The sequence below is a fragment of the Pituophis catenifer genome, unplaced genomic scaffold (assembly GCF_029215685.1).
Source record: "Pituophis catenifer annectens isolate HBS135680 unplaced genomic scaffold, rPitCat1.0.hap2 SCAF_2, whole genome shotgun sequence".
Lineage (NCBI taxonomy): Eukaryota > Metazoa > Chordata > Lepidosauria > Squamata > Colubridae > Pituophis > Pituophis catenifer.
Window position 1 is genome coordinate 90,351,163 of NW_027256882.1, and position 288,358 is coordinate 90,639,520.

The 288,358-nt window shown below is 40.1% G+C and overlaps 6 protein-coding genes across 7 annotated transcripts; 2 read left to right on the forward strand and 4 right to left on the reverse strand.

The window, feature by feature from the left end:
- Window positions 1–9,645: 9,645 nt before the first annotated feature.
- Window positions 9,646–27,177, reverse strand: TSPAN17 (tetraspanin 17). 2 transcript variants are annotated; one of them, XM_070933798.1, is made up of 8 exons: window positions 27,091–27,177; window positions 19,804–19,854; window positions 16,701–16,847; window positions 15,257–15,427; window positions 12,128–12,253; window positions 11,514–11,561; window positions 11,075–11,191; window positions 9,646–10,529 (listed from the first exon to the last, which is right to left on the reverse strand). In XM_070933798.1, exons 1-8 carry the CDS (start codon window positions 27,175–27,177, stop codon window positions 10,464–10,466), a joined length of 813 nt encoding a protein of 270 aa, XP_070789899.1. In that variant the 3' UTR covers window positions 9,646–10,463. The 2 variants fall into 2 exon arrangements, with proteins under 2 accessions (XP_070789899.1, XP_070789900.1); XM_070933799.1 differs by having other exon boundaries at window positions 11,508–11,561.
- Window positions 27,178–32,339: 5,162 nt separating this feature from the next.
- Window positions 32,340–41,099, reverse strand: EIF4E1B (eukaryotic translation initiation factor 4E family member 1B). Its single transcript, XM_070933800.1, has 7 exons — window positions 41,082–41,099; window positions 39,560–39,648; window positions 38,664–38,759; window positions 35,165–35,228; window positions 34,035–34,148; window positions 33,067–33,206; window positions 32,340–32,454 (listed from the first exon to the last, which is right to left on the reverse strand). Exons 1-7 carry the CDS (start codon window positions 41,097–41,099, stop codon window positions 32,340–32,342), a joined length of 636 nt encoding a protein of 211 aa, XP_070789901.1.
- A 13,649-nt stretch (window positions 41,100–54,748) lies between these two features.
- Window positions 54,749–87,129, forward strand: SNCB (synuclein beta). Its single transcript, XM_070934379.1, has 6 exons — window positions 54,749–54,815; window positions 55,741–55,875; window positions 75,925–75,966; window positions 76,808–76,926; window positions 80,917–81,006; window positions 87,097–87,129. Exons 2-6 carry the CDS (start codon window positions 55,755–55,757, stop codon window positions 87,127–87,129), a joined length of 405 nt encoding a protein of 134 aa, XP_070790480.1. The 5' UTR covers window positions 54,749–54,815; window positions 55,741–55,754.
- A 13,113-nt stretch (window positions 87,130–100,242) lies between these two features.
- On the reverse strand, window positions 100,243–137,419 carry LOC139309651 (glutamate dehydrogenase, mitochondrial-like). Its single transcript, XM_070933801.1, has 12 exons — window positions 136,933–137,419; window positions 135,197–135,277; window positions 131,110–131,165; window positions 127,835–127,898; window positions 126,063–126,157; window positions 125,638–125,817; window positions 107,675–107,812; window positions 107,007–107,144; window positions 103,922–104,002; window positions 101,561–101,776; window positions 100,591–100,653; window positions 100,243–100,359 (listed from the first exon to the last, which is right to left on the reverse strand). The coding sequence occupies exons 1-12, from the start codon at window positions 137,417–137,419 to the stop codon at window positions 100,243–100,245; spliced, it is 1,716 nt and encodes a 571-aa protein (XP_070789902.1).
- A 78,965-nt stretch (window positions 137,420–216,384) lies between these two features.
- Window positions 216,385–218,992, forward strand: GPRIN1 (G protein regulated inducer of neurite outgrowth 1). Its single transcript, XM_070934380.1, has 2 exons — window positions 216,385–216,423; window positions 217,181–218,992. Exons 1-2 carry the CDS (start codon window positions 216,385–216,387, stop codon window positions 218,990–218,992), a joined length of 1,851 nt encoding a protein of 616 aa, XP_070790481.1.
- An 8,337-nt stretch (window positions 218,993–227,329) lies between these two features.
- Window positions 227,330–270,264, reverse strand: CDHR2 (cadherin related family member 2). The gene is made up of 32 exons (XM_070933802.1): window positions 270,245–270,264; window positions 266,731–266,795; window positions 264,688–264,756; window positions 263,922–264,061; window positions 257,318–257,371; window positions 256,607–256,696; window positions 253,140–253,229; window positions 251,566–251,691; window positions 248,361–248,504; window positions 246,156–246,231; window positions 244,915–245,021; window positions 244,513–244,743; window positions 242,916–243,071; window positions 241,950–242,117; window positions 241,320–241,381; window positions 240,962–241,205; window positions 238,626–238,865; window positions 238,350–238,419; window positions 236,749–237,363; window positions 236,019–236,090; window positions 235,399–235,448; window positions 235,098–235,249; window positions 233,367–233,469; window positions 233,188–233,276; window positions 232,220–232,300; window positions 231,728–231,805; window positions 231,117–231,177; window positions 230,318–230,442; window positions 229,958–230,071; window positions 229,055–229,129; window positions 228,698–228,761; window positions 227,330–227,488 (listed from the first exon to the last, which is right to left on the reverse strand). The coding sequence occupies exons 1-32, from the start codon at window positions 270,262–270,264 to the stop codon at window positions 227,330–227,332; spliced, it is 3,990 nt and encodes a 1,329-aa protein (XP_070789903.1).
- Window positions 270,265–288,358: the final 18,094 nt, after the last annotated feature.

Sequence of the window (288,358 nt, forward strand, 5' to 3'; positions counted from 1 at the left end):
AAAGCCCATAGTTCCAAAATATTCTAGGCTTGTCAAAGCTCTCTTTTGCACACTTTATGTGACTTTTGTAAAATTGGAGAATAGATTTCCTTCTGACCATTCTCATAAGCAATTTTGTGCTGTGGACCTGTGGATAACACCCCCCCCCATTTAACTTTTCAGCAGATCATTTCAAATGAACTTCTCCCTTTCCAGATCTGACCAGTTTTCAGTTAAAACATTTTTTTCCTTAATCTTCAGGCGATCAAATCTTTTTCCTGTCAAAGGTCACATTCTGCCTTTGAATAACATGTCAGGGAGGTCCCTGCGAGCAGGAGCATGATGAAAACTAAATTTGATTTAAATGTCAATTAACACCAGGTATTTCCCTAATGCAGACATCGCTTTTTAAAGTGTGGCGCATTTGAAGGTTAGCTGCTGCTCAGGAGGAACCCTTTGTCTGATAAGGAGGCATATAAGTAGGCAGATAATGTTACACATTTATTGTGTGCTGAGAATCTCCAGACTATTTTCATCTGAATTTGGCAATCCTAAAAAGATAGGTTGGAAAAACTGGGTAACAAGCAGGATTTTTGTCTCACTGTATATATTGTTTTTCAGTTCACTCTCTTGGGAAAGAATTAACTTAAATTAGGGAACATCCTCCCCTGGATAAATATAGTTCTTGGTATGACTCTTACTCACAGAACTAATAATTTTCTCCTTTGATCTTATTAAAATATGATTTAATAGAAATTTTTCAGGGGCCCTGGGATCATACTGAAGGCTTCATGAGGCCACATTTTGTATACCTTAGCTTTATTTTCTTTTAGCAAAATGGGGGAGAGGCAGACATTTCTATTACAGGCAAAAGTCCAGTTACGGGGCAAGAGGGACTAAAAATCTAGGTGGGCATTCCTGATACCTGAGTATTTGCTGCCCCCCAACCGCCCCCCCCCCAATAACTAGCTCATCGGCTTAACAGCAGGACAAGCAGCGTTTTGGTTTCTGTTTTTAATATTCTGGTCTTCAGTGCTTACATTTGACGTAAAGAGATGCCGAGGGATGGAAGAGATGTTATATAATAGAAGATGGAATTAAAAGAAATAAGACACTGCCTTATATTAACTCCGAATGATTATATTAAGTCAAGTGGATCAATCAATCAGGACTGGCAGTAGTTCCCCGGAGGCCGCGTCAATGGTTCTTTGCAGCTTTGTCTCCAAAATCTGATAAGTGGGTACACGGGGGACAGGCCTGGCACTTCATACATGTAATGCATTTATCGACCAGAGTGATATTCTCCAGGGAGATCCAGCGTGTGCATGCAAAAGCCATTATCCTGAATTCCCAACAGCAGTAAATGCCTTTCATGCTCATCTAAATACCATCTGCAACATATCAAAGGAAGATGGCACTTCTTGGGAAAATCAGGTGGCAGGAGATATTAGAATATATATCCACTTGAAGTAAAACAGAATGCAATTCTCTTTGGTGCTAGGAGCGCTGGCCTCTAGAAAGGAAAAGTAATCAGAAAAAAATGAGTGCTTTCATAGGCACAGAAGATCTGTGTCTATATAGGCGTGAGAGGAGATAAGAGCTAATCCTTTTTTCATTAGCTTGCTCAGTGGTCATCTCAACGGCTCAGTTTGGCAGTCCCACATTTAGAAACAAGGTAAAGAATATGTAGATAGAACATGGCTTCTGCAATTCTATCCAATTTTTTTTTTTTTTTACTGGTAATGATCCTAGTGTATTACTGTGTCTGCATGCACTGGGAAAACCTATTCTGGACTTTTGTTTAATACTGATGCTGCATTCCACATCCCTGTGCTCAACCCCAAGACCTGGTTATTCAACTGCAATGGCCTACTTTTCTGCTGCTACTTCATGCAAGGTTAACTTATCATAAGCCCCACCATGTCTTAAATGAGAGGGCTGAACTGGTATTCATTACTGAAAGCTGATAGGGTGCAAAAGAGGAAGGGAGTTCCCCTTCTAGGATGTATGCTCTCCTGGGTTTTTAGATACCCGCCATCACTTTGGATCAAATATGGGGATATGGCTGCTGTCAACCAGAAAACTCTGATGACTTTCAGGAGCATTGCTTGGAAGATGTGAAATCTTCTTTGTGAAGCTGGGCCGTAAGGCTAATCAGATGAGATTACTGTTCATATACTAGCCTTCATCCTATATAGCAGCTTCACTGCCTAAGCTTCTGGATTCTTTAGTTGCACCACACTGCAGGGAAGGATTTATTTCATTGGGCAGCCCCAGGTGACTGATGGACCCAATGGTCTTCCAGAGGGAACTTAAGTTATATCCAATTTGGTTGTACACTCCAGCCAAGGCCTTAGTCATTGCCTGAAATGAGCAGGTGACAACAGCCTTGGATCAGATCCGAATTGTGCAGGTTCTCTATAATTGTGGAGCTTCTCAATTTTCCAAGGAGCTTAAAGAGCTGACATATCACACCTCTAGCATCAAAGGAAGATAAAAGGAATTACTCTAACCAAACACAGGTACGAGCATTTATTAGGATTGCTTTCTGAATCTTTTTTGGGGTCTACAGAGTCAGTCCTATTTTTGGTAACCAGACCCCTTCTATAAACAGGGGACAAGGGAGGCCTTGCAAGCAAGGTTGCCATGAGGACTATTCCAGGCATCTATGCAACTAAGTTGCTTGCATCTGCACAGAGATGGACTCTACCTGGGCAGATCCACAGAGGTGATTGAGACATAGTGTTGCAAGGTTATCTGGGATGAATTCCAGCCAGCTAGTGCTAAGCACATGGGGTCCCTGGGGCTATGAGTTCTGCCATCTGTTTTAAGCTCACATCCTTCCTGGTTGATCAAAGTCAGCCAGGAGGCGGCATGTACTTGGGTCCAAGTGATAATAAATGCTGTGTTGTGAGACGGATGTTTCTACCTGCAATTAAAGTGGGGGTGGTCTATCATCTCATAATCATATTATGAGCCGAGGTGGCGCAGTGGTTAGAGTGCAGTATTGCAGCTACTTCAGCTGACTGCTAGTTCAGCAGATCAGCGGATCAAATCTCACTGGCTCAAGGTTGACTCAGCCTTCCATCCTTCCAAGGTGGGTAAAATGAGGACTCAGATTGTTGGGGGCAATATGCTATTTAGTATACTGTCTTTGGTATAAGCCGCCCAGAGTTCTCGGAGAGTGGGCGGCATAGAAATATGACTAATAAAATAAAATAAATCTCAAGAAGCCTTCCTTGGACCCAATAGCATTGGATAATTTTTATCCAATATCCAACTTCTCCTTTTTAGGGCAGGTTGCTGAGAAGGTGGTAGGTGAACAGCTTCAAGGAGACCTGGAAGAAGCAGATTCCCTGGATCCCTTTTGGCTGGGTTATAGTATAGGCACTATTGGTTGTGCTCATGAAAGTTGATAATGTATTGTGGGAAAACCCTAGGGGGGGCTGGGTAAAGACATGCTACCAAGGGAACAGCCGGATAAGATTCTGTCAATGTAGCATTACAATAAAGTAGAATTAGCTCATCTGGTTACGATTCTTGCAAGTCTCAAAGTACAATCCCTCCCCCCCTCCCCCCCGGGTCTCCTTTATTGCCTGAGAAACTAAGAAAGGTCTCTTCTGAGCTTCTTGCCCTTCCAATTATGTAGCTGCAGGCTATGCTGCTCCGATCCCTTGGCAGCATCTCTTCGCCCGTATCCCAAGGTCTTTCTCACATTTCATCACAAAGCCCTTCATGGCACAGCACCACTTTACTTGAAGAACATCTAACCCTGGGAGTGTATGCCCATTCTAAAGGGTGGGCATGCCCTAGACCAGGGGTGTCAAAATTTCATTGAGGGCCACATCAGGGCTGTGGTTGACCTTGGGAGGCCAGGAGGGCATGGCCAACTGGGTGGGTGTGGCTGACTGGGTGGGCGTGGCCAGCTTAATGCCACTCCCTAAAGTGCTGGCATGTTTCCTCTTCACATTGGGTAGACTGGACCAAAGCTATGTTGGCCTGATCTTCCCTCTTCGCATTGGGTAGACTGGACCAAATCTACGTTGGCCTGATCTTTGCTCTTCACATTGGGTAGACCAGGATGGCCCTGTGGGCTGGATCCGACCACATCACGGGCTGGATCCAGCCTGTGGGCCTTGAGTTTGAAACCCGTGCTCTAAACACGTTCTTATTAAGCAGCAGCATCTTATCGGATTGAGGAAACAAGTCTACTTTCTGCTCAGCTTCCCTACTGAGATTCAGAGAGCCCAACACTTGGGGCACCCCTGGAAAGCCAATAACAGATGGCTTTTTCTTCAGATGCTGGAACCAGGATGTTATGTGAGCCCAATACAGATGTATCTCCTTTATGAGTTAGTACATGGTGCCTTTGATTTTTTTTTCCCCTTCTGTATTGGACTAGTTTATCTTTGTTTGGTTACATATTTCTTTGGGTTTGGGTTTCCCGCCCTTGCTTTGGTAAATTGGAAGCTTGCCAGAGTTACAGGCCCGAGTGGTCATATAAATAAAACAAATACATGAATGGGAGAGGGCATAGAATATAGCAGTCAAAAGCATTTCATGTTGCCACTTAATTGCCTCGCCCAAGGAGAAGCATTTGGGTGGGTGTTTCTTTTTCTGGAATGTTTTTCTTCACCGCTCTCCACCAGATCTGACCCATTTTCAAACATAGGGTTTTCTGCCAGCTTCTTCCTACCCACACACACCAATACACACACACTAAATTTGGTCCTGTTCCAAGAGTTTCCATTCTTATGACAGTCTTCCCCCTTTTTTTACAAAATTTATTTACAGTATTTCACTGGAAAAATTATCAAAAAAAAAATGCATGCAGAGTGTGGCTTCTGGAAGATCTTTACCAGCAGTGGTCTACTTCTCTCACCCCACCACAAGTGGTCCTGTCCAGGTTTAGGCTATATGGCAATCTACTATATACTTGATAATCTTAGGCATCGCACAATATTCCATTAGATCAGAATACAAGTAGTCCTTGATTTACAACAGTTCATTTAGTGACTGTTCAAAGTTACAATGGCACAGAAAAAACATGACTTATGACCATTTTTCAGAGTTACGACCCTTCCAGCATCCCCAAGGCATGTGATCAAAATTCAAACGATTGGAAACTGACTCATATTTATGACGGTTGCAGTGTCCCAGGGTCATGCAATCATCTTTTGCAATCTTCTGACAAGCAGTCAATGGGGAAGCCAGATTCACTTAACAACCGCATGACAACTTAACACCTGCGGGTGATTCACTTAACAGCTCTGGCAAGAAAGGTCGCAAAATGGGGGCAAAACTCATTTAACAAATGTCTCACTTAGCAACAGAAATTTGGGGCTCAATTGTGGTCCTAATTTGAGGCTTACCTGTATAACCTGTAAACCCTGCAACAGCATCACATATTCCATCATCATGCTGTAACATCACACTACCTCTACTTTTGTTGGGTTCATTCCCATCCCAACCCAATGCCCAAGTGAAGAACAAGGTCTTCATTGCCTTCCAAAAAGCTAGTAGAGTGAGGACCCTCCAAATCTCAGAGGATGGGAGATGTTAGGAAGGTTTGAGATAGCCACAGAAAAGATGTGTCTTTGCAATCCTATCAGATGGCAAAATTTAAGGGAAGACATCTGGAGCGCATCATTGTGTCTGACCTGGGTGTGCAGAAGACCTCAGAAAGGGCTGGTCCTGCAAAAATAAAAATAAAAAATAAAAATGCCCCAAACCCTGTAGAGCTTTAAATGTAGCAGTAGCACGTATCCTGGTGAGTGACAGAATCTCAAACTCCATTATATGGTGTCTTGTCAACATCCCCATTATTCCTGCCAAACCCAAAAGAAACAATCTTGTGTATGAGAAAGATTAGATGAGTCAATAGTATCTTTTACAAATCAGAGAGACCTATTTGTAAATTTCAGACTATACCTGATCTACATTGGATTTAGTTCTTGTTTTGGGGACATCCTGTGCTGTAATTCACCAAGGGACATGTTGTGCTTTCATTTCAATAATTTTACTAAAGTACATTTGGTGGTTAACCATGACAGCTGAAACCATTATCTTTAATGATAGGCCCACAGATTAACAAGGTTGGAAAGAGTATCCCCAATCTTTTGTGGACTTCAATTTATGGATTTTGAAATAATGGAACCCCAAATCCTGTACCCACCTCCTTCATGTGCACAAGACACAAATTGTATGTATGTTTGGCATTAGATGCTTGTTCTAAAATATGTTTAGTGCTAACTGCTGCCTAAAATATTGGCCTGAAATATTAATGCATTATCAATACCTAGGCAGCAATTTACAATCTGGATATTTCACATTACCAGAAGATATTACATTTTAGCTGAACAATTGCCTTTAAGCAGAATTCAAATAATTAAAAAGCATTTATTTCTTATTGATTTATATTGTCTAAGTGATGCTAAGCATAATTGAAATTCTTTCTTGATGGGCTTCCAGATGCCAGATTTTCCCACAACGTTCCATCATTTTTCAGGTACAGAAAACTCATCCAAATTTTCACTCTTGGAACTTTTGTATATGTATTTGTGTTATTTCATCTTTTCTACTTTTTACCTAATTCTGTTTGTATTTTATAGTGTGTGTCTATTCATTCAATCATAACATAAGCAGGTAAATGACCTTCCATTGCTGCTGCTGCTTATTTTGCACTTGATAACTGCACTTTTTGTGTATGATAACTGAACCATCATTCCAGACTGTTTGTATTTTATTTGCATTTGACTTGTTTTTTTTTTCAATCTACATCCAAAAGAAATACATCAGTGCCAACACCTTTTGTATTCAATCAAGCACATTCCAGTCCATAAACACCAATACTGTTAAAAATGTTGATTTTAAATGGTGACACAAAACAACTTTCTTTTGCCCCAACAGTAACCAAAGCATTTCCCCTTTGCAATTAATTATCTTGTTCTTATACAATTTTCCTCGTATTAAATCATCTTGCAGTCATAATTGCAGAATGGCTACTATAGATGTTCTTATTTATTTTATTTCAAGAGGACTGTTTGCTCTATTTTTAAATTATCTGGACAGGTTTAACATAAAATCAGTTAAAAATTTGCTAATAATCTTGTAATTGTCACCTGTTAATATTTAGCAGCCCAGATGGAAAAGAAAATTTAAGAAAAAAGCTTTTGACAGTAGAAAAAGAGCACGAGATCATCACACACCATTTTTAAATTAAAAATCTGACTTTCTTCTACCAAGGAAATATATAAAACCAAACCAATGTATGATTGGCAGCATTTCAAACTGAAAAAAGATGCTGCAGTAAGATCAGTGATACACAAACCTGAGTCTTGAAAAGTGATCAAGAGCAGAAGCCTGATCACCCAACTCGAAACACGCATTACAGTAATTAAAGAGGCTTTACGTTTTAAAAACTCTTTTCAATTTTGGGATAATAGTTTTAGTATTGTACTGTAAAACACATAGCAGCAAGAGGATGCGAAGGAAGTGAGAGAGTTAAGGTGAAAAAAAAGACTATCAAGTCAAACATAGGAAGAAAGACCGGCAAGAAAACTAGCAAGATGCAAATGAACAGAATAATAAAAAAAGAAAGAAGCAGCAGCAGACGTTAGCTGCCAAGGCAGCCTGTACTTTCATTGCATGTGCATCTTATTACTAAGCCCAAGAACGTTTACAACAGTCAAGTGTGGAAGACGTGAAAGTAAATCTGCTTAGCAAGTTATCCTTTGGTCTCTGATTAACATATCGTAGATAGGTTATAACTTTTGCATATGCAGTGGGCTTCATTTTCATACATGTTGACAGCTTCATAATGGCTTTCTCTTCTTTTGTGGGTGGGGAAAGGATGCTGCTGCGAAGTACATCATCCCACGGGTTTCAGCTGTCAGAGACGACAGGAAATAGGAGACCCAGGGCAAGTGGGAATCCGCTAAGCTTTTTCATTCCACCACCCTCCCTCCTCGCATGCATGCGGTCACAGCCATCCGCGTAGAGTGCATCTCCCCACAGTTCAGCACAAAAAAAACCCCCCAAACAAACCACACACAAACAACAGATGCAGAGCCCCACAGGATGTTCTAACAAAAAGGTGACCCTGAATTTTAAAACATATCCCAGAAAAGATTAGACGTCATCTGTTTCAAATACTCAGGAAATCCACATTTAGAAGTTACATTATTTAGGGAAAAGTCTTCCTTTCAGGTAAAACTGAAAATTGGAGGAATGCTAGTCAAGAGCATCCTCACATGGAGAAAAGCTGCCACTGCAGTCAGAACATGCAGTAGTTTTGGAGCACAGCCAGAGGGCCGCATTAAAGTTCATTCTGCAAATCCCTGGCCGTGGCAGAAAAGTACAACCGATATAAACAACAATACTGTCTCCTACCCACCAAGTACAGAAAACTCTACTAAGTTTGTGGGGAGGAAGCAGCAGTGTTTATGTACAAATGCAACAGAAAGCATGTAATGCACTCATTTGCTTACTGAACAGTAACACGCGAGAGGGCTGAATCCCATTCTTTCCCAGTATAAATGGACTTTGATGCAATGCAGATCCAGCACTTCTTCGTGAAGATACCAGTCCCATTTTCCAAACACAACCCTAGTTCTTTCAAAAGCTCTAGACTTGGGTACAAAAGATCCTAGGTAAAACCTGACCAGCACCACAGAAAGGACCTGTTGGGCATTGTGCATTCACACCTCTCTGCAGATGCCCAGTTCCTCCTGCACCAGCTAAAATGGTATGGAGGGCAATTCCTAGCAATAAGGAAGGAAGGAAGCAGGTAGAAGCTGGACAGATCTCCTTCCTGACAACATCAGCAACCACATTTGAACTGAGCCAGTGTCTGTTGTAGCAAAAACTGCCTTGGGAAAATAGGGAAAACCCTATTTTAGAACTGGAATACTAAGGACAAATTTAAGCTGCTTCAGCTGCGTGCTGGTGATTATGCAGAAACAACTTCACAAGGATAAATCACATAAAAACAGTTACTGGGGCAGACTTAAAGCCGTGGTTGGGGGCATGTGAAGATGAGCCTGTAAGTTCCAGTACAAAATGGGAGATTAAAAATTCAATCACAAATCAATCCCCGCCCTCCCCATAAGGAATACCACTGCATCTAATTCACATCCATGACACAAACTGGTCCCAAATCAAATTGGTCCTCTTCAACAGAATTGTCAGCCAGGCTCAATAAAGTAAAGAAAAGGTCCCCGAAAAACATGTGCTAACAAGTACTTTATGAGGAAGAGTAGGGCAACATACTCTTGAACAATCCTGCCGGCAACAGAGTCCAGGGAGATGACGATAAACTCCTACCAAAAATAAAGGAAGTAGTGGAACCTACATTATAGCAGTGCAGAGAAATGTATCAGTGCAAAATCTTTCTCAATATTGTGCCATTCCATGAAACACAAGTACTCTGCAAGGCTATGAGCCAACTACTGGAACAAAAGGTTGCATTATATCCAGCCAAGGACAGAACTTGGTTCAAGAGGTCTAGAATTCTCTTTGTGGGCCCTTCAGAGAAATAGATATTGCCTAAAAAAGACTGCACATTTGTCACACAAATAATGGGGCTGATTAGACATATCCAAATTTACCTTCTAAGTTCAAGTAACTTGTAAGATTCTGTAATGTACAAACGGGTGCAATCAAATGCTCAGAACAGATTCATTTCTGTTACAGTGTCATGTATTTCTAAACTAATAGAGAAAATTTTAGTTCACCATTGGTTTACTATTTGTGAATTGGACTGAATTGATTTGTTTGGTTCTGACAGGCTTTACTGCCACTGGAATCCACATCTGCCAGAATTTAAGCCTTAAAAATCAAGGCTGAAGATTATTGCCCCCAACGAAATATGATAGCATCTTCCCAATAGCTTGTTTCTGACCTCTTAGGACAATAGCAAAAACCAACAGTATGATCCACAAAATAAGATGTAACTCTAATTTGAACAAGGGAACTCAGGCTTAATCTCCCTGTTTAAGCAGGAGAGCAGAGCAGACGGTGAATAGAGTGTAGAGAATTCAAGTAGAGGCCTAGGACAGGTATAAGTGTGAAGCTGCTCCAGGCAGCAGGATTAGGACATTGTTTCCACTAGCTTCCTCAGTAGAAGCCACATGAGCCATGCTACCTCATCAATAGGGGCCTCCGGTGGTCACACAACAAAATCCAGAGCTGCTTCTAGGCTATATGCATAAGAGGTGCTTCTAATTCCTCAGTTTTTGCAGTGGGTCAAAGGAATCTCCAGAAACCTGACATAAATACTATTTACATGACATATGTGCCCCAGTCAGGAAGAGAAAGCTATGGAAAGGCATCAGGTAGTTATTAATACTGGTGACCCCACCTCAACCCCCAATAGAAGCCTGTTGATGGCTTAGCAGCACCCAGTGGTTGTGCTTGAAGACTTGGCTTCAGTCCTTCAAGAGAGCTGGGAATCTGTAGGAGACAGCAAAATCTCTCTTCTGGTGTCACCAATTGGCTTTCACAGCATTGATGTCACTCACTAGGTTCTGTGCCAGGCAGATACCAAATATCTGAAATACAAATTGAAGACATGCTTGTGAAATGTTTGTTATTGTGGCACACAAATACCCAATACACCAGCCTTCCTAATCTTCCAGATGTCATAAGAATAACCTTCTAGTAATGAAAAAATATCACATCCACCCTGAACACGTGTGCAATAGAATTTCATTTGGACTAAGTACTTGCTCTGTCAGAGTATGTGGCAAGAGAACAGAGTTAATCTTCCAGTAAAATGCTCTAAATAGGATAAAACTAGTTATCAAATTTAGGCACCATAGTATGGTGGTAGTATCATTTTGAGGTCGGGGGGAATTGAAGGTTCATAAAAGCAACAATGAAAACAGTTTACTACTTTAAAACTTCCTATTTTCACTCCAAAATTGGTCCTTTCCCCTTCTGTATTTCTGATAACTTCTGGCTGTTCTCCTGGTCAATGGATGAAATTGCAGCCTAGAGTCCTAGGAAAGTTGCACATCAAGGATGGGTGGATGGATGGAATTTCCACGTCGGGGTTCCTTGAAGAGGGAATTCTCAGTAACATGGAAGCTCATACCTGTAGAAGTGCCACACCTACAAAGGTCCCTGCCACTACAATGAGATTGTCCTGGAGCCACTTCTCAAATTGACCAGCACACCCTTTAGTGTGAATGAAGCTCTGCTGCTCCAGTTCCTGCAAAAAAGGTACAGGAGAGCACCTGAAGAACTCTAAAAGCAGCACAAAGTGCAGTAATCACTTCCCCCCCAGCCCAAATTCAGAAAATCCAGTAGAATTTTTTGTAGCCTAATTAGAGGCTTTCCCTTGAACTTATGGCCAAATGCATGTGCTCTGTTGCAATCAGTGGCATTTTAATACTCCCATGCAGATCCTTTTCAGAACCTGTGCCCTTGCCAGACCATTCCTTTATGCTTATGCTGGCCCTGCCTTTTTTCTGAACAGACAGCCACCTCATTCTTTCCACTAAATGTCCCCACCACACCAACCTGACCCTCACCAGTTTAAGGCGGACATCATAGCCACACTGTGTATTGAGAACGTCCTCCTGTCAAAAGAACAGACACAAAACTAATTGAAATCATCCTTGGAACCCAGAAAAGAGATTCACTGGTTCTCCCCTAAATATCTTCAGCATTTACTTTTCATTCCACACACTTTTAAATAATTTGCAACTTCTACCTTCAGCTTTAGCTCTTCTCCTCTTTTCCACCTCCATTCTGCCCTATCATGGTGAAGGAATCCCATGGAATGACAAATATATGAATGACACTCATTTTCTTATTTATTTATGTTTTAAATTTGTATCCCACCTTTTCCAACAGGAGCTCAAAGCAGCATACATACTGCTACCTCCTTACCTGCAACCTGGGTTTCCATGCTCCTAGTCTTAACAGCTCAATCCCTACACCACGCTTGTTCTCCAAATTAAAATTATCGTTTTGGATAAGGCTGCATTTAATCTACATACTATTTTCCTAACAATTCACACAATTAGATTCCTAGGTTAACACGAGGACCTTAAAAAAAAACCTGCTCAGACATTATTTAGGTCTACAGGGGATGAGAAAAGTGAGAATCCATCTCTCTTATTTCCATATTTCAACTCCTTACCGCAGGATCCTTGACACAACAGGAAAAGGGTACCCCACAGCGCTCCCTGCTGGGGTTGGAGTCAGTGCAATTGAAATAAATGTTGAGATTCCAGTCATTAGGTCCATGAGCTCCACAGCACGACCACTGCAGAGGGAGACAGGGTTAGACTGGAAGGAGTGCTCAGAAAACTGCAGCGCTCTGCAGCACTGAGCAAAAAGAATGAATGAACTTTGACCAGCGTGGACGTTTTGAAAATAAAAACAGGAGATGGAGAAATGATTTAAGAACGTGTAAGGTTTAATACAGGGAGCAATTTTGCAATGTTGCAGGTTCATTATCAGCCATGAGATGGCATGTTCACCTCTGGAGTGGCCTTCACACCTTTTAATTGTCTAATGATGAGTCCCACAGGAAACAGGAGAACTTCCACACTCATTATTTGCTCTGCACTGTTAGCTCACTTGGTGAGGTTTGTCTGCAATCATGCTTTTCAAATTGCTGCTCTCCTGTATTTACCTTATTGTTCTTCCCTCTCTTTTATATAACGATGACCTGATGCATGTGGGAAACAACATCCCTAAAATTACTCTTCTGTCTCATTTTCAAGAAGCATCTGGTTCACCTGGAGCATTATAGTATGTTGCTATCAGCAAGCCCCTTCTATTATGAGTGTTTGTGACACGGTCAAGTAAATGAAAGGGTGACAGGTCTGTGCAGGATTTTAAAAAATCCATTTTAATCACTTTTAATCTTAAATTTCTTGTGCAAAATCCCATGATTATATTTATAGCTTTTTGAAAGGAGTTCTTGAAAGCATTTTAGTACTAGTGAAAAGAATTTGACACCTCCCCCAAACCCCAGTTAAAAATATGCTGACGTATTGGCTTTTTAAAGCTATAAACATTAAATTCCATTGTGTAAATAATGCAATTACATTTCTTTAAAAAATAATTTAAGAAAAAAAAGGTATTTCAGTTCAAATCATAAAACTGAAACACACATTCACATGATATAAGAATGGTATCAGGGATGATCGGTTACAACAGGAGTCCCCAACCCCCAGGCCACCAACTGGCACCGGGCGGTGGTATGCCAGCAACCAGGCCACACAAGCAAGCGAAGCCCCATCCACGGGATCCAGGCAGCATGCGAAACCACGCTGCCTCTGGTCCATGTAAAAATCTCTCTCCACGGAACCGGTCCCTGGTGCCCAAAAGGTTGGGGGCCGCTGGGTTACAATGTGCTTAAACAAAGTTGTCAAGATATATCCAATATTTCACTGGATATTATTCTTAAATATTTTAATGAGGTATTTACACACAGATAAAGGTAAAGGTTCCCCTTGCACATATGTGCTAGTCATTCCCGACACTATCCCCTAGAGTCGAAGAGCCAGCGCTGTCTGAAGATGTCTCCGTGGTCATGTGGCCAGCATGACTAAACCCCAAAGGAGCACGGAACACTGTTACCTGCCACCAAAGGTGGTCCCTATTTTTTTACTTGCATTTTTTACGTGCTTTCAAACTGCTAGGTTGGCAGAAGCTGGAACAAGTAATGGGAGCTCACCCCATTACATGGCACTAGGGATTCTAACCGCTGAACTGCCGACCTTTCGATTGACAAGTTCAGTGTCTTAGCCACTGAGCCACCACGTCCCTACCATTTACACAGTACTGTTATCCAGTTTCTGATTTATGCATTTGGTCCCTTCTGGAATAGAAAACAAATATGATCCATATTTGCTTTGTTCTTTTTAAGGAATGAAAAGCGACAAAATAAGATAGTAGGATCTGGTCAGATGAATATTTATTCAGACTAAATACTCAGTGTGCAATAAGCACACGTATATAAAATATGTATATAAATATATATACACATACAGACATACTGAGTGATAAATTGTGGTGCATACTTCCTTATCATTGCCATGTTAGCACAGTGATTTTCACTTATTTTTTTAATTTATGTTTTAATTTGCACTAGGACACAGGTTTGTCATTCTCAAAAATTATAGAGATATTAATGCAAAAGCTCTTGAAAAGAAAAGCTTTTTAACACTGTTTTAAACACTGATTAAACAACAACATCTTGCCATTCTGATCAAAATCATCTTAGCATTGTGTTGTTGTTTTTTACAATATTGTTGATCATATAATTAACACCAAAACACATTTTTGCTCACCTTTCTCTAGGTAAAAAAAAAGACTATGAAAGTAAACTTGTTTAATGCTTAACAAAACAGACTTTTTCTCAAATTTAGGAGTAAAAAATAATGGATGATATAAAAGGATATTTTCAACTAAATTCTCCGTTTGCATACTTTCCAATGGGGACAACAAGCCTAAAACCTAAGTAGGTCTTGCCTAAAACCTACAAAACTCCCATGAAACTACTTCAAGTTAAAAAGAAAATCTCAAAGTAGGAAAGTGACAATAAAGTCAAAAATCATATATCCTAAAGTTAAGTGTATTTAAGGCATCATTCCTACTTTATTATGCAGATACCTACTGTGTCTTATCCCTTGTGACTTATTGAATAATGTAGCTTCAGGGAATATATCTATAATGCTAAGCATCTGGATTATTACCACAACAAGGACCTATGAAAATAATTGTTCCTGTGCCTACAAGGGATTTAATGCAGCGCTGGAATTCTCCCTTCTCAACTACATAACTATGTAGTACTCCTTATTGTACCACGTTTAAAATAAGAAACATAATCCAGAAGAATTTATAATCTCCTGCAATACCTTGTGTAGTTTAGAACAGAACAATGTTTGAATAAACACACCAAAAATTGGGCTTAAGAGCATGTAACAATAACAGCCTCTTGCATTTCTATATTGAAACACTGCACAATAATTTATACAAATGGTATCTCCTATATCTAAGAGTGAGAAGTGGAAGCTGAATTTCGGGGGGAATATTTCCTCAAAGGGTAGAGACCAAACATATGTATATGTGTATATACACATAACATGAAGAGATCTTTAGGGGTGGCTTTGTAAATCCAGGGTACTGGGGACTGGTTAATATTTCAAAAGCTGTCATGTTACTACCAGAGTTTTTCCAAAGAAGCATCCTATCACCTGAGAATAAACGAACATTACAAACAGACATATTGCTCTAGGTAATTTACATAACTCACATATTCCTGAGCAAAGTCTATGAGGTTCTGGAGGTCTATGTCATCACGATATGCTTTGACATTATTATTAATAAAGAAGTTGAGCTGATCCTTGATCCAGTCCTTGAAAATGAAGGCCAGGACACCAGCTGTCAGCTCCAGGAAAAAGATGAGCCCCAGGAACACAGAGAACTGGTGCCAAAAGAGAGGTACATAATTAGTGTTCAAGGCCAAAAGATCTCCCATCAGTGTGGGAGTATAATATCCTGCTCCAGGGTTAAGGCTCACTCTCACATTGACTAGACAAGCACAAGTTGAAGGAAAGAAAGCTTTGCTTAAAATTTTGTCAGAGGATAGCTGATGCACTGAAGGACAAAATAAAACAAATGTTGTATTGCTAGTTAATTTTTACGTTAGTAAGCTATTTTTTTAAAGTTCAATTCATATGGCTGTATGGCTTCAAAGCTCTATATTGTTTTCCTGCCATGGCAATCGAGGGAAATTGAGTTAATACTTTATTTTTCTTCAGATCTCCCAGGACAAATATAATTTCCACCAATAACACTGGTGTATTATCATTTACTATCATTTCAACCTGTATTATGCCCCTTGTTCCAACTTGTATATCCTATTCATTTCTCAAAGATAAACGTACCTTTCCTGCATAATACTCCAATTCGAAGCGTTATGTCTTGTTTTCCTTCCAGTGCCAAAATAAAACTCACTTTCTATTATGCTCCCATACAGCAAAGCCTACATAAAACTTTCTAGGTCCTTGCCTAGTTTCCAAAATCCAGTGTCAGAATAATGTGACACTAAGAATTACCACATTATGTTTTGTAAGTGCTCAAAGGGCTAACGTGTGAATTTTCTCCATAATCCTATAATATACACAGTCAGTCTTCAACTTACAACAGTTCATTTAGTGACCATTTGAAGTTACAATAGTACTGATAAAAGTGACTTATGACCATTTTTCACACTTATGACCACAGCAGCAACCCCATAGTCATGTGATCAAAATTCGGATGCTTGATAACTGATTCATATTTATGGCTGCTGCTGTGTTCCCAGGGTCATGTGATTACCTTTTACAACCTTCTGACAGCAAAGTCAATGGGGAAGTCAGATTCATTTAGCAACCATATTACTAACTTTAGAACTGCAGTAATTCACTTACAACTGTGGCAAGAAAAGATGTAAAATGGCCCAAGATTCACTTAACAACTGTCTCGCTTAACATTAGAAATTTTGGACTCACTTGTGATTCTAAGTCGAGAACCTATACTAATATGACTATTTTCTTCTGAAAAGAGAAGTGGACTAAGGGTAGGAAAAAGAACTGCTTCCCAATGTCACCTTGGGAGTTCTTAGCCAAATCATGATTTGATCCACAGAAGCCCAGTTTCCATTAAGCTACACCAACAGGAAAAAAAAAACAAAGCAAAAAGAGAAAAAGACATACGAATTTGAGGAGCAATGTATTCTCCCTCAGTGCCCCAATACAGCCAGCAAAACCCAGCACGAACATCACCCCTCCAACCACGAGGAAAAGCCAGACTGGGTCAAAGCCACCGAGGTCTGTGATGGATGAGAGATTGGAAAGAACGCCCTGGATAGGGATAGAGAAAGACAAAAACACAAAGCTGAAGGTGACACCACAGCCAAATTCCCTCAAGCAAAAATCAGTTTTCCTATATATATATGGATGAATAAAAAAAAACCAATGGCATAGAATTTCCATTGTTGAGGTTACATACATAATAGTTACTATACCAACTGCCTGATGGTGTGTGAAGGGTAAACTGGTAGCGCAGCAGACTAAAGCACTGTTATTAACATCAGCTGCCTGCAATTACTGCAAGTTCAAATCTCACCAGGCTCAAGGTTGACTCAGCCTTCCATCCTTTCTAAGGTAGGTAAAATGAGGACCCAGTTTGTGGGGGCAATAAGCTGACTTTGTATAAATATACAAAAGTATGAAGGCTATTGCTCAATGCATTGTAAGCCGCCCTGAGTCTTCGGAGAAGGGCGGCATATAAATCAAATTTAAAAAAAACCCTATATATTTATATCAGCCTCCCTCAACTTGGTACCTTTCAAATATACTGCTCAAAAAAATAAAGGGAACACAAGCAAAAGACATCCGAGATCTGAATGAATGAAATAGCCTTATGAAATACTGTGTTCCCTTTGCTCAAAAGGGAACACAAAACTACTGTATGTAACGAACAAAGTATTTCATAAGGCTATTTCATTCATTCAGATCTCGGATGTCTTCTGCTTGTGTTCCCTTTATTTTTTTGAGCAGTGTATATGCAGATTCCTGACTGGAAATTCTGGGAATAATTTCCAGCTCTACAGATTGGTTGGATAAGGAAGTGGTACATTAATCACAAAGCCAGAAAGGGAATTAACTGAGCAAACCTTAGCTTAGACTTGCACTGATGAGGTTACCTAGTTTTGGTAATGAAACGTCTGCAAGAAAACACGCAAGCTCAAGAGAGCACCAAGGAACTCTCAAACCTTAGCTTACCCAGAAGAATTTGCATAGTTTTTAAACACACACATGTATTCTGCATATTTATTTACATTGTAAATGATTTTTTAAAAATGTTATATATACATATAAATAAAGTGATGAGAAAGAAAAGGTGAACAGGTGCAGAAAGGAAAATAAGCTGTTTTTTTAAGTAGGCTGCTTTTAAGTAGCCAAAATTCTAGGCTGCTTTTAAGTAGCCAGAATTCTAGCAGGCAAAAACATCCTGTTCTTTGTTGCTGCAGTGGTTACTAACAGCTTTCCAATTTTAATTTAAAGGGCTGATTTTGTTCTATAAAACCACATGGTTTTGGCTCCCGGATACCCTCAGGGTCCAACTGTTCCATTCTCTGCATCAGATGACAAGGACACGAAGCCAAAGATAGTGGTACACCTGTGCTACACCTAGCATCCTCTTCGGTGACATTTTGCAAGGTGGTAATTGGATGTTTGGTGATTGATTTTAGTTTCTTTTGGGAAGTTATAATGATTGAGCAGCTATTTGGGAGGACAGCATATAATTATGCTATTTTATTTTAATATGATTTTTTAAATTATGTAATCCACCTGGAGTACTATGAGGGGAGCAATACATACTTTTCTGTAAATAAGTAAATAAACAAACTAAAATGTCCTTCTCATCTGGGCTCAGTGCCAGTTTCCAAATGAAAATCCTCCACCTCTCGGCTGCTGTTTGTCATGAAAACTGCATCAAGCAATACTGTTGGTGGCAAATGGGAAGGTGAGCCATTCTCAATAGGAAATCATTCCAGTGACCACAATCTACACTGCTTTTTCACAAAATAGAAATGGTCAGGCATGGGGGAGGGAGAATATATATAAATGTTATTTTATATTTGGTTTCAGAAAATCAAAGTGTGCTGGTAGTATGTGAAATGACTGGAGACAAAAGATATAACATGATGAGGCTCACCAGCTATTGCTCAGCACATGTTCTCAAAGACCTGACTCAGCACAGTTCATTGTGTTCTAGGCTCATACTTAAGCTATAAAAATGATTGAACAAATGGAGGGTGGGAAAATAAAAGGCACCTGAATGAAATTTACATGTACAGAGATAGTGAAACTCTGAAAAACAAGTATATAGAAAACAACTGAAACGTTCTTATATTCAAAAGAATTTGCTCCTTAGCTCCCCATGGGCACTTAGCTGGCTAATTGTAAATAGTGTTAGACCAGAAGGACTCATTATTTGATCCAGTAGTATAATATACACATTTCATTCAAATGTGTATTTTTAGCCAACTCCCCAGGTTGCGTGCAGACCCAAAGTCTTCGAGTAAAATTCCAAAAAATGGTTAGCAAATTTCAATTCCTACATGTAACTGAACTACTGAATTAATTATGCATATTTTTATTGAATTTAAATAAAACTTAACATTTTCCTGGAGCCACCCCACTATTTTCTGAAGGCTGGTCCACGGCATTCCACTATAAAACCAAATGTAGCCCTTGGGTGAAAAACAAACATTATATTTCTACAGTTATATCTAGGTTGATCATGGGTTATCAAAAAAAAAAAAAATCATCAATGTTTCTAAAACTCTGATGGGTGCAAAAATCCCCCTCATCAAATGTTTAATAAAGGCTTAAATCCCAGAAATTAAATACAATTTACTTGCTGATACCAGTTAAAATCTATATACAATGTATGTTTAAGATTACAGCATAAGTATTTGTTCTGTCATCTTTTACTTTTTATTCCAAATTTGAATCTTAACTATTCTTTTCATAAAATAAGTAAAATAAACATTAATAAATGTTAACAGCTATGTGTTTAAAAAAAGCCAGTAAGGCGAAAAGAAATTTCAATCAATTCAGTGTAAGGAACCAGCAGGAAAGTGATATCCTCAAAGGGCTCAGACAACAAGATATGTGAATAATTTGTCCAATTCACATAATCCAGGTATGGTTCATATACTCATACCAGAACAATTTATTATCTGGATACCAAGATGGGATCAGATATAGCAAACAGAAAAAAAATTCCCTTCCTGGCCATACTTACCTTTTCTGCCCAAGCCCACAAACCAATGGCTAGGAAAGCTGCCCCCAGCAACTGCAAAAGAGAAAAGGCCACCATCATGCACAGGATAAGAACAGGGAGCAATTTAGCTCTATACTAAGAATGTAGAAGGACTGCAGAGCCAGGGGGAGGGGCCCAAAAGAGGGATCCGCTTAGAATCCCTACACAACCACAAATTCCACCCCCACCCCCTTAAGTACTGTGGACCCTCTAACTTTAAGCAGATGCTGACTGTTACTTGAGAAGATTCTTGTGCATAGGCTTTTAGCAATATATCAGCTTAATTAAACCTTCATGTGTACACATGGTCTTTCACGTGGACCTGATAAAGAATGGCACAATGCCTTCCTCATTTTATAGTTTTCTGCAGAAAGACAGATCATGATTCACCCCAATGTTTGCCTCTTATGCTGACTCATCTTCTATTCACAGGATAAGTGAAAAATAAGATTAAGAAATAAGGTAACTGGCTTGCACACTGAAGGTTCTAGACTCAGATGAGGTCTATTTCTTCACAGGAGATATTCTAGTTTGCCAGGGTATGAATTAAAACGAAAACTGGAAGTTTAAAGGCAAGTTAAACAAAAACCTATTTTGGCATAAAGAAATTGCCAATTATTTGCACTCCATTCTATCAATATATGTGGAGGTAGTCCTTGACTTATAACCATTCATTTAGTGACCATTCAAGGTTACACTGCACTGAAAAAAGTGCCGTTTTTCACACTTATGACTCGCAGCATCCCCATGGTTACGTGATCAAAATCTTGATGCTTGGCAACTGACTCATTTTTATGACGGTTGCAATGTCCCAGGGTCACGTGATCCCCTTTACAAGCAAAGACAATGGGGAATCCAGATTCACTTTACAACCGTGTTACTAACAACTGCAGTGATTCACTTAACTGTGGCAAGAGAGGTCATAAAATGGTGTAAAACTCACTTAACAACTGTCTCGCTTAGCAAAGAGATTTTGCCTGTCTCCATAGAGTCAATACCCGAGCATGAATCTTAACTTTCTCCAACCAAGCAAAGCCAACTTTATGGTTGTATACATAAACTAGATCAAACTAAATCCTTGTCATTTGCCACCCCATTAACACTAGCAGGATACCCATCATTTGGATATGGAGTCTAACTTGAGAGCCTTGGAAAACAGAAGGCTGAAAACACATCATCTGGAGCAGTTGCAAACTTAGCACTGTGTATAGACAATCGCTATACTGTTCCCATTGTAAGAATGGAACATTTCTAAAACAGCAGCAGCATTGATCAGAGTTCTTCCCCTGCCCACAGAATAAACCCTGCCCTCTTTCAATGTCAATTGCTATTTGTTTGCCATTGCCTATGGGGCTTTGTGAGGGCTATCTCAATAGGTGGAATGTGAAGAATTCAGAAATCGACCTTATACAAGGCCAATCTACACCAGGAATCAAAGAAACAATACAATATGCAGAATATTATTAAAAATAGGACCAATGTAGACATAATTATATTGGTTTAATAAGAAATCATTAAGATAATAATAAGCATCCTCAATAGTTCTCTCATGGATAGCTTAGACCACAATCTCCCCGAACATGAAAATGGGAAAACTATGTTTTATTTGTATCCAGAATCTTATTAATTCTGGATACAAAATCAGAACCGTATTTCAATTCACTTCACATTCACCTTAGTAAAAATAAGATTAAAATATAAGTCTAAAATCAGAAGAATGCCAAACCTCAAATCCTAGTTTTTCACTTATTTGATTTGATATCGTAAAGTAATAAAGGCAGGAACAAAAATCTAATAAACAAATAAGCAAATATTCTTAGGTAGTTTTCTCACATGAAACTTCTACGCCAAAAATTTCATTCCAATTCAATAATGCCAGTTAGCAACACTTGCCGACTCACACAAATATAATCTATATTGTGCATAACTAAAAATATAAAATTCACTCTGTAACTTTTTCTTGTAAAAAACATAAAGCCCCAGGCTACAGTCAAGAAAAAGCTGGAAATGTTATTTGGGCTGTTCTTATTTCCCATCAATTTTAAGTAATCTCTTTCTGACTTTAACATTTTTCTTTTCCTTATGCTTTATGCTAGGGGTGTCAAACTCGCGGCCCGTAGACCGGATGTGTCACACGCTGGCCATCCCCACCTCCATTTTAGTGAAGGGGGGAAAGCTGTGATAAGTCACATGATGATGTGTCATCGCAAGTTTGACAGCCTTGCCTTAAGCCATCACATCATGTGGCAATCTAAAATTAAGAAGAAATTACCTGACAGAACATCAGTGGAATGGCTTGCCTCCAAAAATTTTGGGTACTCCATCACTGGAGGTTTTAAAGAAGAGAATAGATAACCATTTGTCTGGAATGGTACAGGGTCTCCTGCTTGAGCAGATGGTTGGTCTACAGGACTTCAAAGATCTTTTCCAATTCTGTTATTCTATATTCTGCATCTAAACCAGAGGTGGTATTCAGCAGGTTCTGACCAGTTCTGGAGAACCGGTAGTGTTAATTTTGAGTAGTTTGGAGAACCGGTAAATACCACCTCTGACTGGCCCTGCCCCCATTTATTCTCTATTTCCTGAGTCCCAGCTAATCGGGAGGAAATGGGGATTTTGCAGTAACCTTCCTCTGGAGTGAGGAGGGAATGGAGATTTTACAGTATCCTTCCCGAGCCACGCCCACCAAGCCACACCCACCATGCCATGCCCACAGAACTGGTAGTAAAAAAAATTGAATCCCATCACTGATCTAAACAATAGGTTCCTGCCAACTCATAGCCAATATGAAAATTCACTTGTTAATCTTTCCTAGCTTTGCATCCCACAATACTGATTAGGAGTTCTGGAAACTGCTGTCCCCACACATCTGGAAGACTGCACTTGGCAATGATTCTTTCAAATCGATCTTGGAGAAGCTGAATCGACATTCTTCCCAATATTAATTTCTCATTTTTTGGTGAGTTTCAGTATCTGGCGGAATTTAATTTTTATTTGGCAAACATTGTTTTAACATATTTTCTTGCCAACTTGCTCTGATCATGTCCTTGATGTATACAAAATATTGGTATTTATGTCTTTTTGATTTATTTTTCTCCTTTGGTTTTTCCATCAACCTATAAGTAATTACAATAACAGTGTTCAAACTGGGCACAGTTCTTCTTTAAGAGTGGGAGGAAGCAAGAAAAAGAGAGGAAAGTAGGTGTATGTTGTACGAAACCAGTAAATCTTCTAGAGGAAAGATAAATATTCTGCATAATAAATAAGGAGCTTCTATTCTGTCACTAAAATTTATTAGGCTCACAGATCAGCAACCATAGCGTTTCCTTTCTAAAACAGAGTATAATGCTTCAATACAGAATTAGACATTCCATCAGATCATTCAGCTCTCAATTATTAACCCATTTGGAGTCCTAAAAATGACTCCAAAGTTGGAAAGCAATTTGCTATATTCCCCTCATACACCCCCATATACAGGTAGCCCTTGCATAGTAACCACAATTAGGACCAGCATATCCATTGCTAAGCAAAATGGCTACTCAGTGGGAAATCACATGATCGCAATTGTTCTTTCTGGCTCAAAACTGACAAGACTATTCAGTTTCATACCTTCTGCTTTTGTTTCCCTCCTAACCACTCCCTTGCTCACTCTGGCACTAGGATAATTAACAAGAAGGAAAGTATTTCTTTATCTGTTAGATTTTTATCCCAGCCATTATTACTTTACAAGTAATTCAAGGTGGCAAACATACATAATACTCCTTTCCTATTTTCCCCATAAAAACAACTCTGTGAGGTGGGTTGGAATAAAAGAGAATGACTGACTCAAGTTCACCTAGTCATCTTTCATCCCTAAGGCAGGACTAGAATTCAGTCTCCTAGTTTCTAAGCTAACACCTTAACCACTTGACCAAACTGGCTCTTAATTAACTAATTAATGCTTGTATTTATATACATTGGAGAGGAAGGGATTGCAAGAGTGTAAGCAGGCATACAATGAGGAATACATACTGAAAGCAATGGCCTGGTGTTACAAAAACAGGTCAGTATCTCCAAATTCTATGATGTGCGAGGGGGTGGAGATCAGTGGTTGGTTTCTACCAGTTTGGCCCGGTTTGGGTGAACCGGTAGTGGTGGCGGTGGGAGGCTCCGCCCACCCGCCCGGACGTCATCACAGATGGTCTGCACATGAGCAAAAGGTTCTGTGCATGCACAGAAGCGCCGTACGTGAGCGAAGCAAGCGCTCATAGTCCCGAACCAGTAGCGAAGGTAAGTGAAAACCACTACTGGTGGGGATGGATCAGGCGCATGGAGAGATTACCTACAGAAATCACTTGGTTTTTTATTTGCTCCCCATATACTCATTTCTTGACAAAAGTCATTCTAGAAGACAGCCATTGCAGGTTTTTACTTGCATTCAAATTGAAATTAAACCTTGCCACAAATAAATTAAAGCCAAATTGATTTGATAAGTAATCCAACAATGATGCAAATTAGTAATAAGACAATTCTATGTTTCATAAATTCATCATGCAGGTTAAAGCTTTATTTGTATCCCTGAGGAACATTGCACCCAAAAAGCAACCATGGCCCATTTTTTCTGCTCTGCAAGATCCTCTGTTGATCAGAAATTCACCAGATATGTCTCACTCTGCTTGTCAACAGATTGAGTTTAGTCCTAAACCTTGCACAATTTTGGCCACTTCAGATTGTCTTCCCTGCTGGAACTCTCCATAGCACCCAAATAAAGTTCATAAAAAATTGTTCAATTGTGAAAAAAATGTGTAATTTGTTTTTTTACAGAAGCTATAAAATTAACACTGTTTTTACCTTGATAATGAGGATTTTGATCTAACAGTTTTAATTTCTGTTAATTTCCAGGTGCTGTTGACAACTGCTAGTTTATGAGTGTTTATCTTTTGCTGATTTTGTTGTTTAATCTGCATGGTGAAGCATTTATAAGTAAGTAGTAAAATAATTCATTACTAATTTCTAGTACTACTTATTTACTATGCAAAATAAATATTTTATGTATAAGTTAAATATTTATAAGTATATACTGTAAAATAAACAGAAGATAGAGGAGCATACTGTATATTGGATAAGATGTGTATGGCCTAGCAGTATCTATTAAATAGGAGATACGATATGGAAATGTCTCAAATTAATCTGTTTGCTAGATGAATATAGGCATCTACTTCAAGATGAGATAATTCTGATTCAAAGGGGACCAGCAAAATAAGGGAAAAAAATAAAAACTACTACAATCAACTGCTGTTCTCAAACTCCCTTCAACTATAACACAATTACCGTACATCATAATTGTCCTTTAGGGACAAAACTAAGCATGCAATGAAAGTCATGAGTAGGCAATCTGGTATACAAATACACAAGTGCAAAAGAAAACAAAGATAGTACCAATAGTAATAGGCACCACAAGTGCAGTACCAAAACAATTGGAGCACCGCTTAAACACCATCGGCACTGACAAATTCAATTCAGTCAATTGCAAAAGGCAGCTTTACTCGGAACAGCTTAAATCCTGTGACATTTCTTTTAGCCCCATCAAACATCAACATCTGTTATCCCAGGTCCTCGAGAAGGACCCAATAAGTGGATGAAAATGCCAAATCCAGTTTTTACATCTTGCTAACTATGCAACAAACCATAATAATTTATGATACTATTATTTAATTAAATTATTAATCTATTGAATTTATCAGACCTGAACATTCTAATTTTATATAAAAACAACACTCCACTCTGCTTGAAACTGCCTATGCAGTAGGGGTCCCCACTGTTAGGAACCAGGTCATACAGCTGGAGGTGAGCGGTGGGTGAGTGAGCAAAGCTTCATCTGTATTTGCAGCCGCCTCAGTTCCACCTCAGATCATCAGGTATTAGATTCTCAAAGGAATGCAAATTTGCAAACCCTATTGTAAACTGTGCGGGTGAGTGATCTAGGTTGTGTACTCCTCCTTCCCCCCCCCCCCAATTCGTGGAAAAATTGTTTTCCACGAAACCAGTCCCTGGTGCCAAAAAGGCTGAGGACCACTGCTATAATGTTTCCTTAAATGTTACCTTAATAATACTTAGGTCCTTGATTAGGACTTGAACTATTAAATTTCCACTACTTAGACTACGAATGTAACTGCAGAATACCCACACATTTATTATTATATAATAGTTCATTATCACATTGTTGTAATAATCATTTAGTAAATATTTATGCAGCCGGGATCCCAGCTACATCCAACAACCTATAAAGGATAGATTGGGAGTTACAACAATGTGCTAAGTCATGGCTTGTTGAACCAGAGTTTGTTGAACAAGTCATGCTGCCATAATCCATATTTACAAAGCTCAGTGAGGAGAGTTCAGAAAATATGTGACATCAGGCCTCCACCAGGTATGAAGGTGAGCCCAAATTAAGATATATACAAGTCCTGGGGTTTACAATAGACATTATGTAAAATACATGCAAGAAAGAATGAGGTGGGGCAGCTGTACTTTTTTTTTCGCAGTATGAATTTCCTCAAAACAAAGGGATTAAGGAACTTCAGAGTGCAGGTCTACTAAAGGAACTGGCTTTTCAGGAAAAGATCTAAACGATGCCGGCAGTGAATCGAAGCCAACACACTGCTAAATACAGTCATAACTTTTTCCCCACCCGAGGAGGTTGATAGGAGAAAACAATGCTGTGTCAGAAACAGACAGGCAAAGGGTTACACGTTTGATGGTAGGAAAACCTTTTCCTGCTTCTGCTGGAAATTGCCGAGAAATCGAAGCAGGAACAGGCGCTAGACTCGGAGCAAGACAGCGGCCGGGTTTCAGATACAGACCGGGCGCAGCGAGAGGTTTGGTGGGAACCAAAGGACGTCCTTGCCCAAAAACTTTCGAGCGCCGAATCCGCCACGCTCAACGCGGCGCGGGACCATCCGGACGCCGCGAGCACCCGCCTGGCGTGACGAGCCTTTGCCAAGGATTCCGCAGCTAGCTAGGCGAAGGGCAGCTTCCCTTCCTCTCTTCCCAGGAAGCCAGCGACCGACCGACCGACCTCCGTCCCTCCCACCCGCCGCCCCCAGACCCCGGACTTCACTGCAAACGCCACGGACGTGGGAACAGCAGTCAAAGCCCAGTCGCTCCATCCGTCCTGGCCTCCTCCTCCCCTCCGTCCAGGTGGAGCGCGGTGCAAGCGCCGCTCCGACCGACCGACCGACCGACCGCTTCCGCGGGACGCGACTCGCTCGCTTGCTCGCGCTCACCCACCCAGAAGAGCACATTGGAGGCGAAGAGCAGGTATTTGGCGCAGCAGCTGACCTGAGGACCCTGGAAGTGCTGGGCTTTCCCTGGCATGGCGAGCGCGGGGCCTGAGCTCACAGCCCCATGCTGCCCCTCAGCCGAGGCCCAGCGCCGCCGCGGGACCGCCTCGTCCACCCCGCCCCCTGGCGGAATTGAGGGAGAGCTGCCGCAGCGGCGGCACGCGCGTGCACGCTTCCTCTATCCGGACTTCGGCAGAGCCCGTCTGTTCCCGCGCTCTTTCCCACGCCGCCGCCGCCGCTGGATTCTCTCCGCTGGATTCTCAGAAAGCGTGTTCCGTGAGGGCACTCGGGAACTCAGCACAGCTGCAGGATCCCCTCTAACCGATCTCGCCAGGCCCTTCCCCAAAGGTCTGCTGAGGCCCGAAATAGAACCCCTTCCTTCCAAGACGTAATGCAAACGTAAAGAAATTACGTTTATTTGCAATAAATGTTCCCTTCCTCCTCCTCATAGTTATAACTTGTCTTTTATTGCAATTTTATACATACATACCTGTATTGGCCTTGTGGGGAGAAGGGTGATGCACAAATTTAATTATTTAAATAAATGAAACACATCTTTAAAAGTTAGGCTCCCCCCCCCCCCCCAGGAATTGCACTTAATGCTTCAGTTAGACTACAGTATGCTTTTCTGCTTTCTATCATCCTATGTTGCCCTCTCAGAAAAAGCAGCCCCTTTTAGTCACAAAAAATTCCAGTCAACCTGCTGTTGTTCCAGGGACCTCTCCCACCTGGGGAGCTCTGTGCAAAAATGCACACTATACACAGAAAATTGCACCCCTTTAAACAAGTACTAAAGGGAAAATGGACATGAGCTTCTGTCGTGAGAGAGCAGAATAGAGCAAACATTGCTGCCCTTCATGACATCTAAGACCAACTGCTGAAGATGTGTCACATGCTCTCCATTTTAAAAAATCCAGACAACTTTACATTAATAAACAAGAATTAATAATATTAGTTTAGGCATTGGAGTGGGGCTCAGGAGACCTAGATGCTGAGACAGTGGTGAAATCCAATTTTTTTTACTACCGGTTCTGTGGGTGTGGCTTGGTGGGCATAGCAGGAAGGATACTGCAAAATCTCCATTCCCACCCCACTCCAGGGGAAAGATACTGCAAAATCCCCATTCCCACCCCACTGGGGCCAGCCAGAGGTGGTATTTGCTGGTTCCCTGAACTACTCAAAATTTCCGCTACCGGTTCTCCAAAAACTGTCAGAACCTGCTGAATTTTACCCTGTGCTGAGACCACTCAAGCCATGGAGGCTTACTTGGAGATTTAAGGCAAAGGTTTCCTTGGCCCATCATAGAGTTGTGGCAGAGGTGAAATCTACTTACCTTCCCTACCGGTTCGGAAGTGCACGCACCATGTGTGCATGCGCAGAGGGTAAAAAACAGGTTACTTCCTGGTTAAAACCAAGAAGTAACTATGACTGGGCGGGGCCTCGCACTGCCATCGCTACCGGTTCGGCCGAACCAGTCCAAACTGATAGCATTTCACCCCTGAGTTGTGGAGTAATAATAGAAGTGATATTACTCTCTTAATCTGGAAAAAAGACATTCAATTAGGTCTAAAAAAATAAGTAGTCAAAATGTACAACAATTGGGGCCAGAATTTGGTGATGAATCAAATTAATAATAAATGAATAATCAAAGACGACCTGGTTTTATCACCATTTTTACTGAGGTCATTATGCAAATCACACCGTCATTAAATTAATTCAGTTAAGCTTCCCCAATTGAATTTGGTTGTGGAAGCTGGCTGGGAAGGTTGCAAATCAGATCACACCACCTCAAGATTCTGCAACCATCGTAAGTGCAAGCCAATTGCCACATGCCCAAACTGTAGTAATGCGACCACAGATGTGATGCAGTGGTCATAACTGGTTGATGCAGTGGTTGGACTTCGAAGATAGACCCCAAGTCACTTTGTCCGAGGTTTCCAAGGTAAGATCAGACTTGGCATACTACGTCCAGGTCACCATAATATGAAAAAGATGTTGAGTCTCTAGAAAGAGTGCAAAGAAGAGCAAAGAAGATCATTAGGAGTCTGGGGGCTAAAACCTAGGATGGGTGTTGCAGGAGCTGGATATATCTAATCTAGCAAAGAGAAGGACTTGGGATGACATGATAGCAGTCTTCCAATATTTGAAGGGCTGTGATAAAGGGTCAACCTATTCTCCAAAGCACCTGAAGGGAAGACAAGAAGTAACAAATGGAAACATCAAAGAGAGAGCCAACCTAGGAGAAATTTTCTGACAATCGGTGGTTTGCCTTCAAAAGTTGTGGGTATTCCATCACTGAAAGTTTATAAGAAGAGATTGGACAGCCATTTCTCTGGAATGGTGTAGGGCCGTGATGGCGAACCTTTGGCACGCGTGCCACAGGTGGCACGCGGAGCCATATTAGTGGGCACGCCAGCTCAGCTCTGGGGCGCATGCGCGTGCCGGCCAGCTGATTTTCGGGCCTTCTGGGCCCACCAGAAGTAGGGAAACAGGCTGTTTCCTGCCTCTGGAAGGCCTGGGGGCGGCGTGGGGAAGGCCCGTTTTTCTTTCTTACCTGGCTCCAGATCCTCTCTGTTTATCTAGGAACGGCGAAAACAGCCTTTCCCACTCCCTTGGAGGCCCTACGGAGGCTGAAAGGGCCCATTTCCCCACTCCCGGTGGGACAGGAAGTGACGTTTTTTCCTGTCCCCAGCCTCCAGAGACTCCTAGAGAGGCTCCTACAGACTCCTAGAGAGGCTCCTAGAGAGGTTCTGGAGGCTGGGGACAGCAAAAAATGTCACTTTCTGTCCCACAGGGAGTTGGGAAATGGGCCCTTTCAGCCTCCGTAGGGCCTCCAAGGGAGTGGGAAAGGCTGTTTTCGCCGTTCCCAGATACACAGAGAGGATTTGGAACCAGGTAAGAAAGAAAAACGGGCCTACCAGGCCATCACGTACCAGGAGCGGGGAGGGAGTTGCACACACATGCGCATGGGCACGTGCGCGCGCGACCCTCCCCCGCCCCCCCCCTCTCCTGGCATGCAATGGCAAAAAGGTTAGCCATCACTGGTGTAGGGTCACCTGCTTGGGCAGGGGTTGGACTAGAAGACCTCCAAGGTCCCTTCCAACTCTATTTTGTATGCGTGTTCCATAATCATATGAATATCATTGCCTTTGAATAAGAAAGTAAGTGGGGAGAGATGTTCAAAGAAAGGATAAAACATAATTCAAGCACTTCCCTAAAATGACTGATGGACTACTACAACATTATATTGAAATACAATACTACTTCACATCTTTCTTATCATAGTAACTTTGGTTACTTCCTGTCTTCCACAAAAAGGTTCCCCTCATCCTTACTATATTCTTCCTGTCAGTTTATCTATCCAGTCCCTAAATAAATTTTACTCCTGACAGCTATTTTAGTAGCCAAATCATTAAGGCCCTATTTTGTCATTTCTTTGCCACTTAACATTTATTAATAATTCACTTTTCCTCTTTCTTCATCTATTATGTTAGCCCAAGTGTTATTTAATATGAAACAGGAATGTACTCATTTAAAAAGCTTCCCGCCTACATATCTGAGTAATAGTGTTATCCATTAGCAACCCATATAAACTTTATGCACCGAATTCTGAGCATAGGGATTAAAGCTGCAGTGGGCATTCTCCACACAGAATGTATGTTTTTATAATTGATCCCTATTTAACCTAATCCAATCAGGCAGTTCCCCCATATCAATATTTTAAGCATTTTTAAAAAAATGAAAGTTAGAGACTTCTGATGTACAATCATTGATGTTCTCGTTAATCATTAAAATCCATTATCCAAGTTATTGAACTCTGCATGAGCCAGGGCCCAAAAGACCTGAGCAAAAAAATCTCATCTGTTATAAACTGTAAATGCTTTGGTTTTTATGTGTGTTAGTAGAAGAATAACACAGAATGGGCCTTTATCTGGAAAGAGTGGTATAAATTAATTTTAGGTGCACCTGAAGCCTTTGGAACTTGTACTGTGTCTTGAAAGTTATTATAGCTTTGTCTCTAAATAGAGATGGGTAGCACATATAGATTAAGTTAGATTCCATACCAAAGAGAGTAACAGTGCTGTTAATGGCTGATCTAGAAGAAATAAAAGTGGATTCTGACTTCAGTCTGTTCTTCATAACTTAGTGAGAACATATAAGGTCTGGAACACATCAATTATCATTCCCACCCCTACATATGTACATTTATTTGCACATATGCACACATATGTGCATACATCCTATAGAACTGTTTAGCTTAGGCTGTACTTTTCCCCCTGCAGATGGCCATATTTGTGTAGGCATTCCAGGGCTAGTTATTACAGGCAAACATCCTGTTGCTTGCATTATTCATAGCAGTTAATGAATAGCAGTGTTGAATTGCCCAGCACAAACCTGGTGTCATCTCAATTGCAAAGGCTAATCATAGGAAGTCAGCTCATTGCCCTTCAAGTCAGCTGCGTAACATTCTTCACAGCTACACAAGCTGTTTCAGGGTAGACTGCTATCACTGCCTCTTTCGGTTCAATCTCTCTTGCACCCAGCTCATTCAGTATATGGCAGAGGAAAGGTTTAAACACTGGTGGCTGAAGTTAAGAAGACCAAAGTACCTTTATGTGCTACCCAAACTCTGTCCTTAAGAACTGGTTCTTTAAGGCTGAGTTCATTTAGGCCCAGTACATAGATTTTCAACAGGAAAAAAATTGCATGATTGAACCACTTTTCCACAAAATTTTGGAAGTAGCAAAACATATCTTTTTATTGAAAATAAAGTATTTTTTCTATGTAGTACCTCACTTTGAGGCCATGTAAATCTTGAAGGGAGCCTAGTTTTAGGAAACAGATTAGAAGCAAAGAGGCAAATTCTGTTTCTTGGCAAACTGTTCTGCTACCTTGGTACCAAGAAGTTCTCACAATCCTTTTGACCTCATTGTCTAAGTCTTTTCAGATTACAGAACCAGAAAGTTACACAAAGCACAGTCTGCTTTAAGTGATGCTGTTTTAGCTTAAAGGTGACTTAAAATTGAGGGTAACAGGAACCATTTTGCCCCAAGTATAAATATTTTCTATATAACTCCAGTCCAGTCAAGAATCCAGAATGCTTGGTTACAACATTTTAATGAGAAGACCTGAGACATGCTAAATCTTCATGTAGCTCATCTTTAGCCATCCTGCCAAGGATTAAGCCCAGTGAGGTCACACGATAAATCTGTTCTTCATAAGGGAGCCACTCTTGGTAGCTGTGTCTGCATGAGCCTGATAACCAATTACCACTTTTGAAGAGAGGCCCAGGTGTTCCTTATACACACGCCTGAAAGCCAGAACAAAGTAATTTTGTGTGAGTGCCATTAAAGATATCAATCCCCATTGGTTTTTACTTCACACATTTCTTTTGGTTCCTTTTAAATAAATCCCATTTAAGAAATCTAGAGCCATTTACAATAAAAGAATTGCAGTGAAAAAGGAAAAACAATAAAAAGATACATTAAGACATTTTGTAAAATACAGAATACCAAGTGAAATCTATAAGATACATTAAAATGTGAAGAAAAAGTAAAAGCAACAAGTTAACATCATGGCCACACGCTAACACATGATGTTGGTTCGTTGTTTGCTTGCTTGCTTTCTTAATATCAGCTGATTATATGTTTGTTTTTTACAGTTGTGTGATTTATGATTTTTTTAAAACATTAGCTGCCCAGAGTAATAAATTTGAGATGAGCAGCCATATAAATTGAGAGAGAGAAAGAGAGGGTGAAGGTGTGCCTAGGAAAATTAATCTGTCTTTCCTAGGTGCCAAAAGAGCAGGAAGCATGGCATCAGGCTTTCTAAAGCCCACGGGACCTGCCACTGAAAAGGCCATCTCTCGGATGAGTACCCACCATACCTCAGTCTGGGAGGGCCCTCTGAAGGTGACACTCACCCAATATGAATCACTCCATCCCGGTTCTCTGCCTCTCGGGTCCAAATGGCAATTTTGTCCCCTTTGGCACGAATATTGATGACTGCCCCACAGACATCATCACTGTAGTCACAAAACATCTCTCCAATCAGGCACAGCAACTACAAAAAGGGGGCAGGAAGAAAATCCACATGAAATATACAGGGAACCAGATGTCAGCATTTGTCTGATGTATCAGGTTTTTCCTGCCCTAAAGAGTTTAATATTGATTGGGGGGTGGGGGGAGTAGAATCTTGTGAGATAAATAAGAACTAATCTTTTCTACACACTGTGAACCTAATAAGTGAAAAATACTTAAATCAGAACCACGTCTACATTCTTGGGCGGCAAGAATCCAAGTGACCCACACAAGTAACAAAAAAAGTAACAAAAAAATAGAGTTTCCTCTATGTAGTTAGTTACTTCTCTTAAGTTGCCTACTGAAGGTCTGGATTTGTGCGACCCATATCTGGTAGCCCTATTGTGTTCAGGGTTACACAACCTCTGTTCAACATCTTCTTTTCTCTCTTTTCCAATATGTTTTGTGCTTTTAATCAGGCTGTACACCGCCCTGAGTCCTTCGGGAGAAGGGCGGTATAGAAATAAAATTAATAAATAATAAATAAATAATGTTTTTCTTCTTCTGTCCAATAAGCTGCTGGAAAAGTGAGGGAAGGGAAGCACGCCAGATGTCTAAACTGATGGCTTTCGAACACCTTTTAAATTAGTCTGAGGGCATATTGCCCATCTCAGAATAAGCTAGTGTGGTCTCGTTTGTGGAAGGAATTACTGAAACAGAACAATTATGTAAGTAGCCCTATCTACTAAAGAGAGGCAGAGATGAGCTTTTGGATCCATTACAGAAATATGGCCACAATCCAAAGAACCACCTGGTTTGAGAAATTAATGGAGCGGGGGGGGGGGATATAAACTGAATTCTGCTTACTTACAGTCTCTAACCAGAAACGGTCAAGTTCTGTACGCCGCTGCTGCTTAGCCAATGTGATAAGCCAACGACCGCCATGCTTGTTCCAGTTATCTTCCCACATGGGTTCAATACCATCCTGGTAGAAAAATGTCAAAGATAATAATTGCTTGCCATGTACATAATAAGGAAGATGACCTAGATGAAGATATTCAAGTTCTGTTGCCAAAGTAACAAAAGATAAAACATGTTTTAGGTCCAGAATGTCCAGATAACATTTGGAAGAAATTCAGATAGGTATCATCCTAATTCACTGAACTAGAAGAAGGAGAAGGAGGAAGGACAACACAGTCAGATTTATAGCCAGTCTCAATAAAAATAATTTTAGGATTCTTGCTGTTGATTTCTTGGTCTGGCCTACCTAATGGAGCTAATACCACCTCATATGAATCATACATATGAGTCATACATATTCTCACTATGTGTTAGGCTACAGATATATTCAGATGGGAAGCACTGGTTTTATGCCAGCAAGCAAGGCATAAAATTAAATAATTATTCCCTAATATGGACAACTTCCAAATATGCTGACTTCCTAGCCAGCATAATTATTGCAGATAAGGTAAAGGTAAAAGTTCCCCTCACACATATGTCCTAGTCGTTCCCGACTCTAGGGGGTGGTGCTTATCTCTGTTTCAAAGCCGAAGAGCCAGCGCTGTCCGAAGACATCTCCGCGGTCATATGGCCAGCATGACTAAATGCCAAAGGCGCACGGAACGCGGTTATTTTCCCACCAAAGGTGGTCCCTATTGTTCTACTTGCATTTTTTACATGCTTTCGAACTGCTAGGTTGGCAGAAGCTAGGACAAGTAATGGGAGCTCACCCTGTTATGCGGCACTAGGGATTTGAACCACTGAACTGCCGACCTTTCGATCAACAAGCTCAGCGTCTTAGCCACTGAGCCACCACCTCCCTTTATTTTTGGATAAAGTCCTGTATTAGGACAATACACAAGTTGAGAGAGTTAAGCTTCATAATAAAGGAGTCCAAAGTATAGTCTCTCTGTTTACCTTCATATAAGAGACCCTCATGTCACAATTCAATGGGTTTGGGGTCAAGTTGTTGGGACTTAATAAGTTCTGGAGAAAACTTACTTTGAAAAGAGAGTAGTCACAGCCAGACGTCAGCTTGCTAGCTAGTTGGATATGGCTATACAGCCTGCAATTTCAAGAACAGGAGAGAGTTATTAGCAATATAATTGATTGATATTATTTCAATAAGAAACCAATTGCATAGGTATCTCCAAAACTCCAATCCAGAATTTTTTTCACTAAATCCAGGTCCATATCACAGAAAAACATTATTAACTTCCTACAGCACTCATCTGGCCTAGCTGTATTTTACATGTTTCAGGTGGCATTTTTAGCAAGGAGATACAATTCATTTTCCAAGCATTAAAGTCAGAGCTATATCCATTTTACCCTCATAATTATTTAAGGAGTAGTTAAATTAATATAAATACTCAATGCCTAGAATTTTCTCTATAAAATGAACCAGTGAGAAGGAAAGGAGGGAGGGAGTTTTTTTCAACAATGATGTTATGGGTGAACAGTTTTCTCATTGGCTCACTCGGTCTGTAGGTGTCTTAGGTGACACATTGTTTTTACAGGTCCTTAAAGGGGAGAATTGGCTCAATGGCTTCACATATACTCCGTCACAGCAATTGTCCTGAATTGGGAGGGTGAGTGCATATGATCAGACAAGTATACACTACCCTTCTGATTCCACTTTAATATTCAGACAGTATTAATATAGGCTACAGTATTTTGAGTCTGCAGATTTTTTTCAGAAAAAAGAAGCCATGGCGAAATGGACAAAAGAATGGATTCATTTGCCCCCTTTCTTCCACAGTAGATAGCAAGACTGTTCCTTTTTTTTCCATTCCACATGGAGGCTAGCAGGGTTTTTTTTATCTTGTGTGCAAAGTGATGGTGGTTTGCTACTCCAGCAGTGGTGGGTTGCTCCCGGTTCTGTCCAATTCTTGCAAACCAGTAGTAAAAGCGGCAGGAGGCTCCGCCACCCGCCCGGATGTCATAATGGATGATCTGTGCATGCGCAGACGCTTCTGTGCATATGCAGAAATGCTCATGCACGAGTGAAGCAAGTGCAAGCGCGTGCCCCCATTGCAAACCGGTCGTAAAGATAAGTAGAACCCACCCCTGTACTCCAGGACTATCTCTCCTTTTCCTCATCACTACCTTCAACACTCTGTTCCTAGTGTCTGTTTGCACGTAGTCCTTGGAGAACATATCTTCCCTTTCTCCTCCATTATAACTACATGTAAATACAGCTACTAGGGAAAACACCTGATTGTAAGATTACAATCAGATGTACTTTTAGCAGTTGTTTTAAATGCATTAGAAGAATAGTAACTTCCCAGTGATTTCTTTTTCTAGTAACTGCTCAGATTTTTCTTTCTCTTTCTTTTCTTTTTTCTTCCTTCTTTCTTTCTTTCTTTATTTCCTTCCTTCTTTCTTTCCTTCTTTCCTTCTTTCCTTCTTTCCTTTCTTTCTTTTTTTTTTTTTTTTGCAAACAGCAGCAAATGCATGCTAGATGTTCTGGAAACAGGTGGAAAAGACAATGTATTTTTGCTTTTTGTGTGAAGGAGGGGAAGTAGGATATTTTTGTTGCTCCAGGACAATTGGTAGCTTGGGATAGGAAACTGGATGAATGTCATCAAACAACAACAATAACACACTGCTATTTATTAGCTAGAGGTCCACTGGTATATTGTGAAGTGACTTATGACAGTTTTTCACACAATCTTTCCAGCATCCCCATGATCATGTGATCAAAATTCAGATGCTTGGCAACTGGTTCATACTTATGACCGTTGCTGTGTCCCAAAGTCATGTGATCCCCTTTTGTGACCTTCTGATGAGCAAAGTCAATGGGGAAGCAGATTCACTTAACATCCAGATGACTAACTTATCAACTACAGTGGTTCACTTAACAACTGAGGCAAGAAAGGTCGTGAAATGGGGCTACATTCATTTAATAAATTTCCCTTAGCAACTGAAATTTTGGGCTCCATTGTGGTCAAAAGGCAAAGATTACCTGTATTGATCTAAATGCCATGTAGGAAAGAACTGCTTTCCATAACTGATTTGTTTAGGAAAACTTTTGTATACACTGAGTTACTTAGAGAGCAACAGATACCCCAAGGATTTGGAATAAGAGAGACCTTTCTCTATATCAGTAAACTATGTTCTAACAAGTCCCTGTATTTGTTTTCAGTGGGGAAAAATATAGCAAGGTGGCATTTGTAGTATTAATAATTTATACGGAAGTTCTCCAGAATCCTCTATTTTTTCTCTCTCACCAATGTGGACATATTGCTGCTTGATCCAAATGCAAATGACATAACCTACAATCATATTACTTCTTCAGGATTGTATGACTGAAATATTAGCATGCGCGGAAGAAGATAAGGATACACTCACGCCAGAGGCTATAATATATCCAAATGTATTAGAAATGGGTAAAACGTTCAGATACAATGAATTATTAGATGGGGGAGGGAACCTTAAAACAAGGGAAGAATTGATGGAACAAGGTATTTCTATAGACTGGTGGCCATATAACCAAATTAAATCCAGATATAAAAAAGATAAGGAGGAATTTGGCATTGAAATGAGCATAAATGGATTTGATAAGATATGGATGGGTACGGACGACAAAATTTTAGCTAAATTATATAATTACTTATTGGAGTACGATATGGCAGAGGAAGTAGTTAAAGAACCGATGTTAGCATGGGCCAAAAATATAGGACAGAATATAAATTTGAACGAATGGGATTCAATATGGAATAATAACCTTAAAATGACAAAGGCGACGGCTTATAAGGAAAACCAATACAAGCTGTTTTATAGATGGCATATGGCCCCAGCCAGGATAGCGAAGATCTACCCCAATTCGAGCCCTAAATGTTGGAAATGTGACCATCAGCAGGGTACTTTTTATCATTGCTGGTGGACATGTAATCAGGCACAAAAATTCTGGAGGATGATATGGGTGTGGATTAGAGAAATAATAAAAGAAAATTTTGATTTTGACCCAAAAGCTTTTCTCCTGGGAATTTTGAAAACTGAATATGCAAAAAAGAAAAAGTATTTAATTATACATATTCTGACAGCCGCTAGAATTTCCTTTGCCCAGTATTGGAAAGAAAAACAAATACCACCTCAAGAACATGTTATTGGAAAAATATTGGAGTGCGCCGAAATGAACAAATTGACTTCAGAAATTAATGACAGAGAAGATTCAGAATTTTATAGCGTGTGGGACATGTGGTACGAATGGATGGGGGAAAGAAATAAAGAAGGTAATAGAGATTAAATTTTAACTAATTAACAAAATCTATATGAATAGTATTAGATTTAGTCTTAGGGAGTTGAGCACTATTATTTTTAAGTGTTTGAAATTAAATCTAGCTTCAAGAAACAATATCAACAAAAGACAAGCAATAATGTATGTAGATGTATATATGTATATAACTGCACCAATGAACCGAAAATGTACCGATTGTATCACTATATGTTATAATAAAATCAAATTTAAAAAAAAAAAAAAAAAAAAGGATACACTCACGCCCAGAAGTCTTCCACAGTATCAAACTTGGTAACAAGCCGCAAGTTATCTTGCCAGGTTTTACTCTTGTCATTTTTGAAGAACCACAAGGCCCACCTATGAATTAAAGGAAGGTACAAGTGAAGTTACTAACCAGAACAAAGTCAGGGAAATGCTCTTTGAAAGCCAAGCCAAATTATCCTCATGCTTCTTAATGCTTGTTTTGGGGAACTGATAAGTGCTCCATGCTCAGTTCAGTCTAAGTGTAATCAGAATTGATATTTGTAGCCAATACATACTAAATTTTCAGTTTAGAATACCTGAAAAACAGATCAGTCTTTTCTCTATTTCTCCTTTTTTTGTAAAGAAATATAAAAATGGAAGTTGGAGTATCTTAAGCAGTGGTGGGTTGTCCCCAGTTCGCACCAGTTCTATAGAACTGGTAGTAAAATCGGCAGGAGGCTCCACCCACCAACCCCGACATCATCAGAATGCTTCTGCGTGGCCCGTTGCGAACCAGTAGTAAAGGTATGTAAAACTCACCCCTGATCTTAAGTGTTTGATAATGAACAAATACATTATTTGGAGAATGTGATTCCTGCTCATAAGAGAAAAAAGACCGAGGACAGTTAATACACCTGTAAACTGAGAGCATTTTCTTATGTGATAACTATAAAACCCGCAGATGTACAGAAGTTTCTTAACCGCTTTTTGAGAACAAACCACCAAACATTTCTTGAAAATATATACAGTATATCTGTTCTAGTATAATTAAATGCTTCCTTTAGCAACATTTATATGTATATGTTCAGGACACTTATAGTTCATTAAGGGAATGGCAAGTAAGAAAAAAGAATATTGAAGCCCAAGAACTGGACATTGGACATAACAAAATAAAATGGTTTTATTGCTAATACCTGTTCTGCAGGGGATGCTTGGTGATGTGCTCCACAACTGTCTCCCCACTCTTAGTCTTGTGCTTCTGATGCTCTTCATGTGTGCTTGCCTAATGTTTGAACAAAGGGGCAATGCTATGGCAATTGACAGGACAGTCATTTCCCAATTTTTTCCTGAAGTCTTTACCGGCTAAACAATAACACAAGCTAAAGATGATAAACCCTGTAACAATAAGGCATTGCAGATTAAATAAAAGCCAACAGGTTTTTCCAGAAATTGAGAAGCCCATACATTTCAGGCCCATGTTCTTTCTCAAGAGCAAACCCAAAACTAGAAAGCTTTTATCTGGACATATAGCAATAAGAGACAAAACCTATCTATGTGCCTTTTCTCCAGAGTGGGAGAAGCAAATTATTTCTCAAAGTTTAGAAAGTTTCATATCCCAGGCATACTAAGATTTTTTTCCAAGACCAGTTCTAGCCCCAAGGAAAAACTGCTCTAATTTCATGTATTTATGATCCCCAAACAGACGTAGTTCCTGCAGCATGAAACATCTCCTGGAAAAGGCTGAGCCACCATCTCAAAGGACAGGCGAGAGAGTGAATAAACCAAGACAATTCTTGGCTAAGCAAAATTACAAGCTCCCAAAATGTCTAACTTTTTCCAAATCTTTAGTCAAAGTAACAGGAAAACAAAGAGTTTGATGCCCCAGACTTTAGTACCATCTTCATTTTATGCAACAATCCCTAAGGCAAGAAGAGAAGGCTGACATTGTAGGTTTTGTTTAAAGAGCTAAGGAGAGCAAATAGATCTATGAAGGAAGACTCACTGCTCAATGAGCTGATGGCCTCCTTTTCATATTAGCTAGTTTAGACAAGTTATCTTGGGCCTGCTTGTATTTTCTTCAAGCAACAGCTTGAAAATTGTTTTCATAAGCAGAAATTTTATATTCCTATTCCCTCAGTCCCCTCCATTTAGTGTTGTAGAATCAGTATAGCTTGGTAGACACAATTTGTATGTTCCCCAAGCATCTCAGCACCTTTAGTAGGCCTACTATCACAACTACAGTAACAAGGAATGAGATTTCCCCAACATGCAGAATTTCTTTTGTTATATTTAAAGATACAGAAAATCCCCCATTATAGTTAGGAATACAGGAACTTTACTAGCTCAGTCATAGAAAAGCTTTCCATGCAGTTTAGGCCATATAATGTAGGTCTTCCGATTTATCTAAGCAGTGAAAGATCATTGTTTGGAATATATGCCAGGTTAGAAGGGTTTACTGTATTTGCTTGGAAGAATATTGTATTCCATTGCATTCAATTGAATTTAAGTCCTGCATGCTACAAAGCAGAACCTCACTTCCAATATATGAATCAGCCTAGCTCTATTTCTCCCCCAACCAAAATGAGTTCTCAAGAAGTTAAACATGGAGTTGAATAATTAAGACTCCATTTTTGTGAATATTATACCTGCAGCTTGCAACTTGAGAAAAAAAGGAGAGAAAGCTCAGTAAAAATAACTAAATACTGTATTACCTACCATCTTTGCTGCTGCCATATTCTACACAATATTTTTTTCCAATTCTTTTTACCAAGAAGGTACTTGAAGAATCTCTTTAAACTCCCAAACAAAGACAGGCTCTTCTTCAAAAAACAAGAGAGTTGAGTGTATTTCATTTGTAGAATCTGTTAACTTCCTTTATTGGGTGGAGCATGACATGTATGGCAAAACAAGGTCATTAGAATGCCTTTAATGTTAAAGGACCGGAGTCCATTTCTCTATGACAAAATTAGAACAAAAATAAAATAGAGATCTGGGCAGGTGGGAGAGAGTGTCACTGTGAAACTGAAAACAAGAGGAATGCTGAATGACAACAATTGTAGAGTAGAAAATGGATGTGGCTTTATTTTTTTTAAAAAAGAGGCTAGCATTTGAAGAACAGGTCACTTTCCCAAGTCAGATTACACCAGATTCCATCAAGCTTTTAGGAAGCTCTTGAGCATCATGATGCCAGTTGTCATCTATCAGCCTGTCCTTGTCTGCTCATTCGGTCTGGGTCCATTCCACATCAAGAGAGGGCAAGATAACTGGATGCTGTACCTAGGAAAAGCTTGGGACATTTTCCTGTTTCAGGCCAAGAGAATAATCCTCCTGTCTCCATTCTGCCTACAGAACCCCCTGACTGACACAAGATACTGATATCTGCTTCATTTGGCCAGCTAGCTTCATTGAGCTTTTACATGGCTGGCCATTTGGCCCAAACAGTTCTGATAGCTGTCATTTGTTTCAAGTATTGCTGCTCAAGGCAATGGCCTAATAGGGTGGGTGGGGGACTATTGATGCTGTTTGCTTGCTTAGGCAAGTAATTGAACAGGTAGCCATCAGGAATGAGTGTTCATCCTTTTTGGATGGTGTGGGAACAACCACAGATACTAGCATTCATCTGTATGCCTGCAGCTGTCTCAAAGCAGTCTGACTGAAAACAACATTACAATTTCCGAAGGGTAACAATACAGAATCCAGTAGCACCTTAAATTATTTATTGCAGTATAAATCCCTGTAGCCCACAGTCCACTTCATCATGTACTTAAAATTTATTTAAGTTTGCACATATCCATGAGTGTATTGGTAAACATGATAAGCAGCTAAATCAGATTTTAAAAAACTCTTAATATTATTATTTCAGTATTTCAAGTGACTATTGAAAAATAGTCTTGACCAATCTTCCCTAGCTTGGTGTCCTTCAGATGTGTTGAACCTATAATTCTTAAACCAGAAGACTGGGATAACATACAAAACCTTTTCACTGGTAAACTAATTTACCCATTCTTTCATTTAGGGTCAGGCTCCAAAAACCAAGAAAAGCATGTTGCAGAGTACTTCTAAGTAGTTTCCTTTATTGTTCCTCTCCTGTAGACAGAAATATTGCCCAACTAAAGCAAGCATTTGCATCATTAAAAATATACTCCAAGAACTTCTAGGAAGAAGCTATCTTGATCTCTTTCTCCCCAATCAAAGTATCTAAACTTTGCTGTCTTTTGATCCTCTGGAATGCAGCCCCTCCCTCCTGGGAATCCAGGCTATATTCCATCACATTTAGGCCATAAGTAATACAATTCCAATCAATAAGCTGTACTTCTGTGATTTTATGCTGGGGTTTCCATTTATAGCTCCCTATTCAAGAATGATCACTGTAGGGTTACCATATCCTGCAGACAGAATTGTTCTTCTGCTTTCTCAAGCTTTCTGATGTCAGATTTATGCTAGGGTTTTGTTTTCTGCTTTTCTTCACCCTGTGTATAGAGAGGGATCTTTGTGCATTTAATGCAGTAAGTATTTCCTGGTAATAGTATCCTACTGAAAGATGAGAAGGTGGCTGATATTATTAAGCATTAGTATTATGTAGCTGAAAAGATTCAGGGATAAGATTGGCATCTAGTTTTGTGCTAGGCTGTGATGCCAATACTGGTAATCCTCGACTTATGACCACAGTGGAGCCCAAAATTTCTGTTGCTTAGCAAGACATTTGTTAAATGAACTTTTCCCCATCTTACAAATTTTCTTGCCGCATTAGTTAAGTGAATCATTGCAGTTGTTAAGTTAGTAACATGATTGCTAAATGAATCTGGCTTCCCCATTGACTTTGCTTGTCAGAGGGCCGCAAAAGGTGATCACATGACTCTGGGCAACAGTCATAAATATGAGTCAGTTGCCAAGCGGCTGAATTTTGATCATGTGACCATAGGGAAACCACAATGGTCATAAGTGTGAAAAACAGTCATAAGTCACTTTTTTCAGTGCCATTGTAACTTTGAATAGTCACTAAACAAACTGTTGTAAGTCGAGGACTATCTGTATTGGTGTCTTTTTATTACACATTCTGTTTATGCTGATAAGCAGCTCTTACAGGGGTACAGTAATATTGTACGTAGGTAATATTGTACATATTACAGGAAATAACATGCCTATTATTTAAACCTGTGAGAGAAAAGTACCGTGGACCTGTAAATCACTGATGATGTATTAGGCAGCAGTTTTTATTGGAGAACTGGCAATGTCCTCTCACTTTTTTTCCTTTCAGATTTTCCTTATTATTTCTGAGCATCTCATGGATTTGGTAATCTATTTTTCATTCATTAGACGGAATATGATAGTTTCTGTCCCAGGTTTTGCAATGCCTTCCCTGTTTGGTGCTCATCAGAAATGCAGATACATGGTCTTCAGATTGGGAGCTATACTACCAAACATCGGCACTTATGTGGGTGAAGGAGTGGATTAATTTGAGGAATACAAGATTACTAACACTGGAGGGCCATGATTTGCAATTGGGATGGCATGCCTTTCTATGGTACAGGAAGGGTGAGATACAAAGCTACTTCCAGAGGCACTACATTAGGAAGGCATTACTGCTAGTATGGGCCAAAATCAAAGAGCATCATTATCTGAAAATACTAGTGTGGTTATCTACAGTGGAGGCAGTGATAGACCCAAATGTCATAAATATGGGGAAAAAAACATAAGATATAAGGACATACTAAATGAAAGGGGAGAACTAAAAACTAAATAAGAACTAAACAGATCAGGTATTGACCTGTCATTGTGGCCACAATTACAGATACAATCCAGATACGAAAAAGCCAGGAAGGCGTATGGGTTTTATAAAGAACCAAATGAGCTAGATCAGATGCTAATAGGAGCAGATGAAAAATTAATTAAGAGGATATATAATTATTTAGTAGCCATTAAACTGGGGGAAGCAAGTAAAAGAAACTATGATAATTTTGGCTAAGAATTTTGGCTATACAATTGAATTAGACAAATGGCAAAAATTATGGAACAGAAACTACAAGCTTACAATGTCAACAGCATATAAATAAAATCTCTATAAAATGTTTTATAGATGGCACTTGTCATCTGCAAGAAGAGTGAATATGTACAAAGATAAATCTGTCAAATGTTGGAAATGTAACCAAACACCAGGTTCATATTATCACATGTGGTGGACGTGTCCCAAAGCAAAAAACTATTGGAAGAAAATTTGCATATGGCTAGAAGCTATGATAAAACAACACATAGACTTGAAACCTGAGATATTCCTGCGGGGCATGCTACCAGAAAAGTATAAGGGTAATACATACTTAATTTTACATATTTTAATAGAAGCCAGGATTGTATATCCACAATATTGGAAAAATGAAAAAACCCCACAGATGGGAATATAATCAAAAAAATAATGGAATCTGCAGAAATAAATAGGTTAATGCTAAAAAAATTTTCTTAAAAAGATTCTGAATATTTTATGACATGGAAACTTTTTTATAAATGGTTAGTCGATAGATACAGAGATCAGATGGACAGGTTTATATGAAATATGGATTATAGGAGAAAGAAAAATTGATTAATAAACATTTTGATGCTTATATAATTGAAGTTAATATGGAAGATGGTATACTTTATAACAGTGATTGATAGTATCTACTATATGTTTGTATGTTGATATGATCATAATGCTTATGAGGATGTTTAAATTTCAACACTTTTGTTACTTAGAAAACAGTTCAATTTAGAAATGGAATTTGTGATATAAAAACAATAAAAAAAGAAAGAAATGCAGATACAGCAGCTAGCAGATCTGAACTCCCCCCCAAATATGTTTGGTGGGCTGAGAAAAGGAGCTACAGATTTTGTACTGTTTTGAGTAGAACCTGGAACCATGTAACTATGTATAGAGAACAATGTGTCCCTCCCAGTGGTGGGTTTCAAAAAATTTTTACTACCAGTTCTGTGGGTGTGGCTTAGTGGGTGTGGCATGGCTTGCTGGGCGTGGCAGGGGAAGGATTCTGTAAAATCTCCATTCCCACCCCAATCCAAGAGAAGGTTACTGCAAAATCCCCATTTCCTCCCAATCAGCTGGGACTTGGGAGGCAGAGAATAGATGTGGGCAGGGCCAGTCAGAATTTTTACTACCAGTTCTCCGAACTACTCAAAATTTCCTCTACCGGTTCTCCAGAACTAGTCAGAACTTGCTGAAACCCACCTCTGGTCCCTCCCTCACCCCTCCTATCCATCCAACTATCCATCCAGTTTGGCAGAGGTGAAGGTACTTGGGCTGGAAACCAGGAGACTGAATTTCTATAGCCAGGTTGGTGTAGTGGTGAAGACAGTAGCTTAAATGCTGAGGCATGAAGTTGGCTGGGTGACCTTGAATCAGTTGCTCTTTCTCAGTTCAATTTACCTCACAGGATTGTTGTTGTGAGGAAAATAGGAGGAGGAAGGAGTATTAGGTATGTTCACTGCCTCAGGTTATTTATAAAGTAATAAAGGTGGGATAAAAATAAATATATAACAAATAAATGATTAATAGTTTTCCAAAGTAAAGTAGACTTTTCAATTATGTAATCAATAAAGTCCAGCAATGAACTAATTAATCTGATATTCAGGTTTCTGAACAGAAATACATAATATTTATATGTAAATATATTTAAATAGAATACAATAAATAGAAATATTTATTTGAAAAAACAATGTTTAATGTTTTGATTTGGCACCTCTTTGATATGGGCAGAGTGCTTGAAGTTATTTATAAACTGCATGAAAGGCAATAATTCAGCTGGCAGAAAGAGTAAGCTTCGTTCATTTCCTGCATGTCCTGCATCTTTCTTTCTATATATTCCTATTCCTTGCCAGGAAAAAAGTGCAGTCCTGTTTTCAAAAATAGAGAAAAAGCAATTTTGTTTTCAAAAGCTGTCAAATCCCAAACACCCTAAACTCTTCACTGATAAATTTAATATACGGAAATAACATGCTTAAAAAATATAAGGCTTTATTGTCATTTGTTTACACAGCAGGAAATAATTTTTTAAAAGTTTCAACATTCTATTGTTTTCATAACCAATAAATATAACTTTAGGCTGATTTCTTCTGATTTTATGAGAACTAGCTCTTAACTACAATTACTAGATTCACATACTGTGTTAAACTATGCTATGATTTCATTTGGCATGTTGTGTGAATTTGGCATTGTGTTTCGTAATTATTTTATTGATTGATTGATTGATTGATTGATTGATTGATTGATTGATTGGTTCGATTTATATGCCTCCCTTCTCCGGAGACTCAGGGTGGCTTACAATGTGTTAAGTAATAGCCTTCATACTTTTGTATATACCTGCTTAGTAGGGCTTTCGGCTCCCCCTAAGCGGTGTTCTTTTTTATACAAAGTCAGCTTGTTGCCCCCACAATCCGGGTCCTCATTTTACCCACCTCGAAAGGATGGAAGGCTGAGTCAACCTTGAGCCTGGTGAGATTTGAACTTGCAGTAATTGCAGGCAGCTGGTGCTATTTAACAGCACTTTAGTCTGCTGCACCACCAAGGCTCACTTTATGACTTTAGAGTGTGAAGGAAGTTGGCACCCACCCCCCTCCTAGAAGAATGCAATATTTTAGGAAATGTTGGAAAGGCGGAATATTATATTTTCCTGGATGAGAAAGGGAGAAACTTTTAAAGACAAAGCAGCTCCCTGCAGCTCCCTGCCCACCCCCCCACTTTAGCTCCAGGAGAATGGGATTAAGACATGGCCCTCAGGTAATGATAGGATTAGCCCTCTACCCATCTAGCAACAGAACTCACCATATGGCACCTGGGGAGATTACATCATCCAGTAAAATTCAACCAAGCCTGGGACTCAAGACAACCTACAGAGTTACCCTTGCATGGCCCCATGGGAATCTGACAACCAATCAGAATACATTTCTTTCACAGGAAGAGGAAGCTCCAAGGCGGGGCCCAAGAGGGGGTATAAATTTCTCTCTCTCTCTCTCTCTCTCTCTCTCTCTCTCTCAAACACACCCACACACCCACACATACACACCCACACATACATGTGTACACACACACACACACACACACACACACACACACACACTCTTAGACTTATATACTACTTTATAGTGCTTTACAGCACCCTCTAGAGTTTATAGAGACAGTGTATTGCCCCCAACAATCTGGCCCCTCATTTTACCCATCACAAAAGGTTGGACGGCTGAGTCAACCTTGAGCTGATAAGGATCAAATTCCTGCCAGTCGGCATAGCTTGAAATACTGCATTCTAAGCACTGCACCATCACACCTCATCAATCCAGGCACCTGAACTTATTCAACAAATTATAGTTAAGGAAACACAGGAATGTTAATACAGGTGACCCCTGACAAGCCTAGGCCTCGGTAACCCACTTATGCAGACAGAATACGGAGTAGCAGATTTGGAGCTGAAACCAAACCAATGACAAAAAATGCAGAAACAATGAGATTCATACAAGCTTTCTCAGATAAACACCCTAGGAAATATTTGAGATGGAGCAGTCAGCTTAATATACAGAAAAAAAAGGAGATAGGATTATGTAATATGAGAAAAACAGAAAGGTAAATAAAGCATTCAAATATATAGGAATAAAGAGAATAAGAGTAAGAAAATATTATACAGATAGGTAGAGAAGAATTCTTAAATTGTAAATGCTTGGAACTCAAAGTTGTCACAGGAGCGAAACAAGAATCCATCTGATCATATGAGCATCTAGGAAGTGCAAACATCATGATGGGATAGAAAATAAATCATTGCTATAGCTCAGTGTTTCTCATGCTGGCTGGGGAATTCTGGGAGTTGAAGTCCCCTCATCTTAAAGTTGCCAAAATTGAGAAACACTGCTCTAACATCTTGAGATGAATGAAAATGCAAGTTTAAATTACATTTGGATAGCAAAGGTAGTAGAAAGAGCAGATCTTTGAGATCTAAAAAGAGAAAAAAAAGAGAAATGTCCAGAAGAGAAAATGACCCTTCAAAGATAGCCCATTTCTAACATATTTGCTGTGAATAGATCAACGTAAATATATCTCTTAATCAATTTGCAGAACACCTTTATGGATAAATCAACATTCAACAACTTAATGGCTCACATCTCTTTTGCTCAGGTGGACAATACTATTATAATACTAATGTTTGATGTATCTATCTACCCATATATTTAGTAAGTTGCTTTCATTTTAAATTCCTGTCCTCATAATCAAGCATGTTGGTCCCTCACCAATACTGTCTTCAGCTCTTTCCTGCCTGTCCAGAAATTTCTTTTTTGGGTCAAAATGGAGACCAAGAACCCCCCCCCCCCAAGAGAGTCATTTCTCCAAAACATCTGCTTTGTTTAAAAGTACCAAACAGTGGTACCTGGAGATTCAGAAGAGGTGTTATTATTATCTCCTAACTTCTGGAATTCATACATTCAGACTGATGAAGCAGAGTTGCCTTTAAGGATATACAGTGTATCTAGCCCAGCTTCACCACTTCAGAGTGGAACAAAAATCAATACACAAGTTTTTCAAAAAGCTCACAATATGTATCTAGTTTCAGAAATCCTTATAATAACCATCGCCCAGATGGATGCCTGAGCAAGCAGAGAACAGTTTTGGCCATTCTAAGCCAGCATGATAACATTGCAATTGTTAGGACTAAGACTTATTTGTGCACATTTTCCATAAACTTTCAGTTCTTACAGACATTGTACGTTGCCCCAATTGGATGCAAAGCTCCAAAATGTTTCATGAATTTAAATTTTTATTCCTATAATAATGTTTCGTTCCTGTGTCCTTCATTTGAAAGTCTTATATGTTTTATCTGTATTCACTGACATTTGTATTGATTCAGGTGATCCATGATCTAATTCAGTTTCTTCAGGAGAAAAAGCAGTGCAAACCCCTAATAGTAAAGTCTGTTTCTTGTAATTCAAGAAGTAAAATTTTCCCTACAGATGGAGAGTCAACATTAACTTGTTTTCAACACTTTTCTCCATGGAACACTAACCCATTCTCCTGTCAATCATGTCATCTGCAATCCAATATGGTACAAATACATAATGCAGAGCAAAGGCAGAAAAACAAATACCAAAATACATGAATTGTGTAATTCATTTATTATAAAATGTACTCCTACAAATGTAATATATTACATCTATTTAGTGGAGTATAACCTTTTAAATTTTACATAAAGTTTGTTGTTGTTGTTGTTAGTCATGAAGTCGTGTCCGACCCATCGCACCCCCATGGACAACATTCCTCCAGGCCTTCCTGTCCTCTACCATCCCCCGGAGTCCATTTAATCTCATGCCAACTGCTTCAGTGATTTCATCCATCCACCTCATTCTCTGTCGTCCCATTCTTCTTTTGCCCTCAATATTTCCCAGCATTAGGCTCTTCTCCAGTGAGTCCTTCCTTCTCATTAGGTGGCCAAAATATTTGAGTTTCATCTTCAGGATCTGGCCTTCTAAAGAGCAGTCAGGGTTGATCTCCTCTAGGACTGACCGGTTGGATCGCCTTGCAGTCCAAGGGACTCGCAGGAGTCTTCTCCAGCACCATAGTTCAAAAGCCTCAATTCTTTTACCTCAATCTTCCTTATGGTCCAACTTTCACAACCATACATTGCAACTGGGAAAACCATAGCCTTGACTATACGCACTTTTGTTGGCAGGGTGATGTCTCTGCTTTTCAGTATGCTGTCTAGATTTGCCATAGCTTTCCTCCCTAGGAGCAAGCGTCTTTTAATTTCTTGGTTGTAGTCCCCATCTGCAGTGATCTTGGAGTCTAGGAAAATAAAATCTGTCACTACCTCCATTTCTTCCCCATCTATTTGCCAGGAATTGAGAGGGCCAGATGCCATGATCTTAGTTTTCTTAATGTTGAATTTCAAGCCAACTTTTGCACTCTCCTCCTTCACCCGCATCAGAAGGCTCTTTAGTTCTTCTTCACTTTCTGCCATTAGAGTGGTATCATCTGCTATCTGAGGTTGTTGATATTTCTTCTGGCAATCTGAATTCCGACTTGTAATTCATCTAGCCCTGCCTTTCTCATGATGTGCTCTGCATATAAGTTAAATAGGCAGGGCAACAGTATACAGCCTTGCCGAACTCCTTTCTCAATTTTGAACCTATCAGTGGTTCCATGTCTAGTTCTCATTGTTGCTTCTTGACCCGCATATAGGTTTCTCAAGAGACAAATAAGGTGGTCTGGTACTCCCATCTCTTTAAGAACTTGCCACAATTTGCTGTGAGCAACACAATAAAAGGCTTTAACATAGTCAATGAAGCATAAGTAGATGTTTTTCTGGAACTCCCTTGCTTTCTCCATGATCCAGCATATGTTAGCAATTTGATCTCTAGTTCCTCTACCTCTTCAAAATCCTGCCTGTGCTTCTGGTAGTTCTTGATCCACATACTGCTGGAGCCTACCTTGTAGGATTTTAAGCATAAATTTACTAGCATGTGAGATGAGTACAATGGTGCGATAGTTTGAACATTCTTTGGCATTGCCTTTCTTTGGAATTGGAATGTAAACTGACCTTTTCCAATCCTGTGGCCACTGTTGAGTTTTCCAAATTTGCTGACAAATTGAGTGTAGCACCTTTACAGCATCGTTGTTTAAGATTTTGAATAGCTCAGCTGGAATACTGTCACCTCCACTAGCTTTGTTGTTGCTCAGACTTCCTAAGGCCCATTTGACTTCACATTCCAGAATGTCTGGCTCAAGGTCAGTGACCACTCCATTGTGGTTATCAGGAACGTTAAACTCGTTCTTGTATAGTTCTTCTGTGTAATTTTGCCACCTCTTCTTAATCTCTTCTTCCTCTGTTAGGTCCCTGCCATTTTGGTCCTTTATCATGCCCATCTTTGCATGAAACGTTCCCTTCATATTTCCAATTTTCTTGAAGAGATCTCTGGTCCTCCCTATTCTATTGTTTTCTTCTATTACTTTGCACTGTTCATTTAAGAAGGCATTCTTATCTCTTCTAGCTATTCTCTGGAATTCTGCATTCAATTGGGTGTATCGTTCTCTTTCTCCCTTGCCTTTTGCTTCCCTTTTTTCCTTAGCTATTTGTAAAGCTTCCTCAGACAGCCATTTTGCTTTCTTGCATTTCTTTTTCTTTGGGATGGTTTTAGTTGCTACCTCTTGTACAATATTGCAAACCTCCGTCCATAGTTCTTCAAGACAGACAGGTCATAGCAGAGAGCTCTGACAAAACGTGATCCACTGGAGAAGGAAATGGCAACCCACTCCAGTATCTTTGCCATGAAAACCCCATGGACAATACATAGTTATAACCATATAAATTGCCTTAAAAAAAAAACTAACCAAAGGTTTCTGGCTATTATGTCCTTATATTTTTATGTGAATATACATACAGTGGGGCAAAAAAGTATTTAAGTCAGCCACCAATTGTGCAAGTTCTCCCACTTAAAAAGATGAGAGAGGCCTGTAATTGACATCATAGGTAGACCTCAACTATGAGAGACAAAATGAGAAACAAATCCAGACAATCACATTGTCTGATTTGGAAATAATTTATTTGCAAATTATGGTGGAAAGTATCAAAAAAGTATCAATATCAAAAGTTCATCTCAATACTTGGTTATATATCCTTTGTTGGCAATGACAGAGGTCAAACGTTTTCTGTAAGTCTTCACAAGGTTGGCATACACTGTTGCTGGTATGTTGGCCCATTCCTCCATGCAGATCTCCTCTAGAGCAGTGATGTTTTGGGGCTGTCACTGGGCAACACAGACTTTCAACTCCCTCCAAAGGTTTTCTGTGCGGTTGAGATCTGGAGAGTAGCTAGGCTACTCCAGGACCTTGAAATGCTTCTTATGAAGCCACTCCTTCGTTGCCCGGGCGGTGTGTTTGGGATCATTGTCATGCTGAAAGACCCAGCCACGTTTCATCTTCAATGCCCTTGCTGATGGAAGGAGATTTGCACTCAAAATCTCACAATACATGGCCCCATTCATTCTTTCCTGTACATGGATCAGTCGTCCTGGTCCCTTTGCAGAGAAACAGCCCCAAAGCATGATGTTGCCACCCCCATGCTTCACAGTAGGTATGGTGTTCTTTGGATGCAACTCAGCATTCTCTCTCCTCCAAACACGACGAGTTGTGTTTCTACCAAACAGTTCTACTTTGGTTTCATCTGACCATATGACATTCTCCCAATCCTCTTCTGGATCATCCAAATGCTCTCTAGCAAACTTCAGACAGGCCCGGACATGTACTGGCTTAAGCAGGGGGACACGTCTGGCACTGCAGGATCTGAGTCCCTGGTGGCGTAGTGTTACTGATGGTAGCCTTTGTTACGTTGGTCCCAGCTCTCTGCAGGTCATTCACTAGGTCCCCCTGTGTGGTTCTGGGATTTTTGCTCACCGTTCTTGTGATCATTTTGACCCCACGGGGTGAGATCTTGCGTGGAGCTCCAGATCGAGGGAGATTATCAGTGGTCTTGTATGTCTTCCATTTTCTAATTATTGCTCCCACAGTTGATTTCTTCACACCAAGCTGCTTGCCTATTGCAGATTCAGTCTTCCCAGCCTGGTGCAGGTCTACAATTTTGTTTCTGGTGTCCTTCGACAGCTCTTTGGTCTTCACCATAGTGGAGTTTGGAGTGTGACTGAGGTTGTGGACAGGTGTCTTTTATACTGATAACAGTTCATACAGGTGCCATTAATACAGGTAATGAGTGGAGGACAGAGGAGCCTCTTAAAGAAGAAGTTACAGGTCTGTGAGAGCCAGAAATCTTGCTTGTTTGTAGGTGACCAAATACTTATTTTCCACCATAATTTGCAAATAAATTCTTTCCAAATCAGACAATGTGATTGTCTAGATTTGTTTTCTCATTTTGTCTCTCATAGTTAAGGTCTACCTATGATGTCAATTACAGGCCTCTCTCATCTTTTTAAGTGGGAGAACGTGCACAATTGGTGGCTGACTAAATACTTTTTTGCCCCACTGTATATGTATGCATAATATAAGGTAACTCTCATCAACTCTAGATCTGAAGGCAATATGAAAGAAATCTAGTGGCTGCTATGTGTTATATGGAAGCTTTATTTACAGTGAAATAAAAGTGTATTGTTTACTGTATTTAGTCTTTTTCTCATACCTGCATGGTATTGTAGGTTTAAATTATTGGGTTTGGGGGGGGTGTTATACACACAATAGAAATAGGAATAGGAATAGGAATAGGAATAGGAATAGGAATAGAATAGAATAGAATAGAATTCTTTATTGGCCAAGTGTGATTGCATACATAAGGAATTTGTCTCCAGTGCATAAGCATCCAACTATGTATATTTTTACTTAGTAAATCCTATGAAAATCAACATGACTTTTCTGGTTACATTATGAAAGATCTTTATCTGAGACCAACAATCCAGCAGCTGACACAATTTGCTTGTTCTCACAGGCCAATCAGATGCCAAGGAAGGAATTTATTTCAATCCTGAAGGTCAACCACCTCCTGAAGCCTATGTAGACTTAACTACCCTGTTTCCCCCAAAATAAGACATCCCCTGTTAATAAGCCCAATCGGGCTTTTTAGTGCATGACAATAAGGCCAAGCACTTATTTTAGGGTTCAAAACAATATAAGACAGGGTCTTATTTTCAGTTGACCTGTCTCTGTCAACTGTTTACTCTCACCGTCTTCCAAGTGACAGGACAGCTTTTCAGTCCAGCCTAGGGCTTCTTAGCCAGGCTAGAATCTACTCAGCTTCAGAGCCTAGAAAAAGGTTGGCTTGGCAGGGCCACCTGCTAAAACCTCCTTCTGAACTAAATCAATGCATATTCTGGCAACCAAAAAAGAAAGGTAGGAGGTCTGCTCTAAAGACCGGGCCTGTGGTTTTGCATCCCTCGGCTGCCTTCTGAGCTCAGGGTCTCCCTGCCTCCCTCTATCTATGCAAATTGAGCTAAGACCCCCCCCTCCCACTAAACTCTCCATGGGGCCCCACCCAGCTGTTGTCTCCTCATTGCTCGAGCTCCTTCCCCGCTAAGGGGCAGGGAGGTGTATTGCGTTCTTTCAGATGCCCGGAGCCCAAGTCGCCAGGCCGTAAGCAAGGCCGGGGGGGGGGGTCTTGCTGCTGCATCTGGGCAGGACCGAGGGGCGGGGAGCTCAGATTTGCGTGCTATGATGAAATCCCCTCGCCGGCGGGTATAGGGAGACGACGGCTCATTGCAATATTCAGCAGCGGTAGCAACGGAGGCACCGTCTTTCGTCTGCTCGCTCCTCTCCGCCTCCTCTCCTCCGCCTCCTCCCCCAGCCGCTCCATGGCAGAGCTGCCCTGACTCCCCCGCTGCACCGCGCCGCCTGCCCGCCAACAGCTCCGCCCGCCCAACCCGCTCCGGCCCGGAATGATCTGAACCTTCCGACAGACACGCACCCGAGTCCAGCGCAATCGCCGATCGCAGGTGAGTGGCGCCTCGGCACGCTTCCTTCCCCCAAAGATGCTGGGCGGACGGGGAAAAAGATGGAAGGGGGGGGGGGGGTAACGGACGGCAGGTCGGTCATAACGCTGCCCTGAAGGTGAAGCCCTCAGGTCTGCGCAGGGTTGCAATCCCTCCGGCAAGCTTCCTTTGGAAAGCAGGGCAGAACGGAGAAAGGAGATGGCTCGTACTGTCGGGTATTCTGGCCACCAAAAAATCTACGGCCATTCCTTTGACTCTCTTCCACCCCCCCCCCACTCCACCACCCCCCCCCCCGCCGCCGCCGCCGTCGTCCCTCCCCATTTCCTCCTCTGGTTTCAAGGACGCGGAGTCACCCTCGTCGTCTTCGTGGGTGAAAAAGCATCCCCCCCTCCGCGCGCGCTCTCTCTCTCCCCGCGATCGTGAGCGATGCTTTTGAGGAACCGGGCTCGAAAGGTGTTGCTTTCCGCCCCCGCGGCTGCAACCCCCGAGTCAGCCTTGGTAGGCCTGGGCTAGGGTGGCAGATCAGGGCGAGGGGGACCAGCTGTTGCAGCAGCAATAACAATGCCCAGACTTGTTGAATTGAGGACCGAAGGTTATCCTTCCCTGAGGGACCAACCTGGACTCCCAAGGATGGCTATGGAGGCGTCCCAGACATTCCCACCCTCCCTTCCGCTCCTCATTTGGAGACCCAAGAGAGACGGTCTCCTGCCTGTTCCAGCACACTTAGCTGGCAGGAAGGCAGTGCTTGCAATGAGATACTGCTGAAGAATATGAAGAAGGTATTTTTGTGGCTACTGTACTGTGAAGTATAGTCTGAGCTACTCCCCATCTTTTTAAAGCCTGACTCATCCCCCACCCCCAATAATCTTATCCTCGCTGGTAGTCCTTTGCTGAATCCATCTTCCACCCGTGTCTTGTCTCCATGCAGAGCTCAGTGCCGGGATGGATGTGTTTATGAAGGGCTTGTCCAAGGCAAAGGAAGGGGTTGTTGCTGCAGCAGAGAAGACCAAGGAAGGGGTAGCAGTGGCAGCCGAGAAGACCAAGGAAGGCGTGCTATATGTTGGTAAGGTTGCTGCAGGCAAAGCTGCAGAGCTGCCCCTCTCACTATGCCCCCCCTTGCAGGGAAACAAATCTGCCAAGCAGAGAGAGGAAGGATTAAAAGAGAAGGAGGAGGCAGGCTTCCATTGGTTAGGGTTTTATCATTATTCTAGTTGATTCCTCCAAAGTGACAATGGCTTCCCTTCCTCAGTAATTATTTCTGTCTGTGCAATGATTCTAGGTAAGAAACAAAAAAAAAAAAAAAGGAGCCCAATGGTAGAATTCCTTTCTGAGATTTTCTGATTGTCTTCAATATCCAAAAGATTTCATCTTCTAGGGCTCACCTTTACCTATGAGATTATGTTTGATTTTCAAGTAATTATCATGTCTCCTTTGTGACTGATCAGATTTTAGATCCAATTAAGAGAACACTGGTTGAATGCACTGGTTTATTTAATTTTGGTTTTAGTATGTTGTGTGAACCCAACCATTATAAAAACCTCTCTACCTTTTCCTTCATGATTTGAGACCGCTTCAGTTCTGAGATGTGATTCCCTTTCTGTAAAGATGCAATTCCAGTCATGAGGTGATGTTCTGGAGTCTTTCTGCTACTCCACACATAGGATGGAATGCTTTCATTCTGCAAGAAAAAAAAAAACATTGAGATATCTCAAAGTCTTTTTCCTACAACAGACTCTAAGGCTATAGTCTCTTGGGAAAAAGCAGGGATGTGACAGATTATGGATTCATTTTAGTGTTCAGTTTCAACCAGTTTTATAAATTCACCAGTAAGCAACCATTCCCCCAACACTTGAATAAATCATGCCTCCACTAATATTATACTCTTTTTTGAAATGATGAGACCCACTCCCAAGTTCTTTCATTATTCCATTTTGTCATTCATCATCCTAGTGCTGACTCACAATCTTCCTGTACTTCTTCCTTGTAACACTGTAAACTCAATATAAATAAAACAATCATTGAGTGAGTGCAATTGTAACTAATTATAATTGTGATGCCATTTGCAAAAAGCAAGGCAACAAAAATCTTGAGCAAGACCATGAAGTATAGGTAGTTCTCAACTTACAATGAATTATTTAGTGACCATTCATAGTTACAACAACGTTGAACAAAGTGACATGATCATTTTTCACACGACCATTGTAGCATCTTCGTGGTCATGTGATCAAAATTTGGATGCTTGGCAACTGGCTTGTATTTATGATGGTTGCAGTGTCCTGAGGTCATGTGATCACCTTTTGTGACCTTCTAACAAGCAAGGTCAATGGGGAAGCCAGAGTCACTCAACAACAGTTTTATTTCAGTGATTCACTTAACAACTGTGGCAAGAAGGGTCATAAATTAGGGCAAAACTCACTTAACAATTGTCTTGCTTAGCAATGGACATTTTGGGTTGTTGTGGCTGTAAGTCAAGGACTACCTGAACCAAGATCAAAGGGAAGGGATTTGAAATAGTAATTTATAACAGATTTTTCTTATATATATTTACAGAAAAAAATAATAATGAGTGAGCAAGAGAGAGAGAGATGTGAATGAACCTAATGCTGTAAATCAACTCTTAGGAAAAAAACCCAGTTGTGATAAGCAAGAAAGAAAAAGCAACATGACTTAGACCTACTATCTGGACACATTCCATTCAACTCTTCTTAATTTGTCTTCCTCAGCCAGTTAGGAATCTGGCCTTAAGTTGAATCAGCTTTCAATACAAACATCAAAGGCAGACAATAAAGTTGATTTTAGCTAAATATGAATCCAGGTCTTTTTCCCCAGAATCTCTACATTTTGCCAAATCAAATCATTAAAAAAGTCTCCAACTGTGATCTGCTATCATGGGGATTGCTAGGCACAACTTAAGAGAAATGCTGGTTAAATTGCAGAACTATAGATTAGCAATGATTTTTAGTCTTTGTAACTGTATAATATCTCTTGAATTGCAAGCACCAAACCTTAAATGCCAACTGTTTGAGACTGATCAATCAAATTGGGACAGATCATCCTGCAGAAAATCTATCTCTGAGTTCACTATGATTTGATGGTACATAATCAGCTGGTCAGTTAGTCAATGAATCAATCAATCAATCAATCAATGAAGTAATAGTGAAGAACAACTATACTGTCCCACCTAATGTGTGATTTCTGAATATATATTTGGTTAGCCACTGCAAGCCACAGAAGTAGACTCAACGAGCCTTTCACTGATGCAGCTGTAGCTGTAAAGACATCACTTTGAGAGTGACATGGGCTGTCTCTAAATTTTTACACAGAGAGAGAGAGAACAAATATCTTGTATATTATTTACACATACAATAAAAATGAGAATACCTAATGGGGTTGTCCTGTAATCTTTTCCATCCTGGTGGTCTATAAATGAATTAGACTACAATTCCCATATTTCCTGCCAACAAGGTTTCCAGATCTTGTGATTATAGAGAATTTGTGATTGTAGTTATCTTGAAACTAGGTCTGTATGAGCCTTATTTTTTTTTTCTTTAGCTAAGCCATCATTCTTTCGCTTTGTCACAAAACATGCTTTCCAGGAATTAACTAAGCATGTTGTAAAATTAATTGAATTCTCTGGCTTTGCATGATCTGCTGAACACTAAATTAACCAACTGGAATGAATTCCAGCAATATGTTTGGGTGAAAAGGGAGATTATTTTGGGGGTTCAGTGTGCTAGGCATACATAGCAGTTCCCTGCATCTTGGCCAATTTCTCTTCCTCATATCTTCTTGAGTGTGATCTCTTTATTTTTTCAATCTGTAGGATTTTTATAAATTTCTGTTCTACTATAGAGAAATACATTAATCTGCACCCTGTATTTAAAAAGGGTTAAGGATAAAGGAGACACCCAAGAACTGATTAGGAATATCATGGTGTGTCTTGTTGAGAAGAGCCACACTCAAGAACATTCCTTAGCAATAGGCTAAGCCCCAGTTAATGCTATTCCAGTTTAGCTTCATCTTCACTGGCAAATATCAGGCAATACAATTAAGCAAGCAACCATATTTGCAGATTTGCACCCTTTTTGATTCATATTCTGGCTATTTTATATGACTTGCCCATCAACACTCACTAGGTTTTGGTTTTCATAGTTTTAGTCAAACTGGAGGATCCATTGTCCTGAATAGTGCTAGAAGGAGAGACCACTAAAAAGCCCAAAACTAAGCGCTAGCTATGAAGTCCAAAAGGCATCGTGAAAGAACGCAGCGCCCACCCATTTCTTTATAGTTGCCAAAACAACTAACTGGATACGTCTGGATAAAGTCACCAAATCTTGAGCTCTGATCAAAAGAAATGTGATTTCTATTTCATTTTATTTTTTAAAAAAATAAGTTAAATCCATATTTAACATGAATCATGACAAGTGGCTTCTCCTTGCTGCCCATGTTTCATTTCTTCGCGTGTCAATGTGCAATGAAAATGAAAATGGAAAATGGAAATAGAAGAAAGAGTGGTTAGGATTAATTTCAGAATGAGCCTCCCTTCAGGATTCATGATGAACCAACCAGTGCACCTTGACTTTTGTCTATGGCAATCTGTCAAGATACACAGTCTTGAGTTTCTTTCTCATGCTTTCTGGTTTCTTAGGTTATGTTCATATTTTGCTAATGGTTTCCACATATCTTCTTCAGAGTCATGTCTGTGGCCTATCTGACCTCAAAAGAAGTGAAGAATACAGAGGGCCAAATTGCATCTTAGTTTAGTCTGTCTTATGAATGTAGCCAGTATATCAACAATTCCATATTTGTCCTGCCTCTTGGCTCTTTCTCATTCTTCATCTTATTGTCCCTACTGGGAGAACCAGAGAATTAACTAACTTCCCATTTCCCCATAAGAGTTCCTCTTCTGCTGTGTCTTTGTACTTGTGACTTTAAGCATAATGTGGTTTTTTTACACTGTAGTTTGCATAATTTTGAACCCAACTATTGGAGTTTTTAAAGCCTAACTTAGAGGTTTACGCAATGTGTGCATGTGTGGTAGCATATGTAGCTCAATGGGGTTTGGTTCATCCTGTCCTCCAACCCGTTTCTGAGGAGATACCAACAAAGTGTATCAAGGCAGTACCTACCCTATTTATTTCTTTTCTCTATGTGACAGGCTGCTATATGGATTGGTGCTTGAGGTTTTTTGGTTTACTGTTTGTGTTTGTGTTCTGTACCACTGAGTTAGGCAGCCTTATAAGTCAAAGATAGATGGATGGATGGATGGATGGATGGATGGATAGATAGATAGATAGATAGATAGATAGATAGATAGATAGATAGATAGATAGATAAGGTCCCCATTCAGGGCAAAACAGGAAAACGACATTACTGTGCTTTTTTTATTTCCTGCCAGACATTGATAATGCCCGATACCAACTTTAAGTGATCAGATAATCTTGGCATAAGGTAAAACAAAAATGATTGTCATAACAAAAATAAAAATATGGAAAATAAATCACATATCCCTGTTCTGGAATAATTACTTCTTGTGTTTATCTCTCTCCCTCATTTGTCTTGTTAACAACTCCTTAAAAAAAGAGCTAATTGCTATTGCCTTTTTGCCCTCACCCATGTCTGCCTTCCCTTAAAATCCTTTTTACTTTTTAGCAAATAAAGACATCAGGCTAGAAACCAGGAGACTGGGAGTTCTAGTCCCTCCTGAGGCACAAAGCCATATGGGTGACCTTGAGCTAGTCACTTTCATCTCTAGGAAGGAGGCATTGGCAAAGCACTTTGAAAACCTTGCCCAAGAAAACTGCGGGGACTTGTCCAGGCAATCTGAAAATTGGACACGATTGAATGGAAGAAAAAAAAAATAGCCACTTAGGCTGATCCAACAAACTCACATTAAAACAAACTATGGCTTGTGAATCTTGCCAAAGAAAACTGCTAAAGGTTCTAGAATGCCAAATTTTCATTTTTAAAGTTACAGACCCATAAGAACAAAATGGAGATTCATTGACTAGAAAAACAATCCAATTTAGATGGATGTGTGTAGTTGGCAAGTCACATGATAATAAATTCATTTTTGTATTCTTGATAAAATTGCTATTCTTTCCATCCCACCCTACCCGCTTTAAAAGGAAGTTAGAATATTCAGATTATTAATGGTTTGGATGATTGATATTGTAATTCAGCATATGTCACAGGCAATTTATTTATCTGCTGTTTTGTGAAAGAAGAAATATTTCTTCTAAAAAAAGATTTGATATTGATGTCTTTCTTGAAGTCTTTTAAACAGTATTTATAAGGGAACTGAGAAATCCTATCTTCTCTGGCAGGTTATGAAAAGTAATTATCTAGTGGAATGATATAGCAAACTGACCAACTCATAACTTGCTAATGTTTTGGACAACAGATCCTACAGTATCCTGATACAGGACATCATACTTACAGGACTTGATCCAAAACATTTTTCTTCTACCATTCCCAGTTCTATTTACAAACAGTAGATCTTAAACCCACAACACTCAGCCGTAATAGCCTAGTTCATATATTTTCAAATTGTAGGAAGAATTGCAGAGACTGTGTGGCATTCCAAGAGGAAGAGAGGAAATTATCAGACTGATGGAACTTTCCTCCCAATATGGCTAAGCCATAAGGCAAGGGATGATAGAGAGAAATAAGGTTAGCAGAGGAGTGGCAGAAAAATGTTTCTATCTTTGCATGCAGAAGCTGTTTTCACATGTGGAATTGGGTTCAATCATCGGTATTTCACTCACCTGTGAAAAAGATAGTTTGCATCTGGGTGACTGCAGGACATTGGTTTAAGGATTTCATATTCGTGAGATGCTGGACTGTGCCACTTGCAACTGTAAATGTGATTATGCTACTTGCAACAGTAAATGTTTTTTTTTAGAATGCCCCTCTTTATAGAAGAAACGAACTTCCCTTCATGTAATAATTTAGCATACTGAATTAGTATTTTTCCTTGAAATGCTAGCTTTCTATACTCAAGGAACTTATACTGGTATTCCCCACCTATCAAGTCATTCTTCTGGTTTTTTTCCAGCTATAGGCGAGTCCAAGCCTTTCTCATGTATTTGTCCCAGAAGGAACTATTGCCACAATCTTGTGACCATTTTTATTTATTTATTTATTTATTTATTTATTTATTTATTTATTTATTTATTTAATTAATTAATTAATTAATTAATTAATTTATATACTGCCCTACTCCCAAAGGACTCAGGGCGGTAAACAGCCAAGAGATAAAATACACATAATACAAACGTTAAAAAACCATTTAAAAATACATTAAATACTTTGGCCCACAAACAAATTTAAAACACCCCAATTTATAAAACAAATTTAAAACAATTTAAAAGGGAGGTTAGGCCAGACCAGCCTGCTGGAATAAGAATGTTTTGAGGGCACGGCAGAAAGTGTGCAAATCCGGGATCCTCCGTATCTCCGGGGGGAGCTCGTTCCAGATGGCAGGTGCACCCACATAGAAGGCTCTCCCCCTGGGGGCCGCCAGTCAACATTGTTTGGCCGACAGCACCCTGAGAAGACTCTCTCTATGGGAGCGTACTGGTCGGTGAGAGGCTACTGGTGGCAGAAGGCAGTCTCGTAGGTACCCCGGTCCTAAGCCATGGAGCGCTCTAAAGGTGGTAACCAAAACCTTGAAGCGCACCCGGAAGACCACCGGGAGCCAGTGAAGCTCGTGCAGGAGGGGGGTCACATGGCAGCGCCATAACCACCCATAACCACCCATGCGGCCGCATTCTGGACCAGCTGGAGCCTCCAGGTGCTCCTCAAGGGGAGCCCCATGTAGAGAGCATTGCAGTAGTCCAGGCGGGAAGTGACGAGGGCATGAGTGACCGTACGTAACGAGTCCCGATCCAGATAGTCCTTAACTTACAACCATTTATTTAGCAACCATTCCATCTTACAACTAAAAAAAGTATTTATGGCCAGTCCTTGCACTTACCACTTTTGCAATACCCACATTGTTTTATGATCAAAATTCAGACACTTGGCAATTGGCATGTATTTATGATGGTTGCAGTGTTCTGGGGTCACATGATCACTATATGTGACTTTCCCAGGAGGCTTCCAAGAAGCAAAGTCAACAGGGGAAGTCAGATTTGCATAATAACCAAGCAATTCATTTAACAACTGCAGCAAAAAAAAGTTGTGAAATCAGGCGCAACTCACTTGACAATCACCTCACTTAGTGATGGAAGCTGTGATCTCAAGTTGTGGTTGTATGTTTAGGACTATCTATTGGAATAATCCCCATTGAATACAATGGTGCTTCTAATTACACATGCATAAGATCAGGCTGCATCTGTTCTGCAATTAGTATTTTCTCCGTCACCCTTTGGAGGTCTTCTATGACAGTGATGTGTGGTTAGAGTGGAATGGGACAACTTGCCACTGCCAACTTGCCATGAAACAACTCGCTGCAGGACAATTGAACAATTCAATTTAATTATTTAAAATAATTTAAAAATTATTTTAATTTTTGTCATTCACATTTCATTTGCATTCTTTAATGATCCTTTTCCACAATTCCATTGATATTAGTGTAACTCTTGTCCCGCAGTGAGTTGGCCACTAGTTGGCTGCAGCAAAATGATCCTGGCAAGTTGTCCATGGCAAGTTGCCTGTGGTGAGTTGTCCTAGACCTTGGCTAGAGAGCAAAGGTATGCTTGCTTTCTGCTTTTTCCAATGCCTTGTAATATTTGAACATTCCTCATTGTAGGTGTTCATTCTACAATACAGGAAAGCTGTATAAGAGAATGCCAGGTTCAGGGGCTTCCGGTTGATGTCGCAGCGAGACTGGACATGAGGAGCGGGTCTCCGTGCTCCCGTGCCCAGTTCTCCCCCTTGGTAGGCTCCAAAAGGAGCCAAAACTGCCCTGTAGGGGTGGTGAAGCAAAGAGAGGTACCCTGTGAGGTCGCAGAGAGTTGCAACTCTCCTGTCTGACCCAGGGTTCTTTTTCCCTCTCAGCTACGGCAAGGAGAAGAGGCAGTCGAAAGATGGCTGCCACAAAGCTGGAGCAACCGAGGAACAACTAAGACTGGTGCTGGAGCTAAGTAGGTGAACAGTGGTTGGAACTGGGGGAGAGGATTCCTTCTTACTTAAAACCTAACCCTAAGGAACAATTTAGAACTATCTGCTCAGAATTGCTTGTTAAAGCGGTGATTAAGCATTCTGGGAAAAATACCAGACTGGAAGGAAAAGACCTAAAGAGAGAAAAACAATTCTTTTTTAGAATGGTGGCATGATTAGAAATAAGGGAAGAGGGAAACATTTGTATATACATACTTTTATATAATGGAATAAAAGTAACAATAAAATGGGAAAACAAGAGATTGAATGATGGTATTATTAAATACATTTTAATAATATTGTGATTCGTATTGGAATAATTGAAACACTGAGCAATTAAATAATGAAAGAACATATTTCAATATAAACCTGTATTATTATCAGAATTATATAGATTTGATTATTGTAAACAATATGATTAGAATCATATTGAAGGGCCTGGTGGCTCAGCAGACTGATAGCATTGTGATTAACACCAGCTGTCTGCAATTACTGTAAGTTCGAATCTCACCAGGCTCAAGGTTGACTCAGCCTTCCATCCTTTCTAAGGTAGGTAAATTGAGGACCCAGTTTGTGGGGGCAATAAGCTGACTTTGTATAAATATACAAAAGTATGAAGGCTATTGCTTAACACATTGTAAGCCGCCCTGAGTCTCCGGAGAAGGGTGGCATATAAATCAATTTTAAAAAAAAAAAAAAAGAATAATTTTGTATGTCTAAATAATATTGGGATTGGTATTAGAAATGTGTATTGAAACTTTGAATAATGAAATAATGATTGTATCTTAATACAAATAGATGTAAAGAGTGAAATATGGGAGGTAAGTTAAAAATGAACAGGAGTCAAAGCACCAAAGCACCAAAGTGGGCAATAACAAGAGGGAAGCTTAGAAATTGAATGGCGATATTATTATGTACGATCAAATAATATGGTGAGTGGCATTAGAGCAATATATAAAAACATGGAATAATTAATGATAAACTACAACTTAATATAAATGGGTATTATTATTATTAGAAATATATAATTTGGTTGAATGTAATAACTATGATCAATTTTACTAGTTTTATTTGTATTAGAATATATGACACCCAGGTGCCACATTGTTCATGCATTGATATGTATATGTATATGCAAAATAAAATAAAAAACTTAAAAAAAAAGAGAATGCCAAGTTCTGAGTTGCACATGGAGATAATATACTGCAGATGTTTGTCCTCCAGCATGTGGCATAGTGAGACATAGAAAATGGGTTAAGGGGTGGAATTAAGTTTTTTAAAGACTCTGATTAACAAGAGAACCTTTTGTTGGTTTATAGTAGAAAATCCACCCTGCTTGCCAGTAATTAATTATTGTAATTAACTTTTACATGCAAGCAGAATAGTAGAGACAAAGCATCAGTTTGCCACACCTTTATTTTGTTGACTGTATAAAGGAAAGGTTGCTTAAATAGACTTAGGGTTTAATTAATCCATGTAGACGGTGAAAGTGTGCTTGACTGGAAGGCTAACAAACATGGTGAGTCCCAAGAATTAAATGGGAGGCTGGTAGATGCCATGAAAAATAGGGAAACAAACATTGCACTCTACTGCTTTTGAGGAGTTTCCAATTGCTTAGATCTGCTTTACATTTTTTCCTGGATGTCTGACCTTGCAATTGGCTGCATCAACATGTTTCTTGGAACATACCCAGCAGAGCAAGCAATCCACAGTGCTGGAAGTCTTGGGCCCTTTTCATTAATTATCACTATGGCCATTTTGTAGCTTTGGCATATTTTATTGGCAAGGATTTTTATATCTTTTTCCAGATCACTAAAGAAAAACACTGAAGGCCACTGGGCCTGCAACTGATCGCTCTGGGATTTTAATATAAGTACTTCTGCATGCTTAATAACTGAACTGTAGTTTATTGATCATGATAGTGCTATTTCTTTAACTGGAATGCTCCAAGAAAGCAAGCGGGATCTCTTAAAGCACTCAGTTATAATAATTACATTACCCTTCTGAACTTATCTGTGAGTTCAAAGAACAGCTGGCAGATGAACAGATAGGGAAGCATCAGTATTAGGAGATGAGATGTCTAACAAATTTCTCCTGTTGTGCCAAGTAGACACAGCAGAAAAACAAAACACAGAGGTTTTTCTGTACTGAATATTCAGATAATTTTTCCAATCACAGATAAGCTCTGCTATGGAGAACAGGGACAAATACGTTGGAACGGCAGCTTGTTCCTGCTATAATATCAAACAAAAGGATATGGGAGTGGATTTCTGTTGGCTTAGTCTGCTAAATAGTTCACCAGATTTGTTTTGAGAGCTCCATCATAGGATATAGATAACTGTCTTGATCTCATTAGGTTTCATGTCTCTGCCATTTTAAAAAAGGTTTAAATTAAAAGAATGGGGAAGCTGGCATTCTATGCAGTAAAGTATTAATCCCTTGGATCACCTTGATTTCTAGGAATGTTTATTGGCTTTCTTAGAAAATAAGAAGTAATGGGCTTCTGCAGTCCTGTGCCTAGTTTAGATGTGTGCCATATAACAACAACAACAAAAATCCAAAAGCATAAACAGGGTGTGTCCTGCAATAGCAGGAGCTAGAGAGTGGAAGGCAGTATTCATTATGTAGATAGGTTAGCAAACCCTGTCTGCTGCTGTAGTCACCATTTTCCTCACATTTCCAAAAAGCTGGGGGAGCCAGGTTCTGCAGCATTTGGCAATTCCACCGAAACGCTATGGTTAAGTGCTATTCTGAGCCAATTGGAGGATTTATGGGTATTTAATTTGTATGTTGTCTTTCTTCTCTGGGAATAAGAGATCTTTGATGATCTCTGAGCTTGGTAGTTTTTAGGCAGACGTTTCATTATCCAATCTAGGTAACATCATCAGAACAATCAGGGAGTGGGGTTTTTTTACTAGCACTGATGATGTTACCTAGTTTGGGTAATGAAATGTCTGCAAGAAAACAACCAAGCTCAGACAGCACCAAGGACCCCTCATTTCAACCTTGAGCTACAAATATTCTTCTTTATCGGTCTCTGGGAATACTTAAGGCAACTAGCAAAATTTAAAAAAAACAAATAAAATATCCAAAGTTTAAATATAATTTAATGTCATATTCAATCATTTATCAGTTAGAATCATAGAATCACAGAGTTGTAAGTGATCTAAGAGATCATCAAGTCCAACCACCTGCAACTGCAGGATTCACTACACTGTCCCTGATAGATAACAGTCCAGCCTCTGTTTGAAATCTCAGAAGTCCGAATTGAATAAGGAAGCATTCTCGAACAAAGTACATGAGTGTGTGATAAACTACAATTCCTACCATTCCTAGCCAACCTATTTCTGGCTAGGCAGACTAAGGATGGTGTAAGTTACAGTTTAACATATCCATACTTAGTGGGGAAAGTAATAGAAATATCCAGTGTTTAAAATGTTCCCTGTAACTTCTACCGTTATCTTATCCCAATGTCCAGAAGAGTGCCACAACCACACTGCGGCTTCCAGAAAGCTAAAACACCCAGATATAAAATAATATATTAGTTAAAACACATGATGCTAGGACAACTACTCCCAAACCCAGACTTAGAGGGTTCACACAACAACCTGGCTTGGATTGGGGAGAATGAAATCTCTCAGGCTAAAAAATCCCACCCAATAATGGATTTGCCAAAGAGGAAAGTGAGGATGCAGAATATATAAGCAAGCATCAATCATCAATGGACACTGTGAGGGCTAAAGAGGGGATCTACTGTAAGAGAATATGGAGCTTTTCAAGCCTGGCTTGGTATAAATTCTGAACTACGATTTCTGTTTGCTCAAAAATTGGCAGCTATTTTTATACAGCCCCCGTTTTGTTTCTTGGAATACAATATAGATATAGTTCCTAATGGTCTTCAGCCATTGGAGCACAACAAAACCTTTTGGCCAGAGGTTTTGTTTTGGAATGGAATGGTCATCATCAGTATGTTGGTAACACTCAGCTGTTGCTCCTTACTATGCTTGATCATTGGCTACGTTTGATAAATGTTCAATGAGCACAAACAATCTGAGATAAATCTAAAGCAAGACAGGGGCCCCATTAGTTTATAAGAAACAGATTGGGGAATGACATTGCACTTGGTCTGGATAAGGTTACATTTTTCCTGAAAGAATACATGTTTGCAGTCATGGACTACTCCTTTAACATCAGCTGACTCTGAAGTCAACTTATGTCTAACCTTAAAAGTATCCAGTAATTGCAACTGACGCTCAATGCAGCAACTAAGCTGCTAAGAATACAGTGCAAGACATGGGGAATGGAGATTGTATAACGCATGCACTGAACAATATGCATTGTTTGCCAGTTGCTGGCCAGCACAATTTAAGCTTTAAAGCCCTAAATGGCTTACCAGTTGACTAAAGAATCATCTTTTTTATTATAAATCTGTTTAGTTATTAAGATCTGTAGGAGAGGTCCTTCTGAAGAGGTCCCCATTGTCAGAGGCATGCATTTCTGGCGTGTGGAGTGGGTTTCCTCCTGCATGTTTACCAGGCTAGGAAAATCACTCAGTCAGAATTGTAGCTAAACCCCACTCTCTCAGCATTTAAAAAAAGAAAAACTATAAACAGGCATTTCATCTAACAGTGCCTATACAATTTTAATATCTTTATAACCACAAATGCTAGGAAGTTGAATTCCATGGTCCATGTATCAGCAGGCTTTTAAACTTCCCATTAAATGTCTATTCAGGAATATCTTGCATTTTATTTTAAAAATGCAGACTGAGAGAGAGCTTATAATGAACAGGATCAAAGCAGGCATATAGAGAATGTAATGTCTTTCTTTGTGAGAAAAGTTCTTTTTCCGAATCAGGTATTTGTTCTGAAAAATAGGCAGAAGCTGCATGTTGAGTTCAAAGATGCATGTAACATTGCATGCAGCTTGATCCCAAAAGCCAACTTCAGCAGTGGTGGGTTCACCCCAGATCGCCCACCCACCCTGACGCTTCTGTGCAGAAGCATCGCGCGCACACGAGTGCGGGCACGCCCACAAACACACTGGTAGCAACGGGTTTTGAAACCTGCCCCTGAACTTCAGGTTTTCACATAGGAATGCATCAGGGGACTTGAGATTGCCTGAGGCTGGCTGCCTCTTAGTTGATGGCTTGTATACTTCATAGTTCATACCATAGTTCCCAAAAAAGCATCTTCAATGCATACCTTTATACCATGGGGATGGAAGTGCCGATTAGCATCTCTTCTATTGTAATCCGTATGTATTGGAAGGCAGGCCCCTTTGAATGTAGGTGAGTTACATCTTTACTTGGAGATTGCTAGGATGTGGAGCAACTTAGCAAAGTTAACCCTGTGCTAACATGTACAGAGGTGAAAGTCCGAAGAGGACCAGTTTTCCTCTTTCTAGAACCAAGTGAAGGAATACTATGGTACTTTATTCTGAGCATAGCATTTTCTTTTAGACAGCTATGCAGCAGGAAAAATATCTACTGACCCTGAGGAGTAAAATCTGCGTAAATGAGACATGCCCCAGGAGAATCTCTTTGGAATGGAGGTTGTTTACCTGATCCCAGCTCACCCCTTTTGGCACACAGAGAAGGTGTGTGAATTCCATGCCTATTGTTTGGCCTCTGAGCAGTTGCATGTTTGTTCTGTGCCAAAAATAGTTTCAGCTTCTCCAGGGGATCACTGGCAGGTTTCCAAAGCAAAAAAGAAAAGAAAGCTTCCAAAACATCTTTTTCCCACTAATTATATCATTGAATGGAAGCACTGATAGTAGACAAAATCTCTGGAATCTAACCTCCCCCCTCCTCTCACTTAAAACAAAAGATGAAAAAACATACTCAAGTCAGTGATACTTTGGAGCATCACTGCATCCAGGTTTTTCCCCATACAGTCTGCTAAGGAGTGAGCTCATAGTTGTTTAGTCTGCCAAAAAGATGGCTTCCTGGAATGGTTCTGATCGTCGTAGACTACGCATGTAATTAAAACCTCTATCCTTTTGGTGTTAACTGAATTTTTAAGGGCCAATTGGAAGGCTGTGCTGCCAGCAAAATACAGCTTCATAAAACTGGCACACATTTCTTGTAGTCCAGGTAAATGCAAGGGAGCTTGGCAAGAGGGAAAGAGCTATGGATGATTCTGTATATATCACAATCTTGTTTGTTGCCACATGCTGCAAGAAAACTGATAGAGGAGAGCTTCAATTTTTTGGATGGCTCACTGACCAGTGAAATATTAATGGTCATATTGGAAGAAAACATCAACTGCTTGTTGCCTTTGAAGAAGGCCAGTGGAAACACACAGCAGCTCAAGACATTTTGCTGCCTGTTGAAAGTCAGTATTGATGCAGTTTATTATGCTTGTTGAGATAGCAACACCTCCCTTTATTCCTACCCACTTTCTTTTTTTAATAATAATTTTGTTAAAGATTGCAAATACATTAGAAACTAATGCAAACTGAAAAAAAAATAGAAGGTACAGTAAAAAAAAAAAGGAAATAGAAATAGAAAAAAAGAGAAATATATAAATGACTTCTGACCTGCATCACAAATATAATCAATTTTAGTAACTCATCACCTCTTAAAATACAACAAATGTTTTTTTTTCTTTCCCATATCCCATCTTTTATCTGTATCCATAAAACCTAGTCATTTCAGTCCTGTTGTCCATTGGAGGAGTTATAGAGAAAACAACATATTATTTAATTGATCAAATAAATCAACCTTATATTCCTTCCTTTTACTTCTAATAATCTTGATCTTTAGTCCAAATAATGTGCTAGAAGTTGAGTTCTTTTCATTATTTTTTGGTCTTTTCTAAAAATTCAAAACTTTAACAAGCTTCTTTTGTAAAACCAATATACTAGGAAAATTATCCTTGCCATTCTCTTGGTTTGTTATCTGTATCTCTCTTCTAATTTTTAAGACATCAGTTGGTTTATTTGTATGTTTTCCCATGTCATTTTCATAGCCTGTTATTGTTAAATCCACTTTCAGATCAGTCTCAAGCTTGTCAGATAAAACTTGTTCCTCTTTCATAACATCTTTTCAACAATTTGTACATATAGGCAATCACTCTTTAATTTATGGATTCATTGTTTAAAAATATCATTGACTATTTCCAATATTATTCCAATAACCAAAAATATATTTATCTCACTTCATTCTATAATTGTAAGTTGAATTTGAGTGTTCTTCTTTAATTATAATATTTAGTTCCTCCAGTTCTCTCTGGTGTTCAAGTTTTAAAGTCTTACCTTAATATTTTAAAAATAAAAATAAAAGCACTTTCCTGTGGGGAGAATTCTTGATAATTAATTTCAAAAATGTATTTCAAATTTATCTGGGCCCCTAGTCCATTTGTAACATTCTAAAATCAAAGTTTTAATCACTCTTTGGCTGTTTATTCCAAATTATTATTTTTTCATTCTTAAACTTGTACTTAAAACATTCTTTCACTAAAGATTTAGGAAGCTCACCCAGGGCTGTCCACCTTGTTGATCCAAAAGTTCCCAATTGCTGAAAAGCAGTTAACAAGCAATTTCCAAAAGTGAATAGAAAAGGAAGTATGTGAACTTTCAAAAATGTTGATGTGATTTCATTTATTTTGCACATTTAAATAGCTGCCAACTAAAAATGACTCTGGATAGCATATAACCATTGAACAAAATCACAGATAAGAACAATCATTATTAAAAAAATCTAAAAAGAATAGTTGAAAGTATTATAACTATTTAAAATATATAAAATTTATATAGAAAGAACAGCTGTCTGGAGCATTTATGGTGGTCTTAAGTCCTCTCCTTGTCAGATCTGCTCCTAAAACTGGCTAGATAAAACTTATTCTAACTAGTTGCAGCCTCAGATTTGTCCAGAGTATTGTAGCAACAAATATTAAAATGGGGACTCCTGTACAAAGCCTATTGTCCCCCTCCCCCTTCAGTCTTGATGTTCAAACTATTACAGAGTGGAATTAGGGGCTGCAGAGATATTTGCACAATTGTGAAGCCATGAAGTATCTCAAACACACCTTTGGAACAGGGCCTCAGTTTGGTGTATGTATATTATTATTAGTCCCTTTGAAATTATTTATTTATTTAGGGTATGGCATGTCATACATAGACTAGCAATATATATTAACATTTCATTTAGATTAATAAAACACAATAAAATATAAATGTTAAAAGGATCTATATTTAAATGTCACTGTAGATTAGTAGATGATTGAACATCAAGAAGTTGTGCCCAAAATGGTTGCCCTCATAGAGGAAGGCTTCACTCCTCATAGAGGAAACCCTTGTTTCACTGTATTTCCCACATAGCAGTTAATGGTGAAACCTCTTAATACATGAATGGAATGTTTCACATGGTTCTAAAGTAGGAGCATCTTTCCACAGCTTTCCTCACTGTCAGGGAATATTAATATCAATTAATATTAATGTGCATATTAATAACTTATGCTGTTTGTGCATATTAACTTACATTACAGTTAGAAGATGGAATATAATACTTAGGCAACCTGAAACTCTCCAGGTATTTCTATTACAATACCCACAAATCCTGATCATTGGCCATAGTGACTACAGTTTATAGGAGTTTAGCTGGTGCCCAATGTTGCCCATTGTTTGATTCCTACCTTAATTCTGCACTCATGACTCACCTTCAATATAAGTTACCAATCCTCAACACAGATTCTGACTGAGATTGTCAGTCCTGATAGAATAACATATTTTGCCATTTTTATTTTTCGCCTGGCATTTGTTAACATCTCACAGGTTAGGAACCTCTGACTCATCTTGGAAAATGTGACATAAAATAAGCTCCATTTAACTCTTTTGGATACTTGGATGGTGCAAGTGACAATTTTTATTGTCACACGCCTTTGGAAGTCTCTTGACAAGCATTCAGTGGAAGCCTTTAATACTACAGAAAAAGCTGTATGCTATGAAAGGCATATTAACAGGGCATTGCTTCTCTCCTCTCCTCAGCATCATGGGTAATTTGCAGCTAGACCTTCCAGAAAAATAACAGAATCTGTGTTTTTCTATTATTCAATGCTAACACTGATTTAATGCCAGAGCTCAGTATCCCTTCCTTAATAGAATTGAAACGGGTGAAGCTTGAGGATAGAAAAGCAGAATCCCTGTTCAGCATTTTAAAAATCATGAAGGATATGTGCTATACTATTAGAAAGGCAGAGCACACAAACTTCAAATGATATTCTCTTTCGAATATTAGAGAAGCATTCTTGGCTTTTACTGATTTTTCAAAGAGTCCTAAAGTTACTATAGAAGGGCCTCACATCTCAAAAATGGAGAACTAAAGAAGGGGGGAGGGAGTTAGTTACTCAGGATATCTGTGCTTTGCTTTTAGTTCATGAAAAAGCAGAATAGCTGTGTCTATAGTCCATGCCTTGGGATTTGGAAATTAATTTATGGTTAGGAAGATTTTGTCATTGATTCCTAATAATGTCACAGGATTTAGCGATGCTTGCATAAGCACTCATAGTGCCACTGGCTGCTCTAGCTGTGGGGGGGATGAAATAGTATTCCCGTGATAAAATATTACAATCTATGAGTAAGAAAAATTCAATATATTTCTTCATTTTTAAATATTTATATGCCATCCCTCAGAGACAATATTTCTAGATGGCATTCAGTAATTAAGAGGCATATTATCTGAAGACAGACAACAGGGATTCCAGCCCAAAATGATTCATATTTATGCACATTTTGCGATACATGCATACATATGGGTACAGACACAGACAGAGATGTCTGGAATATTCTTAATTTCATTCATGAGGTTCTGGGAATAGCTAACCCAAATAAAGTCACTAGGAGGTCTTTGTTATAATACTTGACAATTTCAAGACCACAGAAACCTGATACATGCTAAACAGGTTCATTGTTGAGTAACTTCTGTGCACAACTGTAGTAAATCATGGCCAATGATAGCTTTGAGTCAGATTTGACTACTGCTGCCTGCATGGGAAGTTCATGTAGTTTCCTAGGTGGCATATTCAGAAGTGCTTTGCCATTGCCTTCTTCCTAAGGCTGAGAGGGTAGTGAAGTAGTGACATAAGATGGGTCTTCCTTTTTCTGGTAGTCTGTCTAGATCGCTATTCTAGCATCTTATTTAATAAGTCAATAGTGTTCCTACTTGGAGTTCTGATTTCCTGTTGGTTCAGTTGTATTTGACCTTTTCTCTGAGTTAGCTGTAATGTCAGGTACAATATCTATCTACACAAATTACCCTGTTTAAGACCCACATTCAACGGGTGCAGTTGCATTAATTATAGAATGATGGCTCATAATGATACAACTCCTAAAGCACTGAAGAAGATACCAACTGACTTAGCTTTTTTTGTATATTTGTTTTGGAAAAAATGAATTCTGTTACTGTTAAGAGAGAATTTGGTCAGTACCTGTATAACTGTTGCTGAAATGGCAATTCTGTTTTTGGATGGAAGTATTTTATATTGCAGACTGAGGCAGGTGAGTGGATTTTCTTTACAGCACTCACAGTAATTCTGCTCCATGCAAAGAACTAGATGCTTGGAGGAAAAGTGTTCTGGTGTAGCCCTCTCACCTGCTAAGATTAAAAGTGAAAAAATTGGGTAAAGAAGTTTGAAATGGCATAACCTAAATTATCTTCATGATCTTATTATTTGAATTTTAGCTTTGAGAATTTTGTTAATTTATGAAACAAAATCCTGGTAACTGTGTGCTGTTAGAATATGTAATACCTCACACCCTCTCTTCCTACCTCATTTCATAATACCCAATGTACAACTGTGTTTTTACAGTAACTTACATGATACTCTAAAGCTAAAACAAAATTGGCTAGCAAGCATAATTAGCAACCCTACTTTTACCCTTTTCTCATTTGACACACAAAAATTTAAAACAAAAATTAGGGCTTATATGTTATCCAGACCTTGAGTATAAGTTGCCCTCAGACAAGATGGAGAGCATATAAATAAATCTCAGCTTCCATAAATCCAACGCAATTGTTACTTTAGGTTTGGACACAATAAATCATGATAAATCTTGGTTAAAGAGGCACATGGGGGTGGAGCAAAATGGCAACATGTACATAAGCAAGCTGTGGGAATACAAGTGGCTCTTAAGGTGCTAGAAGTGCCTTTGAATTCAGCTGGAGACTCAAGCAGACTAGTACTATAGCTTTGAAACCCCAAGTTCAGGCAATCCATTTGCAGTAGGAAGAGAGGTTGGCTGGGAAATTCTGGGAGTTAAGGTTCACACATCGGAAAGTTGCCAAGGTTGAGAAACATTGCCTTAGATTATCCAGAAGCACAGACGAATTGAGCAACTCTTCCTTTCATCCTTAACTCTAACTTTTTCATATAACTCAAGGCCTTATGCTGCTCTTGCCTCACCATTTTTCACTACCCCCCCCTTAGATGTAACACTTTCGTAATGTGATGCACGCTTTTAAGTACCTGCTCCGAAATGCAATAATAAACTGTCCACAAAGGAATGTTTGTCCTAATTGGCTGCTTGGAATAGTTGCAGTCCACAAAGAAGCAACTGACAACTTCTATATTTGAGGGAATTATTGAAGCATAAATTCATTGATTGATTGATACTAGTCATCCAATTGATAAAACGTGGCCAGAGATATTTCATCTTGAAGTCTCTTCCCTCTGAAATGGGTCTCTGCCTGAAGGACTGAGATACCAAATTTCTTTCCATGTTTCCTTGAGAAGGCAACTTGAATAGGCCACGCTAACATGTGTAGAATGGATGAAATGCAAACTGGATTTAATAGACTTGTCCGTAAATGCTACAAGATTTGTGTTTCGCTGTAAGAAACTAATATGACTACTCTTCCAGAAACTGGATAAATGTGATACCTTATAATTTTTTTTAAAGGAAAATTATTCCCTGGAGATAGTAAATAAAATGAATTGCTTATCATTATTTTCAGTGAAGTGGCATACTCCTGTCTAATTTTAACTGTTAATCCTTTCTGTCTCTTTAGGAAGTAAAACTCGGGAAGGTGTGGTGCAAGGTGTAACCTCAGGTAATGTTTCTCTTCTCCCCCAACTTTAATCCTGAGTGGGCAGTTGTATTAAAACATTGGCAAGTCAATAAAATAGTCATATTGTTAAAATCTTTCCCATAACTGAAGCTGGACAAAGTATTCCATCTACTTGTCACCTGTTGACAGAACTGGCTAAAAGGACTGGCTAAGATACAGTGAGTGTGCAACTTGACTCAGTTTGACAGACACACCAAGCTTAATATCTCATGTCAAAGTGTTCATTTCAAAATTGGGCAGAATTAGGACACATTTTTGAGGGGAAATTTCAGGAATTTTAAGAGATGGAATGGCTGCTTTAAATTACAGCAAATCTTCAGGCACTCATTGTATGGCACATTTATAATTCCAAAAATAATAATAAAAAACCCTATTGAACCTAACCCAAAACTACCCACCCCACCTCCACCAAGTTTCACTCACTTGGGGCAAGGTTTTCGCTTGAGACATACTGCATTCCTGCTAACAGGCCAAGTGGACTTGAACTGGAGAGCAAAATAAATGGTTTACTTAAAACGGGAGTGTACGCTAAAGCAGTGTAGAGTCCAGAAAAGACATATGTGCTGCAGGAAGAACTTAATAGTGATAGCTTTTCTTCCATGGCCTTATACATATGCTTCTGCTTATATCCATCTATGATGAATAGACTGTATTATTGTATTGTAGTTGTACATTTCTACAGTACTGCCAAATTATATTCCAAGTCAATATCTTTCTTTAGCCAAGTTGTGAAAGGCCACACATTGTGCATCCAGTATAATGAGCTAATTGTATGGTCTCATAAGACTTAGAGCCTTTTCTTTCTGTCTTCTGGTTTTCTTAGTTGCTGAGAAGACAAAGGAGCAGGCATCACAGCTGGGTGGAGCTGTCTTCTCAGGAGCTGGCAATATTGCAGCTGCCACAGGACTGGTCAAGAAAGAAGAATTTCCCACTGATGTGAAGGTAGGCATCCTGTACCCTTCAGGTGGCTATAAGAGCTATTAAGAATCAATCTAGGGGAAGAAGAATTTCAAAACTACCATAGAAAAAAAGGATAGTTGACCCCCAATAGATCTGAGTGGCATTTGATATTGATGTAAGATCTTTTGTTAATTTAATTTCCCAAAAACTGAAGGTTGACTATGTTATGATTTTAGGCTGCATTTTTATTTTGGGATGAGGACCTATTAGGATGAGCAGGGAAAAAAAATGCAACGGCATTCCAATAATTTTGCATGACAGGATGTCTCATGCTTTAGATGACGACCTATAACCATGGTGTGCAGGAATGGAAATGCATGTGAAGAAGAGCAAGTTGTGCAAGAAGAGCACACATGGGTTGTGCAGTAACATATTAACAATATGTGTGCAAATCTCTATCTCATCAGTTGGGCCTACTGTAAAAGGCAGTGATATTCATTTATGAAATGAGTGGGTTTTTTAATCTTCATTTTTATAACTTGTTTGATAAATGTGTACATTTGGGCTGGCATGAACTCGGAAGCACAGCATTGTGCATCTTGAGGCTGAGAAAACCAAACTGTATTACAGAAATTGTCTGCCTGCTGCAGGATTGCCAATCTGAGAAAAACTCTTGAATCTTGCAGCTGAGCTGCCAGTGAACCGTTTGCTTCCAGCTTAGTTTAAAATAGCAACAGCTGAAGATGAAATGAGGCCAGTGCATTCAGGCAGGAAGAGGCACGCTGCTCTACTCAGCAAGGGAGGAAGGAGCCTATGAAGAGTGATGTCAGACTGCCAATCACAGGGCTCTTCCCAATAGCCATGTTGATGCTTTCCTTCCATCTTTGAGATGGGAAGAAACAATGTCATTTAAAAAACTGTGGACCCACAAGCCTACCTGTTACCACAGCTCTGGAATGAGACTGTTATTGCTGCTTTCACAGGAAGTTACTTTCAGGACAATTGCTTAGCAGTGAGGGATAGAGAAGCTCACAAGCAAAGGAGAATGACGTGTAGAGGGCAAGAGAGGCTGAAATCAGTGTGTGGGAGGTACAGCAGCTGTTTTTAAGTTACCTCATTGAACAGACAGTGGCAAGTTGGGGGCTATAGCTTTCCAGACCCCCTATCAACACTTGAGGTAACAAAGATATGAATGTAGCTTTCTATAGATTTGTTATATTTATAGATTTTTTATAGATGTTTTAGCACAGTGGCTAAGATGCTGAGCTTGTCAATCAAAAGGTCAGCAGTTCAGTGGTTCAAATACCTAGTGCCACATAATGAGGTGAGCTCCCATTACTTGTCCCAGCTTCTGCCAACCTAGCAGTTCGAAAGCACATAAAAAATGCAAGTAGAAAAATAGGGACCATCTTTGGTGGGAAGGTAACAGTGTTCCGTGCGCCTTTGGCATTTAGTCATGCTGGCCACATGACCACGGAGATGTCTTCGGACAGCGTTGGCTCTTCGGCTTTGAAACAGAGATGAGCACCGCCCCCTAGAGTCGAGAACACCTAGCACATATGTACAAGGAGAACCTTTACATTTACCTTTAAACAAACAAAAAATTGTGCCATTCAATAAAACCAGGGATTGTCTGGAAAAGTCAAAAACAATTGACTTTTTCTCCTATATCTGATGCCTTACATATGTAAAGAGCTTACAGATGGGAATACTGGCTTCATAGAACTGCACTTGGTCATTCACAAGACCAGTATTTTCTTGATCCAAATTGCACATGTACACAACAAGAACTATCTCGTTGGCTGCTACAGTATGAGGGAAATGGCCTTGGAGGCATGGAGCACAGTAGCCAGATAGAGAGGGTGGCCCTGCAACAATTCAATTTCTGATTGGATTTCTTCTGTGCAATGGGAATCTCTGCATGGAAGTCTTTTACCATTTAATTGGAAAACATTCCTAACGAGCTGGAACAGCTTGGTTCTCTATGAAAGGGAGTGGAAAACTTGTCCTCACAACAAATTGGTGGGCATTCATATATAGATGAACCCAAAGACCTAATGTTTGAAAGGGGAGTTAAAACCTTTGGCCCACATGATTTTATGTACTTTGGTCATGTGCTCTGCCACTGCCATTTCTCTAAATAATCCTAAATATTCTAGCCTTTCATCACAAAGAGAACATTTGAGTCCCCTGATCATTGTGGTTGGCATCTTCAGTGCTTTTTAAGCTTTCTCTCTGCATTTAAAAGTGCAACTAGAATGGTCTATGACCATGATGGTGAACCTATGGCATGCGTGCCAGAGGTAACACACAGAGCCCTCTCTGTGGGCATGCGTGCTGTCACCAGCTGCTCTTTTGATTTCCAGTGCGCATCTGGTCTTTGCCCAAAACAGCCCCCAAAACGGCCTGAAAATGAACCAAAAATGGCCCAAAAACAGCCTGAAAATGGCCAAAAATTGGCCCAAAACAGGCATGCGTGCACTCGCCAACTGGTCTTTGGGTTTCCGGTCCTCCGGCGCATGCACGTGCATGCACATGCGTTCCTGTTTGGGCACTCGGTGCCGAAAAGGTTCGCCATCCCTGGTCTATGATATTCAATATGCGGCTGAGCCATATAAGGTTATTAAAACGTTGAAATATATTTTCAGTTCATTTCCCACTGATCCTTACCATGGAATTTGCCCTTTTCACAGCTCCAGCACATCTTCCATGAACTAGAGCCCATACTATTTTTTTCTGTTTAGTTCACATAGGTTATGTGAAATTTGCATAGGGGTGGGTGGCTTGTCCAATGTACATCACTTTATATTTAACAGTATTTACCACTTGGTTAACCACTCGGATAGTTTAAAAAGATCCTTCAGGAACTGTTCTCAAGTCATTTTTGGTTTTTATCCACCACATATCTACAAATTTAGTCTCTTCCCTGCTCTACTACTAAATGAGATAATTCAAGAACAAGTTAAAACAGCATTGATCTTAATACAGATCCCTGAAGGACTCCAGTTGAAAAAAATTGACCATTTATTCCTACTCTCACCCCATTCCCATTAAATACACCCTTTGATGAGGAACTATAATGTTGATAGGATTACCTCCATGTACCCACTGGCACTTTAAACAAGCTCTAAAACACTTGATGAAGCACAATTTACCTTTGTAGAATCCATGCTAATTTTTTTTCAGCAGGGCTTAGTTGTTTTTTCTTATATTACCCTTCCTGCCCATTATTCAGGAAATTAATAAAGCTTAATTGCATAATAAAGATATCAGTTCTATAACTTTTTTTAGCAAAAACAAATGCAAAGCATTCATTCATTCATTCCAGATTCATGCAATCTTATACGTTCCTTGAACATCCCAGTGAAAAGAAGGATGTGACTGGCTAACAATGCCAATTCATAAGATAAGTGGAATACCTGCTGATTACTATTAACTCTGCTCTAAATGATCTTCCGTCATACAATAACATATAGAACTACAGAATACATCATTCTATCAAACAATGGCTGGGTTTGCATAACATGTTAAGCTATGTGATCAGCTAACTTGTGGATTAGATACTGTAAATCCATCCAGGGTTGTTAATGTATAATTCATGTAGGAATCTAAACATTTCAAATAAACCATTGTTAACCATGTTTGGTATGTTGTGCAAATACAGCCATTACTTTCCCAGTGTTATTATTCCTCATTACCTAGTCTTTTAGTTGCTAAGTATTTTTAAAACATTCCTGTAAAATATATGTTGTCTATGAAATTTCATGATAGTGTAGTTTATGGGAAAAGAGGCAATCCAGGAGTGAGTTATAACTTTGCCTGGGGATTTACTCTTATGGTTTTAAAGATTGTTTTTGCCCCAATATAGCAATGCCCCAAAATACCTTTCTGAAATCCATGTGATGCTTGTTCCTAAATAATTTGCCAATTATTTAGACTTGATAAGTTTATTTTTTGTAGAAACCTTCAGAGGACGTATTGGAAATGCTCTGGCAGAAATAAGTAATATTGGCTGTCATTTTTCATTTGTAGCCTGAAGAGGTTGGTCAGGAAGCAGTGGAGGAGCCACTGATAGAGCCACTGTTAGAACCCGAGAGTGAGAATTATGAAGAGCCACCACAGGTGAGTGAAGCAGAATTAGGGCAAACTGATCACACAATGGGAATGAGAAATTCTGGGGAATAAAGGAGTTTAGCCCTCTATCTCCCCACCTCCCAAGTCCTGCTGTCTGCTTCATCATGGCGAGTTCCTGGGAGATTTGAACCAAGAATGCTGGGTGTATATGCTAAGAGTATATCATCCAAATAGAGCATGAAGATAGCTGTCAAGCTAAAGCAAGCAGGCATCTATGTCGGGCAGAAGCAATATAGGAAGTTACTGGAAGCAGTAATAGCAATCATTTCATAAAGTGCAGGAGAAGGCACTGGTAAACCACTCCTGTGTTTTACCAAGAAAATCACATGCCTTGACAAGATAAAGTGACTGATGATATACCAGGCTGATTAGATGTACTCAACTCACTACTGAAGAAGGGCTGAAGCTTTTTTTGGAGTACTAACAATGTTTTGATGTGAATTAAAGGTTTCCAGGCATTTAGTTGCTGATACTGCCATAAAGAGAGGGGGAGGGGAATCCAAAGCTACAAAGACAGAATTACACTGGGAACATGGCATATATGAAACATAAACATGGAAAAGTTGAACAGTGAAAGATGAAATTAATCAACAGTGACATCTTAGATAGCACAAAACTGAAACAGAGTGGAATTGGGAACTTTCAATCAGTACATCATGTTTACTATTCGGGATGTGGAAAAAAAGGCATTGCTTTCATAATTATGAAGGATATAGCAGAGACAATATTGAGGTATAATGAGTAAATGATCAAAGAATACAAAGTAGACTTCATGAACAACTCTTTAATGTGATGATTCTCCAAGTTTATATTCCAACTACTAATGCAGAAAAAGAGGTGTTTTATGGTCAAGTTGAATTTGAAATCGATTGAACATGTAAACAAGATGTGCTGCCTTTGACGGGATATTGAAATGCCAAAATTTGAAACAGTGAGGAAAATGTGGCTGGAGTTAGAAAACAGAAATTAAGGAGAATGATTTACCAATTTCTGGCAATCCAATGATGTTTTTATTGGTAACATTGTTTAAACCAAATTGACACCTAAATACATGGAACAGATCACAAACTGCTCATGTGCAAATTCCACAGGGAAGAACAAAGCCAACCAGTTTCCACAATATGATTTTGACCTCATCATTTTCAAGAACATTAGGAATTGCTCTGAAGTCCTAAACCTAATGGAAAAAAATCAGAGGAAATGTGTTGAAATCAAATAAATTGTTAAGGATAAAGGTGAAGAGACTGTCAGACTTAATATCGTCTTCATCTCCAGTTTCCTTCCCTGTGATAGACAGTTTTTTTGATTCCCGAGCAATTAATCTGTCTTGAATTTGCTTTTCTTGTATAGTTAAAGTTGTATTGATCTGTGGTTTTAGAATAGCATTTTTGAATAAAAATCTTACAAGATATCAGGAGTCATTTTTCTTCTTTTGCAAATAACATTTCTGAAAATGTTAATATTTGGAAAATTCCTGCATCAAAGCTTTAAGGTGTCTTTCAAGATCTCCTGTTTTGAACTCTTCTAAAATGCCTCTGAATTTTAATTGCTGAAATTCCAATTTATCCTTTCTATTTCTTGGCATTTTTGCTCTTGGACTTCCAACTGTGAGATTTTCTTGCTTTCCTTTTAATTCTTTAATTTGTGTAACTTGAACATTCTTTGCAACGTTCTTAATCTGTTTTTAAATCTATTCTCATATCCTCAATTTCTACTTTTAAATCAGTTTCCATATCCTCCATTTTATTCATCTCTGTTTGTGATATTTAAAGTGTTCATTCAAGTCCTAATATTTCGATAATGAGATTGGCAGCATATAAATTTAATAAATAAAGATTTGGGTTGCTAGTTTCTTGAACATTTTATTGCTGTCTGCTGTTTGCATATATTTTATACAGAAAAATAGGAGAAATAATTGAAATAAGACACTGCTTTGTTATGTGAATGCTCAAAGGCAGCTTACATCCAGTTTGTTGTTCAATTGTCATTGTTCTCTAGCATTCACGGAAGTAGATCTAACTGCTACATGAGCTCAGTGGAATCTGTTTCCCTAGTATTTTAGTATTTATAGTATCAGTTCTGGAGCGCATCTTAGTTAAAGGATTCTTTTTTAAAGAAGAGTTTGTCTCACCATAATACTGCTGTTGTGCTGCAATCAATTCTTCTCTCCTCTTCTCCCTTTATTCCAGCATCGGAACTGTTGTGAAAAGTAGTCAAAATCATTGTATTTATAAAGTTTAATGAAGGAAAATAGTTACCATTATAAAGTCCAATAGAGGGGAATGGAAATCCAATGGTTGATTGATTGGAGATTATTTAAATCTTTCTGCCAAAGAAAAAAGAGGGGGAAAAGTGTGGTCATGTGTGGGAATTGGCAACATGGAGTGTTGGAAATTGGCATTGAAAAATGTACATGTATGTGTGCTAGATAATGAAAAATATGGGCTGGGGGAGACCAGAAATCCCCTGGCTATGCTTTCTTAGTTTAACCTGTGGCTTAAGACATCTAAGGAGTAATAAAAATACCACAGGCTTCAAAGTAGGGAGAAGACTCCTGTCAGGAAGCCACTATTGCCCCTTTAAACTGCAGCATTAAACCAAAATTAATTACAAACAAAATGTGTGTGGGGGAAATCTACATGGAATTATTTTAGTAAAAGGACAATTTTCAACAAGCTCCAAACATATAAAACTGATATTGTTGTTTACAAGAAACACAAAAAACAAGACGATACCACTTCATTAAAACAGAAAAAGTAACATCAAAAATACACAGCACCTGGAAAAAAAACAGAGTAGTATTTTTTAAAAAATCATCATCTTAAGAATTATTAGAAAAACAAAATAGGATAAAAATGGACAAATTTTAATCTTGAAACTGAAAAAGACAAAAATTTAATTCAGAAAACAATTGTATGAAAATAATGTTTATATCCTAATAGAAAATGCAGAGGGTATAATAATCATTGTTAGAAACATGAATAGAGTGCTACATTCTAATTTAGTCAAATCAGCTAAAAAGAAAAAAAGAAGGAAAGCTCAAAGAAAGGTCTTCCAATATATGGTCACAAGGGAAGAAGCATACATAAGCCTAAAGCGCACACGCGCGCGTACACAAATACACACACACAGAATAACCCAAAGAAACTTCACTCTTACAAATTAATTTCTTTATTGAATATGGACTATATTGACTGAGTGCCTAAGGAAGTGCATCTGTGAAATGATATACATAGAGCAGACAGGCTATATTCCAAAGGGGAAGACGATGAACAAATTTATTATAAACGCACTAGGATATATCAACATCAACATTAAAAAGACAGCATTAACATTTTCAGATGTGAATAAAGCCTTCAATATTTGGGAATTGGGTTTTTTGGGATGTTCTAGGTTAAATGAACCCCAGTGAAGAATTCAAAACTTTGGTGGAGAGCATATATCAACAGCAAGCCGTGAAGATTGTGGCAATATCAACACTCTGCAAACTTCTCAATATGTAAAGATGCATTGGCAATGAGGTCCACTTTCCCTTTTACTATTTGTAAACTTTTTGGAAGTCCTAGTAAACATGATCTAAAAAGATAAAACAAATAACCAAGATCTGAATTCAAGGAGAAGAATACAAGAATGAGATGCTATGCACATGATATAGTATTAACAATTATACAACCGCAAACTCCATACAACAATTAATGTAAGTAGTTAAAGAACTATTTACATCAATTGTTGTATGGAGTTTGCAGTTGGCTGTTTTTCTAGGTATGAAATTAATGAAAAGAAAATTAAGATAAGGCATTTAACTTCTGATGAAGAAGACCGTCAAATAACAGGCTGGCTATGAAATAACAAATTATGGAAAGAAATAAAACCTGGAAAGTTGGAAGTATCTAAAACTTTTCTGATTAGGATTCACTAAAAATTCTGCTACTCAGAATTTCGGAAAGAAATCTGCCAGACTGGAAAATAACAACTTATTATTAACAATTTATATGAATCCGAAAGGATGTATTTATAAGTCAATGTTTGTTAAGAATGTGGGATCTCTAAAAACAAATATAAATCTAGCATCACTGACAAACATTTTTCATTCCAAAGGTAATTATAGCAAAAAAGATTTAATTACATATGCTAACACGACATATTGGACCAGAAAACAGATTAAATTAAATAAATTAAATTAAAGCAAAAAAAAAAAAAAAAAAAGGCACAAGTGCTCAAAAAAGGAAGGTATTTACCATGGTTAATATACCTGCCAATAACTGCAAAAGTAAAAAAAGTGGTATCAGAAAAGGATGGACCCTGAGAAAGATGACAGAATTTGAAATACAAGTTTGAAAAGCCATCTGATGATTTTTACCTTCATTCTTGAATATTTAAAAAATTAACTATAAGCGTAAGAATTTAAAGAATTGGAAATAAATGGCAAAAAGCTAAATAAATAATAAATAAATAAATAAATAATTTTATTTCTATACCGCCCTTCTCCCGAAGGACTCAGGGCGGTGTACAGCCTATTTAAAAACACAAAAACACGACAACAATTTAAAATTTAAAATCATTAAATAATTAGGCTCCAATTAAAATCCCAGAAATTTAAAATACCCCAATTTAAAACGTTATGTTAATAGCCCTGCCTGGGCTATAAATAAAGCTATAAGCTTTATTTATTTATATATAAATAAAGCTATAAGCCAAGAAAGTTATAAACAAATTAAGGGATCAGAGAAAATTGGAATATTAAGATTTTTATAATAGGATTTTGGGAATAATTATATAAATAATAGTGAGAAATTTTTTTTGTCTTTCCTAAATTGTAATAGAAATTTGAGACTCTACAATTTCAGAAATTGGGACACTAGAGGGAACTAAAGTTTCCAGGCAGAAAAGAAAGAGGGAAAAAAGTGAAAGTTTATTTTTAATTTTGGTTAATACCAGAATTTTCAAAATGACACAAAATGACATTTGAAATAATCCATATTTTTGAAGAGTGGGATCAGAAATTAGCACCTACAATGTCAGCAATGGTGTCTGCTTCTAGGGACAGACTGTGTCTCAAAGATGTTAATAAAGGAATGGCAGATGTGAAAGAGAAACCTCCTGAGATTTATAGGATAAAGATGTGGAGAAAATTTTGCCTGATGTAGAAATATTAGAACTAGAAATACTGAAAAACAAAAAACAACACCCCCCCCCCCAAAAAGCATGGATTATAAAGCAGGGAAGATAATAAACAAGACAATGACCTGACTTTCTATTGGATGTACAAAACAGAATGGTTAATTCTTTGAAAAGTAAAGTGGAAATACAAACATTTAAATCAAAAAAATGATCTGGATAATGCCTTTTTATTGGATTTCCAAAAGCGGTTTGCTAAAGCTTAGAGAAACCTTTTGAATGAGAAAAGGAAAAATTGAAAAGAGATCAATCCTGCAACATCTGAATGAATTAAAGGTCAAGTTTGTTAGAAGTAAAAGGGAGGAACATAAGTTGGTTTGTTTGACCAAGGTTAAAATAAAACATGTTTTTATAAAGCTCTGGTAACCTTTTAGGGATGTTTTGCTGACACCAGGACTAAAAAGTTGATGATTTATGCATTAGCATGTAGATAAAAAGATGGGTTTGGGGAAAAATAGATATTTATTTCTAACCTTATGGGATGAACAATTATTATGTTTGTTTATACTTGTGCTGGAGATTAAAGAAAAAAGTAACTTCTTTAAATATATTTTTATCTTTTTTTCTTACATTTTCATTTTCCTTCTTTTGAATCTTTTTTTCCATCTCTCTTTTTTCTCTCTTAGTTTGTATTGGCTTATTCTATTGTAATTAACATTTTCAATCAAAATTAGTTTTTAGAAATACATATAATCAGTCACTTTACCCACCATATTTAAATTCAAGGGGCTTTTGTGAGTAGGCAGTTCTGTTGAGTAAACCATTATAGTTGACTGCAAGTAAAGAGTAAAAGAGTGGATCTATAGGGCAAGCTTTTCTGTTATCTGATCTAGAGCTGGGTTATTTTGCCTCATGTCCTTCTATTATCTAATACAATTAATGTTTTCAATTTCTTTCCAGGAGGAATATCAGGAATATGAGCCGGAAGCATAATGGCCACAGCTGTTCCCGACACTTCCACCAGCAGCACAATAACAATAATTTCTTCTTCCCTATCCACATCCATCTCTCCAAAGGAAGGTCTTGATACAGATGGTAATGGAGAGAATCCCCTATACCCCATCCTGTCATGAGTTCTTCCTCCAATTCTGCTCCAAGAGACCTCATCAGGATCAGTGTTTTATGTATTGTGGTCTTTAGCGTTAAAGAGAAAGAATACTGAAGACAAACCCTGACCGCAGTGGTTTGTGTACATGTGTACATTTCAAAGCCCAGCCTTACTGCCTGTCTCCCTCCCAGTGCAGTAAGGCCAGACTTCATGTGTCTGTTAAGCAGCATGTTGTATCTTCTCTGTTTTTAAACAGAGCATTCCATATCCTTGACTGGGACCTTGCACTGGGCCCACTGTACATTTGCTTGCACGTGAATCATGCCAACTGCGTTCCATTATCATTGGAACTTTTTAAAAAAACAGTATCTCTGTCCTGGTCATGTAAAAGAGACTTCCTGATTTTAATGGTGCAGAAATTGTGTCTATGTATCCTAAACAAAAGGAGCATCTTTCCTTTCCTGCCCCCAGCGCTCTGTATATTTTGACTGTGGCATGGATATATACCTCCCACTGTCGCTGTGTGTGCAATCCTGGGTTGCTGCCAGTGATGCAGCTACCCATCTCCATGAATAAAGCCAATTCTTGACTGTAGCTGTTTTTCTGCTTCCACGTGGTTCATAGGTGAAGAGGAGGAGCAATTATCCTGTGTTTTTCTGAGAACAAGGTAGTTTTCAGTGGGCCAAGTGTCCACATTGCTGACCTTTCAAGGCTTTGAGAACAGCATAACTGTAATGTCTAAGGGAAGTGGCTGATGTTGCTTCTTACAAACTAATACAACTTCAGTGATTTTTTCCAAATTAAAGTATAAGCAATCAGTAACTAAAATGGAACATCCATTGGAAATGCTGAACAAGCCCCTTCAGCAGGTGTATTTTTTTCATCCTAGATGAATAAGCTAGAGGTCTTAAAATTGAACTGCCAATATTATATCCATCTCTATTGTGCAGTCATACGTAAACCAGCACTCTACACTGTACGTGATTTAAAAAAAAATAAGCTGTAAAGATAGAAAACATAGAGAAAATAATCAAAGGACAGAAATCTTTTCTGAAAGATTATAACATTTAGGATTTAGAACCTGATAGAAAGAAAGTAAGGAACATAATTGTGCATGGTACAGAGAAAGTGAAAAAAAATTGTTCTCCTTCTCTTATTAAACTAGAATCTAGGCACTTCCATTGAAGCTGATTTGCAGGAAATTGGAGATAGATACAACATAATTTATAAAATTTGCTGTCACAAGACCCAGTGAGAGTAGTTTAGACTACTTTTTAACACAAATTCATTGGAAATGTATCATTAGATATCATTAAGCCATAAAGCAGCTTCAGTCCCATAAGCTATCACTAGGGAATCATTATCAGAGAAGGAAACTATTTGCATTATTGTATTTATTGGCTTCTCAGAGGTATCTGATTGGTGATTGCTAGAGACAGAATGCTGTACTAGATAAGCCATAGATCTGATCCAAGAGAGCTATTGTAGTCTTAAGATATACATGTCAACACACACACACACACACACCCCTGTTCAGCCTTAAAATATTAGGGCAACACTGTCTTCTGAGATAATAATTATTGGAAATTAATATAGTCCAGTTAACACCAAGCCTGCTTATAAGTAGTTGATCTAGTATCCGATTCCAAAACAGTTGCACTGCCATTAATTAAGAATAATGCTATTCATGTGATTGATGAAGACAATATGTAATAAATCTTGATTAAAAGGATATTTTGCTTACTTTTAGTGGGAAAATCACGCTTCAGAAAAACTGCCACAGGGCAGAAAAATGTGTGCCTTCCACTTTGAAATGAGAGAAAAGTTAAAGTCTTTTTAACCACAAAATTTTGTGGCTTGAAATCCCTACCAATTTACCCATCCAATATCTGAGTAGTTGCTAAAAGATAAGAACAATATTGTAGCTGCTAATTTCCATGTTATTTTGTTAAGTTATAGATGGCTTAATAATTTGTGGAGTTTCTTATTACAACTTTTTTTTTTAAATCAATACCAATCTTACATTGTCTCCCTTTCCTGTGATAAAGCTTTCTCGATAAACATTTCAGTCTCTTCCAATTTGTTTATTTGTCTGAGATACATACATATCAAGAATACAGACCTATATGTTATCCCTGAAACTCTTAGAATGGTAGTTCTATGTTTGATATTTTAAGATACATTACTTTGTTTAGCTATTCTGAATTGCCCTTTTGAATCCTGTATATTCTTTTGCATTTTTAACACATGCCCACAATTGTCAAGAAAAACATGTATTAAATGCTTAATTGATGACTTCACACACAATATGACAGCATGCTATGCAATTTGTCTTGCACAACTTTAGCCCCTACTATAATGTCGCATTTAAGGCCAGCAATTAAACTACTAAACGAAATAGCCACAAGGTTGATTACTAAATGATTTCCTAGATTATCAACTTGAACTTTGATTTTCTAGCAACAAGAAAAATAATTCATTTTATTCATTTAGAATGTGACCTATTAGAACCTATTTTCTTACAATTTGTTACAGACCAAAACACACAGCAAAGAAAACAAAAGAAGTGAAAAAATTATGTTCTATCAATAAAAGTATTGATATAATGGATGAGATGGGGAATTTGTGGCAGCAAAATGGCACATGTAACGAAGTTCTAATTTGAAGAGGCAGGTAGGAGACTAAATAAACTGCGAGGGTGATGCCTCAGTGATAAACCTGGTATTAGTTTACAATAATTCCAAAGGTTGCAAAACCAACAGTATTAACTAAATAATTAGTGTTGTAAAAGTTACCCCTCAGCCAGGGGTGAAATCCAACAGGTTCTAACAGGTTCTGGAGAAACCGGTAGCAGAAATTTTGAGTAGTTTGGAGAACCGGCAAATACCACCTCTGGCTGGCCCTAGAGTGGGGTGGGAATGGAGATTTTGCAGTATCCTTCCCCTGCCATGCCCACCAAGCCACGCCCACAGAACCGGTAGGGAAAAATTTTGGATTTCACCCTGCCCTCAGCAAATTGGAACTTAATATTAATCAATATATAAATAAAATGAAAATCTTAAAAGAGGAATAGCTAGAGAAGTAAAAAAAATTTTTTTGTTTCCTTGTCCCCAATCTTTGCATGTCTTTAACCATTAAAAGGAAAAAGGATTTTAGAGCTGCATCAACAGAAAAGAGGCAACGGATGACTATATACATGCACTTATTAAACTGAGAAGTCTCAGATCCTACTGTGAATTGCAGATATTTCCAACCATCACATGAGTATATGTAAATAAAGTTGTCATGACTACTATACAAAACTATCAAATGAAACTTCGATTTCTCAAAGCCTGAATTGGCCTTAAGCTCCACTTTGAGTGAAGTGGAAGTAAAAAACATTGGTCTTCATCTGTGGAAAAGACCCAGTTGCTCCCATGCAGAATATATGCTTTTATGAAAAATGGTAGTGAATGATAGAAAATTGGTCTGGAGGAGAACATTATTCACCAAAGATTATCAACATCACCCATAATTTTATCATCATGACTGATGTGGAAAAAAGTGAAGTGGTTCCCAAATGGGAATATACAGCCAGTCCTTATTTAGCAACCACGACTGAGGCCAGCGCTGGGTTGTTAAGCAAAGCAGTTGCTAAATGAAACTGTAATTGTACTTATGACTATTCTTCAGCTTTTCTTTGATTTACAGACCTGCAAAGATCATAAATGCAAGGACTGATCATAAAGTTTACTGGATTGTTGCAATGCACTCTACTTGGGATTGATTTTGAAGAGCATCCAGGAGCTTCAGCTGGTGCAGAATGCAGTTGCTCAGACAGTTATGTGTGCCTCTAGAATGGCACAAGTTACATCTCTGTTTTGCAAACTGCATTGGTTACTAGTTTGCTCCTAGATGCTATTCAAGGTCCTGATTTTGACCTTTAAAGCTCATGGCATGGGACCAAATTATCTGAGGGACTGTCTCTTCCTGGTTACATCTACATGCCCCATCAGGTGCAATAGAGAGGCATGCTCCTAGTCCTGTCTCAAGGAGGTTCCATCTGACAGAACCCAGGAGATGTGCCTTTTCTATTATAGTTTCTGCCCTCTGGAAATTCCCCCGAGATGAGATTAGTCCACCCGTTAGCCATCCGGAAAGCCTTGACAACATGGTTTTTCCATTAACCTAAGAATCATATGGCGAGCCTGCAAACTGATTCACTGAAGCTAAATAATGGTTGTCCTCTTGCCATTTTTGGGTTCCTTTACATTGTTATTTTTAAATTTTTTGTAGTTTATGTCTGATTTTTATAGTGATATGGTTTTAACTATTATTTTCCTTGTAGCCATCCAAAGTAACTTTTTACTTTGGGTGGCTATATACGAATTTGCTAAGTAAACAAAGTTACTTTTTCAGCAACATCGTAACTGTGAACAGTTGCTGAACAAAGGATTGTCTGTATTAGGCATTCTGAAGTCAAAGGTGCTAGACCCACAGCCTTTCTGCACAAATCAGTGATGATTTCAAATCTGAGTTATGGCCTCCAAAACTGTGTTCATAACTGGACATACGAAGAATGGGAGCTGCAATTTAGCAGTGAGCAGGACAACAGTTGTTATCAAACTCCTAAAGAGAATGATAAAAGCTCATTCTTTTAACACGAGTCCTCAGTTTCCTCATTTAATTCAGGGTGTCATTTATTAATGTTAAACAGACTTTCCCCATTGCATGAGAGGTCCAACACTTTGGCATCAGTTTTCTAATTTAAAACTGAAGATTAAAATCATTTAGTCAGTCCTTGACTTACAACCACAATTGGAACCAGAATTTCCATCACTAACAAGGTGGTTATTGTCATGCTTGATTTTACTACATTTTTTGCCATGGTCATTAAGCAAATCACTGTGGTTCTCAAGTGAATCACGCATTCATTCAGTGAATCTGGTTTCCTCCATTAACTTTGCTTGTTGGAAACTTAACTTGTTGCTTGTTGGGAAGGTCCCAAATGGCAATAATGTGACCCTGGGACACTGCAACCATCATAAGTACATGCTGGTTGCCAAGCACCAGACTTTTGATCAGGTGATCACAGGGGATGTGATGGTTGTAAGTGTGAGGACCACATAAGTCACTTTTTTCAGTGCCATTATACCATTGAATGTTGTTAAGCAAATGGCTGTAAGTTGTAAGATGGATGTAAGATGAATAGTTACACAGAAGCAAAGCATGATAGCAGACATGCATTTAGAAGCACAGTATGTAAGATATCTTGTTCTATTCTAATACCAAGTCAGTGATCTCAACAAGGGAGACCATGACAGCTGTTTTTTATCCTATAGCAGGTGAAGAAAAAAAATCACAATGCTGTCTGAAAGAAAGTGCTGGTATTTTGCTGCATACACTTGGCGGTTGACAATCTGGAACAACAAATCATAACATGACTTAGAACACTGAGCTTCGGGATTGTCAATATGTATCATCAATACTGAAGACACTGAAATGCCTTCACCATTACATCTTGATGGAAGAAGTAAGGTCTGTCCCCACCGTTCTGGCCTTCAGGAAATGCCTTAAAACTTGGCTATGTATGCTGGCTGGCATGGGGCCCTGAAGGAGGAACTGTTGGCTGGAGATGGCTAGTGTAGTAACAGAGAAACCGCCACCACCTCTCTGCTCCAGACCCATGGTTTTTAAGTTTGTTTTGATCTCTTGTAACTTCAATCATTTTTATATTTATATTTGTTTTTACTTCCATATGTTTTATTATGTTTAAGCCACTGAGTGTTATCTTGCACAGTAAGATGATCAACATATAAATTAGGTAGATAGATAATGGATAGATAGATAGATAGATAGATAGATAGATAGATAGATAGATGTGTTAGTCATTAATTTGTTTTCAGGTGACATGGGACATATAATTAGTACAGATAAGCTAAGAACAACTCATTGCTCTGGACTGTTTGACATTTAACCACTGCTATACTATGTGCAAGGGACGTGATGGCTCTGTGGCTAAAATGCTGAGCTTGTCGATCGAAAGGACGGCAGTTCAGCGTTTCGAATCCCTAGTGCCGCGTAACGGGGTGAGCTCCCGTTACTTGTCCCACGCAAGTAGAAAAATAGGGACCACATTTGGTGGGAAGGTAACAGCGTTCCATGCGCCTTGGCGTTTAGTCATGCCGGCCACATGACCATAGAGACATCTTCAGACAGCGCTGGCTCTTCGGCTTTGAAACGGAGATAAGCACTGCTCCCTAGAGTTGGGGATGACTAGCACATATGTACGAGGGGAACCTTTACCGTTACCTTATGTTCATGCACTCAATTCAATTGTCACAATTAGTTAATGACATCTGCAGGAAACCATAATAACAGAAATATAATGAACGTGCATCAATAAATAGCATGAATGCAACTGAAAGAGAATTTAGAGGTCCAGACTAAAAGCCACCTAACCCAAATGCATCTTCCTGAAAATAATAAAGCAATTACAAAACAGCAATTTCCTAGGGCAACTAAAACTCAACTCAACCACAATAACATTAGAAGCCCAAGGAATGCTAATTAGCTGAAGCTTTAACCTCATCCTCTTTTGGCTTGTCTTTGCTTCCAATGCTTCAATAAGTGAATTAATGCTTCAGTGTAATGTAGCCTGGTCTTTGTTCCAGGCGTACTCTTGCAAAATTCTACAACACCAATAGGTAATTGAAGATGTTGCATGCAGGTACATAAGTTTTGGCATTTGCATGACTACATCATTATGCATGTATTATCTTTTGCCTCACTTATCTCTCTGAAAATACCTCTCACATCCTGCTTGCTGCAGCCTGAAGACACTATTTTTGAAGGACAAATCCCCATGATATCCCACTCAGTCTGCTGCTCCAAATCATCCCTGGCCTGTTGCTGAAGGTACCTAGAGTGGTCTTCACAGATACTCCTCAATGTCTATTCATTCAATGACAGTTCAAAGTTACGACTGCTGAAAAACTGGACTTTTGATTGATATTTATTTATTTATAATTAATGACAGAAAAAGAGCAAAAGATAAAGATAATGATGGAGTACATAAACTATCAAAAAGAGAAAGCAAAACATGGAAAGTGCTTTAACAAAAAGTGGAAAAAATGATAGAAAAATATGTTTATGTTACAATTCTATATATACTTATTTAATGCAAATATTAGTCAAGTATGTATATATTTCTAATATATTTATACATCTTTTTTAAAACTACTGTATTTTGTATGAGTCCCATATTTCCTTATACATGTCTAATAAGTCTACATCTATAGTCCTCGACTTATGACCATAATTGAGCTCAGAAGTTATGCCAGTTAATAAGTGGGTCATCACAACTGTGTCCAATTTTATTATCTTTTTTGCAGTAGTTATAAAACAAATGCTGTGGTCTTTCTTCCTTCCTTTTTCCTAATTGGCTGCCCATTTTACCACAAGGTAATTCTGGGCAGTTTATAATAACAAAAGATACACACACACACCAATTAATATCTGCAAATGCTATGAAAAAAACATTTGTTTACTCTCTACCTCAGATAGTGAAGCAAATAAAAGCTGGTTTTATGTAATTTAAATGTGGCAAATTAATTTTAGTTTAAAAGGCCTCGTATATCCTCATTCAATACACCATTTGGCTTATTATATAATTCTGAATAAAATTTTAAAAATTCACAATTTACATCCATTGAATGTAATGACTGATCCTTGAATTTATGACTATTACAGCATCCCTTATTCATGTGATAAAAAATTGAGGCAGACTGCATGCCTCCCCACCCCCAAGCTAATCTTTGTCATCTTCACCTGCCTTCCTTCTCCTAGGCTCTCTATCCTGGCCATGCAGAGAAAGTACTGCATCTCTAGGGCTTCTTGCTTCGGGGCTGCTTGCACTCCCTCTGAACCATCCCCTAGCCCTAGTGCACATGTTGTCTCTCATTGGCCATCACCCATCCATTTACTTGCCTGCCAGCCTGCTTGTGAGCCACCTGGAAGCTGCAAGTGGCTGCTAGTGGGGAAACTATGGACGCTGTGCTGAGGCATGTTGGGGTTAAATTTCAGGCTTCCTGCTGGCTTCCAACAACCAAAATCAGTTGTTGGAAGCCAGCAAGGAAGCCTGAAATTTAACCCCAACATGCCTCAGCACAGCGTTCATAGTCTATAAATGATGGGAAGAAGCACAGTCTACCAAATGGGAGCAGCAGAGCTATAGTTTTACTAGACAAATGCATGTGTCCATGTTCAAAACCAACTCTGGATATTCCATATATGTTACATCCCATATAGCTGAATGAAAATCATGTGGATTTAAGGAAGGTATTGGCAATTCTGATAAGGTAAAAACACAGTCCCGATAGCGTAAAAGTATATTCCCAGGCAGACTTGCAGTGAATCAGTTAAGCCAGGATCGATTTGAAACACTTCGGTTCCATGGACACCATGTCTGGGCTGTTACTTCTTCTCACATGAATTGAATTTCACCTCTCCTGCTTGCTTCCAAAAACTGTGAGTGCTTTCAATGAATAGCTATCACAAGGAAAACACAAACACAAGAGCTATGTACATGTAGAACAGGTAAAGATAGTTGGCATGAATATCTTTTTTGCTTATTCTCATGAACTGACCTAAACCCAATTCAAAGCCTGCAAGTAACAGAAATCATACATACAAACACACATGTTGATCCATGTTCCATTAATCTTGAAGCACCTTTGTTGTTTAAATAAATCATCTTCCAAGCCACTATTCAAAGCAGCTAATACTTAGCAACTGAAATGATTCTAGAGAAGATTCCTCTTAAACTAGAGGAAGAAACCTCAGTCAATAATAATAATAATAATAATAATAATAATAATAATAATAATAATAATAATAATAATAATAATAATAATAATAATAAAAAATCACAAAGTACCAGGACTTACAAATTGAAGTTGAGCGACTATGGAAAAAGAAATCGTGTGTTGTCCCGATTGTAATTGGAGCCCTCGGAGCAATACCCAAAGGGCTACTCCGCTATTTAGAAATTCTAAATTTGCCGGACTTGAACATTTTGACTCTACAAAAAACCACCTTACTCCGAACAGCTTACATCCTCCGACGATACCTTAACAGTTCCTAGGTCCTTGGTTAGGACTCGAGCTGCTGAACTATTAACCAGCCTCAAAGGCTGTGAATCTCACTAAAGATTAACCAATAAATAATAATAATAATAATAATAATAATAATAATAATAATAATAATAATTCTGAAAAATTTTCTGATAAAAAATTTCTGTTTCTGAAAAAAAAAAAAAACAGAAAGCTTTATTTTGGCAGCTCAAGAACAAGCTCTAGCCACAAACTGCATGAAGGCAAAAATTCAACATGTTACCACCAACAGCAAATGCCGCCTCTGCAATGAGAAAAATGTTGACCACCTGATCAGTGGATGCAGCAAAATTTCACAAACTGACTACCTACAACGCCATGACCGCGTTGCTAAGATCATTCACTGGAAATTGTGCCAGAAGTTTGGATTTGAGCACAGCAAAAACCACTGGGAACATCAGGTTGAGAAAGTTTTAAAGAATGAGAAACTCAAGATCTTGTGGGACTTTAGGATTCAGACTGACAGGCACTTGGTCCACAACACACCTGACATAACAATAGTTGAAAAGAAAAAAGTATGGTTCATTGACATTGCAATACCTGGTGATGCACAGATTGAAGATAAGCAGCAAGAAAAAATCATAAAGTACCGGGACTTGCAAATTGAAGTTGAGCGACTGTGGAAAAAGAAATCATGTATTGTCCCGATTGTAATTGAAGCCCTTGGAGCAATACCCAAAGGGCTACCCTGCTATTTAGAAATTCTAAATTTACCGGACTTGAACATTTTGACTCTACAAAAAACCACCTTACTTGGAACAGCTTACATCCTCCGACGATACCTTAACAGTTCCTAGGTCCTTGGTTAGGACTCAAGCTGCTGAGCTATTAACCAGCCTCAAAGGCTGTGAATCTCACTAAAGATTAAATAATAATAATAATAATAATAATAATAATAATAATAATAATAATAATATCACCATCATCTGGTTGTCATCTAGTTTTTTGTAGCCCAGATCTGGCAGCAATAACAGAAATTTTTGCCCCATTAATGAGGAATTCAACAGCCCCTTTAAAGTGTTCCCAGCATATAAGGTAGTAGCATACTATCCAACACTGAATCACTTACAATGCTGATTCATTGACTTTTGCCATGTGATTAAAGCCTAACTTTAAAGGCTATGATAATAGGTCATAATTTTTTAATAATTGTGAAAGATGGAGAAGCATACACGTCATTACATGGCTTATTTTTCAATAAACTATTATTTTTTCTCAAAAATTTTTTTGCTCAAAAGCTTAAAGATTTGTGTAACATATACAAAAACCTAATACAAGTTAACAGTCTAAAGCTGCTGATGCTTGTCAGAATTATTTAAACATATTGTGCAACTGCAGACACCACCAAATTGAATTAATTTTAGAAAAAAATAAAGTCTGTCCAACTTAGGTCCACAATATATTTCCTGGAACATTTATATAATCATTTCTACTGTCAAAGAACCAACAATTCTTTTCCAAGAGAATATAGCATTGTGAATCTTTTATGCTTTTTGGTATCAAAGTTGCCTTCAAATGTAATTCCCTTTGGAACTCAATGCACTCATAGGAAAGCCTAGGACTTGACTTGAATATATAACATGCCTTACTGCAGCCAAATCAACCTGAACAAGATGAAAAACAATTTCTACCAAGACAGACACCAGTTGTACTGTATATAGTGATAATGAAAGGTTAAATTTACAGGGGTTTTTCCCCTTCAACCCTCTTGTCACAAAGGATTGTCCCTTTCTTAGGCTTCTCTTTTATGGTTATCATGTCTTTTTTCCTTTCTTATTCCCAGCCTTTCCTTTTCCCTCCTACTTAATGTCAACCCTGCCCTCTGGTGGCAAAACCCTTTATATGATACTGAACTTTTTATGACCAAAGACTACCACTGCAGATGTCAATGTACAAACAAATTATGAGCCAGGTGGGAGACACCTAAGTGCCTATAAGGTACTTAGACCTAATCGGATATGACCTATGGGATTCCTGCTGATAACATTTACAACTGGGATGTGATTAGTCAAGTGCTAAAACATGGTGTGACTAAATCTACAACCCTTAAGGAATGGAAATACTTCAAATGCTTGGCATACTTTTTACATATTACAACTCTGCCCATTAAATTTATCTATGAAAATGTTAATTAGATAGTAATCTTTTTAAATTTATTAAAACTTTCGTATGCTTTCTAGAAATAATAACCTTCACATTCTTAAACCAAAAGAAATAATGACTCACAATGCAATTGTTTCCAAAATTACATCTACTTTATTATTAATATTCATCTATTTCTATCTATGTATCTATTTACCGTGTCTGTCTGTCTATCAAATTTATTTATTTAATTTTTAAAAGTCAATCTGTCTAGGGGCAAAAGATCTGTGTTTGAAACAGATTACTTGTTTTTGTGAATGTTGCCCATTGAGTCACAATTATAGAGCACATGGCTGCCTTGATTTTTGCCAAGTCCTGAAAATTTACTAGTAATATAAAAAGTAATTTCTGCAGTTGCTTAGAAAAATAGGCAAATGTGCATACAAAAGTAACTTACCAGGTTTATCAGAGTATGTTATAGCCTACTATAACATTGTGAATCAGCTTTCTTAACTGTTCCATGAATAAAGAGATCCTGCTGCTGCTGCTGCTGCTGCTTCTGAACAGAGTACAATTACATAAAAGTGTTTGCCCAGATATCTAAAGCAGAACTCTTTTTTTCATTAGTTCTGCCACAGCCATACATCTATTCAGAAATGTGACTGGAAAGACTAATATTAACAGAACGTTATCCAGAGATTTGGATAGACATTTGCCATCACATTTCCTTACTACTATACCATATTTCATCAGTGTTATTCAACAATGCAATGATAATAATCCTTTGAAGATACAAGCGGCAATTTAAGTTGCAAGATCTTGGGAATATACTGTATATGAGAAACAAACTACAATGAAAATGCAGCACAGAACATCAAGGATATAAATACTGATTATATGTATGATATTTAAAATAAAAATAAATAAGAAGGTTTATTGCAAGGAATAAACTTTGCCACATTCAGAATCCAAGTTGACAACTTTAAAAAATGAAGCATTAATTCTTAATCTCATCTACTGAGGAGGTCACAAGATAGAAAAGTGGTATTGCATAGACCAAAATAGAGTAAGAATTCGGGACAAGTGAAATAGCAGTAACATAAAGTTGCACAACAACAAAGCATCTACCTATAGATCGAAACTAAAACTCAGGAAAAAAATTAATAATTATATCTCAGAAAGTCTGTGAAAATGAAAGGAAGGAATAGGATAAAAACAAGAGCCCGCCTTCTATCGCATAGCTCCCAGCGACCGGTAAGATCCCACAGAGTTGATCTTCTCCAGGTCCCGTCAGCTAAACAATGCTGGCTGGCGGGCCCACGGGGGAGGGCCTTCTCTGTGGCTGCCCCAGCTCTCTGGAACCAGTTACCTCCTGAGGTCCGGACCATCCCCACCCTATTGGCCTTCCGAAAAGCGGTGAAGACCTGGCTTTTCTGGCAGGCCTGGGGCCGTTGATCTCGCTCTTGCGATCTGGCGAGATCTGGCCATGAATGGTATGAATGAGTTTTAATGTTTTTAATTTTTAAATGTTTTTTATTAGGATTTTAAATGTATTGTGAGCCGCCCTGAGTCTTCGGAGAGGGGCGGCATATAAATTGAATTAAATTGAAAATTAAAATTGAAAGAGAAAAATGTTCTATAACATAACAGCAACATCTTGGTCCAACTTTCTTGCTTAGAGGTTCCTTATCTTCTAAAGTAATACATACTTTTTTGTTGTTTGTATTTTTTAACCAGTAGGTTGAAGGCCAGCAGTGGATAGCTTCAGTAAATGAATCTTGCTTCGATGTAAGTCTTAAAGATCTTTTCAATGGCACAAATATAGGCAGCTGTTCTCTGATCCAAGCCTAGATTATACTTTGTGGCTATACTCATGATTTGCTAGAAAATAACATATAAATATAAGCAATGTGGACCTAGTATTCTGGTCTGAAACCAAAACCTAAAAAGTAATTATTGAATAAAAGTGGTACCACTGCAATAACATCTATTGCAGTAATGCAACAATGGATATTACAGATACATAAGCATAAAGTAAAAAGTCAACTGTATGAAAAACAAAATGATTTTTTTAAAGACAGTGATAGATAAATACAACTCAGAAACACCTACCATGGCTGAACATTCCATGGTGAAAGCTAGTCCAGAGTGAACAATATCCTTCTCTGAGGCACCCTTTAAAAAAATATAAAATTAAGAAAAATACAGTATATCATTCGATTTTAATTAATCTAATTATTTCTCACTTTTGTTTTGCAAATGTAATGGACTGAATGGATTTGGAACTGTGGGTTGTAAAATACATACAGTGTATTGCTACCAGCCTATCTCAGGTCATTGATATGAGAACAAAATCAGTCCATGGGTGCTGACTTGCAACCTGAGACTTAACAGAAACCTCTTTCTTATTGCATTAGCAGGCTGTTTCAGAGACCTTCTTCTAGATCAGTGGCCCCCAACCTTTCAGGCACCAGGGACCACTTCTATGGAGAAAGGTTTTTCTGTGGACCAGAGGGGCATAGTTTTATGTGCTGCCTGCATCCAATGGATGGGGCTTCACTTGTTTGCATGACCCTGTTGATGGCATGCTACAGACAGACAGTTGGGGAACCCCTTTTCTAGATAATGCTATCTTGGGCAAGGGCCGCCCAGTTGACTGTGGTAATTAGGCCTTCTTTTATGCCTGTTAAGAAAGTGGATAAAGGCTTTCTAGGCTGTCATCCACCTGCAAGTTGGATTCTTGCCTCTTCTGGCTTCTTTGGATAACTGGAATAGGGTGGGGTGGGATGGAGAGTGAGTTTATGCACTGGATCCAGGAGATGGGGAATGGTTCCATATGTGAAGATTCAATGCCCTTATTACCAGAAAGAGATGTTGGTTCCTTTCATTCTTGGATCTATACGTTTTAGACAACCACCATCCAGTCTCTAACATTTCCTTTTTGGTGAAAGTTGTGAAGAATGAAATTCCCCATGTGTCTTCATGAAAAATATAGTGCCCTAGGTGTTTTTCATTTAAGGGAATGCTCCAAAAGGGAAGGGAAGGGAAGAGAAGGGAAGGGGGAGTTAAATAAATAACTTACTGCTATTCTAGCTTGGAATTCTGAGGTGGGTATAATAGGGATACTTCCACCGCTTTTCCCAAATTTTCTCTCCAGACTTTGTTGCACTGACATCAGCAGATGATAGTTAGAATCACGCTCATATTTGAAAGTAAGACGCCCATAGCTGACATGGTTGAGATTCTTCAGCCATTCAAAAAAGGAAACTATCACACCACCTGCATTTATGTATAAATCCTGCCACAAAGAAACAAATAGTTTCAGTTACTTGATGAATTCTCTGTAAGAGAACTCTGGGAATATGTTACACATTCATATAAAAATGCAACACAAAAATTTAAAAATAACAAACACATTATTGCTTGATTTCTACTTACTGACAATGAAAATGAGCTCAGGCACCTGTATTGCAACACATTGATTATCTCGCAATCCGGAAGATAGAGAATAGCCAACTTTACTGCAGCACAGAAATTTATTTCCTGTACTGTGGATGAATGATAATACAGACTTCAGAAGCCTAGCCATTTGCCCCTTCCCTTCTTATATTAGCAACAGTGATTCAAGGTACTGAACAATTTGAGGTTATCATAATATTAGGAAGTCAGCCATTCAGTCTCTAAGTAAACAATTAATTACATTATCACTAGATGGTTTTTAAAAGGGGGGGGCAGAAAAAACAATAGGAGGCAAAGGAAATAGTGTAATATCACAAACTATAAGAATCATAGTCAGAGAAAAAAACAACCTAATGCCAAATGTCACTGAGTGGCCAAAAACCAGTCACAGATTTCTTGTTTTATTCATACTTGTACCATATGGTAGGTTTCAAGTTCTGTAAACTTCTGAATGTACACTGGTCCTTAGGACAGAAATTACTTCCTGGATTGACCAACTAAAAATATTTTAGGTCAAATGAATTATGGAAAGCCCCCAAAACATGTAGTTTAGTACTGTCTGGTCAAATACCAGCATGACAACATTTTACGGCAATACAATGAATACGTCTTGCCCACAGCATAGCAAGGGGATTGTGCTATTCTATCTCCACCTCCACTTTAAATAGATGCATTTGATCTTTTTTCCCCCTTATTAAACAACCATTGCACACTGAGCCAAAGTTTTCAATGAACTCTTTCATAGGATCCCAAGAACACTTTCTTGGTTAGTCATCACACCTTCACATATTACATCAATGTAAATGTGCCTCTGTAGTCACCTCTGCTATTTTCCCATCTGTCCCCGAGATTGAAAAACAATTTGTTTGAGATTTCTCTGCTCTAAATAATTTGTACTGTCTATGAACATGGACATTATGCTGTTCATCTCAACTACAGATTCTTTTTGAACACAAAACTTGGGACCCCAAATACAGCACCAGTGTCTTTCTTATCATTTATAAGAGTCCTACTTGAATAATTGACTTATTTATGGAGGGCGGGGTAGAGGGAAGTTTGCTGCAAAGCAAAACACTCTTCCTATTTAATTTTCATGCCTAAGAGGAACAGATTCCATAAGTTGCTGGTTCTTGATGCATGCCTACTTCCAATTCGTATCCTTGGGAGACTTCACTATTTACCTTATTGCACAGTGAGGATTATACTTACTCCTGTATTCGGCCAGCTATGGTGAAACTCAGTAATGAACTTAAGACAACCTCAACATTAGCGAATTACTGTTGAGTCCCAGGGAAAGGTTTGGTAAGTTTATATAACATCTGACTTTTAACATATTTTTTTCACTAAAAATCTCTCTGAGAAACGCTGTTACTAATAATCCAGTCTAGGTTAGGACAAGAGGATAAAACTTCCATCAAAGGCTAATTCAGAAATTCATTTATTTAAAGGAAGTATTCAGAACTACAGTAATAAAAGGAGCAGCACAGTGTATCACCTTAGTCCTGACACTAGAGGATTTAAATACATGTATTCTTTATTTCAGTCCAATGGACTGCAAATATTTATATCCCACAGGACAAGATTTATGACATTATGGACATGGTTTTAATTTTATAATTCATATTCAGGCTAATTTATATAGAAATACAACACAAAAATAAATATAATAAAATAAAGCCATATATTTATATCTTAACCTCATTTTGCTACCAAATTCAAAATTAGGAATTAATATACAAACAGAGGTAACATTAAAAAATCCATACAAAAAAATGCAAGTTGACTTGTGTATTCAATTTTTGTTAGATTGCTCTGGATATTTTCAATGTATTGCAAAATTCAGTCATGTTTAATTGCATTCCAAAAGGGTTATCCAGTTTTCCAAGGTGCTACAAGTTGGAGAATGCCCAATAGCAGCCTATAAGCTAGAGGCCCAAATAGCAGAGCATGGGCATTAATGGAGCCATCAGGTCTGCAGACATACCGGAAGTACAAGGATTTTTCTCTGCAAAAAGATGTCATGAGCATCTGGAGTTGTAGGGCCATTAGCACCTTCAGCAATAATCTGTGAGGCATGAAAAGATAAAAGAATAAAGCAGAATTATCATACCTAAAATGCAAACTTTAATTATATGTGATATGAAGTAGTCCTTTGTCTTATTTAAATCTTCTGCCAATTAGCTTGGTTGGCTGATTCTACTTTATAATATTTTGAGTTGAGAAAAATGTCTCTGTCTATTTTTTCTTGGTCATGAGTGATTTTACACACTTTGATATCTTTCTTCATTTACTTTTTTTTGTAAGTTAAAATGTTACATTAAAGAAGAATATTTGTAGCTCAGGGTTAAAATTAAGCTAAAATGTTACATTAAAGAAGAATATTTGTAGCTCAGGATTAAAATTAGAGACCCCTCATGTCTGTAACATTCTAATTTTCTCTCATCATGCAACTCACAACCATGAGTTACCTCATGCATTTTTACAAGACTTAAACACAATCCTCAACTTATGACAGGTCACTTAGCAACTGTTCGAGTTACAACAGAGCCTCCCAAAAGCTATTTATGATCTGGTTTTGAAGTTATTGCCACTGCCGCATCTGTGCAATCATTCACCTTCACAATTAACTGCAGGAACGCTGCAGCACCCTACCCCACCTATCTTCCCCTCATTCAAGGTTGACTCAGCCTTCCATCCTTTCTAAGGTAGGTAAATTGAGGACCCAGTTTGTGGGGGCAATAAGCTGACTTTTGTATAAATATACAAAAGTATGAAGGCTATTGCTTAATGCACTGTAAGCCGCCCTGAGTCTCTGGAGAAGGGTGGCATATAAATCAAATTAAAATAATAATAAAAAAATAATAAATTCCCCCACAACCTTAAAGCCACAGGTCTTGTACCTACTTCCCATCCCACCAGGCACATACCCTCTTCCGTATCCCCATTCACTTATCTTTGGAAGATATCTGGAATAACAGGTATCCCTTATGTTAGGGAAGGATGGTAGGTCGCCCCACCTCAGTGTCCCTGGCTGCATGGCTCCATCCTGGAAGCGGGCACCAGTGGCTACAATGAAACAGCAACTGAACCATCCCTGCCAGTGGCTTTCCTCCCACTGGTGGCTTTCCCTATTGCAGCAGTGCTTGCCCCAGCCTTTGCCCATCCCCCATTGCCAGGGTTGGGTTTAGCCCCCCCCCAACCCTCCACCCCACTCGGGGCACCAATCCTACCAGTCTGCAGTTACCAGGGATTTTGGCCTACTGTACAAGGGGCTATCAATTAGAAAAAGAAAAACAATCCACTGGTTTCCACATGGTGGTGGGGAAGAGCTTTAACGAAGAAGAGGAAGGAGTCACACAAACACACGTGCACACACATGTCTCAAACATTGCAAGAAGAAAGGAGAATTCCAAGTTTCTTTCTTGCAATGTTTGAGGTGCCTCTGTGTGTTTGTACATTTTCAAAAGATGTCTCCTTCGTCTCTTTAAAGCATTGGGCTTTAAAGAAGGCAAGTGTCAGGCACATAAAATCAGGAGTCAAGATAGAGCTGAAAAGCACTTAAGAGTTTATTCCATGCAACCTATACACACGAATCTGATCTACTAACTGTTAAGGCAAATTGACGCCAGATAAGAGTCAATGGACTTCAAAGGGGGCTGAATTTAGGTCTCTTACAGGGGTGTAGCGACTCCAAATTGATGTGTTTGACCCCGGCCCTTGGGTTCAGCCAGGTCATTTCCTATATGAGGTGGGAATTGTGCATATGCACTCACACATACATATATGTGTTATACACTGCAAGAAGGAGAACTTGAAATCTGGACTGGTATGCCTGAAACTTCCCATTCCAGCCAGGCTATAGCTTCTTTTCCAGCCTCCTACTGTTTGTATTGCATTGCAGCACCCTGTCCAACTCACACACAGCCTGCACCAGGCCTCTTCTACCTTCTCCTACTCTCAAAGCACCCCTGCACTGGGATTCCATTCACTTCATGACCCATATTATTGGTTAATGACTGGTTCAATTCGTAATGCAAGTTTTGGGTTCATTGAGCAAAAGTTTTGCTTAATGATCATCATAATTTACAATTACAATGGAAAGGCCCCCAAAAGAGTTCCAGTGTTTTAAAGGAGGGGAGAAGAGGGTTACACACACACACACACACACACACACACACACACACACACACACAAAAAATACAGAGCCAGTTTGGTCTATTTGTTAATGCACCAGATTAGAAGGCCAGACATTGTGAGTTTGAGCCTGGCCCTAGCTATGAATGCTGGCTGGGTAACCTTGGGTGGGATACACTCAAACACTGCGAGAAGAAAGAGAACTTGAAATCATCTTCTCCCTTGCAATGTTTGTGGTTGTAAGTCGAAGGCTACCTACATATCCTTTTAAAAATGCAGCAACCAGAAGAATAAATGGTGCTCAATACATAGACAGCAAATATTTCCCTGAGGGTAATTAAATTAGTTTTAATTTAGGACACTTTCTTACTGATATGTAATAAGGAACTTACTATTTTTCATAGTCACTGCATATTGGAGTTGTCCTCTTCACTGAGCTATCAGGTGGGACCTCAATAAAGTAGTCCTCGATTTACAACAATTCATTTAATGACAACTTAGTTACAATGGCACTGAAAAAAGTGACTTATGACTATTTGTTGCACTTACAATCATTGCAGCATCCTCATGGTCACATGATCAAAATTCAGACACTTGGCAACTGACTCATATTTATGACAGTTGCAGTGTCATAAACTTTTTTTGCGACCTTCTCACTCAATGGGGGATATCAGATTCACTTAGCAACCTTGTTACTAATTTAATAACTGCAGTGATTTGCTTAATAACTGTGGCAAGAAAGGCTGTATAATGGGGTAAAACTGACTTAACAAATGTTTCACTTGGCAACAGAAATTTTGGGCTCAATTGTCATAAATTGAGGACTACCTGTACATTTTTTTATCATCTAATTAACCAGGCCTCAGATTTTTTTTTCTTACTAGAAACAAGACTAATGGTTTATGAGACTAAAAACAACGGTCTCTAAACAATACCTTTGCTTGGACATGATGAGCGTTTGCCTTTGTAAGCTGTTTCTCCATAGCAGCTGGAATAAGGATATCACAAGGTACCTCAAGGGCACTGCCCTCAAGTTTCTTAGCCTTTGGAAAACCAACAATGGTGCCATGTTCCTGGAATAAAAACTTCAGTTAGCCAAGCCAAGAGAGAAAAACCAGAGAAATATATTTTTCACCACTATTTAATGGTTCATCTGTGCCTGAAATAGGCTAGGGCCTATCTGTATTGGATTATTTTTAGAGAAAAAACTCACCAGTACCCTCATGTACAGGTAGTCCCCAAGTTATGACAACAAGTGAGATCAAAATTTATGTTGCTAAGTGAAACATTTGTTAAGTGAGTTTGGTCCATTTTATGACCTTTCTTGCTATAGTTGTTAAATGAATCATTGCATTTGGGAAGTTAATGACATGGCTGTTAAATGAATCTGGATTTCCCATTGACTTTGCTTGTCAGAAGGTCACAAAAGCTGATCACATGATTCCAGGACACTGCAACCATCATATATGTGAAGCATCTGAATTTTGATCATGTGACCATAGGGAGGCTGCATTGGTCGTAAGTCACTTTTTTCAGTGCCATTGTAACTTTGAACGGTCACTAAATGGACTGTTTTAAGTTGAGTTACTTGTATTCAACATACTTGTTTGTAATGTTGTAGTTCATTGGAATCAATTCCATCGGTGTTATAGATGGCACCATCTACTTCTTCAACGCATATACAGCATGCTCCAGATCGCTGCAGGTATCGCATTGAGTGAAAACCCACATTGCCAAATCCCTGTGAAAGCAAAATTGGGAAAACATGGAGCAAATTTTCAGTCAGCAACAAAACACACATACACTGTCTTGACTAAGAAGGAAGATCTGCTTCTGCTGTGAATGTTCCCTTGACAGCTGGCAGAACTCAAAAATTCCCAATATATATATCCTCTCCAACATTTGTAAGCATCTCTAATCTATATCTTCATAGACAGAATCCCCGCCTCTCCCATTCTCTCATAGACTGGAAGTCAGTGGGATTTACTGGTCTCCTCAGCTGAGGCTTAAATTAAAATAAAGGTAACATCTGTTCCAAAGGTGATATATTCTCTAGAGAAATTATTAGCTTTTTCTTATTGTACTTGATTTAATTTCTTTTTAGGTCTCTTTATGATTTTTGCTTTTGTTGTCTGTTTAACCCCCTTACAGTATTTTCCTATGGGAGATACTTCTAAACTACTCTAATTTCATATTTTCAGTTTTAAATTCACTCATCACTAAATGCTTTCCAAATAAATACTTAAAATTAACAATTAATGTTTAGCTTTCCTCTTTTCCTTTTAAAAATAAACATTAACATTTATTTACCTCTTGAAACACTGGCCTATCTCCAAAAGAAGGTGGCTCATTTCCCTAGTCATACATTTAATATTACAAGTTCTGGAGGTGACTCTACTGAACTTATTTCATTGCTACTCAACTTCTTGTTCTTTTACTTATCCATAAAGACATTGGAATCTGATACAACAGTGTTGAGAGTTGTAAAAAACAATACCAGGTAAACAGATAATTCTGGAAGATACCAGTAAGTGTCAGCAACAGTAACTACCAAGCAGCTACGCTAAGACAGAATCAGGGGTGTATATGAGGGTTTCTGGCAGAGGAAATTCGAGACCTCAAATCTTTCACTCTACAAATATAGCCTTGCTGATAGGCATTTTAAGAGTTGATTAGGCATTTTAAGAGTTGATTGTGCTATTATGTATTAGACATTTATCCAGGCAGAATTAGTCAGGCTGAATAATTACATCTTTAACAAAAATCAGCAGTTTAAGAATGTGCTTTATTTCTTTCTCCTGATTTCTAACCTGATGCCTTAATCACTACACCAAACTGGCTCTCCTTGCGTATATGTGTGCCTTCAAGTCAGCATTGACTTTTGATGACTGCCTAGGCCCTAGACAAAGCCCTGCGGTTTTCTTGGCAAGATTTCAGAAAAAAATCTACTTGTTTGGCATTTAAGAATTGATTGCCCTATCAAGTTAAATGCATTAGATATTTATCCAGGCAGAATTAGTCAAATTGAAGGATCATTACATCTTTAACAATCATGACCAGTTTTAAAATGTGCTTTATTATTTTTTTTCATTTTATTTTGCAATATGTTTCTATTATTCTATTTAGCTTTCATTAAAATGCTCTTTGTTTTATTGAAACCGGGCATTACAAGTTCGATGGTTAACAAACAGAAAAGCTCAATGAATTGGTCCATGTGGCATCATTTCCCCATGTTAATTTGCAGAAAAGAAGTTAACTAGGTCCTCGATCCAGCTATTCAAACAAACCTCTCTCCACGTTCTGTTTTTAATATATTAGCGTTTCAGTTCTTTAATTTTTGCATCTGGTCTAAAGTTCGTTCTCTTCCGTTTTACTCTCCTCGTCGTTTGCCGCCCGTTTAAATTCTGAGTTTTCTCTTGCCCGCTGCCCCTCCGAAAATCATCTTCTCCTCTTCGGTTTCCACCGAAATAAAAATATTTTAAATTGTTCTCAGTCTGCTCACACTGCCAGTCTTTGCACCGTACTCACTCTTCTGCTTCCCGTTGGGTCTCTCTCAGGGTGTCGGGCCTCTGAGTCAGCTGCACCGACCAGCTTCTTCTAAGTTCGGAATGAGGGTCCTTCTTGGTGTGGCGGGAGATCGCACTTCTCCTCGCCTCCTCCGAAGATTCCCCTCCTTACTGCCAATCCCTCCAGGACCGATCTTCGCCGGAAAGGGCTCCAAAAACTTAGAAATTCAGCACTGAGAACAGAGCACTTCTTTTCCCGTGCCGCCACGACCCTACGTCACCGCCGAAAGAAATTGGACACTACATTCATCCGCTTTTTAACTGCCCCAACGGAAAGAAAGAGGTTGTTTGGCAAAGTAAGAAACGCTTACGTGTGATTGTGCAGATTGCAGATCGCCATATTGAATCATTCTAAGCCAGAAAGGAAATCAGAAACGGAAAAAAAGGCTACAGTGAAGATATATCAGAAACTTTTATAAAAATATATAATAATTTGGACATATAGAACTCTTGATAATATATTATTATTTCTTTTTTCCCTTTTCCTTTGGACATAATCATACATCTACTGGAACTTGTTACTCCTTTTATATTTATTCCTATTCACTTTGTAGTAAATTATTAATTGAAACGTTATAGAAATATCAACAGTACATATTTTATATAGAACTTATAAATAACCTATAAATATCCTTTAGAATATCTTTTAGAATTATTTATAATTGCAAAATTTCATTTATATAATTAATTATAGCAATTATTACTAACTGTTCTATAATTAAGTATTGATTATTTAAGTACTTATTTTGTCATTTTAAGTTTAGTATTTATATAGTAGTAATTAAGTATTTAAGGGTAATGGACTATTTAATTGATTGACTGAATAATAGATTAATTGATTGATTAATAGGTAGGAGTGTTGATTTTGGAGAAACTGTAAAAGTACTAATGAATTGAATATATGAAAAGGAAAAGTGGAAATTAAGTTAGGAGTTAGGTAGCCCAATATAGTTGGAAGATAAAAAAAAAGGAAGGAAGGAAGGAAAGTAGGGAAAGAAAGAAGCTATTTAGAATTTGGATGGTGATTTGGGAGAAGGTGGATAAGATATTGGTGGAACAATACAGAATACTTAAGGAGATGACTAGTACCACCACAATGACGCTGAAATCAGGGAAGAAAACTGCATCAATACTAGCTGGACCGTCGGCCTCCCCAGTGACACAGAGGACCTTGGAGGGAATGTTTTCATCAGAGAAGCAGCCGACCGTATTAAGTATGCCAACAATGCAGGCCACACTCATGACAATACAAGAGACCATGGTTAAAATGCAGGAGTGCATGACTAGGAACCATGAAGAAACCAGGAAGGACATGGATGAGGTCAAGAGAGAGATAAAAAGTGATATCCAGAAGATAGATGAAAAGATGGATTTGATACAGGAAATTATAACAAAAAATGACCAAAGGATAATAGCCATAGAAAAGAAAACAGAACTAACTGAAGAAAAATCTTTAGACTTAAAAATGATGGGACTAAATAAAGAATTAGAAAACACTGTAGCACAATTAGAGATGGAAAGAGCTGCATTCTATTTACATTTCCAAAATGTGGCTGAAGACAGAGGAGGATCTAACGTTAGTAATGGCGGAGATGATAGCAGATGCCCTCCAAAGAGAGAAGGACGAAATAATAAACGAATTGGACGAAGTATACAGAGTCCATACAAATTACGCTCGACAAAACAAATTACCCCGGGAGGTACATATACGATTTGTGAGAAGTCAGAGACATTGTATATAAAATAACAAAGGATGATCCCATGTTTTACAGGAATAAAGAAATAATTACCCTGAAACAAATCCCTAAAAGAGTAAGAGAGATGCGGAAAGATTATTGATTCTTAGCCACATTACTAAACAAGAGATATATACCTTTTAGATGGATAACACTAGAAGGGATGCTGGTAACATGGCAGGGAAAAAAAATAAGGGTGGACACACAAAGCAAAGCAAGGGAATTACATGATTAAGTGATGGGTAATGAAACAACAAGTAATAGTAAACAGGAGTTGGGACGGAACACCATAGGAAAACAGAGACGAGAGTGTGAAAGAGTGCCAAAGGAAGGAGAAAAAGAGGAGGAAGGAGAGATTCAAGAGGAAGAAGGAGTACAAACAAGGAGGGAAAAAAAGGAACAGGAAGAAACAAAAAAGAAACAACAGGAAAACCACTAAGAAATGGAACAAGACCTAAAAATTCTATCTTTGAATGTAAACGGTCTCAATTCACCATCTAAAAGACACCAAATTTTAAGAAAAATTGTGAAACAAAAAATAGATATTGTGTGCCTCCAGGAGGTACACATAAGAAAACAAGACGAAAAGTATGTACAATATAAGAAGCTAGGCAAAGCATATGCAGCATTGGCGGAGGAGAAAAAAAGAAGGGTTGTAGTATATGTGAAAGAAGGAATAGATAGCAATTTAAAATATGTAGACACGATAGGGAGAACAGTGATGATAGAGCTGAAGGTCAACAGTAAAAACATTTTATTGGTGGTTATATATGCTCCAAACAGCCAACAATCAGAATTTTATAAAAATGTGCATGAGAAAATAATAGAACAGAAAATGGAAAATGTATGTTTGATCGGTGACTTTAATGCGATTATGGACGTAAGAAAAGATTATAAAAGTGGCCAGAGAAATAAAAGTAAGAAAAATGTATTGCCTAGAACATTTAAAGACTTGGTAGAAGAGTTAAATATGGTAGACAGCTGGAGATTTTATAACCCGGAAGTTAAAAATTTTACATACTATTCAAACCCACATAGGTCCTGGTCCAGGTTAGACATGGCATGGGTTACAAATACGTTGATGTCAGAAATAGAATCAGTAGAAATATTGTCTAATAAATGGGCTGATCATAACCCAATAATGTTAACATGGAAGGGATGGTGGAGAAAAAAAAGTAGATGGACAATGAATATACAGCTTTTGAAAGAAAAGGAATTTAAGGAGTATATAGAGAAGGAATTAGAATTGTTCTATAAGGAAAACACAAAACAGCACACCTCCCTACAAAATTTATGGGACACGACTAAGGCGTATGTAAGAGGCTTGACGATAGCCTATAATGCAAAATGGAAAAAAGAGAGGGAAAAAGATTACAATAAAGCACTAGAAGAAATTCAAAAATGGGAAAGAAAATTACAAGAAGGAGATGAACAAATTAGGGTTAATTGGATAGCAGCGAAACACAATTTGAACATATTAGAACAGGGGAAATATGCAATGGCATTGAAATACATAAGATAGAATTACTTTGAGCAAGCAAATAAGCCGGGGAGGTGGCTGGCATATAGGCTGAGGAAAGAGAGGGAGAAAAGAACAATTCAGAAATTACAGGACAAAAAGGGTATAATCCAACAGAGTTTAGAGAAGAAAAAGGAGATAATAATTCAATACTATCAAGAGCTTTATGAGAAAGATAAAGTAACAACAGAGGAAATAGAACAATACTTAAGTGGGGAAGGGATGTCAATACTAACAGAGGAAGAAAAAGAATTATTAGATAAGGAAATTACTATGGGGGAGTTAAAAGAAGCATTGAAGAGACAAAAAATAACAAAATGCCAGGGACCGATGGCCTACCAATGGAGCTTTATAAAGGTTTAGGGGACTCACTAAATGAGACATTATTAGAAACATACAATGAGGCATTGATGGAGGCAAAGTTACCAAATACACGGAGGGAAGCATTTCCCTGATACCGAAAGAAGGAGCAGATACATTAATAAAAAATTATAGACCGATCTCCTTATTATATACCGATTATAAAATTTTTATGAGCATAATTGCAAATAGGATGAAAAAAACACTAAATAATAGAATACCTCAGGATCAAAACGGTTTCTTGCCCACAAGACAAATAAAAAATAATATAAGAATGGTAATAAATGTTTTAGAATACTATGAGATGCATCCAAAAAGACAGGTAGCACTGATATTTCTGGATGCACAAAAAGCATTTGACCAAGTTAATTGGCAGTTTATGATACACCAAATTAAAAATATGAAATTCGGAGCGAAATTTACAAGAATATCATCAATATATAAGAATCAAAAGGCTAGTGTATTAGTAAATGGGGACCCAACAAAATTCTTTGGAATAAATAAAGGAGTAAGGCAGGGGTGCCCATTGTTGCCCTTACTTTTTATTATGACTCTGGAAAACTTGCTAACTTGCTAATCAGAATTAGGTCAAATAAAGAAATAAAAGGATTAAAAGTAAAAAAAGAAGAAAACAAGGTCCAAGCCTTTGCGGACGACCTTGTCTTCTTCATAGAAGATCCAATAAAAATAACACCCAAATTAATAAAAGAAATTGAGAAATTTGGAAAAGTAGCGGGTCTAAAAATTAATAAGGAAAAGACCAAAATGATAACAAAAAATATAATAGCAAAACATGTAGAGAAATTAGCAAAAGACTCGGGATTACAGGCAGTCAAAAAAGTGAAATACCTAGGGATAAATATGACAGCCAGAAGTACAATGATAAGAGAGAATAACTATGGACCTTTGATCCAAAAAATAAAAGAAGATTTGGAAAAATGGGGGAAATTAAAATTGTCATTGTTGGGGAGAATTGCAGCAATAAAATCAAATATACTGACTCCTTTATTTATTCCAAACAATCCCAATAAAATTAGATAAGAAATTTTTTAGCAATTTGGATAAAATGGACGTTGGACTTACCTGATACGTCCGTTCTCTCTTAAGTAAGGAACGTCTGTCAGACTGGGTTATGGACTCCACTATGCAGCCTATGACCGAGTCTGCGGATTTAAATAACTCCGCCCTCTCCTGGATGATCCCCAGTGTTTCGGCGAGGGCGTAGACGCAGACTGGGGTGTCTTTCTGGAAAATACAAAAGAGAGGTAAGAGAACACCACCCACCCCCGGGAACAGGGCACGGCAGAAGGGTGGGGCTGACAGACGTTCCTTACTTAAGAGAGAACGGACGTATCAGGTAAGTCCAACGTCCATTCTCCTCAGCGTAAGGAACGTCTGTCAGACTGGGGACATACCAAAGCTGAATGTCCGCTGGGAGGGAAGATCAAGGGCCCTGTTACCTCAAGTCGAGTGGACCGTCTGGAGAACTCTGCGCCCAAAGGCCGCATCCGCAGAAGCAAACGAGTCCACCCGGTAGTGGCGAATAAAGGGAGAGATGCTCGACCAGGCGGCCGCTCTGCAGATTTCTTCCCACGAAGCCTGGGTCGCCCATGCAGCAGAGGTCGCCGCGCTCCTGGTGGAATGGGCTGTGATGTGGTGAGGTACAGGTAAGGATTGTCTTTGGTAGGCCGTCGATATTGTAGCGCGGATCCAACGACCCAGCATAGGAGCCGATGCTTTGGCCCCGATAGAAGCGGGTTGGTAAGAGACAAATAATGCCTCAGTCTTCCGAAGGGAGGAGGTGCGCCTCAGGTATATTTTGAGAGCACGACGCACGTCAAGCGTGTGCCATGAGCGTTCCAAGGGATGCTGAGGGGACGGACAGAAGTTGGGTAGGACCACCTCCTGTGATCGATGAAAAGGGGAATTAATTTTGGGTATGAAGGAAGGGTCCAGTCGGAGGACAACCCTGTCCTGATGAAAAACGCAGAGGTCCCTACGAGATGACAGGGCTGCCAGCTCCGAAATGCGTCGGGCCGAGGTAATTGCGACCAAAAAAGAGACCTTGAATGACAAGAAACGGAGCGAGACGTCACGAAGAGGCTCGAAGGGGGAGGCCGTAAGAGCTGAGAGGACCTTGTTCAAATCCCAAGTAGGGAAACGATGAACGGGAGGAGGTCTTAAGTTTGCAGCTCCTCGCAGGAATTGCTGGACGACGGGATGTCGGGAAATCGAGGATGCGGAGCCGCAAGTCAGAACCGTAGAGATGGCGGCAGCTTGCCTCCGGAGGGTGTTTGGAGATAGTCCGGCAGCAAATCCCTCCCGGAGAAAAAGTAAAACGTCCAAGATTGAAGCAGAAAGGGGATTAATACGAGCGCGCTGACACCAAGAGGAGAAGGAGGCCCAGGTGGAGTTGTAGATCCTGACAGTAGAAGGCCGGCGAGAAGCCAAGATGATGTCTATCACGGAAGAGGGGACCTTGGCCTCTCGCAGGAGGAACCGCTCAGCCTCCACGCGGTTAGGTGGAACCATGCTGGATCCGGATGGCGAAGGGAACCCTGGACGAGGACAATCTGGTCGGCCGGAATACACCACGGTCGAGCGACAGATAGGGAGATCAAGTCCGAGTACCAGTGTCTCCGGGGCCAGCGGGGCGCGAGAAGGATGACTTCCGCTCGCTCCTGAAGGATCTTCCTGAGCACCCTGGAAAGTAACGGAAAGGGGGGGAAGGCATATAAGAGACCGGGGGGCCAAGGGCTGCGAAGAGCGTCCGTGGCTTCCGCCCCGGGGTCCCAGAACCGAGAAAAGTACCTCGGGACCTGGTGATTGGCCTGCGATGCGAAAAGGTCCACTTCTGGGAACCCGAAGCGTGTCGTTATCTCCTTGAATAGAGAAGGGGGGAGGCTCCATTCCGCGTTGTCCAGCCGACGTCTGCTTAGTGCATCCGCTTGCGAATTCTCCATCCCGGAGATATGATCTGCACGAAGGGAGTGAAGGTGAGATTCAGCCCAGAGACCAAGAAGTAGGGTCTCGTCCATCAGTGCTCGGGAATGGGTGCCTCCCAGTCTATTAACGTGGGCCTTCGCCGTAACGTTGTCCGTAAGGACAAGTACGTCGCGAGACCCGATAAGGTCTCGGAAGTGAAGCAAGGCTAGACGGATGGCTCTTAGCTCCAGAAGGTTAATGGGAAGAAGTTGCTCTGAAGATGACCACTGACCTTGTGCCATATGATGTGTCAGGTGAGCTCCCCAACCCTGGAGGCTCGCGTCCGTAGTGACTATCACTCGCGGTGTTTCCCTGAAGCAGCAAGCTCCTGACAAGGCCGAGGACGTCCACCACCTGAGGGAGGATATGACGGGTGGGGCTATAGGTACTCTGATGAGGGACGTACTTGTTCGTTTCCGTTGATGGGGGAGCAGGAACCATTGTAATTCCCTACTGTGGAGACGGGCCCACGGCACTATATCGTATGTAGAGATCATCTTGCCCAGAAGGCAAGAGAGACTAAGGAGAGAGGCTGATCGATCCGCCATACAGCGACGGGCAAGCGAGCGCAAGCTGTCCTGACGGTCTGAGGAGAGGGAAACTGTAGACCTCACTGTATCTATGACAGCCCCTAAATGTTGGATAGAAGTGGCAGGGACCAGATGGCTTTTGGTCCAGTTAATGGAGAACCCGTGTGATTGGAGAATTTGGATGGAAGTGGCCAAATTGGATTGGGCCTCCTCGAATGACGAAGATTGCAGAAGAATATCATCGAGGTAAAATTGAATTCGTATGGGGAGGGAGCGAATGTGTGCCACGAGGGCCGCCATGATCTTAGTAAAGACACGGGGGGCTGAAGAAAGCCCAAAAGGGAGAGCAGAATATTGGAAGTGTCGCCCCCGGTAGTGAAAGCGGAGATATTTACGGAAATCCGGGTGAATGGGGACATGGAGGTAAGCCTCCGTTAGGTCTATGGAAGACAAGAAGTCCCCGGGGCGAATGGTTTCCAGGATAGTATGGAGAGTGTGCATCTTAAATTTGTGATACACAATGTAACGGTTAAGAGCTTTTAAGTCTAAGATAGCCCTCCACCCCCCAGAGGATTTGCTAACAATAAACAATCTGGAATAAAACCCCAGGCCATGCTGGTCGGGAGGTACTGGTTGTATGGCCTCGATGGCAACTAAGTGGGAAATAGCTTGAGAAACCAGGGATCTCCGGACCCTGTCCCTAGAGACTGGGCAAGAGATAAATACCGAGGGGGGAGGGGAGGAGAATTCAAGAGAAAGACCAAACTGAACCGTACGTAAAACCCAAGAGTCCGAAGTCGTGGAAGCCCACTGAGCGGCAAATAAGGTTAAACGACCGCCAATGGGAGCTTCCAGGTGAACCTCACTTGGACCGTCTAAACGATCTGCCCCTGCCTCCTCGAAAGGAACGTTTCTGGAAGGGCCTAGCGCCCTGTCTAACCTGTGAGTCCTGGGGAGGTTGGGACTGAAAGGAACGTTGAAAACGAGGCTGGGAGAAGCCGGAGTCTTGAGGACGAAATGACTGAGACCGGTGGTACGGAGAAAACCGAGAGTTGGAACGACGAGAGACGGACGGGAGAATCTTGCGGTGGTCTCTAGTCTCCACCAAAAGAGGTTCCAGGGGAGGACCGAAGAGAGAAGAAGATGAATAGGGAGAAGAAGCTAGTTGCCACTTGCTCTTGGCGTCCGCTTGCCAATGGCGGAGCCATAAAAGTCGACGTGACGTTACTGTGGAGCCGATGGATTTGGCTGAGAATCGTGCAGAATTTAGTGTGGCGTCTGCCGAGTACTCTAAGGCGGCTACTATCTTGTTTAAATCCTGGTGAGTACGCGAGTCAGAAGGTGGTAACCTGTCTTGTAATTGTTTTAGCCAAAGCAGAGAGGCTCGATTAAAAAAAGAAGCGGCCGTTGCGGTTTTGACTGCCCATGCTGCGGATTGATGAGCTTTGATGAGAGTCTTCTCCGCCCGTTTGTCTTCGGGTCTCAGAGATTCTTCCGGAGAACTCGGAAGCCTGGAAGGAGCAGCCAAGGCTGCGACGGGGGCGTCCACGGGAGGAACCTGTAGGAGGTCCGAAAGAGCAGGAGCGGTTTGGTACAAACGCTTATCCAAACCATTGGGTGCCGGGGCCGAACCAGGTAAGGTCCATTGTCGTTGGACAATATCCGTAAAAAGCTTTGGGGCCGGAATGAGTTCTGGTTCAACTGTTGGTTCAGCAAATAAGGATGAGGCTGGATCAGATGACACCTGTGATGTTGAACCCGAGACATTGGGAGACCCCAGTCTCGTGACTGCCAGAGCTTTAAACAATAAAGAACGGAACAACTGGGGCCTAAAGAGGCCAACAAAAGCGGGCTGGTCAGGAGCGAGGCCCTCGTCGTCAGAAAGAGACTGGTCCCGAGGTTCCTCTTCCTCGGAGAGGGAACCATGGTCAGATTGCTCAGGAGAAGACAGGTGTTCCTGGTGGTCTCCAGAGTGGACCCGGCGAGGTTGAGCTCTAGGAATGGATGGGGGAGCCTGAAGGAGGCCTTGTTGCAGACCTTGAGAGAGCCCCTGTTGAATGGCTCTGGCAATGATGCCCTCCAAGGCAGCGTGGGGATCCGGATGGGAAGCGCTCGTAGCGCTGGCTAGAGAAGACCCTTGTCCGGAAGGCTGGCAAGAAAGCTCAGGTGTAGTATCTCTCCTCTGCGCCAGAGTATCAGAGGGATCCGGGAGAGTTTGGAAGACCTGTTCCGCCTCCGATGACGTGGGACCCCGAGATGAAGGGCGATCAGGAGAAAGGTCCCGATCGGAATGGGCCATGGTAGATTGAGGCGCAGGAGGAGAAGGCCCAGGAGGTAAAATGGCCGACGTGCGGGACAAAATGGCGGCAGGCTGTTGCTGAGCCTTCAGAGCCGCTTTTTCCAATGCCCTGTGCCTCCTAAGTTCCTCCCTGGTGGGCTTGGTTAAGCCAGAGGAGGATGAGGTTGCTTTAGATGGGGCTTTGCTAGGGCGGCTTTGATTGCTGGGACCCTCCCCCGGGTCGCTAACATGTCGATGTCGGGACCTGGAAGCAGCGGAGCGAGAACGAGGGAGATTAGAGGCGTCCGCCATCTTGAAAAAGGCCGGTGCGCACCGCCGGGGGCCCCTGAGCGATTGGATATCTCAAACCTTCCAGATGATGAAGCTCCGGCGATGAGTGAGGGGAAGGCAAGTCCGCTGCTGGTGGGCGCCTGGAAAGTCGTCAGTACGAAGGAGGCAAGCCGCTTGCTCGAGGCAGTCAGGGCGGCAGGAAAATAATGGCGCCGTTTGAAAAGCCCGCCAGAAAAAAACGGCGCCTATCGAGCTGCTAGGCGAATGCCGTTAAGAAGCAGCTATTTGTCTCCCGATGGTAAGGGGAGACTGAGGGGGAGATATGAGCTCTGACCCCTCAGGGGGCTGTCGGCAAGCAGCCCCCTTGCCGCAAAAGCGGCTGCGGCCGGTATCGAGTAAGGACCCTTCGCGCCGCCGATGCAATTGAAAGAAGAAAAAAAAAAAAATGAAAGCGTCCAAATTGAATAACAGCCGAATTTGTGAGGAAAGAAAATAAAAGGAGGTAAAAATAGCTGAAAATACGCTGTAAATAGACTGGATCCAGAAAGACACCACTGTCCAGCATAGGACCGAGTCGAAACACTGGGGATCATCCAGGAGAGGGCGGAGTTATTTAAATCCGCAGACTCGGTCATAGGCTGCATAGTGGAGTCCATAACCCAGTCTGACAGACGTTCCTTACGCTGAGGAGAATAACTACAAAATTCGTGTGGGAGGGGAAAAAATCAAGAATTAAATTAAGTATATTACAAGATGATAAAACTAGAGGCGGATTTGGACTCCCGGCATGGGAGCCTCAGGTTTAACATGGATTAGAGAATGGGTAACCCTGGAAAATCAAAAATTATTAAATTTAGAAGGTCACGATTTAATGAAGAGATGGCATGCCTTTTTATGGAGTCCCAGAAATAAAATATACAAACATTTTAATAACCATATTATTAGGAAATCACTAATTGACATATGGCAAGAGATAAAAAGCAAACATTATATGAAAGTTCCCGGCTGGTTATCAACGATAGAAGCAATAACCCATCCCAATATATTAGTAAAACAAAAACTGTTAAGATACAGAGAAATATTAGATTCACAAGGAATATTGAAAACGAGGGAAGAACTCAATGAACAAGGAATATTAATAGACTGGTGGCCCTACTCACAAATAAAAATAAGATACAGAAAAGACCAAGAGGAGGGAGGAATAGATCCAAAACCAAACAGATTAGATAAATTATTAGAATCCAAAGAAGGAAAACTAATTTCAAAAATTTACAAATACTTATTAGAATTCGATTTGGCAGAAGAACTGGTTAAAGGACAGATGATAGCATGGGCAAAGAACATCGGGCACAACATACGATTAGAAGAATGGGAAAGGGTATGGGAAAACAATTACAGTATGACAAAATCGGTAGCATATAAGGAGAATCATTATAAGATGTAGTACAGATGGTATCTGGCTCCTTCGAGGGTAGCAAAAATGTACCCCAATGTAAATCCTGTTTGTTGGAAATGTAAACAAGCTCAGAGTACTTATTTCCATGCTTGGTGGCTTTGCCCAGAAATAAAGAAATATTGGAAAAAAATAAAAACATGGATAGTAGAAATAATAGACCAAGAAACTGAATTAGAACCAGAAGTTTTCTTATTAGGCATGATAAAAGGAAATATTAGAAAAGATATAAAATATTTAACACTACATATAATTACGGCGGCCAGACTGGCATTAGCACAATTGTGGAAAACAGATCGTATGCCAACAGATCAGGAAGTAATTCAAAAAATTTATACATGCGCAGAAATGGATAAATTAACTCTAGAATTAAAAGACAAGGAAGACTCAAAATATTTTATAATATGGAATAGATGGTATAAGTGGATAAACCAAAGGAAAAAAGGGTAAAGATAAGAATTAGGGGAAATTAAAGTAATAAAGAATGCACCGTCAGATAGATAGAATAGGTAAATAAGTCACTGTTTGTATATATGTGTTTATATGATCACATGTATTTAGTTTGTTAGTGTAATTGTGTATTGATAATGTAATTTTATGATTGAGAAAATTTGTATATTTTCTCTTTTTTTTAAATATTTTTAAATTTAATAAAGTTTGTTTTTTAAAATTAAAAAAAAAAGAAGTTAACTAGGTCCTCAATTAACTCCAACTCAATCATGCCCTGTCAACATGAACTGCAGGCTTCCGTCCTCATTATATTGTCTTTCTGTCATTCCTGGTTATTGACCAAATATCTGTATAGGCACAAAAGTATTTTCTCCATTTTCCAACGCTATATACCCCAAGATGAATAAAATCTGGAATGCTATGTCATTGATTGTTTTGGAACCAATCAGGTTGTACATATAATTAGAAGTATGCTTTGGAAGTATTTCCTCTCTAGTCACTAGCCAACCTCCTTTTCCATTATTTCTCTCCATCAGGAGAGAAATTTGAGACAACCATGACCTGGATGTCTGAGAATCTCTATAGACATTCTTCCATCAGACATTTTTCCTTTCACCTCTGTTACCTCCCCAGGCCCTTCCATTTTCAACCGGAATTCCTCTCCAGGTACATGAAAGTAAAGTTCATCTTTATTTCACTTAGGGAAGAGTAAGGGGCATTTTCCACTATTTCTAGAACACTTAAGGTGCAACAGTCCTGTTTTTCCTCAATAATTGACCTAAAGCAAAAAAAAGTGCTTATTTGCAACTTCTCCAGAACTCAACTACCAAAACTAGTTAATTGTGCCATCATGGCAGAGGCTGCCTTCTCTTCTTTGATTTTTTCCTTTATTTTTCTTTCTTTCATATTAATCTAGTTTGGGAGATACCAAGTGTGTAAAATGGAAAGAACAGAAAATCACTTCAGAAAAGATAGTTTTAAAATGAGATTCATCTTCAGAATCTTCTCTTTCTTAAACAAGTGAGGCCCAAAATTCAAGTAATATAAAAGGCATATAAACATATAATGCCACTGTTCATAATACTAACACATCCCAAATCCAAATCCAATCAGTGCAGGCTGTGATTGCTCTCTAGCCATCAATGATTTTAAAAAAGTATAGTAAAAAGTAGTGTAAAAATATACATGAGAAGAATTTTACTTGTTCTGTACAATGTAACTACCCTGATGGAATATCACATAGGCTTTCTTTAGGGTTTATGATCTCTTTATGAGATCCCTAGTTGCTGGTCAGTAGCTGCATCATATTGGAAGTGAAATACCTGTAAGCAACACAGTAAAAAAGAAAATTATCTTTTCAGGATGAGTTTTATTCTCTGATGCTTTAGCTGAGAACTGTACATGATGATAAATATCACTGCTGGGTTTTTTTCTCTTTTCCATAGTGAGCAATTCTGGATGCCATTTAGAGTTAGAACTTTTGATTTGGTCCTACGTTTCTAGATTAGCATTGTAGTTTAAAAATTGCCTAATTTGATGCTCTATAACAAAAAGATTGGAGTTAATATATTGAAGTTACCAACAAATTCAGCTAGTTTATAAATAAGATGTTATATAATCGTACTATAAGAAAGGTAAGAAAAGAATGCAGATCATGCCTTCTGGAAGTCCTTTAACATCTTTACTAGTAATGGCCATTTGAGATGTCCATGTTTTTCTCTGTAATGCAGTAAAGTTGGGGGGGGAAGGGCAGAAGCACCCCCTCCCCGATAAACAGAAGTGTATGTTTACACATGTGCATATATGTTTTTCTGCTTTCCCCTCATAGTGTGAGCTAAATGTGCATCGAGAAATATGGAGTACAAAACTGAACTGGAAAAGAAGGGATTTGAAATGGAGGCATAAGAGGGATTCCAAACGCTGTCTGACTGTTTCCCATTGAAAAATGTTAGAAGAATTTTTTCTATTATTATTATTTTTTTGCAGTTCCCACACATATTTTGACTATTTTCTATTTAATCTCTCTTTTGCTAATTTCTCCCATCATGTCAAATTTAGTCTCATTCTGTTGAAGTCTTTTTACATTTCAGTGGATTGAAAAGAACAAAAAGGACCTGTTCCATGGTACAGCTTCTGGCTTAGATGAATTGTGCTATGAAATCTGAGGTTTGATGACATTTTAAGAGCCAAATCTTGTTAGCCTACAGAATGATTTTACTAATCTATCTCTACCTAAAGACTGAGATGTACTATGATAGGAGTTGAGCAAATTGCCAGAAATAAGTCCTAGCCAATTATATGGCCATATGGAAGCTTATAGCAGCTTAAAGCAGATGGTAACAATTTACTTCAACAGAAATTCAATAGAGGTGTGAATACTTTCTATTCTGAATGGCTCCATGAACAGGTATTTTTATAGTCTATGCTCAAACTGCAATGTGTTTCAGATGTTGTGGTCCATATATAGAAAAAAAATGAGGCTACTCTGTGTAGACATTGTTCTGTTGGAAGGTAGATGACAAGCAGGCAAAATGTTAAAGGCATCAGCACTGCTGGCTGAGGAAAAAGAAAAGGGCAAAGCTGACATGCACTACCTCTCTCACTTTCCATAGAATTCCCAGGGCAGCATATCTCACTAGCCTGACTATCCATAATCCGTCCAGTGCTCTTGAAAATTTTCATAAATGACCTAGATGAGGGGATAGAATAGAGGTTCAGCAAATTTACAGATGACGCAAAGCTAAAAAAAGCTGCTAACATCTCAGATGATAGCTTCAAGGTTCAAAAGGCTAATATTAAACTTGAACTCTAGCCTCTATTTTTCAAAAATGTAGTTCAAGCACAAGAAATAAAGGGTTGTGCACTTAGGTAGAAAGAACCAGATGCACAGGAGGATAGCAGGAATCTAGTAGCACTTTTTCCAACTAACAGATTTTATTAAAAGGGATACGTTTTTGTGAGCTACAGATATAGGTGACCTAATCTTCCCCATCTCCTCCATCTTTCATCTCTTCCTACATTAGTCTACCCACTCTATGCATCCAATAAAATCAGCTGCAATTCACAGCCTCTTAATAAAATTTGTTGCTTAGTAAAGGTCCTACCAGACTCCTGGGTTTTTTGTCATCAGATATTAACACACCTTTCCTCTTTCAAAGTACAAGATAAATGGTACATGGCTCAATAGTCATAATTGTGAGGCAGAGCATAGATTTAGTATGAGCCAGCAGTGTGCTGCAGTTGCCAAAAGAGCCAATGCAAATTTGGAATGCATCAATAGAGGTATAATATTGAGATCAGAAAATAATTGAGTATTTCTAGTTTATCCTTGAGAGGTCAGACTGAACCTGACAATATGGTACAAGAAAGATGTTGAAGAAAGAATTCACAGAACAATGGCTAAGATGATTGGCTTACGATGGCAGTCTGGGCAGTGGCAGTTGCTATCATTATGTGGCAGCATCGCACAATTATATGATTTATATTGGAGATCCCAGTTGCCAAATTACCCAAATCGTGATCACATGACTGCAGGGATGCTATGATAGTTGCAATTATAAAAACCTGTTGTAAGTATCTCTCATTCAGTGCCATTATAAAATTCAATCACTGAATAAGTGTGATGACTACTTGTACAGTAGATTAGATCCAATAAATCTGCCTAACCTTTGATATTCTCAGTGCCTTCCCTCCCTCTGTTAATGTCCCAAACCTTTGGCACATCCCTCCAAACTCCCCACTTCCAACTATCCCAGGTCCGTCATCTGTCCTTCCTTTCTTTCTTCCTTCCTTCCTTCCTTCCTTCCTTCCTTCCTCCCTCCCTCCCTCCATCACAGCAGATCATTTTCTGTCTCATTGTTTTCTTTTTCAAAGGTAGGTATGTAGGTAGGTAGGTGGATGGATGGATGGATGGATAGATCCACTCCTCTCTTAGATATGGAAGCCAATTGGGTGGCCTTGTGCCAGTCATTTTCTCTCTCAGCCCTAGCTTCTATCCAACAACTTGCACTTGAAAGGCATGATAAATAATGGTCCACAACTTTCAATGAAGAGATCTTCAGCGGATAAATTTGGGATAGTAGCACCATGTCTATGTGCATGCATGTGTATGCACATACAATGAATCTCATAAAAAATCTCATAAAAAATGCTTGTGACCATAATAAATGATCTATATGATACATAATATGTAGCTATATATAAACATATTATCTGGAGTCAGATAAAATATCAAAATTTTTACAAGATTGTTTTAATAAATACAATCAAATATCCCAGCTCAATTTGAGTCCAATTGGCCTATGTTATCACTTTTGAAATGCAGTATCAGCCCTAATTTGTAAGGATAGACTTGCAAACAGTAACCTGTAAGTAACCACATTTAAATACTATATTTACCTGTAAAACAAAAGTTTTACCAGAGAAACCAGTTTTAAGGCCAATAAGATCCATATATGTTGCATTGTTGATGTAGTTTTCAATTCCATGTAGAATTCCACGGCCTGTGGCTGACATGCGCCCATGGATTCCTCCCTGACTTATGGGTTTCCCAGTCACACAGGCATATGAATTGATATCCTGCAATTATCAATATGAAACAGTATATAACTATGCCAACTAAATATTTATTTTCCCAAGGCCAGAAAGCTGAGAACTGTGTCATCTCCTGAAATATGTGTAGTTATCACTTAAAAAGAGAACAAACTTGAAAAAATGTAATACCACCAAACCTACAGCTTCTCTTTAAATCAAATCTTGAGAGAAGGAAGCAAGCTGCAAGGTTATTTAGACAGCAAGTTTTTTGCCCAAAGAATTAAATTTACCTTGTGTCCAAGTGTACAGGCATATGTATCAGCAATCCAGGACATCTCCCTTTCTCCTGTGTTTATATCAGGAGCAGCTACATCAATTCCAGGACCTGCTCATATTAAAAAAAGGTACAGCAGTCAATTTTTTTGACTGGTCTCTTCTAGCACAAATCACAAATGTTGCCAGAATACATCAATCAATCAATTGTGCATATGTGTGTGTACAAAAGCATGTATAAAATTGAACATATGTTTAATTTATGCATTTTCTATGCAACCATATGTATGTTTACGCAATACTGTAGTACTAAGTTCAGTAAATAATGGATGGCAACTTTATTATTTTTAATAAAGGTTGGAAAAGGAGAATTGAACATATGAAATGGACTAACAAAATGTGTATAAAATAGTCTAAATTGTATTATCTGCATAAATCTAAAGAAAGAAATGAGCATGTCAGAAGTCCCACTCAAATGAATATATTTCTAAGCAAAAAGTTATAGGACTGCACACTTGTTCTTAACTAAGAAGAACTAGAGATAAATAGAATAAAGTCCATCCTTAGCCAACTAAAATCTTATTCAGTCACATTTCTACTTTGTTCATGTTAAATGTTACACACAAAGCTGAAATTCATATTTTTAGTTATTAAGCAGTGCAGTATTGCAATAAAACAGAACTAGTAGGCGCAGATCTTGATCCCAAATCCTAAGACCTAAAGATGCCATAGTAGCAAAATTGTTTCTTTATTTAAAAAAATCACTCCAAATATGTTCATCACAGTAATGATAGTGATAGTGATAATCATTATGGACCCAAAAATAAAGAGAGGTGCAATTGAAAGTTCACTCTGCACCAGAATAGAAAGGAGAAGAAAAATTGTAAGCAGAAAGAAAAAGGTTGAATGACTGGAAAAAATAGACCCTTTTAAAAACAAGATATGGATATGTTTTCATGTTAACCTCTGCAACTGTTTAAGGAAAGGAGGTAAAATAATCAAGAAAACTGAGTAATAAAGTTACTAGATTAGGGGAAGGAACTGAGAGCATATTGTTTTTTTCTTCTTTTTATGACCCCGTAATCCCTTTATTCAGGCTGAGTCGAGCTGAGTATTTACTGGCCAGATGCCGTTCCTGATGCCTACTTGGAATTCACACATATTTTCTCTTTGCTTCCTGATAGAGAAACATCTGCCAGTGCTATGACTGAACTTTCAACCTTCCAAATGCTGCTCTTGAGGGCATTTTGGTAATGCTGGAAAATATCAGATTTTCCTTAATGATAAAAAATGGATATTAACCAGTAGAATTCTGCAAAATTTGGTTCTTTTTCTATCCTTGTCAAAATTATATGATATAGTGCTAATTAAACAATAAAATTATTAGATTTTAATGTCAATTCAAACCAATCTAGTTGCCAGATATCCATAAAGAGATGGCAGGCATTATTCTAGCCCATATTTTTATAACTATGTAAAACTCAGTCAGAGGATGCTGAGTTCAATATAATAATGCTGCCTGCCGGCTGCCTGCAATTTGGCAGTTCAAATCCCACCAGGCTCAGCCTTTCATCCTTCCGAGGTGGGTAAAATGAGGACCCAAATTGTTGGGGGCAATATGCTGACTCTGTAAACTACTTAGAGAGGGCTGTAAAGCATTGTAAAGTCTAAGTGCTATTGCTATAATAAGAGGACAACAGATTGGAGTATGATCTCTTAACCTCTTATAATATTTGGGCAGCTTGTGAAACAATCACTTTTTTTTTTTTTTAAACAAAAATGAACTCACCTATAAAACCTTTCTTGGCCAATTCCAATGTGAACTTTCTTGTTATTTGCTCCAGTTCATTTTCCTGTATGAGAATATCAACATTCAGTTATTATAGACTCTATCAGAGATGCTAAAAGGATAATTGTGGCAAAAACCTATGACCGTGATGGCGAACCTATGGCACGCATAGCAATATCAGTGGGCATGCCAGCTTAGTTCTGGCCTTTGGGCCTTCTGAGCCCACTAGAAGTAGGGAAACAGGCTGTTTCCTGCCTCCGCAGTGCCGGGGGCTCCGCGGGGGGGGGGGGGGGGGGGAAAGGCCCATTTTTCTTTCTTACCTGGCTCCAGATCCTCTCTGTATATCTGTGGAGGGCGAAAACAGCCTTTCCCACTCCCTTGGAGGCCTGAAAGGGCCCATTTCCCAACTTCCGGTGGGACAGGAAGTGACGTTTTTTGCTGTCCCCAGCCTCCAGAGACTCCTAGAGATGCTCTGGAGGCTGGGGACAGCAAAAAAGTCACTTCCTGTCCCACCGGGAGTTGGGAAATGGACCCTTTCAGGCCTCTGACGGAGTGGGAAAGGCTGTTTTCACCCTTCCCAGATGCATAGAGAGGATCTGGAGCCAGGTATGAAAGAAAAACGGGCCTACCAGGCAATCACATGGCAGAAGCGGACGGGGGAGGAGGGGTTGCGCACGCATGCGCAAGGCAGGGTGCATATAATTATGGTTGTGGGCACGCGCACACGCAAACCTCCCCCACCCCCCCCTCCTGGCACGCAATGGCAAAAAGATTAGCCGTCACTGACCTATGACATCTACATTACAATTTTTTTTCAGGAATAAACTGCATCCTACAAGACAAAAATCTTTCAGCATCAGTACTTTGCCTTAACAGGCAATTCTTTTAATATATAATTCAATATATAAATTCAATATATAGGAATGCAATATATAAATTCCTTTTATATATTGTAAAGAAATAATATAAATCCAGCTCAAAGGATCGGGGGCGGGGTGAGTGCACTATTGTGTTGGTTTGCGTTTTTCCTTCAGGACCCATTCCAGTTGGTATTGGTTGGGAAAGAGAGGTCCCACTCCTGGCCTCTACTATGTGGTTTGCCACAGGATTTAGTATTTTTTCCAAGGTGTTCATTCACAGCCATGGGATGATGATGATGATGATTATTATTTTATTCAATTTGTATACCACCCTTCTCCTAGTGGACTCAGGGTGGTGCACAGCCAGAACTAAAACACATACCAATACAAAATTTAAAATATATGAGGTAATCATATATTTCTACCCCTGGAGATTTAAGTGATGCTATTAATATCTTATTCCTGTGTCTGGAGGCCATAAGGGTCTGGATGGAGAACAGGTTTCAGCTGAACCCTGGTAAAAATGAGTGGCTTTGGGTAGTGTGGCTCACTGATTACAGAACTTCATCTCTGGGGCTGGATGGGGTTGCACTATCCCCCCCACCCCACACAGTCATCATCCTAGGCTAACAACTCCAGCTAAACGAGCAGTTGGCAGTTATGGATAGGAGGGCCTTTGCTTCATCTGATGTGCCACTTGTAGCCATTCTTGGATTGGTAGGTCCTATTTACATCATTCATGCACTGGTCACTTCCAGATCCAACTACTTCAATGCGCTCTACATATGGCTGCCTCGAAGAGTATCCACAAGCTTCAGTGGTACAAAATGCAATGGCATTCTAGACCAGCATGTGTTACAACTCTGTCTGCAAGCTGCATTGGTTGCCAGTTTGCTTCTGGTGCCACTTGTAGCCATTCTTGGATTGGTAGGTCCTATTTACATCATTCATACACTGGTCACTTCCAGATCAACTACTTCAATGCGCTCTACATATGGCTGCCTTGAAGAGTATCCACAAGCTTCAGTGGTACAAAATGCAATGGCATTCTAGACCAGCATGTGTTACAACTCTGTCTGCAAGCTGCATTGGTTGCCAGTTTGCTTCTGGGTCCAATTCAAAGTACTGGTTTTATACTTTATTTCATGACATGGGACTGGATTATCTAAGGGACCACCTCTCCATGGTTACATCAGCCCACCCCACTAGATCTGGCAGACTACATAGGCATGTTGTAGGTACCATTGGCCAGGAATTTCACTTGGTGCATCTCAGGGAGACAAGACTTTTCTGTTGTGGCACCCATTTCATGGAACATTCTTCTCTCTGAAATTAGACTAGCATCTTCCCTTTTGTATTCCAAAAAAGCCCTCAAGTATCGCTTATGTTGTCAGGTTTGGGGCTCCAAGGTGACCTGCTCAGATGGCTCCGTTGTAGAGGTTGGCATTTTTATCCTCTCCTGTGATATGTATTTTTGCTTTATTGTTTTGCTCATAATAATTTATTAATAAGGACTTTATATTGCACATATTTTTGTTTTTATTCATTGTTCATATTAATTCTTGTTTGCCATCCAGGATCACCTTTGGTGTTGATAAATAAATAAGATTCTAAAGGATTCCATTTTTCTTAGGTTGTTCTCTATTTTATACAGAATAATTAATATTTGGTCTTCCCCATTTCATTTTTACAGTGATTCGCTATCCATTGTCTGATATGGGTATACATTGATTCAAATTCTTTAATGCACTAATTCATCCTCAAAATTAGAGTATGTCATGAGGCCTTGGGATGGGGGCATGGCAAGTTCATGTCCTGCTGGTAGCAGGTCTGCATTTACAAGGAAATTTGTGGCTGGCAAAAATTCTCACAAGCGGAGAGATCATTGAGATAACCCACATAACCCGACAGCTGCTCTTCTTGAGCAGACTGCAAGAACTGTTTTCGCAAATCGCTTTTCAATTGAGTTCTGGGAATTGAGGGATACCATCAAGCTCATACTGATGAAGCAGACTTTTAAGGACACAAAACTCAATTAAGCTTTATTTGATTAAGTCTGAAATAGAAAATTAGATATAACTGGTTTCCCTTTCTGGACTTTTGCTGACAAAGAATGAATGACAAGGCTTTTGAATTTTGTTTTCTAGTTAAAAAATAAGTCATGGGGTGAAGATAGAATATGTTGTGTTAAAGAGTTGGCAATAAGCTATTGAAATTGTTTTTATTTGCTGGGATGAAGAGGTGACTTGCTTCTTTTTTCATTTTTTTCATTTTTCTTTATTGTCTTTTTCTTTTTCATAACTCTATGTTTTTATAGTTTGTATAAATTGTTATTCTTAATAAAGTTATTTGAATTTTTTTTAAAAAATGCGCATGTCAGCATGCCCTATAAGTAGAGGAAGAACCTATACTTACTGAATAATTCTTTGGCTCAATAGCCACACCAGCCTTTGATCCACCAAAAGGAACATCTGAAATAAACCATTACCAACAAATTAGCATTTTATATTTTCATCCCTTATCCAGCCAAAGAAATGTAATACGAGAGCAATTTTTAAGAACAGTTGAGAGAGTATTGCCTTATAATTCGAAGTTTTTCTTTTCTTAGAAAGAAGCAAGTAAAACATTTGAACATGTTAAATACATTCATGATGAATATCATAAAAAGCCTACTAAAGAATGACAGCTCTGCTGCTTAGAAGATATATGGGCTTTTTTGTAACTTAAGCAAAGATAATTCTAAAACCTAGATAAAATCACCAGGAACAAGAGAAGAAAAAAAATGGCTTGTTATATGTAATCCTGATCATTAGTTCGTAAACTTTAGTTATGATGTAGTATTCTGTATGAACATTTGGCCTAAATAGGCCAAACTTTTTTACCCAAATACTTACCTTGAGTTGTCAATTTAATTTTCTCTAAAGTCAATTTATATTTACATAAAATGCTGACGAAAATGTATTTTGAAGCCTAAGTGATGATCATCAAGAACACTGTAACTTACAAGAAATCCAAGATAAACTAGGCTAAAGGGATCCAAGATGGTGATTTAGAATTTTGCTTAAATTCTATTCATATAAATATTCTACTTAAAAATGTTCTACTTATCTTCTTTAAGTTACAACTCCTACCACTAAAGTCCTTGAAAGTACCCAATTTGCACTTGAAGGAGCAGTTTCAAACTCAAAATGAAGTTTTGTGAAATTCCACACATGAAATAGTTAGAAGTGAAATGTTATGTACGTTCCTAATTAGCATACTTTATCATTGTAACTCATTATGTTACTTTATTTCCAGAGACTGAACAATTTACAGTATTAATACAATGATAAAAAACTATCGTATGATTAATAAATTAATACATTATAATCATTCAATATTATGTTCCGCCATTTGGGATTAACACTTATTTATCCCCAAATGTCTTTCTGAAAAGTATAATGTGAAATAGATGGTCCAGATACCTAGGAGTAAGCTCTTCCCAAGGAATGAAGCCATTATCAAGTGAACATTATCAAGCCTTGATAGTACAAGGGTTTAGTGCACCCTGTTATTAACACAGCTGCCTGCAATTTCTGCTGGTTCGAATCTCTCCAAGGCTCAAGGTTGACTCAGCCTTCCATCCTTTCTAAGGTAGGTGAAATGAGGACCCAGTTTGTGGGGGCAATAAGCTGACTTTGTATAAAATATACAAAAGAATGAAGGCTATTGCTTAACGCATTGTAAGCCGCCCTGAGTCTCCGGAGAAGGGCGGCATATAAATCAAATTAAAAAAAAAAAAAAAAACCTTCGGCTTGCGATAGCCAAAGACAGCATTTCCTTGGCAGTAGGACCCATTAGCAAGTCCTCTCTCACAGATAATTCTGAATCTTCCCAATTCAGAAAAGACTGTTATTGAGACATTTATGCTCTAACTCATAGCTTTAAAGTTAGCTAACGTAGGTAAATGGTAGCCAATGTCATTCCTATTATAATGTTGTTATGCCATAGTACCCCCATAACTTTCCAGTCAGCAAAATCACCTGTGACTGAAACCACTAGGGAGGACAATTAATGAAGAACAGAACTCTTACTCCCAAATATACTGCCAGAAAAATAGCATGCTTCCTGGTATCAAAGGCCACCAAGAGATCTGGAAGAATTCGGATACTTAAATTCCCTCTATCCTAATTCTACCAAAGGTGATCAACAAGAACAACCAGTGCTGTTTTGGTTCCACACTCAAGCCTGTATCTGAATCAACTGAAAAGGTCCACATTAATTCAGCTCATAAAAAAAAACCCACTATAACTGTAATCCAATCATCAAAAAAGGCAAAGTTGGAAGTTTTGGAAAAAAGCAAAATACCAGTTTATCATTGTCCAGTTTATTTATATCATGCATAATTTTGACATCTCAATCATATCCCTTCTCATCTCATCCTTTTCTAGACCAAAAGCTACCTTTTTCTCATAGGGTAGCTGTTCCAGCTTCTTGATCAACTTGTTTGTTTGTTTGTTTGTTTGTTTATTAACTGCCTATCTCCTTCAAAGAGTTTGGGTAGTGTTTGGAATAAAATATTAAAAAATAAAAACAGTATATAAATTTTAAAATTTTAGAGGGAGGCAAGTATAATTAAACACTATTAAAATTAGTTAAAAGTCAAAGGGAGGGCTCTCAGGGCACCAGTCTGAGAACTTGACAGCTGTGAACAAATGTGCATTCGCCACACAAGGCCACAGAGCCATGTTACCTTTTTCTGAACGATCTCAAGCTCCTCTATATCGTGTCTGAGATGCAATGACCAAATGACACTATGATTGTAACTATGATTTATGATCTATGACCTATCACTTTGTTGTGTGTATGTACACTGAAAGCCTACCCTACCCTACCCTACCCTACCCTAATCATTTGCTAGGTACAATTTGTACCATTGATTTATATAAGGACATTATGATATTGGCATCTTTTTTTTTAAAGTACTGTTTCTTATTGTCTCTAAGATGCCATTGACTTTTTAGCAGCAGATAAACAGTGTTAACTCCTTCATTAGCACTATTACTGAAAAATATCTTTCTTCACTGATCACTGCTAGGTTTGATTCTATTGGTATGATAGTTGGGATTTTTGGCACCAATGTGTATTGCTTTACACTTGCTCATATTGAAAGACATCTGACATTTTGACATCCAATCCTCGAATGTTTAAGAGCCCTCAGGAACTCTTCATAGTTCATTACTGTTTTTAACCACCTAGAGTATTTAATGTCACTAGCCAAGTTAGTTATTCCACAAATTACCAATTCCAGGTCATTCATAAATATGTTAAAAGTATTGGTTCCAAGACAGAATCGGGGAGAGCACTAGTTACATAACTCCATTGTGAGAAATGAGGATTTACTCCTTTTTCTATTTTTTTAGTCAACTGCTTATCTACAAGAGAATCAGGTCTTTTATTCCTTGGCTATCAAGGTTTTCTTTAAATCTAAATAGATGCTATCTATTGGCTTATCTTATATATGTTTGTTAACACTCTCAAAAAACTAATAGTAGATAATTTAAATAGGACTTTCCTTTAGGGAAGCATGTTGAGTATCCTTGAGCAAGGCCTATCCATATATTTGATTATTTTATCTAATAGCAGTTTCCACTACCTTCCTGGAAATGATGTTAAGTTATAGATCTATAATTTCCTGGATCTCCCTACAAGCCCTTTCTAAAAATTGAGTTATATTGGCCAATCCTCAACTACAGAGGAGAAGTATAGATAGGTTGCATATTTTAGTTAGGTCTACAATCTCAACTTTAACCTCAAAACTTGGGTAAATGTCATCAGGGTCCAGTGATTTGTTGATGGTCAACCTGTCAGTATGGCCTAGCATATTGCTTCTTTTGTCATCACTATATGGCTAAAACAGAACAGGAGCTCAGGCTCAGGGAACTGCCCAACCTTTCTCCTATGAAGATGGAAGCAAACAATTTGTTCACCTTCTCTATTCCAAAGGTGCTTTTTCCAGAAGGCAATGGGGCTTTCTTATTTTTTTCTTTGAAAACATTTTGCTTCTTATCTAAGAAGCTTCTTTAGTAAACAAATGAAGAAGCTGAAGAAGCTTCTTGGATGTGAAACAAGACATTTTCAAAGAAAAAAACAAGGAAGTCTAGTTGTCTTTTAGAAAAAGTATTTTTGGGACAACTATGACCTGAATGATTGAGAATCTCCATAGACATTCAGCTTCTTTACAATTTGGTTTTCTCCTTTTAGCACTCTTTTTGATTCCTTCATCCAAAAGACCTATGGCCTCCCTGGCTGGTTTGCCATTTCCTTGATGAATCTTTTATTATCTAGTTAGCTCAAATAACCATTTTTTGAGGAGACAATGCATTATTATTATTTTTGAAGGCAGAAGACAGTAGCATACACAATAATTTCTGTGAATCTCATCAAAAGGGAAATTTCAACATACTGACTTCCAAGTCTGCTCTGCCTACCCTTAATATTTACTCATACAGTGCTAACTCACCTACCACTGCACACTTGTATGTCATCAAAGCTGCCAAAGCTTTTACTTCATCAGAACTAACAGATTTGCTATATCGAATTCCTGGAGAAAAAAAACCAAATATATATCAATGTATAATGAACATCTATATCCATTGCAAACACATTTTATTATTTTTGTGAACTCTAGTAATAAATGTTTGAGAATGCTACAGAGTTTGTATCAAAGACTCTTCAATGAGGCTTTTACATGGATCCTTTATTTGCACCAGCCTCAATCATACAAAGTTCCCTGTTTAGAGTTGTGTTAGCCTGATGCATTTTGTTTCTTAATTTCCATATTTTGTTAATGAGAGGAAAAGTTACATATTGGTAGATAATTGGGAAAAGAGGGAAGATTAACTCAGCTTGAATTACACTTTGATATGTATCTGTAGAAAACTCTGTTAGCCAACTGTGAAAAGTATACTCACATCATGGTAAACACTTTACAAGCCAAACTATTATTGGGTCTAGTTGTCATTGCTTCAGACTAAGATCAGTAGGAAAGAGTTTTATATATTTTTCAATTTCCTCCAAATACCTAAGCATTTTCCATGACTTCCAAATGTTTATATTAAAAAAAAATAACTGCCAACTTTTCTAAAACAATTCATAATTTTAAAAATATATTATATAAAAATATATAAAAACCATATTTTTAAAAATATATTTTAATATGTTTTTAAAAACCCTCTAGATAATACTAATAGTAAAAAAAAATCAATTGAGCAAACAGCAGTACAATTTTATTAAGCTAGATGGCAGCATTAATGAATGGAAAGCAACAAAGTGCATGCCATTTTTCAAAGTTCTATTTTTAATACCACAGAAAATCCATTGTTTGTATCTAGACCTACCAGATCTCAGCTGAAAAACTCTGGACCACTAGACAATAGTAAAAAAATCAATCAACCTTTTCTTTGCTGCTTACCAAATGATAGATAAAAGCTTACATGGAGATACTCTGGATTTTTACAACCCACCATCTACCAACTGCATTTTGCTAGAAAGCAAGCAGTTTACCACATGGGTTATATACTGCTTAGCAACTCTGAACACTAGGCTTCCTTAAACAGCAGGGTTTGGTAACTACAACTAGACAGATCTTAAAATAGCCAGATATCTACTTTTGCCTCATGTTGCAACTATTTCCAACATTTATCAACCTTCTTTCCTTAAAACGCAGGTTCACTAGTCATGCAGTACAGATTGTCAGGTGTTAAGCAGTCTGTTTTTGCAGTCCCACTTTTGTTTGGATAGCCAGATGGCTATGTTTACTTTTAACAAATTCTAAAGATGCGATCAGTTAATATATTAAACACCAATTTATTTTGGGATTTGTATCTGAAGTCTTTCACCTGCTCAAGCAGACAACTTAACTTTTAACGCATCTAATTCTATGCATAGATTTGCACAAGAGTGAACCATAAACTAGTCCATTATGTTTTAAATTTATTGTGCCAACCCATAATGATCGTGTGGTGTAGAATATTATAGAGACAAATATGCAAACCACAGTTCAGTCAAATAAGATCGAAGTCCAATCAATACAACCAATAACTGCAATCCTGTGCATATTTACTCAATACGTTTTTAATATCTTCAAGGCCAATTATTGCTTTTGAATATCTACACTTGCTGTGAAAGTACAACTTAACGATTTTTATTGTTTGCTTAAATTTACAGTACAGGAGAGGAGGTGCTCTTCGGGCTCACCTCCTTTGCATGGCATACGGTGCTGGCTGTGTTGGGCACGACAGCCCTTGATCAACTCCCAACAGCCACTGTCTCTTCGAACGGGGAAGGCCACTTCCAGGACGTGGCCGCAGCTCCGGATTGCGTCCAAGACCCCGCGAACCCGCAGCATTCGCCCATTCTCGTCCTTGGGAATGCGAAGTCGCTTTACGAGCTCCTTTTCAATCACACGCTCCGCCCGGTCGAAGTAGCTTTCGACTATGCTCAGTAAGCTAAGTTCTCCCTCAGCCTCCTTTGCGTGATTCCAACGGCAGGGCACGAGCGGTTTCCCGCGACTTCTGCCTGGAATGTCCCCGCCCCCTACGGAGGGATCCCGTTTCCATGGAAACGAGGCCTGGTATTTCTGAAGCCCTGTCGAACGCGGGAGCCCCGCTCTGGGCTGCCACGAATAATCCCTCCCAAAGGCCGTTTCTGGCAGCCGACCCCACGCCTTCAGCCACCACCGCATTGGACGCGTGAAGAACGGAGGGCGCTGCCTTTTTTTTTTTTTTTTAATTAGGGCAGAACGAGCGCGAATTTTACTCAGCTCCGTCACGCAGAACAAAAGGTGAGGCGAAGCGAGGGAGCTAAATTTGACGGATATCACATTGTGAAATTTTGATTGGACAGGAGACCATCCAATGGGAAAAAAGGGCGGGAAAGACGCCTTGGTTGCCGGGGTTAAAAGCAAGAGAGGAGGAAGAATGTAAACTTTATTTCTAATGGAGAATAGAAGGCGATAGAGAATGGTTGATATCAAATATGGAAGGTTTTTTATTATTTGTCATCGGTCTTAATGAGGAAATGCAATCCTATACATGGTTTTCTAGAATTGAGCACATTGAACACAATGAGATTTTATTTTATATAAATATATAGATGATACTGTTTTACTTCTCAGATATACAAAATTGCAAGTGGCTTAATATTTCAATTATTTGAACTGCATTCCTGTTAAAGGAAGAATCACTCGATTTTTCATTTTTTATGATAGAGTAAAGGTTAGCTTACTGCATATAGAGAATTTAAACATTTTGGCTTCATGTTTTGATAGGCCCTCTATTACAGTAATTGAATTTATTAAACTTATTAGTTTCTCTCTCAGAATTAGCAACTTTTCCATTCCACTCAAACATTGGCATAGACTCTTGTCCATATCACATTCCAGTTCTACTTATCCTCTAATACTTTGCTGAGTGTGGATAATATGACAAAATTCTAGGGTGAGACTGTTTTCAAGGCATGTGCTAAACCAGATAACTTTTCAGGAATGATATAGCCCCCTGCTATTTTTTTTAATTTGAAGAGGTACTATTATTGCTGGGATGGGGTGTGGGATTCTCATTCAGCTTTCAGATATAAAGACAGGCATCTCTGGATAAAACTGTTTCTTGATTATGAAATGTTTAGTTTTTATATTGTACTACTAATCTCAGATTTGATTTGATTTATTTCATTTGTTTATATTAATTATGGTTTATCAGCTATTTATGGTTTAGCTTGCTATATTAACTCAGCTAATTGTGCCATATGAAACAAATCATGATTTAGTATAATGTGTGAAGCTGGTGATAGTGTATTATAACTTGCACACTTTCAATCCAAACTGTGCCTGGGGTATTTCATATCATCTGAAATAATAAAAGCATCTTTAAAAAAGAAGATGAGAAATGGGGAGGGGAGATTCACTAAGGAGAAATCAAGAACATTACGGTAAAATCAGAAATGAAGATCAATGGTAGAAATCTCAAAATTGGAGTTGAAAATTGAACATGTGTTTAGAGTCGTAGCTAAGCTAGAATGCTGCTAGACCTTATTTTGTTCACACTCCTACTTATTCTGGCTACTGTTTGAGAATATATAGTATTCTCAAGTGAAAACTTTTCTCAGAAACTTTCCAAGTGAATTGATCCTAAAGATATCCTGTCACCTAGCCCGGGTAAATCACATTTTCCTATTTTTTTTTTAAAAAAAAAGGAAGTGAGGGTTTTCATTTTGCATGATTTTAGGATTAATTGACATAACATTACTCTTTTCACAGTCTGATTGTGAAGAATTACCTATGTTCATTACTGCAGTTTCATTTTTTTTTAAAAAAAATGTGACTATATATTATTTCAGTGGTGTATCATATAATAAAACTGCTACCTTGGTAAGTTTTAATTTTATTTATTAAAATCAACTTTATATCACCTATTCAGAAGACTTTGAATAAATAAATAACAGCATAAAACAACCCATGAAAATCATCCTTTTAATATTACAAACTATTATAAAAATAAAAATAGGTCACCTAACATTCATCAGCTAGATACAAAATATTTGAAAAGTAAGGTTTACAGTGTCTTCCTTTTTTTACTTCCTGAAGTAAAAAAAATGCAAAATTAAATTGTATGTACTAATTTCAAATTTAAACACTAAACTAATTTCTTGTTATGTTTATTCAGATACATAAGCATTAATGCAGGCATTGGCAATATCTGTCCTTCCAAGTAGATGGATAAAGCACTTTTTCCAATTTGTAACTATTATACTTATAGTGGGTGTTTATGTCCCCCGTTTTTTTGATGGATGAGCAGCTTTCAGGAGTATTAACGCAAGCTTTGTTTGTTAGACAATGCACCCGCTCTGCAAGGCATTCTGTTCTCAACAAAGACTTCATCATTTATAGTCTATTGGTTGCACAGCTTGTCTTTCTCCTAGTGTTTTGCAAACATCTGTGGCCTGATATCAGTATGATGAAGAAAACTGTGAGAAGTGGAATAACTGGCAACCACGCAACACAAGAAAGAAAGATTATTATTATGGTCCGTTGCACAGTAAACCTGTTATTCAGACTGGATTTAGCATTTTTATCCACCTATCAAATCCTTCCCAAGAACCTAGCATAGCATAGGCAGCCGTTGATATTTTATAGTGTTAAAGTTATCAAGCTGTCCTGAGTAAAGCTGCCTTTTGCAATTGACTGAAGGTGAATTTTATCAATGCCAAAGGTGTTCCAGTGGTACTCCAGTTATATTGGGATTATACCCAAGGCGTCTATAACTATTAGTATTACCTTTCCTTCCTTTTGTCAGTCGTTCTATTTGCAGGTCTTTCTATTTTGTTATCTTCTATTCTGCTGTCTCCAGGTACTGCTATGTCCACTATCCAGATTTTTTTTTGTCTGTCTTATCAGCTGTGGCATGGGATATGTTTATTTGAATTCTAAATTCCAAGAGCACTTTGGCTTACTTCACTGTAGTCCTATCAGTTCTTGCTTTCAGGCAAATGGCATATTCCAACTGATGCTAATGCCATCTTTTGTAGTCAGTCTGATCTTCTTGCAGCCGCTAACCAAGGGCTCCGCTAACCAAGGGCTCTTCTGTTTCTTCAACTTCTTCAACTTTGCAGAGGCAGCATTTGCTGTTGTTGCTGTCTTCTCAATTGTGGCTTTGTATGTATTTATTTTTAACGCTTGGTCTTGTGCAGCCAGAGTTAGCCCCTCTGTCTCTTTCCTTCTGTTAGCTGTTGCCAGGTTTGTTGTTATCTGTTTTGTTGCTTACTTTTTCATGTGCTGGCAATATAATATTTTGTCTTCTCATGTCCATTTTCTATTGTAAGACAATATAAATATTTTACAGGTATTAGCCTTTATTTCCTTTAATATTTGGGTATCTTTGTGATAAGTTTATTTTGTAATACTTTCTTTAAACTATTGCCTAATTATTTACTTGACTATATCCAAACTCAAATTTCCCAGAAGTCAGGAGAGAGACCAATTATATGTATTTTGCTTTTAACATATGTCCACCAACAAGATCAATACTTTCTCTTTAATTAGAAATATCCATTAAGATGCAATGTTTGCTATTTATTCCAAAATTTATTGTTTTTAGGAAATAAGTCAAAGTGTGCCAGAATTGTCATTGTTCAGAGAATTCCTTGTCAGAGTTTAGAGAGCAGTAATTGCTTCTCGAGTGGATAAAATAGTCCTTATAGGACAGGTTACAAACTTGAACAGAATGAGAACTCCCTCAATGTGCTATATTTTAAGGCTCATGTGATTAATTCTCAGTAAGGCTCTTCCTGTCAGATTATTATAAAGGGATTACAAAATAATCACACTTAAATGTATTCTTCTATTCTGTGCATGGATGATTTTTTTTTTTTTTTTTGCCAGTTCCTAGACCCATTTTTCTGGAACAAACTATGCATGTTCTGGAAATTAAAGATCAAAAGGTTAATGTGGTCAGGACTTGAAAAAAATAGATGAAAATAAAAAAAGCCAGAGGCAAGATACACAGTCAAAACGTTCTGGTGCTTTAAAACAAGGCAGGAAAACTAGGGAATTTTGTGTAAGACTCAGTGAAATAAATTGGCTAAATTAAAAAGAATCTGATTTGAGTATAAAGGCTTTCTATGACCTTATGTACTGCTATTGGCTATGATGTTGATTGACACTGTCCTTGTTGTCAGAGAGTGCTGAGCCAAAATGTGTCTTACTGTATTTGGCTTCAGTTTTTGGTTTAGCAACTTGTGTAAATTACTGTAGATTTTTTTTTTTTTTTTTTTTTTGCAAATCATGGTTTATGCTCAGCCAATCTTATGAAAATGACATATGATTGAAGTAAAGCTTGTGTGAGAATAAATGAAATGCTTAGCAAATGTTTTGGCATTATGGATGGAGTAAGAAAAGGATACAGTACGTAGTAGCCCTTTTGGTGTTTTTATGCATTTATGGATAAAAGTATAAGATATATTTATGGTAGAGGAAGAGATAGAGGGATGTTAATAGGGGACTTGAATGAATATAAAGTTTTATGTGTAGTTGATGTGCTATTGACAGTGAAACTAAATTATTTGTAGCTGGTGTGAATATAATTAGTGTTAACAATGAATGAATGAATTAATGAATCGGTTAAGAAGAAAAGTAAGATGGAGAAAGTGGGGTTTGAATGGGGTCAGTGAGATCCTCAAAAAGATGGGTGAGAATGTTAAAGAATGAAAGATAATCTATGAAGCAAGTATAGGTAGAGCAGAAACAAGAATAGATTGCAAGGATAAAAAAAACAGTATAGTGAATGATACTGGTGTAAATTGCTATTAACAGTAATAGTTTCTTCTTTTGCCTTTATCTTCTTTTCATTTCTTTTGTTTACTATTCCTTACTAATTTTCTGTGTTCTCTATACCACTTTTCTTGAAAGGGAAAAATATTCTGGGCATCTATGTATTTTTGTTATCTATGAATAAACTGTAATTAAGCAAGCCACATCTTTGTTCAGGTGATGATATCAAAGGAATTACAGCTTAGGGAATCCATAACGTCTTATTTATTTGGTTTGCTTAGAGACCAGATCAGATTAGGGGTTCAGTATTTTTGCAAGTTTATAGCATTCTTAGCAGTGCCTAATATAATCTGGTGTTCTAATGTATTTAGGAACCACCCATCTTCGCATAGAGCAACTCATAAAGTGACATAGAACAATTGATTTAAACAGTTAAAGCAATGCTGGTATGGATAGAGTCAGGAAATCAAAGGATTGGGGAATACAGTGGGGGTATTTATTTCTCTCTCATACCCACTCTTAATGACAGAACTTAATTTTAGCTTGCTTGTCATTAATTATAAGAAGAAATAAATATGTATTCTTCTGGTAATTGGAAACATGCACACACATATATACATATATACACATGTGTGTATGTACAAAATTATTCTTCATTAGTTCAGCCATTCCTCCTCCTTGAAATCAAAACTTTGCCATCTGTCATCATCACATCTGTTTTAAAGCTTGGCCTTTCTGCATGGCTGGCTGCATGAATTGGCACAGCATTCTTGCAGATAAAGTAAGCAGCCATCTGTGAAAAGAAGGGGTGGGGAAAGATAGCTTCAGATATCTTTATGCCTTTTTACAAGAGAAAGATCCCTACACCAACACTCTGCAGCCCATCAAGCAAATCGGGCCTGGCATATGCATCTCATTTTGCCGTGATCTCTTCTAATTCCTGTTTATTTCTCATCTCTATTTTTAAAAGGTTTCCTCACATGTGTTCCAGATGCAGAAAGTACTTTCTAGAAAATGAGCATGTTTTGGACTGTTTGCATGAGGGAGATCACAACCCTTTGTAATAAGGAAATTTTTTTAGGAGTTCACAAATCATGTTTGGGCTTATCTTTTAGTATATTATTGTATTTGTTTCCTTCACTCTGATTTTGTTTGTTTTGTTCGGTTGTGACTCTGACCCCCAAGCCCATCTTATCGGAGGGAGAAGACTCCGAAAGTGAAGGAGAGGAGTTGGCAAGGCTTCCCTCTCCAGGACCCTCCTCTCTGGCAATGCCTCAGGTGTCTTCCAAAGGAGAAGAGATAGGCCAGGAGCCAGGCATCTTCGAGCAGCCGCAGTTACACAGCGACGGAGATAAGTCTTGGCTGGATCCCCGCCAGCGTCGGAAAGACAAGCTCACGAAGCAGAGAAGGAGGCATGCCAGAGATTAAACTGAGTCACTGGACCACACCCCACAGCGGATAAAAGGGGGTGTGGTGGCCATTCAGGCTTTGTGACGGACAAAACTGAATAGCTAGCAAGTCATACTGTGTTCCTGAAACTTCGTTATATGCCTTCCTTGGATTTATTATGGACTGGACTTGACAATTCTTTGGCTTTGTGAATTTATTTTGCTTTATCTGACGGAGGAGGAACACCTCCCTTTGTGAGTAAAGTTTTTCGCAAGCAGCTACTGGGTTGCTGCCAATTCTGTTATCAAAGGAAATTCCTGACTGCTGGTTTTATTAACTCCTGGCTGACTGTTTGTGTGTGTGTGTGAGACGGGGACAGAACATGTTCTTTTAAATACTGCTGGTTATTGACAGAAGAAATATGATTGATTGATTGGACATAGTAAGCAAATGCTATTTCTACCAATGTCAAAATTGAATGTTTTTCTCTTTAACAAATGGCAATCTGCCATTTACACATAATGAAAGGAAGGGTTTATAGCCCTTCAGAAGGAACAGTTTTTCTGAAAAATAAGTGCTGCCTCCACTCCTCTAAATAGCAATAGAATACACAATTGTCAAGACTCTGTGCTTGATTTAAAATGCTGGGAAACACACACACACAAACATACACATCCCTAAAAAAAAAAACTCACCTTCAGATGTCTTTTTTTCCTTTCAATGCAGCACCTCCTCTGTACTATAACTATAATTTTCTGTTATGAGTTTCTTATCTGCACTGGCTTCTATACAGAATAACAGAGTTGAAAGGGACCTTGAAGGTTTTCTAGTCCAATCCCCTGCTCAAGCAGGACACACAATATCATTTCAGACAAATGGCTGTCCAGTCTCTTTTTAAAAGCCTCGAATGATGAAGCACCCATAATTTCTGAAGGCAAGCTGTGCCACTGGTTTATTGTTCTCAGTGTAGGGAAATTTCTCCTTAGTTCTAGGTTGTTTCTCTCCTTGGTTAGTTTCCAACCATTGTCCATGGAGATTCTCAGTCATCCAGGGCATGGTTGTCCCAAAGGTGCTTTTTCAAGAGGCAACTGGACTTTCTGGTTTTTCTTTGACGTCTTTGAGACATTTTGCTTCTCATCCAAGAAGCTTCTTCAGCTATGACTGGATGGTGAGCTGTCTGCAAGGAGTATAAATCCTTCCATTCCCCACCATCCAATCAGAGTTGAAGAAGCTTCTTGGATGAGAAGTGAAACGTCTTCAAAGAAAAACAAAAAAGGTCAGTTGCCTCTTGAAAAAGCACCTTTGGGATTTCCAACCATTGCTTCTTGTCTTGCTTTCTGATGCTTTGGAAAATAGGTTGACTCCCTCTTCTTTGTGGCAGCCCCTCAAATATTGGAACACTGCTATCATGTCGCCCCTAGTCCTCCTTTTCACTAGACTAGACATACCCAATTCCTGCAACCATTCTTCATATATGTTAGCTTCTAGCCCTCTAATCATTCTTGTTGCTTTTCTCTACATTCTTTCCAATATCTTTTTTATATTGTATCTCAGACAGCAGGAATATCTTTTTGTACCTTGCTCCCCAACAACCAACCCATTATGTCTTATATAGCAAACTAGTTTTAAAAAAATTGTTGGCATCATAGAGGAATCTAGCCATTGTGTGCTTAAGCAATTCCTCAAAACTTGATTGTCCTAAATAAGCAGGACTTGATATTGGAGGGATTTTTAAAAAAATGTGTCTCTCCGTCTCTCTCTCTCCAATCACAAAAAGTTTCCAGAGTGCTAACAGTTAAAAACATTATCTGTTTCAGTGATCCCCAAACCCCGGGCCACAGCCTACTACCAGGTCACTATCTGCTCAGAACCGGGCTGCAGAAGTGGCAGGCAAGCGCATACATGAGCAGATGGATTTAAACAAGCAGCAGGTGCACGTGTCCATATGCACATAGAGCTGTACACGTGCCTGCCACTCATGCAAATGGAGTTGTGCGCGCGCACCCACCCGCTTCTTACACAGAACCATCCCCTCCCCCCCTGCCCCTTTCCCTGCCAGTCCACAAAGCTGAAAGTTGGAGACCACTAATCTATTTGAACCACACTAACAAAAGAAGGTATTAAAAATACCTTTCAATTCAAAGCATGAATAGAAACAAGTTTGTCTCTCTCTCTCTATATATATACAGTATTGCACACATGCACATATATACATAACCAAGAACTAATAAGATAGAGAATAATACAGCAGATGAAAGACTTAAAGAAATAAAAAGATTTCCACCTGGCACTGAAAAGTTACCAGAGATAATGTCAGAGAAGCCTCTCAGGGCACTCCAGCACTATCCAAATAGCTGTAGAATATAGATTTTCCCTGGTCTCAAGCAGAACAAAGGAGAATTTCAAAAGGAAACAGTTTTTCTATCTAACAAAGCAGGCCCAAAATAGCTTACATCAAAATCACATAGAATGAGCGTGAAATGCAATGAAAGTAAGGCTCAATAAAACAGTGGAGGAATGTTAAGCATGTGGCACAATACTATGCAGTAAATGTAATTGTGGAAGATGCAGAATGATGCTTTCCACTGAGCCAGTCTGCTTTGACTATTCTCTGCATTGTGGAAATTAGCTTATCTTGTCAAATTTGTATATTGCTATCATATAAGGACTCCTAATACCTAACAACTATCAACATCAGTACATAAATCATAAAATAAAGAGATGATAATAGTTGTCCAGATTACAACACAAAGCAGCAAGATAAAACTGTATTGAATCAGCTACACTTTTTGACATCTTTGTGTTGGAAGAAATATCCAAGTCCAGTTCCAAGCCAGGAATAAAATGGAGACTGTTTGGAAAGAAAGATTCTGTTTATTGGTGAACAGAACCAACACGCACACAGCGTGCAGTTCTGGGACAGCTGACAAAATGGAGTTGAGAATAGGATGGGTATTTATACCTTTTTGATTTCTATAGGGTCATGTAGGGATCATGGCTGGCTCTATAGGCAAAAGGGGAAATGCAAATCCTAGGTGTTTGTCTGAGCTAATTTTGTCTTGCCTAATTGCTTATCTGAAATTTGTGCCTGACCCAGTCTTTCTGAATGGATTACCAAATATGCATTTCTAAAAGCTGGCCTCCTCAATTTATGCTTGGGGCAGGGAGACTGGGGCTGGTTACTGCCTCCCTTAAGATTTTTCCCCATTTAGGGGAAATATTCTATCCTGCTTTTTTAATATCCCCCAAAATATTTCATTCTCTAGGAGGGTGGGCGAGTGCTGACTTTCTACAATAGAAAGAAAGAAGAAAGAAAGAAAGAAAGAAAGAAAGAAAGAAAGAAAGAAAGAAAGAAAGAAAGAAAGAAAATAAGTGAGTATGCCCAAGAGCAAAGATTGCACTTACAGACTTTTCTTTAGACTGAGAACATTTTTACACAGCTCAATGACTATTTTTTTACCCTTGATTTTCACTGCTATGTTTGAAAGTTTGGGGTTGGAACTCCAGTAAGTTGTGGGTAAATTAGAACAAGACATATGGACAAAATCTGTATAACGGTTGCACTGTGTGTGATCCTGGGCATATATCTGCAAACTATAAAGGGGTGGGGGTAGGGCCATATGTTTCCCTACTTCTTTCAGGGTGTGTGAACGGAGAGAGCTTGAGGTGGGGTGGGGGATACAATTCTGCCTAAACTACAGCCTTCTTTGACACAGACTTCGGGAGCATGCGTTTCCAGGCAATCAGTAACATCTTACTCATCCCTTTCTCCTATTGTTATCCTGCCAATCTAACTTCTGTTCCCTGGAAAGGAGGATGGACCAGCTGCTAATATAGGCCCCATGCTGGTTCAGTGAGGAAAAACACCTTCAATTAAAGCTGCTTTGCCTCATACGGTACTGAAGGATAACACCTCAGTAAAGAAAATGCAAGGGTTTTGGCTGGGTCAAAAGAGTATGCTTCAAAGAGAGATTATTTGACTGGGGGGTGGGAAATGGAAAAGAAACAAATGTGAAAGAATCCATAATCACAATCTTGGCTTCCAGGTATAGGGACTGACATCATAAAGGCATATGAGAGATATTTGTCAGATGAGCCAAGAGTTTCCTGAAAGATATTTATTTCTGAGTAAACAATGATAGAAAGATTGTGATCAAACGAAAAAACATTAAGTTAAATAGCGGTGTTATTGAACAGTACTATTTATTTGGGGAGGTTCTGATTAGATTTAATTCCCAGCTAATTACTAAAAAGCAATACTTCAACAGCAGTACCAAAGTAAGCTTGTTTGCTCTAGATTAGGGGTCCCCAACCTTTCGGATCTCAGGGACCACTAAATTCATAATTTTAAATCCCATGGACCACTAATATGATCTGCCTAATGACCGGCTGGGTGGGCTAGGTGGTCATGTGACTGGGTGGGCGTGGCCAACTCGATGGCCAACTTGATGTCACTCACATCGAGGGGTGCCTCGCCGGCCCCTACTCACCCCACCCCTGCCAGCCACTCCTCGCCTCCCCACCCAGGCTCCTTAGGGCCCCAACAGGAAGCAGTTGTTGGAGCTAAACAGCCACCAATGAGAAAGAGTTGGCAAAACAGCTGGCTCAGTTCAAACTGGATCTGACCAAGAAGGAGGCTCAGCAGAAGCACCTGACTCAGGACTATGAGCATAGGCTTTCCAAGCAGAGGGAAGACCTGCAGAAGTGCAAGGCCAGATATGGGCGCCTGGAGGCTCAGCGGGCTGAGATGGTCAGCCAGTTCCAGGCCATGATGCAGTCCCACTGAAACAAGGCCCTCCGGCTTCTTGCCACCAGTGGCACTTCCCTCCAGCCTTCGCCCAAAGCCCCACACCAGGAGGCTGAAGCAGACCCCAAGTCAGAATTTCTGCCCTTCTCCAACCCACACAAAAAGACCCTGAAAGGGGAGACTCTCTACAGCAACACAAACGTTCATTGCACAGGGGTCATTGTTTGAGGATCCCTGATTTAGTACAATATTAAAAAATGCAAATAATTTTTCTGCGGACCACCAAAATTTTCTTGCGGGCCACCAGTGGGCCATGGACCACCAGTTGGTGACCGCTGCTCTAGATTATATCAGTCTGTAGGTGAGGAAGTACCTACATGATTTAATATTCTTCTCTCTCTCTCTCTCTCTCTCTCTCTCTCCCTTCCTCCCTCTCTTTTTCTGTCTGGAAATCAGGAGGAAAACACCTAATTTCCATCTTCATTTTCCTTACTCTCAAGAATAATATACTGGTAAACATCCCATTATTTGGTCTGCAGTGGCACAGACCAACTAATTGGTGGCATGAGCAGTTAGAACAAAAGACAAATATGGGGGATTATGAAAGCAGCTGATAACGAATGCAGGCAGTTCAGCTTTCCTCCTCTGGATTGTATGTGTGATTAGCTTGTTACTTCATAATTCTGCCATTTAAGTGGTCAGTTGGGGATCAGTCACAAAAACCCAAAATGACCACTGTCCAGAAAAGCATAAGCTTCACATGCTTCAAGGCTTGCTTTCAATGAATGTACATTCATTGCTTATACATCTGTATGCTTATACAGATCAAAATATTTGGGATTGGAAGCTGCTCAAGTTTACCTGAACACTCATTCAAAATTAATTTTGAAATGGCGTCACATTTCACAGGTTTCATAATTTGTAGAAGGATTTAAAAAGGTTGATTTCTTATTTAGCAGTTTCTTCTTATGCCTCCATATTCTTCATTGCCACTAAATACAATGGATATACTTCCCTGCAGGAAAGATGAAGATGATGGACTGAGAGCTTTATCCCCATCCTTACCCCCATCTCTCATCTGATGCTATTTCCAACTCCAGGAGGTATGTGACCGTTTACTATTTCACTACCTTATTGTGTAACACATAGTTGTCATGGAGACTGTAGGATCGAGGCAACTGTTGCTCCCTGATCCCAACTCAAATGAGTTTTGTTTAAACCCATGAAACTCTTTTTGAGTAGAGCTTAAATGGCCAGGAGAGAAACTGAAGAGCAATAAATTTGGAATGGTTTATCATCGTTCCAAATTCATCTGCTCCAATTAGTAAGATGACAACCAGACACTAATTTGTTAACCCTCACTATTTGATTTCACTAGTCAACAAGTTCACTTGCACTTGTTGACTGTCGGAAAACTAAATTTTTCCTTGTTGCCAAAAACTTAATCCTTCCAACCCAATTCGTAAAGAGCAGTCTAGTTGAGCTATTTAGAAAACACCATTTGAAGGAACTGATTATAAGCCAAATCCAAATAGGCATACAAATAAACTTAGGTAGAGGTGGGGTGTTTCTATGGAAATAAATATTAATGCGTACACACTGTAACTTTTGGAATGAGACAGCAGTGTTGTCTCATTGCATAAACTTAAGTTATGCATTCAAACAGTTGTTTACATTATATGCTATTATATTCTAAATAGCGAATAATGTACACTAAAAGTGGTTTCGTGCCTATATTTGCCATCAACTGTATAGTTATCAGATATATAACGTACTAGCTTTTTTCCAGGAACATCTCATTCGCAGCAATTAAGAGCAGAAAGCAAAAGAACTGGGAGCTGAAGCCAGTTCTAGATTAAAGTATGTGTCAAACCATTGGCTTTATACCAATCTTTATTTTGAATCTCTTCCATGTGAAAATGTACTCCATGAAATTGAGATTCCAACTTTTGCTTCTCATCTGACAGCAATCTGTGCTACACCTATAAGTAAATGGGTTATGTCTAATGAGAATGTCCTTTATAATGTGCAATGTGAGGTTATCTCTAAGCATTATTCACCAAACATACATACGTACACCCCAAGGCATCTCTCTTTTTCTTTTTGGAAATATAGGGACAATACAAACTGTCTTAATGGATTCCAGCAGTCCTGTTTTGATGATCTAGTTCTTGTTTTTATTATATGACTTCTTTATATCTTGGATGTGTAGCAGATTTCCAAAGCTTCTGGTTAATGCAAGAAAGTAGCAATGTTAAGTGAAAAGATTGTGCTAAATCACTACTAGGCAATCTGGGGTCCTTGGATTATTGCAATATAGAGTATTGCTTAAAATGTGATACTTCAAATGCCTGGGCAACTTGTTCAGTAATTGATAATTCAAGACTATTTTGGAAAAGTTCTAATAACAATTTCCCCATAAGTCATCTCTGAAGGATAAAATCTATGCATGAATTCTAGAGTATTTACTTTGGCTGCACTATGTTAAGTTATTTCATGGACTTGTCAAAGTATTTTTGAAAATTGATCCCAATAGCTGTTAAGAGACATATTACAATTGTCTGACACACACACCCAATATCATAATGGTCTGACCATGACATCTGTTATGGGACATATTGCAATATGTAATATTTATTGATCTGGGCACTTTCTCTCCAGCCTTAAGGATATTTTTAAGATGTGGGTTATAGCTCTCAAATGCAATTATAAAATGAAAATGAAATTTTATCATTTTATTTGATATCTAGAAGCCATATCTTCAGAAAACTTACATTTAGCAGAAGAGCCTAGGTCCTTAATATTTCTCTAAGAAATATTAACAATAACAGACTCCTTTTGTTTCATTCCTAATGAAACAACTATGCAAATTCTTAAACAAATCTATATAGTTCCAATGAGCATCTTAAAAACCAATGTTTTCTGTCACTGGGAATTTATTTCTCCCAGAAATGAACATACAAGTACATCAGTCCTTTGCTTGTTGATTTGTTCATCTAGTACTGTACAATAATTCTACAGTCAAAAGAAAATGATCATGGCCAAATTGAATTTATCTTAGCAACAGTCTTTCATACTTGTGATTGATACTATGCTCTTGTTCACTGGATATATTGTTAGTATATGTACCACCTCCTTTTCAGTTTTGATATTTAGCATCACAGAAGCTTGAGCATGGAATTATAGGTAATTTTTTTCAGTCTCTACAAGGATCATACGATTGATCCTAATATTTTCTTGTTGAAAGGAATATCAAGCTAATTGAAATGTAATGAATATGCACAGCTGTGATTTAAGGTGAACTAAACTGAAGAAGATTTTTAGGTAGTTTTAGTGTAGTTTTTGTTAGGTCACATGACAAAATTATCTTCTTTGCTGCTGTTGCCAGTTCTAGCACCATATTGGCAAGGGTTATAATCTTGAGACTCAGCCATCTTGTGGAAAGATGTGGATTTTTGGCATCACTCCATGGCTTCTGATGTTGGCTAGGGTAGTTACAGAAGGAAGGAGATAGCTTCATTGTCTTGTTGCTAAGATCCATTCGTGAGTAGGGAGGAAAATTAGGAATTCGCAAGGTAAAGTCTCACACAATGTAAGAACAGTAAATGAGATACACAGTAAGGGAACTAATAGCAAATTTCTCTTTCTTTCTCTATTTCACCCTCATTGGTGGAAATAAATATGCTGTTTCTTGCTTTTGTTTTTTTATTACAGAAATTGGATTGTGGAATACACTGCCCCTAAAGTAAAGGTAAAGATAAAGGTTCCCCCGCACATGTGTGCTAATCGTTTCCAGCTCTAGGGGCGGTGCTCATCTCCATTTCTAAGCCGAAGAGCCAGTGGTGTCCGAAGATATCTCTGTGGTCATGTGACCGGCATGACTAAACGCCGAAGGCGCACGGAGCGCTGTTATCTACCCACCAAAGTGGTCCCTATTTTTCCACTTGCATTTTTTATGTGCTTTTGAACTGCTAGGTTGGCAGAAGCTGGGACAAGTAACGGGAGCTCACTCCGTTATGTGGCACTAGGGATTCGAACCACTAAACTGCCAACCTTCTGATCGACAAGCTCAGCGTCTCAGCCACTGAGCCACCACGTCCTACACTGCACCTATGGGTGGCTAAAGACTATCCTTTGCTTGGAGGGATTTATGGAGAAGCTAGACAGCTATGCATTAAGTGTGGTAGCGGTACTCTTATTGTTGACCTGCACTGAATAGGAAATTGGAATTCTGCTCAGTTGGAGGAGATTTTTTAAATTAGGGCTTACATCACGGTGACAAGGCAGCAACAGTACAGTATTTCTTTGCTTTTATTGTGTCTGCCAGTAACCACTTGGCACTCCTGTTTAAGGTGACCCAGTCATAACTGGGAGGGAGGGATTACAGAACTTCCTGCTAGCCACTGGATGGAATATTCTTGCTATTTGGTAGATAAAGTTGCTTAGATTCAGTCAGACCCTGACTGAACAGGTCGAGATTAGGTGCCCAAGGCACAGCCTTGTGAGGTAATTTGGAGCATAGTTTGACTATCTGACTCCTGAGGGACCGGACAAGATTCTCCAGTCTCTGGATTTGGCTACCTATTTGTAAAATACAGGTCCATCCAGGATGTTAAGATTACCAGGTCTGCAGTTGGTTCTGTCTGATGTTTCTTTTCTGTGGAAGGGAGTGAAGAAGAAAGCTGTAGTTTGCCCTCAGTCTACTCTAACCTGTCCTCAAGAAACTGTTGTTTGACCCAACAATCCTGGTTAATTTCCATTAAGTCTCCAACCTTCCATTTCAAGAGAAGATGATGGAGAGGGCAGTGAAGCTTCAGCTTCAGAGGACCCTGGAAGAAACAGATTATCCAAATCTATTTCAGTCAGGTTTCAGACAGGGTCTGGTATAGAGATAGCAATAGTTGTGCTTGTTGATAACTGTGATGGAGCCAGGATGGAGATAGGGTGTCTGTCCTGGTGCTCCTTAACAGAACAGAACAACAGAGTTGGAAGGGACCTTGGAGGTTTTCTAGTCCGACTCCCTGCTCAGGCAGGAACCCCTATACCCATATGATGGCGAACCTATGGCATGCGTGCCAGAGGTGGCACACAGAGCCCTCTCTGTGGGCATGCAGGCCGTCGCCAGCTGCTCTTCTGGTTTCTGGCACGCCAGCCAGCTGTTCTTCACGGGCGCCACAGCACCAGAAATCGGCCTGAAAACGGCCCGAAAAACAGCCAAAAAACAGGGTGTTTTTTGAGCGTTTCCTGGGCTGGTTTTCAGGCTGTTTTCAGGCTCTTTTTTGGCCCATTTTTGCCTATTTTTGGGGCAAAAATGGCCCGAAAAACAGCCCAGAAAATGGCTAAAAAAACGGCCAGAAATGGCCCAAAAAACAGCCAGAAAACAGCCAAAAAATGGCCAAAACCAGGCCATTTTTCGAGCTGCTTTCTGGGCTCTTTTTAGGCCAGTTTTCAGGCTGTTTTCAGACCATTTTGGGGCTATTTTTGCCTGTTTTCAGGCCAAAAACAGCCAAAAAAGTGCCCAAAAACTGTCCAAAACTGGCTAAAACACAGGCATGCATGTGCCAGCCAGCTGGTCTTTGGGTTTCTGGTGCTGTGGCATGCACAACGACCAGCCGGCTAGTGCGCATGCGTGTGCCGAAACCCAAAGACCAGGTGGCTAGCATGTGCATGTGCTCCACCAGCTGGTCTTCAGATTTCTGGCACTCTGGCACGCGGATTCCAATTTGGGCACTCGGGGCCGAAAAGGTTCACCATCACTGCCCTACACCATTTCAGGCAAATCCTTGATTGCTTAACAGCTTTCAGTACTGTCAGCTAACCTTGGATTGATTTTGGAGGTGGGAGTAGAGGCACTGTTTTGGGATGAGTTTCCTTTCTCCATTGTTGTTTTCAATTGGTGTAGATGGGGAGGGGGATGAGAGGTGTTGTTCCTGTCCATTTGAATTTCTATAAATTTTTAAAGCCCTGGTTCTTCCCAGGCCTTGGGTTAAGATGATGTCTGACTCTCTCTGGTTTGGGGCTCAGTCATTTGTATTCTTTTTCTTTTCTTTTTAATTTTTTTAATTCTAAGATGCCCAGAGTTGCTGTAGAGCCAGGCAGTTTACAATTAAAATAAAATTTATTTTTGTTATTGTTTTAATAAAATATTCCCCTTGAACTCTGCCTGGCATCAGGAAGGGCATCCATCCAGTAAACACTCAGTTCCATCCAGTCATCCTGACTTTACCGCAAATTAAAGGATTACAAGGTCGTAAAAAAGGGCAGAGTATCGTAATTTTAAAGACGGAACACTTAATTTTAAGTTTTGTCATTGTATAAGCTTTTTGAATATGGATTTTCAAATTTTCATATGAATAAGGAACTAGGAATTGGGAATAGGTAACTGACTTCAGCCTTATTAGAGGAGACAGATTTTGTCTGGTTGGGTTGGTAATAACTAATTTGAGAGAGTGGTCATTTTTTGGAAGCTAAAAATGGAACTTTATTAAGTGTAAGCACCATACTTGCTTACAAACGTATAGCAAGATACATGTCTTTATACATGATCTAATTCCAAAAGCTATGGCCCATTGAGAGCAGAGAAAAAGTAAAAGATTCAGCCTTGTGAAAACTGTTAAGCTGCTTCTTACATGACAGTTTCCACTTTAATATTCCCACATATATCTCTCCTGAACAAATTAGTGCTTCTTGACACCTATAACCTACCTTGACTTTTAAAGCATTAGAGTAGTGTGGCATTTAATAAACTTTATTTTTATTCCATTTCTATATTTAGCTCTCTTATCTCTCCTCCCTCTCCACCTCCCAGCCTTCCTCGCTGTTTACTGGTAGGAGCATTTTCTGTCTTTGCATCTTCTGTGTTGCCTGGCAACCAGGTGCACAATCTATGCTGATTGGCTGAGGCAGATTCACCAGGCTCTGGAAGCATTGCACCTCCCCTCCTCATATAGGGCCCCCTTATAATCTGCATAGAAGGGGGAGCGTGGGTGTGTTGGGGGGGAGGGGGGAATTGTGAAAGACATTGTAACAGAACACTCAGCTAGGAGATACCGGAGCTTCTCAGAGCTGATGATTTGCTCAAGTAAGGCATCTCCTTGGAAGCAATCACTAGCTCTGTCAGGCAAACTGTTCAGATCTCCCTTTGTTTCTCTGTGATTGTGTAACATCAGCCTATCCCAGAGCCTATCCCAGCCTATCTCTCCCATGCAGGATAAGCATTTATATCCCAACCGTCATTCTAACCCTAACCATCTGTAACAATTGTAGGTCTTTGCTGTTTGAAAATGACAAGAATAAGTTTCTTTCTAGCTTTAGGCTATCCTTCTATCCGTAGAGCCGTCAAAGCAACTATGAAATATCCTAAAACCAGTTTAAACGACAATTCATATTAACTCACCAGATTTGAAAACCTTACATGAAATATGCATTATTCCCATCTTTAACTTATCCTTCAGAAGCTGGTTTGTCAGCCAGATAAATTATCAATATATTGATAAGCAGAAAGAGAGAGAGAGATGTTTGAATTGGTGGAGTCAAATTCCTGACGTGTGTACAAAGCTTGTGAGCTCATAAGTATAGGCTCCAATGTGCAAGGGTCACACTAGCCTAGCTGTGACAGTCCTACAAATTTGGATTCTAGTTTAGATGTTTAATTCCTTTCAAAAGTAGCCATCCTTTTCACCTCTTAATTTTTTTCATCACCCAGATACTCAATTGGTAATACATTTCTACCAGGTAATTTATCTGTCAGCTATGGATCAGGGAGAATGCTGGGTTCCTATTGCACCTAAAGTTGTTCGAGATAGGAACTGGACCCTATTCTATTTGTGGTGCTTTGCTATTAGTTAAGTGAGCTCTGCTTAGGCCTCTAGTTAAGCCTGAAATAACACAGTCCTGAGGTTCACAGGCAGTGAGGGAGGATTTGCTATGTCTGTAATAGTGCTTCCTCCTGGAACTTCTACAGCCCAAGTCTTTTATCATATCTATTGGGAGTATTTCCTCTCACTTTTTTGCCTCCATCTAGCTCCACTTTCCCTAATCCCTTCTTCCCCCTATTGATGTATCCACAAGCAACAAAGGAAAAGTCAATAGGTGAAGGGGTTTTTTTGTAAGTATTTTTTTTTCCTTTACTATGGCAATTCCACCAGCCTTCCTTCCTTCCCCATTACTACAGGAGCTTTCAGAGCAGTTAACAGAGCAGATGGTACTCAACCAGTTCCTGTTGGTAGAACTAGTCAATATCCTATTTGTATGCCCCCACAAAAAGCTACCAGAAAAAAAGCCACAGCCCTAAAGAAGACCCCAGTCAGTATTTTCTTTCCTTTTAGCTAGGGCAGAAAGCAGTGAGCCTCATCGCTCTAATGAAGAGACTCTTTCGCATTCATTGAATGAGCCAAGCAATTAGTTTCCCTGGAGATCAGAGTGACACCGAGAATAGTCATGGCGTATTGATACAGCAAATCTAGATCTCCCTCACAAAAAAATGCAATCATGAAAACAAAAAAAATGGCAAGCATTACTAAAGCAATAAAGCAAATGCATTAGCCAGGCTGGGGAGCAAGGTCTCCTTTTCATTTCCATTTTTTCCACCATTACTAATCTTATTCTCAAACCCCATCTACAGATTTCTTCAGGATGATGAAAATGCTAGTTAAAACCAGAAACCTGGGAAAGGTATCTTGCAAAAATTCCCAGGTGGTATTCTTCCATCTCTGATCTGGACTCTAAGAACATGAAGGAATGTTACTGTTGTTTTAAAAAATGAACCTCTTTGAAACCATTTTTTCTTCCCTTATCTATCTTCCTTTCTTCCAGTTATGGGATGGAGACAGCATTGGTCACACTTGTCCATGATCTCTGGCAAGAGTGGGATCCTTGTTCTTCTTGACCTTTCATCAGCCTTCAATACCATCGAACATGATATTCTTTTGGGCTGGCTGTGGGGTTTGGGGCTGAGCAGTGCGGCTTTGTGCTGTCTTGGCTCCTTTCTCCAAGGCTGGTCCCAATCAGTATTGGTAAGGAGTGAGAGATGCAGTTCATGGATGCTCTTTTGTGGTGTACCACAGAGTTCAGTACTCTCCCTGCTGTTTTTTAATATCTACATGAAGCCACTGGATGAAATCATTCAACACAATGGGATGAGGTATCATCAACTTTATATCTTCATCCCAGGCGATACAAGTGATGTTGTCACAGTGTTCTTGTAGTGCCTGAAGGCTTGGGGGGGGGGGTGTCCAAATGGGGGACAACAAGCTTCAGCTGACCACCTGGTAACATAAAGTGGCTATGGGCATATGGAGCTTTGGGATCCTGGAATTCAATATCTTGAGTTCTGGAAGGGATTGTACTATCCTAGACAGACTCTGCACAACCTGGGGTGTCTCCTAGCTTCATGACTCCTGTTTGAAGAGCAAATGGCAGCTGTGTCTAAAAAAGCTTTTGCAAAATTTCATGTTGTGCACCAGTTGTACTCATTCCTAGACCATGAGACCCTGCGCTCAGTCACTTATGCCTAATCATCTTGCATTTGTGCCACTGCAATGTGCTCTACACACCACTGCTGCATTAACTGCATTTGTTGATGGTTTACTTCAAGGTATTGACTATCACCTTTAAAGCCCTTTATGGCATGGCTCCATGTCACCTGAGGAACAGTCTCATCCCAACCACTCACTTTAGCAGAAGAGGCATGCCTGCATACTGTTGGACAAGGAATTTCAGTTGGTGGCTCCAGAAGGATTTTTTTTTTTGCTGTGGCTCCTGCCCTATGGAACACCTTGCCCATCAAGATGACATCTGCCGTTACCCTTTTGGCCTTTTAAAAGGCTCTTAAAACCTGGTTCTGCAGAATAGCTTGGGGCCTTGTTGAAGATGTCCTACATACGAGGTGGTTAGTGGATTAGGAGAAGATCCCACTTAAAATTAACAAAAAAATTGGATAAAAATATATAAGTGGAAAATATAAGTGGAATCTTCTCCTAACATTGTAATGTTTAATGCTTAATGTTTTTAATATTTTTAATGCTCTAGTTATTTTATATTGTGTTTTATGACTTTGTGAGCTGGAGAGAAAGGGAGGGAGGGAGGGAGGGAGGGAGAGAAAGAAAGAAAGAAAGAAAGAAAGAAAGAAAGAAAGAAAGAAAGAAAGAAAGAAAGAAAGAAAGAAAGAAAGAAAGACTGCAGTTAACTAATAGCAGGGCCAAGTGAAATGGTTGATAGTACCTTTATCTCAGAGATTTAAATTGCATATCATGAGGTGCTACTGAAACTAATTACACTTTCCTTTCTGGAATTTTTAAAATAAGATCTGGAAAACATAATGAGCTAGTCCAACAAAACCAAACAGACATATGGGTTAATGAATAAGCATCACTGTCTTTTAAGCAATACTACAGAACAGGTCAGGTTCTCTCTGGTGAAGAGAATTGCCAAAGGGACCATTACGATGTATTCAGCCGTAATCTTTGCTGACAATAAGCACTGACCCAACAACCTCTGTAACAAAAGGGCAGAAGAAGTCTTCCAGAGCATTCCTAGAGGAAAAGCAGCAGATTTCAGCATTAACACCAAATTCCAGCATCCCCCAGATCAGTTTAACTTTGTTCAGAGGGCATTACAAATGCAAACTCGATCTCTGAAAAGGTAAATAATGCCTTCAAAAAAGAGGCCATACTCAGATGTTTACCTCACCAGCTTTTCATTAGACATCTTCCAATCTGCTGAAGTAGGGGTTAACTAGAATAAAGATGGTAATCTATATAAAATAGGTAGCAATATATTGCTTTATGCTAATTAACTACTCTAATACACTGTTCATCCAACCTTATTACTCCAGAACCACTATCAAATTGCAATAGCAGCTGTAAAGAATTGAAAATCAATAAGGTACCAGGATTACAGTCAAAGGAGAAATAACTTTATAACGATATATGAGAATAGGAAAGATGTTGGGGTAATGAAACAGGAATATACTTGCATCCTAGAAAAGCTATAACCAGTAGCTTCTGGGGCCGTGTGCAAGGAAAAATTTACTTTATCTTTCCTGTGACTATATTACTAAGAATACAATTCCTTTTATATACAGTATAAAGTACCACTTTCCCTTTTAAACTGAGCAGTCAAGTAATCTTGTCAATATAAAATAAATGTGGGGCTTCCCACAGCAAACCTCTTCTTGTTTTGCTCTCCAGGTTGGATTACCTACCAGTCTACCTTGTGGTAGGTAACATTCCTTGTTACAGGATCTATGGATCAGGCCCAATAACTGACACGATTCAATCATTTAAACAAGTCTCTTTTATTTACAGTCTCAACATAACATCACATGCTGTATCTGGAAGTGAGCAACGTGGGAGAGTGCCTCTACCTTTTATCCCTGTGGGCGGAGACTCAGGTAAGGAGTGGTCAGTGGGTGGAGCTGACCAGGTGGGTGTTAGTGTTAACCCCTGCACTACTGTATCACAGTTGACCCCTGGTATGGGTAAGGCATTTATACTTGACATTCCTGAATCCTTTTCCTCCAAGTGACCAGGCTCCATTCCCCTGTCCTCCGTAGTCATACTAAGTATAGCAGTTTTGCCTCTCTTTTCACACAGTGGCCACTGATGGAAAGGCGGTATTTTATACTCTTTATAAAAATAAGTGATTGTAAGGAGGGGAGAGAACAATGGGCAACTTTTTTTTTTTGCAACTTCCGATTGATCAGCTGGTCGAAACACTGATGAACAACATAAGAGAAAGGAGATCCTTGCCTGCATGATTAAGCTACTACAGAGCTTAAGCAAGGCAATACTTGTTACATGTATTCACGCCAAAAGAAAGATCAGTATGAATAAAGCTTGTCACAATCAGTTGCCTGGATTGAAGAATACTTAATATGCAAATCAGGAAAAAAATACTTAGGACACATATTTGAACAAGAGAATGTGTGCCTGAGAAGAGTTGTGGAACATTATCTTGATTTTTTTTTTTTAATGCAGATTAGAAAGCAGAGATCCATTTGCAATGCATATTGGATATTGTAGGCCTTGCATCTTTATTTATTTATTTATTTATTTATTTATTTATTTATTTATTTATTTATTTATTTATTTATTGGTTCGATTTATATGCCGCCCTTCTCTGGAGACTCAGGGCGGCTTACAATGCATTAAGCAATAGCCTTCAGACTTTTGTACATACCTGCTTAGTAAGGCTTTCGGCCCTCTCTAAGCGGTGTTCTTTTTTATACAAAGTCAGCTTATTGCCCCCACAATCTGGGTCCTCATTTTACCTACCTCAAAAGGATGGAAGGTGAGTCAACCTTGAGCCTGGTGAGATTTGAACTTGCAGTAATTGCAGGCAGCTGGTGTTACTTAACAGCACTTTAGTCTGCTGCGCCACCAAGGCTCTTGGTGTATTGCAAAAGCAGAGGAAGCAGTAGGTGTTTTAAATCTTGGACTTTGTGTTGTCATTTCTCAACATAATACTGCGTACAGTAGTAGTGCTCTGTGAATGTCAGTGATGAAATGTCTGAGCCAGCATAATTTCCTTTCCTCATTAGAACTACATCATACTATTATTTTTACATGGGGCATTGATGCTGCTTCCACATTACTGTGTCTTTAAGTTCCCATACTAGAACTGACTGTTTAATATGCATTCAACCCTATTTTCTTTCAGCTCAGCCTCCCAAAACCTGACACTGCAATCCTTTCCATTTTGTTATTTGAATAACTTGAGTTCCATGGAGCTGGAGAACAGGCAATGTCCATTGTCTTGATGGCTTTTCTGCTTTCCCCTCAGTTGTAAAGTACTGAACTATCTATAGTGACCTCCAAATGATCTATGGATTTTTGCCAGCCAAATTGGCTGCTTTTCTCTCTTAACTTTAAGGCAAGGACACTAGAGGCAGGTGTGCTGGCCAGTCCCCAATTTCTGCATTCTGTCATTGGTTGAGTAGAAGAAAATTCAGGTTTGTTCTTCCCATTCCCTCAACAACTACTGTCACTACAATCTTATGCTATTGCAGGAATGACTCTGGGGGTTTAGGGAGAATTGGAAGGTGGGGTGAAGATGGATATGTAAAGTGACATGAGTTCATTTTTTTTCCTGAGCATATTATTCAAGGGAAAGCCATCCTGGTTTCTCCCTCTTGCTATGCTTACTGGCCTCTTTTCCTCCTACCCAAAAAGAAACAATTATTTTGATGGTATGAATTAGCAACTGGGATGTGATTCACATATGAGTCACAGCACAACACACAGGTGGCATCAAGCAAATTATAGGGCATCCACCCAGCATTAGTCTCTTCCAAGTGCCAGAATGCACCAACATATTCACTTTCTTTTAAGTACTCAGAGTAATATCTCATTTGCCCTCTTCTTGTAATTTTCGTTTGCTGTTATACTAAACAACACTCCTCATGCCACTATGCTGCTTCATTGTAGCAGGAATGAGGAAGGAGTATGCCAAATAGGCATCCCATCCAAAGTGTGAAGGTCATTCCGGCTGCCTAGCTAAAACTGGAAAGCAGCAATATAGGAAAGTGTTGGAGGCAGATTATCATTTTAATGAGAACAACAAAGATTTTTGCCCCAAATCTTATGCACACAAAAAAAAAAAAGTTAACACATTTTGCAATCAAATTCAATCTGAAATAACAGAACATGCAAGCAGTTATAACAGCAAAGATGTATCCAGGAATTGGTTGTGAAACAGATCAAAAACTAGTTTTCAGCCAGCAGAGTGCTGCAGGAGGCCTTGGAAGCCGAAAACGGGCCGCAGGGTACCTCTGCCTCCTGCAGCATTCTGCCTCCTGCCCACTGGGCTAGGCTTGATATATCAAAGGACCAGCCTGCTGTGCCTCTGCCGGACAAAATGAGGCATGGGGGGGGCTTCACACAACCCTCCTGTGGCCCATTTTCAGCCTCCACTGCCTCCTGCAGCATTCTGCCGGCCAAAAACTCTTGTCACAACCCTTACCAACCTGGAGCCAGTTTGTCTGTGCTGTAGCTCCTGTCCTAAGTACAGATTTCAAATGAGGATAATGAGATGTTCTTGAATTCCCACTTTCCTAAAGACATTCCACAGTTTGACATTGTCAACACAATTGACTTTTATAGGCAATAGAGTGCATACTGAGTTTTGTCTTTGGATTTTTCAATTATCCAACATACACCAGTAATAATGCCTCTTGTTCCTTGCCTTTTTTTTAAAATGAACTCTGCTATTTCTATATTCACCTAGTCTCTTCTGCTGGACCTGATGGGATGGGTAGATGTAACTGGGGGAAAGTGGTCCCATATATAATCAGAAACTAGTTACCTCTATTGGAGAGATAAAAATGTATGTAGCACAGCATCATTATTGACAGTGATATATTCATAGATACAATTGCAGATTTTTTTAATACATATACAGTAAATATGAAGCCAAGGAGATATCATGCTAATCTTCAATATAGAGAACTTGATCTGAATTGAATAAAGAATAAAGAACAGTTACTTATTAAAAATCCAACAGATGAAAGAATATGTGGTGCTATAAAACTTCTGAAAGACCAATTTCAAATGCTTATGGTGGAACAAGTTGCAACAAACTTACAATATGCGAAGCATAATACATTTTGTAACGCTAATAAACCGGGCAGATGGTTGGCCTATACATTGAGGAAAAAACAGAGTATACGGACTATTGATAGTATTGATATTGGAGGGAAAGAAATTTTTCAACAAAAATTAATTAAAGAAGCTTTTGTGGATTATTACACTAAATTATATGCTAAAGAGGATGTGCAGAATGGACTTATAGAAAAATACCTAGATGATAAAAGAGTTACAAAAATTACTGACCAACAAAAGGAAAGAATGAATTATCCTATAACAGGAGGAGATAATAGCAATTAAACAATTAAAAACAGCTAAAGCTCCTGGTACGAATGGCTTGACTGCAGTCTATTATAAAACTTTGCAAGTCGAAATGGTGGAACAACTTAGAGATCTATTTTGTAATATTCAACAAGGGGGTAAAATACCCCCATCATGGACAACAGCTTACATATCTTTGATACCAAAAGAGCAAGCCGGTCCTAAAAAACCGGAGAATTATAGACCAATATCTCTTCTGAATACTGACTATAAAATTTATGCGAAAGTATTAGCCAACAGGTTGATGCCAGTAATTCAAAAGGTGATTCATGATGATCAAGCGGGATTTATCGAGGGTAGATACATGAAGGACAATGTAAGGCAAGTAATAGATCTATTGGAATATCTTGAGAAGAATAAACAGATTCCTGCAGTGCTGGTTTTCTTGGATGCAGAGAAGGCCTTTGATAGAGTGGATTGGAATTTTCTACTAAAGACTTTAAAAAAGATCAATTTTGGGGATCAATTTATACAGGCGATTTCAGCAATTTATCAAGAACAAAAGGCACAGATTATTATTAACGGAAGTTTGACAACAGAGTTTAAAATTGAAAAAGGAACAAGACAGGGATGTCCGCTGTCCCCACTTTTATTTATTTTAACACTAGAAGTCTTGTTAAATACAATACGGGACTCTAATATCTTGAAAGGTATAATGATAAGGCAAGAGGATTACAGAATAAAGGCATTTGCAGACGATCTAGTTGTTACCCTAACACAGCCAATGGAATCAATAATCCTGATGAAGGACATTATACAAGACTATGGTAAAGTTTCAGGTTTTAGACTGAATCATAAAAAGACTAAGATGATAGTTAAAAACATGACACAAGATCGTAAACACGAGCTTGAAAGGAGGGCAGGTTTTGAGGTTGTACCAATGGTAAAATATCTAGGAGTCCAGGTTGCAGAATCAAATACAAAATTGTTTCAAAATAATTATGAGGTGTTGTGGCGAGAGGTGCAGAAAGATGGAGACTTGGAAAAAACTGCAACTGTCTCTACTTGGAAGAATAGCAGCAGTTAAGATGAACATTTTGCCAAGATTTCTTTTTTTGTTTCAAATGATTCCGGTGCTTAAAAATGATAAACAATTGAAAGTGTGGCAAACTGGAGTGAATAAGTTTGTCTGGAACGAGAAAAAGCCGAGAGTGAAATTGAAAATTATGCAAAATGTTCCAGAAAGGGGAGGTCTTAAACTTCCAAACCTACAGCTATATTATGATGCAGCAGCTTTGACTCTAACAAGTGATTGGTTTGGAAGGAAAAAGACTGGAATATTGAACGTAGAAAGTTTTGATCTTGAATTTGGATGGCATGCCTACTTATTTTATGACAACAAAGTCGACAAAGTATTTAAAAGCCATATACTTAGAGACTCTTTGATGAGAGTTTGGAAGAAGCACCGATTCAAATGGGATTATAAAATACCGCTATGGCTGGATCTTGGTCATACTTTGTGGAATACAAATATAATGTCACTCGGGGGGTTTTTATATAAAGAGGTTCTTTTTACAGATGCGGGCAGATGGCAGCTGAAGACACTACAGACACTGTTGGCTGAAGGGATTAATTTAACCTGGCTACAATATAATCAATTGCAATTGAGATGGAAAGAGGACCAAAAAACTGGTATTATGTTGCATGAGGAAGAATTGGTTAGACATATAAAAGAGAAAGGTCCAATGCATATTAAAAGGCTCTATAATGTTTTGTTAGAAAGGGATTCAGAAACCGAATTAGTTAAAGATTGTATGATTAAGTGGGCACAAAATTTTGAAGAACCAGTGATGTTGGAAACATGGGAAAAAATTTGGGTTCAGAATATTAAATTTACACAGTCGCAGAATTTGAGGGAAAATTTCTATAAAATGTTTTATAGATGGCATTTAGACCCCAAAAAGTTGTCATGTATGTACCCTAATGTTCAGCCAAAATGTTGGAGATGTGAATGCTTGGATGCTACATATTATCATGTTTGGTGGACCTGTAGGAAAGTTAAGGCTTTTTGGATAAAAATTTGGTGGGTCATGCAGAATGTTTTGAAGAAAAAAATTCAATTCTCTCTACAATTGTTTTTATTGGGTATAGTTAAGGGTTTTACATTGGGTGAAACAAAATTGATATTGTATATGATAACAGCAGCAAGATTGTTGATGGGTAAATACTGGAAAAACGAAGCTTTGCCCACTATTGAGGAATGGACTTTGAAGATGGCCAGTTTTGCAGAGATGGCGAAGATTTCAGCATACTTAAAAGATTGTTCACAAGAGACTTATGAATGGGAATGGAAAAAGTGGATAGAATATGTTCAGAACAAATATCAAACTAGGAAGTATCAAATAGCTTTTATTTGAAAATAATGTATTAGAAATATTTTAATGTAATGAAGATAAAAAGAAAAATTATAAGGGGGAGGGAGGGGTTCAAGTTTTATACAAGTTTTATACTAAGGGGGGTTTTTTACCTGATATGAGTATATTGTGTGGAAGTCTGGGGGGAGGGGAGGGTTAGGGAGGGTTAGGGAGGTTGGGAAGTTTGGGGTGGGTGGTGGTGGGGGGAAAAGGGGTGAAAATGTAATTGTAAAACTTTTGCAATAAAAAAAAAATAGAGAGAGAACTTGAAATGGAGACATAATCTTTCCGTGCTGGATATGGAGGAGCCAATTGCATCAGATTCCTTTTGCGGTAATCTTTAAATAGCCGTATTAACCACCCGGATTAAAAGATGAACAAAAGAGAGTGAAAACTAACTGCAAAGTACCATCTTTCTCGGTGTCCCTTAGATGTGTTGGATCTCAATTCATTGCTAGCATAGCCATTTGTAAATATGACTCAATGCTTTCTGATTCTGTGATTTTCTCAGTGAATAGACAGTGGGGTTTCCTATAGCCCAGTTACCATACTGTTGTATTCTATAGCAATGATGGCATTGAATGCTGCCAAGAAATATAATTAAATATGATAGCATTTTAGTGAAAGGTGTTGTAAGCTAGAAATAATGGCTTTCTTCTAGCGTGGATGCCATTTTATATCAGTACAATTCAGAACCTGAACATCACTACTAATTTATTTCTATAGCATAATTTATTCATTTCACTAAGAGAGTCAAAGTAATGGTCTTCTATTTCAAGCACACTGCCTAAGCTAATTTCCCTTTTCTTTTTGAAGTATAATATCACCGTTACATCACATAATATTTTGTGGTATGGTTTCTTTATTCTGCAGTATCTGATCTTGACCCATATATGGGCTCTTAATTTTAGTGTAACTCTGATTGGCACATTAATTACTGGAGCTATGTACAAGAGAGATGATACACAATTACCTTGCTCAGTTATCTTATAATCTATTTGAATACATCTTCAAACTATGAGAAAATTAGATTTGTGATCTTGAGAGACTGGGGCTAGCTCAAAATGTTTGATATCTGGTACAGGAACCAAATGGCATTTTCCCGTTCTCTAAATAAAGCAGGGTATAATGCACTGGCAATTTCACTTTAGCCAGCTTCCTGGGAATAAAATGGGAGTCTTTTAACAGCCTTACGTTCCTTTCATTGCAAGTTGAATTCCTAGAAAATTGTGTCCTATCGGTTCAATCTGGCTCCTACTCCTATCTGATTCTTAACAATACCAGTCAGCCTTCAAGAATGACCTCATTTCAATTGTCCTCCCTGTTGGGAAGTTTCTCCTTGATTCCAGGTTGATTCTTTCTTTGATGAGTCCATCCGTTGTTTCTTGTCCTGCCTTCTGATGCTTTGGAGAGTGATTTGACCCCCCTCTTCTTGGTGGCATCCCCTCAGGTACTGGGATACTGCTCTCATGTCCCCCTTAGTCCTTTTTTTCTCTTAAAAAAATTTAAAAAAAATAATGACCTCATTTCCATGCTTCATAGTAGGATCATCATTTTCAATCAGTGAGATCTATCCATTTCAATTCATAGGAATTAATAATGACTGAGAACCAGTTTGATGTAGTGGTTAAAGCAACAAGCAAAAAACCAGGAGACCAGGACTTCTAGTTTTGTTTTGGGCATAAAGTCAGCTGGCTGATCTGGAGCCAGTCTTCTCTGTCTCTTTTTCTCTCAGTCCTAGGAAGGAGACAAGGGGAAATCACTTCTAAAAAACCTTGCCAAGAAAAGTGCAGGAACTACTAATCCAAGCAGTCATCAGGAATCAAAAACTGTCTTGAAGGCAACCCCCAAAAGGGGATTAGAATTAATGAAAAGAGCCAGTTTCAGGGGTGAAATGCTCCCGGTTCGGACCGGATCGCCCAATCCGGTAGCGATGGCTGCGGGTGGTTCGGCGAATCAGTAGCAAAAATCCCTGCAACCCCCCGCCCCACCTCCATGCCCAGCTGAGCCACGCGATCATCAGAGGCTGTTTTTTTTACTTTTAAAAGCATTTTTTCTACAACCACTTCGGCCGAAAAAATGCTTTTAAAAGTAAAAAAAAAAAAATTGGCCACGCCCACCCAATCACATTACCCCCCCCAACCAAGCCACGCCCACAGAACTGGTAGTAACAAATTTTACATTTCACCATTGGCCAGTTTGATATGGTGGTTCAAAACACCATGCTAGAAAGCAGGAGACAGTGATTTCTAGTCCTACCTTAGGCAAGAAGCCAGCTGAATAATCTTGGTCCAGTCAGTTTCTCACAGACCTCTGAAGAAGGAAACTGCTTCCAAAAGTCTTGCCAAAAAAATAACATGAACATATCCAGGTAGATGCCAGGAAACAGGGTTTAACTTGAAAGAACAAAAACTAGAAATTTATACCTAGTGAGACTGGATTTTCTTCTGCCTTTTGAATTGAATATAAAGTTATCACTGAGATAACATAAGTATCTGGTCAGAGGTTTGATCCAACCATTACTCATTCCATTTTTTGCCGGAAACTCAATTCCATTCTGTTAAATAACTATCTGGTTTTCTAGATTTTAATATTCTGTGCCTAACTGTATTCTTAATCCTTCCATGCTAATTTGGGGGTACAATTTTTTTTCAAAGTATTATTGTGGATACTTGAGAGTCAGGAGGCATGGAGCTTTAATTATTATGGCTCATCAGCCAGATGTTTAGAATGGATTTGGCATTTTTATCCACCCAACAAGTCCTTCATAAGGACTGGGGATAGACAGATGTTGTTTGATAGTGTTAAAGGTATTGTCACAGGATGTAAACTGTAAATTGCCACCTTTTGCAATTGATTGATGGTGATTTTGTTAATGCCAATTCAAATGATGCTCCAGTTTCTTTGAGATTGCACCCAAGGTGCATATTATCATAGGTACTATATTTGCTTTTTTATGCCACAGTCATTTTACTTCTATTTGCAGGTCTCTGTATTTTGTAATTCTCTCCAGTTCTTTCTCTTCTCTTCTGTATCTGTATCCCTCTGTATCCCACAGAGAGGGTCTCCTCAGGGTGCCATCGGCCAAGTTATGTCAGCTGGCGACACCCAGGGGGAGGGCCTTCTCTGTGGGAGCCCCAGCCTTGTGGAATGAACTGCCCCCGGAAATACGTAAGATCTCCGACCTCCGGGTGTTTCGTTGCGCATTGAAGACCCTGTTGTTCCGCCAGACCGGGCTATCAACATAATGATTTTAAATTGGAGTATTTTAAATTTTTGGGGTTTTAAACCGGCCAAATCTGTTTAATTATTTTAATTTTTAATCATTGTTGTGTCTTGTGTTTTTAAATTGGCTGTACACTGCCCTGAGTCCTTCAGGAGAAGGGCGGTATAGAAATAAAATAATAATAATAATAATAATAATAATAATAATAATAATAATAATAATTTATTTATTTATTTATTTATTTGTTTGTTTGTTAATCTTTAGTGAGATTCACAGCCTTTGAGGCTGGTTAATAGCTCAGCAGCTTGAGTCCTAACCAAGGACCTAGGAACTGTTAAGGTATCGTCGGAGGATGTAAGCTGTTCCGAGTAAGGTGGTTTTTTGTAGAGTCAAAATGTTCAAGTCCGGCAAATTTAGAATTTCTAAATAGCGGGGTAGCCCTTTTGGTATTGCTCCGAGGGGTCCAATTACAATCGGGACAACACACGATTTCTTTTTCCACAGTCGCTCAACTTCAATTTGTAAGTCCCGGTACTTTGTGATTTTTTCTTGCTGCTTATCTTCAATTCGTGCATCACCAGGTATTGCAATGTCAATGAACCATACTTTTTTCTTTTCAACTATTGTTATGTCAGGTGTGTTGTGGACCAAGTGCCTGTCAGTCTGAATCCTAAAGTCCCACAAGATCTTGAGTTTCTCATTCTCTAAAACTTTCTCAACCTGATGTTCCCAGTGGTTTTTGCTGTACTCAAATCCAAACTTCTGGCACAATTTCCAGTGAATGATATTATTATTATTATTATTATTATTATTATTATTATTATTATTATTATTATTATTATTATTATCTGCCGGTACTGCCGGGTCCACTATCCAGACTTTTTTTGTCTTTCTTATCAACAATTATTAAGTCTATGGTGTGATGTGGCAGATCTTGTCTGTTTGAATTCTATAGTCCCAGAGCACTCTAGCTTCTTCATATTCTATTACTTTGTTTATTTCATTAATTCATTCATTCATTTATTAGATTTGTATACCGCCCTACTCCCGAAGGATTCAGGGCAGTGAACAGGCACAGGATAAAACACATAAATACGAAAATTAAAAAAACATAATTAAAACCATATTAAATAATTTTGCCCGAGACAATTGAAATTCCCAATAATTTAAAAACAAATTAAAATTTCAGTTTAAAAAATTTAAAAGAAAGGGGAGAAAATTAGGCCAGGCCGGCCTGCTGGAATAGAAGGGTCTTAAGAGCACGGCGGAAAGTGCGCAGATCCGGGATCCTCCGTATCTCCGGGGGGAGCTCGTTCCAGATAGTAGGTGCCCCCACAGAGAAGGCCCTCCCCCTGGGGGCCGCCAGTCGACATTGTTTGGCTGACGGCACCTGGAGGAGCCCCTCTCTATGAGAGCATACCGGCCGGTGGGAGGCTGTTTGTGGTAGTAGGCGGTCCCGTAAATAACCAGGTCCTAAGCCATTTGTGATCTCACCAGTACTTGCTTGCAGGCAAATGGTATTTCTTGCAGATATTCCAGTAGACCATTGTTGCTACTTTGTCATGCTATTGTTTGAGGTCAATCTGTGCAAATCTTCTTGCAGCCGCTAACTAGGTGGAAGCTGTTTCTTCAGCTTCTTTGCAGAAGCTGCCATTTGCTTTCTGTGCTGTCTTTTCAATTCTGACTTTGTATGCATTTGTTCTTAAGGCTTGGTTTTGTGCAGCCAAAATTAGCCCCTCTGTCTCTTTCATCAATTTTCTTCCACTTAGCCCTTGCCAGATTTTCTTTGCCTGCTATTTTGTTTAATGTACTGCCCATGTAATATTTTGCATTGTCATGCCTCCATTCTGTTCTTCATTTAGTCTTTTTTGTAGGCCAATTTGGTCTCTCCAATTCTCAGTAAGCTTTCCAGGTACACTAGCTTCAGACATCTTCTTCACTGTCTTTCAGATAGTCTTCAAATCCTCTTTTTTCTTCTTCAACTCTCAGGTGTACTTGTGACATTCCACACCCACATATTTCCTTGGGTAAGTATAGTCTGGTCAAAATTGTTGCTTGGATGAAAGGCATGATTCATTGTCATTATTTTTCTTGTCTCCCTATCCAGGACTTTTAGTTCTGTTTGAGTCAAGTCCTCTATTCCAGCAATGTATTGAATGACTAGAATTGCTTGGGTGTTAAATGCCTTGATGACATTTCCGCCACTGCGTTTTAACTTCAAGATCTTTACTCATTTGAAGGATGCCCAGATGTTGTAGTGATAGTCTTTATCCAGACTCTTTTCATAGGGCATCCTTAGGGCATAGGGCACCTTGATTCCTGTATTTTTCAGTTTGATGGTGAGGGTGTCATATTTGTCCAGTCCAAACTTCTTTGCAATATCTTGGTTGAAGATATGGGCAAAGCTGAGAAGCGATTCTATTGCAGATGGTGTTTTTCCATCAACTTTCAACTTGTAAAGGGGTGTGATAGCTTGGCAGACATTTTTGATATTTGATAGCCATGGCCTGAGTTGCTCATTATTGTTGACAGTGGAATCAGTGCAGTGACAAACAGTAGTGATGATAGTTAGTCTCCTTCAAAGATTCCTCTCTTAATATTAACCTGATATTGACCAGCAGCTGCATCTTCCATTGTGCCATTGACCTTTGCACAAACTTATGATGTTTTTCTTACTCTGTTATTTCTAGGCACTGATTTATTCAATGATTATTCAACAAGGAGTTGAATACCTTCTTGTAATCAATCCAAGATAATTCAAGCTGGTCTTTCTTCTCTTGCAATTTTCCAGAATCATCTTGTCAGTAAGGAGCTGATCCTTTGTTCCTGTGCTGTTTGGGCAGTTTCCCAAATGCTCAGGTGGAAAAAGCTTGTTTCAACTAGATGCTGTTGAACTGCATCAGCTCCTTTTGCACCAGTTAGCAATGAGAAAGTTGTTGGTAAATAGGTAATTGGCCTGTAGTTGCCTAGTGCTGCATCTTTTGTTGGATTTTTCATTAACTTTCTGTGCCGTTTTCTCCACCATTTTGGCTGTTACTACAAGTTCTTTTATTTCAGTTTCTCTTTTCTAGCTCCTTTATCCAAGCTACGTTCTTATATTACTTTGAATTGCCCCAAAGCCGCACCCAGTATTTTTCTTTTCTTCTAATATTATGATTATGAAATTCCAGAACTAGTTGATCCTAAATATTTCTCTAAGAAAAGTTCTCTTGTCCCTATTTTAGTTTTCCAGAAGACATCTTGCTTACCACACTAATGGAAACACAACTTAGTCACTGTTTTTACATTCACATTTTCCACCTCTGTATACATACTGTAAGTAGTTTTCCTACATACTTCAGAGTATTTTCCATTCATACTGTAGTCCTTAATCACGCACCTAGAAGTGACAAGTAGCAATGGACAATCTCCAAAGCGGTGATGGAAGAAAGGGAAGACAAAGAAAAATCTTCCTACAGTAGTAGCAATTGAGTTTCCCTCTTACCTCAGATTCCTGAAGAATGTGGAATAACAAACAGAGTACACAAACATTATTTTAAATATTAATGAAAGGATGACTGGTAAAAAGTAGAAAATGGGATTCAACCATGAGACTTTGCAGTTAACCTCTGTCACCAGAGGCCAAAGTGGATAGACAGAATTCTGGAAGTTAATAGCCCCACATCCTAAGAAGCCGGCTGTCCTAAGTGAATCATTCTACTTTGTCCCATTGTTGGAAGAAATATCCATCTGATTCCGTTTCAAGCCTGGAGAAAGACACTGGAAACATGAAGGCTGATTGGAAAGAGGGTTTAATGGTGAACAGGACCACCAAGCACATGGTCCTGGTGCAGCTGATCATATGAAGTTGAGAATGAGGGTTATTTATACCTTCTCTTGGACCTTACCCTTGAGCTTCCTGTTCCTGTGCAAGAACATGTATTCTATTGAGTGTTGCAGAGGTCATAGCTAACCCTGCAGGTTGGCTGAGAAGTTTGGTTGAAGCCTCGACGGTGATGCAATGTCCCCAGGTGATTTTGCAATGTGGTGAGCTCTGCTGCTATTATGTCCTGGAGGGTCATGCCTTAATTCCATCACCCTGGAGCTGAAGGTTTTTTGTTTTGTAGATAGGCTGGCCCAGTCCTTCTCAATGGGCACCAAATATCTGCTGGGGGCAGAGAGCTGAAGCTCTGAGTGTCTGTCTCTCTTAAGATTTCTATTTCTCTTTTAGAGGGAATATTTTATCCTGACTTTTTTAATATTTCTCAAAATATTTCATTCTTCAGGGGTGGGGGTGGCATCCTAAACCATTCTACTTTGTCCCATTCTTAGATTACTTTATATTTGTTTGTTTATATAGTGTAGTTTATAGGCCACCTGACTCCCAGGGATGCTGGATGACTTTCAATTTAAAAGTTAAAAAAACAAAAAGAAATCATAAACATTCCCCCCAAAAATATATAGAATTTTTTTAAAAGCCGGATCATGGAGTTATTCCTGCAGTGATAAGTACAAACCTGTTCTCCCAAATGGGCAGTTTTTGCTGGAAACTACCCAAAATCCTCCAGAAACTGGTAAAAAAAATTGCAAATCACCATCATGTGATTGTAGGGAGGGGTCAGCTTGACAAGATTAACACATACCACCACCACTCCACAATTAACACCAACTGAAACTGGCTTCAAAGAAAGCAGGAGAATCCTTTTTCCAAAAGTACAGCTAAGAGGTGAAAAAAGTTACTTTGCTTCAATGAACCTCGGTCTGTGACTACAAGAAAGCATCCGTTTATATTTCACACTTCAGTGAGCTTGTTGAAGCTTGTTGAAGTTTTACTTGCCTGGTTTGTATTGCATCTTCTCTCACACTTTTAATTTCAGCACAATATCAATATCTGTTAAGGGAAGCTCCAAATGTAAGCTAATTAAATTGAAAAATGGTGGACCTTTTAATAGGGCAACAGTTTATATCTGACAATAATCATTGCTGACTAAAGATCAAACTCATGTTTAGCCTTTTAGCAGCTGTTCCCAAACAATAAGAAATAACAATTTGCTCTGCTCTTGAATCCATTATCTTGCCTTAAAGCAAAAGTAACTCTGCAGAAATGCAGGCAAGAACAGTGCTGACTTGCTACATACTGCCTATTGAGCTAAAGCAGAGAGAATCTGAAGAATGACGGACCGGAAAGATTGTGCCGCAGACATGTTAAGTAGTTGCTTTATCACTGTGACTTTATAGATGCTGCTAGATGATGCCTGAGCTAGGAAGCCGAAGCAGCACTTCCACTGGTCCATGGGGGAGGGCTTTCCTTGCTCGGTGCACTCGGCTCCCATTAAAATGAATCTTGCATGTTCTCCTCATTGACAGATCGTCTAGAAGAGGCTCCTTTTTCTTTCGCAGAAAAAGAGGGTCATGAAAGAAATGGGAGGTGTACATGTACATAACGAAACACAATGGCTGTTACATCTGCCTCCTCTCCTTTCAAAGAACCCGGTCTCTCTCTCTCTTTCTTTCTCTCTCTGTCTCTCTCTATCTTTATGGCTACAGAACATGTTGGTTCTCTAATGGAATTGGCAGAGTGGGTGGCATCAATTGTAGATTCAGAGCGTGGGTGGATTTGCACTTTGTGGATTTTATTTTTCCAAGATAATATTACTAATCTAAGCAGGGCAGAGGATGGCAAATACTAATGAATATTGGGAGGAGAAATTGAAGGAGGAAAATGATAAAGGATCACTATTCAAAGTGCTGAATGTGTGGCTTATCTCAGTCTTGCTACTGAACAGTGGTTCTTGGCTTTTCATTGGAATTTTTTCCTACTGGGAAAAAATGGAGTTTGAAGGCTAAAGTATATGTAGTCTAAAAATCAATCTTATTGACGTTGTTATAAAAACAAACACTTTTTTAATCTCCACGGTTCAACTCTTCCTGAAGAGTTTTATGTAATAAAGGCAAAGTTCTTAAATCTGGATCAGAAAAAAAAATATCTTCCTCAGGAAAATATCTCAAAAATATAGATGCTTCATACAGACCAAGATGGTCCTTCAGATAATCTGGCTGCTAAACATGTATGCAGAGTTTTAAAGGTCAAAATCAGAATTTTGAATTAGTCCTAAATCAGCTGATAATGAGAGCAATAGACAGAGCTTGTGTTCTATAGTCTGATTACTTGGCAGCAAAGGGGAGTCTGCACATCTGATTTTTTAAAAAAATTTCAATAGCAATACATTACATTTATCTATTTCAGTTTTAATTATTACACACAGGTTTGCTGCTTTTTTAGATGCATCCACAACTCCCTGGAAACTGGTATAAAGAAAACCTGGTTTATGTCTCCTTTTGTGTTTTCTGAATTATTGAATGTTTTTGCCACTGAAAGTTACCATAAGAGAAGCAGCTGGTTCTGGGAAGTGTGTGTGTGTGTGTGTGTGTGTGTGTGTGTGTGTGTGTGTAGAGCGGATAAGGCCCTGAAGCATTTCTCTGTCATCAAGCTGGCCCTCTAGAATGGTCTCCCACAAGAAATACACTTGGTCCTAACTCAGGTCACTTTCCCGGAGATTTCAAAAATGAAGCTTCTGGAGGGCATTTGGAGGCTGATATCAAATACCATCTGGAACATGACATTATGTGCCAGCCCTTTGTCGAAGACCAGATAAGGACACTAATGCCATGTAAATCAGTATTATTTTTTATTGTGAAGCTACTTTAATACAATCTTGCAAGTCTGTGTCCAGGTAAACCAGTCAGGAGACATGACCTGTTGAGCTAATTCTACTTTATTGTGAAGCTATATTAATAGAATCTTGCAAGTCTGAAAGTACATATCTCCTACCATCACTTTTAATAGCAAGATCAATTAGGACAGGTCCTAAGATCCTTACTCTGACCATTAAGCATCTGCAGATTCCTCCTCATCTGATATCATCTAGACAGCATCTCTTCCAAGCATCCTTCAAGGCCATTCCCACAAAGAATTATAGCCTGAGTGTGCTTCCTTCCCTTATCTTCATGTGAACTAGGGAGGGTATTATCTGAGACATTTACTCACCTTTACATTCTTAGCCTGTGTTCAGGTCTCTTTTACCTGTTTGTTGCCTTTGGAATAGCTTTTCCTCTCTGCCTTCTCTAGTTTTGTTATGCATTTTTAACTGTGCACTAGGTATTTATATTTTTCACATCTATTACTGTTGATTTTTCATGGGTGCTGCAAAGAGTCTTTGTATGATTGCAACAGGATATAATTTTAATTTATATTATAAAGTTTATTAATATATAAATGATATATTTATAAATTATTATAAGGATTATTTCTATAAATAAATAAGTAAAAGTTTCATTTGGGTGTGATTGTTTTATAAAATGAAACCTGAATGAACAAATGCATCAGTTTTTGATGCTTGTTTATTACATAAGCAAAAATAATCCAATATGTAAAATGCCAGTGGTAAAAGTAATCACCTGCCCTTGGTTTCAGTAATCGTTTTTGGATGTTGATGATAAATCTCTCATGTTATTGCTCCTTAGCAAACACCTTTAACTCAATATAATCTGAGGCAGTAAAATTTGTTACTACCGGTTCTGTGGGCATGGCTTGGTGCGGGGGTGGGGGGTGGGGGTAGTATATGTGACTGGGTGGGTGTGGCCAACTTCTTTTTTTTTTTTTACTTTTAAAAGCATTTTTTCTACAACCTCTTCAGCCAAAGAGGTTCTTTAAAAAATGCTTTTAAAAGGCTCTGACGATCCCAGCTGAGCATTTTTTTTTTTCTTTTAAAAGAAAAAAAAGCCTCTGACGATCAGGCAACTTAGCTGGGATCGTCAGAGCCTTTTAAAAGCAAAGAAAAAATGCTTTTAAAAGAAAAAAAAAGCCTTTGATGATTGCGCGGCTCAGCTGGGTATGGAGGTGGACAGGGATTTTTGCTACCGGTTCTCCGAATCACCTGCTCCCATCACTACTGGATGGGGCGATCTGGTCTGAACCAGGAGCATTTCACCCCTGATCTGAGGATTTTCTAACATAAGTATTTATATGATGTAAGTTGGGCTGATTTAGCCATTCAAAAACACTTCATTTATCTATTCTGTTGTCGAATAAGCATCCTCCACTGCAGTGGCCCGCAACCTTTTGAGCTCCACGGACTGGTTCCATGGAGAAAGGTTTTTCTGTGGAGGCGTGGTTTCGTATGCTGCCTGCATCCCACAGATGGGGCTTCATTTGTTTGTGCGGCCTGGTTTCTGGCATGCCGTGGACCGGTGCCAGTCCATGGACTGAGGGTTGGAACCCCAGCTGGTTCTGTGGATAAAGACCAATGCCACTGGTTGTGGAATAACAGTCTCAGAGCTTTAGAAAGAAAAAAAAACATAATTACTTTTGTTTCTACTTGGAAACTGCTTCTGGACTTTTGTGCTTGAGGTGAAAAAAAAATGAAACTTTGACTTTAGGTTTCACCAATTAGATAATTTGTTGTTATAGAAATGGCTAATTTATACTACTAAGTAAAAGTAAAAAGTTGAGGTTTGGTATTACTCTCTTATTCTACTGAACCAAAAGGAGTTGGAAGTCAACGCCTTTTCTTTTTTTTTTTTCCCTTTTCCCTCCCCTATTTTTCCTATTATTTTTGTATTTTATATTATAAACTAATAAAAAGGACAACTCTAAAAATATAGAAATAGTTTTCTAGACTCACATGTATCAATTACTATTTTTTACAAGGCATGAGAAATTTATTTTGAGTGGGGAATGATCCCTCTCTAGAATCTGTGTGGTAAGAACTTCACTGTGATTAGCTAGGGAATGACTATAAAAGGACAGTTCCAAATGAAAAAAAGTTATCTTCAAATGTTACCCAGTGTAAATTACCACAAACTAATGTACAGTGCAATACAGTACACAAAATAATGATAGATAATATAAATGATAGATTGGATGGATGGATGGATGGATGGATGGATAGATAGATAGATAGATAGATAGATAGATAGATAGAGGCAGACACATTGTCGCTGTTTGTCATTTTCTAAAATAAATGCACACCACCTTTAAAAAAAAAAAAAAAGGAAAAAAATAAATACTAAAAACAATCATCTGGCTATTCACCCAGGCCTTTGGCAAGCCAGAGTGAGGCCCTCCCTTCACTTTACTGCATCTGTCTTATCTTTATCTTGTATGTTTTATTGGTTTGGTTGTAATTTCTTTGTTTGATTGTTGTAAGCTGCCCAGAGCTGTTGAAAGTCAGGAAGCATACAAGCTAAATTAATAATTTAAATCAATTTAAATTTAAAACAATTTAATCTTCTAATAGATTCTTGCTGAGAATTTCCCAATAAAATAAATCACAAAGACTGATTCCTTTCCTCAAGACTTTTGGAAGGATCCATTTACACAGTTTCCTTATGTTCTTATGCAAGCCCCTGGCCATTCATTCACTGATTTATTAGCTAATTATAAAAAAAACTGGATTATTTATGGTGAGGATGATAATTATTGTCCAATCCCTAACCTTTCTTTCAATTCTTAGAATTGACCACATAGCTGCCTCTCTTCAGTATTTCTATTACAACAGCCATGCGGACCATAGAATGGCAAGGCTGGAAAATATCACAGAATCATATAATGTTAGACTTAGAAGGGCTCATTTAGCTCAACCCCTTGACCAGAATAAAAAATAAGGTCCTGTTATCTTCCTTCAGGAAATGAAGCTTAGGTACTAAATGATTTACTGGTTTTTTGTTTTTTTTAATTGAATAGATTTTCATCAGGGGTCCTTGGTGCTCTCTAAACTTCTTTTCTTGCAGACATTTCATTACCCAAACTAGGTATCATCATCAGTGCTAGTAAGGAGTGTTGTTTGCTGTGGGTTTATATTTTAGTGGCTTGCCTATCAATGTTGATGGGGGTGGTCTTAGAATTTTTTGATAGGGCTGTTTGCTGTTGGCTTCTTTGATAGTTTCTTTATTGGGGTATTGTTTACTTGACTGTTGGTCTAAATTAACTTTGGAGTTAATTTGTGCTGATCTGGATGTGATTGCTGGTGGAGAGATGTTTGGGTCTTTTTGTTTCTTTTTGGGCTGGGTGATAGTCTCTTTTGCATAGTCTATAGATGTTGTTAATCTCTGTGTCTATTGATGGCTGTTTTGTCAGTGTGCCAGCCTTCTAGAAATTCCCTGGTGATTTTGTACTTGGCTTAGTCTAGCATGGTCACATTTTCCCAATTGAAACTATGATTAAATCTGTCTATATGTTGTGAAATTAAATAATTTTCATCATATCTTCTGACTGCTAGTTGTTGTTCGTGGATGCATTCTTGCCAGTGTTCTTCTGCCTGCCTGTCCTACATAGCGATTGTTGCAGTCCTTACATTATACATTGTAGATGACTCCTGTTTTTTCTTCTGGGGTTGTTGGGTCTTTTGGTCTGCTTAGGATGTTTTGAAGAGCTTTAGTTGGCTTATGCGATTCTAGTAGTGATGGTTTCTGAGATATACTTGATGTATGGTGGTGTAATTCTTTTTAGGTTTGTGTGGTTGTGCTGTATTGGGTTGAGTATAAAGTATAAAGTTGTGTGGATATCCATTTTGTTGGAATATGTTGCATAGATGCTCTATTTCCTTTTTTTCTACTGTTCTGGGCTGCTGCAGTGTGTTTGGACTCTCATCTAAATAAAGTCCTTACGCAGCTTCTCTTGTGGGAGGTTGGATTGTTGCTTTGGTAGTGGAGCACTTGGTTAGTTTGGGTGGTTTTTCTATAGACTTGCATTTCTAGTTTGCCATTGTGGTCTCTGCTGATCAGGATGTCCAGGAAAGGTAGTTGCTTTCTCCTTCTCTAAATTTTCAAAATATCATAGTCAAATCATTTTTATGATGCCTTCCTCAAAAACTAACAGCATTCATATAATTCTGCTTTATAAGAAAAACTAAATAGGAAGAGAGGGGAAAAAACCCCTCACTTATATTGAAACCAAGCCACAAAACCTTTTTAAGTTTTTTAGTAAAATCCTAAGCACTTCTTTCTCAATACAAGTTGTTCAGCCTTTGGATCCAGCTGAGATTCCTGCTTTCTCAGAATCCATGGTGATGAGGCTGCTCTTGCAGTCTCTCGGAGCGTGCATCACTTCACTCCTTTCCAAACACATTGACCTGTCTTTGCTCTTCTGCTCCTTTAGGGCCTTCCTGCTCCTTTGACTGGCCTCTGCTCCCAAAGCAGGAATCACTTCCAACCTCTAACACTCACATTTTTTAAAAAACAGAAAGGCTTGTGCATCTTATTTTGTCACAAAGGACCGAGTTGCCTTCCGATGACTGGGAGATCTCCCCTTCTTCCATCTGCAAATACATGTTTTTTTTTTCCTCAGAGACTCCGGAGAAAAGGAGGGGAGAAGGGAAATCCATTTTTCAGGCCTGCTTTACTGGGCTAATGGCGCTGATAGCTTAAGTAGAGAGGGGCTTGAGGAAGATCCATTCCGTTGTCTTAGCCTCCTGGACGGGCTCCTGAGGGTATGCAGAAGGAACCAGGCTCTCCTCCTGCTCCTCCTCATGCGGGAGTAATGCATCTCCATGTTCAAGTGCCTGAGCTCTCCCTCCCTCCCTCTCTCCCTCTCTCTTTCCTTCCCCTCCCTCCCAGAAACCAAACGCCTGGCTCTTCCACGCATGCTCCCAGCCTCACACTCTCGTCGCCAGCAGCGCCTGGAACGGTAGTGCGGGACAAGAAGAGCCATCCTGCCGCACCTGGGTCAGCTCGAGATTCCGGCAAGTAAAAAAAAAAAAAAAAAAAAACCCGCTCCGACGGGACGGCGAGTCGATGCCACGCCTGATTGGCACCCGGGAGAGGAGAAGCTCTCCTCCGGGTCCCAGGCAGGTGCGCAATGGACTTGGAAGCGCCTAACGCGCTTTGCCCACCGCGGGTGGTGGTGGTGGGAGGGAGAGGCGGCGATAGTGGAAAGGAACACACGTGCGGTTTGTAGCTGAGCTGGCTTTGTTCGGAGACCGATTCCAGCCATCCCTCGGGGCAGGCAGGAGGGGAGATGGGGAAATCTTTGCTCCCGATCCTCACTCCTACAGGTTATCTCGAGAAAGTGGCCCTGAATATGGCGTGGGCATCATCGGTCCGATCAGGGAACGAGTGGATTCTCTCCGCTGTTGTGTGTTCAGAAGCTCCGTGTGTGCGGCTGACAGGAGCGTAATCGGGTTGGTTGAAGACCCCCCCCCCGCCTCCCGTTAAAATAGTTGGATATGCGCGGCAGCCTGGATCGTTTACTGACGGCCATGCGTGTATTTGGGGGGGGGAGGGGGATTTGCATTGGTTCCGTTGCCCCATTGTCCGCGCTAAGGACGCGTATTGGGAAACGCGAATTACCTTGGGGTAGGTAGAGGCGTATTTAGGCTTGTGGTTTTAATTCACGGTGTCCGCGCCCGTGTGTTTTGCCCGCGTCCCCCCCCTCCCCGCGGGTAAAATAATTCGCGTGGGCTGGATACATTACGTTAGGTTTTCTTCCCCATCTGTGTGCGAGACTGCCCTCGTTGGGTGTATACACACATAGGTAGTTGGAGAATATGTTTGTTTGTGCACGCCCTGCCGATCAAAGGAGCGTATTTTTTGTCGCTTCTTCGGTGGTGTGGGTTCCATTCATCGATTTCCCTCCGGGTCGCCCGCTCGGTTTCCGAGGCGACTGATCCCTGCCGATCATTCCACCACCGCCGCGCCGTGCTCTTCCCCCTCTTCCTTTCCGCTGCCCAGTGAATCATGTTTGCTTTCATACCGCACAAGCCATCGTGAGAAGCTCCAAGCGGCGACAGCTTTGCTCCGAAGCCCCTCTTGCCTTCCCAGGTCCGCACACGATTAAGCCATTGTCTGTCTGGCTTCTTAGCTCTCGGTCTGACATCCGCCAGGCAGGGATTTGACTTGACTGCTCGCTTCACTGAATTCCTTTCGCTAGCCAGATTTGGCTTTTCTGACTGTTGATTTGGAGCTTTGGTTTGCATGTGTGTGCATGTGGGTAAACAAGGCACATGAAAGAAGAGAGGTTGCTTATGAAATACGGATAGGAAACCTGAATGTGAATCTACAGGTTTGAAATCATGAAAGGCTACAGTATTAAGGATTCCATCGTGGGTGCTGTCAGTTCAGAAAGAGGGCACAGTAGACTTTTTTTTTGTGAGTTTTTATCTTAGAATTCCTTAGGAAAAAACACGATTAGCTGATTATGATTATTACCATAGATCAAAGAGAAAAGAACCAATGGTTCTACAAATAATCCTGAAGTACCTGATAGTGTGGCCAATGGGAGTAGTGTGAAGGATGCTGGAAATTGTTCAGTAAAATCTTGAGAATTGCTCTGTTGTAGATGGAGAATTGAAGCTAGGGTAGTTAAAAGGAAAAGCATACCTTTTGCCTGCTAAGAAATATCAGATTCAGTCCCCAGAACCTCAAGATAAGGGAGACTGCTCTTTGGGGTTCTGAAAAGTTGATGCCAATAAGCATAGACCATCCCATCCTAACAGGATGCCTGGCATATGCACTGGGAACATATGTTATTGTAAACTGCCGAGAGTAGAGTCACTTAGGTGTGATGGGCAATGTAAAAATGTGATAAATAAGTTTAAGAATTCCAAGCCAGCTTGGCCCATTCAAGACAATATGGCATTAAACCATTACTGTACCTTCCTTTGGGATGAAGCAACCTCATATAAACCTCCTTCTACTCCCCTTGAGGTTTTCATGCAACAAGTAAAATTTGAAATTAAGCTTGTGCGGTAAGTGCTTTTGCTTTTAGTCAATGTATTTGTCCTCCTGTGGAATGATTATAGCTAAATAACACAAGGCATATTTTAATTGCTGCAAATGTGCTGTTAAGCAAAGCAGCTTTACTGGGACTGGATAAGAATTGAAGAGTGACTGTGGGTTAATGGTAGCAAATGACTTTTTTGTGGTCTGTGCAGCTGGCTTGCTAAGGGAACCCTCCCAGCTGGCATCCTTTCAGAAGGAAACACATGCACAACAGCCAATTGCTTGGCTGAAGTTCAAACCTTCCTTGAAGTCAGAGTTTAATATCAGATGTGCGTCTGGGCCTGTTTCTTAAGGAAATGTGCAAACTTTGCAGAGAAACTTTGTTCTTGATTATTAGATTAGATCCCTGTAACTTGCAATATGTTTCCTCTTCAGGGTTACAATCAGTATTTTCATCTTACGCTGGAATATTCCACTTAATTTCCTACCACCACAATTCTGAAGATTTCCATTCTCCTTCCACCAGTATCCTGCATTCTGTTCTGATTTTTTTTTTTTAGTTTAGCTTTCTCTTATTATTTTTCTAAAGAACTTTTTTTTGTTATGACTACAGTCTTGATCAGTCTTGATGTGATGAGAGGTTGAACTCTCAGAACAAATAATAAGGAGTGGGCTGTGACCCTACCAGTGTTACTGATCTACAACTCTCAGCAGTCTTGGCCAGTATGACCAATGATAAGGGATATTGAGAGTTGTTCAGCAACAACTCAGGACCACAGGGGTGAGAGCTGCTTGGGGAGCTGGAATTTCCCAGGCCAGGAATTCTGAGAACCTTCCATTGACCATACAAAGAATAAAGGAGGGCTTCTATTAAGCAGTAGAAACGGTGGGAAGTAAAGACACCGAGTTTAAACTCTGGAGGGTAGAAAATGTACCAGCAGCTTTAAGGTCAGAAAGCAGTCAAAAGAGTTCATTGGCTTCAAACCTAATAAATGGCCAAGATTTGAGCTATGTAACAATTCAGAAGAGAAAAAAAAATGTAATTCAGAGCACATGGGGTACTCAAGTCATACTTGCCAGCAATTACTTTTTTTTTAATTTATTTTTTTTATAAACTTGTGTGATTGTTGCTATGCAAGCCCAAGAAAAAGCACATTTTATTGATGAAGGTGCCAACAGATGAGACATCCATATGCTCCAAATAATCTTTTTCACATTGGTCCTGATCATGACATAACCTTAATAAAAATTCTATTATTGTAGTATCAAATAGATAAGAGGCTTTAGGCTAGTTGAGGCAAACAAATGTGGGAGAGGAGGAGTGGCTGACAACAAATAATAATGCATCATTTGTTACGAGTCCTTGAATGATATTTTCCTAGTTTAAGGCTAGGCAATTTAGTACTTTCTAGAAGTTGTGAACAACCTCGAGGATTTCCAATCTGTGACCAAGCTGACTACATCCTCAAGAGGTTGAAATTCAAACCATCAAGAGGTTCCAAATTGCAGTATCTGCTTCTGGCCTGATTCTAGACATACTGTGGCTTTTGCCTTGGAGTTGATTTGCATAGTCATGGTTCAGTTTTTCTAACTGAAGCCAACTGCTAATGGCTGGTGTTGATGTAGCTTTAGTGCCAGCTCAACCATTTGCTACTCATAGAAGCTGCAGCTTGCTGTTCTCTGTCATTCAACAGATACTTGGAAAGGATAAACATGCAGTGATAAATGAAAGCTTCTGAGCAGATTACCTAGATGGTAGCTTCTGGTCATGAAGGCAGCAACCTGTTTGCTATAAGCATTGAATCATTGTTCATAGTTCTCTGTGTGTGAGCAGCTGAAAGCGTACACTGGTGACTGCCTAAAGAATCATAGACAAATATAAGTAATGAGAAAGGAATTGCATTCTCAGCCATGCATGTGCCAGAGGGAGCAGCAATTGATTTGCATCTGTTCTCAGCTTGGCACTGAGATGTATTTATGCTTTTTTTTTAATGGATATATACTTCCCTTAGCTGTCTTCATTTTTGTTGTTGTTGTTCTAGGGAAATCTGTCTGTTTATATTTGTATCTGTTTGAAAAACTGGTAAATTATTTAAATCGTACTATGAATACCTTTTAGCTACGGATAAAATCATTCAGGAGGAAACACTTTAGTCTGATTGGCCTGGTTTCATCTACTACTCTCAAGGGATAGACCAGCGGTGATTTAACAGCCAGATCTACCGCCGTCCTCTTTAAAATAATAGCTGGAAAGGAAGACACTGGGTGCCCTAAAAGTTTTATTTCATGGATAAAGGGAATCAGTTGTCAGTTTAACTAATTCATAGTTTGCTATCAGGCACAGTGCTTTCCTTCTGGCTGCTGCCGGCAGACCTCAATTACAACTGCGGCTTGGTCAGAGAAAAGTTGTGTGTGTATACATTATCGACCATATTCCTGTAGGAAGAAATATCCTTCTGGGTTCAGCTCCAAGTGGGGAAAAAGACACTGGAAACATGGAGACTGCTTGGAAAGATGGTTTAATGGTGGACAGGATCACATGGTTTGAGTTCTGAACAGAAAAAGGAGCCGAGACGCAGTGAGTCCCCGGGTTTTATGCCCTCTCTGGCTTTGAACTTCCTGGGCCCCAGGAAGAGTATCCTGATTGGTTGTCAGACTCCCAGGGGGTGGGGGTCTTAGCTAGCCTTGCTGGTTGATGTAATCTTCCCAGGTGCCATGTGGTGAGTTTCTGTTGCTAGATGGGTCTTATTGTGTTGCAGATGATGGTCCATTGAGAAAGATTGAGTTTCTGCCTCTGGCCCATTGACAAAGGGTGGGAGCAGGAAGATGGGAGCTGCTTTGTCTTTAAAACATGCTTCTCCATTTCTCATCCAGGGAAACATAATATTCTGCCTTTTTAATATTTCCCAAAATATTTCATTCTTCTAGGAAAGGGGTGGGTGCTTCCTACATTTCCTTGGACAATTAAATTGGTCACTCTATAAAAGAAGAGATCAGGTTGATTTGACACGACTTAGTTTTGATAAAGTCATGCTATTCCTGTTAAGCCAATGCATTTCTTTTTAAAATACTCACAAATCATATACTTAATAACCTGGCAGAGAATTGTCTACATCGCCATCAGTGTTTGCAGTTATACAAACAAATAAATACAAATAAAATATTCTTCCAATCTATAAACATTCTTTAAAACCTTAATTCAAACTTAATCAAGAAAAATTCTATTGATCTACTAGAAATAGCAAATTATTTTTTTTTATTTTTAATCTCTTCAAATGATGTCCCACAAATCAATCTCTTACCATCTTCTCTTCATCTCCTCTCAGTTTTAATACCATCACTTACCACTTTCTTTAAAAATACAACCAAATTCTCTTCTTCCCACATCTTAGCTATAAACAAATCTTTAAAGCATTATCATTCAGCTCTAGTCTAGAAAAAAACCATTAAAAACTGCTAGAAAAAAGAGGATTATATAAAGTTTAACTTTGGTTGAATAAGCAAACTTTTTAAAGCTTTATTTTAGTTTTAAAGGTCTTGATTATTCCTTTTAGATAATATCCCAAAAGCTGATTTCTTCTCTGTTTTCCTTTTGTCAGCATTTCCTTCATAGGTAAAATATACCTATGATTTTTTTTCTAAATCCAAAGTAATAAAATTGTCCAAGTCCCTTTTCTGACTGAAAATCCAAGTACGCTTTAAAAATATTATTTGTATATCCATTTTAACTAATAAACCTCAGACAGTTTCATTCATGTACACTGAAAGCATATGCACCAAGACAAATTCCTTGTGTGTCCAATCACACTTGACCAATAAAAAATTCTATTCTATTCTATTTATAGGTACTATGTAACATCTTTGTCAATATCATTCTTGTATCCTATTGATTTTAAGTCCATTTTCAAAGTAGCCTGATTTTCAGTTATATCCTCTGCTATCTCTTTTGTTAAGTGTCTGTGGAGATTTTCAGTCATCCAAGTCATGGTTGTCCCAAATGAGGCAACTGAACTTTCTTGTTTTTCTTTTGAAGACGTTTTGCTTCTCATCCAAGAAGCTTCTTCAGCTCTGACTGGATGGTGGGGAATAAGAAAGTCCAGTTGCCTCCTGAAAAACACCACCTTTGGGTCTTCCTTTAAGCCCATTTTTGTTGTATCAGACAGGTTAAAGAATAAGTTCTGGGTAAATTATTGCCAAATATCCTTACATACTTCCAGAATGTTCCAACTACAATGCATTCTCCATTTTATATTAGTGGGAATGCTCAATTGTTAATTTTTTGTTTGGCTGCTTCTAGTAACCAGCCTCCTCTTATGTTTTCTGTCAACCAGAACATTTTCCCAGGAAGAGATTTCTTAAGAGAATGCTAAGTATCCAGGAAAAGGGCCATGGTGGGTCAGCAGTTAAAGACACTGAACTTGTCAACTGGAAAGCTGACAGCCTGAGTTCAAGACCAGAGCGTCACACGTTGGTGTGAGCTCTCATTACTTGGACTCAACTGTACAAGAGAAACCTTTAACCCATCCAGGAATTGTGTAGCATTTTCGGATTTGATTTGAATGCGTCCATGCATTTTGATATTAAGGAGTTCTCATCAGGCCTTTTGACTGCCTGTAGATATTTGTGGATATGTGACCTGTCAGTGTTCTATTTGTCTGTCCTATGTAGTGCCTGCTACAGTCTTCACATTGTATAGTATGTATGTTGTGGATCAGTGGCCCCCAACTTTTTGGGCACCAGGGACCGGTTCCATGGAGAAAGGTTTTTCCGTGAATCAGAGGAGGCATGGTTTCTCATGCTGCCTGCATCCCATGGATGGGACTTCGCTTGTTTGTGCATCCTGGTTTTTGGCATGCTGCAGCCCAGTGCCTAGTCCATGGGCCTGCGGTTGGAGTCCCCTGTTGTAGATGACTCCTGCTTTTGTTTCCTTTGGTTACGGAATCTTTGCTCAATTTTTGCTTCAAGTAATTTGGAGGGATTTTGTTGGTTTGTGTTCTACTGTGATAGGAAGTGGTTGTAGTAGTCTGTTGGTTGTCTTGGAGATGTTTTTGATATACTGTAGAGGAGCATTATCCTTTTCATAGGTTGTATTAATTTTGGGGTGATTCATGTAGTCAGGAACTTTTTGATAAAGCATGGGTATCTGTCATGTAGAAAGATGTTGTATAGGTGGTTTGTTTTCTCTTTTTGACATTCCAGGTTGCTGGATGTTTTTGACACTGCAGGTTACTGCAGTATGCTTAAATAATTTTCAGAAAATTTCTCTTGTTATTGATAGTGAGGCACTTGGTTAGTTTGAGGGTTCTTTTATGAACTTGGTCTCAGATTTGCCATCATTTCTTCTACTAATGTGGATACCCAGGAAAGGTAGCGTGGTTTTGTTTCCTTTCTTCTCTTATAATTTTTTATTTCCTGTCTCGTGTGTGTCTCTCTCATTAATATTTTTTTATTATGACGAAAGCTTTGTCTACATAGAAGATTTATATTTTTAGTTCGAGGTGTGAGAATTATTCCTTCTAGATGCTGCATCACAGTCTCAGCAATCCTGAATGTGGTGATCCCATCGGTGTTGCTTCTTTTTCCTCACGGCGGAGCCAGAAATTCTTCCATTTGTAGAGGCTGTAGAGCAGGGGTCCCCAACCCCCAGTCCGTGGACCGGCACCTATCCTTGGCATGCCAGAAACCCCAGTCGTGCAAACAAGTGAAACCCCATCCGCGGAATGCATGCAGCACATGAAACCAAGCCAGGGGTGGGTTCTACTTACCTTTACTACCGGTTCGCAATGGGGCCACACATGTGAGCAAAGCAGTGGATGGAGCCTCCCACCGGTTTTACTATTGGTTCTATAGAACCAGTGCGAACCGGGGACAACCCACCACTGAACCATGCCCCCTCTGATCCACGGAAAAACCTCTCTCCATGGAACCAGGTCCCTGATGCCCAAAAGGTTGGGGGCCATTGCTGTAGAGTCTTCCCCCTTTTCCTTGAATTAATGGCAGCTGCTGTAAATCCAAAGGTTGAAAAACATAGGAAGGCTAAGAAATCTATACTGAAGTTTGAATTTAGAAGAGCTTCCCTTGACAGGCTTGGGTCTTTGTGTCACATTTCTCCATCTCACTATCTGTCCACTTGGCTTTTGCCTTATCTTCTGGGAGGCTACTTGGTACTGTTGTCCCTCCCCATGTGTTTTCTGATAAATTGGATGTACCCAGTGGTGGAATTCAATTTTTTTTACTATCGGTTCTGTGGGTGTGGCTTGGTGGGTGTGACAGGGGAAGGATACTGTAAAATCTCCATTCCCACCCCACTCCAGGGGAAGGATACTGCAAAATCTCCATTCCCACCCCACTCTGGGGCCAGCCAGAGGTGGTATTTGCCGGTTCTCCGAACTACTCAAAATTTCCGCTACCGGTTCTCCAGAACCTGTCAGAACATGCTGAATTTCACCCCTGGATGTACCAATAGAAGATAATATATGTCACTCAGGTTAAACTGTGGAGTCCTTGATGCTCTCTGAGCTTGGTTGTTTTTGTGCAGATATTTCATTACCTGAACTAGATAACATTTTCAATGGTGGAAAGAAGTGAGGTTTACTCAGTGTTAATTACCATATATCAATTTCTGTCTCTCTTTCTCTTTCTCTGTATATGTATGTATCTGTGTATATGTCTATGTATGTATGTATGTATGTATGTGCATAGCCTATCACCCTTCATTTTCTCTTCCAGGACTGTAAGCATAAACTTGTAGCAGATAGACAAGTTATTCTCTTCAGAGATGAAAGCATTCATGGAACATCCTCAGGAACTTATTAGAGCCATTTCCTCATCCCTTTGTTCCTCTATGTATTGAGGGTAAAACTTCCTTCTGCATAGTAGGCAACGGAACAGACAGCAAAGAGATATGTTGCTGGTTAAACACACAGATACTCACAGACTCTGAACGGTGAAAAAAAAAACATTCTTTACTCTTAGTGAAAAAACAAACTTGGTTTCTCAAAACAATGATAACACGTCTTCGAATAATCACTCTCCAACACAAAACATAGTTTGCTTACAGTTCTCTTCAGTCACACACAGTCCCTCTTCAGGAGATCAATCATCAAATAGCAGGAGCAGGAGCTCCCTGGTTTCCTATCTACTTTTATAGCTGCCTGATCATAGCACAGCCAATCATTCTTCTTATATTATTTAAAGTCACAAACATCGTTTTTCTATATATTACCTACCCAACCGCAGGATAAATATCCAACACTATCTACAACAAACAAATTGTGTCTTCCTCTTAACTCCCCTCATGAATTTCCTTACCAAATTCTTGCTTGCTTTCCCTGCTTGCTCATTCAGTGAGTTTGTTCTCTGGAGGACTGTTTTCCTTAGACGTTCCTTGTAGCTGCCTCACCAAGCAATGCTCCTGTCACATACAACGGGCAAAAAGTTCCACAGGGTGTAGTTAGCAGCAGTTAGCAATCTGTCAGCAGTCTCTTCCCCTTCTAGCTTTTCTTCTTCTTCCTCCGCCTCTCACTTGCCGGATTTGCTTGGCTCTCTCTGTTTATTCACCCAACAAGCCAAAGAGGAATATGGGACAAAGAGGAATATGCAAATGTTGTTCATTTTTTTTCAAAAGTTGCAAATTGTACTATTTGAAACGGAACGACATATGTAGCAGAACAAGCTCACAAAGTTCACGGATGATTGGTACTCTCCTAACAATCTCTGCATATCTGTAGCCTGCATTGAAAAGTAGAAGTGACTTTTGTAAAACTTTCCTTTCTGGCCATCTGGTGGTGGTGCTTCATACATGATCTTCAGTGCAGTTTTCTGAATTGAATTCAGTGAGATTTCCTCTCAAGATAGCATGTATAAGACAGCACCACAAACCATTGGAAATCGGCTATAGATCATTGCATTACAAGAAAATAATGTCTCTAAAAAAATTTTTTTTTGAAATCGTTCGAATATTTTGAAAGAGAGAAGAAACTGATACCTATTGGCCACATCAAAGCTTTCTCTTTACAAGTTGTTTCTGACATTTTTGTCTCATGCATTTAATTCTCCTTACAGGGATAATGAGAAGCATTGCCAGCCTCTTTCTTAGGCTTCAATCAGAGCAGGGCTTTGTTTTATTTAGCTAGGCTGGGATTGCTGCATCTGGGAAATGCATAAAAAAGACAGTGGTGTTTGCACAGCACACACCAAACCACAAATTAGGGGGCTTTGTTGCAGTTGAATATTTTATCTAAATCCAGCCTGACTTCAGTTATGGTCCAGTGATTTTACAAACCTAGAAAGTTGATGAATGGTTACTAGTCACTGAGAAATGTGTCATATGAACAATATTTCAGTATTGTGTATTCTTGCACAATATTTAGAAGCTATGAAAAAAGCAACTTTCTTGATAGTTTTTGCTCTGAAGTCCTTTCTGTCTGCCTTAAAATACTAACAGAGGCTTTACTAGGCAGGCTGTGTAGTGGTAAAGGTTTCCCTGTCCAGTCTTGTGTCTGACTCAGTGCTCATCTCTGTTTCTTGGCCATCAGAACCAGCATCGTCTGAAGATAATTTCCATGTCATGTGGGCAGCATGAGTAGATGCCAAAGGTGCCTGGAATGCTTTGCCTTCCCACCAAAGTGGTACATATTCATCTACTTGCATTAGCATGCTTTCAAACTACTAGGGCATACACACTGCTAGGTGCGTACTACAGGTAGTCCTCGACTTACGACCACAACTGAGCCCAAAATTTCTGTTGTTAAGTGAGAATTTCTTAAGTGAGATTTGCCCCTTTTTATGATCTTTCTTGCCACAGTGTTTAAGTGAATCACTGCAGTTGATAAGTTAGTAACCTGGTTGTTAAGTGAATCTAGCTTCTCCATTGATGTTGCTTGTCAGAAGGTCGCAAATGGTGATCACATGACCTTGGGACACTGTAATGGTCATACATATGAACCAGTTGCCAAGCAACTGAGTTTTGATCACATGATCATGGGACTGCTGCAAAGGTTGTAACTGTGAAAAATGGTCATAAGTCACTTTTTTTCAGTGCCCCTGTAACTTTGAACAGTCACTAAATGAACTATTGTAAGTCAAGGACTACCTGTAGTAATGCCCAACAATCCCCATTTACAAATTACTCTCTTAATATAGCTCATCTGATAAACAGTACAGATACTGTATGTGCATGCCCAAATGAACCAGCAATAGTGCTCAGTGGCACTCAGATTACCGTAAATCAAGATTCTTTGGCTCTGACAAAGACTAGAGGGGTAATGCTATCAATCCAAACATTTAACATTTGCAGGAAAATAAAGCTCATATACCATGACTGTCAGAGTTTAGGCAGTGTGACTAGTATTATGAAATAAACCCAGGAGCAAAACACAGCACACAGAGCCGTTAGATAATTAACAGTGGATTTATCTACAGCTAAATATATACAGACTTATACGTGGTAAATACCTTATCATACAGCTACTGACAGAAGGAGAGCAATGAGATACATGATGAGAGAGAACAAGAGGAAAAGGGAGACGCCCTCTAATGGCTTCCCTTATATAGACAGCTTCTTACCCACCTTCTTAAAGTGGCAGTAACCCTGCTGCCTCATTCCCATTGCATCAGCTTACAGTTGCCTCCGCTTACAACCTTCCATCAGTTTACAGCTATAAAATCTACATACCCTGACAATGATATATCAAATGGATGGTAAACTATTAGAATAATTTGCAGACAGAAAGATTAGAGGCAATGAGAACTACCTTTGATTGCATTATCTCATCCTACTTTCTTCTCGTGGCATTTCTTATAGTTCCCCTCACTGTCATGTCTTTTCAATGGAAATAACAACACATTTACACAGTACAATTACACAATTACACAGAATCAGTCTTTCACACACTTTCCATTCCATATAGGAAGAACACAAGTATGTGTGTGTAACCCTAGAACAGCTTTCTCCATTTTAATTCCTCCAGATATTTTTGCTATAATATTCTCATCTGTAAGAGTGGTAAAGCTGCCAGTCCTTGTCTCTCAATTTGTCTAAGACCCTAGCCCAGTGATGACTAACTTTATTGCCATCGCGTGCCAGGAGGGGGTGGGGGGGTGGAGGGTGGGGAGGTTCCTCTAAGAGTCTCTGGAGGCTGGGGACAACAAAAAACGTCACTTCCTGTCCAATCGGGAATTCAGGGCTCCGGAGGGCCTCTGAGAGGGTGGGGAAGGCTGTTTTTGTCCTCCCCAGATGCATAGAGAGGATCTGGAACCAGGTGAGAAAGAAAAACAGGCCTCCTCACCCCAGGCCCTTTGGAGGCAGGAAACAGCCTGCCTACCTACTTCTGGTGGGCCCAGAAGGCCCAAAAATCAGCTGGCCGGTGCACACATTTGCGCCAGAGGTGAGCTGGCATGTCCACTGATATGGCTACGCATTCCACCTGTGGCACGTGTGCCATAGGTTCGCCATCACGTGTGCCATAGGTTCGCCTAACATACCAGAGGCAGAAAAATGCATAGGGAAGTGGAGCCTAAATGATATTCAAACAACGTATTTATAACCCAGATTCGAAGTCCCAACACTCGCCCCCATTCTCTGGGATCATGTGATTGTGCTTCAAGGGCTCAGCAATATTTACAGCCATTTGTAGCCTCCAACATTCATGTGGCTGAGTTTTACAACAGATTTGCCTAAAACTGGCATTTACATCTGGTTTTTGGAACAACCAGCCCATAGGGAACCATTGCTTTGCTTAAAGACCATGGCATTCACTTAATGACTATTGCAAAAAAAATCATAAAATCAGGTCAGTCACGTGGATGACCCTATTTATGACTGTCGTGAATTACAACTCTGATGGGCAGGCTCTGTTATATCATAACTCTAGGGCTATCTGTATCTGCATTGTCCAGGAATACAGTTGGCTGAAAGCATTATAGTCGTAATTGAAAGTGATATCGTTAAATATTTAGTTTTACTTTTTTCTGTGTTAAATAATGAGGCAAGTATGAATTTTAATGCTCTGTTATGTTGGTATAACCCATCATTATCCAGTCCAGCTGATCCTGCCTTTCTTTGCTGTATATCCTGATTATTTGTCTGTGCTAAGACAAATGGATGTGAGTCGTTTCTCTTTCCTCGAATTTCATGCTACCCTGATATCAACTTGTCCTGTTTTAAAATGTATTCATTTATTTGCATATTGAGGTATTTTAAAGAATGCTGACAAAAGACAGAAAGGGAAAAAATAGTGTAGAGCACTAGATGCTCGAGGTGATATTTTCTGTTAACTTTTAGTAGCAAGGCTCAAGAGCAAATTTGAGTAAGGCATAAAATGGCTCTGTCAGGGTGTCAGAGTCACATCGGAATTCTTTCTCCAGTTCTTTCCTTTTAAGAAACCACCATTCATAAATTGCTAATTGTGTGAATGTTGCCTTGTCTACTTGGGCTTTAGAGTAAGCAATAAATGAATGCTGGGTCATTTTTAAATGAATTGGCATATTTAGAAACTAGGGTGTTTGACACATTGTTCAACTGATCCATCAGATACTATCAGAGAAACACCTACTCTTTGACTATGATCCGTTATTCCAAGAATGCCACATATTAATAGCTGTTTACCTTTTAAAATGGTCATTGTGGTGCCAGTTACCAGCAAGGGCAGCTTGCCCACAGCACTTGAGGAGCACCACAAACCTTTTGTCCTTGTCTACGTGTTATAACTGTAGGTTGGCTGTAGGTGGACAGTTTCAGGCTGTCAAACTCCCGGCCTGCAGGCCAGATGTGTCACACACTGGCCACGCCCATGCCCAGTTTAGCGAAGGGAGGGGGAATCACGATACGTCACGTGACGCTGCCGTGATAATGCAAGTTTGACACCTCTGGTTTAGATAGTGTTGGTTTAGCATTGGGAAGATTTAAGCTGAGATTCTGATTTACCTCCCATCTGGTGATATTCAGCAAGTTAATAGCTTGCCTACCTACCTCCCAAGTTTTTGGTGAGGGTGGTGGAAATTCAGTAGGCTGTCACAAGTTTGGGTGGGCAGGGAAATTGAATAAAAATAAAATGGTTTGTTATGGTTTTCAGATTAATGGTATTGTTTACCAGTATTGATTATTTGATTTATTTTAATAGTTCGGATAAGGACCAACTCTTTCTGATCTCTTATAACTTTTGTTTTAAAAGCCTTAGTGATTATCTTTGGTAGGATTATTTCTTATTTGACAAGCCTATAATGTAGCTGAGCTTAGAGCTGCAGTCACCTCTACCTGTGAGTAAGCCTAGCCGAAGTAAGTTGGATTGATTTCTGTATAAGCATCTTTCCATTTAACAATTCACTTGTTCTTTCTCCATAGGAGATAAGGAATTCCATGCAGGCAAATGAGTGGGCAGGTAGCAAGAGACCCATTTCTCCATCATTCCTTGCAATTCTCCTTTGTTTCCATGTTGACAAGAAAAAGAAAATAAATTACTCTACAGATCTGTACTTTGCTCCAGTATTACTAAATGATGGTTTACCACCACCACCAGTTAGCCTCTTAAGAAGTTCATAGAGTCCTTGGTGCTCTCTGAGCTTGGTTGTTTTCTTGCAAGCGTTTTATTACCCAAATTACATAATATCATCCGTGCACTGTAATGAAACATCTGGAAGAAAACAACCAAACACAAGGAACACCAACAACTCCTCACTTCAATCGTGAGTTACAAGTATTCTCCTTTAGAGGTTCACAGATTGCATGTTCATACTGATTTAAGGAAAGTGAGGGCTTCATTTTTTACAGCTCTGAAAATCTAGGTTAGTAGTCTCTTAAAATGCCAAGGGGAGGGGGGAACAAGGCAAGATATGAATTGCAATTTGAGGCATCATTTGGGTTTATAGATACACATAGTGCTTGGCATTTCTAGTAGGGCCCCCATTTTTTCCTCTTTTTTATGATAAATGATACTACTCTACCATCTATCTACCTGTCTGTCTATCTGTATCTCTCTCTATTATCTGCCCTGATAAAGACTATTCATTGAAAGCTACCTTCTAAAATTAAGTGAAATCGCAGTTTCATACTGACATCAGTTGTAATCAATATGATATACATGTATAAATAGGGCAGACCATACATGCCTTTTTTGGCATCTTTAAATAATGCTGGGGATGAAAATGACATTGCTGTACTGTTTTGAACTCATTCTGCCAGTGTTGCTGCTGGCTGAGATCTCAGGCTTTGTGACATTTTTATTGTTATAGATAATCTCTTTGATCTCTGCAACCTTGTTGGGTCTCTCTTCAAAGGAAGCAGCATCCAACTCTGCCCCAATTACTACCTAAACAGAAGACCTACGTGCCTGTTGATTCCCTGGTTAATGGTTCCCAAATGATGCTGGCAAAGCTAATTGAACTGCCACTCGGCTAGTGAGGGACAAGTTGCATACTGCCTGAAAACCCATTGCTTATGAATTCTCTCTTGTTGTGATCTCATGGCTTTTAGTTTATGGAAGCAGATTTAATTGCAGACGGGCAGAAATGAATTTACACTTTGCTCAGATTGTAAATGGCATCTCCTTATCTGCTTAGGTCAACATTATCCAACCTGTGTATCCTCCAGAATGCTGAACTTGGGTATGGGAATGCTAACTCCCATAATTCTCTACCCAGGCAGGCTATATCTGACGTGCATCCAGGTGAAGACACTGTTTGACCAATGTTTGTCTAAGAAGAGTTAAAACTTGGGATATTCTTATCAGCCATAAGAATTATGCAAGGGGTTCAGGATTCTTTTGATTTGCATACTAACAGAATGGGATCAAATCCCCACAAAAACAGCTGGCAAGAGAAATATTGTGTTAAAAATGGGGCTGTAGGAAGAAAAACCCTTGCAGTTGGGTGGTGGCTCAGAAAGTTGCTGACTGCTCCATTCTGAGTCAGTCCCTTCCCCTCTCCCTCTTGCTCCCATGATCCAGAGAGCAAAGTGTGCTGCTCTCCCTATCCTTCCCAGAGCAAGTAGACCAAAACATATAGCTGGTGCAGTACAGGGGTTAAAAAGAATTCCAGAAACACTGTTTTGCATGTTTTCCTTGCCAGTATTAAAAAAAAAAAGATAACAATAAGCTCAACAGAGCTCAACTCAGGGGCACCTACCTCTGAATAAACATGGGCTGGATGATGCCAATAGGACTTTTGGCTATTTCTAAGCCTAACTAGCTAGGAATGGATTGTCTCAGAATTGTTCTGATATTGCTACTTTTGAATGTGACCCGGTTAGACTTTTTTCAGCCCAAGAGCAAAAATCACCTCTTAACAAGAAACAAATTCATGCTTACAGTGACATGTTTCTAGCAAAAGTAGGAAGCATCAGTTCTGACGTTGCACTGAACTGATGGCTACAACAGGCACATATTTCTCTCGTATATATACGTCTTTCTCACTTACATAGACGCAGCATCACCTCAGGGCATTCAGAATAGCAGCTCCGCTATAGCGCTATACTTTGCCTGAACCCAGCCTTCCCCTGCATGAGCCAGATTCAGAGGTCTAACAGGACAGATTTAGCCTGGAGCAGGTTTTCCCATCCCTGCCCCAGAAGGGATCTTCCCAATAGGTTTTTTTTTTTTTTTTTAATTTTGATTTATATGATTTATATTCTCCGGAGACTCAGGGCGGCTTACAATGCGTTAAGCAATAGCCTTCATTCTTTTGTATATTTTATACAAAGTCAGCTTATTGCCCCCACAAACTGGGTCCTCATTTCACTTACCTTAGAAAGAATGGAAGGCTAAGTCAACCTTGAGCCTTGGAGAGATTCAAACCAGCAGAAATTGCAGGCAGCTGTGTTAATAACAGGGTGCACTAAACCACTGTACTATCAAGGCTCTTGTGAAAACATTCAGCAATAGTCATCTTCATGAAGCAGCCCAACATCAGAGGGAGAGATGAAAAGTGAGGCCATGTCACAGTAGGGCATGTCAAATTTTTCAACTTTCAAATTCCAAACATTAGGGGTGCTCAAAAGTTGTGCCATGTCTTGGGGATTGTAAAGATTTTTGGTTACTTCAATGTAATTTAGATATAACTGCATAAATATCATAATTTTTTAACATTTTATTTGTTTCATTTCGCCATAGCGTTGTTGAGAGATCAGTGTCTCTGAACTATTTTCCAGTGGTTGCCTCACTTCATCAGGCTGCTGAAGAAGGAGAAGCCAGGAGGAACTTTTTAATTTTAAATTACTCAAGAGCAAACTTGATTTCATTGAGGGCTGCATCATGCTTGTGTTTGACCTCAGGAGGCCAGAGTGGGCATGGCCAGGGTGGGCTTCGTCAGCTCGATGTCACTCGTGTCAAGGGTGCCTGTGGTGGCCCAAGCACTCTACCAGTGAAAATGGGCTCCCGAGCACCATTTGCAGCTGCAACAGCCTCCTGTAACCCTTCTGCCAATGAAAACGGAGCTCTGTTTTTACCGGCAGAGGCACTGCAAGCCAGTCCTTCACTGTTTCCAGGGGGGCCCCACGGGTCAGAGATCTAAGCACCCCGTGGGCCGGATCTAGGCCCCGGGCCTTGAGTTTGACACCCCTTTCCTAGAGCACCTTTGCATAAAAGTAGAGAAAAGGTGTTTTAATTCTGTTCTGAAATAATCTGTGAGTTTAGGTCAGAAATTAAACAAACTCATTGGATTCATGTTAGAATTGGATGACTTTTTGAAACATAGACTAGACCAGTGATGGCTAACCTTTTCCGGACTGAGTGCCCAAAGCATGCGCGTATGCCCGAACCCCCAAAATGCAATGTGCACATGGCCCCCACGCATGCTCCCTGCCCTCGCTTGTGCCTGCCCCCAAACGCCTCCCACCCCCCGTGCATGCGTGGCAGAGACCAAAAGACCAGCTGCCTGGTGAGAGACATGCGCGCATGCGTGGCGGAGCTGAACTGGGGCAACAGCTTGTGTGCCATCAGAATGGCGTGCTACCTCCAGCATGCCTGCCATAGGTTTGCCATCACAGGACTAGACTACAAGTTAGTGTCCGTTTAATCACTAACTTGTAGTCAGGACCAGCAATCTGGTCATTAAACAACACTGCTAAGTGAAACAGTAACTGCGATTACAAATCTTACTTCAGTTGCCTTTGCTTTATTTACAGATTTAAGAAGAACATAAATGCTAGGACTCACCACAAAGTTGCTTCTTCATTGCTGTTGTAATTGCAAATGATCCTGAGACGAGGCAGTCACTATCCAAGCATTACTTTTTGGGGAATTTCAGCCCCAATTCCCTTTGCCAGTTTTACTGAGTCTTGTCTGCCTAGCAGGTGGTAGGGATCAGGGGAAAAAAACCAAACCAGTATATTCAGACTTGCAGCATTGTCCCATAAATTCATCGCCATGATGCTTGTGGTCCTCCTCCAACTTTGCCACAATGTGGATCCTTGAATATACCGCAGCTACCTTTCCATCCAATAGCAAATTTTGTGGCTGGCCATAAACAGTCAGTTTCTTCACCCACAGCCCTGTGCCTGACCCAGCACTTTATGTGGGGATGGCTTGGAGTCTCTATGCTTTGTTTTATAAAAGCAATCATAGTGCCGAGACAAGGATATTCTTGTATGTGTGCATGCACATTACCAAAAGCCCTGGCAGGGCTCGCCTTGCCAATGTCTTTCCCCTTATTGGTCTGGTCATAGATTGCTGGTTCAAAGCATCGACATTTTAACCGGGGCTTGCTGGATGCATTTAGCGAGATTGCAGACTTGGGAGATGTAATGAAATGCAATGAAAAGCTCCAGCTGAGCTCTTCTGCTATAGTCCCCCAGAGTAAAATCTTGGACTGCACAAGGGATGGAGGATGGAAGCATCGTTCTTTTAGAAGCCCGAGAAAGAAGAAGGTGGGGAAGAGGATTGATTGCTTGTTTGTTTGATTGATTGATTCAGGAAATTTGGAATTACTCTGATTTGGTATTGTTACACCAGTCAGTCTGCTGCTCTGGTTCTATTCAAGGAGAGCAATCTTTTTCACCAAGGCAGAGGGGGCGACAGGCAATGCATTCCTCTTTCCTTAAATTTTTGCCCATTTTTTTCTTTGCATGTCTGTTTCCTTTCCATTCAACATTATCTATTGCACTTAAAATCTTGAACAATTCCCTCAAGCTTCCATGGTTCCTTTCTTTCTTATTTGGACTCACTGCACCAAGATGCCCTCTGTAGCTCCTAGGCAAAGCTAATGCCGCTTGATTGCTTGCTTGCTTGCTGTGCTCTTGGCACACTAAAGAGATTCATCTCTGTAAGGAATCTTAAAAGTATATAGATTTCACCTCAGACCAGGACCTGCAGTATGTTATTTATTGTTGTTTTTTTCTTTAGAAGAATGAGCCCAGTTTACTAGGCAGCAGTTCAAATGTAAGGTCATTTGTTGCACTGCACTTAACGCAAGTTTAAAAAGTTGAAAAATTGTTTAAGGTGAGAGGTCAGAGGGTGATATTGAGCTGTCCAAGCTGCCAGAGAAATGCAGAATTTTTTTCACACAGAAACTTTTGTTCAGACTATGATAGCTGGCTTCTTTGGGTCTTAAATTTACCTTCCATTGGGGATGCCAACTTGCGTGAAAGGCCATGTTGCTTCTCGATAAAGTAAAAGAGCCTTGGTAGTACAGGGGTTTAAGGCACCCTGTTATTAAGCTGGTTATTAAGACCAGCTGCCTGCAATTACTGCAGGGTTCGAATCTCGCCAAGGCTCAAGGTTGACTCAGCCTTCCATCCTTTCTAAGGTAGGTGAAATGAGGACCCAGTTGTGGGGGCAATAAGCTGACTTTGTATAAATATACAAAAGGATGAAGGCTATTGCTGAGCACATTGTAAGCCGCCCTGAGTCTTCGGAGAAGGGCGGCATATAAATCAAATTAAAAAAAAAAATGACATAGTGAAAAAAGAAGTTTTTGGCTGCGTGAAATGAAGAGGCTGTGCTGTACATCTGCTGTGTCTGCACCTTTCAGAGAAAAATATCTGCATATCCCACTCTGGTTTCTATCTGACATTGTACTTCCTTGCTTAAGTTAGTCCATAAATTAAATTTTATATTGGGTGGAAGGTTCAGTATGTTGAGAATTCAATTTCACTGGAAAGATAGTTTTGGAAGAAATGGGTCGTGTCTGGTGATATTGCAGAAACTGGGAGCTCACTGAAATTTCCAGTTGTTGAGAAGTGCACTTGCAATGTCCTGTATAACTCCTTGTTCATCTCTTCTGATTAGGACAATGCATTGCAAACTAAATGAATTTGTGCAGGTCCTTTGCATTGTCTTGACCAGTGGTCCCCAACCCCCGGTCCGCGGACCGGTGCCGGGCCGTGAAGTACCTGGCACCGGGCCGCGCAGCGGCCGGGGGACAGGAACGCTTCAGCACAAAGGCTCCTGGGCCGTGCGCAATGGGCCTGCGCAAAGGCTCCTGGGCCGTGGCCCCACCCCTGCGCGCGCTCAGCGGGCCGCGGCCCCACCCCTGCGCGCGCTCAGCGGGCCGCGGCCCCACCCCTGCGCGCGCTCAGCGGGCCGCGGCCCCACCCCTGCGCGCGCTCAGCGGGCCGCGGCCCCACCCCTGCGCGCGCTCAGCGGGCCGCGGCGATAAAAAGGTTGGGGACCACTGGTCTTGACAGCTCTGTATATTTATTTTGGATGTTTTTATTGTTTTTATAGTTTTGGAATTGTAAGCCACTCAGAGTCATTTGAGATGAGTGGTTATAGAGATTGAATAAAAAATGAAGTGAATAAATAAATATGAGATATATCTGGATTATATCACCATTCATGCTATTAAAATGACGTAATTCCAGCAATAAGAATCATAAAATGTTAAGAGCTGGAAGGGAGCTTAAAGATAGCCTAATTCAGTCTAACCAATGGAGGAATCCATTACTGCAGCATCCATGACAAATAGATTTTGATACTTCCAGCAAAGGACAGTCCATCCCCTTTCCATGAAATCTCTTCCATTGTTCAACAGTTCTTACTATTAAGAATTTCCTCTGGTGTCCAATCAAAATCTGTATCCCTATATTATTTTGCACCCATTGGTCCTGCTTCTGCTTTTGGCTTGTTCTCCGTTCATTGTTCCATATCTTGGGATAGTCCAAACCAAGTTGGAACAAGGAACTGTTTTCATATACTTTTTTAAAAAAAAAATTGTTTACTTATTTATTCATTGATAAAAATGGATGGGAGGGAAATTATCATAATCGCCAACAAATAAAACATATATTGAAGGCCTCAGGTTGGGGAAGTCTGGTTTAGGAATTGGTTAACAAAATTATTTTACGTGCACATCCTAAAATCTTGGCAGAAAGAGCTTTTGTCCTCACAGGAGAATTTTGACTCTTTGAGAAAGCTTATATGTACTATCTATTTAAAAGGAGAAAATGTTTTAATATTTTATTATACAATGCCTAGAGCTGCTCCCTGAGGGAGATGGGCAGTTCAAAAATGTGAAAAATAAATAAATAAAAAATAAACAGATGTGGCAGTATAGCTATGATATTTTAAATATGTGAGGCCACAACTGGACGTTTATCACAATTAACTGAAGAGATAACATAGATTCTTGACACAGTGCATTTCTGGCATGGAAGAATTCATTCTAATCATAATACATATATTCTTTTATGTGAGGGGTAGAGATGTAATATCTCAGATAATGCCCTGCTGAATGGCCATCGATTTAAGCCCTATAAACTTGACAGAGCATCCCAGCCAAATTAATGGCATGAAAAAACAAGAAAGATTGGCATGTGCTTCAGATGTGCTAGATCCCTCCTCTCGGAAATGTTTGTGTTCACAAAGGGAAAGGGGAGACAGGTTTATTCACTGAATTGAGGATACGGTAAATTTTTGGGCTGTAGAGAACTGCTAGATCAGCTGAAAAGGCTAGAACGGAAACTCTGGGAGAATCCTAAGCAGATCTTTCCTTCAGATGAAACTGTGTGTGAAGTGACGTTCTGTTGTGTCACCACATTTAGGCCATGCCTAGAGAAATCTGTAGATAATTGCATTTGGCTATTTGCATCTGGGTTAAAAATATTCAGGGATAGATTGCAGGTTATTTTCTGGAAGAACTTTTTTATCAATTCACTTCTTCTGGGGAAAAGGGGGTTCAAAGCAAAATAAAGAAAGGTTGTTTAAGGTCTTCTGTACCAATGGTTTTCAAAAAAAATATTCCACCCCTCCAATATCATTTCTCATTCTCCCACAAATTTGTTGCAAACTCCAAATCTAACATATTTTTAAAAGTCCCCAACGGAGGAAAGGAAGCTGCTCAGGAAATGTTTTGAAATGGAGAAATGGCAAGGAGGAAAAGGGTTACAGGAAAACTCTTGTGAAAGATGCTTTTATACTCAAAGAAAGGAGATGGGGTTGTGAGATGTAAATGCCTTATTCCCTAATGTGTAAATAATGTATATATGGGACATCGGGGGTTAACTTATTCTTTGGTTCCTAATGTATTCATAATTCACCACTCCCATTCTTGGCTCCACCCCTTGTATATATAAGGAGCCACCTTCACCATTTTCCTTGCTTCTATCTGTGAATATTCAGTGAATATAGAATGCCTGTTATAATTAAAGAGAAATATATTTAAACCTCTAACTATTATTATCATTATTGAGTCTGATCCTGAAAATATTGCAACAAGCTGGTAGCAGAGGATGGTTAATTGACTCAATAAATACTTAAAGATGTCTAAGAAAGATAGGCTCAACAACAGGGCCTACAGCAAAGAAATAGAAACTGAACAAGAAATAATCAACGAATCCACAAACGCGATTTCGAGAGAATCCGAAGAATATACCACTGAAGAAGAAGAACTAATAAATGAAAATAATGACCAGGAGGAAATCGAAATAGAAAATAACGAACTCAGGTCAGAGATATTAAAACTATTAAAAAGCCAGAAGAATGATGAAAGCCTCATCGCGAATCTCCAAGAAATGCTGAAAAACAGCGGAGCAGCGAGAGAGAAAAACATTGCTAAAGAGAAACCCAAAGACCAAAAAACTGTGAGTGATATGACTACAGAGAAAGTCGTTATGAAAAAGAAAAGATGTGATCCCGCGCGAAATTTTGAATGGCAGCCATCTTGGTTCCAACAAGCCTCCAAAGTGAGCGAAGCAGAGCCAATCAAAATGCTCAGTTCAAAATTTCTGGCGCGAAAAACGTTATCAGACAACGAAAGTGAAAAGGAAGATTCAAACTCTTCAGAAGAACCAGAATCAGAAAGCGAAGACGACTTAACGAAATCCCAAGTAAAGTCAGCAATGAAGACGCTTTTTGCTGCATTTGGGCCAAAATTAAAAATTTCCAAAGCGACAACGAAGAAGCTAGAGAACAAGCCGATACCTCAAGACCTGCACGCTCCCATCCTGACTTCGAGAGCGACGACGCCCGAGCCCAGAGAGCCATGTCGATTCCGCCCTACACCGCAGACCGGATCAAGTACCAACGCACACAAAAGAAAGAAAAGAGCAGTCGCCGCCATCAAAACTCCTAAAACCGAGTCAGAAACCGACTCGTCTGAAGAGGAGCGGAGCGAGCGAGCTGCAATGGAGAGAACCTTCCACGACGACGCCAAAGAAGAAATGAGCAACGCGCATGTGCGAAACTACGTAGACGGTCCGGAAAGACTTGAACTGGCCAGAGAACCGCGCAGACTCGTTACGAGCATCCCCATGCCGTTTTGCAATTTCCTGCACTTGCGAGACCACGGACTACCTCAGGTTGTAAGTAATGGACAAAATAATGTGGGAAACTTACCCAGTGACTTCCCAAAACTTAGAGTTGATGGCATTAATTTGCAAGAATGGTATCAACAGCTCCAGGTTGTCTTTATGAAAGAAAATTTACTATTCTTTATCACTAGTCCTCCAAGAAGACCTTGGACTTTAAAAATAGATTGTTTACATCATAGAGCATTTTTCTTAATAATATCTAGCGTGTCTCCTGCAATGTATCATAGCATCAAACCAAACCTAACTGTTTCAGAAATAATTCAATGCATGTTTAATCTGTTTCACAGCGATAGTGTAGCTACCACTACAAGAATGTCTAAGGATTTCTTTTCTTCCAGAGTAAAACCAGGGGTTTCCATAAGTGAGCATTTGATATCTCTAAACAAAATAAGAGCTGAGCTGCATTTGAGGGGGGAAGTGATTTCAGATCAAACAATGAAAAGTGTTATTATCAATTCACTTGATTCATCATGGGATAGTTTTATGTCACACTTAGACACCATCAATCTAGGATATTTATCCATAGAAAGTCTATCTAACAAATTGATAGCAGAAGACAATTCAAGAAAAAATCGTTCCAGCAATCACACAGAACACAAATCTTTTAGGAAGGTAGCTTTCCAGGAAAAATACAATGAAGCTTTTAAATGCCATAATTGTGGGTCCAGGGAACACAATAGAAGAGACTGTCCCAAAATCTCAAAGGAGAGACATAGGTCAGAGTATAGGAGCAAATACAATTATAGACAGTCTTCCACAGATAGACATAAATATAGAAGCCCACCAAATTACAGAGATAGTAGAGGGGGTAGAGAAAATTCAAAAGAGAGAAAATCTGGTTCACTGAATGGACTAAATAAACAAGACAGCACTAAAACACAACAAAATGAGAACAATAATTGGCTTATTGATTCTGGGGCAACCAACCACACCACTAATAACAAAAATATATTGTCTTCATTTACAGAAGATAAATTTGTAATAAAGGTAGCTAATCAAGAAAAGGTTCAAGTATTAGGCAGAGGAAATGTGACCTTGCCTGGCCTAGGAAAAATAGAGGGGGTATTGTTAATTCCAGAAATACCTCATAACAAACTAAGTGCCATAAAACTAAGCAGAGATTCTGACATCAATATAGTTTTCTCAAAGGGGAAAGCAACTTTAGAGAAGGACAAAACAAATGTAGGCACTGTGATGATTAAAGGAGGCCTACCCTATCTAATAACAAAAGAAAGATGGTTACATAACATTGATTCAAATATGGAAGATTGTATTGAGGCAGATGATGAAAATGTTAGTAACAGTGACAATGATGAATGTAAAATATCTCATGATCACGCAAATACACACAATGAGAAGAAACCAAGAATAGGTAAACCAATTCATGATGAGTGTGCTCACATCTTGCATAGGAAGTTAGGACATGCAAGTTTTCCTGTAGTACAAAAAATGACTGAACACGCAGAAGGTGTCAAAATAAAAAATTGTGAAAATTATTTGGAATGCTCAGTATGTAAATCCACTAAACTAAAAACTAGTCCCAGACCAAAAAAATCCAACAGATCAACTAACAAAATTTTTGACTTAGTACATATGGACCTAGTTGGTCCATTAACTCCATCAATCACTTATAGAAAACGTTACTTCCTAACAATAGTAGACGATTACAGTCGCTATGGTTTTGTTTACACATTAAAACACAAGGATGAAACCTTTCAGAAATTTAAGGAATTCTACAAACGCATAGAAACACAACATAATATCAGAATAAAACAAATTATGACAGATAGGGGATGTGAATTCATGTCTAAAGAATTCTCCCAATGGTTAAAGGATAGAGGAATGCTACATTTCACGTCTAGTCCATTTTCTGCGTTCCAAAACGGGATTGCAGAGAGAAAGAATTCCACACTACAAACCATGATTAGGTGCACATTAGAGGATGCTGGTTTAGGCAAACAATTTTGGTCAGAGGCCTTACATTATTCAAATTACACTCAAAATAGAACCTGGTCCAGTATTGTGAATAAAACACCATATGAGGTGATGTATAATAGGAAACCCAAATTAGCACACATGCACATATTTGGAGTCACTGCAGACGTACACATACCTAAGCAGTTGAGAAGAAAGGGAGAAAACGTATCCAGAAGATTAAGATTTATGGGATATGAAACTGGCACCAAAGGGTACAGATTCATTGATAATAATAACAAATTTATAGTCTCCAGAACAGCTGTGTTCCATGAACAGGCCAATTGGTCTAAATTACATCTTAATGAAATATTTCCAAATAAATGCAAAGATACAAAATCTTGTGAGGAAGGGACAATAGAAAATCAAAATATCAACAAAAATAAAAACAAAACCAAAACTTGGACAAATAGTCAGCACAAAATAAAGACAGACACATTAACAAAAAAGGAAGCAAGATATTTGCATGATAACCATAGCAAACCCGAAAGAGCTATTAGAAACAATAGAAATCAAGTACCAAATAAATACAGAGATTACATAATGCATATGGATGGTGAACAAATGACACCTAATACATATGAGGAAGTATTAAAACTCCCTCGTGAAGAAAAGGAAAAATGGGAACTAGCTATGAAAAAAGAGATGGAAAGTTTGCAAGGATTAAATGTGTTTACACCTGCGATTGCACCTAAAGATAAAACGATTATAGGTACCAGGTGGATTTATAAAATTAAGAATCTAGAAGGAGGCAATACTCTATACAAAGCTAGATTGGTTGCACAAGGTTATGCACAAAAATATCCGGAGGACTACACTGACACATACTCCCCCACAGTGAGAACAGAGAGTGTTAAAACAGCTCTAGTAGTGGCATCTGCACTCAATCTTGATGTATTTCAATATGACATGCAGACTGCGTATTTACACGCAAAACTAGATAAGGAAATATATGTAAGAGCACCACACAGTCAATACACTAATAAGAATGAAATTTGGCTATTGAACAAGAGTCTATACGGATTAAAGCAATCTGGCAAAAGATGGTACGATTGCTTGGTAAAAGTACTTAAGACCATGGATTTCAACGCTACCACTGCTGATAACTGTTTCTTTGTAAAAAAGAGTGATGATCACATTGAATTTGTGTTAATTTATGTAGATGATATTTTATATATAGGAAAACACAAGGAGAGAAGAGAAACCTTTGTAAATAAGCTAAACGAACATTTCTCGTTGAAATCTCTAGGTAAAGTAAACAAATACCTTGGTGTACAAATTAACAAAACTAGAAGGGGATTCAAACTTACTCAGAAAGATAAAATCATTGAACTTCTGAACAAATGCAATTTAAACAATGCCAAACCCTGTGACACTCCTATGCAAACTGATTTCCTTAGAAACACTGATGAATCTTCCCCTGAATTCAAGGATAATACATTTTATAGATCAGTCATAGGTTCACTTCTTTATATATCTAATTGGACCAGGCCAGATATTGCATTACCACTCAATTTATTGTCAAGATATGTTAGCAAACCAACAATGTATCATTGGGAAGCGGTCAAAAGAATTCTAAGATATCTGAAAAGTACATTAGACTTTTGCTTAGTATTAGAACCTAGTAATGATAAAGAACCAAAACTTACATGTTACGCAGATGCGGATTGGGCTGGAGATATATCATGCAGAAAGAGCACTTCTGGTTATATTTTTCTATTAAATGACTGTCCAGTTTACTGGTACACTGGTAAACAAGAACTGGTAGCCACTTCGACCACAGAAGCGGAATATGTTTGTTTGTCCAAAGCTGCAAATAACCTTGTATGGTTTAATGATTTGATTTCAGATGTTTGGAAAAAACCTGCTTTGCCTTTTGTTATGCATGAAGATAATAAAGCAGCCATTGAAATATCCAGATCCGATGCCATTGGACAAAGGTCCAGGCATATAGATATAAAATTTAAGCATGTGAGACAATTGTCTCAAGATGGATTTATCAAAGCAGTGCATTGTGATACCTCTGAACAATTAGCTGACATATTGACGAAGCCTTTACCTTCTAAACAGCACAAATATTTAACATCAAAATTATATGTCTTATATTGTCCTGAATCTGAATGTAATTGGTGTTGTATAGCGAACCGGCATTTAGAGGGGGATTTGTGAGATGTAAATGCCTTATTCCCTAATGTGTAAATAATGTATATATGGGACATCGGGGGTTAACTTATTCTTTGGTTCCTAATGTATTCATAATTCACCACTCCCATTCTTGGCTCCACCCCTTGTATATATAAGGAGCCACCTTCACCATTTTCCTTGCTTCTATCTGTGAATATTCAGTGAATATAGAATGCCTGTTATAATTAAAGAGAAATATATTTAAACCTCTAACTATTATTATCATTATTGAGTCTGATCCTGAAAATATTGCAACAGGGGTCTTGCTTGACTTGCATTAGCACATATAGCAAGGTCTATGATGCTGCACATTAAGGTTTGGTATTCTGAAAGGCAGTATACCCAATCATGGTTGCACTGCTAAGGCAATTCCATTTTGTGTGTGTGTGTGTGCGCTCTTTGTGAGAATTGTGATGAGTTGCAGCTGTGCACATTTCAGAAATATTTCAGAAGTGCTTTGGGCTCTACCTGAGTATAAAACCTGCCTGCTATTAATTAAAGGAGTCATGTCTTGGTGTGTGGGGGGGGGGGCTGGGGGGGGTTGCATGAGCTGCACAGTTCAGCATAATGAGGCTGGGTTTAATTAGTGGCAAAGAAATTCTGCAGTTACACGAGGACCAAAGTTCTTCCAGACCACTTTGGAATTATTCACAGCCCTGATGAGAATAGTATTTTATACAAAGTGACAACTTTCACAAGGAATCATTTTGAGTCCGTAGTCCTATGGGCTCTTAGCGTTATAATGTTAGATACTATTTTGGTATCTAACATTATAGCACTAAGAGCCCATAGGACTACGGACTCAAAATGAATTATCCACACATAATAAAGTATGTGTGACTAATTCAGCCTCCAACATCAGCACCACGGAAAATGGATAGGATAGGAGGAAGGTGATTTGGAAGCTCCAACCTCCCAACATTGAAAAGAAAAAGCATGTCACAAAATGTATTTTAAAAAAAACCAAAGGAGCAATAAAGTGTAGGCTGTTGGTGCAGTTGTGGCAATGTCTGAAGTCACTTGGTGCACCATCAGGTCAATCCCAAATTTCTTCTTCCTGGCTTCAGATTTTACTTTATGCAGTGGTAGCTTCAAACTCAACTGTCCTGAAACTCATTGAGTTTGGTTACTCAAGTGGATTTTGATGTGAAAATTTTGTCCTGGTACTCATTGTTTGTTTGGTGCTCAATGCACAAGCTAGAACTTTCTGTGTCGGCTGCCTTGTGATTCATTCCATATTCTTTATGGGAAAAATTTGTTTGGTACTCATTACACCTCCTGGAACCAATTAACGATGAGTAGCAAAGTACCACTGTATTGTCTGCTATCTGATCCTTTGTAAGCAAAAATGCCAAAGATTGGACTCAGACCTTCCGATTACAGAGCATTTACACCAACATTGAGCTACTATCTGTCTCTTCCTACACATCCTAGAGTTATCTAGCCTCTAATAGTACCATAAGTTCAGCAGTTGACAACATTCAGAAAGCTTGGATGACCTGAAAAAAAAAAACAAAGAAGGGTTGGGCTTGGTTAGTTCTTGGAATGGGAGTGTCAGCTTTGGAAGCCATATTAGGGCGGAAGCTCCAATGCTGCCACCTTCTCATGTGTGGGAAAGTAGGAGAGGGGGTTAGTAGACATAATAGCATTCTTCCTGTCGTTCAAGGTCAGGGCAATCCAGCATCTGGAGAAGGAGTGGTCAGGGGGCTGGATCGGGATGGAACGGAGGTTGATTGGAGCATGTGACTGACTGGATGGAAAAGGGGATGGTTTTGGGAGCTTTGACTTACTGAAGGAAAACCCGGGCTTTTCAGATTCGGGTTTCCCCAGATGTGCCAGTTTGCCTATTCTAGTAAAGAGAACTTTGGAAAATGCTTGCTTCCGCGTCTTTACTTGGAGTTGGGGTTTTTCTGGAACGCTGACAGGGAGATTACAAGGATATCTCAGAACTGAAGAGACCCAGAAAGAAGGCAGTTATGGATGAAAAGGGCAACCCACTATCGAATGTTTATCAAAATGCAGGAATATTTCTATAATTTCAGTAAACCATGGGCATAGCTTAAAATCTATATCCATGGGGGTAGAATTGAAAATTGAACATTCTGCCTCTGCCTTTAATTCCTTATGTAGCTTTAAGGTTGTCCGCCTCAGTCTTTTCCTGTGCGCTGCTCCCACTATCCATGCATGGGTTAATCCTTCAGTGCTTGGCAAACAACTGAGTGAAAACAAAAGGCTTTTCCTCCCCTTTCCGGCCCCCAAGCCACGCCTCTGGTCCCATGATCCCCCAGTCTTCACTCAGTTGCTGGCAAACACTGTAGTGATTTTGGGAGCTCCACAGTTTCTGAAAAGGTATTGTACAGCTGTGGGGATTTTCTCCTTTCTTTTCTTTTTCTTAAGTTATTCAGGCTTCCCTTTCCTTAGGGCGTCTAGGCTTTTAGTTTTATTTTGATTAGCTTGTTTTTGTTTCGGGCTCCTTTACCTTGCAATCGCGGCTGCAACGTTGTCAGAGGAAGTGGGGGGAGCGGAGCTCAGCCACCCACGCTGCTCCATCGGGGGGGGCGATTTCCAAACGACCGCTCTGCTCCCGCCGCTGCTGCAGCCGCCCCGACGCTCTTCCAGCTGACCGGCGGGCCTTCCTTCGCAGCCCTCAGCGCCCGCTCAGCCAACGCGCCGTTTTTGCCGCCCGGATTCAAACGGTCGCGCGCTCATCAGCTGGGCAGCGGGTCGGAACGCTCAGGCCACGTGGCGCCGACCCGTAAGGCTCCCTCCTCAGCCGCGCTTCACCGGAGCGACCTACAGGAGCGTGAGGCAGAGAGGAGTGCCTAGAGCCTCAGCAGCCCCCCCTGCACTACAGAACACCTCGCAGCAGGGGGAAAGCGCGGCGTTTGGTCGGACCCTCGGGCCGCCATTGTGAGTCCGCTGCTAGAGTCTGGCACAGTGGGTCAGCGCACCACGTGCCAGCGCCATTTTGACGGACCCTCGGGCCGCCATATTTGGCAAAGGGATTAAGCCTGTGCCTCCCCCTACCAGCAGGGAGCCAGCTACAGACCACCCCCCACCACCACTCCACCGCTGGAGAGGGCAATCAGCTGGGGAAAGGTCAGCGCAGCCCAAGCGCTTTTGGGAAGAACAGGGCAAGGGGCCTGCCCGAACATCCCTCAGCCTGCAGCCATGTCTCACTCCCCCCCATCTTCAGATATGGAGCTGGAGCTAACCCCCCCACGCAGAAGCTCAAAAGGGGGGAAAAAGAAATCTAAAAAGAGACATGAGAGCTCAACCAGCAGGGCTGCATCAGATGGCTGCCTACCCATCTGGGATAGAGACGCCTTAAGGAGGCACAATGCGCTGGAGCGCCAGTGGGAGAAGGCCCACAAGGCGGCTACCGGAACCTCTCCCAGAGAGCCTGGGCCCTTGGAACCAGCAGTGGTCATCCCAAGGGAGACGGAGCTGGGAATTACATCGCTGACCGACATTGCAGTAACTCCAAGAACCCCAGAGGTGCCCAGGCCGGACCGGGTCGGTCCGGAACCTTCAATGGCTCCATCGCCTGCACAGCCCCTTCGCACCAGGGAAGCAAGCTCTACGCCCTTAGGGGTAGACCAGCAGCCCCAAAGGGGCCCTGGGATGGCATCCCCAATGGATTTTCAGGCTATGTTCTCGGCTGCCCTTTCGTCCTTCTTCACGGCAACCTTACAGCAGACCTCGCAGGCACCCGTGCAAGCCGCACCGGTCCAGGCGCGCCAACATCACCAGCAGTCCCATCCACCCCCGCAGCGAGGGCAGGACTCTTCGTCTGAGGAATCAGACCAAGCAGAGGAGGGACCGGAGGAGATGGAGCTGTCAGAAGACGAAGGGTTGGCACCGGACACCCCCGCCTTTACAGGCCTCTTCCGCCCGGCCCTATTCAAGTCCCTGCTCCATAAGGCGCGGCTCACAACCAACCTTGGAGTACCAGGGGACGTCGCTTCCGCCACCCCGCAGGCGGCGGGTCCTCATGACGCGCTTTTCAAATCGTCGAAACCGCAGAAGGACTATATCCCTTGCCCTCAGCTGTTTACGGAGGTGATCCAGAACCCCTGGGTGCAACCGGCCTCCCTAGCAACACCCAGCAGCCTGGATAAGAAACTCTACTGCTCAGCCCCGGAGCTGGAGGACCTCCTGGCGCTCCCCTCAGTAGACCAGCCGGTGGCAGCTTTATCTTCTACCTCCCTGGTCTCCACCGACCCGCTAGACACTCTCAAAGCAGAGGAAAAGAGAATGGAGGGGGCATTCCGTAAGGCACACCAAGCTGCAGGCTGGGCAATCAGATCCGCGACAGCTTCGTCCTTTTTCAATAGAGCGTCGCTCATTTGGCTCCGGCACCTACAGGATAGACTCCCGCCTGAGGACACTAGGCTGCACCAAGACCTTAACAAGATCATAGCTGCCACTGAATACACGGCCGACAGCTCCCTGAACTCAGCCAAGTTCGCCTCAAGGGCTCTGGCCTCCACCCTTACCGCTAGGAGGTTGTTCTGGCTTCGACCATGGAAAGCCGACTTCAAAGCCAAGTGGAAGCTGGCGACTTCCCCATACAAAGCGCCAGACCTGTTTGGCGCCACGCTAGAACCCCTACTGATTGAGGGGAAAGACAAGAGGAAGATCCTCCCCTCAACCTACCGGCGCCAGGAACGCAGGTACACACCTTACCCGCTCCAACAGCCCTTTCGCGCAGGCGCCGGACCCAGGGGGTCCTCCTCACAGCGCTCCCATTATCAGGGAGGAGACAGATTCCAAGACAGGCAGCAGTTCCGAGACCGAGGACGACACCAGCTGCCTAAGCGCAACTTCCGTGGAGCCGGGCCTAAGCCTGCCAGAAGGGGGAAATGACTCCAGTCCCACGGGGCCCATAGGGGGAAGGCTCATCCTCTTCCATCAACAATGGGCCAGATCGACCTCGGACTCCTGGGTAAGGCGTACAATCTCTTCCGGACTATCCATCGAATTCTCCGGCCAGCCGCCCCACCGGTTTGTCCGCTGTCCAACCCCTCGCTCCTCGGAGCTTCGGGACCTAATGTCACAGGAGATTGCCCACCTCCTGGAGATCGAGGCCATAGAGCCCGTCCCGCAGAGCCAGCGGGGCTCAGGTTTCTACTCAACCCTCTTCTTGGTACCCAAGAACTCCGGGGGTTGGAGGGGCATTCTGAATCTAAAGCGCCTGAACCTGTCCGTACTATACCGCAGGTTCAAGATGCACTCCCTCAAGTCCATCTTAGCGGGAGTGAGACAGGGCGACTTCCTTCAATCAGTCGACCTCAAGGAGGCGTACCTGCACGTGCCGATTCACCCGCATCACCGTCAGTACCTGAGGTTCGAATACGCGGGCCAACATTACCAATATCGCGCGATGCCATTCGGACTTTCATCGGCCCCCCGCACCTTTACCAAGCTGGTAGCGGTGGTGGCGGCCAGGCTCCGAGCCGTCCCGATCCGGGTGCTCTGTTATCTGGACGACATTCTGGTCCTGTCGTCCACGCCAGACCAGGCCTCCAGAGACATGGAGATGGTGATGAAGGCCTTCCAGGATCACGGCTTCACTATAAACTTCGCGAAGAGTCAACTCCTGCCCACCACCAGAATACTTCACCTGGGGGCACTGATAGATTTGTCCAGCGGCCAGGTATTCTTATCACCAGACAGAGTCCAAAGCATCCGAACTCTAACCCTGCAGAGCCTAACGAGGAGAAGAGTTGCCCTGATCCATCTCTCAAGTCTCCTCGGAAAGATGGTATCCTGCTTCGGCATCGTACCGTGGGCACGCAGACATTCGAGGCCCCTGCAGTGGTTCCTCCTTCCCTTCCAGCGAAGGGGAAGGGCCAACTCCCAAAAGGAAGTACGCCTCACCCGCCAGGCCCGCTGGTCCCTCAGGTGGTGGACGTCGTCACCGCTCCTCAAGGGGTCCAGTTTCCTAGAGCCAGACCGGCTGACACTCACCACCGACGCCAGCCTTCGGGGGTGGGGAGCCCATCTCCACAACCTAGTTGCGCAAGGACAGTGGTCGCAACAGGAGCAGGGATGCAGCATCAACCTCCTAGAGCTTCGGGCGATCAGACTGGCACTACGCAACCTCCAGCCGGCGGTGCAGGGGCATCACATCTTAATCCTGACCGACAACATCTCGGCCAAGGCGCATGTCAACAGGGAGGGGGGCACAAGGTCTCGTTCCCTGATGCGGGAGGCCGAGGAACTCTTCAACTGGGCAGAGAGATACCTGCTCTCGATCAGAGCAGACCACATCTCCGGGGCGACCAATGTGAGGGCGGACTGGCTCAGCCGCGAAACGATAGATCAAGCGGAATGGCAGCTCCACCCTCGGCTTTTTCAAGAACTCACGTCACGCTTCGGAAACCCGGTGGTAGATCTCTTTGCAACCCCGGCCAACGCTCAGCTTCCCCGCTTCGTGTCACGCTATCCGACGCCGCAAGCAGAGGACCACGATGCGCTGCGCTGCAGGTGGCCCGAGGGTCTCCTCTACGCATTCCCACCAGTCCCGCTGCTCCCGCGCCTCATTCGAAAACTTCTGGCAGAAAGAGCCAACCTACTCCTGGTAGCCCCGAACTGGCCCCGGAGACCATGGTTCGCCGACCTAGTGGCACTGTCCGTGGAACAGCCATGGGTGATCCCACCACAGCAGCTCGTCCTGTGCCAGGGAGCAGTCACGCATCCAGAGCCCCAGTGGCTGCAATTAGCCGTGTGGCATTTGAACGGGTCATCCTGAAGAAGGACAACCTACCGGACGAGGTAGTTGCCACCATCCAGGCGGCCAGGTGCCCGTCCACGACTCGCATCTACGAGTCATCGTGGCAGGCATTCTGTCGCTGGAGCGCCCACCAGCATATCGACCCCACGTCAGCTGCTATTCGTGACATTCTACGGTTTCTACAAGCCGGCCTAGACAAGGGCCTGGCTCCCGCAACCCTTCGGAGACAGACAGCAGCGTTATCAACAGTCATTGCATGCGTCCCGTACCAATCCCTTGCGCACCACCCGCGCATCAAGGGGTTCCTGCATGGGGCCTCCAACCTGCGACCCCCCACAGTACACCGGTACCCCTCATGGGATTTGCCTCTAGTTCTGCGGGCGCTGACCGGGGCACCATTCGAGCCCTTAAACTCGACCTCTCTTAAGCACCTATCGTTTAAAGTGACCTTCCTGCTGGCGATCACCTCGGCGAGGAGGGTCTCCGAGTTAGCGGCTCTTTCAGTACGCAAGGACTTGTGTATTTTCCACGATTCCAAGGTGACGCTACGCCTGGACCCAGCCTTCATCCTGAAGGTCAATTCGTGGTTCCACCGAGCCCAGGAGCTCATCCTGCCGGACTTCTGCCCCGCACCTGGTGACCCCAGAGAAAAGAGGTGGCACACCCTAGATGTTCGACGCGCCATCCGCACTTACATCCGACGGACCGCGCCCTTTCGCCGCACTGAGGGACTCCTGGTCTCCTTCAACCCGAAGTCCATGGGCCAGAAGGTATCAGCAGCTACGGTCAGCAGATGGGTCAAGGCCTGTATCACCTTGGCGTATGACCTGAACTCCAAACCGACCCCTGGCAGGATCTTACCGCACTCGACCCGCAGCGCGGCCACCACGGCGGCCTGGGCTACCCAAGCCTCGGTCGTGGACATTTGCAGAGCTGCGACGTGGTCGTCCCTCACACCGTTCATCCGCCACTACAAGATCGATGCGTACAGCTCGGCCGAGGCATCGTTTGGCCGCAGAGTACTGCAGAAAGTTCTGACGGAGGAGGGCTCTGGAGGCAGTCAGCTTCCCACCCAGGGAGTTTAAGCTTGGGTATATCCCATGCATGGATAGTGGGAGCAGCGCACAGGAAAATGGACGTTGTCTTACCTGAACGTCCCTTTTCTGGGCGCTGCGTACACTATCCATATCCCGCCCGTCAGGGCTGCCTGCCCCCTGTTCATGACTGACACTAGTTCCTTTTTCACACGTTAAATTGAGTTAATAAAGTTGAGTTTAAGTTACTCATTGCATGGATTCTTGTCTGCTGCGCCTTCGTTCAGACTGGGGGATCATGGGACCAGAGGCGTGGCTTGGGGGCCGGAAAGGGGAGGAAAAGCCTTTTGTTTTCACTCAGTTGTTTGCCAAGCACTGAAGGATTAACCCATGCATGGATAGTGTACGCAGCGCCCAGAAAAGGGACGTTCAGGTAAGACAACGTCCATTCCATCCCTAAAGTAGGAATAATACTGATCTATTGTATTTTTTTCTAAAGACTAGTGAGATGAAGAAGATGGTGTACTTGAAAGAGTACAACCTTATTGTTATTAGTCATGGACTGGATTATAAATTAAAAGGCTACAATTTAATCAATTTTTACGGATTTCAGTATTTGCATAAGAAACTCAATGTTGTTTGAACAGAACTAAATGCCCAAGCAGACCATTATGAAAGTATAGAATGGGAAGGAAACAAGGAAGGGGATGGAATTACAGGTAGTCCTCACTTGGTGACCATTTGAAGTTCTGACCTCCCACCCAAAAGCTACTTACAACCATTTCAGGAATTCCAGCAGCAGCCAGTTTCAAGCAACAAAATGACTTGCCGTACGACTACTATATTCGCTTGACAACTGCTGCAAAAAAGGTAATAAAATTGGGTTGGTCACATAGGCACCTCATGACTTATGGCAGAAATTTCATGCTCCATTGTAGTCATAAATTGAGGACTACCTGTACTGTACTAGAATTCAGTGGTGAGAAATCCAAGACTGTAAAATACCAAGTCTTATTTCATCTCTCAGATTTTGTGTAAGGCAGCAAACATCGTAAACTATCCCAAATAATGCAGAGGAATCATTGACCTAGAAGACATCAAAGACAGATAGCTTTAAGATCATTGTGTTTTTCTTTGAGATTACCTCAGATAATTGTCTTCTTTCTTCTCTACCCTCTCTCTCATTTCAGAACCTTCTAAGAGCGGTACAAAGAATAGCATGGCAGAGGTCCTGCCTAGAGATGGGCAGTGCTAGGGAGACAGAGGCCCTGCAGTTGCTGAAGCAAGAAGCTGTCCCTGAAGATGCTGACAAGCCCATCACCAGCTCACCTTGTGGTTGTAGAAAAAACAGCTGCCTCCAAAACGTCAGCTGTGCAAGCGGAGATTTCACCATGAGGAATTGCTGTGTAAATGAACTCGGCACCAAAGACAGCAGCCAAAAAGTTGCCATGGTGGATAACCCAAATCAGAAAGAGAAGGCTCAAGCTGTGGATCCAAAGTCTTCTGTAGATCTAGTTGCTGCTGCTGCTGAGCCCCCCCTTCTAAAAAACACAGGTGTTGGAGGAACTCCCCCAGAAGCAAAAGGAGAAGCAGCAGCTTGCCACGAGTGGAAACAGAACAGTAAGCAGGATGAGAGGATGGAGGAGATCTCAAATAGCACAGTGACCATCTGCAGCTCTCTGGGAAAAAAAGTTAGCCCTATTGCCGGAGAAGCGTGCAGGCATCTCCCAACAGAGCCCTGCCTCAAAGGACCCAATAAAGACTCATCCAGTACACCAACCTCCCTGAAACATGTTGCATTTTTTGAACCCACCACAGGCAAAGCTAAGGAGGAATGTAGCCAAATAAAAACAGTTCATTCCAAGATGGGTTCAACACTTCCTGCATGCCTGCAAAACACAAGTCAAGGGCAGCCTCTTGCCTCTAAAGGAGATAAATCACACATCAGCAGTGAAGCTATGGAATACGGGAAAGAAGATTCCAGAAGTCTCTTTGGGTCAGACGCTATGAAGGAGTCTATTCTGGAACCCTCTAAAGCTGAAACCACCTCAGAGAGGTCAGCCAAGCCTGTTGCGGCAAAGAATCCTTTGAGTGATACTGAGGAAACAAGATTCCCTGTTGCAGAAACTCACCCACCTGGAAGCTCCAATAAAGTGCCAGATGTCCTTGTCACCAGCATTTCTTATGAAGTCAAACATCAAGGCACATCAGGTGAATTAGAATCAAGCCCAGCTGAATCCATGGAAGAGAAAACAGGGCACAGGGAACCAACAATCTCCAGCTGCAAAAGTCAGGACCAAGCTCATGGGAAAAAGGTGGAGATGATTAGCAGAGCTACAAGTGAGGAACATGCAACCAATGAGGAGATGACAACTGTAGGACATCTTGCCCAGACCTGCATATTGGAAGTCACGCCTCCCCAGCATGATGCTGGAACTCAGGTTGATAATCGGGTATCTTTGGTGTCTGTAGCCATCAGCCCTATTAATCCACCTGATGGCTCTTCAGCTTTCCCATTTCATACGAGAGGTTTAGGGACTTCTCTGAAGAGTCCTGGTCCAGAGGAGAAACCCACAAAAAGGGATGTGGAGATGCAAGTGTCCATCCCAGTGGAGACCAGATCAGTGGCCACGGGACCTATGACTCCGGTAACCAAATCCCCTCAATCATCCTATCCTGAAGTGCACATTAAGAGTGCAGAGGAAGAGACATCGGAGCCAATACGGGAGGTCAGCTGGGATGAAAAGGGGATGACATGGGAAGTATATGGAGCCTCCATGGAGGTAGAAGTGCTGGGAATGGCCATACAGAAGCATCTGGAGAAGCAGATCGAAGAACATGGTCGGCAGATGGTGATGACTCCTCAGAGTACCCGCTCCAGTTCTGTCAAGGCTGCCTCACGCAAGGGTGAGATCAAGAGGCAGCCCAGTGTGTTCAGGGCGCTCCTACAGAATGTACGACGGCCGCGCTGCTGCTCTCGTGGAGGCCCCGCTGTGGAGTGAAATGTGTTCTTGTCATTTTCTTGGGTTTTTATTGTAGCTGGAAAATGCAAATATTATGTAGTTTCTCAGGCAAGGGGGGAGGGAATGATCCCTTTTTAATATTTTAAAACTGTAATGTTATGGCACCTCTATCTACTGCTCTTCAAGTGGCATATTTTAAAAATGTTGGCAAAGTACTGAACTATAAGCTTGATAAGTTTGGCTGGAGAGCTTTGAGCCCCGCCCCGTGATAGGTGTTTTCATATACACCTGAAGAACTTACACATTCCTGAGAGCAGCACTTATACCTGCTGCTTACACCCCGAGTGCAATTTTCATGCTGGTAGTGTAATCTCCACAATGACAAAATACAAAGGTCTCAACAACCTATTTACTATAGGATGGAGATCATCCTTGGGATTTTGCTACCCAATTGATACAGCCCTCTGATAGCCCACGCTTGTCATTTTAAAATAATCACACGATCACACTGAGATCTCTGAAAACAAAGTCATCCAAGATATTTTTTTTTCATTTTTTTAAAAATTGAATTTGTATACCGCCCTACTCCCAAAGGGCTCAGGGCGGTGAACAGCCATAGAATAAAACATATAAATACAAAATTTAAAATAGAATAAAACAAATTAAATAATTTGGCTGAACAAATTTAAAACCCCAATAATTTAAAACCAAATTTAAAATTTCCATATAAAAAGGGGAAAGACTTAGGTCAGGCCAGCTTGATGAAATAGGAAAGTCTTGAGGGAATGGCCATCTTTAAGTATTTGGGATCCTCCACAAACAGAAGAAGCTACAGTATCTATTTAAATGAAGCATGTTTTAAAACAACCACTGTGGTTTTAACCACTCCAGAATCTTTCTTGGTCCTGTTGCTGAACCACTGAAAGACCAGTGACAATGACACCTGGTTCACCCAGATAAGTAGACCCATGTGCATGTAGGTTGCTCCAGTTGGAGGTCTCCTAATGCTATTGTCAGAAATTCTTATTTCCTTCCTTAGCAGATGGTTGTTGTTGTAGGGAGTGGTGATAGTAAGAAAAAGGCAGTAGTAATTAATAAAATAGTAGGCATAGTTTTCTGGATTCTTCCTCCTGTAACCCAGAGGCTGCCATTATCTGATTCCATAACAGTCTGTGAATACAGCAAAGTAGGAGCCACAACTAAACATTGTCTGTTACATATAAATCCACTTAACACACACGTTGGATTTTTTAGCATGCCAGAAACATGCTTTTCACAGCTGTTAATGGTTAAGCTTTCTGGCTCTCCCTAGGAGTAACTCAGATGGGAAAGTGCTTTTCTAAAGAGAATGGAGCATGAGTGGAATGCTTACCATAAATGTATCATATTTTGCAATTTCTTTGATCCAAAGAAACCAAATCTGGGGGCACATAAATGCAAATCTCAAGTTCTAAGCTGCTTGGAAATAACCTTATATTTCTTAGAGCACATGTTGAATCGTCCAACATCATATTTTCAATGCAAACATACGTCGCCTAATTCCTAAATCACTATCCCTTTCCCTAATAAGAAAGTAAACTCCTTTCTGATTTTAAATATATTTATCCATTTAGCATCAAATTCATTCCCACTTTTCTGTTTACAATATTCAAGCACTTGGGGTGACTTGCAGTTTAAAACTGCAGAATATTAAACGTAATAAAATCCACGCAATTAAACTCAAACTCAATTTTACTTAAATCAATTAGCTGTTGGAAAACTGACAGACAACAATATTTTTTTTCCCCGTTTATGGTTTTCTCTGGGAGTCCTATAATAGAAGGCCCCCTCCCATCTGCCTGAGAGAGAGCTTCTCCTGCTAATGTAACTAACTGGGCGGGTTCAAAGCCGGAGAGGCAGTTCTTGATGATTAGCTATGGAAACCAGAGAAAGGCATTGAGTAGCACCTTTACCACATAATAATAATAATAATAATAATAATAATAATAATAATAATAATAATAATAATAATAATAATAATAATATGTTTGGTTTCATAGAGGATCAAGACTTAGTTCTTAGTGAATCAATGCTCTATCAAAGCTTGGTCCCAGTTTCTTTGCCATCAGTGATTTTCTTTGATAAGTGTGCACATATTTCTCAAATGCAATTGCTCTCTGCAAAGCTGTCTCCATCCTTTGGAAACCTTTTTCTTTCTGTACCCTCTGATGAGGATAGCATGATAAGGAGGGGGCTGCTTAGGAGACAGTCCCTGAGTCTGCTTTTAGGCTAAGCAGAACAAGCTTATTTAGTGTTGTAAGCATCATGCATACTGAGTATTTTCTCATGTGCCATTTTTTAAAAAATGATTGATGGGGTAAGGACCAGCAGCCTTACTTCCTAAATTACTGGCAGCCATGCTGTTTCACCCCATAGATCCAAAACAGGACCTTTGTTTTGCTACAACAAATTTGCACGGCTGTACTTGTGAAGTATTACTTCTTTGATATAGCTTGGAAAGATCGAACTCTTGAAGTCTTTGGAGATAATGTTGAGGGCGTTACAGTAGCTTTAGAGCTGGACAGCTGATTGGGAAGTTTTCACAATATAATGCAGAATGTCAACTCTTAAGACCTCTGAAGATCTATTTTCTTCACAATCCCTCATCCTTTAGGAACTAAGGCCAAGCCAAAAATTGTATATATGTGAGCCTCTAATAATTGGGAGTAAAAACATGTATATGCTGAATACTTGCCCACTCTGCTCTTCAGTTTGTGGTTTGTCAAAGGCCTCCCATCTTCAGCCTTCCTTGATCACATCTCATCTAGCTTATTAGATGACCATCCCCATCAGCTTAGCCACACTGATAACAGGTAATAGGACTTGTGAACCAATACATCTAGAAGCCCTTTTCAAAAATGGTTTAGGAAAGCAAAACACTGTAACATTGTAGAAGAAGCTATGGCTAGTGCACTCATTTATTTGTCCATTCCACACAGACAAGTTTCCGTCCTGTCATGGTATTTTTCTTGCCAGCAACATTCCTCCACATCATCTCATATATCCAGGAAGTAATCCAATGGAACAATTTCAAGCAAATCACCCAATTCATGAAGTATGATTCACATCTAGGGATGTGCATCACTTTGGATCTGAAACGAAAATGGTGATCCGTAGTTGGCAGGGCCCACATGCCACACCTGTTGGTGTCACCTTGCATCTTTTCTGGGTTTGCATAGTAGCCATACAATACTAGAAAAACATGGCTGAGTTGAGGCATTTAGGCCGACTCTAAAGCACCTTCCTGCATATTATTGATGACTCCTTAAAACATATTTTCCTTGGTTACCATACAGTACAAGCCCAGACCAAAGATGCAACTGCTTTAAGAAGGGACTTTAAAGAACTATAGTGTGCATGCCCACATCTACTCTGAAGTCACTTTTTTAAAAAAAATTGACCAAAACTTTACACATAGCTTCTTTTTGTGTGCAGACATTACCTTAGTATGAGTATGGGTTTACATTGTGTTTGTTTTGCACAGAAGGGCAATTTAGAACAGGCGTGTCCAACTTTTGCCCCTCAGGTTGCACGCAGCCATGGACAGCTACTAATGCAGCCTCTAAAACTAAAGGAAGTTTGTTATTGATATACATTAACTATGTTATATATTTTATATGCAGCCCAAGATAATTCTCTTCACTGCAGTCCAGGCAAACTAAAAGGTCAGACATGCCTGATTTAGAGTGATAGTTCAAAAGAAACTGAGCTATTCCTAAGGCGAAAGAAAAATGTAGGCAAAATATTTAATCACCCTTGGTCTGCATAGTATCAATAGCCTCCTCAGGCCCAAGGTCTGTGCCTCTTGCAAGTCAAAACTTTATAGCCTAGATATTGAATTGATGGTGGGTTCTCTCTATGGGCTTGGACCCCTTGCAGTATAAATAGCTGGCAAGCATCGCTGAGGCCCATAGATGTTGTTTTAAACCCCACGCCAGTGTCCTGAGACCACCAACCAATCCATTTGCCTGAGAAACTAATCCTTGGGAAGAATTCATGTCTTGTGTGCAAATGGGCGGTTTGATGTGCATCTTGTGTGCACTTGAATGCATGTACATATGTATCTTTGCCTCTTTGCAGTCTACACTGTTTTCTTTATAGAACAAAGAGGTCCATTGCCACCTGAAAATTGGCAAGTATTATATTCCGGATTTTTTTCCCCAAAGGGTTTGTGTGGGCTGAAATATTTTATTCATATGTGTCAGGATATGGGGGCTTAAAAATTGTTGTTTACTCTGGACCAAATTCTTGTTTTTTCTCGATGTTGCTGTTCCTCTTTTTTATCTCCTTCATTTTTCTTCTGTTACTAATATTCGTATTGGGGATTTGGGATTTTGTACTTTTCCCGTAAGTAATATAATTTGAGCAGAGCTGTGTCTGACAGAAATAACTGATAAATTGAAATGAGGATGGTAATGTGGGAAAGACCCAGTTTATTTTTTTCTTTATGATGGTAGTTTTCTAGCTAGCTACATCAACTATTGTTTCAAAGGAGCTTCCAATGGGAAATATAGTGCCAAAAATCTATTTTTAATTGAGTAGAAAAATACTATTCTAACTTTTGTCAGAAAATAACATTTTCATTTTCACTTACTATTGTGATTTTTTTTCCCTGTCTGGGCTGTGCTACTTAGCTGTTGTTAAAAGGAAAAAGTGAACAGATCAAGTTTGCTCTTCATGAAAAGTAAGCAAAGTTCTTCTGCTGAAATTTTCTTCTTCAGGAAGTCCTGCCATGAAAAAAAGGGGAACACTGACCATTATACTCTGAATGGAGATGAACTCTTTGAGTCTAGATAATGGAGGGTATGCCCCCAAAGGAAAGACTTTCTGTATCTCTTTACAGTTGACAAGATGCAGCACCCATTCATTTATTCAAGACTGAATGGATTGGCTCCTTCCTTCCTTCCTTCCTTCCTTCCTTCCTTCCTTCCTTCCTTCCTTCCTTCCTTCCTTCCTTCCCTCCCTCCCTCCCTACTTATCTACCTACCTAAAAAATATGTTTGTTTTGCAGTGTTACATGGTTAATGAGTCCTACTTGAACTCCTGGTTGGAGTGTAAAAATCTCTTCACCGAACCCTCAAAAACCAGGCTGCATTGTGTTCCCATGATGCAAGGGTGTATTTCCTTCTGATGACTGGGAAAAAGCTTTCTGAATGTTGGCTTTTCTCCAGACAATGAAAATTAACTCATTTACAGAGGGGTTTTTTTTGTTGGGGGGGGGAATTCATCTCTAAGTAGCTTTTAAAACTTTTGTAAACAATGCAAGCCTATGAATGGTTTAGCTGTCTGCTATCCTGCACAGGAGAAAGAGAATCTATGTCAGGTTTCTCCAACCGAGTGTTCTCCAGAGATGTTGGACTACACCGCCTATCATCTCCAGCCAGCATTGTTCTCGGAGGGCGTCTGGCTGATGGAAAAGTCTAAGCTCGTAACGGCTTTCAGCAGGCGTTTGCTGAAGTACAACACTAGGTTTGATACACAGGGAAATGTGGAATTACTGCACTGACTTAGCAACAACACTGCCTGCGTAAAGCTACACCTAAAGTGTATCGGGCTGGCAAGCTGTCCTCCATTCATTAAGCAGGGCTTTCGGAAGACCTGCTGGAGGATGGACTTAACCCTTCAGCCAGCTGCATTCCTAGGTTCCCAGAGTGCTCTGGGAGTGTTCACAAGTAGCCTTCCAGTTGCAGATGCAGAGCCAGGTTGTCTTGAGATTTCACTTGCCTTGCAGGTCAGAGGGCATAGCACAGAGGGCACAGGCTCTACCAGCACAGTCAGCTGAGACTCAGACATGCAAGAGAAGAATTGGGGAAGAGGCATCCAACCTGGAAATACAAGCATTTGTGGTGAAATCTACAAACCCTGCCACACTATGCCTAGAACGGGAAGAGCTGCTGAGGCTCTGGCCGATGGACTTTCCCCCTTGCTCCCTCCTCAGAATTGAGGGGAAACCTACAGAACCCCTGAAGAACCTTCCCACCTCCCGCTTTGTGTGCTGTTCTCAGTATGGTGTTTACGTGCCATATGGATTTATAGTACCAAGCAATGCTGAATTGTTAAAGAGTAATTTTGCCTTTTGATTTCTTTTTTTCTCCCTTTCTTTATATCTTTAGGGTACTACTTGTAAACCTGTTGGATAATAAAATTTTCTCCAAAATACCCAAACAAACCCAACACAACAATCAACAGTTTCTGCTCAAAAAGCTTTCTTTGTGTTTGTCAAGGGGTTTGTGTGTTTGTGGTGGTGGGGGGAAGGGATGATTTCCCTTTATTGGGCTGAAGTTCTGCATAGTCTCCCTGCTGAGACTGGTGAACATTGTGTTGAAAGGCTCTCAAACATGATCCCTTGGCAGGTTCTAGAAAGAGCTGGAGAATGATCATTTTTGCAACTTTCAAAAAGAAGTTCTTCAAATTACAAGTTTATCCTCTGTTCAAGTCATAAATTGCAAACGTCACACTTGTACTGTAAGATAGTCCACATTGGCCGGCATTTCAAATTCATACAGACACCAAAAATGGAACATTTCCATTTTTCTTGTACCTACAAGCTACACTGATACAAGGGTAAAAAAAAATCCCAGAAGCTTTTTCCTTTCTCTCCCCACTCCTGGGGAAAGGATATTGCAAAATCTCCATTCCCTCCCCACTCGGGCCAGCCAGAGGTGGTATTTGCCGGTTCTCCGAACTCCTCAAAGTTTCCACTACCGGTTCTCCAGAACCTGTTAGAACCTGCTGGATTTCACCCCTGATTAGAGAGTCAAAAAGTGAAAGCACATATTTATTTATTTATTTGTTTGTTTGTTTGTTCAACTTGTATGCCGCCTTTCTCCGAAGACTCAAGGCAGCTTACAATGCATTTAAAAACCATATATAAAACATTAAAAGTTAAACCATTAAAAACAATTAAAACCCATTCACACCATTCATGGCCGGATCTCGCCAAATCGCAGCAGCGAGATCAATGGCCCCAGGCCTGCCGGAAGAGCCAGGTCTTCACCGCTTTTTGGAAGGCCAATAGGGGTCTGGACCTCAGGAGGTAACTGGTTCCAGAGAGCTGGGGCAGCCACAGAGAAGGCCCTCACCCGCGGGCCCGCCAGCCGGCATTGTTTAGCTGACGGGACCCTGAGGAGACCAACTCTGTGGGATCTTACCGGTCGCTGGGAGCTATGTGGTAGAAGACGGTTTCGAAGATACCCTGGCCCTGAGCCATGTAGGGCTTTAAAGGTAATAACCAACACCTTGAATTGTGACCAGAGACCATTAGGGAGCCAGTGCAGCTCACAGAGAATTGGTGTAATGTGGGTGTACCTAGGTGCACCCACGACAGCTCTCGTGGCTGCGTTCTGGACCAACTGTAGCCTCCGAACACTTTTTAAGGGTAACCCCCAATCTAACCGTGAGGTGAAAAGGGCATGAGTGACTGTGAGGAGAGCCTCCTGATCCAAGTAGGGTCGCAATTGGCGAACCTGTGCATATAAACAATGGTACATGTTAGAAAATAAGGTGTGTTTGCTGGTATAGTTCTAGCTCACTTCCAAGCATCTTAATAATAAAGACTTAAAAATTTCTGCCTGAAAATAAAAAGGTTTGATATTATCACTACTTTGTGCAGAACCTTTAAGAATGGGGGGAGGGGAGGAAAACAATTGTGCTTGATTATTTTTAAAGATATCTGAGTTTTCCATGAAAACCACCATCTTGCCACCTTTGTAATGTTTGTAATAAAGTAGCAAGAGACCTAGATCTTCTCCAGCAATGGTGAGATGGGATGACGAGGCTGGATAGTGAAGGTGTCTACCCAGAGACTAATAGTGTCCATAAGTTAGTTGTGACTTCTACTGACTAAATGGACAAGCTCATGCTTCAGTGGCCCAAAGTCATTCTGTCACACCCCATTAAAGCAGGATCAGAACTCTTACTGACCAGTAACTAAGTTCAATATTTTCAATCATTGTTACCACTATCTTCATACTAAACTTTTATTCCCTGCCTTGTCTCCATTGAAGCATTTTGTTTTACTGACTACCCTAACAATTTTGTGTAGTAGCCACATGTAAGTATCTTTCAGCTGGATTCCTAAGCCCACAGGATGCTGGATCTAATGGCCCAAGAAGCTTCTTCCAGTTCTCCGGTTCCATGATCTTGTTCAGTCTATCTTTGCTTCTGGTTTAGAGCAGATGTGGTACAGTTTAAGGTGCAAACCTTGAGTTAATTCAGGCCCCACAGAGAAGGCAATATCCCAATGTTTTATAATTTATTTCATTAGTATTTCAGCATCTTCAGGTCACAACTGCTATACATTCAGGACATTGTTTTGCCAGAAGGAAATGGGCACAGTCACATTTCTGTAGTATTCAAAGAAGAGTTTCCAAAGTCTAGAGGTGCCTGTTTGAAGTTCCCTTGCTGTAGTGGCTTGTACTTCCTATGGCTGTCTAAAGCAGCTTTCAAGGGCTCTTCCCAATTGTTTATTTCCTGCTGAGCATCTGCTTTGTCCAGCTGAAAATAGTAAAATCATATTTAAGAATTATTGTTTCTGTGGGTTACAAGTGATGGATAATAATAGTTTTGGTTTACCCACCAGCTCGTTTCCTTACATATAGGAGCTGGAAGATAGTTCTAACAGCAGATCTATAGCAGAAAAAGGGGGTATACAATTGTTGAAGCTGTTGTTTCTGTTGTATCACAAAACTGCTGTCTCTAACATGGCACCCTCTAAATGGACTGAGAGTGCATCTCCCAGAATCCCTACCCTTTGTCTACACTAGTGACAACTTCTGGAATTTGTATTTCCAGCCCACCTGTAGGGTCCCAAGTTGAGGGAGATTGTTAAGTATGTGAAAAGTATTTTCTTTGAGAAGGGGTTGATCCAAAACACTATGCTTCTAGAGCACAGCACAGATGAATGTGGGTCTTTCCACTCTGTTTTCAAATACATACTTGGCCATCTGGCATCCTTGTAAACAGCCAAGCACAGTGTAGACTATGACTGTGATTGTGTGAACATATGGCAGGCTTACTTCTCATGCCATTCCTTGTAGAGACTGGAAAGGCCTAACAACAGAAGTGATATAAAACTGAGCAGCACAAGCCCACATTCTTCATGAAGATCAGGTTATCAGTGAGGGGTGAACCAGAGAGATGGGTGTACAGATATAGCTGCATCCTTACTGATAATTTCATCTTCATGAAGAAATTGGGGTAACCCACGAACTTTGTTCCAGTAGTGCTGGCTTTGTAAGTTACAGAAATCAAAAAGTTGTGATTTGTAAACTATTGTTTATGATATGTTATGAATAAGCCATTAAAGTTTGCTAGGTGATCTACAACTTAACCACAAAGTGTGAATCCAGCTTATCAGCCCTTAAGGTTTTAGTTAAGAGGGCATAGATTCTGCCCAAAACAGAAAAAAGCCTTCATAAATAAAGGACAGGACAGCAGATAATTTCCAGTTTGTCATTGTATGTGTTAATCATAAATCAAGCAGAAGTGAAAGCAGGGTTTGACTTACCACCCAGGAATGTAAAGATAATGCAACTCGGTTTTAATACTTTCCATATGTGAAAATTTCTATTACTTAAAAAAAAAATCCCTTATAGATATAAGAGGTTAACTTATTCTTAGTAAAGTAAGTAATATATTTACTTGGAAGAAAGGATACCCTACCCCAAAATATTAAATGTGCAAAAAATGTGATAGGTGTCTTACTTTCAGTTTAGCAGGAAATAAGTCGTGTGCAGCATCAACCATGTTTTCATCCAGAGAGTTCAGGCTGTAATACAAAAAGCAGCTTGACTGTCCTAGGAACTCTTTATCATCTCTGGCTGCAAGTCTCCATAAGCCCCATTATTGCCTCCACTAGTTCTGGAGACTCCTCTGGTTTCTAACTTTTAGCACGTGGGAAATTCGACACCTCAATGACAAAAGTAATATGGGGTGGGAGGGTTCAAAGAGATTTCAGGAACTGTACGAGATAAAGCTTTGAGTAAAGCAGTCACCTCAGCATAATCACATTCTGTATTTGCATAGATGATGATTAATTAAATATTAAATTCATCATACTACCTGGCCACTTCAGAACTGGCGTTTTCCTCAAAGTTCATAGAAGGATCCAAGGAGAAACCAAGCACAGGATTAGCCCTGCAGAAGAATGTTTTACACGTGAATGTCTTGCGTATCCAATCCTATGCCCAGCAGAGAATGCCATAACACAGCATTTGGCAGCAAACATGTCCTACAGCTACTCTTGTGTATGCCACTAGCTGTATACAATCGGTTGAAACTGCCAAGGTCGCATGCAAAGATACTAAAACTTTAATTTTCCACAATGTGGATTACCTTCCAACCAAGCAACAAGCAACTGCTATCCTAATTTTGCCCTCCTAAAACAGGTTGGAAGCCTCAGAGAGATTTCATATTTCCCAAAGACTGATAGATGGTCTTACATTTTTCTTGGGCACTTCTATAGTTTCAATAGTACAACCCTGCCATAATTTCTAAGGTCTCCAATTTTAATCACATTCAGCTTTTTCTTCATTTGAAGATGCTGTTTATTTTCAGCATACTCAAATTCAGCATAGGATCTGCCCAACAGAGAGTTTTATAATTGAAAATTAGCAATGTAAAGGATTAGATAGTTTTCAGGAGGTGGGAACTTAAACTTCATACTTGCATTTCTTCTACCTACATCAATCTATCATCTATCTCTCCCTCCACCTCCCTCCCTCCCTCTCTTTCACTCTCTCTCTCCATCTAATTTATATGGCCACCTATACCAATGACTTACTCTGTGTAGCGAACAAAAATAAAACTACAAACCCTACAAAAAATTAAAAATGCAGGCAACCAAGAAACCACAACCCAATCTAACACAACCAAGAAATGCATCCCTCCACAACTCAGGGCTTCTGTCACAAGCTATACCTCCTTCTCTCTAAATGCAGCAAACCATTTCCTATGCCCACATACCCTTCTGCATTATATTTATTGGTCCCAGGGATGGCAGGTCCTTGCTGCACTTCATTGGCTGAGAAATGTGAAGCCACCTTCAAAGCTTTGAGTGCCTTCAACTTCCTTGTATAACTGCAAAAAGAAAGTAAGTTTGTTTGTACAAAATTGACATGTGGGTTGAAGGGAATCCTTAATAGTAGAAGAATAGACCATCCGATGGAGATTGCTACACTGGCTTTTACAGTTGTGAAGCCAATATGGTAGGGCAAAAGGGTTTAGAGTTTGCAGCCATAGGGAAAATTCTGGGTGCAATGAATTCACCCAGATTCTGCTCAGGAATTGAAGAAGAAAAAACATTGGAAAATTGAGCTGATGTACCTTTTTCTCATGCCAATTACTGTCCCAGTCAGGATGAGGAGGAGGATGAAGACAGCTGCTGCCAACCCTATAATAATACCAAACAACTCCATCTCTTTCTTAGGTTCTTTCACATCTGCAGGACCCTGAGAACATACCAATGTGTTATAATAGCTCACTTGTTACAGAGTCCATTCTAGCTTTCCCCATCCTGATGCTCCCCATATCAAATTGCAACTCACATTGTCTACAATCAGCAGAATCATATTGGTTGGGCATCATAGAAGCTATAGTCTAAACATCAGGAAAATGCTAATTTGGGGGAGACCGGTCTGTATCACATAGGCTAACGCTAAAGGTTATGCTGGGAAGTTGGGGGGAGGGGGTGCAGAAATCACAGAAAAGGGTTTCTTCCATACTGTTGTCAAGAAAATTGCACCTGTGCACCCAAGGAGTCATTAGGTGCCAAGTTTGATTTGAGGAGGACTTTTTGGAGACAGAACTTCTCCATCCTAGCTGCCCGCCAAACCTTTTGGATTACAATTCCATCATTGCCACCTAGTGTGGCTAATAAGAAAGGAATGCAAAAAATGTAGCCTGAAGTTCCATATTCCCCATTGCTGGATGCCTATTTCGCCAGATGAAACTTTGGCTTCCCCTATACGGCTTCTCTCTTAACTGGTTTGCTCACTTCTGGCACAAAATTATTGTCTTCCCTAGTCATACATCTTGCTACTTTCATTCCTACTTTTCTGTTTTGTTTTCAAATTCAACTCATCTGAATTTGGAAGCATTAATTTAGAAAGATAAGAACTCTCACAATGACCGACAAGCCAAGACTGGTAAGTTGTTCTAACTGTTCCGGGTTTCTTCGAATGAGCCTGGAGAAAACATATTTTGAGGATGATTAGAAAGAGTTTCCCAAGAGCTGTTTGGTATTTGCAACTACTGTACAATAAAATAAAGCATGAGTTGATTTTTAAAAAATGAACAAAAAATCTGTTTCCAACTTCTCACTTAGTGCCACACGCACACACTTTATGTATGTATGTCATTATGCTGAACTATCCACCAGCAATTGCTTCTTTAAACTCAGCCTTCCTCTGCATTATTTTTCCTCTGTTTCCATCATATTAGCTCCATATACATTGATACATTTAGATGTTTTGCCCAGGCTGAAATTTCATGGGGAGAGAAGCACTAATTCTAAAATATGGTTAAGAAGGTGTGGGGTGATTCTTAGCTTAAATTATTGGGGATGGGAGTGAGGGACAAGGTTAGCATCATTTAAAGATCCCCACCTTTTCTTGTTAATTTGACCACTTCCGTTTCCAGTGTTGTCATACTAACAGCTGAACGGGCTAAACCAAATGAGATTTTTATTTGACCTCTATTCCTTCCCTATTAAATTGAGAGCAATGTGACCCTTACATGAGCACATGTTCATCAGTCAGAGCTGTGCCATTCTTGTAAACAAAATAGGCATCCATTGCAGTCTTCTCCGGAGCCCTACAGAAGATAAAAAGGCATGTAAGATAGATGGACTGAAGGGACAGTACCAGCACGGCCTCCTTAGAACCATGACCAATCCAAGAGCTATCTCAATGGCTACCTTTCCAATCACCTAAAAAAAAAAGGAAGCATCCTAAGAAATCAGTGTTATAAAGGCAGCCTGATCATTTGTAAAAAGTGACTAACTACATTGCTCACTCAGATGCTAACTTCATGCTGGAATCTCAAAAGTCTCCTTCCATTTTTGTAAGTTCTACCAACACCATTCCACTGAGTATGCCTATGCTAGTTGCTGTAGCAAAATATACCCCCAATATTTCAACATATGTCCTTTTTCCTCACCAACCATTTTATATGCTTTTTAACCTCAGTTACGTCCTCATTACCATAGCTTCCCTCTGTTCAAATCACCTTTCAGATTTGGAGGTTGATGAATCGTCTGTATAGATTGCTGCTATGTAGACTGTTGTTCCAGTTGCTTTGCTCAGAATTCTGAAAGCAACATAAAAAAGGTCTCATCAGCATTCCATGCTGGAACAGCCCATGCCATTGCACTGCAGGGAACCCAATTAATGTTCACAAATTGTAAAATAATCATTACTTAGTGACATTTCATTGTATATTCCAATTCTTTCTGGAGTATGGTCTACCCTGCACCACTAAGTATGAGACGCTCATATCATTAGAGAGCCATAATTCAAAGCCACATTTTAAATATGGAGATACTGGGGAACGTAAGTTCTGGGGGAAAGGGGACAGCCATCTTTAGCAGCTCTGTTTAGAAAACATCTCAAGAGATTCATAAGACATTAACTCTGACCAAGAAACCTCTAGAATCCTGAATGCACAAAGTGCCTGCTACTCTAGCCTAGTCAAATATTTTAACATCTTAGGTCCTTGAAATTGATACAATCCCAGCAGCAACTATTTGCTTTTGTTGCATATGTTTGGGTGCTCTTCTTCACACAGTGCACTAAGGAATAATGTGCCTTGTCTGACTTTGCCTCAACATGTGTGAGACCCCCCTATGTGATTTCTCTAGTTTAGCAGATTAGATGAAATTTAGTAAATTGTAGTGTCTTCAGTAAACCAGAGTTAAGCAGATCTGGTGTAGCATGATATGTGAATGTAGCATTTGTTTTAAGAACGGCTTTGCCAAAGCTAAATGGCACCTTCTTCACTTATGAAGTCAATGCCCACAAGAGTGCACATCCACATCCCACACTGCTTTCTTTCTACTTTATTTTGTAAACTGACATTGTATTTTGCCTTGTTCTGCATAACAAGATGGACAGAAGCACTATATTTAGACAGTGTCAGCATTCCAGAAAACCCCAACTTCAATTAAAAGCTGACAGAGAGGTGAGAGGATGCCATACCTTTTGATATCATTCGAGTTATCCTGCAGTTCCTTTAAAGCGATACCAAATTTCAGTTTTATACGGTAACTCTTAGCCACACTGAAGAGCTGGAGAAAGAGAGAAATGATCGTTCTCAGAGATCAGAGATTATGAAAATGCTATTGATGGAAGTTGGTCAGGAGAGACAACAAACTTACATCCAGTGACATGAAATTGCTTAGGGCTTGAGTTCCATTGTCTTTGGCTTCCACTTTCACCCGATATTGGCCTTCCAACATGCTATTAAGGCTGCTTGCTATTCTGTAGGAATAGAAGGTGTTGCAGCATTAGAGAGGCTTGTCCTTGATCAAACTCTGCACTATCCTGAAGTAGACTTGCCCACCTTCATCTTGAAATATTTCTGCATTGGTAGCTTTCATGCTTCTATTTCAAGTTTCAGGATAGTTCAGCAGAAAACCAAACAAAGCATTTGCTAAATTGGAATCTTTATCGTAGCATCAGAAAAAAGCTGGATGTTGCCGAAGACCACATGACAACAGATCCTGCTGATAACATTTCAATAATTTAGAAGTTTATTTTTCAGAAAATGATAAGAGTAAAATGAAATTGTGTAAAACGCTTTCCAGTGTGTTATGAGAATCCTGCTGATGGTGATCTATATTGTATGAGCTACATTATACTATTAAACCATAATCTGGCTAATTATTTGAGCAAAAGCATTCCATGTGAACACAGTGATTGCAATTTTCTAATCTGGGTTTAGTGTGTTCTGCTAACTATATCCAGATGGTCACTCAGCATGCATGACAGCCTCTCCTAATCATCTCCCCTCAGGAGCTGTCATCCAACTACATCTGGAGAGCACCAAATTGAAGTTGTTCTATGAAACCCAAGATCAGTAACCCCACTGAAAACATTGAAGCTTAAATAGCTAAGTGATTATCCAAAGTTCTGCTCTAATTTAACTGCTTCTAAATGTACCAGCAAGCAAATCTCTCCTTCTCCCTACCCAGTAGAGATCCCCAATAAGCCCCATGTACATGTTCAAAGTACAGTAATGGCCAAAATTGTGGAAACCTTTTGGGAAAAGTGTATTTTTGAGGTTTGATGGCTAATACCACCACTTTTTATTTTTTTGAGTTTCAAGATAATCATATTCCACTGCTGGAATGACCTGGGAATAGCCCAGACCTTAACCCAATTGAAAATCTATGGAGCTGACTAAAGAAACTTGTTAGTCAGAAGCGACCGAGCAATAAAACCCAGTTAATAGAAGCAATCATTCAATCTTGGTTTTACGTTATAACAGCTGAAGAACTAAAAGACTTGGTTCACTCCATGGGAAGATGTTGTAAGGCCATAATTCATGCTAAAGGTTACTCAACTAAGTATTAACTGACATGGTGATAATTTTTGTATATCTTATTTTTTCTATGGTGATAATTTTTGTATATCTTTTCTATGTGTTTCACTTTTCTTCTTTATACTGTAACTGCTATCTAATAGCATATCCTTCATAAAAGTTATTGCATTACATTCTTGATTAAATTATCTTTCCATTGATATATAATTTTATGGTACTACTCCAAAAATAAGTGGTGTTATTAACTAGTTTTATAAAATACAGTTTTCGCAAAAGGTTTCCACAATTTTAGCCACTAATGTATGTGTGTGGAAATAAAGCATTGCAGTAATCTATTGGTGCAAAAGCCAGCTCTTTCCCATATCTTCTTGTCGTGCAAATTCTGTTGGGTTAAAGAGGTCTATTAAACATATCTATCCAAATATCCTCAATATCCTATTGATCAATACAAGGAAGTCAAGAGTGGGGTTGTTAGTAACATTTATTATGCATTTATTTAATGTGAGCACAACGATAAGGCAGCATTTTTAAATACTTTCAAGCGAAGAAAACTCCCATCACTTACCGGATGATTCCCACAGAGATATCCTTCTCCATTGTTTTTGCCACTTTGAAAACACCGGGAAACTTCTGTTCATCTCCTTTGTCCTGAATGAAAACTATCTCGGAGATGCTAAATGTAATCACACCATTTTCACCTGAATCGGCATCCTTGGCCTGGAAGGGGGAAAAAATATTGATGGGCTTTGAAATATGATCAGATCCCGTCACACAGTTTGTGTGAGCATCCAGTTTAGTGTCTTAAAAAAACAACAACAACAACAACCAGGAAATCTGTGCAGCTAAATAGGTATTCATAATCTTACCTTGACCTCAGCCACAGACAGGTCAACTGGAGAGAGTTCTGGGATTATTACTGCAATGAAATACCAGATACAGATCAGTAAATCCAAACAGCAAAAGGCAATGGGGCTTCCTCTGATGTAAGGCTCACTACCAAATCACATTATAATGGAGCTGTTGTTCTCTACTCCCAAGCTCTATCAATACCCATTGACTGGCTGTCAATATGGCATTCCTCTGCCCTAACTAGAAAGCTGAATGCTCCCCTCATGACTGGCTAACATAAAGAGGAATGCATACATGGAAGGAAGTGATGTGATGAAAGCAGCTTTATACAGGGCTGTCAAACTCGCAGCCTGCAGGCCAGATGCGTCACGCGCTGGCCATGCCCACGCCTGTTTTAGCGAAGGGGGAAAAAGTTACATTACATGACTATGTCACGTGATGATGCTGTGATGCCACGAGTTTGACACCCCTGCTTTATGAGAATTGCAATCAGCTAGGATAGAGATGGATGCCTCTGCGACTAAGCCTAGCAGAAATTTCTGTTTGAACGGGAATCCTTAAAGCATACTACCACGTATCTATTAGGGGGGCAGTGAGGCATACCACGGTTACAACTGTCCTACAACTCTGCTCTTACCAAAGGTGTCGTTGACAGGATAAAACTGGGGTGCGTTGTCATTTGCATCATCAATTAAGATGACCAGAGTCTCTGCAAAAAAAGCCACAAATAGACAAATTCTAGCCATTGATTTGAAAACAGCTCTGCATGTCTTCCTAGAACCTGCACATTGGAGCCATAACCCTGTTCAAGTAGAACTAGTCCCATTTCCCATCAATAGCAGGTGTTGCTCCCTCATTTATATAACAGTGTCAATGCTGATATTCCTCCAGCTGTGAAGTTGTTAGGAGCAGATAATCTGTGGTTATACCTTTTTGCAGCCACCTTTCTAAGACACCTTTCTAAGACACAAATACGACAGTGGCAATACCCTGAGATAGAGAAACAAGTCTGTGATACATTTTGTCACTCGGTCCCTTTCTACTCTGGCAGGCCCTGAAGCAATGGCCGAATCTTCCCTCCATTCAATAATACCAAGGCCGTCCACGACAGCCTTCTCCAACATTATCCCTACATAACATGGTTAGTACATCTGGAGGCCAGCAGGTGAGGGTTATGGAAGGTATTGATGAAGACAGCTCAAGTGAATATGATTATTATAAACAATTACATTACTCCTGTGGAATTAATAAAAAATCTAGTAGAAAGGAAAAGTAGGACAGTTAGAGGAAGGATAAAGAATAAAGAAGGATATATCTCACAGGATTAAAATAAAGTGCGAAAGCAAGTGTTCATACAGGTATCTTACCATTTCTACTGTAGGGATTTCCTACTGCAGTGAACTCATCCTTAACACGCAGTGTGATTTCCACTTGGGTGCACAGTTCATAGTCTATATCTGAACTAGTCACAAAAAGTGATCCATTGGCTACTAGGTGGAACCAGTGGTGACATATATTGCCTACACTGCCTGTACTGTTGAAACATGCAACAGCCAACTCCTGGAATACTAATGAGTGGTGGGTGTCCTTATCAGTAGCCTCCAGCTCAGCTACTAATGTATGTAGTTTTTCATTCTCTGTAATGTGAATGTTTTCTGGTGGAAATGGTACAATGGTTGGGGACTCATCGTTGACATCTAGCACATACACCCTCACCATGGCAATGGCAGCTTCCACTGTTTCCCCTAAGTCTGAATTTTCAGCCCGTAGAATGAGATTGTAGAACTTCTCCTGCATTTTGTCATAGTCAAGAACACTTTCTGGGTCTAAAGACAACATGCCCTGATACCAGCCAGATCCCTGGGCTCTTGAGCGAATCAGAAAGTTGTTTGAGCCTGTGCTGCTATTAATGTAGAATGAAATACGGTTGTGAATTTGTGTTTGATCAGCATCTCTGGCTTCCACAACTCCAACCAAGGCACCTGAGATAGAATTGGAATATGAAAATTAGAATAATTGTAGAGTTAAACATATACCATCCTTCTACACCCAGATCAAAATACTAGAGGTCTACAGTTCCCTTGTGAAGGGCGATGCCCCAATCAAGCAAATGCTATCCTCTACCTCCAATTTCATGCATTACTTAGCATTCCTACTATTGGTTCTCAAGAATCCTTTTGTGCACTATTTTGGTGATTTAAACTGCCTCTTATTAGATTGGCTTTGAAGATATCAGTTATAATGTTATAACACATAAATCACTTGGTTCGCACAGGTTGCCAAACTCCTATGTTTTGCTTAACCCTTGACTTGGTTTACAAAACACACGTAGCCTCTTTGGTCATAATTGAGAAAAGTGACAACAATCTTGTCTGCCGTTTGTCTGTCAACACATGAAAATTGCAATGCATCATATCAAAGCTGAAAAGTAAAAAAAAAAAAGCTAAAGATTACTTCGCAGACCCAATCATATATGTGATGGCATGTCATCTGCCTACTTTGCAGCCCTATGTTAAATACATAATTAGGGACAATTGTAAATCCTCTTATCCCTTAAGATCTGTGCAGAATACCATATATTAAAACTTTGGGTAAACTGTGGAAGAATATCATCTGATTCTATCTAGAATTTCCTCTTCAAGAAAGGCTAAGATTGGTTTAGAAAGGCCTGGGAGATTTTCCTCTCCCCAAAACGATCAAGATAATGCAATCAATGAATGCTGATCCTTAGAGCTATATATTGCTTACTCCTGTAATAGGTATCTAGGAATTAAGCAAGAAAGTCCTATGTCCAGCTTCTGGTCTTGTTATAGTGGTGATTTTGGGAAAAGAACACTCAACTAGGCTGCTATCATTTGATCCAGTAAAGTTTTGTAGGTGATTTGTTTAGTTCCTCACTTTGAATACTCTACAAAATATTTTCTAGTTTCATTTCCAGTCCAGATCAAAGAGATTCAATGAATCATACCTTGCAAGTCTTCAGAAACAGAGAATTCATAATTTGAACTGCTGAAGCTGGGTGCATTGTCATTTTTGTCCTAAGGCAAGAAGTATTTATGTTATGTTGATGCCATATAAAATTGAAACCCTATTACCCAAAATTACCTGTCTGCAAAATAAAATCAAATTTCATTTTCTGGAGTATTTTACACATCTCCCCTTCTCCACCTATACTTTTACATTCCCACCACCTCTTTCTCCAACTGCCTTAGCTCAAACTCCTGGCAAAGAGCAGTGGGATTACCTCCACAGTGATGGTGACATTGACCGTGGTGTTCAACTGAGGGATCCCCAAGTCTTCTACAAGTATTGTCACCACTATCTTCCCATTGAGCTCCACAGGAATAGCTTCTCGGTCCAAGGGCCCTTTGCTGACCACGTCTCCAGTATCTGGGTTAATAGTGAAGTTGATGCTGAAATTGCTAGGCATAATTTCATAATGCAAATAGCTATTATTGGTTTCTGGCTTATCCTGATCATTGGCCTGGGAAAAGAATTTGGGAAAAAAATAGTTTTACTTCTTACTCTTCCTTGTTCCAGTCAATATTATGAATAAGATTAAACGTCTTCAACTGGATAATATGTTGATGAAGATTCTCAGTCACCCAAGTAGAGTTGTCTGGAAGTTGAGTCATGGCAACTGGACCTCTTTTCTTTGAGTATTATATGTTTTGCTGCATATCCAAGTAGCTTTTTCAGTCTGGATCACCTTTACATGCATTTGGTCATTTAGGACAGCCAATGAAGAAGCAAAAATAGGCACTCAACATGCCAAGAAAGTACCAGATTAGGGAAAAGTTGACTTATACTTAGATGAATATGAATATCCCTTATTTAGCTTATATGGCAGGTTCCTACATTTTTCTATGGCAGGTCTATATAGATGTGAAGATATGATTGGTCTTAGAGTTCTCAGTCTAAACTGTAACCCTGTGGTCTCTCTGAAAGAGACCATCTAACTACTAATCAGGTCTGATTCTGCTTAATATTTTGTTAGATCAACCAAGATCACTTATACCTGCTATGATAATTTCAGGAACCAAGATAGAAATAGCTGGTACCTTAACTCCTTTTATCAGAACTTACTACTTCATAGACCTCATAGAGTACTAAACTGGAGATCCAAGCCTGGAAGAGGCCAAAACCTAACACAAAGCATACTAAGCCATATTGTGAATTTGTTTTTGGCTTGATATATTGTGAGAACCAAGCTAATTATGGTTTATAAAGTAAGCTGTGGTTAAATAAGCCATGTCTTAACATGATGTGTGACTCCCCCAACCCAGGATGTTCTTTAACAACCACTTGATTGATTGATTGATTGATTGATTGATTGATTGATTGATTGTATGGTATATCATACATGGACTAGCAATAACAACAACCACAAAAAATAAAGTACATATGTTCCAAGTCAATGTAATGCAGGGATTTTATCCAAAACTGGCTGTTCTTTCAATCCACTATGACACAACCAGCACAGATTATGAAAAGGACAATACCATCGTACATCAAAGACATCTCAGCTACAACCAATAGACTATTACAACTATACAGCATCTTGTAGCACACAAACCAGCTAAAGGTCTCCCAAACATATTACTTAAATCAAAGCATCCAGAAGCCCAAGAACAAAAATCAAGAGTTATCTACAAGGAACAATGCAAAGACTGTAACAGCCTCTATATAGGATGGGCAGGCAGAAGACTAGCAGAGTGCATCCATGAATACTAACTAGCAGTCAGAAGACACAATGACAACTCCTTAATTCCACAACACATGACAGATTTAACCACAGTTTTAACTTGGAAACTGTAAACATCTTAGGCCAACCCATATCCAAAATCACTAAAGAATTCCTGGAAGCTTGCATTCAGAAAAATCACCCATCAATAGATACATAAAGATAAACCATTTTTACATACCATTCAAAACAGACAATAAAAAAGCAAAGGCGGAAACAAAAAGAACAAAGCACATCCTTTCCAACCAACGCACAAGGACCAACACGAGACAAAGAAACAAGCAGAAAACAATACTAATCAAAGAACTGGAATACCTAATCCATCAAACTGGCGAGGCAAGATACTGTATATAAACCAGGAGCAAAATCCACCAAAGGATTCTTCAAGTCAATCTATACCTTAAATAAATGGATATCCCATACCAGTTTTAAACCTATGCATATAAATGGTTTGAGTGTTATGGGTTCTCATTTGCATAGAAAGAACTCCTATTTCTTTTAAACCCAAAGGTTAAGTGACCTATAATTGTGGCATTCTGAAGTTCCTGCCTATATTCTAGAATGATTGACAATGCCATCTTTAAAAAACACAAACACTCAGAATATCACATTCCAATGCTCCATGATTTTGAAGTAGGACTGGAAAGAAACAGGACAGTCACAATTTGGTGAAATAATCTCAGTTTCAAAGGTAAACTTCCAAGTTTATAATCTATAATTGAATTATTATTTCTTCTAGGAAGCAAACTATTACATTTTGTTTTGTTTGAAAATGCCTATTAGTCTAGTTTGGGAAATGTTTCAGTAGACAAAGGAAGCTGGCATTTTAGCTTTACCTCGATCCTGAAAGGCTCGATGGTGTTGCCGTCAATGACCACAAAGTTGTAGGAACCTATCACAACTGGACGATTGTTGTTGATGTCAATCACTGTGATCTCCAATTGGGTAGAACCAATCAGCCCGTCACCATCCATTGCTTGCAAAGTGGCATAATAGACATTGCGCATCCCCCAATTTATTTTACTGCCATTGGCCACAAATATTGTACCGTTCATTGAATTCACAGTGAAATCTGATTGGCTGCAAAACAAACAAGCATATCTGTAATTGTGTGATCACACTCACTTAGCAAGAAAACGTTGACACAAGCTTTTTCTGTTCTTCTCTGTTAATTATTGCGCTGTATATACTTACATGTTCTTAGGCAGTAATTGGTAGGTGATCTCACCAAACTTTCCACTATCTGGATCAGTGGCCTGCAAAAAAAATAAATAAATAGAAGAAACCATTTGTCTATCATAGGTTCATCAGGATTTGAAGTCTGCAACTCAGGAAGGAGAGAATTGGGATATAAATAGGTTTTCTTTCTACTAATAAATACTGTATTTGGTCTGATTGGATTAATAGCAGGTCTTAAGGCCAAATCAATTGTTGCTAGATTGATAGAAGAAAAATTGAAATATATCTATGTGCAGGATGGAGAGCCATTTTGGTGTAGGGGTCGGCATCCGTCTAGAAACCAGGAGACTGTGAGTTCTAGTTAGATCACAGCTTAGTGACCTTGGACTAGTCATTTTCTCTCCATCTCAGGAAGGAGGCAACAGCAAACCACTTCTGAAAAACCTTGCCAAGAAAACTGCAGGGACTTTTCCAGAGAATTGGACATGGCTGAATGGAAGGTTAAAGAAATATGCAAGTTGTGGAGAAACAAGGAGCATAATATCCTATGGGTGTAAAACAGCCATAAAGTCATAGAGATAATAGGCCTTTCTATCTCCATTGTCTTTAACACCAGGAGCCCAAAAAGACATAGAGGTTTCTTACTGTGATATTAGAAGCTACAATAAAACCAGGTGGGCTCTCTTCCAATACAAAGAGCTTGTAGTCAGTCTGTCTGAATTCAGGCCTGTGATCATTGATGTCAAGAAGATGGATGGTCACCATGGCAAAAGAGCAGCAATCAACTGTCCTTCTAGTATCATTTGCTACAATCTGTTAGCATACAAAAGCAGCAAATTACTAAGCTCATCTCATGTATAAGAGTCACTGTATCAGTCAGATGGATGACATACAAATTGAATGAATGAATACTAAATAAATAAATAAATGCTCGTAATCAGAAGAGAATTTCCTTCAGGATGAATCTTACCGTCTCAGGAAGAAACAGGCAGGGCCATCAGAACTCATGCACATTGTTTAGCACCTCTTAGCCCCTTTGAGCTAAGCAAGTTCAAGAAACAGCAGAGATGCTATGTAACCGGATAGAATTGTAACCAAAAAGAATAGAAGAATCTAAAGAAGCCAATCATTTTCTCTCCGCTCAATCTTAAACCAAACAGAATCAAAGCAGAGTTGTTTTGAGTTCCTTCCTTATGCTTTCTTCTTTCTCAGGACTAAAGTCTCCGCTTAATGGCTCAGCATTCCTTCTCATTCCCCAAGTTCAGATCTACATTTATTATTGTAAGCTATCTAGAGTAGCCCCACAGCGAGATAGGCAGCAAACAAACAAGCAAACAAACAAATTATTGACATTTGTGAAGAAGGGATAGCCATATCCTTGGCAGCAGCTAGATGGGGATTATTTGGTTGCACGATTCGTAGTAGAACCAGTTTCCACATAGTCTGAGATCTGCAGAGTATAGATGCAAATGTACCAAGTATTCCCCACTTACATCACTTACAGTAAAGCTGTCTAAGGAGTAATTCAGTGCTCAGAAGAAAGAATGTTAAAACATTGATTCTGATTACATTTCGATTAAAGGATCTTTCCCACCTTTCTCTTTTTCTCACCTCCACACTCATAGTAGTTCTGGTTTCATAATCCACAAGGCTTGAATTTCTCACCAGCACTTGAACAGTGCCTTCATTTACAATCTGCCTGGGTGACACTGAGAATGCCAGTGCATCAGGACCTCTCAGGAACAGCTGGAAAGTCCCATTTTCACCCTGTTCAAGAGAAAAGACAGGACATTCTGAAAGAACTTTATCAACCAGGAGAATTGATTAGTATCAGCCAGGAGAGTGACAGCTGACTGGGATTTTTGGCAATAGAAAATAGCAGGTAGCAATGTATTGGTTTTCTTTTCTTCTGTTTGCCTGGATTCACTCCTGAATTTTCCCGGAGCTGCAAAATTTCAGTTGTCTAAAATCAATGTATAGTGACTTTTTAAGAGAATAAATTATAGTAAGAATGCATTATTCAATGTGCAGTAGGTATGTATATAATGTAATAATTATATGAATTGTATGAATAAGTATGTAACAAACAAAATGCATATGTATATAATTGGCCGCAGGATAAAATGGATATTACCAAAGATGCCGGTATTGGAAAGCTGTAAAAGTGTAACTAAGATTTTACAGATGTAAATGTCGAATAAAAATAAACTTGAAAAGAAAAGAAAAGAAAGAAAATGGACCTCTTCGGAGGGCCACATGCAGTCCTTGAAAGCTCTGTTTTTGATGGCAGAGGGTTGCAGGAGACCATTGCAGCAGAGAACAGAGCTCGGGAGCCCGTTTTTTTCTGGCAGAGCACTCAGGCCACCAGAGGCACCCCTGATATGAGTGACAACGAGCTGGCCACACCCACCCTGGTCATGCCCACCCCGGCCCCCTGAGATCAAACACAACCCTGATGAAATCGGGTTTGACCCCCCTGTGGTAGTTGGTCAAAAGAATTAAAATCTACCTTTAGTCCAAATTTAAACTCCTAGTCTTCAGTGAATAAAACAGCAGGCTAGTTTTGCCAGATGGTCAATCACATCCAGCCTTGTTCTGAACTGATTTTTTTTTTTTTTTGCTCTAGCTTTGCACGAACTACATGAAGATGTCTAATCCAGCCACTGTTATGTAGCAGTTTAAGGGGTTAGGTTAGGATTGGAAAGACCCAGGGTGTTTCCACACTCTGCCATGGAAAATCACTGACTAGGGGACAGTGGATCGCTGTTGGCCCAATCTACTTTGTAGGGCTGGTGTTGTGAGGATAAATTACACTATAGGAGTCCACCCTGTAATTCCACCTAGAGCATTTGAAGCAAAGGCAAGATAAAAAGCTAACAAATCCCTGTTAGATTTGTTGTGCCTCCCTGTGGGAGGCAATGAAGAGGCAGGAGGACAGACAGTAACTTCAGCTCTTTATTTAAGTGAGTGACTTCTACAAAGGCTTAGCTGGCAGCACTCCCTTTTAAAGGGAGCAGTCCCACCGATACAGCCACTGACAACGCTTTACATTTCTCTCCATTTGAATCCACCAATCAGTGGCGGGCCCCGTTTGAATCCACCAATCAGTGGTGGGCATGCAAATGTCCAGCTAAACCCGGACCTGAATGAAGCCTACATCCCTGGCTTCACTTGCTATTTACATATGTAACAATCCCCAAACGCTCACCTTGTCAGGATCATAGGCTACAATGCTGAGGTTGGCCACAGATGTTCTAGCAGAAGCATGTTCCTCAATCTGACCTGAAACATTGACCTCTGTAGGGCCTGTGAAGTTGCAGGGAGGACCCGTGCATAAATAAAACTGAGGTTTGTGATCGTTGATATCAGTGATATGGATGGTCACCTGGGAAGTCACTTGTACCACTTGATGGTAAATGTTCAAGTTTTTTTCTTGAGCCTGTCCATTGAAGCAAGAGAGATCACTTAGTTTGGAGGTCTATCTACTCAGTTTAGTAATTTGATGCTGTTGCATACTAAAAGATTTTCATATACTAACAGGCCCTTGACAAAAAGCACGAGTAGAGGAGGACATAGACCAACCATTTCCCAGGGCTGCTTTGCTACTCACAACAATCTGAAATTGCACCTCTTCACCTGGCACGCCTTCTCGGTCCAGGTCACTACTCACAGTGATGACTCCTGTGGTCTGGTTCACTGTAAACAGGTTGCTGGCATCTAGAGAGGGAGATAATCAGAAAAGCATCTTATCAGCAGTGTTGGAAAAGTTAATCCTTCACTAAGGATGGTCATTGTGTTTGGCTTTTAATTTGGACCTCAGGAAAGGGGTGTGCTTTTGTATAAGAGTCAGTAGAGATTCTCAGTCATCCAGGTCATGGTTGTCCCAAAGGTGCTTTTTCAGAAGGCAACTGGACTTTCTTGTTTTTTCTTTGAAGATGTTTTGCTTCTTATCAAAGAAGCTTTTTCAGCTCTGACAGGATAGTTTATAGTTTTTCAGCTCTGACAGGATAGAATATAAGGGTTTATATTCCTTGCAGACAGCTGGTAATTTGCAAAAAAATAATAATAATTGCAGACTACAGGAACCAGGAGCACTACTCAGGTGACCCTGAGAACACAGATAAACCTCCAAGTGCTTCAACGACCCTCTAAAACGATGCAAATGACCAGCTGTCTGCAAGGAATATAAATCCTTCCATTCCCCACCATCCTGTCAGAGCTGAAGAAGCTTCTTGGATGAGAAGCAAAACGTTTTCAAAGAAAAAACAAGAAAGTCCAGTTGCCTCCTGCAAAAAGCATCTTTTGTATAAGAACAATTTTCTAATCACTTGGTGTGTTATAGGACCTAAAGAAGGTCCTCTGACACCCGCTTCCTCCAACTCTTGGGATGGAGAGGCAAGAAAAAGTTTAAGATTGCAGTCATCCAACATAGTCAAGATTAAGTGATGAAATCATTTCTGGAACTGTCCATTGCATGGATAAGCAGTGGAGTGGCCTACGCTACAGAAATTGTGGGAATTTAAGTTCAAAATATATAGAAAACATTACATATCTACTGTAGGAAAAATTCTAATGCAAAGGAAGCCAAGAAGACGACTTGGGAAGAATGTGATAGGAGCCAGGCTTTCTGCTTTGATGAATAAAATAATGTGTCAGGAAAGGACTGAACATCAGCTATGATTTCCTAAATATAAAGGTGCTGCTATGCATTTTGTAGACATAAAGTATCAATATGGTAATCAAAAATTAGAGGCGTATGCATAATTAATTTCACGGTTGGAGACAACAGGAATCATAAATTTGATCCTGTCTGCACACCTGATATCCCTCTTCCCCAGACTCTTTACTCACTGATGAGACTGTAAAGGATTATATCATTCACATCTTTGTCCTTGTCAATGGCCAATACTGTCATTATAGGAGTACCCTAGAAAGAAGAAAGCCCGAATAAGATACGACATATTTTGTATCTCCACAGTATGTAAAGAAAGAACCTGATTTGCCAATGTGTTCATCAACCCTTGCAGCTGTGCACAATTTTAGCTTTATAAAAAAAATAATAAATAAAAGGTAAACAATCTTCCACCAAGAAAATAAAGTGATCCACCTTCTAGATAAATCATTGCTGTTCAGGAAAATAATTTCAGGTGTCTAAATATGCAATTCTGTCTTGATCTCCAGGGGACAATTTATTCAGGATATTGCTTATAAGCGCTATGTGCTTAGAGCTCAAAGCATTGTTAGAGACCCCACACACCCACTTTACGGTCTGTTTCTGTTGCTCCCTTCAGGGAGGAGGTTTCAAAGTATTTCTAGCAGGACTTCCAGATTCTGTAACAGCTTTGTTCCCTATGCCATCCGTCTGGTATATTCACAAGATCCATTTCTCTCGCCATGTACATGTATACATCCGAACTAGACTGTGTTGTTTCTCTGTGCCATATAATATATGTGGGTATATGCATAATTTTGTATTTTATTTATTTTGCCATGTTTATGTAGTGTATATTGGAGGTAGTGACCCTTTGAGAGCTGTATGCAACAAAATTTTATTTTAATGTATGCCAGTTAGTGTACATTCAAAGTGACAGTAAAGTTATTCCATGTCTATGTCTATGACAAGAAGCAATGGAAAAGCATTCAGAAATCTGCTCTGGCTGTTTTTTTAAGAACATTTTGTCAGCATGAAATCATTCATATACGATGTGCTTTTATTTAGATTCACATTGGAAGCAGATATTGATGACATTCAAAACTTAAAGATGTCAACAGGCTGGCTTGCAGGAAGGGGAATTAGATCAAGTATATATTCAGTGTGTTCACTTTGGATTATAAAAAAAATACTAGAAGACTGGTAGAAGATGAATGCTTTGTTTGGCCAAGCATGATTAGACACAAGAAATTTGTAACATTGTTTTTCTCAAGGGAAAGGACACAGAGGCAAAATGAGGATTCACAAACGCAGAACTGGATTTCACCACCTGTTATAATTATTAATTTCCTGTCTTTTTTTAAATGTCTTAGAGTGTTACGATGTCACAATATCCAGTTTTCTTTTTTTAAAAAATCCTCTGCTGTACTACAATACTGAACTTCGCAGCTTAGTAAAACTTGTTACCATCTGGTCATTAGAAATCAATATAGATTGGCTCCTCTGATGATGATCAGAATATGCAGAAGATGGGTATTTGTATATCTTTGTCTGATATGATATCTGCAATTTATCTTAGAGAATAAAATTCTGGCTATAGTAATTCATGCTTTGATGAGTTATCTGTAAAGATGGTTAAAAACTTCAGCAACCGCAAAATGAGCTGTACGTTATATAAGATTTGGATTAATGCCCCTGGCACTCCAATAGTTTCTATGCACCAATGAAAACTAGGATGGTGTAGGACTAGAATAAATGAGGTAGTAGCGCTTTAGATATAAGGTAAAAACGTATTTGATAGCACATGGGGGCATTCATGTGACTCTTTTATGCAACTTCTTAAGGTGCTTGCAACTATGCATGACGTAAGGTACTTGTAACTATACACAACAATCCAAAGTGCATTGAAGATGTCTCCTCGAATGTGGACGAAACTTTTGCAACCAAATTGCCAAGCTTGGAGCTCAAACCAGCAACATAACTAATGATCCGAGCTACTAATATTCAAAGACATTTCATGCATGAAACTGCTTTGCTGTTCACAGGGAAACAAATTGCTCCCCAGCCCTAAATGGAAGGACCACTTTCTGAATCAACCTGCCAATGATTTCTGATTTTGGAGGGGGGGAAAAAAATCTCCTCACCTCTAGAAGTTAAGACAGAATCTTCTCAATGATAATTGCGGAGCTACCTACTGAGGAATTTTAGAAGGCAATACCTTCAAATTATGTAGGCTTTGTTTATTATATTATGCCTCTGTTTATATTTTAAATTCAGTGCCATCCCGTGATTTTACTATGCTTAGCCCCCAAATGGATATAGTAGGAAATTTTGAAGCTTTAAGATTTGAAAGCCAGGTTTTGCAATATACAGGTTTTATCATATACAGGTGAGAAAGTTCTTACCAGAGGGCAGTTCTCTGACACTGAGGCCACATATGGCTCTCCCAAAAACTCTGGATCCAGATCTGGAACATCAATAACTGTCACAGATATATAAGCCGTATTATTCTGGTAGTTTAAAAAACCATTCCACAATCCTCCATTGTCCTAGAATACACAGAAGTAACCATAAGTCATCTGAATTGACATTTTACCTATCTATGGTAGCACTGTGATGAATCCTTGTATTTTGATGTAACTGAAAACACACCCAGAGTATCTAGGAGATTGCATTTCCATTAAAAAAAAAAACCTTGAAAAACACCTATTCTGATTTTTTTTCTGAATAAATACGCAGATCTAAAGCTGTTCTTTCATAGTGTTGCATTTAACTGAAATAGATTAATTGTTCTGAATAATAAACTTAGAACTGAGGGTGATGGAGGCATTTTTAACAGTTTTTTGATTGCCTATCTAAATCACAGATTTTAGAAACTGATTTTATTACACCGTTGTATAAAAAAATAAAAGGTTTGTCTTTTGCTAGCTTTATATAAACGTGGAAGAGTTCATCTCAATTCATATCTTGGAATCATCTAGATCAGGGGTGTCAAACTCATGTCGTCACAGCAGCATCTTGTGATGTATTGGGACATTTTTCCCCTTCGCTAAACCAGGTGTGGGCGTGGCCAGTGCATGATGCATCTGGCCCGTGGGCTGGAAATTTGAGAGCTCTGATCTAGATCAAGAATTGAAAGATATTCTTTCTCCAACCTACTTAACAAGGCTATTCAGGTAGGTAACTTCATTAGAAAGGATAATTAATTGTTCTTATGTGACAGTGTTTATGTATTTGTCTTCTCTGTTCCTTCCCCTTTTTTTCTCCAAACAATTTAATATATATATATGGACATTTGGCTATAATGTTATAATAAAACATGGTTTCTCTAAAACCTTTATCCTGTGTAGGATATTACTTCTCTTAAAATGTAGTTGAATTAAAATGCAGCATCTGTCAGATAAAGAAAGTTTTCCAATATAATTGTTATTTTTTATTTATTTTATTTTATTTATTTTATTTTATTTTAAATTTATATACCGCCCTTCTCCCTGAGGACTCAGGGGGGTGTACAGCCAGAATTAAAAAACATAAAATACAAATATTAAAAAACAATTAAAATATATATAAATTTGGCCCAAAATTAAAAATACAAACCAATTAAAACATTTAAAATTTCTTCTTAAGCCAGCCCGGCTTGCTGGAAAAAGTGGGTTTTAAGGGCACGGCGGAAGGCACTAAGGTCTTGGATTCTCCTTATCTCTGGGGGCAACTGATTCCAGAGGGTAGGTGCCCCCACAGAGAAGGCCCTCCCCCTGGGGGTCACCAGCCTACATTGATTGGCTGATGGCACCCTGAGGGGGCCTCTCTGTGGGAGCGCACGGGACGATGGGAGGTCGTCGGTAGCAGCAGGCGGTCTCAAAGATAGCTAGGCCCGATGCCATGGAGCGCTTTAAAGGTGATAACCAGCACCTTGAAGCGCACCCGGAAGACCACTGGGAGCCAGTGCAGCTCGCGCAGGAGCGGTGTTACATGGGAGCGCCATGCTGCTCCCATCACTACCCGTGCTGCTGCATTCTGGACCAGTTGGAGCCTCCGGGTGCTCTTCAAGGGGAGCCCCATGTAGAGAGCATTGCAGTAGTCAAGGCGAGAGGTGACGAGGGCATGAGTGACTGTGCACAGGGAATCCCGATCAAGAAAGGGCCGCAACTGGCGAATCAGGCGAACCTGACAAAAGGTCCCCCTGGTTACAGCTGTCAGATGTTCCTCCAAGGACAGCTGCATATCCAGGAGGACTCCCAGATTGCGAGCCCTTTCTGTGGGGGCCAAAGACTCGCCCCCAATAGTCAGTGATGGAGTCAACTGACTATATCGGGATGCCGGGAGCCACAGCCACTCAGTCTTGGAAGGGTTGAGCTTGAGCCTGTTCCTCCCCATCCAGATCCGCACAGCCTCCAGGCACTGGGACATCACTTCAAGGGCATCATTGGGGTGGCCCAATGGATGGTTATAGAGGTTTATCAATATCTAAACAATCTAGAAAACTATCTTCCACAATCCAATATCTAAAAATATATGGTGTAGATTTTTAATCACCCCAGTCAAAGTAAGCTAAGAATAATTGGGAATCTATCTCTCTGAAAGGTGCTTGGAGGAGGGGGGGAGACCAAAAGAAGAAATAGTTTGAGTAGTTTTAATAGATTTAAAAAAAACCCAAAAATGGCAATAACATTTAAACTGAAGCAGGTACAGATAAAGAGATAGTTATTTACAATGTACATCTTATTCCTAATCTTTTTCTGAAGTTACTGGAGACTTTTCAAGATCTCCTTTAGCATCCTACAAATCTGGACTTCATCAAATGGCCAGCCGAGAGCAAATTCAGAGCCAACCCCCTACCTAAATATTCCATTATTATCCACAACTTTATGCTTTTCAAACAGGTGCCACAATATTTTGTGACATAAGGACTATCACAATGGCTGAGAACCATTATTTCCTGCTGATGTGATCAATGTCATCCTTGGCTTCCTCAAGATTGATGATTTTAACAACTCCTGAACTGCTGCATTCAGTTATTGATGCTTTGAAGGAGGAAGGAGCCCTTCCTGATGTGCTCCAGGTTGGTGAAAAGCTCCTCAGGATTCTGCACTCTGGACACCTGCTTGGTTACTGGTGAGTGGGCCATAGTGCAGATCCAAAGGAGGAGGAGGAAGGACAGCCTCAGTTACAACAGGTCCTTTCCACTGCTTCCTAATCTGATTTGGTTAATCTAGGACCTGAATTACCGACACAATGCTTAACAAAACATACTGCATAATCCCATCTAGTTTATTTATTTATAGTTCTTGCCCTACTGTTAGTCATATCCCCATAAACCTGCTCAAGACTTACAAGGGAGAGAGAAATACTTATGCTGGAGTCCCCTATCCAGTTTTCACTGACAATGTTGGGACTACAACCCCATGCTACATGTGAATTCTGGGATTTGCAGTCTTAGCACACCCATGGGCTAACTGTTGAGACACCAATACAAATCCTTGTCAAAGAACCCATTTGAAAACTACTAGGCACAGTGTCTTATTCGTGGCAATTAAGCACCTAGTCTTTCTTCTCCACAGAAATGAGATTACCATCCCTTCCCTGCCTCTGAATCTTCCTGAGCCTCACCGTAGCAAAGATCTTGATTCGATAGAAAGTGCTCTTATTGTTGTAACTGAGTGAGCCGTTCAACACCACAGTGCCATTTTGCAGAATGAAAAAAAGCTGCTGATTCTCTGCATTGTTTGGAATGACCTGTAAAGGAGCCACATGGTAGAAACGTGAACACTAACAAAACACAAAACTTTGCCTTGAATAAAATGCACATTCCTCAAGGATGACTTTGTGGCAAGTCCTGAAGATATTATAAATTAGTTGAACAGACAGACTCAACTGGTAAAATAACCTTCACCAGTGATCATATGAATTCTCAGTTTATGTAGCAATGTGTACAACATCTAGTAACAATGGTTGCAGCACCCCAGGGTCATGTGATTACCATTTCAACCTACTCAGGTGGCTACCAACAAGCAAAGTCAACAGGGGAAGCTGGTTTCAAGTATCGACTGTGTGATTCACTTAGCACTTGCAGTGATTGGCTTAACAACCATGACAAAAAGGGTGTAAAAGTATGTAGGACTCACTTAACAACTGCCTCGCTTAGCAACAGAAATTCTGATCCCAATTGTGGTTGAAAGACGAGAACTAGCGATATGTCTCATCAAGATTCTATTTACAATTTTAAAAAGTAAGTCTTTAAATATCGTCATACATTTTCATTTCTAACTAACTTTTGAAATTCTTGTACTGTATGTAATTTCTTTTGAATTCCATTTTTATTAATCCAAATTCAGAGATAGATTTGAACCAAAATTCTCCAATATGATTACGTAAAATGTAAATTAACCTGATGTCTTTAAATGGCCTTGATATAAATATCTTCTGCAATTGTGACTACAGTACACTTTTTGCTTGGAACTCTCAGAAACGTACATTCTTCTGAGAAATATTTCTCAAAGAGAAATGTGCACTTTTTCTGCAACTTTTTACTTTCAGAAAGATAGCTTACAACTGGCTTTATGTATTAAATTAATGCATTAAATGAGGAAATTCACAATCCTAAGAATCAATTTCTGCACAAGTGCCATTGGACAGACATTATTTAGAATATTCAACATGCCAGCATTTGGACATTCATCTATATCTATCTATCTATCTATCTATCTATCTATCTATCTATCTATCTATCTATCTAGTACCTACCTACCTACCATATATATCATATATGGACTTGCAATATATATTAACATTTCATCTGGATTAAAAAACACAGTAAAATATAAATATTAAAAAATCTATATTCATATACCAATATCTAGATAATCTAACCATTGAAATGCAGCTTTGTTTATGTGAAAAAAATAATCAATATTGGACAAGTAATGCCCTCACTTATAAACTGGCTACAATGTGATCTACAGTTTGACAGTTTTTCTCAATGAAAATGGGTTGCTGATCGCCCAGACACAGGTAGGTATATAAATGACCCTACCTAAAAGTGCCATGCCAGCACTTTTTAAATTACCATGCCAGCAATGGGCAACCTCGAATAGGATTCGTACCTCACACGGCATCTGCCAGGATTCACTATATATATGGGGTATAGCATCCTCCCCTCAGTGTGACTGTGGGGTCCCACTCACCTCTATGATTTTATAGGATACCTGTCCAGCATTTTCACTATCAATATCCACAGCTCTCACATCATAGATTGGGGTACCAATTGTTGTGTTCTGGAACAAAGTTAATCGGTTTGCAGACTTGGAGTGAGTTGAAGGAAGAGCAACAGAAGCTACGTATAACATCCAAAGCTAAAATACAAATCGTTTAACAGAACCACACATGCTTTGAAAATGATTCTGAATAATTGCCTTGGACCTCACATAAGGGCAACACTTTTCTGCTTTAAGCAAAGTGAACCTCAAAAAAAGGTACCACTGCTTGAAGAGATGCATTAACTAGTGCATTCCTTAAACAGTGGCACCATTACTGAGTTCTTTTTTTTTTTTTAATTTTGATTTATATGCCGCCCTTCTCTGGAGACTCAGGGTGGCTTACAATGCGCTAAGTAATAACCTTCATTCTTTTGTATATTTTTATACAAAGTCAGCTTATTGCCCCCACAACTGGGTCCTCAATTTACCTACCTTAGAAAGGATGGAAGGCTGAGTCAACCTTGAGCCTTGGTGAGATTCGAACCTGCAGTAATTGCAGGCAGCTGTTCTTAATAACAGGGTGCTTTAGACCACTGTACTACCAAGGCTCTTTAAAGCAATTGGGCTGCTTTAATCAATAGGAAGGAGGTGTTGTAAAATCCAAAGTACTTCCTGTGGACTATCTTGGAGATGAGCATTGTCATATTAAAAATTATCTAATAAGGTAAATCCCTGGGTTGTTTGAAAAAAAAACAATGGCAAAACTAGAAGTTATAGCATTTTTCCTTAGCCTTTTCCATGTATGCCAGTCATGATGTCCTGAAGATATGAAGCACTGCAAGCTACCGAAAACTCAGCCAAGAGGGCAATTGAGGAGTTACAGCCCACTATCTCTGAAGGGCAGAAGCTTGGGTAATGTGGAGCTATTTCTCTGGGGCATAAGAAGCACTACATGAGGCCTAACAGCTCATTCGGTGTCTCAATCCAGCCCTGATGCTGGAGAAAACAAGCGACTTTCTCTATCCCTTGATTTCATTACTGTTAAAGAGTGTTCAGATTTAGTTAGTCCAACATGCAAAGGCTCCCATTCTACATGTTGAAATAAACTTGAGGTAACATGTAAGGAATGATGCAAGATCAAAATGTCTGAGGAAAACGGCCTAATTATTCACTATGTTTAAATTACAGTGCACAAAATAAAGTATAGCTTTATTAATTACTATTTAATTAAACAATAAATTATTTTGTACCAATTGGGATTGCAATATATAGGGAAAAGAGAATTAAACCTTTCTTAATTGTCTGCAATCATATCAAAAATCCATTATTTTGATAGCAATTAGGCTGGGGGAGGGAGAGTTGCCATTGATATGGCAATGAAGCTTTCTGTCTAAGCTGTTTTAAATATACAGTTCATGCTGCATGACACAGATTTAACAAATTGCCAATTTAGGCTTCATCGTTATCTAAGTAATCTACTGTAAATACCATCTAAATCTCCTGCTGATTTTAAATTATTACTTGTTTCATCCAACAAGTTCCTAAAATCTCTATTTAAAACAGCAGTTCTTCCTCGTTTTTCTTATTCCCATTCCAAAGTAGCTTCATTCATTCCTTGCTTGTAACAGTAGCCATAGTGTTTAGCATATACAGTACTATGTTAGAAAGGAGTCCAGTAAGAATGAAATTGTGTGGCTGAAATGGACAGAGTTAGATATAGAAGTTCTTTCTCAAATATAGGTATCCAAATGATATAATGTCCTTGCAGTTGTAACAGGTTAATCCCATTTTTTTAAATTCCCACAGAAATTGAATACAAGAGAAGCTGCTTCAATGAATGGCAGGGAAGTCCTGCATGCATGCTTGTGGGGAGCTCTGTAGCATTTCTCTCAATTCATTTTCAAAACATACACACCCTTGATCTCCATTGTTTCCATGATTAACCTTTGCCGATCATTGTACAGGTCTACTTTTTAAAAAATTATTTAACGTGTGTAGGAAGTTAGCACCCACCCTTCTCCTAGAAGAATGAAATATTCTAGGAAATATTAAAAAGGCGGAATATTATACCTCCCTGGATGAGAAAAGGAGAAACATGCTTTTGGAAATCAGTCCCCACCTTTGCTAATAGCCCCAGAAAGACTGGTGCCAACCTATCTACAAGATAAAAGACTGGGCCATCTTATCTACAAAAGACCTTCAGCTCCAGGGTGATAGGATTAGCATTTACTCAAAATCCAAACAAGGGCAAAGCCATTAAGCCATAATAGGAATTGCCCCAAACCCCTTCGTTACATCACCCAGCAAGATTCAACCAAGCCTGGGACTCAAGACAACCTACAAAGTTATCCCCCGCATGGCCCCGTGGGAGTCTGACAATCAATCAGAATACATTTCTTATACAGGAACAGGAAGCTACAAGGCGGGGCCCAAGAGAGGGTATAAATCAATCTCTCTCTCTCTCACCCATGTGCTCGATTGCCCAGAACCTCAAACCATATGGTCCTGTCCACCATTAAACCATCTTTCCAAACAGCTTCCATGTTTCCAGTGTCTTTCTCCCCACTTGTCCCCAGATGGACATTTCTTCCAACACATGTTTATAATTCAGTGTTAACAATAATTTGTTAGGAGATGATTTAGAAGTTATAGTGATGCTGAATGAATGGTAATTATGTCTGGTCCCCAAAGTTACAACTGTTGCAGCACACCCATGGTGATGTAATTAAAATTCTGACATTTGGCAACCCCGGGAATGCTTAATCCCACTCCTTCATTTCCCCATCTTCATTTCTAATTCTTGCATGGCTTTGGAACAGTAGTGGTATTCACTTATGTTCACTACCGGTTCGGAACTAGGAGTGTACATGCCACCTCTGTGCATGCGCAGAGCCTTCTGTGCATGCGCAGAGCGTCCATGATGACGTCCGGGTGGGTGGGCGGAGCCTCCTGTCACTGCCTCTGCCGGTTCTCCTGAACCGGGTAGAATTGGTAGAATTCCACCTCTGCTTTGGAAGGCTTCAAAACGTCATAGGAAATCCCCATGTGATTTGGATAAGGCAGCAGGCCACACCAAGTGCAAAGCCAGCAGGGGAGAGATGGGGTGGGGGAGAGATAGGTGGGTGGGGGGACTTGAAGAGGAGGTAGAGGAGGGAGGGCCTTACTTTTCCAAGGATCAGGATGGGAGGGCCCCAGCTGGGAACGGCTTGGATCAGTGTGGGTCCTCACCTAACAATCAGTGGGATTCAGTTAACAATGGCCACAGAGATTGTCAGAATAGCGGCCACTAAGCAATGTGATCATGTAATGTCATGTTTTATGAGTGAATCGCTTAACGTTGGATATTCTGGTCCAAATTACCACTGTAACTCGATTATATGTATGGGACACACAGTCATACATAAATAACTTTTCTAGAATAAACTTGAGCAGAAAATAAGATGGACATTAAATACCTCAAGGACATCTATCAGATAAGGTTCATTCTGGAATATTGGTTTATTGTCATTCCGGTCATTTATAATGATAGTGATTTTTTTAGAGGTCTGTTGATAAAAAAGAAGAAAGTTAAAAACTAATGATATAAGAGACTAAATGGAAGGGCTTCAGCATTCATGAGTAGAAAAGGGCTGCAGAGATATGATAACCCATATACAAGGCAGATCAGGCCCTGAACCCAAAAGTATAAGACTTGAAACTCTACTAGTCAACAGAATAAAAGGCAAAACTCCAGTAGTCAGCATATAAAAATGTAATCATCACTGTCATCGTAATCAACAATAGCAGTTGCAGATCAGCAAGTTAATGGATAAGAAAAACAGCAACCACAGAAATGTTTTCAGCACAGCTGTTACATTTGGTTTTGCATCTGGCTATCTAGGCAAAGTTGTGTGGAGGCTTTTCTCAATGTTATAACTAATTTTAATTTACCTCAGTGTAGTCAAAGTGTAGCTTGCTCAAACAGTGCTCTAGTTCAGGGGTCTCCAATCTTGGCAACTTTAAGCCTGGCGGACTTCAACTCCCAGAATTCCCTAGCCAGCAAAGCTTAGAGGCCCCTGTTCTAGCTCCTAACTGACCACGGGGTAGCAAATATACCTCGTCGCCCTATTCCCCGTCATAGGCCGCTTCCATAGGGATTCTATGCCCCACTTTCCCACTTTACTTACTGGTAAAGTTATCTTGTCTGTCACTTCCACATTGAGCAGGATAACTTTTGTTTGCTGAAAATAAAGTGCAAAGCAGAAGTACTTTAATAATGATATGCCAGCATGATGTTGGCATACTTTGGTTTCAATCTGGTTGATAAATAAGTCGTATTTATTTACTCTGTCCATCTCACTGCTTTTTAGAGTGAGATGGGCAGCATATAAAATTAATAAGTAAGTAAACCTAGAAAACCATAGAAATCATATCAAAGATACAACACACAGGTAGTCCTCGACTTACAACAGTTCATTTAATGACTGTTCAAAGTTACAACAGCACTGAAAAAAAATGGCTTATGACCGTTTTGCACACACAACCATTGCAGCACCCCCATGATCACGTGATCAAAATTCAAACTTTTGGCAACTGTCTCGTATTTATCACAACTGCAGTGTCTAAGTGACAAGCAAAGTAAGTGGAGAAGATTTATTTAATAACCATGTTACTAACTTAACAACTGCAGTCATTCACTTAAAAACTGTGGCAAGAAAGGTTGTAAAATGGGGCAAAATTCACTTAACAACTGTCTCATTTAACAACAGAAATATTGGGCTCAATTGTGGTTGTTAGTCAAGCACTACCTGTATTAATAAAAGCTGTTACATGTCCATCCTTGGGGCACCCAGAATTACTGGCATAGCCACATTCTTCATTAGCAGAAGCTTCTGGATACTCTTCCGTGGTACCCCATGCAGAGCGCATTGCAATGATCCAGATGAGAGATGACCAGGGAATGAATAATTGAGCGGAGAGCCTCCCTGTGCAAGAAAGGATGTAACTGGTGCACAACACAAAGTTGAGCAAAGATCCAGGCCTGCCAGGCCTGCCAGGCCTGCCATCCAGGGGTGAAATGTAAAATTTGTTACTACCGGTTCTGTGGGCATAGCTTGGTGTGTGGGGGGGTGTTTAATGTGACTGGGTGAGCGTGGCCAACTTTTTTTTTTTTAAACTTTTAAAGCATTTTTTTCTAATGCTTTGAAAAGCCTCTGCCGATCAGGCAACTCAGCTGGGATCGTCAGAGAGGCTTTTTAAAAAAATGCCTCTCTGCTGATCAGGCAACTCAGCTGGGATCGTCAGAGACTTTTCAAAGCATTTTTTTTACCACCTCTTCGGCCAAGAGGTTGCAGAAGAAAATGCTTTGAAAAGCCTCTGACGATCCCAGCTGAGCCACAGGATCATCAGAGGCTTTTTTTTTTAACTTTTAAAAGCATTTTTTCGTCAGAAGAGGTTGTAGAAAAAATGCTTTTAAAAGGAAAAAAAAAGCCTCTGATGATCCTGCGGCTCAGCTGGGCATGGTGGGTGGGGGGCAGGGATTTTTGTTACCGGTTCTCCGAACCACCCGCCACCATCACTACCGGATCAGGCGATCCGGTCCGAACTGGGAGCATTTCACCCCTGCTGCCATCTGCTCCTCAAGCAGGACTTGTGAGTCCAGGAGGATCCCCAGATTATGTAGCAGGTCTGTCTAGGACAGTGCAACCCCATCCAAGGCTAAAGATGATAAATGCCCATTCAGAGGAGCTCCCTATCCACAACCACTCTATTTTACCAGGGTTCAGCTGAAGCCTGTTGTTCCCTATCCAGACCCACACAATCTCAAGTTGTCTCAGGCTTCAAGAATGTACATCACTTAGTTCACCCACGATGGAGATGTATAACTGGGTAGCATACTGGTGATACGTCATTCCATAATGGCAGATGATTCTACTTAGTGACTCCATGTAGATGTTGAAAGAGCCCTGAGCCCTGTGACAACCCACGAAAAAGAGACCACTCACTTCCTATCAACACTGATAGGGACCAGCCTCAGAGGAAGGAGATGGACCAGCACAAAGCTGTGCCCTCACCCCTAATGGATGTGGTCAATGAACAGAAGCTACTGAGAGGTCAAGAAGAACAAAGATGGATGCAGTATCCCCATCCTGCTCCCACCACAGATAATCTTAAAAAATGGTATTTGTGTCCCACATCCAGGCCTGAAACTTGATTGAAAGAAGTCCAAATAATTTCATTGTGCGCAAAGCGCATGCACGAAACAAACCGCTGGTAACACCTGTGTCAGCACTGGGACGAATGTAGTTTGGAGTGCTGAACGACACCGAAACCTCACAACCTGTTGAAACCCACCACTATTAGGCTCCCAATTTACACTATATATAAGATACTGTAATCTACTAGCAATTTTAATATCTGTGGACTTTAACTCTTAGAATTCCCCAGCCAGCATGTCCACACATCTTACAGTGGCCCAGATTGAGAAACACTGGTCTAAAGCAGTGGTGGGCTTCAAAATTTTTTACTACCGGTTCTGTGGGTGTGGCTTGGTGGGAGTGGCATGGCTTGGTGGGCAAGGCTTGGTGGGCGTGGCAGGGAAGGTTACTGCAAAATCCCCGTATCCTCCCAATCAGCTGGGACTCGGGAGGCAGAGGATAGATGGGGGCGGGGCCAGTCAGAGGTGGTATTTATACTGGTTCTCTGAACTATTCAAAATTTCCGCTACCGGTTCTGCAGAACTGGTCAGAACATGCTGAAACCCACCTCTGGTCTATAGTGTATAGAGGACAAGCTGAGGTTCTATAATGTTTCTTGGATGTCTGTGCTAAAAGTCTCTGAGCCAGATTGGGATGGGACAAGGAAGTGGGGTGGGGGAGTTGATGATGATGTTCATCAGTTGAGGGAGATGCTGTTGATGATGTTCCTCTGGTTACAGATGAAAAATTAAATATTGTTGAGAATGAGAATAACCTGGTAGAACAGAGGGAAGCAGTCACTGCTGTATACAAGCTATAGAAAAAAGAAAAGAATTTTAATCTGAAGCCTTCCGGCTCACAAATATTTTGGGAATGTAGGCTAAGAACCAGCTGTTTGCAGCAAAGATGAGATGAGACAATAAAAACAATGGATAAATTGCAAGAAAGCATTCGATATCTAGAGGTAAAAGAGTTTTTGGCTTAGTGGGCACACAGAGCTCCTGATCACATTAATATACATAGGACTTGAGATATCTGGTGCCAGCAGGACATAGTGGGATCTCTTTTAATAAGGTTGCCCAAGACTTAGCTGATTACCAGATTTAGAATCCAAATAACAATGACGTGAATTGGTCAAAACTGTACTATGCATGGAGCAATCCTATCTAAAAAGGATGAATTAAAGAGTCTGAGTAAGATGCAGCATAAGAGGCAATATGGTACTGGAGGGAGTAACGCTTTGGTTATCGAAGAGGGTATAAAATCTAGTTTATTGAAAAAAATTAGAACACCAGTTTTCTCCCCAGTATCTAATTGAGAACTTAAATGTCAAAGATGTAATTTGTCCTTTAACGTGCCAAAGGTCTGACAGGTAACCAATGTGACAATGTGGAAAAAGAGATGGATGGAGCTGATTATAAGGTAGACATACCCAAACACACATACCACAGCACCAGCAATGCTGCCAATCAAAGAGCAGCATTGGATAGGTGGGGGAGGAGGAGTGGGGGGGACAAAATGTCTGCCTGGAGCTCTCTGCAGCCATAGGCCTCATGAAGAAGAATAGACTGAATAGTCAAACTCCAAGCCCAGGAGTACAAGTAAAGAGACAAACTAGAAAACTGGAGTGTGCAAACTGGTTTTTCCTTCCCTCAGAGCTGGCTCTAAGGAAAAGTTCTTCTACTGTTTCCTCAGCTGGAGCCAAGTTTTGTAAGAGAAAAAGGGTCAAGAAGCCCAGCTGGAAATGCAGAAGCAGCAGCAGCAAAGAAACAGCCAAGACTCTGACAGAGAAGAATGGAAAGAAGAACCTAAGATAACAACAGATTAAAAGATACTTTGAATTCTGAAGTATATCTCTACAGAGAGTGGCCATAGGGAGAGAGAGGGCTTAAGATAAAATAAATATGGAGATCAGTAATAAACGAATATATTAAAGACTGAGCCTAGAAAAATATAAAGACATAGTAAAATTTAAAGCACAGTGTAGATAAAAAGCCAGTAGAAATACCATCTTTTATGAGTAAAGTATTAATTTCTGAACGAGTTGAAGGCATTTATAATTTACAATTCCTATCTCTCTTTTTTTGCAATCTTTCCTTCTTTTCTACAACAAGTCTCCATCAGTCACTGAAGAAAGATTCAAAAAACAAAACAAAACCCAACAGTCTAAATTTCCAGTACTTTGTGTCTTTATTGATTCTGGGTCAATCTGATTTACTTCCTGTTCAAAAGAAGATTTTGTGAAGACACCTTTTTAAAAAAAGAAAAAGAAAAAAAGAAAGAAGGATACGTGTGGGAGATAAGTAATTTTTAATGTCTCTTTTGGGCAAATTAGAGGCAATGGTAATCCAAGAAAAAAAAAGATGAATATTAATCAAGTATCCAATACATTTTAATTTAAATGACACAAAAGAAATGCACAATGGAGCAAACTCTTAATTACACAAATGCACTGGTGGTACACTCTGAGCTTTCTGTAAATAACAAGGAAAAAGTTCTTAGGGTCACAACCAAGAATTCAACAAAGGGACAAATTCCCTGTCGGGTATAATTAGAAAGTGGTTGTAAATAAAAACTGTGAAAAAAGTAATGTCCTTAAATAAATATATGGTATATATGTGCATAATTCTGGCACATTTGAAAAAGGATATACAGTAACAGAGCTGCAAAAAGGGCAGCTCAAATTATCAGAACAGGGAGCCTGAATGTTTTTCTTGCAAGAAAAAAAAAACTAGAAAATTTGAAGTGTTTTAGCTTAGAAAAGGGCAACTTGGATATGATCAAAGTATGTGACTTCATGCATGACCTGGAGAAAAACAATGGACATTTTTTCTTCCCTCCTCTCAGAACATTAGGATCAGGGGTCATCCAATTAAGTTGGATGGAATGCATTTTAGAACAAAGAAATTACACTGTAATTAATTTGTGGAATTCATTCCTACATTATCTGATATTAAGTCTCTAATTCCGATAGCTGTAAAGGGTTGGATAAATTGATGAAGGACAGATCCATTGAAGTCTTTCAGGCTAACATGAGTTAATATCTAATTCAGGGGCAGTTAAAAGCAAATGCAAATGTACCGATAGAGTTGTGGAAAATTCAGAAGTACGAAGCACAACACCAAGGGGAAGAAACCATGTTGTTGTAAGAAAGAGGGATTCCTAAAAATAAGAAAGCTGTTTCCCATCCAGTAGTTCTCAACTTCTATAAACTGACCCAGATTGGAACCTGCAACATTATCCTGGGACACATATATTCGCCTTCAACTTGACTTGTAGCCAACTTTTTGGGAAGCTAAAAAGTTCTTGTTCATGTACTTCAAAAAATTTGGGGGGGGGGGTTCTTTTATTGCAATGTTATAAATCTTGGTACAATGTATTCTTTCAATGCAGATCAGTGGTGGGTTGCTCCTGGTTGGCCCCGGTTCAAGTGAACCGGTACCAGGGGCAGTGGGAGACTCTGCCCACTCACCCGGACATCATCAAATATCCTCTGCGCATGCACAGAAGCTTCTGTGCATGCAAAGTGGCCCGGGCGCAAACGAACCAGTAGCAAAAGTAAGTGAAACCCACCACTGATGCAGATGTCAATGCAATAAAATTTATGTAATATATTATGAACATTCCATTATTTACAAAGACTTACTGGTAAATAGTGAAAATAAATGACTTGCATATAGCCATATCTTGGCATAGGAAATACCAGTCTTAACACACTGAACATTAGCCTTTTTCTCCATATGCTCTTGTCACAGTCTCAGTGTGCCTCTGCCCTTTTTATTTCCTCTTTGATCTCCTTTTTACAAATTGATTGATTCCACTCACTCTCTGCCGCCATGGCAGAATCACCCAAAGTCCCTTCTTTGCTCTGAGGGGACAGCTAAAGAGTTCCTGTCAATGGCATCTCCTGAAGAATTGCTACTGTATATGAGGAATAGAGCAATTGGTTTTTTTCTTTTTTAAAGGCATGGAGCTTTTCACATGCCAATGTCCCCCCATTGACCAGCCCTTACTTTATTCAATTATCAAAATGGGGTTTATACCCTGAATATATATGTTTATTAAAATGTCATCCATGGTAGATTCAGTTTGCATGCCTACAGTATGTGCTCACACATCTATATATTTAACGAGAGCAGCCACGTCTTTCCTATCCTTGCATCATATTACAGGGATAGTTAAGGAGCAACAACAACAACAACAAAAGCATAGTAATGCTAGAAATAGTGCAAGATCTTTAACACAATGCTCATGTTTCTGATTTACACAGATACAAAGGAAAGATTGAGAAAGCCACATTTGAAATACAGGTAGTCCTTATTTAGCAACTTGTTTGCAGTTATGACAGTGATGAAAAAATAACTTTATGACCAATCCTTACATTTACCATCTTTGCAAGTCCATAAAGGAAAAGAAAGCTGAAGTAAGATATTAAATACAGTTGCGATTTCACTTAACAATAATTTCACTTAATGACTGAGTTGGCACTCCCAATTGTGGTCACTGAATGAGGTCTACCTCTTGTTCAGAAGGAGGTTGCCAGAGTTGCCATCCCACTTGCCCCATCCCTGGTTATGTCCCTTCATAACTTTACCTCATAATCCACAGATTGCTTCAGCATCACATTGCCTGTTCTACTATCAAGTGAGAAGTAGTAAGCATTTTCACCCCCAATGCTGTAGTATAATGTATCATTTTCAACATCCTCTGCCACCAACTGAAAAACCAAGGTGCCTGGAATGAAAAATGAGGGCCAGAAACAGAGAAGGTGGGAGGAAAGAACCAGAGAGATACCTGGTTTTTTAAAAAATCCTTATGGCCACAGACTCCCTCCCCCCTCCCAATCATCTCCCTAAAGCCACACCTTTTGAAAGAAACCTAAATGGTTTCTGGGTTCCCATTTTATTTTATTTATTTAAGTAATATAGCCACCCATCTCATAAAATAGGGACTCTAGGTGGCGTACAGCAAAATTAAAGCAAAAGTATTATCATTACATTATTTTTTAAAATATTAAAAACTATAAAAACAGAACCAAAATAACAAATAATGGAGGTAGGGATATTAATATTAACTTCGCCCATCCCCTGGGGTGCCCAGGTCTGCTAGCATAACCAGGTCTGGATAGACTTTGGAAGCCTCTTATCATGTCCTCTTACCATAATCCTCTTACCAAGTCCTCAGTATGCATAGGCTTATAGCTCCTCCATCATCACAACCACTGGCTGAAATGATGGGATTCACTGTCTGTTTCATTTATAGGTCTTAGCCTAGGAAGGCTATGAAAAATACCATTGACATATATAGAAATACTGCCTTTCATTTTTTGCATTCCAAACAAAGCTTTCTCCGTCACTAACCTATAGGTGTGTCCTCTGGCAACATAAAGGTGCTGTTCATGTTGAACTTTGGGCTATTGTTCGCGGATGCTGCATGAAAGACAGTCAGCTGAAATTATGATTTTATGAGCAAAAGACAATCCCCCACCCACTCACACCACCCAATCTTCTAATTCTTCCTTCATCTGAATTTCCTCATAATATCTTCTGCAATAGTTCTTAATATTTCCCAACACTCAACAGACTTAAGTCTAGTGTACTTAATGATATCTTTAACAGGGTGTCCAGAACAATCATGGTCTAGTTGGGGTGTCGGCAACCTATGGCTCCAGAGCCGCATGTGGCTCTTTGACCCCTCTCCTGCAGCTCCCTACCGACACGGTCCCGTAACCTGCTTTCTGCCCCGAGACACTGCCTCAACCCAGCCACGGCTGACGCCAATCTCACTAACACGAGGGCTAGCGGGGTGGGAATGTGGTCCAGGAGGAGGGTATGACAGAAAGGGGGACAGTCCTGCAGCTGAGGACTGAGCACAAGCCATGGTGGTGGCTTCCCCAAAGATGACCCTCCTCCTCCTTCTCATGCAACCCTCTGGCCGGCTGTTGCAGGGCCGGGAGGGTGAGCACGAGTGGGGATATTCTCCTCAAGCGAGCAGCTGGGCTCGGCCAACGCGCAGCAAAGACGTATGGAGTGGGCTGGTTGACCGGCTAATGGGTGAACGTCTTTGGCAAGGGCACTCTGGCTTTCTCTGAGCCTGATCCCTGGGGTGGATGTGCAAGGTTCGGTGGGCCGGCCAGGGGTGAAATGCTCCCGGTTCGGACTGGTAGCGATGGAGGCGGTTGGTTCGGAGAACCGATAGCAAAAATCCCTGCCCCCACCACCACCATGCCCAGCTGAGCTGCACAATCATCAGAGGCTTTTTTTTTTTACTTTTAAAAGCATCAGACAACTTAGCTTGGATCGTCAGAGGCATTTAAAAGCATTTTTTTACAACCTCTTCGCCGAAGAGGTTGTAGAAAAAATGGTTTTAAAAGTTAAAAAAAAAATTGGTCACGCCCACCCAGTCACATTACCCCCCCCACCAAGCCACGCCCACAGAACCGGTAGTAACAAATTTTAGATTTCACCCCTGGGGCCGGCCTCCTTTTCCCGCTGCCCTGAGCTTCATTACTCCTCCAGCTGAGCGGTGCTCTGGGAGGATGCTTTTCAATTAATGCCATCAGAGGGAGAGAATGAGAGAGAGGGAAACAAATGAGAGAGGGGGGGAAGAAAGAGAGACAGAGAGAAAGAGAAAGAAAGAAAGAAAGAAAGAAAGAAAGAAAGAAAGAAAGAAAGAAAGGGGAGAGGAAAAAGAGAGAAAAACAGAAATGAGAGGGAGAGAAAGAGAAAGAGAGAAATGAGAGAGAGAAAAGGGGAGAAAAAGAGAGAGAGAAATGAGAAAATGATGGAGGAAGAGAATGAGAGAAGAAAAAGAGAGAAACAAATGAGAGAGAAGGAGAGAGAAAGAATAAGAAAAGAGAGAGAGAGAGAAGGAGAGGGAGAGGAAAAAGGGAAAAATAGAAATGAATGGGAGGGAGGGGGAGAAAGAGAGAGAGAGAGAGAGAGAGACCCATTTTCCACAGAAAACACTGGGAGCCACAAAACCCTGGTAGACATGGCTGGGGGGGCTCATGTGGCTGGGGGGGAGTGATGAGTTGGCCACGCCCACCCAGGTTTTGTGGCTCCTTGTGTTTTCCTTTCTGTGGAAAACGGGTCCAAATTGCTCTTTAAGTATTTAAGGTTGCAGACCCTTGGTATAGTCTTAGCAAGTAAGACCCTGGAAAATGTACAGTTCCATCAACCTCCCTTCACTTTCTTTAAAAGAGGTTAAATAACAAAGTGCTTTCCTGATCTATTGTATGTTTACTTCAGTGTAAATCCTACATTTCTCCATGAGCAATTGTAGTGCCAATTGTAATTCTCACTTGATGATATTCTTCCATGCAGTGTCAAGCCTCAGTAATGTCTCAGCAGACATGAACTGGCATAGAAGTGGGGGAGGAATTTTTCTACAGAAAATCTTACCTAATGTCAGAAATAGAGAGAAAACTACCCATGAAAGCCAGAGCATCCTGCTGAGGCGAGGAGATCTGCAAATACAACAGAAAGGAAGGATTAACTATCTTGAAGATAAAACTGCCTGGTTGTTTGTAAGATCACATTCATTGCTGAGAATGTTATCCTTGGAAAGCAGGAATCATGTTCCTTTAAAAAATTTATCACAATGAAAAGGCAAAGAGAATTTACTCAGTTTTATGTCTTTATTATGCCTCTCAAGTATTATATAAAATCATATGTTCTCTGGGCGTAGTGGCTAAATTGCATTAGCAACAAAAACTTCCTATCTCTAACAATGTTTTATGGCATTACAAGCAAGAGAGTCTCTGTTTATCATTCCCTCTTATCAAACTGCCTAACGTAACCAGAAAAAATGTATAACATAAGGAGCATATTGTGCAAGCTGAAGAGAGAAGACTAATATACAAACTTATCCACACAGACCCAGAAGAAATGGGATGGTAAAGGGAAAACTCAATGTAAAAATAGAACACACAGAGAGGAAATTTTGTTTGTCACAATGTATTCAAGAAATAACTTCTAGAAAAATAAAGCATTAATGAAATACTTCTGAAGCAGTGGAAATTTAGAGTCAAATTTTTACTCAATGCAGGATTGGAATATTGGCTACTAGTTACTACTAGATTTCCAGGAAGACTAGAGGTGACAATTACTCTTGTTAATGTAAAGGAGCCTGGAAGGTTCCTGAAAGGACATTCAGTTCCTTCTCCCGTTTCTCAAGCAAAGCCTTGAGGATTTGGATATCACCCTGGAGCTTCAGAATGATTGCAAGGTCACTCCAACAAAACCATGAATGAAATGCAAGCACAGAGTCATTGTACCCAGAATTAGTTCATGCTTCCTTAATCCAATCTTTGAGAAAGGTAACCTAGCGCAAAAACTGATTGAGCTTCTGCATCTTTAATAGCTGGGTACAAGAGAGGAGAACACAGAACGGTTTGCTAGGCAAGCCTACTTGTTGAAATACCATTGCTACAAAAAGGGCAGGAATTCTGGCTTTTTTGCATCTGGCCACGCTTGACACACATGTCAGCCCACAATTCCTAAGAAATTAACTAGTAATGCTTTGGTGTCCTGCATACTGAAAAATACAGTTTTGCAGAACTGGAGCAAAACAAACAGAGGATCTGGTATGGTCACATATACTTGGTGCTGGCGCCAATAGGATCTTCTCAAACTGTTGATGTATCTACACCCTTTGTCAAGCCTAGGAGCTCCTAGGCAGAAGGATGAAAAGGTTAATATCCCAGCTAGGCATGGACTCTGGCCTGCTATAAAACTATTATGAATATTTATTTATAGTAACATAGAAAAGACTGATCTGGTCTTCTAGGTGGAGATGCTAACTCTGATCTGTGCTGGAAGCTAGTTCCTTATGTGGCTAACTACCGTAATGAACTTGAGGGAGGAGGTGCAATACTTTACTCGTGGTGTAAAAGAGAAGTACACCTCTAGAATCTGTGAGACATTTCCTCAACCGAGAATAACAATCCTACACACTATTTTACACCTCATCTTTCTAAAAACCCTGAACTACATGCCATTTCTCATTATTTTTAATTAAATTTTTGTTAAATAAAAGCAAGCAAACTTCAAATATGGATTAGGAAAAATAATGGTTTGAGACTGGGTACAATATGTTAGAGTTAATTTAATTTCAATTATAATAGCTGTCATAGGAAAATATTGTCTTTCTCATAATATACTAAAGCAAGAAATCAATAAGTAAATGGAAACAAAAGAGTCATTAAAAATATTTAATAAAACAGAATAGGAAATTAAATTTTAAAAAAATAATTAACGTGATATTATAATTGTTCCCTGCATATATATTTCCTGGAAAGAAATGGTGAAATCTAAATTCACAAAAATACGGCTTTAACCTGTAACAACTACTAGAACTACTAGACAGACTTAATCTGTCAACAGATGCTAGTTTGTGTCAGCCCCATCAGGTAGACCAGACAGGAAATAAATACGAGAAAATTACAATTCTGTTTTCTTGAAAGTATCTGCAATAACAGAATGTTCTGAGTCTGATTGTGTTGGACTTCCTCCTCCAGTGAATTAGGGAGGCATCTGTTTGTGTTGCTTCCAAACATTATTATGAATTTTAAAAACACTTTTGCCCCTTTTGCCTACGGAAAGGATCCTGCATATTTCTGCCAAGGTCATCTTCCTTATTCTCTACACTGTGGCAGAGAGCTTGGGAAAATTGGAGGGTTTCAGATCCAAGAAATCCACAATTCTGCTGTGAAACCACACTTCATTCCTGACCTGTTTCTTTCCTAGAAGAGAGTTCCCTATAGTGTTTTACTTTCTCTCCACTTGGAAAAACAGAAGGATTGTTTGGCTCCTAGGAAAATAATGTGAAGACTGAAGGATTAATTTACCTAGGGACCATAAATCAAGCAATAATCAAATGAATCAGAACAAGTCCAAGCATCAAAACAATAATAGTAACATATAAATAGGAATAGAAAACAGATGTTGTAAGAATGCCATTGGAACAGGCTAAGGGTCTTTTCTAGTCTAGTACTATTTTCAAATGGGATCAATTTCTCTAAGAATAAATGGGAGATGATATAAATGTCACTTCTTGTTGTTTTCCTTCATAATTTATCGATCACGGATATACTACCTCAGATCAAGGCAGCTTCATTTATCCATAGGCTTATCTTCTACAAAGAAGCTTCGGTATTTGAAAACAATCTCTTAAGCTGGTAACCATCATATTTTGTGTTACATAACAAATTATTGATTATAGAAAATACTGAATCTGCTCAAAGCGAATTCCATTAAAGTACATAATTATAAAAATACATAAAGATCAAATAAGGTAGGATGTGGGGGTGGAGAAGAGAGAAACAACCTGGCACCTTCTATACCTGTGTTGGATAATATACTCTCAGTCATAGAAATATTAGCTATTCTGTTGGAAGAGACACAGAATTAGGGAAAGCTGCTTTGGATCTCTACGGCTAAGAATAAATGTGATTTTAAAATGATGCAGAGAGCTGCCTTTGAAAAAATATTTTTGATTAAATCAGCATCAGGAACTGAAAGCGAATACTGTATATGCTAAAATTTATTATCATATATGCTTCCCATCTCACTGATAATGCCACCCTGGGTGGAGCTAATAGAAGCTAATTTCCATTGGTTGTATGGCTAGTATACTTAAGCACCTCAGCTCTTTTGCAAGCAAGAATCCATACAAGATATACAGTAACTCAGGCAGGCCTACTACCACAGATTCCTCGTTCAGTACATACAGTACCATCCCATTGATCCTAAAGGATATTCAAGTTTAGCACTCGCTCCTTATGCAGAGCCCTTTCCTTAGAGGGGTGAGGGGCCATGGCCCCCTTCGTGCTGTAGTAGGGCCGCCCAGTGTCATTCTCGTCTCACTTTCTCTAGGCACAGCTCTGAGGGATAACCAACAGCTCCCAAGTCTTACCTTGAATCATGCAGGCTCATGGGGAATTGCCCAGTTCTTTTGCAGGTGATGGAAGTCTGAGTGCCTTATGCAGACTTTGGCTCCTGTTATAAATTAGCTCATCAATCATTAACTGAAATGAGTAGATAGAAAAGTTCAACTCTCCTTCCTTGAAAAATCTTCCTTTTCAGATTGTCGTCAGTGCTGAAGTCTTGTTTATGCATTAAATTGTCCTTTATGATTGGGAAGGGAAGCTTGAAACTCCTGAGGCTTTACATGACTTCCACCCCTATTCTTGCGGTGGCGATTTCTCTATTTTTACACAGCGCATGCCCTGCGTTCTCCTTTCCGGTTAGTCTGACCACCATGAGACTCTGAGTGCTCGGTTTCATCTTTTATTGGGACTCGTATTTGGGGTTCAGACCCTCTACTTGGAATTGAACTCATGGACCACTGCACTTTAGATAGCTACCGGTACGTACAATGCATTCCTTAAGAGCTATCAAGGTTCTGGCCCTCAGTGGTTGTAGGAAGGGATATATAGAAGTGCCATTAGAATTCCAATTAATCAAATTGGAATCTAAGAATATTGAATACTGGTAAGGATAAAATATTGACTATATTAATAAATAGGATGTCAGTATACATAACAATTTAGTTTATAAGAATGCTCAATATGGTTACACAAGAATAAGAGAATGATTAGGAAGATTGAATTTAAAAGTAAAGATAATAGTCGATGCAGAAAGTTGTAAAATATTATATAATGTTATTTATGTTTTGTATTTTACCGTTTGATGTATGTATATGTTCTTTTTTTTTCTTTTTCTGTGTCTTTTTCTATTATGTTTTTAGTTTTAAAAATGTAAAATATTCAATAAAAATTATTTTTTTTAAAAAAAAAAAGAAGTGCCAGAAGAGTGCTAGAAGGGTATCCACATAGTTACAACTATTCGTTTAATTATTTATTTATTTATTTATTAATTATATTTCTATACCGCCTTTCTCCCGTAGGACTCAAGGCGGTGTACAGTCAAGAAAAATATAGACACACAAACATCATAAAATTGCTAATTAAAATTGTTACTTAGTTTGGTCAATTAAATAAAACCCAGAATTAGATAACATTTAAAAAATCATTTGCATGTTTGTATGTTTAGCCCTGCCTGTTGGAACATCAGGGTCTTGAGGGCACGGCGGAAAGCACGGATATCAGGGATATTCCGTATCTCCGGGGGCAGTTCATTCCAAAGGGTTGGAGCCCCCACAGAGAAGGCCCTCCCCCTGGGAGTCGCCAGTCGACATAATTTGACTGACGGTACCCTGAGTAGTCCCTCCCTGTGAGAACGAACTGGTCGGTGGGAGGCTATTGGTGGCAAAAGACGGTCTCGTAGGTACCCAGGTCCTAAGCCATGGAGCGCTTTAAAGGTGATAACTAACACCTTGAATCGCACCCGGAAGACCACCGGAAGCCAGTGCAGCTCGCGTAGGAGAGGTGTTACATGGGCGTAATGAGCTGCACCCATAATCACCCGCGCGGCTACGTTCTGGACCAGTTGGAGCCTCCGGGTGCTTTTCAAGGGGAGCCCCATGTAGAGAGCATTACAGTAGTCCATACGGGAGGTAACTAGGGCATGAGTGACCGTGCGCAAGGCGTCCCGATCCAGAAAGGGACGCAACTGGCGGATCAGGCGAACCTGATAAAAGGCACCCCTGGCCACGGCCGTCAAATGATCTTCTAAAGATAACCGTGAATCCAGGAGGACACCCAAGTTGCGGGCCCTCTCTGTGGGGAGCAAGATCTCATCCCCTATTGTCAGTGATGGTACCAGCTGACTATACCGGGACGCCGGAAGCCACAGCCACTCGGTCTTGGAGGGGTTGAGTCTGAGCTTGTTTCTCCCCATCCAGATCCGCACGGCCTCCAGGCAACGGGACATCACAGCAAGGGCATCATTGGGGAGGTCTGGGGTGGAGATGTATAGCTGTGTGTCATCAGCATACTGATGAACACTCACCCCAAAACCACGGATGATCTCACCTAGCGGTTTTACATAAATGTTGAACAGAAGGGGTGAGAGGACTGACCCTTGCGGCACCCCACAAATAAGGTGCCTCGAGGTCGACCTCTGCCCCCCTGCCAACACAAACTGCGAACGGTCAGAGAGGAAGGAGGAGAACCACCGAAGAACAGTGCCCCCTATTCCTAACCCCTCCAGCCGGTGCAGTAAGATACCATGGTCGATGGTATCAAAAGCCGCTGAGAGATCTAATAGGACCAGGATAGAGGAGCAACCTCTGTCCCGAGCCCTCCAGAGATCATCCACCAATGCGACCAATGCCGTTTCTGTGCTGTATCGTGACCTGAAGCCCGACGGATCCAGATAGACAACTTCATCCAGGTATCGGGGTAGTTGTCGCGCCACCACACTCTCAACAACCTTCGCAACAAAGCGAAGATTGGAGACTGGACGATAATTTGATAATATAGCCGGGTCCAGGGAAGGCTTCTTGAGGAGGGGCTTCACAACCGCCTCTTTCAAGGCGGCGGGAAAGACACCCTCACTCAGAGAAGCATTTATAATCCCCTGGAGCCAGCCTCGTGTAACCTCCCGGGAGGCCAGTACCAACCAGGAGGGACACGGGTCCAATAAACATGTGGCAGCGTTAAGCTTGCCCAGAATCCTGTCCACGTCCTCAGGAGCCACAGAGTCAAACTCTTCCCAGATAACGCTCTCAAGACCTGCCCCCGTCTCCTCCCCTGGATCTACCCAATCGGAGTCCAGGCCTTCCCGAATCTGAGCGACTTTATCATGCAGGAATTGTACAAAATCCTCAGCTCGACCCTTTAAGGGATCTTCCCGTACCCCCACCTGAAGTAGGGAGCGGGTCACCCTAAACAGCGCAGCTGGGCGGTTCTCTGCAGATGCAATAAGAGCGGAGAAGTAGCTAGACTTCGCCGCTCTTATCGCCACTAGGTAGATCTTAATATAAGATCTCACCTGTGTTCAGTCAGATTCAGATCGGCTTGTCCTCCAATCACTCTCCAGGCGTCTTTTCCGACGCTTCATCTCTCTCAGCTCCTCGGAAAACCAAGGAGCTAGACGAGATCGGCATCGGGTCAGAGGCCGCAAAGGCAGGACGCGGTCAAGGCCCCAGTAGCCGCCCTGTCCCAGGCGACCACCAGGTCCTCAGTCGAGTCGTGAGCCAGAGTCTCAGGAAATGGCCCAAGCTCCATCAGGAACCTTTCGGGGTCCATCAGGCGCCTGGGACGGAACCATTTGGTTGGTTCTGTCTCCCTGCGGTGGGTGGAAGTGACTTGAAAGTCCATGTGAAGGAGAGAATGATCAGACCATGACAAGGGCTTGATGTCTATATCCCCTATTCTTAGATCATTCAGCCACTGATCAGAGATAAAAATCAAGTCCAGAGTGTGATTCCCCAAGTGGGTGGGGCCTTGAACTACCTGGGTCAGGCCCATGGCCGTCATGGAAGCCATGAACTCCCGAGCCGTCTCCGACATCTCACCAGCAGATGGCAGGTTAAAATCCCCCATAACAATAAGTCTGGGGGTTTCCACCGCCACCCCGGCTATAATGTCGAGCAGCTCAGGCAGGACCGCTGTTACGTGGCAGGGAGCCAGGTACGCAATCAGTAGGCCCATCTGAATCCCCTGACCCCACTTCACAAGGAGGGACTCACATCCGGCTATCTGAGGAACAGTGGCCTCCCTCGGGCAAAGACTTTCTCTAAAGATTGCTGCCACTCCCCCACCCCTTCCCTGAGCCCTTGGCTGATGGAATGCACGGAAACCTGGCGGGCACATTTCCACAAGGGGAACTCCTCCCTCCTGGCCTAACCAGGTCTCCGTAATCCCTGCCAGGTCAGCACCCCCCTCTGAAATAAGATCATGAATGAGGGGGGCTTTATTTACCACTGACCTGGCATTACATAACATCAGCCGTAGACCCAGGGTCTGAGACTCTGAACAACCCGGGAAACGAGCAGTGCTTTGGGGGTCGGAGTGGGCAATCGCTCGTAAACATCGAGTGCGCACTCCCGAAACATAATATGGCCCCCTGCAGCCGTCATATCTGCCCCTCCCACTTACTATACTAATGCCCATTGCTTCATCCCCCTGCATCCTTGTCAGATTTCTGTCCCCATCCTCCCCACCATGATTATCAGACCCATTACCCCTTTCAGTGGATTTATGGATCCCCCCAGATCCATTCCCACAATCCCTCCCAGAACCCCTTAAAATAGAACTTAAAGATTTATCTAAAAACCCCCAAAGCCGTCGGTTTTTTGCAAACCACCTCTCAGGGTTCCAAAACCCGTCCTCAAGGGCGGCCCTTGATAACTGAGAGGGCCAGACATGCGAGAGGGGGGAATCTCGCAGTGCAAGGAGCTCCGCAGTTGAATACATCAAAGATAGGAGCGAGTTGAAGGAGATGAAGGATCATTTTCTTCTAAGAGTGTTAGAGATGGTTAAGACAGGTAATTTAAAATAAGGGAGGAAATAGATGTAAAAGGGAGATCAGTAAGTTACAAATGTCAATACATCGGAACATCATCGCCCTCTCACGACGATGGGAAGTCTTGTGGTTGTAGTAAGTCCATCCAAAGGAGGTGGGGGTAGAGGTCTCAAAAGGTTGTCCTCTCACAGCGACCAAACCATTTGAAACAAACAAAGAGAAGGTGGTCTATCTCCCCATAATCCAAGACTCTCGATGTCTGTATCTCCTCCAGTCCTGATACCAGCGATGGCCGAGGATTAGATCAAAAAAGTAAGGCAGAGCCACTGGACAAAGTATTTAGGGTTAAATAATCAGGGTAATCTTGGGGGAACAGGTGGTAAATAAAGCTGCAGATCGATCTAAGATTGCAAGTTAACGCTGAGTGGTCGTAATAGATCTAGATCTGATAAAGGAGAGAGGGACAGTTGAGGGGGAGAGTAAGTCATCATCTCCAGTTTGTAATCCTCAGTCCCTATCCATCACCTTGCTCAGGCTACTTAGTTCAATTAGTTTAATAAGTCCTCAGAGTTTCAAGAAAGAGGAGTGCAACAGATCCCTAGAGGTTGAAGGGATCCTAACATTTATAGCCTTTGCAGCATTGCCCTCTCCTCTATTAACAACAAGGGCTTCCTTGCAGCCTCCTGGTGTTGCCGTCGCCGTCGCTGTCATTAGCGCCATTCCCCTCGCCATTGTAACCCCCCTTGCCATAGACATCATCGCCGCCATGTTGCTACAAGCAGTGCCTATTAGCCCAGGCATCATTATCAACACCCTATCTGGAGTCGCTGTTGCCACCGTCTCGCCAACCATTTCACCAGCTATATTAGACTCAGTGGTTGACCCGGTCATGGCAGCCAGCCATGTTGACATCCTCCCCACCGCCCTCAGTCTTTTTACTGACAAACAGCTGATCTTCAGGCTCGGCTCGGGTTTTATCCTTGGGCTCCATCCACAGCTCTATTGAGCCGAAAATACCTCAGCTTGCTGGGAGGGGGGTCTGTGGATGGTTAATTGACCCCCACACTCTTGAAAATGTCAAAACATCTCCCTCCTAGCCTCGGAGTTTCAGCTCTGAGCTGCCATTTTGTTTTGCAACTGTCAACGGAATAATGACTATTCGAAGTTACAATGGCACTGAAGAAAGTGGCCTATGACTGGTTTTCACACTCACGACTATTGCCGCATCCCCATGGTCACGTGATCAAAACTTGGGCACTTGGCAACTGGCATGTATTTATAACAGTTGAACTATCCTGGGTTCATGTGATCATCATTTGTAACTTTCCCAACCGGCTTCTGACAAGCAAGTGGGAAAGCCAGATTTATTTAACGACCCCATGATTCACTTAACAGCTACACTGATCTGCTTAACAACTGTCTTCCTTAGCAGTGGGGTTTGACTCAATTGTGGTCATAAGTTGAGGACTACCTATATATGATCCACTTTCCCTTAAGCTCTGAGAGCAGAAAAATAAAGATATTAGTTCATGCCCCCATCTGCTTGGTTTTACATGTCTTTCATTAGGCCCTTTCATTTCCTATCACCCAGAAGCTTTTCTGAACCACAGCTAACTTTGGTATCAGGCACGGTTTACAATTTATGGCCCTGCCTCAGTTGAGTGACTCATCAGCCGTTAGAGGATCTTGTTTGTGGATGCTTTGTGTTATCCTGTTTTCAAACGGAGGGAGGGAATGGCAGATCTGCCAAAATCAATCACTGTAGGGGGAGAATTACCAAAAGGATGTCCAACTGTCAAGGAAAGGAGGAGGAAGAGAAGAAGGTGCATGCACTTTTCAACAGCCTAAGTGAGAAGCCTCCAGAAAAAAAATTTGGAAGGCAAAATCACAGTTGGTCTAATTCCAAGGGCCATTGCAAGGAATCAGTATAGATCCCCAGGGACTGCTCATTCCCTGGTGTGGGGTGTGGAGGGAAAGAGAAGAGGGTATCAGAAAAAATACCAGATGCTCCAAAATATAAAGAATATGTGGCTTCACCTGTCTTGGTTTTGACCTCCCCCTTCGCTCTTGCTATCTTCACCACTGCCATGGGATGCAGCTTTCAGGAAATTACAGCTCGCAAAAACCTGCCTTCCACAGACTCAAATTTCTCTGGGTCACCAAGTCTTTTTTCTGCCCATCCCACTTTTCCTCCCTTTCTTTTCATTGCACATGAGCTCTCAAGCAGAAGATGAATCACTGGCTTGTGTGGTTATTTCAGCCATAAGCACCTAAAGTACAGTATATTTCACAGGGTTGCCTTTCCAGCTGAAATGCAGCTTCTTACACAGTAGGTTGCTACTGATGGGCAAAACCAACTCTATTTTCAAGCCTTCCCATCCTTTTGTCCTCCTCTCTACAATACACCTAAATAATACAGCAATAGCACCTAAAATTATGTACAGCTTTACAGTGCTTTACAGCCCTCTCTAAGCAGTTTACAGAGTCAGCATATTGCCCCCAACAATCTGGGCCCTCATTTTACCGACCTCGGAAGGATGGAAGGCTGAGTCAACCTTGAGCCTGGTGAAATTCGATCTGCCAAATTGCAGTCAGACGGCAGTCAGCAGAAGTAGCCTGCAGTACTGCACTCTAACCACTGCGCCACTGTGGCTCTGTAGCTTTCCTCATGCCTGTGCAGCACTTTCACACTTACTTCCCTCGTCACTTTCTGTCTCCTCTTCCTTCACTCTGCCCTTAAGCCCTCATTTAAATTCTGTAATATGTCTGTAGAAATTAAAGATGGCCTATAAATCATTTTGATTTTCTTTGTTCCCCCATCTCCGTTGTCCTTTCCTACAGGTGTGTGGAAAGACACTTTCAATAACTCCTATTTTCCTTGTAAGAGGATCCACAGCATGCACCCAAACAGTTTCTCTTGTCACAACACGGGTCAAATGATGTCAAGGTGACATCCCTAGCTGTGGAATTGACTGTGGGAAAATGAGTACCTCAGCCCAGACTCCTGTGTTTCTGCCTCATGGTTCTGCTCACTCGTCGGCCTTGAACTCTAAGCCCTGCCTAGGCCAGAAACACCAGCAAAGGGGCAAGGCAGATTTCCTCAGTTTGCTGGCTTATTATGCTTTTGACTACACACTGAAGTAACTGACAAGCAAAACGATTTGTCAGGCGGGGTCTTGTCCTGTTGTGCAGTGGGAGGGGGTCAGCGTAGCTTCCCCAGTGACCTACTTTCAGGAACAAATGCAGATTGTGCAGTTTCTATTCAGGCATAAATTGAGGGAGGCCTGAGCAAATGAGAGGTTCGGTGAATGTATCTTCCTAGCTTCTAATCGCTAATATTCTAGCATGTTATAAGCCACACATCAACCCAAATAAGATTCCTTAGAAGTCGGGGTTTCCTTTTGCAAAGCCTCAAGAATCAAATGAAGAACAATACAGACGACAAATTATAAGATGGCAACTTTCCATAAAAGTTGCAAATTCTTAGAAAGTGAAGAAGTAAATGGCAAAAGTAAAAATGAGCCTTAGGCTGCAATCCTTTTTCTGCTTATGTAGGTGAAGCTCCATTAAACAAGCCTGATTTTGAGTGACATGACTACTAGACTGCCCTGCTAGTTACTTTAAGATGAGAAGTGAGCAAAGGCTGCTTGACACTTGAGTGTGATTAATAGGACAAGTTTTTTTTATTTTGGTTTGGTTTCGGTTTTAAATACTAAAGGGCTATTTTCTTCCATTTCTTAATCCAAGTGGGAAAGGATTCCCATCTTCCAGTTATTGTAGGCCTATACTAAGGTGACCAGACGTCCCGCTTTTGGCGGGACAGTCCCGCTTTTGAGCAATTTGTCCCGCGGCCCGCGGCGTTTTAAAAAAGTCCCGATTTTTCATTCTGCCTCCTGAGTCCCGGCTGATGGCTAGAGGGAAAAAACCTGTTTAAACTCTTGCCCTGGGGCTTCAAAGGGCCGCCCTACTTGATTAGCTCAGCTTCCCCCTCTCAGCTGATTTGCGCAGGGCTCTGCTCTTGCTAAATTGCTCAGCAGTTTTTTTTTCTCTTTGTGCAAACCAAGCTCAAAACGAAACTGAAAGTAAAAAAAAAAAAAAGCTCTTTTTAACTAGGGAATTGTAATAATTGAGATACTATTAATTGTATACTGTGTTGAAAGCAGAAATGGTTAAGTTGTGGTTTAGAGGAATATATGGGGGAAATTATTTGGTTTATTATTATTGGTAAATATAATTAATTGATTTGTAAGAAATTGGATTGCATGGAAATAATTGGAATATTCATGTTCATATTGATTAATATACAAAAAAGATAGTTATATAACTAATTGATTTATATTAAAATGTTGAATTTGTATTAAACAACTGTAATATTACATAATTAACCAATGTGAGGATGGATATAAAAATAGATGACAATGGGAAGGGGTATAATATAGAATAGAAGGGAAAAATTGAATTTGATTAAGATTAGAGATGAGGATGAAGGGTAATATTGTTTTTTTAAAAAAATAGATGAGGAATAAATATGGCAAAAAGGAAATATAGAAATTGTAAATTTAATTGAAATGACTAAACACTGTTTAAATTTGTGAACCAGCCAAATATTCTGTTCAAAGAAAATACATTGTATGTTTGTATGTGTGTTTCTAATTATTGCTATTTATTCATATTTGTTCTCTTTTATTCTTTAAAGTTTAACAATTCATTCTTTATCTTAATATCTTTATATTTGTTTGGGGTTGGCTTTCTTCCCTTTCATCTTTTTTATTGTACAGCAATCTTTCTCCTCAAACCTACCACCTCTCTTTTCTTTCCTTCTTACTTTCTCTTCCCCCCACCCTCTTCTTCTCCTCCCTATTTCCTCTTCCTTTCTCCTTCTCCTCCTCTCTTCCTTCCTCTCTTACCGTCACTCCTACTCTAATTTCCCTTCCCTTCCTCCATCCCTCTCTATTACTGTATCCTTTTATGCATATGGACTACTCAGAGGGCTGAAAAAGTTATTTTTGACTGGTTCTCACACTTTTGACCAGTCCTCGAACTTACGACTGTCCTCACATTTTACGTTTTTGCCCTATCTTATCACCATGGTGAAGAGAAGCAGTTGTGAAATGAGTGACATGGTTGTTAAGAATGCTGCACGGGCATAAATGTGAGGATGGTCATAAGTGTGAGGACCAGTCAAAAGTGCGAGGACCTGTCAGAAATGACTTTTTTCAGCCCTCTGGTTAGTCCTTTTGTGCATATGGACTACTCGGAGGGCTGAAAAAGTTATTTTTGACTGGTCCTCGCACTTTTGACCAGTCCTCGAACTTACGACTGTCCTCACATTTTACGTTTTTGCCCTATCTTGTCACCATGGTGAAAAGAAGCAGTTGTGAAATGAGTGACATGGTTGTTAAGAATGCTGCACGGGCATAAATGTGAGGATGGTCATAAGTGTGAGGACCAGTCAAAAGTGTGAGGACCTGTCAGAAATGACTTTTCAGCCCTCTGAGTAGTCTCTATACACATAGCCATGGCCACCTGGTCACATGACCAGCTAGCCACGCCCACCCAGTCACATGGCCTCCAAGCCATGCTCACACAATAAGCCACGCCCACAATGGTGTCCTTCTTACCAATGTTAAAATCTGTTCACCTTACCCTATACACATAGCCATGGCCACCTGGTCACATGACCATTTAGCCACGCCCACCCAGTCACATGACCAGCTAGCCACACCCACAAAATAAGCCATGCCCACAATGTCCCTCTTTACCAATGTTAAAATCTGGTCACCTTAGCCTATACCCTTCTTTTCCCTGACCACAATATGTTGGCAGAGGCTAACATCATCCAGAAGACTTTTGTCATAATGGCTCGGTTTATGTGACACAATTGCCAACCTGAACAAATGGCATCTTTATTATTTCCTTCTTAGCAGTTTTGTGATGTTTTTGTTTCTTATTCTGTCACTGTGGGAAAGAATGTGAGGTGAGAAAGTTATACACTGTTCTTTCTCTTGATGGACGTTTCATCTTCACCTTTGATGGGGTAGCTCGCTGGCTGGAAATAGGAGATTGTCCTCACTGTTATCACCCAGGCTTGGAAGATTGACCATTTATTTATTTTGACACACTTCATGCACAGCTAGGTTGTAGCACAGTTGGGAAAACTGCTCTTTAAAAATCTGCAAAGAAAAAAAACACCTGGGTTTGCTCTGACAAGTTACCAAGGGTATTAAATCGGTGTTCTTTCCACTGGAAAGGCAGACTTTTTTTCAACATTAAAAGGTGAGGATAGCTTTTAACAACACCTTTTAAGTATTCTTAAGGATGAGAAAGGAGACCAAAACATTTAGGAGAGAGAAAGAGCTCCAGAATTCCAGAGATCCAAAGGCAAAACCAGCAGCCATGACAATACATAACAAGGTACACCTCTATAGAGCAACCTGGCAGCCAAAAGCCATGTTTTGTTTTCCATTCTTTCTCTGAGGTTGATTAAGTGACTTTCTTGGGTTTGTCCTGCTGCAGTGCACATTCCCTTGGGAGAGAGTGAAAAATCAGGTGATGAAGTGAAATGTTAGTATCTGAGTAAAAAATGATGAAAGCATAGAATTAAATACTGTATAAATGTTGGCTGCATGTGTACTGCAACTGGAGAAATGTTAAAATATGGTTGTGTTTTGTTAATAGAGAGAAGGTGCATCATATCTCACTTACATGCAAAACTGCATTTGTGCCTGATGATTGGAAAAATGTCATTAGTATTCCCTTAACTAGGAGAAAAAAGGATAAGAGCAAATACAAAAACTACATGGGAGATTTTGTTAATTGTCTCAGAAAGTGTTGGAGAGGGTAGAAGTGAAAAGTAAGTGCAATGCAGTGCATATCAGGCAGGTGGTGTGCAGTCCAAATTTTTGCTCTTCAACTGTCATAAGAAATGTTAGAAAAAAAGGTGTTTTGTATGTTTTTTTATTTAAAGAGTATGAGAAAGTGAATAGGATTGAATTAAGGAACAATTGAGTGAATATAAAGTTGAAAGCTGGTTTTGAATTTGATGAGTAGGCTATGAGGAAAATAAAACATGCATGAGAATAAATGAAATATTTTGCAAATGATCCAACACAAAGAAGACATTAAAAAGAATATGCCATTTTCCCGTGATTGTTTAATATATTTTGTCAATGAATGCATAGAGCAGCGATGGCTAACCTTTTTGCTGTCGCGTGCCAAAAGCGGGGAGAGCACGGGGGGTCGTGCGCATGCATGCCCACACCCATAATTCAATGCCCCCTCCATGCCCTTCCCCTTCCCCCACGCATGCACATGCAACCCCCCCCCGCGCTCCTCCTCTTTTGGCACACAATGGCAAAAAGATTACCGGTGGGCTTGGTAGGCCCTTTTTTTTGCCCTCCCCAGGCTCCAGAGGCTTTCTAGGAGCCTGGGGAGGGCGAAAATGGCCTCCCTCACCCTCTGGAGGCTGGAAACGGCTTGTTTCTCGACTTCCAGTGTGCCCGGAAGGCCCGAAATTCAACTGGTCGGCACGCGCATGTGCGCTGGAGCTGAGCTAGGGCAACACTTGCGTGCCCACAGATATGGCTCCACGTGCCACCTGTGGCACGCGTGCCATAGGTTCACCATCACGGGCATAGAGTGATGTTAAAGATATTGTTGTTGGAAATATGCATGGGTGGGTGCTTTTAAATGTAGATAATGTTTTGCCATTGACCGAGAACCCAAATAATTTGCAGAAAATGTTGATTAGATTTGAAACTAAATATTTCAAAGATCAAGAAAACTGTTTGACAAGGAAAATGGAATGAAATGATGACAAGTTATAAATGTTGAAAAAATAAGTGCAGGTGATCCTTAACAACTATTTGTTCAGCGATTGTTTAAACTTGTGACAGTGCTGCATGAGTGGCACTTTTGACCAGTTCTTGAGGTTCTGACCATTGCAGTGCTCCTTCAGTCACATGGTTGTGATCCAGGCATTTGGCAACTGTCCTGGATTTCTGCCCATTGCAGCATCCCAAGCTCACATGATTGCACTTTGCCACCTTCTCTCCTGGTACCCCAGAAGTAAAATCCATTGAGGAAGCCAACAGAAAGTCAGAAGTTGAAATTACCTGAGGTTCCTGCTTAACCAGAGTCTGCTGGAACAGCCAGTGTTGACTACCATGCAGTGGTGGGTTGCTACCGATTCGGTCTGGATCTTGCGAACCAGTAGTAACAGTGGCGGGAGGCTCTACCCACCCACCCACACATCATCATGGATGCTCTGCGCATGCTCAGAAGCTTCTGCGCACACATATCCATTGCAAACCAGCAGCAAAGGTAAATAGAACCCACCTCTGGCACCCTGGTTATGTGATGTCCATGCTTCACAATTGCATTCCTTGCAATGGAAATACTGTTCTCAATTACTATTGTTCAGTGATTTATATGATAATTTGTGTAACTTGGGACACTGTTTACTAAAGATTTGGAAATGGAGAAATTTTGATATGCAAATGCTGGTTAAAAAAAAAGATAGTGGATAGTCCATGGATTGATAAAGAATATTTATAGAAAAAAGTGAAAATGCCTTTATACTGTAAACCAGGGGTGTCAAACTCAAGGCCTGTGGCCCGGATCCAGCCTGCAGGGTGCTTAAATCTGGCTTCTCAGGATGTCTGCACGGCCCGTTTTTGGCCGGCAGAGTGGTGCTGGAGGCCGTTTTAGCTGGCAGAGGCACTGCGAGGCGGTCCTTTGATATTAAGAGGCCAGCCCTGCGGGCCAAATTTAAACACCCCACAAGCCTTGAGTTTAATTTAATGGGTCTGAAGGTAGGATAATTTGAACCAGGTCATTTCTGCTTCTAGCGAAAATTCTGATTTGTTCAATAATCCATATTTTTAAAATATCCATGGTATTCTCAGGTGTCTTCTCTAACACTAAAGTTCAAGTGTCAATACTTTTCCAATCCTGCTTCTCCAAAATCTAACTTTAGCTTCCAAGTAGTATCATAGGTAAATAGCTTTGCTTTCACAGTTCTGGTCTTTGTAAGCAAAAAGGCATGACATATGAATACAGGGTAGGTCTTGATTAGTACAGATAATGAATCCCATGAAAGGGTAGCATTATTCAAATTTGCAGTATAACCAAGTGATATTTCTACAGAAAATATGGTAATTGGTTCCAGCTTGACATAAATAGGCAATGAAACATTGTAAACATACATTTTATACATATATGAATAAAATATTACAGTAAAGAATAAAAGGAATATATGTTTAATTTAAATTTATGGTTTACAAATTCACTGTGTAGTTATAGAAAGCAAAATAAAATTTAAAAAATCCACCATCATCTTGTCCTATTTTTGTGTTGCTATGACCACGTTCAGGTTGTTCAATTACATCAAATTTTTGCTCTAAATGTAATAATAAGCCTCTTCTTTTTTTAAAAAACTTGTACTCTTTTCGCCTGATGGAAGTCTGCCTTTTCTCCATTTTGTACACCCAAAGATTAGCAGTGTCTAAAACCCCAAGAGCAACTGTGGATGCACTTGCCTCAATTGTACATGTGCTCACATCCACTGAATCTGGGTTGCGTTAAATGAAACTTGGTTTCAATTTACAATTCACACTAAATCAAATACAGGTGCTCAACCTATGACCATAATGGGGCCTGCAATTAATTGTGATGGTCGTAAAGCGGGTCATCAAGTGACCAACCCAATTTTATAACCTTTTTTGAGGTGGTCATTAAATGAATGTGATGGTTGTAAAGCAACCGCGGTGATTGTTAAATGAGCCCATTGTTGCAATGGGTGGTTTTTGCTGGAAACTAGAAATAAACATTGGTTTTTGGCAAAAATGTCATAAATCAGTCACATGACTACAGAACACTGCAAAAAGTTCCAGTTCCTGAGCACCCAAAATGAAATCATGTGACTGCTGGGGATGGAATGGGCAGCCATCAGAACTTCAGAACCAGGTCATAATTAATTTTTTTGGGGGGGTGTCTGTTGTAATCGCTAAGCAACTGGTCCTAAATTGAGGATTACCTATATCACATTACTTGAACTAACACCAATCACAACCATCCTATATCTTTTCCAATATCTTTGTGGACATTCTGCCAAGTGCTAATCTGCCAATTTCTTTACTGATTCTTCCTTTACTCTTGATGATTGAAGCTAAACAGCAAAAGAACAGCTGCATAAAAGAATGAATCAAGTAGAAGACTGAAAAAGTAATGGTGACATAAAAGAGACTGGTGAGAAAAGGCAATGCATAAATTAATGTACAGATATTTTGAAAGCAGAGCTGGTTAGAAAGGTATGGAGATATACATACAGTCCATAATGTTAAATACTTTTAACTATTTCTTTCTTCCCTCTATCACTTGTTTATCTCACATCCATGTAATTAGAATACATTCTAAGAAATTGCAATAGAGAGCCAATTTGGTGTAGCATTTAAGGTCCCAAGTTAGAAACTGGGAGATTGTGAATGTCAGTCCAGCTTTAGTCAACAAAGCTCACTAGGTAAATCTGAGCCAGTTGCTCTCTCTCTCTCTCTCTCAGCCTTGGGAAGGCGGCAGGCAATGGCTAATCACTTTTGAAATGTTGCTGAGAAAACTCCAGGCAGTAAATGGAGCAGTAAAAAAAACTGCCAAGAGTAAAAAACTGACTGGGGGGGAGGGGGGGATCCCAACCTCAACTAATAAGAATGTAAATGGCAATTGTGCCAAAATCCCATGAAAATCTTTTATAATAAATCCTCCTTTTTCAGGATTCTCTAACTATTTAAATGAAAACTGGCTTCAGGAGGCAAGCAAATGATAATGCAAAATATTTAGGCAGCCAAATGTTAATTCAAAATATTTGTTAGTAAAGGCTACTTTTTGGAAAGGAGGACCATTTGAAGAAATATACAGAGAACAGAGCTTTTTCATAGTGAGGAGGGGGGTGAACTATAGGAGGTCCAAGCTCAGGTGTGAACAGCTTTGAGATGATTCAATTTGGTCAGGAGAATAGCTTTCCTATTATCAACTTTATTTATAAATATGTTTAGATAAACATCAGCATCTCCGTGTTTCAAGTACACGTTTCTTGTATGTCACAGAAAATCCTGTTCCCCAGGGTTAAAACAAAAAAAGAGAATCCCTCAAACTGACTCCCCAACCATCAATCTTACAGACATTGTATGGATTCATTTTCAATCTGCTAACTAGAAAAGATTACAATCTAGTCCAGGCAGGAAGAAATGTGGAAGTTAAGTAGACCTGTTGGAAGGATGGAACAGGGAAGCAACCTCGGATTGCTTGGTAACAGGATAATATTCTGCTTCACTATCACTGACAGCCTCCCTCCGCAATCAGCTTCATAGCTGGACCTCTCAGAAAATGTTCACCAAACAGCTTGGGGAGCTTCACATTAAATCAGGCAAGTTGCCAGATCGGAGACAGCCAACAGCTGTTTGGCAGGCGGAGGGAAGGGGGGGTTGCCAAGGTTTTGAGACAGTGGACTCGCCTGCCTTATCACTCAGCTCCTTGTTTCAACTGATCATGCTCCCGTTTAATGTGCTCCATAAAGTGGGCCAGATGACCCGCCTGTCAGAACTGACCACCTCCCCAAGCCTCCTTCCTGTACCTACATCACTGTTGTAATTGGTGGCAGATGGTTTCTGACTGGCTGGTGACATTCCTAATGAGGGAGGACAGCAAAACCAACAGCTTTGTTTGACACCGTCCTTCACATATTAACTCAGGACCACCACCATTTGGTGGCAAGCCAAAACAGCAACAAGGGGGACGGCACATATTATGCCGGTAGTTTCCCCCCCCCCAAATCAAGAACAGGTTTGCATTTTTACTCAGCAGCAGAAATAGGCAAGCCCTTGGAGTCTGCTGCAATGCACTGGAGGGAGATGATTTTCACAATTACTTTGGAGCCCTAAAAGTTCTTGCTTCTTCTGGAGAACTATATTACCAATTCCCCCACCCGTTTTTCCACCTGTACGTCATCCTTTCATGAAACATCTGAAAAATTATTGCTAGGAACACCACTCTTAAAAACCAGATGGAGGACACCACTAGAATCTTGATTGGAGTGGAGATGTCGACCTGACATAAGCATATTAAATTGAGAGCAATTTCAGAAGCCTGTTGTCTTCTCTCTTCTCAGTTTAAATGTCACGTGAAGTGTCTTTTTATAAGCATTGCTGGCTTGTCTGCCTGCTTGAGCTCTCTCTCTCAAGTGCATGATGTCCAGTCTGGATGCAGCGGAAAATCTATGCCAGTTACGAGTTTGAGAGGCGCATGTTTTTGGCCCATTAAAATGTGACTGTGAGCAAACCAATCAAATGAATACTTGTTATAAGGACAGCAATGGAGTGATGCTGGAACTGTTGAGGTCTTTGTATGCATGTGTTTTATAGTGCTTTTAACAGTTGTTATTTAATGATTTTTGTTATCTTTCTCTACTGGTGATCAAGTAAAGAATAAAAGCAGCTGCAACTCTGTTCTTTTCCTTTTAATCAGAGTCGATATTCAAATTTCTGATGTCTTTTGAGTATCATGCTTGTAATTACAAAACAGTAAATTTTATTTTCTAACAGCAGCTAAAATATGAATAATTTCAAAAGCTATTTTGAGCTTTTCTGTAACATTTTTGGCTATTGATTCAAGACGATTTTTGAAATGCAAAACTTTTGGATCTTCGATACTGAAGTTATGTTTAGTCTCTTTGTTTCAGAAACAAGGTATTTTATCATGCTTACTACACATACCATAATGTCCCAATGGGATTTGCTTGATTTATGGCTTAATTTATGTGTTTACTCAATATGATTTATTCAGTAAATTGTGAGAATGTAAATATGTTTTTTTTTCATGCAGGTTTGAGCATAATTCATAATTTATTAAGTACTTATCCTGTAATAAAACTGTCTTTTAAGTGCTATGTGACTTAATTTTCTTTGTGCATGTATATTTCAATATTACTGCTTTTCAAAAATAGCAGAAAATATTGTGTTAAGGACAGCATACAGTGACTATCCATCCATCTATATATCTAAATCTTATCATTAAAGGATGTGGAATAGTCAGTGATATTTCAGTTCTAATTCATAACGCTAAGACAGCCCTTGTCTCATTGGTTGTGGGATAGGGCTTGTTACTGATTTAGTTTAAATTCCAAAAAGGTGTTTCAGAGTACATAGAGGTGTTCTGTTCACACATTTACACACCTTTAGCCCTACTGGGTAGTCACTGGATAACATTTCAGTTGTGTTTAACTTGATAACCTACCTTTCCACAAAGAATTTAGCATTGCATATTATTCCTTTAATAACACCATGAAGAAATTTGGGTTGGGTTAGATATATTACATATATGAAACATAGACATGCAACTAACAATAGCCACCACCCCATTGTTTATAAAGCATGTAGCGTGAATTAGGGCTAAGCAAGGCAGAAGGTAGATTAGATCCTAAAAGTAGGTTTATAGACGGTAACTCAGGAAAGTGTTCTAGCTACCAGTTGTTTATCAACATGAATTAAAATAGTACAGCCTCTCCTATACCACTGATTAAATTGCTGGAGAAAAACATACTCAACAGTGTGATAAAGAACAGGAAAGGAGGTTTTGTTTATGAAACTATTTGCAAACATTTCATTCT

What these genes read in the sequence shown, in the direction of transcription:
- CDHR2 (XM_070933802.1), bottom strand. Translation starts at nt 270,264, where the DNA reads ATGAGCCTGCATGATTCAAG. An exon ending in TATCCTATAAAATCATAGAG is followed by an intron (nt 251,692 to 253,139) that starts GTGAGTGGGACC and finishes GCTCCTTTACAG; the next exon opens with GTCATTCCAAACAATGCAGA. An exon ending in AATAAATATAATGCAGAAGG is followed by an intron (nt 229,130 to 229,957) that starts GTATGTGGGCAT and finishes ATTCTTCTGCAG; the next exon opens with GGCTAATCCTGTGCTTGGTT.
- TSPAN17 (XM_070933799.1), bottom strand. Translation starts at nt 27,177, where the DNA reads ATGCCAGGGAAAGCCCAGCACTTCCAGGGTCCTCAGGTCAGCTGCTGC. An exon ending in CCTCCAATGTGCTCTTCTGG is followed by an intron (nt 19,855 to 27,090) that starts GTGGGTGAGCGC and finishes TCTCTTTTGCAG; the next exon opens with TTGCTGGGGGCAGCTTTCCT. An exon ending in TAGACTTTGCTCAGGAATAT is followed by an intron (nt 12,254 to 15,256) that starts GTGAGTTATGTA and finishes CTCCCTCTGCAG; the next exon opens with TGGTCGTGCTGTGGAGCTCA.
- SNCB (XM_070934379.1), top strand. Translation starts at nt 55,755, where the DNA reads ATGGATGTGTTTATGAAGGGCTTGTCCAAGGCAAAGGAAGGGGTTGTT. An exon ending in GGTGCAAGGTGTAACCTCAG is followed by an intron (nt 75,967 to 76,807) that starts GTAATGTTTCTC and finishes TGGTTTTCTTAG; the next exon opens with TTGCTGAGAAGACAAAGGAG. An exon ending in AATTTCCCACTGATGTGAAG is followed by an intron (nt 76,927 to 80,916) that starts GTAGGCATCCTG and finishes TTTCATTTGTAG; the next exon opens with CCTGAAGAGGTTGGTCAGGA.
- EIF4E1B (XM_070933800.1), bottom strand. An exon ending in AAGCATCCCCTGCAGAACAG is followed by an intron (nt 38,760 to 39,559) that starts GTATTAGCAATA and finishes TTTAATTCATAG; the next exon opens with GTGGGCCTTGTGGTTCTTCA. An exon ending in GTGACTACTCTCTTTTCAAA is followed by an intron (nt 34,149 to 35,164) that starts GTAAGTTTTCTC and finishes TTTTTCTACCAG; the next exon opens with GATGGTATTGAACCCATGTG.
- GPRIN1 (XM_070934380.1), top strand. Translation starts at nt 216,385, where the DNA reads ATGGATAGTGTACGCAGCGCCCAGAAAAGGGACGTTCAG. An exon ending in CCCAGAAAAGGGACGTTCAG is followed by an intron (nt 216,424 to 217,180) that starts GTAAGACAACGT and finishes CTCTCATTTCAG; the next exon opens with AACCTTCTAAGAGCGGTACA.
- LOC139309651 (XM_070933801.1), bottom strand. Translation starts at nt 137,419, where the DNA reads ATGCGGTGGTGGCTGAAGGCGTGGGGTCGGCTGCCAGAAACGGCCTTT. An exon ending in TTGAGCCAAAGAATTATTCA is followed by an intron (nt 127,899 to 131,109) that starts GTAAGTATAGGT and finishes ATTCTCATACAG; the next exon opens with GAAAATGAACTGGAGCAAAT. An exon ending in GTAAAACTTTTGTTTTACAG is followed by an intron (nt 107,813 to 125,637) that starts GTAAATATAGTA and finishes TTGCTTTCACAG; the next exon opens with GGATTTGGCAATGTGGGTTT.